The 255,211-nt window shown below is 44.9% G+C and overlaps 2 protein-coding genes and 3 long non-coding RNA genes across 8 annotated transcripts in view; 3 read left to right on the forward strand and 2 right to left on the reverse strand.

The window, feature by feature from the left end:
• Positions 1-53,846: 53,846 nt before the first annotated feature.
• LOC141145415 (small ribosomal subunit protein mS35-like) lies at positions 53,847-165,673 on the reverse strand. Of its 4 annotated transcripts, none has more exons than XM_073632063.1 (12): positions 165,071-165,673; positions 131,933-132,106; positions 94,902-95,151; positions 82,061-82,110; positions 77,062-77,194; positions 73,924-73,976; positions 68,861-69,011; positions 67,848-67,908; positions 63,122-63,261; positions 60,828-60,937; positions 60,647-60,716; positions 53,847-55,109 (listed from the first exon to the last, which is right to left on the reverse strand). In XM_073632063.1, the coding sequence occupies exons 5-12, from the start codon at positions 77,101-77,103 to the stop codon at positions 54,858-54,860; spliced, it is 879 nt and encodes a 292-aa protein (XP_073488164.1). In that variant the 5' UTR covers positions 77,104-77,194; positions 82,061-82,110; positions 94,902-95,151; positions 131,933-132,106; positions 165,071-165,673; the 3' UTR covers positions 53,847-54,857. The 4 variants fall into 4 exon arrangements, with proteins under 4 accessions (XP_073488164.1, XP_073488162.1, XP_073488161.1 ...); XM_073632061.1 differs by lacking the exon at positions 165,071-165,673 and adding an exon at positions 164,382-164,604 and having other exon boundaries at positions 94,902-95,047; XM_073632060.1 differs by lacking the exon at positions 165,071-165,673 and adding an exon at positions 164,382-164,604.
• Positions 128,875-130,557, forward strand: LOC141145416 (uncharacterized). Its single transcript, XR_012244557.1, has 3 exons — positions 128,875-129,051; positions 130,025-130,184; positions 130,422-130,557. It is a non-coding gene; the product is annotated as an uncharacterized lncRNA (long non-coding RNA).
• Positions 135,870-243,585, reverse strand: LOC141146076 (V-type proton ATPase subunit C 1-like). The gene is made up of 12 exons (XM_073632835.1): positions 243,433-243,585; positions 232,246-232,385; positions 227,072-227,170; positions 215,683-215,751; positions 209,469-209,561; positions 209,297-209,390; positions 187,642-187,739; positions 185,680-185,806; positions 183,962-184,036; positions 138,361-138,534; positions 136,455-136,586; positions 135,870-136,367 (listed from the first exon to the last, which is right to left on the reverse strand). The coding sequence occupies exons 1-9, from the start codon at positions 243,583-243,585 to the stop codon at positions 183,974-183,976; spliced, it is 936 nt and encodes a 311-aa protein (XP_073488936.1). The 3' UTR covers positions 135,870-136,367; positions 136,455-136,586; positions 138,361-138,534; positions 183,962-183,973.
• Positions 168,044-169,193, forward strand: LOC141146155 (uncharacterized). Its single transcript, XR_012244736.1, has 3 exons — positions 168,044-168,244; positions 168,860-168,976; positions 169,080-169,193. It is a non-coding gene; the product is annotated as an uncharacterized lncRNA (long non-coding RNA).
• An 11,030-nt stretch (positions 243,586-254,615) lies between the features above and the next one.
• The window catches only part of LOC141146156 (uncharacterized), a 49,663-nt gene continuing 49,067 nt past the window's right edge, over positions 254,616-255,211 (forward strand). The window contains exon 1 of the long non-coding RNA XR_012244737.1: positions 254,616-255,002. This is a non-coding gene — a long non-coding RNA (uncharacterized lncRNA). The remainder of the gene's footprint in view (positions 255,003-255,211) is intronic.

The raw sequence follows: 255,211 nt of genomic DNA on the forward strand, positions 1-255,211 counted from the left end.
CTTTTAGCTGCTATAGTGAAATCTACACAGCGGTGATCGGTGCTTGTAACTGCCCCAAAGCTGGACTGATCACCGCTGACTGACCCTGTATCCTCCATCAGTCCTCCTCTGTTCTGCTGCTGTCCCCCTCCGTCCTCCTCCGTGTCCCCCTCCGTTCTCCTCCGTGTCCCCCTCCTTTCTGTCCCTCTCCGTGTTCTCCTCCGTGTCCCCCTCCGTGTCCCCCTCCGTGTTCTCCTCCGTCTCCCCCTCCGTTCTCCTCCGTGTCCCCCTCCGTTCTCCTCCATGTCACCCTCCGTTCTCCTCCGTGTCCCCCTCCTTTCTGCCCCCCTCCGTTCTCCTCCGTGTCCCCCTCCTTTCTGTCCCCCTCCGTTCTCCTCCGTGTCCCCCTCCTTTCTGTCCCCCTCCTTTCTGTCCCCCTCCGTGTCCCCCTCCGTGCCCCCCTCCGTGTCCTCCTCCGTGTCCCCCTCCTTTCTGTCCCTCTCCGTTCTCCTCCGTGTCCCCCTCCTTTCTGTCCCCCTCCGTTCTCCTCCGTGTCCCCCTCCTTTCTGTCCCCCTCCGTTCTCCTCCGTGCCCCCCTCCTTTCTGTCCCCCTCCGTTCTCCTCCGTGTCCCCCTCCTTTCTGTCCCCCTCCGTCCTCCTCCGTGTCCCCCTCCGTTCTGTCCCCCTCCGCTCTCCTCCATTCTCCTCCGTGTCCCCCTCCGTTCTCCTCCATGTCCCCCTCCATTCTCCTCCGTGTCCCCCTCCGTTCTGTCCCCCTCCATTCTGTCCCCCTCCGTTCTGTCCCCCTCCTTTCTGTCCCCCCCCGTTCTCCTCTATGTCCCCCTCCGTTCTCCTCTGTGTCCCCCTCCGTTCCCCCCCCCACCGTTCTCCTCTGTGTCCCCCTCCGTTCTCCCCCCCACCGTTCTCCTCTGTGTCCCCCTCCGTTCTCCCCCCCTCCGTTCTCCTCTGTGTCCCCCTCCGTTCTCCCCCCCTCCGTTCTCCTCTGTGTCCCCCTCCGTTCTCCCCCCCTCCGTTCTCCTCTGTGTCCCCCTCTGTTCTCCCCCCTCCGTTCTCCTCTGTGTCCCCCTCCGTTCTGTCCCCCTCCGTTCTCCTCTGTGTCCCCCTCCGTTCTGTCCCCCTCCGTTCTCCTCTGTGTCCCCCTCCGTTCTCCTCTGTGTCCCCCTCCGTTCTGTCCCCCTCCGTTCTCCTCCGTTCTGTCCCCCTCCCTTCTGTCCCCCTCCTTTCTCCTCTGTTTCTGTCCCCCTCCGTTCTGTCCCCCTCCTTTCTGTCCCCCTCCGTTCTCCTCTGTGTCCCTCTCCGTTCTCCCCCCTCCGTTCTCCTCCGTGTGTCCCCCTCCGTTCCCCCCCCTCCGTTCTCCTCCGTGTGTCCCCCTCCGTTCTCCCCCCCTCTGTTCTCCTCCGTGTGTCCCCCTCTGTTCTCCCCTTCTCCGTGTGTCCCCCTCCGTTCTCCCCTTCTCCGTGTGCCCCCCTCCGTTCTCCCCCCCTCCGTTCTCCTCCGTGTGTCCCCCTCCGTTCTCCTCCATGTGTCCCCCTCCGTTCTCCTCCGTGTGTCCCCCTCCGTTCTCCCCCCCTCCGTTCTCCTCCGTGTGTCCCCCTCCGTTCTCCCCCCCTCCGTTCTCCTCCGTGTGTCTCCCTCCGTTCTCCTCCGTGTGTCCCCCTCCGTTCTCCCCCCCTCCGTTCTCCTCCGTGTGTCCCCCTCCGTTCTCCTCTGTGTCCCTTTCTGTTCTGTCCCCCTCCCTTCTGTCCCCCTCCTTTCTCCTCCGTTCTGTCCCCCGCCCTTCTGTCCCCCTCCCTTCTGTCCCCCTCCGTTCTCCTCTGTGTCCCTCTACGTTCTCCCCCCTTCCGTTCTCCTCCGTGTGTCCCCCTCCCCCCCCCCCTCCGTTCTCCTCCGTGTGTCCCCCTCCGTCCCCCCCCTCCGTTCTCCTCCGTGTGTCCCCCTCTGTTCTCCCCTTCTCCGTGTGTCCCCCTCCGTTCTCCCCTTCTCCGTGTGCCCCCCTACGTTCTCCTCCGTGTGTCCCCCTCCGTTCTCCTCCATGTGTCCCCCTCCGTTCTCCCCCCCTCCGTTCTCCTCCGTGTGTCCCCCTCCGTTCTCCTCCGTGTGTCCCCCTCCGTTCTCCCCCCCTCCGTTCTCCTCCATGTGTCCCCCTCCGTTCTCCCCCCCTCCGTTCTCCTCCGTGTGTCCCCCTCCGTTCTCCCCCCCTCCGTTCTCCTCCGTGTGTCCCCCTCCGTTCTCCCCCCCTCCGTTCTCCTCCGTGTGTCCCCCTCCGTTCTCCCCCCCTCCGTTCTCCTCCGTGTGTCCCCCTCCGTTCTGTCCCCCTCCGTTCTCCTCTGTGTCCCCCTCCGTTCTCCTCTGTGTCCCCCTCTGTTCTGTCCCCCTCCGTTCTCCTCCGTTCTGTCCCCCTCCCTTCTGTCCCCCTCCTTTCTCCTCCGTTCTGTCCCCCTCCCTCCTGTCCCCCTCCTTTCTGTCCCCCTCCGTTCTCCTCTGTGTCTCTCTCCGTTCTCCCCCCCTCCGTTCTCCTCCGTGTGTCCCCCTCCGTTCCCCCCCCTCCGTTCTCCTCCGTGTGTCCCCCTACGTTCCCCCCCCTCCGTTCTCCTCCGTGTGTCCCCCTCCGTTCTCCCCCCCTCCGTTCTCATCCCTGTGTCCCCCTCCGTACTCCCCTTCTCCGTGTGCCCCCCTCCGTTCTCCTCCATGTGTCCCCCTCCGTTCTCCCCCCCTCCATTCTCCTCCGTGTGTCCCCCTCTGTTCTCCCCCCCTCCATTCTCCTCCGTTCTGTCCCCCTCCGTTCTGTCCCCCTCCTTTCTATCCCCCTCCGTTCTCCTCTGTGTCCCTCTCCGTTCTCCCCCATCCGTTCTCCTCCATGTGTCCCCCTCCGTCCCCCCCCCCTCTGTTCTCCTCCGTGTGTCCCCCTCCGTTCTCCCCCCCCTCTGTTCTCCTCCGTGTGTCCCCCTCTGTTCTCCCCTTCTCCGTGTGTCCCCCTCCGTTCTCCCCTTCTCCGTGTGCCCCCCTCCGTTCTCCCCCCCTCCGTTCTCATCCCTGTGTCCCCCTCCGTACTCCCCTTCTCCGTGTGCCCCCCTCTGTTCTCCTCCATGTGTCCCCCTCCGTTCTCCCCCCCTCCATTCTCCTCCGTGTGTCCCCCTCCGTTCTCCCCCCCTCCATTCTCCTCCGTTCTGTCCCCCTCCCTCCTGTCCCCCTCCTTTCTGTCCCCCTCCGTTCTCCTCTGTGTCTCTCTCCGTTCTCCCCCCCTCCGTTCTCCTCCATGTGTCCCCCTCCGTTCCCCCCCCTCCGTTCTCCTCCGTGTGTCCCCCTCCGTTCCCCCCCCTCAGTTCTCCTCCGTGTGTCCCCCTCCGTTCTCCCCCCCTCCGTTCTCATCCCTGTGTCCCCCTCCGTTCTCCCCTTCTCCGTGTGCCCCCCTCCGTTCTCCTCCATGTGTCCCCCTCCGTTCTCCCCCCCTCCATTCTCCTCCGTGTGTCCCCCTCCGTTCTCCCCCCCTCCGTTCTCCTCCGTGTGTCCCCCTCCGTTCTCCTCCGTGTGTCCCCCTCCGTTCTCCTCCGTGGTTCCCCCCCGATTTCCTCCTTGTGTCCCCCTCCGTTCTCCTCCGTGTGTCCCCCTCCGTTCTCCTCCGTGTGTCCCCCTCCGTTCTCCCCCCCTCCGTTCTCCTCCGTGTGTCCCCCTCCGTTCTCCCCCCCTCCGTTCTCCTCCGTGTGTCCCCCTCCGTTCTCCCCCCCTCTGTTCTCCTCCGTGTGTCCCCCTTCGTTCTCCCCCCCTCCGTTCTCCTCCGTGTGTCCCCCTCTGTTCTCCCCCCCTCCGTTCTTCTCCGTGTGTCCCCCTCCGTTCTCCCCCTCCGTTCTCCTCCGTGTGTCCCCCTCCGTTCTCCCCCCCTCCGTTCTCCACCGTGTGTCCCCCTCCGTTCTCCCCCCCTCCGTTCTCCTCCGTGTGTCCCCCTCCGTTCTCCCCACCTCTGTTCTCCTCCGTTCTCCCCCCCCTCCATTCTCCTCCGTTCTCCCCCCCTCCGTTCTCCTCCGTGTGTCCCCCTCCGTTCTCCTCCGTGTGTCCCCCTCCGTTCTCCTCCGTGTGTCCCCCTCCGTTCTCCTCCGTGTGTCCCCCTCCGTTCTCCTCCGTGTGTCCCCCTCCGTTCTCCTCCGTGTGTCCCCCTCCGTTCTCCTCCGTGTGTCCCCCTCCGTTCTCCTCCATGTCTCCCCCTCCGTTTTCCTCCGTGTGTCCCCCTCCGTTCTCCTCCTTGTGTCCCCCTTCGTTCTCCCCCCCCCCGTTCTTCTCTGTGTGTCCCCCTCCGTTCCCCCCCCTCCGTTCTCCTCCGTGTGTCCCCCTCCGTTCTCCCCCCCTCCGTTCTCCTCCGTGTGTCCCCCTCCGTTCTCCCCCCCTCCGTTCTCCTCCGTGTGTCCCCCTCCGTTCCCCCCCCCTCCGTGTGTCCCCCTCCGTTCTCCCCCCCTCCGTTCTCCTCCGTGTGTCCCCCTCCGTTCTCCCCCCCTCCGTTCTCCTCCGTGTGTCCCCCTCCGTTCTCCCCCCCTCCGTTCTCCTCTGTGTCCCCCTCCGTTCTGTCCCCCTCCGTTCTCCTCTGTGTCCCCCTCCGTTCTCCTCTGTGTCCCCCTCTGTTCTGTCCCCCTCCGTTCTCCTCCATTCTGTCCCCCTCCTTTCTCCTCCGTTCTGTCCCCCTCCGTTCTGTCCCCCTCCTTTCTGTCCCCCTCCGTTCTCCTCTGTGTCCCTCTCCGTTCTCCCCCCCTCCGTTCTCCTCCGTGTGTCCCCCTCCGTTCTCCTCCGTGTGTCCCCCTCCGTTCCGTTCTCCTCCGTGTGTCCCCCTCCGTTCTCCCCCCCTCCGTTCTCCTCCCTGTGTCCCCCTCCGTTCTTCCCTCCTCCGTGTGTCCCCCTCCATTCTCCCCTTCTCCGTGTGCCCCCCTCCGTTCTCCTCCATGTGTCCCCCTCCGTTCTCCCCCCCTCCGTTCTCCTCCGTGTGTCCCCCTCCATTCTCCCCTCTCCGTTCTCCTCCGTGTGTCCCCCTCCGTTCTCCTCCGTGTGTCCCCCTCCGTTCTCCTCCATGTGTCCCCCTCCGTTCTACCCCCCTCCGTTCTCCTCCGTGTGTCCCCCTCCGTTCTCCTCCGTGTGTCCCCCTCCGTTTCCCCCCCCTCCGTTCTCCTCCGTGTGTCCCCCTCCGTTCTCCCCACCTCTGTTCTCCTCCGTTCTCCCCCCCTCCGTTCTCCTCCGTTCTCCCCCCTCCGTTCTCCTCCGTTCTCCCCCCCTCCGTTCTCCTCCGTGTGTCCCCCTCCGTTCTCCTCCGTGTGTCCCCCTCCGTTCTCCTCCGTGTCTCCCCCTCCGTTCTCCTCCGTGTCTCCCCCTCCGTTCTCCTCCTTGTGTCCCCCTTCGTTCTCCCCCCCTCTGTTCTCCTCTGTGTGTCCCCCTCCGTTCCCCCCCTCCGTTCTCCTCCGTGTGTCCCCCTCCGTTCCGTTCTCCTCCGTGTGTCCCCCTCCGTTCTCCTCCCTGTGTCCCCCTCCGTTCTCCCCTCCTCCGTGTGTCCCCCTCCGTTCTCCCCTTCTCCGTGTGCCACCCTCCGTTCTCCTCCATGTGTCCCCCTCCGTTCTCCCCCCCTCCGTTCTCCTCCGTGTGTCCCCCTCCGTTCTCCTCCGTGTGTCCCCCTCCGTTCTCCTCCGTGTGTCCCCCTCTGTTCTCCTCCGTGTGTCCCCCTCCGTTCTACCCCCCTCCGTTCTCCTCCGTGTGTCCCCCTCCGTTCTCCTCCGTGTGTCCCCCTCCGTTCCCCCCCCTCCGTTCTCCTCCGTGTGTCCCCCTCTGTTCTCCTCCCTGTGTCCCCCTCTGTTCTCCCCTCCTCCGTGTGTCCCCCTCCGTTCTCCCCTTCTCCGTGTGCCCCCCTCCGTTCTCCTCCGTGTGTCCCCCTCTGTTCTCCTCCGTGTGTCCCCCTCCGTTCTCCTCCGTGTATCCCCCTCCGTTCTCCCCCCCTCCGTTCTCCTCCGTGTGTCCCCCTCCGTTCTCCCCCCCTCCGTTCTCCTCCGTGTGTCCCCCTCCATTCTCCCCCCCTCTGTTCTCCTCCGTGTGTCCCCCTCCTTCCCCCCCCCCTCCGTTCTCCTCCGTTCTCCTCCGTGTGTCCCCCTCCGTTCTTCTCCGTGTGTCCCCCTCCGTCCTCCCCCCCTCCGTGTGTCCCCCTCCGTTCTCCCCCCTCCGTTCTCCTCCGTGTGTCCCCCTCCGTTCTCCCCTTCTCCGTGTGCCCCCCTCCGTTCTCCTCCGTGTGTCCCCCTCTGTTCTCCTCCGTGTGTCCCCCTCCGTTCTCCTCCGTGTATCCCCCTCCGTTCTCCCCCCCTCCGTTCTCCTCCGTGTGTCCCCCTCCGTTCTCCCCCCCTCCGTTCTCCTCCGTGTGTCCCCCTCCATTCTCCCCCCCTCTGTTCTCCTCCGTGTGTCCCCCTCCTTCCCCCCCCCCTCCGTTCTCCTCCGTTCTCCTCCGTGTGTCCCCCTCCGTTCTTCTCCGTGTGTCCCCCTCCGTCCTCCCCCCCTCCGTGTGTCCCCCTCCGTTCTCCCCCCTCCGTTCTCCTCCGTGTGTCCCCCTCCGTTCTCCCCTCCTCCGTGTGTCCCCCTCCGTTCTCCCCTTCTCCGTGTGTCCCCCTCCGTTCTCCTCCATGTGTCCCCCTCCGTTCTCCCCCCCTCCATTCTCCTCCGTGTGTCCCCCTCCGTTCTTCCCCCCTCCGTTCTCCTCCATGTGTCCCCCTCCGTTCTCCTCCGTGTGTCCCCCTCCGTTCTCCTCCGTGTGTCCCCCTCCGTTCTCCTCCGTGTGTCCCCCTCCGTTCTCCCCCCCTCCGTTCTCCTCCGTGTGTCCCCCTCCGTTCCCCCCCCTCCATTCTCCTCTGTGTGTCCCCCTCCGTTCTCCCCCCTCCGTTCTCCTCTGTGTGTCCCCCTCCTTCCCCCCCCCTCCGTTCTCCTCCGTGTGTCCCCCTCCGTTCTCCCCCCCTCCGTTCTCCTCCGTGTGTCCCCCTCTGTTCTCCCCCCCTCCATTCTCCTCCGTGTGTCCCCCTCCGTTCTCCCCCCCTCCGTTCTCCTCCGTGTGTCCCCCTCCGTTCTCCCCCCCTCCGTTCTCCTCCGTGTGTCCCCCTCCGTTCTCCTCCGTGTGTTCCCCTCCGTTCTCCCCCCCTCCGTTCTCCTCCGTGTGTCCCCCTCCGTTCTCCCCCCCTCTGTTCTCCTCCGTGTCCCTCTCGATCTTTCAGGATGGAGAGCGGAGATAGGAGCCAGTAAATCTGGCTCCTTCCTTTTGTGAATGAACAGTCAGTGATAACTGACTCTGTCCATTCACATAACTGAAACATCGTAACCTGTGATTACGATGTCTCAGTTTTTGAATGGAGAGGAGCCGCTGTCTCCTCTCCATTAATTTTCAGTGCAGCTGAGACGGCTGAGAAGGGGACTGGGAAACATGTGTCCTCAGTCCCTTTCCCTGTTTCAAAGGGGAGATGACCCCTGATATTTTACCAAAGCCCCCCAACAGGGCTAATAATAATAATAGAAAAAAATTGCAATAAATAATAAAAAGAAATTAATTGTAAAAAGTAATAAAAAATAAAATAAAAAACACACTGACACTGTCCAATCCCCACCCCTCTTTATAAAAAGAATGCATTGTAAAAAATACAAAATTGTAAAAAATAATAAAAGAAAAATAATTGTAAGAAATAAAATTGTAAAAACAAAAACAAAAAACTACTGACACATGTGCCACTGTCACATGACTTAAAAAAAAAGTATCGGTAATCGGTATCGGCGAGTACTTGGAAAAAAGTATCGGTACTTGTACTCGGTCTTAAAGTGGTATCGGGACAACCCTAGTAAATAGTGTTGTAGTTGAAGAGTTCCTCCAAAATGGTAGGTGGAAAGGACCTGATAAATCCATTAAGGATGTAAGAGAAGGCCATTGGTCACCTGACAGAAAGTGAGAGGCATGACAGTGACCAGCTTGACGTAAGGGTCGAAAAGTCCTATCATGAAGGCCTGGGTGAAATTGCCAGTTCCCTAAGATTGGAAATGATGGAGAATCTTGAGTAGAAAGGGAGGCCTGGAGAAAAAGCTGTGAGCATATGAGTTGTGGGTCCTAACACAGGATGGGATCTCAAGATATGTTTTAGGGCTTCGTAACACCATGGAGCGCTCGTTATTGGTACATCACTTTGAGCTTGTTCAATTTGTGTCTACCAAAATGAGTTGCCTGGTAATACTTCAGGCCTCCATATAGTTTGGGAAGTGAGAGTTGACGGGGAAGACTAGGGCGTTTCTGTGCCCAAATAAATTTAATGAAAGGGGAATGCACCTGTTTAAAATACCTGGAAGGTATCCTTATTGGCAGGGTTCGAAAAAGGTAAAGAAATTTTGGCAGGATGCACATTTTAAGAAGTTAACATCGACCAAACCACGCGTGCAGACTCCAATGCCAAGTCTCCAGCAAGATACAGGTTTTGATCAAAAGTGGGGGAAAATTAGGTTCAAATGTTCGGGACAATTTGGGAGGAATATATGTGCTCAAATCTTTCAGGGCTGAATCCGTCCATCCAAATTTAAAATTCGATCTTAGGGTTTGGAGAAGAGGAGAAAACTCAACCCCCATTGCTTCCGATTTATTGAAATAAATTTTCAAGTTGGTTAATGAGCCGTATATATTTCAAAGTCGAGAAGAAGGAGCGACACTACCGGATTGGTCAGGGAAAAAAGCATATCAGCATAGGCCTATTTTTTTATGTTGTATACCTCAGCAGTCAGCCCAGTGATATCTGGGTTTAAGCGGACTTTGCATAGAAAGGGTTCCAAAGATAGGGCAAAAAGAAGAGTGAATAAAGGACACCCCTGTCTAGTCCCATTAGTGATAAGGAAGGGGTTGGAGAGAACTCCATTAGCTTTACCTTGAGCTGTCGGATTAGAATATATCCTAGCGATCCATTTTAGCATGGTTTCACCCAGACCAATGTGACGTAGGATTTGTTGTAAATGATGTGCAAGACGAGAGGCTAAAATCTTAGTAAACAGCTTGAGATTGATTTTTCATAACTACTACAGGAGGGTTGAATCTTTTCCTTCTTTAGGGATGACGGAGACATGAGCTTGTAGGGTTTCTGGTGGGTGGACTGTCTCTGACCCAAGCAAGTTAAATAGCTTCATTATATAAGGGCGTAGAGTGGGAAGAAAAAAATTGTAGTATTGTAAAGTTAAACCATCAGGGCCTGGTGCTTTACCTACTACAATTCCCATCATGCCTAGTCATGTCTATGAATGTCAGAGTTTTACAATTCCTCATGGGAAGTGTAGTTCTGCAACAGCTGGAGGGCCGTAGTTTGAGGATCCCTGCTCTAATGTAATAGGAGCCTACAGTTCTTCCCAAATTTCAGGGGGAAGTTGAGGGAGTTGGGACGCAGAGAGGTAGTTGTCTAGTTGAGCCTGAGAGGAAGATTGTTCTGGTGAGTTGTAAAGAGAGGACTAGAAATCGCTAAACTCAAGCACAATCTGTTTGGGTAAGACGGATTTTTGGCCAGTGGAAGTCAAACTTTGAGGAATATAGGTCGCCAACCTTTGTTCCCTAACTGATCTGGCTAACATCTGATCTGATATAAACAAGACTAAGGATAAATCCAAGGAAAAATCCAAGCTTTTCTCACCGGCCAGCCTGCTGATAACCGAATCAACCTATCTAACAGTATGTGTTAAAACAGGGGTTTAGTCTGCACACATTTGCAAATACATGCGTAAGCCACAGAGCCTCGTCACGGAATCCTGGTATCTGTGGTACTATCTCTAGCTTATGAGAGACTCCACAATGGAAGCACATGCATTCTGATGGATAGGTGGAGGTCAGGTGGACTGAAGGGAGCCCACCCCTACAGGAGCACACTGAACACCCAGCAAATTGCACAATGGCTGCAAAGGTGTCAGTGCACTGCCTGACCAATATAGCAGTAATACTACAACAAAAAAACGGTGTCCACCACCCCCACCTATAACTGGCCATTGCAGCAAGTAGCATAAGAAGGCAACATATGATGTAAACAAGACCAAGGATAAATCCAAGGAAAAATCCACGCTTTACTCACCGGCCAGCCCGCTGACATCCGAATCAACCTATTCAACAGGGGTTTAGTCTGCACACATTTGCAAATATATGCGTAAGCCACAGAGCCTTGTCACGGCACCCTGGTATTTGTGGTCCTATCTCTAGCTTATGAGAGACTCCACAATGGAAGCACATACATTGTGATGGATAGGTGGAGGTCAGGTGGACTGAATCTGATCTGACTGTGTTTGGGTTGGCTGGTTCCTCATATTGTGGATATGGGTCCCCTTAGTGTGTTTGGGTTGCTTGGTTCCTCATATTGTGGATATGGATCCCCTGGATGTGGTAATGTCAGGTTCTGATGGACATGATGGGTACTGTATATTGGGATTAGTAATGTGATCAGCCTGTCCTATTATAAGCCAGTCACCCAGACACAGGCATCTGTAATTACATTTAGTCAATTTGGAGAACTATGTTCGAAGTCCAATTAAACATGTCAATTCCTTTTTCCATTTCGTGTGGGAAAAAAAGTCATATTCTTTCCTCACTGAGTGATGGGACAGCTAGAGAAGATTTCAATTGGAGTATTTGATGGGATTGTTTGAGTGATACAAAGGCAGCAGATGCGCGATGCAGTTGGGACAGCTGATTTCTGTTTGAGTATTTGATAGGAATCTTTTAGCTTTTAATTCTGTCAAAAACTCCAACCTGTCAAAAACTCCAACTTCGTCATAGGGTCCCTAGATATGTAGTCCCTGTTGCCAGGGTTGAAGGGTGTCGCTGTCCCCAGGGGAGATGGGTGTCGCTGTCCCCAGGGGAGATGGGTGTCGCTGTCCTTTAGGGAGACTCTGGAGAATCTGCCAGGGACATGACAGAGATCACTGTTCCCGATCACTGGGAACAGTAGATCTCTGACATGTCATCTGGCAGAACAGGGATCCGCTTGTTTACACTGGCAGATCCACGTTCTACCTCTGTACTAGGCGATCGGGGGTCGCAAGCGGACACCGAGTCTGCCCGACCAGCGGGAACGCTCCTGCCCCCGCCCCTAACTGCACCTGTCCGAGTTGCCATACAGCTATGGCAATTTGTGCAGGAGAGCTGAGCTGCTGCTGTATAACGACAGCGGCTGGTCGTCAAGTGGTTAAACAGTCGCTGTTTACTACTGCTTTCAATAAATGGCACTTTCACCCCCTTCCTGCTCAGGGCAATTTTCAGCTTTCAGCTCCTTTACACTTTGACAATTGTCAATGAACACTGTACTCATATGAAGTTTTTATCATTATGTTTACACAAATAGTTTTCTTTTGGTGGTATTTAATTACCGCTGGGTTTTTCCTTTTTGCTAAATAAATGAAAAAGACCACATTTTTTTTAAATGCATTTTTCTATGCTTCTGTTAAACATTTTGCAAATAAAATCTTTTTTTGTAAATTTAGACCAAAGTGTATTCTGCTACATTTCTTTGGTGAAAACTCAAATCAGTGTATATTATTTAGTTTGTAGGAAAGTTAGAGTCCACAAACTATGGTATATACTGTATATCTGAAAATCGATCAATTCTGATATACTCCTGTTATACTGACAGCCAATCTCATTTCTTCAGGCCCAAAAATGCCCATTTTTTTAAAGCACAGAGTCTAAGCTATATTGTAAGAGGCACGGCAGGTTTTTTGAGGTTGTAATTTTTTGTCACAATTGTTTTGGAAAATTAAGAAATTTAAAAATACATTTTTATAAAAAAAAATATATTTTCTACACACTGTCACCAGTGCAGTACAGTGTCATCATGTAACTGGTGTGGTTATCCGGGACACTGACTGGTGACAGTATAGAAAAAAAATATGTGTGTGTGTATATATATATATACATATATATATATATATATATATATAATTACACACACACAAATACTACTCTGGGGAGGTGATCAAAGTTCTTGTTTTTTTTGTTTTTGTTTTTTTGCACCATGTGATCGCTGTGACCAATCAGAGATCAACACAATGAATGGCATGAATCAAAACAATTCATTGTGTACAATTGTCATGTGATCTGCTGTGATCGGTCACAACGATCACATGGTACCAGCAGTGGGCCGGTACACTGATCTGTCATCCGCTGTGTTCGGTGAACACAACGGGTGACAGATCATGCTGGAGCTCGGCCTGTGGTGCAGTCTGGGGAGAGCGTCATATGACATCCACCCAGGGTATTAGGACTCGCAGGGTAATAGGACTTTAAAATAGGCCAGGAAGGATGCTGTTAAAGTGGCACTATCCTTTAATAACAAACAAAAAAAAATCTTCCATGTTGGAACACCCTTTATCCACAATTTCTTCCGAAAGTGCTGGTAAATCTTAATTTTAGAGTTTTTACTAAAATACTTTTTTAAGCCTTTCCTATTCTCTCCAAAACTTAAAAAAACGAATGTGTTCGGTAGAGACTTACTGTAAATACTATTACCGTAAATTAGTTTGATTGTCTTCCATAGGTATGGTGTTAAAGGGTGGCAGCAGGAACCTTCAGACATTCTTTCTTGTGGAAGATGGCAGGTGAGTAGAGAACTTTTTTTTTTTTTTTTAGCTAAATGCTGTTTTCCCTCCAGATAAGGTAATGGGAGCTCTGACCAGTTTTTTACTCTATGTGAAACCTTACACTTTAATGATATACACGACGTGACATTAAGGCCCCTTTCACACTGGGGCGGTAGGGGGCGTCAGCGGTAAAACAGCGATATTTTTAGCGCTGTTTTACCGCGGTATTCAGCCGCTAGTGGTGCGGTTTTAACCCCCCGCTGGCGGCCGAAAAAGGGTTAAAACTACTCGTACGGAGCGACTATTGCCGCGGTATAGCCGTGCTGTCCCATTGATTTCAATGGGCAGGAGCGGTGAATACACCGCTCCCTCACCGCTCCAAAGATGCGGCTCGCAGGAGATTTTTTCTTCTCCTGCCAGCGCACCGCTTCAGTGTGAAAGCCCTCGGGCTTTCACACTGAACAAACAGCGGAGGCTGTTTAGGGGCAGTTTGCAGGCGGTATTTTTAGCGCAATAACGCCTGCAAACCGCCCCAGTGTGAAAGGAGCCCAAAGCATATGTATAGCCCAATCCTTTCTTTTTAGTTTTGGCTAAAGGGAAGGTTTAAAATAGTTTATTTTACGCTGGGATAAGTGAGTGAATGGTGCCGAAACTCTCAAGTTTCTTTAACATATAGTGATGAAGTAAATATAGAAAAAAAATTAATTTGGCTGGCAGCTTCTGAACATGAATGAAAGCCATTCTTGACAGTTAAAATTATTGCTTATAACAGGGATCATCCCTGTTATAAGCAATAATAGCGTTAAAAAAAAAAAACGCTGACAACCCCCCAGAGTTGTACAGTGTCACTATGGCAACACCGACCTACTCTGATGAGAGTATGTAAAAAGAGAGTATTTACTGCCACACCAGTCATATGCTTACGCTGTACTGCACTCAGACTCATTAAACAAATTTTATTTCCTAATTTTCCAAAAAATTGAGACAAAAAAATTACAACTTCAAAAAAACTCTTTTTCTATCCAATGTCTGTTATTTGGCTTTAAAGAGGAAGTAAACCCTGATGGGTTTTACTTCCTTTTTTGCGCACTGCAAATTAAAAGCATAATGGGCTAGTATGCATCTCATACTAGCCCATTAGGTCACACTTACCTGCAAACGAATCCAGCATTGTGCCCTGTGCAGGCTGCGTCCATCTTCTTGCCCCTCCTCCTTCCGGGGCCACGGACTCTGGCTCTGTGATTGGTCAGAGCCGGTGGTAACTGTACAGTCTAACTAAGCAACAATGTGCCATTGCTTCAGTGCGCATGTGCCGATGACTTTGGCACATGCAGATACAGGGGGATATCTCCTAATCTGTGTATGTTTAGGAGATTTCCAGGCTAGCTACAGGTAAGCCTCATTATAGGCTTACCTGTAGCAAAAAGTGGTTTGTAAGGGTTTACAACCACTTTAAAAATACTTTTAAAAACCCAATAAATAGATTTGTAGTGGACTATGAAGAACTAGGAATGCAGAGAGACAACCACTGAGACGGAGAACACAGGACCCAATGTGCAAGGCATTTATTGAATTGGTTTTGGCACACAATAAGGCAGAAGAATGCAAAAAAGCGGAAAATCGTGGAATAACTCACATTTTTAACATGGTAACGCTACTGACATTTTTATGACGTCCAGTGTGCATAAGGCCTTAGAGACCAGGGCCCAAATAACCAGTGCGGAGGTGTCTGGCCATATCCCCGTACAGAATATGTTCAGTCCTGTGCTCCCCGCTGAGTTTGCAGACCCCCTATGTGGGCATGGCACCCCATTGATCAACCATGCATATCAGCTGACTGATTTACACATTACCATTTGCCTAGTTTTTCATGTAATGTTTGCTTTATAGAGGCTGCTGATCTTACTTTAATATCTATAATACTGACCTGTGTCACAAGGACTATCTAAGAAAAGCAACACAACAGACATAAGCCTTTGATTGGCAGGTGTATGCTGTACTCGTCTTTGCCTAATGCCTAGCAATAAAAGTATTTATTATATGCGCGACAGCTCAGGAAGCTCGTCTGATCGAGCATTGTGTTCAGGACAGGAGTACAGGCCATTCTAGAGACCCCGTTGAGGAATATTGTTCCAGGCGGAATAAAATTAGCAGGCGAACGGAGTTCAGGGCTTTCAAGCAATGCAAGGGTTTTGTGTGAAAGTAAAAATTAAACATTGTAATTTGTAAATACCTGCAAGGCTTGCAACTTCATTCAATGGTCCCTTAAGCCAACATATTGCCATAATGTTAAATGGTGACTGAGAGGTTAATAGGCACATACCGTATACTCTCTGTAATTATAACTCCGCCAGCTCAGGAGACATTACCTAACAAAGCTGGTTTTAATGTTAGATGAAGATAATTTTCGACTCGTTCTGCCTTTTTAGGTGGAAAAATATTAGCATGGACCCGGCTGTAAAAGACAATGACCAGGCTGTAAAAGGTGTAGCTTAGAAGAACAAAGGCTGTGAGTTCTTTTTAGTAAACTATGTACAAGGAATCTGAGGATAGAAGGAGTTTGTTCAAAGTTTTGGCTTAGAAATGTTATGTATATTAGCACTCATTTTCAAAAGTTTAAAGCAGGCTTTCCCAACTAGGGTTCTGTGGAACTTGAGGGTTCCTCCAGAGGTTGCTGGGGATTCCTTGAGCAGTGAACAAGACAGATCGATCTCCCATACCAAAGACTACCAATGTAAGGGGACAATTTCCCACTGACCTGCAATGTCAAGGGATCATGTCTACACTTATTACAAACACAAGGGGGCATATTTCCTCTGGCCAACAAAGAGAAAAGGCATTTCTCGACCTCAAGATTGGTGAATACGCTTATCTCACATATGCTAAATGCTGCTAGATGCTTCATTGTGCTTAGTTGGAAACAAGCGCACCGTTCTAAACTTCAGCTCATCAACCACATCAGAAATATACATATTATGGAGCTACTGTTGGCAAGAATGAATAATACTCGGGAAAACCACAGGGAAATAGGGACTCTTGGCTTCAAATGATCCCACTTTGACAAAGAGCTACTTTGTATGAGTGGCCTCCTGGACCCTCTATATGGCTGGACACTTTCCCCTCTTTGCAACAAGGTGTAAGCTACAATAGCACTTTAATTCTAATTAATAAAGCAGTTGTAAAGCCACCCCCCCCAAAGAGGTTTATACTTGCCTGCTCTGTGCAGTGGTATTGCACAGAGCAGCCCCTTACCTCTTTTTCTGGGGTCTCCCATCGGTGCTCTCTGCTCCTCCTCTTCTCTGTGTGCCCCAATAGCAAGCCGCTTGCTATGGTGGCACACTTGCAGGCACGCTCCTGAGCTGGGCTGTGTGTGTCCATAGAAACTTTCTTCTCACAAGATTTGTCTGGCAGCAGTAAGCCAATGGCTCCTGCTACTCTGTCTGTCTTGGGAGATGAGTAAGAGAGACCAGCGCTGCTGCAGATAGGCACAGTGCTGGATCCAGAAAGGGCTCAGGTAAGTGTTAGGGTGGGGTTGGATGGGGGAAGGAACAGGCAGTGGGACATTTTTTACCTTAAACACTTCATCCCCGGAAGGATTTCCCAACCTTCCTGACCAGAGCACTTTTTACAATTTGGCACTGTGTCGCTTTAACTGCTAATTGCGTGGTCATGCAATGCTGTACCCAAATGAAATTTGTGTCCTTTTCTTCCCACAAATAGAGCTTTCTTTTGATGGTATTTGATCACCTCTGCGGTTTTTATTTTTTGCGCTATAAACGGAAAACAACCAAAAATTTTGAAAAAAAATGATATTTTTTACTTTTTGTTTTAAAAAAAAATCCAATGAACTCAATTTTAGTCATACATTTAGGCCAAAATGTATTCGGCCACATATCTTTGGTAAAAAAATGTCAATAAGCATATATTTATTGGTTTGCGCAAAAGTTATGGAATTTACACAGCTTTTAGTTTATGACTGCCTATGTCATTTCTTGAGGTGCTAAAATGACAGGGCAGTAACCCCCCCCCCCCATGACCCATTAAATATTAATTTTTTTTTAAGTGATTCAAGTGATTGAATGACAAAAAAAATAAAAAATGTACAAAAAGTTGTCACTAAAAGATATATTGCTCACACAGGCCATGGGCATATGTGGAATTGCACCCCAAAATACATTTAGCTGCTTCTCCTGAGTATGGGGATACCACATGTGTGGGACTTTTTGGGAGCCAACCGCTTACGGGGCCCCAAAAACCAAGCACCGCCTTCAGGATTTCTAAGGGCGTAAATTTTTGATTTCACTCCTCACTACCTATCACAGTTTTGAAGGCCATGAAATGCCAAGATGGCACAAAACCCCCCCAAATTACCCCATTTTGGAAAGTAGACGCCCCAATCTATTTGCTGAGAGGCATGTTGAGTCCATGGAATATTTTATATTTTGCCACAAGTTGCAGGAAAATTAGAAACTTTTTTTTTTTTTTTTGCACAAAGTTGTCACTAAATGATATATTGCTCACACAGGCCATAAGCATATGTGGAATTGCACCCCAAAATACATTCTGCTGATTTTCCTGAGTAAAGGGATACCGCATGTGTGGGACTTTTTGGGAGCCTAGCCGCGTATGGGGCCCCGATAACCAATCACCGCCTTCAGGATTTCTAAGGGCGTAAATTTTTGATTCACTCCTCACTGCCTATCACAGTTTCGAAGGCCATAAAATGCCAAGATGGCACAAACCCCCACAATGACCCCATTTTGGAAAGTAGGCACCCCAATCTATTTGCTCAGAGGCATGGTTAGTATTTTGCAGCTCTCATTTGTTTTTGAAAATGAAGAAGGACAAGAAAACATTTTTTTTTTTCAATTTTCAAAACTTTGTGACAAAAAGTGAGGTCTGCAAAATACTCACTATACCTCTCATCAAATAGCTTGGGGTGTCTACTTTCCAAAATTGGGTCATTTGGGGGGGGGTTTGTGCCACCTGGGCATTCCATGGCCTCCGAAACTGTGATAGGCAGTGAAGAGTGAAATCAAAAATTTGCGCCCTTAGAAAGCCTGAAGGCGGTGCTTGGTTTTCGGGGTCCCGTATGCGGCTAGGCTCCCAAAAAGTCTCACACATGTGGTATCCCCGTACTCAGGAGAAGCGACTGAATGTATTTTGGGGTGTAATTTCACATATTCCCATGGCATGTTTGAGCAATATATCATTTAGTGACAACTTTGTGCAAAAAAAAATAAATAAAAAATTTGTCTTTTTCCCGCAACTTGTGTCACAATTAGGGCTGGGGAAAAAATTGATTCAAATCTTGAATCGAGTTGAGAGGTCAAATCGTTTCATAATTTAAGCAAATTGATTTTTTTTTAGATTTTTTTTTTTTTTTTTTTTCACCGCGCCGGTCCTGAGGCGCTGCGGGCATGAGTTTTTAGGCGAGGCCACAGCTTCGGCCTAGTCCGCAGCTTCGGCCGGACGCCGCGGACTAGGCCGAAGCCGCGGCCTCGCCTAAAAACTCAAGGCCGCAGCGCCTCAGGACCGGCGCTGACACCAAGCCGGTCCTGAGGAGCTGCGTGCAAGAAGTTTTTAGGTGAGGCCGCGGCTTCAGCCTAGTCCGCGAGGCCGGACGCTGCGGACTAGGCCGAAGCCGCGGCCTCGCCTAAAAGCTCATGCCTGCAGCGCCTCAGGACCGACGCGGTTTCCAAAGAAAAAAAAAAACCTCGATTCGAATCGTGAATCGAGTTTTTTTTTTTTAAAGAGAATCGAAGATATTTTTTATTTTATTTATTTATTTTTTTTTAAGAAAATCTCCCAGCCCTAGTCACAATATAAAATATTCCATGGACTCGACATGCCTCTCTGCAAATAGCTTGGGGTGTCTACTTTCCAAAATGGGGTCATTTGGGGGGGGTTTGAACTGTCCTGGCATTTTATGCACAACATTTAGAAGCTTATGTCACACATCACCCACTCTTCTAACCACTTGAAGACAAAGCCCTTTCTGACACTTTTTGTTTACATGAAAAATTTTTTTTTTTTTTTTTGCAAGAAAATTACTTTGATACCCCAAATATTGTATATTTTTTTTAAAGCAAAGGCCCTACAGATTAAAATGGTGGGTGTTTCATTTTTTTTTTTTACACAGTATTTGCGCAGCGATTTTTCAAACATATTTTTTTGGGAAAAAAACACACTTTTTAAAAAAATTTTAATGCACTAAAACACTATATTGCCCAAATGTTTGATGAAATAAAAAAGATGATCTTAGGCCAAGTACATGGATACCAAACACGACATGCTTTAAAATTGCGCACAAACGTGCAGTGGCGACAAACTGAATACATTTCTAAAGGCCTTTAAAAGTCTTTACAGGTTACCACTTTAGATTTACAGAGGAGGTCTACTGCTAAAATTACTGCCCTCGATCTGACCTTTGCGGTGATACCTCACATGCATGGTGCAATTGCTGTTTACATTTGACGCCAGACTGACGCTTGCATTCGCCTTTGCGCGAGAGCAGGGGGGACAGGGTGCGTTTTTTTTTTTTTTTTTTCCTTATTCTTTTGCTTTTTTATCTTATTTTTAAACTGTTCCTTTCATTTGTTTTTTAAATCATTTTTATTGTTATCTCAGGGAATGTAAATATCCCCTATGATAGCAATAGGTAGTGACAGGTACTCTTTTTTGAAAAAATTGGGGTCTATTAGACCCTAGATCTCTCCTCTGCCCTCAAAGCATCTGAGCACACCAAGATCGGTGTGATAAAATGCTTCCCCAATTTCCCAATGGCGCTGTTTACATCCCAATTTCCCAATGGCGCTGTCATAAAATGCTCGTAGCTTCCGGTTTCTTAGGCCATAGAGATGTTTGGAGCCACTCTGGTCTCTGATCAGTTCTATGGTCAGCTGGCTGAATCACCGGCTGCATTCTCAGGTTCCCTGTTGAGACAGGAGAGCCAGAGAAAAACACGGAAGACGGTGGGGGGGGGGCATTCCCTCCCACTGCTTGTAAAAGCAGTCTAGAGGCTAATTAGCTGCTAGGATTGCTTTTACATGAAAGCCGACCGCTGGCTGAAAAGAATGATACCAAGATGATACCTAAACCTGCAGGCATCATTCTGGTATAACCACTCAAAGTCGTGAATGGCGTACCTGAAGACAAAAAAATGGTTAACAATAAAGCACAGTAAACAGTAAAGTATAAAAAATTGCATACCTGAAAAGCAAACATGATAAAACATAATAACAATAAAACATTGCAGAATAGAATACAGTAAAAAAGAGCAGAACAATAGAGAGAGAATAGAGAGAGAGAGAACAATAAAACGACAACTATTTTTTTTTTATTTTTGTTTGTGCTTTTTTTTTTTTTTTTTTACACTTTTTTTTGTAACTGTAACTTTTATAACTGTAACCGGTTCCAGGTTCGGGTCTCTCAAAATGCGATGGCATCTTGGGAGACCCTGTGAAAGTGTGCCTAGTCTGTGCAATGCTGTACCCTACGCTAATACTCAACTAGTGTATGGTAGCGTTCAAAACATTCACCAATGCAAAAACCAGGATTGTCAGGACAGGAGGGACAATAATAGCGGGTGTCACGCCTATATCCGCACTTGCTGCAGACACAACATCTTTTTTGGGGGGGTTGGTTGGGTAGGGGTACTCGGGAGGACATAAAAATGCCTCTCATGCAGCCGACTGCATTTATTTGGGGATGTGAATGGGGGAAGTACGGGCGCTGCAGAAGCGGTGGGTTCCCAATTAGGATTGGCGAATGCAGCAGGAAGGGCACTATGAGCACGACGGGCCTGTGTTTGTCTTCTTGGTGGCAGCGGGACACTACTTGTGCTTGCCACCTCACCAGCTTGAACTGCACTTATGGGACTCGCCACGTCACCAAGTGTTACTGCAGTGCTGGTTTGACTACGACCGGGGTGTACTAGGCCGCTGGTGCTTGCCAGTTCACCAAAACGCTACAAAAAAAACTGTTAGCGATCGCAGGGATCAGGCCTGACTCTGCGAATGCTGCAGTTATGCGTTTAGTGTTTTGTAAGTGACAGTGATCGATCGATACTGCACTTGGGTGGGCTGGGCTGGGCCGGGCGGAGGGGCAAAACGCAGGTGCTAGCAGGTATCTGGGCTGATGGGGACGCTAGTATAGATCTGATCGGATCAGATATTGATCCGTTCAGATACTATACCACTAAGGGAGGCGTATGCTGCGTGCATGGGTGTTAGCGGTACTGGCGCTAATCTGACGCTGCCTGGGGCGACGCATATCACCGCCGGGCGATCAGGGGGCTAAACCTTTATTCGGTAATAAACGGCGGGTGCCCTGACACTATAAAAAAATAAACTAACTAACCAGCGTCACCGTAACGGTTATACGGTGATCAGTGGTGAAAGGGTTAGCTAGGGGGCAATCAAGGGGTTAAAACATTTATTAGATAGTATATGGGGGTCCCTGTCGCTATAAAACGCTGACGGCAAACCTAAATATTTACATCCCTAACTAGCGTCACCAGCGACACTAATACAGCGATCAGAAAAATGATCGCTTAGCGACACTGGTGACGGGGGGTGATCAAGGGGTTAAAACTTTATTAGGGGGGGTTAAGGGGGTACCCTAGACCTAAAGGGGGCTAACCCTAACTGCCCTACCACTTCTAACTGTCACAAACTGACACCATGCAGTAATCAGGAAAAAAAAAAAAAAACCTGCTTGGTGTCAGTTTGTGACAGGGGGGGGGGTGATTGGGGGGGGATCGGGGGGCGATCGGGGGGGGGGATCGGGGGTGTTTAGTGTGCCTGGCATGTTCTACTGTGTGTGTGTTTTACACTCACTCAGATGTCTTCTCTCCTCGGCGCCGGAACGGAAACTGCCGAGTCGAGGAGAGATGACATCACATCCTCTGCCTGTGTGTACTATACACAGGCAGGGGATGTTTCTCATTGGCTGGGAGCGATCGCGAGGGGGGGCCACGATCGGATGGCCTCCCCCTCCTCTCTCAACGCTCCCAGCCAAATGCTGACCGCCGCTGGCACCGGGGGGGGGGGGGGTCCGATCGGACCCCCCGCCCGCGGGAAGGCAATCACGTACCAGGTACGTGATTTTGCCTGCCCGTGCCATTCTGCTCACGTATATAGGCGTGAGTCGGTCGGCAAGTGGTTAAGGCATAGTTTGACTGATTGCCTGGCAAACAGGTTCTACAGGGAGCATTGGTGTGCACAGCCTATTGCATTAGCAGAGGACAAACACACATGCGTAATTATTAACAGAGCACTGAACGATGTCAGTAGAGCAGAGATTGGTGTCAGTAGGGCAGTCAACGGTGTCAGTAGTTGTTATTTTTATTTATTTTTTTCACTATTTTTTTAGGAGCTTCGTTGGGGGGTGTTGGTGAAATATCAAGGGTATAAACAGAGAGAAAATGACTGAGGACAGAGCTTCCCTGGTCCCTTTCTCTGCAGCCTCAGCTGCACTGGACAGTGAAAGAATAGGAAGTGCTCTTTTCTGAGCGACTTCCTGTTCATTCACAAACTGAAGCATAGTAAACACTGTATACTATGCTTCAGTTAAGAATGAACACAGGAGTGATCAGTACAGATCACTCATTCTTTCATCCATCCTGAAACATCCCCGCAGCAGCCAGTCGGAGAGGGAAGCTGGCAACACTGCAGGGGAGAGACAGGGGATGCCAGGGAGACGGGGAAACCACACAGGGTGATTAGGATGTGCCCAGGCACACTCAGCACACCCTGTGCGCATGCCTATAACAGGGAGGATAAAGTAAATGTAGAGCTTGGGAAGCATTGTAGCAAACCACCACCTAATTTGTTTCCCTCAGTGATGCCTCTGTTGCCTAGAACAGGCAGGGTGGTGGAAACATCTCCTCTGAGCTCTGGAATGACTGTATTTTTTTTTTTTTGTTTGAAAGAACAAACACGTTTGACTAAAAATAATATAATGGATTCTAAAGATACTGAGCGATGAGAGAAATTCACAGGCTGCCATTGCAAACATGCTTCTGAAAATACTAGGCGCCTGGCTGTCTCTGGAGTCAGTAGTTTCCGAATCATTGATGAGTAACAAACATTCCAGATGCAAGATGATATTGTCTTTGGGTTGGAGGGTCTAGACGAAGTTTTTTTGACGCGCATAACCATCTTCCGCTTCCTGAGATGGATAATTAAGGCTCCCGCACAGGTAACAGACCCCCCCTCCTCTTAGTGAGGGGTCTCTCTTATCTTTTGTCCCGGACTCAAGCAATGGCTCCATTCTTCTCTAATGCAGTGTTTGTGTTCTCAGCTCCTGGGACCGGCTGGTGAAGGTCACCGCGGCTGGAGCCAGCCCAAGAAAAAGGATTTCTCCTCCTCAGATTAGCGGGAGGTCACTAAATGAGGCACGAATGACTCAACAGCACAAATAATAGTGCATGCCGTGTCACTACGGTGACCCCCGCGTGACCAAGAGATTACGCCAATCAGCCACCAGGCCGGACACCTGTCTTCACAGGTTTGGTGCCTGGAGTCAATAAGGAAGGCCGTAACCAGGCATAGGTGGCACAGGTCAGCGGAATTAGAGGATTACATACCCTAATTGAAAAAAAAATCCATCTTTAACCCTTTAAGTGTAAGGGGCGACTTTGTAGCACCAAAAAAAAACGCTGCTACAGATCACTAATGCGAACGATTAAGTGTTTTGTGAATAGTGATTGAATCACTATACTCGGTGGTGATTTGTTGCAAAGAACGATTTGTCACTGCTACAATTTAAAATAGTGCTAAATCATTGGGTTGTGTGCTTTTCTGCAAATTGCTCTTTTTTAACAATATGTAGTTAAGCCATAGAGGGTTTAATCTTTTGTCGCTGGCGAGTTGAAATGCTGCTCAAGCTGAAGCTGAGTGATTGAGCTACAAATCACTGTACAATTACTGAGTTAGCATTTCAATAGAAAACAACTATGTTTTCCCTTCTGAGTTAAGCAGGTAGTACAGCCTGCCAAATGTGACCCGTTCCAGTGAAAAGGGACATGCCGCAACCGCTTGGCATCCATAGTTTCATCACAATGATGCAGGCTTATAGGACTGTTTCATACAGGTGGTAATGCTTACCATATTCTGAAAAGTCATCTGCGGTTTTCAGAGGGCGTTAATACAGCATCTGGCAGGCATTTTTTAACAGTTTTTTTTATTTTATTCCCAAATGGCAATTTTACATTGCAGGACTTTCCTGCAACTGTGAGCCAAGCATGATCTCGATGGGCAAGCTTGACAAGCGACGGCTACATATCAAACTCAACTTGCAAATTGTGGCAGCAGCATGTATACAGCCTTCTCAGGCTATAATGTTAGAATTCCAATGGGCAGCTGGGGGGCTATAAAATCAAGGCTCAGCCAACAGCCTTTAATACCCCCCCGGCTGCCAGTTGGGGATAAAACCACGGATCACTTTTCAGAGGGCAACGCTAGTGTAAATGAGTCCTTACAGCAGGAGTCAGCAACCTTTTTGCCACGTAAGGGCTGGATTCAATGTATGTGAATGCATGGAAGGCCGCATTCACCTGCTAATAAATGAAGATAATAAAAATCCTAATATCCTCTGGACCCCTTTTCATTACACAGCCCCCACACCTCTGGACCCCTTTCCATTACATAGCCCCGCACCTCTGATTCCCTTTACATTACACAGCCCCCTGCACCTCTGGACCCCTTTACATTACTCAGCCCCCAAACCTCTGGACCCCTTTCCATTACACAGCCCCGCACTTCTGGACCCCTTTACATTACACAGTCCCCGCACCTCTGAACTCCTTTACATTACACAGCCCCGTACCTCTGGACCCCTTTACATTACACAGCCCCCCTACATACACCCCCTGCATATTACACAGACCCCCCAGCAGCTCTGCCCTTTCCTACCTTGCCCCATGCAGAGAGGGAGACAGTGCAGAGCAGGAAGCTGAATGAGAACATGGGAGAGACACACAGCAGCGCTGAAAAGACAGCGGGAGCTTCCACGGTTAATTTTTCATATTAACAAACTGGTGATTGGTTGCTAGGACCACCTGGCAACCAATCACCTGGAAAATTAACCGGAAGCTCCCGCCGTCTTATCAGCGCTGCTGTGTATCTCTCCCGTGTTCTCATTCAGCTTCCTGCTCCCTGCTCTTACTTAAAATGTCTGTGGGCTAGGTGCACGTGAATTCATCACGTGCACTGATGGGCTTGACATTTAGCGGCGGCGACGGCAGGCCGTAAGTTGCCAACCCCTGCCCTACAGTGTTTTGTAATGGGACAAGGGAATCTGCCTGGGTTCAGTTACCACTGTATACCAGTGGTCTCCAAACTGCTGGCCTTTGCTTGAATCCAGCCCTTGGGGTGCTATTTTAGTCACTGACACCACCGCACAGTTCCTCCCAATGACACCAACAATGGGGCCCACTGACACTAACGATGGGGCACAGTTACTCTCAATGACCCCAACAATGGGGCCCACTGACAGTTCCTTCCAATGACCCCAACAATGGGGCCCAATTCCTCTCAATGACCCCAATAATGGGGCACAATTCCTCCCACTGACACCAACAATGGGGCACATTTTCGTCCACTGCCACCAACGAGGGAGCACAATTCCTGCCACTGACACCAATGATGGGGGATTGTTTACCCCAACTGACGCTGGGACATTTTGTACTCCCGATGGGCACAGTCCTGCCCCCTTAAAGTCTGACCCTTTGTTTAGAAAGACCCCTGCTGGTATACCAATGCCTAAATAAAAAAAATAAAAAAACAAAGAAAACCAGGATCTACACAGAGCTGTCATCTCTAACATTTCCAACACACAGACAACATGGCTGCTGTGAGCCTATTCTTTTATATTAGGGGTCTGAGTTATCCATTCTTTCAAATCATTGGCTTTTATGACTCAGCTGACCAAGGAAAAGGCTATGCCCTGCATTATAGGTTATTCCCTATTTCTGCAAACTTTTGGCTGAATATTTTGACAGAAATAAGGAACAGCCTATAATGCAGGGTATAACCTTTTCATTGGTCAGCTGAGTCATAAAAGCCAATGATTTTGTGAAATTTGTGAAACCTGGGCATTTGCCCGGAAACTGTGGTACTGGCGAACCTTAGCCTCATCCCTAGTGTTGTAGCTCTGTATTGACATTACTTTATAAGAAAATTGCCCATAATTCTCTGCTTCAGTAACTGTTAGGCCGCATACACACTGGGTGTTTATTCCTGGTGCATGGGGCTCTGGTAGTAAAGAAAGGACTACCTGAAGACGCACATCCGTGCTGTCCCCATACTAGGTGTATGAATAGCAACCTCAGCCTGGACTCTGACCTGGCCATACTCTAACGCACTTCGCTCTGCCCCTCGGAGCTTAGTCATGAGCGAAACACGTTGGTGGCGTGGGGTGGCCTGGTCGGAGTCCAGAGGCTGAGGTTGTCATCCATACACCTAGTATAGGGACAGCACAGATGTGCGGCTTCAGAGAGTCCTTTCTTTAGTGCCAGTGATTGTAGGAGCTGGGACAAGCTCCCTCCTATGCCGGCATTCCCAGCGGTGCATGCTTGGGATTCTCACCAGCTTGAGCGGCTCACAAAGCAGTCCAGGATAGCATGGGGCTCTGGTGTTTAGCTGCAGGCAGAGGGAAGAGGTGTTCCCCCTGTAGCTGGATGGGGCACCTAGTGGTATGAACTTGAGATGAATGCCTGGAATGCAGACTTCTTTTTTGTTCCATTTAGGTCCGTTACATATACAGTTAAATGCATTTTGTTATATAGGTTTGATAAATGCAAAGAAATCTGTTGATCCTGCCAGAAATCTTGTCAGTTGATAAGAAAGCACAGCACAGGAAGTTATCAGTTACATTGTTCTCAGTCTCTGTAGACTACAGGACCCCCCCATCCTATCTAGGTCATAGAAAAGAGGAGAGGGAAGGTGTGTTGTAGTCCTGTCCTAGTGTGACAACGTTGTCCCTATACTAGGTGTATGAATAGCTTTGCTTTCTTATCGGTTACATTGTTCTCAGTTATCTCTGTAGACTACAGGACCCCCCCATCCTATGTCATAGAAAAAGAGGAGAGTGAAGGTGTGTTGTAGTCCTGTCCTAGAGTGACAATGCTGTTCCACTATAGCTACTGTAGATACAGCATGGTAAATTCGTTTTTGTCACCCTAGGACAGGAAATGTGGCACTGGCAGGAAAAAACAAGGTTAAAAATATTGAAAAAAGAATACTAATGCAACCAACTAATCCGAGGACTGGTAAACTGCAATATATTACATTGTTATTTTTGGGTTTAATCTTAGCGCAGGGATACGGATAGAGGAACCGAGCGTACAAACCAGGGGCAGTGCTTAGCGCTGATGCCATACAGCACTTTGTTCCTGTTTAAATTGCCCCCGCGTGTGTGTATGTGAGATAGAGACCTTAGATTTATGCTCCTTGAGGACTGATGTGAATGTTCAGCATGTAAAGAGGACACTAAATAGTAAATACATTTACCCTATGGTAAATAAACTACAGCAAAAAAACTGTTGACAGGAACAATTTGTGTGCATTTCTTTCTGAATTGGAAGACAAAATCCCAATTGACAATGAACATATAAAGCAGACAGCAGAGTCCGACAATATCAAAATGAAATTTATAAAAAAAAAAAGTAGCATGCAAGCAATAGCAGGGAGATTTTTTTTTAACCACGTGTATGCTCTAGGAAAAAAGCCAAATATTTAAATTAAGTTTAGATAGTGTACAAAGTATGTGATGGTAAAAGAACTGATGCAATTGGATGAGCCAGACAATAAGCATTTTCAGGAGTCCAGCAATGCCTACCTGATTTTCTTAATGGAAGATGTGCTTTAAAGTTGGAACTATACAATGCAGAGTCTTTGAAAGTAAAATGAAGAAATTGGAGTTGCCATGAATCTGGTACTTTGTGGTGAGTGTAAGTTGCAGCCCCCATAAAGCCCCTTATCTCCTCTTCCATCAGCTGTGATCTGCACAGCCCATCTGTGTAGGCAACTACACAATCTCTGCTGCTATCAATGCTCCCCCTTGTAAAGGAACGTGTCAATGCTCCCCCTTGTAAAGGAACGTGTAGCAGCAGTGCGCGGGGCATCGTGTACCGCATACACTGTTCTGAGAGAAACTGAGACATGCAAAAGGTATTTCCAAACAGTAATAGTGTATGTAAACCCCAACAATGAACTTCTCTTATTTCACTTCGGGTCCATTTAACATACCGTTGAAAGTGTAAAAGACTTTTTTTTCCTTGACCTTGGCAGTGTAAGTGTTGATTCTTATGGTATGCCTAAAGATGTACTTTAAATGTATCTAAACCCCAAACAAAAACGTTATATAGTGTATTGTACCAGTCCTTTTTCAACAGGTTATCCTGCCAGTAACATACTTCCTGTCCTAGGATGACAACGCTCACTCATTCACTGTGCTGTAATTATGGTGAAGCAGCGTTGTCACCCTAGAATAGAAATTTTATTGGGACTGCAAACGTCCACCCCCACCTTAAAGTTGGGATCCCTGCAGAGCCTGGAATGGCTCTGTGACATCAGCCGACAGCGGGCTTTAGCCCACTGTCGGGCTGAATCTGGGTCACAGGAGTGCTAAAGTAGGTGCATTCCTGTGACCCAGAAGAGAAGTATTACCAAACAAAGTTTATGGCCATACCGCTCTTAACCACTTCATTACCGGGCCATAGTCAAATGACGGCCACAGATGGGATCTCCCATCCTGAGTGGTCATCATATGATGTCCTGGGATTCCCGGCCGTCTAGGGGGCGCGCGCGCGCGCGTCCGCAGCATTGCTCGGGATCCGGTGCGTGTGCCCGCGATTGCCGCCGGGCACACGCGATTGCCTGTTAACCGAGCAAGACCATGGATCTGTGTGTGTAAACACACAGATCCACGTCCTGTCAGTTGAGAGGAGACCGATCTGTGTTCCCAGTACAGAGGAACACTGATCGGTCTCCTCCCCTTGTGCGTCCCCTCCCCCTACAGTTAGAATCACTCCCTTAGGAAACATAATTAACCCCTTGTGTTCCCCTAGTGGTTAACCCCTTCACTGCCTGTCACATTTATACAGTAATCAATGCAATTTTATAGCATTGATCGCTGTATAAATGTGAATGGTCCCAAAAATGTGTCAAAAGTGTCCGATGTGTCCGCCATAATGTCGCAGTCACGAAAAAAAATTGCAGATTGCCGCTATTACTAGTAAAATAAATAAATAATTTTTTTTTTTTTAAATGCCATAAATCTATCCCGTATTTTGTAGATGCTATAACTTTTGCGCAAACCAATCCATATACGCTTATTGCGATTTTTTTTACCAAATATATGTAGAAGAATACGTATCGGCCGAAACTGAAGAAAAAATTAGTTTTTTTTTTAAAAAATTGGGATATTTATTATAGCAAAAAGTAAAAAATATTGTGTTTTTTTCAAAATTGTCGCTCTTCTTTTGTTTATAGCGCAAAAGATAAAAACCGCAGAGGTGATCAAATACCACCAAAAGAAAGCTCTATTTGTGGGGACGTCAATTTTGTTTGGGTACGCACCAACGTCGCACGACCGCGCAATTGTTTTTTAAAGTGCGACAGCGCTGAAAACTAAAAATGGTCTGGGAAGGAAGGGGGTGAAAATGCCCAGTATTAAAGCGGTTAAAAAAACAAAAAGAAAAAACTAAAGTTTCACTTTAAGGCTTCCTGCACACTGCAGCTTAAAAAAGCTCAGTACAGCTTCTTTTTTTTTACTGAGCTAAAATACAGCCCATTAATTGTAATGTGCCTATGCACACAAACACGCGCTGTGCATTGTTCAGTACAAAAAAAAAAGAAAAGTCTGCTTTTTTGGTTAGTAATTTACACCTCATGCACGCAAATGCTAAGTTATTTTTTTTTTTTTTTTATTAACAGGTTTTTATTGAAATTTTAACAGGTACAAAGAGGAGTAAATAATATCACATATAGATGCGTGAGTGCGGGCGTAGCCGCAAAACATGTTAAAAGTTAACAATACGATACAGTCATGTTTGCATGCTTGAGGTAAAGAGTAAAATGGTGATATAACTTTTATTGTACCTTGGAAATAACCGTCAAATTTATAAATATAAGGTAAATTGTTGTATCTTTATTGCTGGGTATCGGTATATTAAGGTCTTGGTGTTTTTGAATATGTGATGTAGGGTGAGTTCAATATGTGCAAGGTATATTGTGTTTTAGTCACTAAAAGGGGGGAGGGGGGGTGGGGGGGTGTGTTGTGGGTATGCAAAAGGGGTGGTGGGTATTTGTAGGAAAGATCGGATGGTGCGCCTATAGGGCGACATGCATTTTGTAGTCTGCTCAATATTTCCGGGCTTAAAGTGCTTATTATTGGGCTGGATGGGAGATTTGGTGTACATGAATACGTAGAAAAAGTGGGGGGGGAAAGAGAGTGAGTACATTGGGGCAGGGTTAGAAGGGCTCATCTGTAGAGTTTGTTATTATCTATGGAAGCTAATCAGGTTATGATTGTTTTGTATGTGTTTGTGGTAGTAAAGTGTATCCAGCATGCCCATGTTTTGGTGAATTTTGTCTGTGAGTCTCTGGATTGATGTATGAGGTCCTCCATGTTCTTTGTCTGTTGGATGCGATGAAACCATTCTTTTATGGTAGGCGGTTCTGTGGATCGCCATTTATAGGGAACACACATTTTTGCAGCGTTTACTAGGTGCATTGCTAAAGAGTGTTTGTAGTTTGGTATAAGTGTCTCAGAGTGATGTAGTAGGAACATTTGAGGTACATAATCTAGTGAATAAGTGGTGATTTCTGTGATCAATTTGTGGACTTTCATCCAAAAAGGTTGGATTTTGGTGCAAGACCACCAGATATGCAACATGGAGCCTGTATCCGCATTACATCTCCAGCATGTTGAAGGGGTCATTCGGTTGAATCGGTGTAGAAGGAGCGGAGTCCTGTACCACCTGGAAAGTAATTTGTATGCGTTCTCTTGGACTTGCACGTTCATCGAACCCTTATGAATTAAAGTGTATACATTAGTCCATTCTTGGTCTGTCAATTGAATGGATAGGTCTCTTTCCCATTGTCGGTTGGACCAGTGATTTGAAGGGGTTTGGTCATTAAACAGGAGGGTATAGGTTTGCGAGATCAGGTGTGTGAGCGTGCCCTCGTGGAGGCAGAGGTTTTCGAATGGTGTGGTAGGTCTGGACCAGTCTGGTGTAGGAGAAAATTTATTGAAGAAGCTTCGTATTTGTATATAAGACCAGAAAGGGAACTCTTCGATTTGTAGTCTGGAGGCCAAGGTGGTTTGGGGCAGGAGGCATTTCTTTTCAAAAAATTGATTAGCTCTGATATGTTGGTGAGGCCATATATCTGTCAAGAAGGATGTGTGCATGCCCGGTAAGAATTCTGGGTTTAGGCGTAAAGGAGTCATTGGACCTTTAATTGAAGAGATATTATGATTATTACATGTGTTGCGGAATGATATTAGTGTAGGGTTTATCAGTGGGTGTTGAGAGTAGGCAGGGGGTAGGAAAGTGTGGTCGATCCACGGGAGATGTTGAATAGGTGTTTGTGATAAAGATTGTTCCAATTGTATCCAGTCTTTATGTTTGGAGTTAACATTCCAGTCGATAATCCTAGCTAGGTGACATGCTTGTTGGTACTTACGTATGTCTGGAAGCCCTATACCTCCTAACTGTTTGGGTGTTGTCAGTCTCTTGTAACTAAGTCTCGGGCGTGTCTTACCCCATATAAATGTCGTGCATGTTTTTTGGTATATAGAAAAGAACGTGTTTGGTAGCCTAATTGGTATTGTTTGCAGAAGATATAAAATTCTAGGTAAAATATTCATTTTGATGATTGCGGTTCTGCCGAACCATGAAAATTGTCCTGTCGACCATTTTGTTAGGTCCGTTTTGATTTTTTGGAGTAGAACGGCATGGTTTCGAGTGTATAGTTCCGATAGGGAGGTTGGCACCTGAATGCCTAAATACGAAATTGCATGTGAATTCCATTTAAATGGAAAATTATTTTTGCATTGTTGACAGATTTCTGCTGATAAGGAAATGTTTAGGGCAGTGGATTTTGAAAAATTAATTTGGAGATTTGAGAGGGTATGGAAGGTCTGGAAGTCTTTAAGTAGGTTTGGGATTGTTGTAAGTGGTTCTGTAAGAAATAGGAGAATGTCGTCAGCAAACGCAGCTAATTTATAAGTGTGATGTTTGATTTGTATCCCTTTAATGTCTGGGTTGGCATTAATACGTCTGAGAAAAGGTTCTAGGGTAAGAATGAAGATTAAAGGGGAGAGTGGGCATCCCTGTCTCGTTCCGTTCGACACGGAGAAGGCATCCGACAGGTGGCCGTTGACGTGGACTTTTGCAGTGGGATTGGAGTATAGAGCTGATATATAGTTTAGCATTAGTTGGGGAAGGCCTATGGCTGTGAGGGTCTCTCTCATGTAATCCCATGCCACCCTGTCGAATGCCTTCTCCGCATCAAGCGAAAGCAAGAAACCTTTGTTTTTGGTAGATGTAAGCCAATGGCGGATGTTAATCGTCTTGAGAGTATTGTCTCTCGCTTCTCTGCCAGGGACAAAGCCCACCTGGTCAAGATTAATAAGATGTGGTATCAGTGGTAAGATTCTGTTAGCTAACGTTTTTGCGTACCATTTAAGGTCAACATTGAGCAGTGAGATGGGTCTGTAGTTGGTGACTAGGGAGGGGTCTTTGTCTGGTTTGGGGATTACTGTTATGTGGGCCTTGAGGAGGTCTCGTGGAGGGTTGACTGGTTGGGCGAAAGAGTTGAAGGCTTTTAAAAAATGGGGTGTAAGTAGATTCGCGTAGTTTTTATAGTAGCCGGCGGTAAGTCCGTCAGGACCAGGGCTTTTACCCGCTTTCATTTGTTTTAAAGCGTTGTTGACTTCGGTGAGCGTAAGAGGGGAGTTTAATTCTTGAGCTATAGAGTCTGAAATGGAATTTGGGCTGTATTGTTTTAAAAAGTCAGATATCATTTGGGCTCGTGTAGAGCTATCAGTGGCAGTGGAGGGGGAGGTAAGGTTGTATAGCTTGCTATAATATTGTACGAATTGGTGAGCGATGTCCGGGGTCTTGGTTAGTTTTCGTCCTGAGGGGTCAGTGATATGATGTATTGTCTTATTAGAGCGGGATACTTGTAGAGCTTTTGCTAACATTTTACTTGCCTTATTGCCAAATTCGTAAAAATTTTTCTTTGAGAGTACGTACTTTCGTTGTATCTGTTTATCTAATAGGTCTAGTAAGTCTTTTCTAGCTTGTATGAGGTCTGTGAGGGTTGCGAGTGCATGGGATTGTTTATGTAGTCCTTCCAGTTTGCGGATCTTTTCTAGCAGGTCTGAGTGGTGTTTCCTTCTTTCTTTGTTACGTTTAGCTGCTGCTGCAAGGAAGGTGCCCCTGATTACGCTTTTGTGAGTTTCCCAGTTGTTGATGTGAGACGTGTCTTCAGGGTTATTTTCTAGGAAGAAATGACGCAAGGTGGCATCTACTTCCTTAGCAATGGTGGGATCGGTAAGTAATGAAGAGTCTAATCTCCATATGCGGGTGTGAGGAGTGAAATCAGGGATCTGTAGTGTCATGGATATGGGATGATGGTCCGAGATTGTCATGGGTTCTATGGAAGCTCGGTAGAGTAGAGGTAGGTCAATTTGTGTTAAAAAAAGATAGTCTATCCTTGAATAGCGGTTGTGGGGCTTTGAGTAGAAGGTATAGTCCTTAGTATCCGGGTTTAGTGTGCGCCATGTGTCATGTAGTAGTAACCGTTGGAATAGTGATTTGATCGTCTTGAGGGCTTTGTATGGTAGCGTTGTTGAGTTTGTGGATGTATCTTGGACGGGGTTTAGGGTTATGTTAAAGTCACCTCCCAGTATGAGAGTCCCTTCTTGAAAAGTCGTGAGGGTCTCGGTGATGGATCGGAAAAATGGGACTTGGTGCTTGTTTGGGGCGTAAATATTTGCCAATGTTACAGTTTTGTTGTGGATCGAGCCTTTTAAGAAAAGGTATCTTCCGTTTGGGTCTGTGATAGAGTCCGTGATGGTGAAAGGGCAGTTTTTTGCAATTAGGATCGAAACCCCTTTAGTTTTGGTTTTGGGGCTGGTTGCATGTAGAGCGGTTGGGAAGCATGCATTGGATAATTTAGGTGTATTGTCAGAACGGAAGTGTGTTTCTTGTAAAAGTACTATGTTCGCGTGGAGTCTGTGCATAGTAAGGAGTAATTTAGATCGTTTTTCTGGGGTGTTGAGTCCCTTTGTATTGAGTGAGACTATTTTAAGTGTGGGTATATTCGTGTCTTTTGTCAGCGATACCATGGTGAGGTGCTTTATGTGTGTCTTGTTAAGAAGCGTGGATCTAGGCCGGGAGGTAATTAGGAAGGGTAAAAACACCAGAGGGGAGGGTAGAGGAAAGGGAAATAGGGTACGGGGGGAGTATCAGAGGGGAGGGGGAGAAGGAACTGGCAATAGGTGGCGATCAGAACACCCAATCTGGTGTTCTATGCCACAAAAATTATATTTGCCAGTTGAAGTCAGTGGATTTAATTGGTGTCTGAGTGTTAAAGTAGGATAGCTTGTGTTTACCACTGTGTGGGGGTTGGTTTGTCTTTTGAGAAGTCTGGGAAATGTAATAGGAACTCGAGAGGTCCATCTCACCTACAGCCTTAGTAAGTGTGGGGTGTGATGGGGGTGTAGCAAGAGGTTATGGGAACTGAGGTCAGTAGGGAGCTGTTGCCAAAATTTAGCGGAGGGTTTGTGGAAAGCCAAGGATATGCATGTAGATGAATGTAGGTATGTTAGATTGGTGTCTAGACCGGTATGGCAGACTGATGTTGCGTGTAAAGTGGGAGGTGTTAGATAGAGTATTGGGGTGCAGAGTGATGGGAGTATGCTTTTAGTTAGTAGCATGTGGTGACTGTGTACAAAAGGTATAACAGCAGTAAAGTATTAATTGCATAACGGATAAGTGCATTAACCGCAGAACCTAAAATGGAGGTTCTCTTACAATATTCCTAAAATGTAAACAAGAACATAACTGCAAGTAAGAGTAAAACATCAAACCTAGAGCGGAAAAGTGTATAACTAGTATGACATCAGTGATACCGTAGAATACAGGCTTGAGGCGGTGTTGGGAATAGGGCAGTGTAAGGTGATTTCCATAGGTAAAGGAGTCTGCCTTATAACAATTTAAGTGTATATAGAGTTGTTGTGCTCGGAGTGTAGGTTGGGGGGAATCTGAGGTTTAAAACTGAGCAGCTTGTGAGGGGGAATCTGTTTGATCATTGTGTGAGTACATGAGGGTTGATTTGATGTTCAATCATAGCTGCTCTAGGGGGTCATGATAGTGTGGGGAGTGGGGTGTAGTGGTCGGACGTCAATGTAGTTGGTTGTCTGAAGTGTGGGGGAAGTAATGTGGTAAGCAGCATAGAGATACAATAGAGGATCATTGTCTACCTCCCCGATCAAGCGGATAGGATATCGCCACTAAAGTTATCCAAAAAGAGTTCAACTAAGTGAGGGAAGGTTTGTATATGTTGAGGTAAATGTATCTTTGTCCCATGTCGCCTTACCGCTATTACAGGGTTAGGAGGGAGCAGTGTATACTAGAATTCCGCCAGCCTAGGATTTATCAGGTACCTTCTAGGAGGAGTTCTGGCTATAACCCCCGGGGGGGATGTAGATTCTATGGAGCGAACATTACCAGGGGGTAAAACATATTAGGAAGTAGTATATGTTTTGTGAGGATAGTACATTTTACCTACATATCAGGAGATATTTACAGGGTGTATTGTAGCCGTTCCGGTTGCGGTCCGATGAGTCGTCAGATAGGAGCTGGAGTAGATGGTCGCATGAATTGTCTCGCGGTGTTCCGATGAGAGGGAATGTGAAGAGTTGATGTCACTGTTCTTCGAGCTTCGGTGTCTCTACGGTGATTGTCGGAGTCGGCGATGAGCAAGCAGATGGAAAGCAGTTGTTCGGAGGTAAGGAGCAGGGTGACGATGTCTTGGTGAGTGCGTTTCAGTGAATTGAAGAAAAGTCAAATAGGTCTGTGAGAGGATAGGTTTTGCAGAGGTTGTAGAAGTCGTCCTGTCTTGGGTTTTCGCAGTAGACGTAGGTTATTCCTGTCTTTAGTCTTCTTGATGTTGGAGGGATCGTCGGTGGGTCAGGCAGTCTTTTGCTATGTTAGGTAGCAATAGAGGGGGTAGGGGGAATACTGAACGTAGGTGACTCCTGCATAGATCCGGGTCGTCAGCGATCTCTGCGGGCTCTGCGAGGAAGGGGAGCCGTCATGGGGCTGGATGGCGGGTGGTGTGGATCAGGGGAAGAGGCGGTTCTGTTAGTGGATGGAGATCGTCTTCTGCGGAAGCTTGTATTTTGTGTATCCATGAGTTCTTCTCTGTAAGGGGATCTGGCGGATGGTTGTATGTTGAACTCTGCATACCAGTTCGGGACCGGAGTATACGGGATATCTAATGTACGGCAGAAGGCATCCAGATCTTCCGGTACCCTGAGAAGAGCAGAGCGGCTTTGGTGAGTGGCAAATAGACCGAAGGGGAACTTCCAGCGGTATCTTATTCCTCTCATCTTCAGGACGTCCAGTAGGGGGCGCAAATCTTTGCGGTGGCGTAGTGTGATAGCAGATAGATCCTGGTATATGTGGATGGGGTGTCCGTTGTATTCCAGTCTAGATTTTTCGCGGGCTTTTTGCAACAGTTCTTCTTTGATAGCGAATTCGTTAATAAAGCATATTATGTCCCTTGGGGGGTCTGATTCTCTCCCTTTAGGGCGGAGAGCCCTGTGTATGCGTTCCATGCTGATCTGTGTGTGTTCGGGACGATCTAGAAGGTGATTGAAGAGGCCTGTCACAACGGGGGAAATCCTATCTTGTTCCACAGATTCGGGTATTCCTCTTATCCTTAGGTTGTGTCTGCGGCCCCGATTGTCGAGGTCTTCGACATGTCTTTGGAGATCCCTTAGCTGCATTGTGTGGTGATCAACATCATGTTGTACTTTCTTCACATGTGAGCTGTGCCTCACAGCGTCATCCTCCACTCTTTGTATGCGGCCTGTGATGGCCTGTAGTTCACGGCGCAGGTCAGTGATGGCTGAGAATAAGGTATCTTTGATATCCGCCGCCACTAGTTGTAAGTCTTGCAAGCTGGGCTGTCGGTGCGATGGCAGCGGCTGGGGTAGCGGAGTGTTACTGGTCTCCGTGGGGGTGAGGGTGATCTCTGTGTGAGATTGAGAGGTGGTTGAAGCGGGAGGAGAGGACGCCATTGTAGTCCGCTGTGTCCGGAAGATCTCCGGGATCGTGTGGCTGTTATTGCTGATGGTTCCTCTTGGGGACCGGGATCTACTCTGCGAAGGTCCGCGGGAGGATGTTCCCATAATTGAGGAATGTAAGGCTGTGGTAAACCCCGTTTAAGGCTCGATTTAGGCTGAGGTGAGAGGGAGCTAGTGGATCAAGCAGCCATCTTCTCTCCAGGCAAGCCACGCCCCCCCGCTAAGTTATATATTGTGCAGAAAGAGAACGCAAGAATAAGTATGCGCACAATTGTGAAAATGCATATACGTGAAAATGCGTTTAAAATATACGCAACTACATACCAAAAAAAATTAAAGAGGCCTTTCAGACCAAAAGGAAGCAGATAAGAGAAGTTCATTGCTAGGGTTTAATACAGTTAGGTCCATATATATTTGGCACAATTTTTGTTTTTCAGGTATTTACTAAAACATATTCAAAGCTATAGTTATATACTGGAGATGGGCTGAAAGTGCACACTCTCAGGTTTAAATTTGAGGCTATGTACATCCAATTTGGAGGAGGGGTTTAGGAATTACAGCCCTTAAGAATAGCCACCCCCCTTTTTCAAGGGACCAAAAGTAATTGGACAATTGACTCAAAAGCTGTTTCATGGCCAGGTGTGGACTACTGATTTGTTATTTCTTCATCAATTAAGCAGGTAAAAGGTCTGGAGTGGATTCTAAAGGCCTCATACACACCATTAGATTTTCTGCAGATTTTTGTCTTCAGATTTACCAAAACCATATAATATGAGGTCAAACCTTAACGAGGAAGTAAAGCCTCTGGAAAAAAAAAATACACCCTGCAAGACAAAGGCATAATGAGCTAGTATTGCATAGCATACTAGCTCATTATGAATTATTTACCTGAGATCGAAGCCCTCGAATCGGCCCTCGTTCGCCTTCTCCGACGCCGCCATCTATCCTGGAGTGACTTCCAGGTATCGTGGCTCCGGCGCTGTGATTGGCCGGAGCCACGATGATGTCACTCCCGCGCATGCGCACTGGTGCCACCACTAACGGCATGATCGCACTCTCAGTACGCCTGCGCCCGATGTCTATGGCATGCGCCGTAGACAACGGTGCCGCTATTTCTGCAAATATCTCCTAAACCTTTTAGGTTTGGGAGATATTTCTTGCACCTACAGGTAAGCCTTAATCTAGGCTTACCTGTAGGTTAAAGTGGTTGTAATGGGTTTACAACCACTTTAAGGCTCCGTTTATACTGGAACCGGCTGCAAATTGCACAGGAACGCTGTGCGTCCCTGTTCTCCGTTTCAGGGCCGAATCTTTGCCCTGAAACTGAGCCAAAGATGCAGAGTTTCTGTGCAGTGCGCTCCACAGCCGCCACGGAGATATTTGAACCGGCTCCATAGAGAGCCAGTCACAATCTCCTGCTATTGGAATTGGATGCGGGGAAACCCGCATCCAATACGCATAGGTGTGAACCCAGCCTAAGAGTTTCAATTTGTATGCAATAAGGCAAGCCCATGCACTACGTGGTTTTGGTAAATCTGAAGACAAAAATCTGCAGAAAATCTAATAGTGTGTATGGGGTCTTAATGTGGTATTTGCATTTGGAATCTATTGCGGTGAACCTACATCATGCGTTGAAAAGGAGCTGTCCATGCAAGTAAAACAGGCCATTTTAAGGCTTCCAAAACTAAAACAAATGCATCAGAGAGATAGCAACAACATTAGGAGTGGCTAAATCAACAGTTTGGTACATTCTGAGGAAAGAAGAATGCACTGGTGAGCTCAACAACACAAAAAGGCCTGGATGTCCACAGAAGACAACAGTGGTGGATGATAGCAGGATCCTCTCTATGGTATAGAAAAACCCATTCACAACATCCAGACAAGTGAAGGACACTCTCCAGGAGGTTGGCGTATCATCGTCAAAGTCTACAATCAAGAAAAGACTTCACAAGAGCAAATTGGTGTTTATTGATGATGTGACAGAAGACAGAAGCAGCCGGATGAATTCTGCAGTGTTTAGAGACTGTCAGCCCAGATTCAGCTAAATGCAGCAAAGTTGATTGGACGGCGCTTCACAGTACAGATGGACAATGATCCAAAACACACTGCAAAAGCAACCCAATAGCTTTTGAAGAAAAATAAGTGGAATATTCTACCATGGCTGAGTCAATCACCTGATATAAAATATTATATTAAAAATGAACATTTTATTTATGATCATATTAATTTGTCCAATTACATTTGAACCCCTGAAAATGGGGGGGGGGACTGTGTATAAACATGTTTGCAGTTCCTAAGATTTGTACCTGATATTCATGTTCAACCCCATGAATTAAAGCTGAAAGTCTGCACTTTAAATTCATTTGGATCGTTTCATTTTATTCTGGCGGCATACAGAGACAGAAAGTATGAAAATGGTCCAAATATATTATATGGACCAAACTGTATATGATGCTTTTTGAAAACATATTTCTTGTTAAATACGCTAATGCCACCTAATGTGAAAAGGGGGACTTCAGATTTGATGTCAGCTTCTAAAGTTTTTTTTCTTGGAGCATGTCTATTCATTGAATTTAAAATGTTATTTATACTGAAAAGTTTAGTGATTCATGGAAGTATACACATACGGTATGACTGAGAAGTAAGTATTTTTTACCTACTTGTAAAATCCTTTTTTTGTACCACCTACTTCTGTAGTGAAAATCCACCCAAAACTATAAATAGTCTGTATTGTCGGCCATAGATTGATCATCAGGGCCTGGTTGGAGTGTTCCTTCAAGAGATATCCAATTATATGGATTCCCTGAGTGTGCAAACACCTTGGTGAAGACCTGGCAAACCATGCACAGGCCAAAAAGTAATAGAGACACAAACTTAAAGTGCTGTTCACCCACTGCGAACTGCAGGAACTGCTGGAGCAGGGGGAAAAAAATGGAAACTTGTAAATATGCATCCTTAAAGCCAATTGATGTTAGAAAATCCCCTTTTGGAAGCAATACAATTACAGATTGGGCAGATTTCATCTGGAACTTTTAGACCTGCAAGAAGGTGTTGAGAACCTTCAAGTCTAGGATGGGGAAAACGTCACATTGGGCTTCGGGACCATAAACAGGTTTGAACAAAATCCATGAAATCATTCCTCAGAGGGAGCTGGGAAATGACTCCCTAAGAATGAAGTTTCTACAAAGCTATCTGGAAGGCTTGCAATCTCATTGTTAAAGTCAGAAGCTTTCATGGCAAAGAGTGGAGCAGGTAGGGAGTGAAATTTCGTAGCCTGTATCCCTGGGACACCATCCCAGACCAAAAGGAAAGAATCGCCTAGGTCCAGGTGGCTGAAAAGGCCAAAAGACTCCCTCCAACTTGCAAAACTAGGAGGCGCACCTTCACTGAGAGATGGACTTGATGCTAGACTTGGCTGGCTTGGATATCCAGAACTGAGTGGAGGACTTGACTTTAGAAGTCTTGAGGAGACCTGGGCACTCTTCTAGGAGATGCTGATAGGTGACCAACCCAGAAACTGCAACAATTTTAAACACCGTGACTGTAGATGCAGCTGGGTAGATAAAAGGCATTCAGGTGCAAATTCAAAGTCAAAAACCTGCCCACAGTAGAGACAAGTTGTCCATCACCCAAGGACACTGGCAAAAAAACAAAACAAAAAAGAAAACACTCAGGATTGCTTGGCATGGGAAAGGTTATATGGGTAGTCCTAACAACTGAAGATGGAAGGATGGTCTTATTAACGAAAACCTGCATCTTGTATTGTATGATTAAAGAAAAATATTATCAAGATAGATTACCTGAGCAGCCAATCTGAGCACTCATGTTAGGGAAGGTGGGGTTAGGTCTATGCAAATGAATGCCAAAGTTGATACTTTGATGACAGCAAATCGTGCTACCCTGTTTCCCCGAAAATAAGACCTAGCGTGAGTGTCTGTGATGGCTGCAATATAAGCCCTACCCCCCAAATAAGCCCTAGTTAAAGTCCTTGTAGGTCTTATTATCAGGGTAGGGCTTATTTTTGGGGAAACAGGGTAGGGCTTATTTAGGGGGTAGGGCTTATATTGCAGCCATCACTGACAATCACGCTAGGTCTTATTTTCGGGGAAACAGGGTAGTAACGGAGGATATTATGGTGTAGCAGAATAAAGCCTTGCACACACACGATGAGAATATCGGACGAAAAATACTGCTTTTGAAGTGATCGTACGACAATCTGATCATTAGTACACAGCTTTCGAGAGCCACAACAATTCATGTCAAATTATTCCAAGGGACAAACACGAAAATGTTATCGTATGAGACCAGAATGAACGATTTTGTTTATTCAGTACAATATTCGTCAAGAAAAAAAAAAAAAAACAGAAGACCACACATGCTGAGAAACAAAAGAATCCATTACAATATGTTACATCACATCCGAAGTTGTATTTCGTCATACAAGAATTTACGTAACTTCTTAAATTCTAGTAAACTCTTCATTTTTGATATGGGACTAGCATGACAAAAAAAAAAAGGATGACCATGAGTCCGATATTCTCATTGTGTGTACAAGGCTTTAGCTATAGTAAAGGCTTACTTGACAGCAAGCATAGACTTATTGTCATGACCTTGCAGTAATACATTCATGACCTGTCTGTCTCTTACCTGGTCTGTGTATCAGCCTTGAGGCTTGTACTCTCACACCTGCATGCTTAACCACTTCAGCCCCGGCCGGATTTACCCCCTTCCTGACCAGAGCACTTTTTACAATTTGGCACTGCGTCATTTTAACTGCTAATTGCGCGGTCATGCAATGCTATACCCAAGCAAAATTTGCGTCCTTTTCTTCCCACAAATAGAGCTTTCTTTTGATGGTATTTTATCACCTCTGCGGTTTTTATTTTTTGCGCTATAAACGGAAAACGACCGAAAATTTTGAAAAAAAATGATATTTTCTACTTTTTGTTATAAAAAAAATCCAATAAGCTCAATTTTAGTCATACATTTAGGCCAAAATGTATTCGGCCACATGTCTTTGGTAAAAAAAATGTCAATAAGCGTATATTTATTGGTTTGCGCAAAAGTTATAGCGTCTACAAACTAGGGTACATTTTCTGGAATTTACACAGCTTTTAGTTTATGACTGCCTGTCATTTCTTGAGGTGCTAAAATGGCAGGGCAGTACAAACCCCCCCCAAATGACCCCATTTTGGAAAGTAGACACCCCAAGGAAATTGCTGAGAGGCATGTTGAGCCCATTGAATATTAATTTTTTTTTGTCCCAAGTGATTGAATAATGACAAAAAAAAAAAAATTTACAAAAAGTTGTCACTAAATGATATATTGCTCACACAGGCCATGGGCATATGTGGAATTGCACCCCAAAATACATTCAGCTGCTTCTCCTGAGTACGGGGATACCACATGTGTGGGACTTTTTGGAAGACTAGCCGCGTACGGGGCCCCGAAAACCAAGCACCGCCTTCAGGATTTCTAAGGGCGTAAATTTTTGATTTCACTCCTCACTACCTATCACAGTTTTGAAGGCCATAAAATGCCCAGATGGCACAGAACCCCCCCAAATGACCCCATTTTGGAAAGTAGACACCCCAAGGTATTTGCTGAGAGGCATGTTGAGTCCATGGAATATTTTATATTTTGACAAGTTGCGGGAAAGTGACAAATTTTTTTTTTTTTTTGCACAAAATTGTCACCAAATGATATATTGCTCACACAGGCCATGGGCATATGTGGAATTGCACCCCAAAATACATTTAGCTGCTTCTCCTGAGTATGGTGATACCACATGTGTGGGACTTTTTGGGAGCCTAGCTGCATACGGGCCCCGAAAACCAATCACCGCCTTCAGGATTTCTAAGGGTGTAAATTTTTGATTTCACTCTTCACTGCCTATCACAGTTTCGGAGGCCACGGAATGCCCAGGTGGAACAACCCCCCCCCAAATGACCCCATTTTGGAAAGTAGACACCCCAAGCTATTTGCTGAGAGGCATGGTGAGTATTTTGCAGCTCTCATTTGTTTTTGAAAATAAAGACAAGAAAAAAATGTTTTTTTTTTTCTTTTTTCAATTTTCAAAACTTTGTGACAAAAAGTGAGGTCTGCAAAATACTCACTATACCTCTCAGCAAATAGCTTGGGGTGTCTACTTTCCAAAATGGGGTCATTTGGGGGGGGCTTGTGCCATCTGGGCATTTTATTGCCACCGAAACTGTGATAGGCAGTGAAGAGTGAAATCAAAAATTTACGCCCGGGGTTTTCGGGGTCCCGTACGCTGCTAGGCTCCCAAAAAGTCTCACACATGTGGTATCCCCATACTCAGGAGAAGCAACAGAATGTATTTTGGGGTGTAATTTCACATATTCCCATGGCATGATTGAGCAATATATCATTTAGTGAAAAAAAAAAAAAAAATTGTCTTTTTCCCGCAACTTGTGCCACAATATAAAATATTCCATGGACTCGACATGCCTCTCAGCAAATAGCTTGGGGTGTCTACTTTCCAAAATGGTGTAATTTGGGGGGGGGGTTGAACTGTCCTGGCATTTTATGCACAACATTTAGAAGCTTATGTCACACATCACCCACTCTTCTAACCACTTGAAGACAAAGCCCTTTCTGACACTTTTTGTTTACATGAAAATTTTTTTTTTTTGCAAGAAAATTACTTTGAACCCCCACACATTATATATTTTATTAAAGCAAATGCCCTACAGATTAAAATGGTGGGTGTTTCATTTTTTTTTCCACACAGTATTTGCGCAGCTATTTTTCAAACACATTTTTTTGGAAAAAAACACTTTTTTAAATTTTAATGCACTAAAACACACTATATTGCCCAAATGTTTGATGAAATAAAAAAGATGATATTAGGCCGAGTACATGGATACCAAACATGACATGCTTTAAAATTGTGCACAAACGTGCAGTGGCGACAAACTAAATACATTTTTAAAAGCCTTTAAAAGCTTTTACAGGTTACCACTTTAGATTTACAGAGGAGGTCTACTGCTAAAATTACTGCCCTCGATCTGACCTTCGTGGTGATACCTCACATGCATGGTGCAATTGCTGTTTACATTTGACGCCAGACCGACGCTTGCGTTCACCTTTGCGCAAGAGCAGGGGGGGACAGGGGTGCTTTTTTTTTTTCTCTTTATTATTTTTTTGCTTTTTTATCTTATTTTTAAACTGTTACTTTCATTTATTTATTTTTTATCATTTTTATTATCTCAGGGAATATTAATATCCCTATGATAGCAATAGGTAGTGACAGGTACTCTTTTTTGAAAAAATTGGGGTCTATTAGACCCTAGATCTCTCCTCTGCCCTGAAAGCATCTGACCACACCAAGATCGGTGTGATAAAATGCTTCCCCAATTTCCCAATGGCGCTGTTTACATCCGGCGAAATCGAAGTCATGAAATGCTCATAGCTTCCGGTTTCTTAGGCCATAGAGATGATTGGAGCCATTCTGGTCTCTGATCAGCTCTATGGTCAGCTGGACGAATCACCGGCTGCATTCTCAGGTTCCCTGTTGAGACAGGAGAGCCAGAGAAAAACACGGAAGACGGTGGTGGTGGGGGGCATTCCCTCCCACTGCTTGTAAAAGCAGTCTAGAGGCTAATTGGTCGCTAGGATTGCTTTTACACGAAAGCCGACCGCTGGCTGAAAAGAATGATACCAAGATGATACCTAAACCTGCAGGCATCATTCTGGTATAACCACTCAAATGAGTGAATGGCATAAAAAATGGTTAACAATAAAACACAGTAAACAATAAATTATAAAAAATTGCATACCTGAAAAGCAAACATGATAAAACATAATAACAATAAAACATTGCAGAATAGAATACAGTAAAAAAGAGCAGAACAATAGAGAGAGAATAGAGAGAGAGAGAGAACAATAAAATGACAACTATTTTTTTTTAATTTTTTATATTTTTTTGTGTTTTTTTTTTTTTTTTTTACACTTTTTTTGTAACTGTAACTTTTATAACTGTAACCGGTTCCAGGTTCGGGTCTCTCAAAATGCGATGGCATCTTGGGAGACCCTGTGTTAGTGTGCCTAGTCTGTGCAATGCTGTACGCTACGCTAATACTCAACAAGTGTATGGTAGCGTTCAAAACATTCACCAATACAAAGACCAGGATTGTCAGGACAGGAGGGAAAATAATAGCGGGTGTCACGCCTATATCCGCTCTTGCTGCAGACACGACATCTTTTTTGGGGGGGTTCATTGGGTAGGGGTACTAGGGAGGACATAAAGAAAATGCCTCTCATGCAGCCGACTGCATTTGGTTGGGGATGTGAATGGGGGAAGTACGGGTGCTGCACAAGTGGTGGGTTCCCAATTATTAGGATTGGCGAATGCAGCAGGAAGGGCATTATGGGCACGACGGGCCTGTTTGCCTTCTTCTTGGTGGCAGCGGGACACTACTTGTGCTTGCCACCTCACCAACTTGAACTGCACTTATGGGACTCTCCACATCACCAAGTGTTACTGCAGTGCTGGTTTGACTACGACCGGGGTGTACTAGGCCGCTGGTGCTTGCTAGTTGACCAAAACGCTACCAAAAAAACAGTTAGCGATCGCGGGGATCAGGCCTGACTCTGCGAATGCTGCAGTTATGCGTTTAGTGTTTTGTGACAGTGATCGATCGATACTGCACTTGGGTGGGCTGGGCTGGGCGGAGGGGCAAAACGCAGGTGCTAGCAGGTATCTGGGCTGATCCCGCTAACACTGCGTTTTTGGGAACCCTAAACTGCTGGGGACGCTAGTATAGATCTGATCGGATCAGATATTGATCCGTTCAGATACTATACCACTAAGGGAGGTGTATGCTGCGTGCATGGGTGTTAGTGCTACTGGCGCTAACCTGACGCTGCCTGGGGCGACGCAGACCCTATCTGACCCTAAAACCTAAGTTTTATATCACCGCCAGGCAATCAGGGGGCTAAACCTTTATTAGGTAATAAACGGCGGGTGCCCTGGCACTATAAAAAATAAACGAACTAACCAGCGTCACCCGTAACAGTTATGCGGTGATCACTGTTGAAAGGGTTAACTAGGGGGCAATCAGGGGGTTAAAACCTTTATTCGGTAGTATATGGGGGTCCCTGACGCTATAAAACACTGACGGCGAACCTATATATTTACCTCCCTAACTAGCGTCACCAGTGACACCAACACAGTGATCAGAAAAACGATCGCTTAGTGACACTGGCGACGGGGGGTGATCAAGGGGTTAAAACTTTATTAGGGGGGGTTAGGGGGGTACCCTAGACCTAAAGGGGGCTACCACTAACTGCCCTACCACACTAACTGTCACAAACTGACACCAATGCAGTAATCAGAAAAAAAAACTGCTTGGTGTCAGTGTGACGGGGGGGGGGGGGGGGGATTGGTGATTGGGGGGTGATCAGGGGGTGATATGTATGCCTGGCGTGTTCTACTGCGTGTGTTGTGCAACTCACTCAGATGTCTTCTCTCCTCAGCGCCGGAACGGAAAATACCGAGCCGAGGAGAGATGACATAATTTCCTCTGCTGCTGTTTACTATACAGCAGCAGAGGAAAAAGCTCATTGGCTGGGAGCGATCGCAAGGGGGGGGCCACGAATGGATGGTCTCCCCCTCACCTCTGATCGCTCCCAGACAGAAGCCGACCGCCCGTGGGAGGCAGATCACGTACCAGGTACGTGATTTTGCCTGCCCGTGTCATTCTGCCGCAGTATATCTGCGTTAGGCAGTCGGCAAGTGGTTAAGTAATCTTCCCTCTGTGTGGCTCCACCCTAGCCTCAACAGGAACCACTATTTAACACCGTATTCTCCGAGCCTGCCTTGCCGTGCAATATTGTGTGTTTGGCTTCCTGTTTGCCGTGTGCTCTAAGTTTGTCTCTGTTACCGATCTTGGCGTGTTCCCGACTATCCCTGTCTGCTTGTGACCCTGACCTTTGGCGCGTTCTCGACTATCCCTGTTTGCCTGTGACCCTGACTTTTGGCGTGTTCTCTGTTATCCTTGTCTGCTAGTCGCCCCGACATTTGACTACCTCCTTACTATCCCTTGCTGTCCTGGGCTGCTGTTTCCTCTCCATCCTCCTGTAGCCTACCGTGGGCGTGAGCTGGGAGACCCTGGGGGCCGTGACCTGGAGCCAGTTGCAGCCCAGTCCATCCTCACCACTAGAGGCTCTGGTGAACACCTGCTGGCTCTTAGACTCCGCGCCCTGGGGAATCTATGTAACTCACTGTGGGATCCAGCAGTCAGCCTTAGGGTCCACTATCATAGCGGTGCACTCCTGACCCCAACGGGGTGCACCTGTCACCTGGATACAGGGAACCTGACAGTTTGCACGGCCATGGACTCGTCTGATGTGCCAATGATCAGGGCATAGTCCACAGACTCAAGACCCAGGAATCTCGTTGAGTGATTTTAATAATTATACAGTAATGTATTTATGCATGGGAAACTCCATTCCCCATGCCTACATTTGTATTGCACTCCCAAAAGATGTACACATTTGTGACATAACACACAGAGACACACATCTTTTTTTGTGTATTATTTACACACACTCGCGTTTATATACACATATCCATGCACCAGCGAAAGATTATAATTCATAACTCCCCTTTCACACACATTCTTTCATACTAAATGATAATACACACATAATCACTAAGCTTTTTACAGCTTTATATATGCATGTTCAATACAGGCACATCCGGATCCCACAAACTGCGCTGTTCCCCATCGCTTTGTTCGTTTGGGGCCACCGCATTAATACACGTCACAACGTTATTTTGCATATGGGATGCGCTATTCTCCACACACGTAGCGCGAGCCTCCGGGCGGTACCCTCCCAGTACAGAGGAGGGACCGCCTCTCGAACAGGGAGGAATACCAGCTATTTACTCCCAGTTGGCGCGCACACGTACGACGCGCATGTGCATCACTGCATTGTTTTGATTGTGGTGCGCACGCACATCACTATCTACCCTGATGCGCAATCTCTGCAAATAAACTTGGAGATGCTGCGCGATAAATACACATCTTTTCTCCTTTTTTCATTTATGCACAAGATGATCACATTTGGTAAAATGGGACACTTTTGGTAAATTTACTATTGACCCTAATGGTTTCACTTCCGGTATCCATAATGGGCTTCATGGTGAGGCGTGGAACGCACGCCGAGCGGCCATCTTGCCCGAATACCGGAAGTGATAATTACACACAATGTGGAGCTGTTTCTCATTACTATGGCCATATTTCTATATATACTTTGCTGGCTGCAGTGGGGGGACCCCCAGGCGACGTCTAAGAGGACGAAACGCGTCAGCTAGGACCCCACTGCCGCCATACATTTACAGCGCTGATTTTTAAGATTTACATGTGAGTGTACTTCTCATTTTTAATAAATTCGATATTTGTTTTGTGGATTTACACTATGTGGCCTTCCTTTTCTCCTCTCTACCTCATATTATTGCCATCTGCCTTCTAACACCACCCTGAGGGACACACCAGTCCATGGTTTATTCCAAGACCTCCATCTTCATAACCCCTCTGGATTACCTACAATCACCCACCACCTAAGCCTGTTTTGACCCAATTGGGCGTACGTCTCTTTGGGTCCAATAGATCCGGTAAGCCTTCTTATTGTCGGTGGTGGTGTGCCCCTTTTTTCTTCACTCCAGATGTCACGCACTTATTGATTTGTTTCTCACATGAAGTCACGTGATCTCTATGGACTATTAGTTATTAGCATGGAGGACTTTCTTCTGAGTTTCACTTAGATGTTTTTTTACCATTTTTTGGACTATATTGTCCCCATGTTAGACCTTTAAGATTGTTTTACATATACACTTATTTTGTCTTCTCTTTATATGCATTTACCATTTTGGCCGTGTTAGCTGCTTATTAAGTTTTTTTGGGCAGCGCAGAATTACTTGACGAATTTCTTCTCTGCGATTGGGCAAAGGTAGCCTATATTATTTCTCTCCTGTCGGAGAGACTTTAGCTTGGGCTGCCCCTATGTGGGAGAGGAAAGACCCAGTGGTTTCCAGCCTCTCTAATTTTCTGAAACTCTTCCGGAATATCTTTGAGGAACCAGGTCGTGTCTCTTCAGCGGCCAGCGCCCTTTTACGTCTCCGCCAAGTCTGCTTCTATGGGACAGTATGCTCTTCGTTTCCGCATACTGAAGGCTGAGCTGAGCTGGAACAATGAGGCCTTAGTCACAACCTTTCTGCATGGCCTTTCTGATAGAGTGAAGGACGAATTAGCAGGAAGAACCATCCCCACTGATCTGGACAAAGTTATCTCATTTGTGTAACCAGATTGATATTAGTTTTCAGGAAAGGACCCTAGAAAAGCGACGCCAGCACTCCTTGGTCCTTAGTCAGCCCGAGCTCCCCTCTTTTCGTCCTGTGGAGCATCTCCTGCCAACTAAGGAACCCATGCAGCTGGGCCAGACCAGGCCATCCCCCGAGGAACGTGCTAGGCGCAGAACTCTGGGCCTGTGTCTCTGCTGTGGGGGCAAAGGTCATTTTCGTGACACATGCTCATTTCGTCCAGGAAAAGCTCGGGTAATACATCTGGAAGGTGGAGTATTGGACCCAGAAAGGTCATCTTCTCGTCTCCTTCTTTCGGTGTTTCTTCATGTTGGCCTTTCCTCCCACTCGGCCTTGGCTTATCTGGAATCGGGAGCCGCTGGCAACTTTATGGACTGGAGAACTGCATCTTCCATGAACCTTACCCTTTTACCCCTCACCACTCCATTGGTGGTCTCGGTGATTGATGGCACTGTTCTTCAAGGGGGCCCTATCCGCTTCCAGACCCCTCCTGTTAAGATGTCTGTAGGGATACTCCACCAGGAGTGGATATCCTTTCTTATCCTTCCTAAGGTCTCAACCCCTATCGCATTGGGGCTTCCTTGGTTGCAGCTCCACTCTCCACACATTGACTGGACTTCTGGGTCCCTCCTGTTTCTCATCTTGCCTACTCAAGGTTACCCCTAAGGGGAGACTTCCCGTGGCTACCACCTCAGTATCCTCTGCCCTTCCCGCTGCATATAGTGATTTCCGGGATGTGTTCTGTAAAAAGTCAGCTGAGGTGCTTCCTCCTCACAGGTCCTTTGACTGTGCCATTGACCCTGTTCCCGGAGCAGCTCTACCCAGGGGTCGTACCTACCCTCTGTCCATCCCAGAGACCCAGGCCATGTCTGAGTATGTTGCAGAAAATCTAGAAAAAGGATTCATCCGGAAATCCTCATCGCCTGCAGGAGCAGGGTTCTTTTTTGTTGCCAAAAAGGATGGTACCCTAAAACCCTGCATTGACTACCGAGGCCTAAACGCAGTAACGACCAAAAATCGATACCCCCTACCCCTAATATCGGAACTATTTGACAGGTTGAAAGGTGCCTCCATTTTTACCAAGTTGGATCTCAGGGGTGCATACAATTTGATTCGAATACGGGAAGGGGATGAATGGAAAACTGCGCTTAACACTAGAGATGGGCATTACGAGTACTTAGTCATGCCCTTTGGTTTGTGTAGCGCCCCAGTGGTGTTCCAAAACTTTGTTAACAAAATCTACAGGGATCTGCTTTACCAATTTGTTATCATCTACCTGGATGACATTCTCATCTTTTCGGATAGTCTGTCGGTTCACAGAGACCATGTCCGGATTGTACTTCAGCGCCTTTGAGAAAATAATCTGTACGCCAAGCTGGAGAAATGTTCTTTCGAATGAAGTCCTATTTCTGGGATGCTTCGTCTCTAACTTTGGTCTTCGTATGGATCCTGGGAAGGTCTCGGCCATTACCAACTGGCCTCTTCCTGCCGGCCTCAAGGCCACGCAGCTCTTTCTTGGGTTCACTAATTATTACAGGCAGTTCATTAGGAATTACTCCTCTATTGCTGCGCCAATTATCGCCTTGACCAAGAAGGGTGCTAATGCCAAGGAGTGGTCCCCCGAAGCTGTCTCTGCCTTTCATGATTTGAAACAGGCCTTCATTTCTGGACCTTTGTTGAGGCGACCTGACCCAGGGGATCCATTTTTTATTGAAGTGGACGCTTCCTCAACTGGGGTGAGAGCTGTGCTTCTTCAATCCTTTGGGAAAAAATGTCTACCATGTGCGTTTTTCTCCAGAAAATTTTCTCAGGAGGAGAAGAATTATGCTATTGGTGATCAGGAACTTCTTGCAATTAAATTGGCGTTGGAGGAGTGGCGTCATCTCTTGGAGGGTTCCCCACATTCCATAACACTTTTCACTGACCATAAAAATCTGCAGTACTTACACAATGCCTAACGATTGAATCCCAGACAAGCCAGGTGGAGTCTCTTCTTTTCCTGTTTTAACTTCACCATTACATTCAAACCTGGTTCCTGCAACAGTCGGGCTGATGCACTCTCTAGATCTTTTGACATTCAGGATGAGGAGCCTACCATTAAACCTGAGCCAATTATCCCTACTTCATGCATCCTTGCCCATTCTACCACCCTGAAGTCAAAAATTCCTCCTGGCAGGACCTTCGTCCCCACTGAGCTAAGAGCTAAGATCCTTCGTTGGGGACATGACTCCAAGGTGGCAGGTCATGCCGGGTTTCTTCGATCCTTCCTCCTCATCAGTCGCCACTACTGGTGGCCTACTCTCCGTTCGGATGTCAAAGACTATGTTAAGGCTTGTCATGTCTGTGCCCAGTCTAAGTCCTCCACGCAGGCTCCTGCTGGTCTTCTCATGCCCTTGCCCATTCCCAAGGAGCCCTGGTCTCACATAGCCATGGACTTCATCACCGATCTTCCACCTTCTGAGAAGAATACGGTCATTTGGATGGTCATTGATCGATTCTCCAAGATGGCCCATTTTGTTCCTCTTCCTGGTCTCCCTTCTGCTCCTGCCTTGGTTCCCATTTTCGTACAAGAGATTTTCCGTCTTCATGGTGTCCCTTCCCATGTCATTTCGGACAGGGGTGTTCAGTTTACTTCTCGCTTTTGGAGAGCCTTTTGCAAATTACATTACCTCAACATTACATTGGATTTTGCCTCTTCTTACCATCCCCAATCCAATGGCCAGACTAAAAGGGTTAATCGGGAGTTGGAGGTCTTTCTTCGTACCTTGGTCTCGGCTCATCACGATGATTGGGCATCATTACTCCCATGGCCAGAGTTCTCCCACAACAATCATGTCAACATCAGTTCTCAGAAGACACCCTTTGTCACTGTTTATGGAAGACATCCTCAGCTCTCTCTTCCTATGACCTGTTCTTCTGACATCCCAGCTTTGGCTACTGTTCAGGAATCATTCAATTCCAACAAGATCAAAAGTTTTGCTGACCGTCGCAGGCGTAATCCGCCTTCTCTACAGCCAGGAGACAAGTCTGGCTTTCTACCAGGAACATCAGACTCCGGGTTCCTTCTCTCAAGTTTGCCCCGAGATTCATTGATCCTTACAATATAATTTCTTAGCTGAATCCTGTTTGTTTTAAACTCCAGATCCCTAAAAGCCTCAGGATCTTAAACTCCTTTCATGTATCCCTTCTGAAACCCTTAGTTTTCAATAAGTTCTCTCGACCTCTCCCTACCTTGGCTCAAGTCTCTGAAGATGATCAGGAGTACGAGGTTAGTCAAATTTTGGATTCTCACTTCTCTAAAGGTGTCCTTCAATATCTCGTGGATTGGAAAGGTTTCGGTCCTGAGGAGAGATCTTGGATTTCTGCATCTGAAGTCTTCGCACCTCGTCTTTCTAAGGAAGTTCCATTTGAAGTTCCCCTCCAAGCCTGGTCCAATGCGGGGGAGGCCTCGTAAGAGGGGGGTACTGTCATGACCTTGCAGTAATACATTCATGATCTGTCTGTCTCTTACCTGGTCTGTGTATCAGCCTTGAGGCTTGTACTCTCACACCTGCATGCTTAAGTAATCTTCCCTCTGTGTGGCTCCACCCTAGCCTCAACAGGAACTACTATTTAACACCGTATTCTCCAAGCCTGCATTGCCGTGCAATATTGTGTGTGTACCATGTGCTCTAAGTTTGTCTCTGTTACAGATCTTGGTGTGTTCCCGACTATCCCTGTCTGCTTGTGACCCTGACCTTTGGCGCATTCTCGACTATCCCTGTTTGCCTGTGACCCTGACTTTTGGCGTGTTCTCTGTTATCCTTGTCTGCTAGTCGCCCCGACATTTGGCTACCTCCTTACTATCCCTTGCTGTCCTGGGCTGCTGTTTCCTCTTCATCCTCCTGTAGCCTACCATGAGCGTGAGCTAGGAGACCCTGGGGGCCGCGACCTAGAGCCAGTTGCAGTCCAGTCCATCCTCACCACTAGAGGCTTTGGTGAACACCTGCTGGCTCTTAGACTCCGCGCCCTGGGGAATTTATGCTCTAACTCACTGTGGGATCCGTGTTGGTGCTCCAGGGGACCTGCCTTCTTGAACCACTCCGAGTTCCATCCGCAGCAGTCAGCCTTAGGGTCCACTATCATAGCGGTGCACTCCTGACCCCAACGGGGTGCACCTGTCACCTGGATACAGGTGACCTGACACTTATAGGGCAGACAATCAAGTAAGATCAGACCACCCTCAAGCTAAAAATCTTCAGAGCTCTCTATAGACTTGTACACTTGAGACTGCCTGCAGACATATTTATGTGATTAAATCAAGAGAGACAAGGACATAGTTGGAACCAGCCTATCAGGTATAGCTATGAAGATGGGCCCAGGTTTTCAGGCAATGTCTAACTGTATTTAAATCCAGTAAGTGATTCAGCGACGATGCCCATTACACAGACATACATTTAGGGCCTCTCCCTGTTAGATATAGTACACAAATATAGCACAGCAAGCATATAACAATGTAAAAACTCCATAAAAATTTTGTTTAAAGTAAACGCTGCAATAATGGTTCAAAATGTGTCCGAATTTACAAAAAGTTTCACAGTAAACTACATTTCAAGAAAGGTGAGGTTTATTTTTATGCCTCTGTTCATAGATAACAGCCAAAAGGGCAACTGACATTTCATTTTTATTAATAAAGAAAAAAAACGCGCTAGGTCAGAATTATTAAATACATTGAAACATATGTGAAATGAGTATGAAATTCACAATAACTATAAACCAAAAATTAGTATAGTATATATACCTAGTCTATTTATCTGCAGTCTTCTCTTCTCTACATACATTCAAAATGCAGAATTTACACAGGGTCTCGGCTCTGACTAGGTATTGTTGCCCAAGCCTAAGATGGCGTCTCGAGACTCTGCCTGCGGGACTCAGAACAAGGCTTGTTAGTATTTTAAAAGGTTGGCGATTCAACACGCTTCCCGTTCCCCATTGATAACTTTATCTATGACGAAACGTGTCTGGGCGAGGACACGTGTTGACGTCACGCTCCTATGTTAGGAGGACGGGATTTGTTTGCAGCTTTTGCGTTTTTCCCTTTATTTCATTTTCATTACAATGGGTTTTTACAGCTGGCTGGGTTTCAAAGATGAGATGCCCATGCAGAAGTCCATGTCCCTGCTCCTACCACAATAGTGACATTTCCCTAATATATTTGATGTCTCCACCCCTCCCACAAACTGATAAATTATCTTGCAGTGGTTGGTATCTCCTTTCCCACCATAGTGAGATTTCTAGCAGTAGATGTCTACGCCCTTGCCAACATGGCAATATTTCAGTGCAGTGAATGGCGTCTTGCCCCTCCCACCATGGCAAAATTTCCCTCTATCGGAAGAGTAAGACTGCAGAATAATTTATAATGTAGATATGAGAATGCTGAATGCGAAATCTTGGCACCACAGCACCAAGAAACCAACATGTGATTAAACCCACTAGCATCCACACAAAAAAAACATTTAGTGTGGAGTTCATCCTAAAAAAAAACAAAAAAAAAAAAGACAGGAAGGTACATTTTTGGGAAATGTAGCAGTGGCACAGTCTGGAGATCCAGGGGGGAAGTCTAAGCAATGCTCAGCATTTTCTTCACACTTTCCTTGTAGGTGCTGATATTGTCCTCCGTCTCGCCTTCATTGCACAGGCTCAGCATGGCGCTGCGGTATTCCTGAACACTGGGAGATTGGAGTATTTCCTCACTGGATGTGGCACAAGACATGGAAAGAGTCTGTAGGGTGTTCTTTTTAGACATGCTGCCCTCCCAGATGTACTCGTCCATGCCTCCCTCCTCCCTCTCACTCTCCCACGCTTCAGTTTTCTGAAAAAAAAAAAAAAAATCAGAAATACCTCAAAATTACACAAAAATACTCCACTTGTAACAAAATTAACATGATTGTGTCATCCATGAGCCACCATCTTAGTCCAGAATGTAGATGACCCTGGATGATGCCAAAACAAAGTTGGTGCTGTCCTTCTGGAGAGATGGGCAGATGAATGCAATTTCAGGGAGGGTGTGACCTGTTGTTACACCGACACAATAGTTAGCGGAACTTAATCAGATATATTAATGAGTCTTAACAATTCCAGATTGCAAAAGGCAGCCAACAACGACCCATATATGCAGGTCATGCAAATGCATGCGGACGTTGTGGGTACAGCAGCCCATTCATTTGGGCCTATATAATAATATATATATAACCCCCTATATAATAAAAAAATAAATAAAAATGGGCCACATGGTACTGCTAAAGAATTAAATGGTACCCCCCCGCATATCTGCTAAGAAGCAGTGCATTTTCGCCGCAGGTTAGGAATGCATGCGATTAGGCAGCGTTCCAGACCCACACGTGTGAACCTAGGCTTATTATGGGGAGCTTTTTACAGATGGTTTGTATACATCACGTATCAGTGTACCAGCTTACTGTATATAAAATGTATCCTCTTGGGGTAACTGGTGTTTATTTGCATGCAATAGGTTAGCAATCAAGCTTTGTAACTCACAAGTCCTTTGCGGTGTGACTGATTTTGGGAATGTAGCAACCCAGTTTGTGCTCTTTTCCTTTGTTGAGTGTTTGAAACAGAACAGGGGTTTCACAAGGCCAATGCTGCTTGTCCTGGGATTCCCCCCAAGTCCTGTCACTCAAATTTCACTTGCCGGGATCATGGAAAAATCACAAGTGTCACAGAGGCTCATAAAATATACAATAGAATGTTATTTTCCTCCAGTGGGACTTTATAAGGCAAGAGTCTTCAAACAATATATCAAAAAATATATATAATTTTATTATCAAAGATTAAAACATCACAAAAAATTTAATGATTTGACTACACAGGCGTCGGACTGGTCACTCAGCTCTGCCACCCCCAAAGCTACTATATGCAGACGGGCCAAACAATCCTTCTTTTCCCTCTGGTGTGTGACTTTCTCGCATGGAGGGACTTAACATCCATCTCTGCCCAGACAGTGTCCTGCGTGATCTCCTCCTATTCCCATTAGGAGTGTTTCACTGCTTATGAGACAACAGGTGATAGATACAATCAGCTGTTATCAGTAGTGTCACTCTGCAAGCGGTAGGACGCCCTTTGTGTTCTGCTCTGGGGTGCATATTTGTGCGGATTCCTCGGTGACAGCACTGGCTCACGGGCCCGATCCCTGTCGGAAAGTCATTCTGCCCAGTTTATCTTGAAGTTGGATGCCATCTAAATACTGGTTTAAGAGTAACATGATAACCATTCACCTTATCATCAGCCCCTGAAGAAGAGGTTCCAACCTTTATAACCTCTAAATGCGTCGGGCCTCTGTTGGTGCAGCCCCTAGCTTAAACAGTTAATGTGGGGGTTGTTTTGTGTTATCACTGTATCTTGATATGTATATCGCTGTTGTTACCACCATTTGAATTGTCGGCATCCTTCTCTTTTACTCAAATCATTCAATATTTTGTGATGTTTTAATCTTTGATAATAAAATTATGTATATTTTTTGATATATTGTTTGAAGACTCTTGCCTTATAAAGTCCCACTAGGGGAAAATAACGTTCTATTGTATAGCTTTATAGGGATGTGGGCAAGTTGTCTTCTTCCACAAGGTTCTCGTCACTACCTCTGCTTACATAAAATATATAGAGCAATCAAAGCCAATTCATCCGGTGAGGAGCTGCTGAATAATCCATCAGCCACTGAAAGGTAATGAAAGCAGCCCGAGGCTTGTGTGCAGGGGACATCCTGGAATCAGATGGCGCACAGCGAATTCTGGATCCCAGCAACACCAAAGACAACATGTAAAGGCTCTGCCAAATCCACAGACTGGTGCCAAGCTCAGAAATTCTCCTGAACTGCGGACCAGCTTCAGGAAAGCCCGTTCTATAAAACAAATGTATACCCACCAAACTGTGCAGGTATGGTTTTTTAATAAGGGTAAAAAAATAAAAAAAATGTTGTGTGACCCACTTTTAAGGCTGTGAAAGAACTATTTATTGGCATATAGTCACTAGAACTGGTTTTGTGAAGCAAAAATAAAACATGTTACAGCTTAAGTTTAAAATGCCTATATTTTGTCCCCCCCCCCCCCCAAATCAACATGTTGAGACAAATAAATAGTAAAATTAAACAAACCTTTTGGTTAACATTACATAATGAATGTTAGCCCTAGTGACATCATACATCATCACAGCTAACAGTGTGCAGTGAAATCAGAGTAAACAACTTCACTACAGGAGAGGAGCATGTACAACTGTGCAAAACACAAAGGGTAGAGAACAGATTTAAACATATTTTAAAGCAGAACATTACCACTTCAAGGGTGGGGCAACTCTTGCCCTATACACACACTTGCACTTTATGACACACTGGGGTTGATTTACTAAAACTGGAGCATGCAAAATCTGGTATAGCTGTGCCTGGTAGTCAATCGGCTTCTAACTTTAGCTTGATCAATTAAGCTTTGACAATAAAACCTGGAAGCCGACTGGTTTACATGCAGAGCTGCACCAGATTTTACACTCTCCAGGTTTAATCAACCCCACTGATATCCTTGTGAGCTGTCCTGTAGTGGCGTTCATGCTCCCCCTTCATCACTGCTGACATCTGCTGGTCTTCTTCTGGTGCTGCCATAGGGCGATGAAACTCCAACGTATGTACAGTATCTCACAAAAATGAGTACACCCCTCACATTTTGGTAAATATTTTATTATATTTTCATGTGACAACACTGAAGAAATGACATTTTTCTACAATGTAAAAGTAGTGAGTGTACAGCTTGTATAACAGTGTAAATTTGCTGTCCCATCAACACACAGCCAATTATGCCTAAACCGCTGGCAACAAAAGTGAGTACACCCCTAAGTGAAAATGTCCAAATTGGGCCCAATTAGCAATTTTCCCTCCCCGGTGTCATGTGACTCGTTAGTGTTACAAGGTCTCAGGTGTGAATGGGGAGCAGGTGTGTTAAATTTGGTGTTATCGCTCTCTCTCATATACTGGTCAATGGAAGTTCAACATGGCACCTCATGGCAAAGAACTCTCAGGATCTGAAAAAAAGAATTGTTGCTCTACATAATGATGGCTTTGGCTAGAAGAAGATTGCCAAGACCCTGAAACTGAGCTGCAGCACGGTGGCCAAGATCATACAGCGGTTTATCAGGACAGGTTCCACTCAGAACAGGCCTCGTCATGGTCGACCAAAGAAGTTGAGTGCACGTGCTCAGCATCATATCCAGAGGTTGTCTTTGGGGAATAGACGTATGAGTGCTGCCAGTATTGCTGCAGAGGGGGTGGGGGGTGGGGGGTCAGCCTGTCAGTGCTCAGACCATACGCCGCACACTGAATCAAATTGGTCTGCATGGCTGTCGTCCTAGAAGGAAGCCTCTTCTAAAGTTGATGCACAAGAAAGCCTGCAAACAGTTTGCTGAAGACAAGCAGACTAAGCACACGGATTACTGTAACCATGTCCTGTGGTCTGATGAGACCAAGATACGCTTATTTGGTTCAGATGGTGTGAAGCGTGTGTGGCGGCAACCAGGTGAGGAGTACAAAGACAAGTGTTTCTTGCCTACAGTCAGGCATGGTGGTGGGAGTGTCATGGTTTGGGGCTGCATGAGTGCTGCCGGCACTGGGGAGCTACAGTTCAGTGAGGGGGCCATGAATGCCAACATGTACTGTGACATACTGAAGCAGAGCATGATCCCCTCCCTTTGGAGATTGGGCCACAGGGCAGTATTCCAACATGATAATGACCCCAAACACACCTCCAAGATGACCACTGCCTTTCTAAAGAAGCTGAGGGTAAAGGTGATGGACTGGCCAAGCATGTCTCCAGACCTAAACCCTATTGAGCATCTGTGCGGCATCCTCAAATGGAAGATGGAGGAGCACAAGGTCTCTAACATCCACCAGTTCCGTGATGTCGCCATGGAGGAGTGGAAGAGGACACCAGTGGCAACCTGTGAAGCTCTGGTGAACTCCATGGCCAAGAGGGTTAGGGCAATGCTGAAAAATAATGGTGACCACACAAAATATTGACACTTTGGGCCAAATTTGGACATTTTCACTTAGGGGTGTACTCACTTTTGTTGCCAGCGGTTTAGACATTAATGGCTGTGTGTTGAGTTATTTTGAGAGGACAGCAAATTTACACTGTTATACAAGCTGTACACTCACTACTTTACATTGTAGCAAAGTGTCATTTCTTCAGTGTTGTCACATGAAAAGATATAATAAAATATTTACAAGAATGTGAGGGGTGTACTCACTTTTGTGAGATACTGTATGTGCCCGAGTACCATTGTACCAAAACCTTACAGATGCCGGGAATGAACTGAGGGTGTTTGCTGAACAGTAAGCAATTTACACAAAATTAACGTGAGCTTTTTTTTTGGCAGGTCAGGCTTGGCATGTCGCTTGCTGCTGGGGAAAAAAAAAAAAATCTACCTCCCACCAAATAAAATTTTTGGATTTTAGCTCTGCTGACCATAGCTACAGCACCCCTGCCAGTGAATTGTGGTATTTCAGCACCACCATAAAACAGCTTGGTTTTCTTTGAGAATCCTAGTGCTGAAAACATCAGGTGGAATAATTCTAGCAGGCCAGTGGCGGCCCGTCCATAGGGGGTGCACGGGCGCCACCCCCCTAGCTATTTTTTTTATTTATGAGAAAAGTGGTCACTTTAAGAGTGACCAGGTGCTGGACACATGGCGGTCTATGGGAAGTTTCCCAGCTTGCAATCAGCTGATTGCAAGCTGGGAAGCGGATTTGCCCGTGTTTAGGGTGCAAGTGGTGCACCCCGAACACTCCCCACTCATTTGTCCCTTTGGCTCCTTGTCTGTGTTTGATTGGCGGGGACCGGAAGACGGTGCTTTTTGCGGCGTCACTTCCGGTTTCCCGGCCATCACTCACTATGCTGTGTGTGGAGTGGACTGGACTGTGCGTGCGGACCAGGTGATGGAGGAACAGGAACAAGCTCCAGTAAGGATGGCCACTCATGCACTGCACTGTACTTTTGAAGTTCTGATATCAGAGTACTGTCAGTCTGTCACGCTGCTGCGTGACAGACTGCGGGCTAATTCATCCTCACTGACTCAGGTGCTAATATATAACTAATGTGAGATCTGCTGGATCCCCTCCACCTCTGTGTAGTGTGTGTGTGCTCGGTGTATAGTGTGTCCAGGTATTGGGAGCCGTGACAGCTGAGGATGGGAAGGTAAGGACCTGGAAGGGTTTGCCAAAATTTTTATCATCAGCCACCACTGTAGCAGGCACTAAGGTGTAAATGCAGCTTTTCAAATGAGATGGGAGCCCTCCATTTATCAGATATGGAAACCTAATTTTTCATGGAGTTAACCTTTAAAAGAAACACTTACGCAGGACTCATGGTAGAGTACTGTCAACAAGTACATGGCGTAATACTCGTTCTGCATCCTTAGAGGACACCTAAATAACAGAAAGAAGAAATGGTCACAACCGTACTGCTGCCCTCAGACTGACACAATATCCAGTACCTGGATAAGAGAATGAGACATAAATAAGAACACTTTCAGTTACCTGTCTGTTTGGATTGTCAAAGTATCCCTTTCTGCATTGTACCGAGACCCTGCAAGTTTAATCAGCTTTTTCCTGGCGTGTTTATCAAGATTCAAACTGGAGAGCTTTATCTATAAGAGAAAAAAAAATTGTAGCAATTCTAAGCAAAAGACAGTATGTAAATCTATTAGAACTACTTATTTCATACAAGCATTAAAGACCTTAACTGGCCATAAATCACATAACTTCACTAAACACTTTTTGTTGTCTCTTATTTTGTGACCATGTGATGAAGCCCATGTACCTCTGCTTCTCACTGTCTGATAGTGGTGTGGAGAGAAGGTTCAATGTGCAAGAAAGCTCTGAGCCCAAGTAATATATGAAAGAACACATCCCTGGCAATCCTTTAGACATGCATGCCTCCTTGCTGGCCAATGGGTGGTTTAGGCTTACTGGGGTTGTTTCACTAAGGGTAAATAGACTGTGCACTTTTACAAGTGCAGTTGATCCAGAGCTTAGTAAATGAGGAAGAGTTCTGCTGACTTCCATCATCCATACACATGCAAGCAAAAATGCGTTGTTTTTTTTTTGTATTTTACTTGCATGTGATTGAGTGTTCTTTGTAAAGTGAAGCCTTACCTCATTTACTAAGTTCTAGAGCATATGCACTTGCAGAGTGCAAATACATGTGCAAAAGTGCACAGTCTATTTGCCTTTTGTAAATCAACCCCAAGTGCCCAATCTGCTGATCAGTTGCTTCATTACATACCATCAGACCTGCTTCTGGAAAAAAAAAAAAGTACAACTAATATCTACAACACCCAGCAGGGAGAAACATGCACATCTAAAGGGATGTCAGAAAGGTGTTCTTACATAACACTTGGGCAAGGCAATGAGTGTCACATGGGGTGACTTCATGGGGAGAAAAAGAAAAAGTGCAGCCCTTCGTGCCAGGGGAAAACGGAATAAGCGCACTACTGAGTGGCAATACTGAAGATGGAGTATCCACTGGAAAAGCATTGCCACAGCATGAGCAATGAATTGTAGAGCCAATGATACTTTAAATACTAGATGCAAATCTGTTGACACCAGAGGGGTATTGGTAAATGCAACTTGGTGGAAAAGAAACAGTTCTATGAAACACAATTTCAATAAAGTGTTCTGAAAGCATGCATTTAAAGAAATGTTCAGAGAGCAAGCAAAAGAGAAACAGAGAATGTTGACCAGTGTTTTATAAAACGAGCCACCACCAGGATCCCTTTTAGTGAGCGTGCCCCTTATTTGTCACTGCCATCCGGTCATAAGCTAGCCTAGGCATCCAATCATGAGGCAAGAAACTTTCCCCAATGTAACCAAGGATGACATGATCAGGAAATTAAACAAAAAAACTGGAATGATCATCACACAACAGCAAGAGAAAGATAAAAAAAATAGGGTGTGGTTATATTTGCAATTTTTTTTTTACTTCGTAATTAGCTGGATTCACACCTATGCAGTTTTAGTGCTTTTTGCATTTTGCAGATTTGCACTACAGAACGTGTTCCATAGGAAACCATGTTAAATGGATTGTAGCAAAAAGCACTAATACTCCATAAGTGTGAATCCAGCCTACAAGCATGCTTTCTTTACAGCTTGAGTTACTGCCTGCATGTGTTAAAGAATGTTCAATAACTTACTAGACAAGGCCAAAACAAACCATTAGAGCTGAATAAGAACATTGACAAGACTTGCTTTGCTGTAGTCAGAACATCAGGACATTTAGCACCATCACATTAACATATTACTTAGACACTGAGGAATTCTTCAATCTAAGATTTGTGATGTGGTGCATTTTGCATGGGAATACTACAGATCAGACATATTCTCCATTAGAATAGGTCACTCTGCCAAAAACTGCCACTGAAGCTTTTGGCAGATGCTGAGGAATGAAACCATCCGCAGCCTCTTTCATCTCTCAGGGTTTCAACTTCTGAGTCCCCAGGTCTGCATACCTCTTGTGTCCATTATGAGAGGCTCCCACCATCCCTGCACAGAGTTCCCCAGATCTGAGCACCCACTAGGGAGGAAACACCCAAAACTCCCAGGTGGGCTGGAACAGAGTTGAGAATGATAGCAGGGAGATCTAACTGCCAGACACTTCAACAGATTTAAAATGCCTGAGGGGTGAATCTGCCCACCAATTCCATTTGTATCAAAAATACCACTTTTGAGTGGACTGGCCCTTTAAAAATCTGTACAGCAATCAAGAGTCCTGTTGTGCTTTTGATACAGTTCTCAGATTTGGGTAACCTAAATGAACAGGCTGTTTCACTCACCTGCAAGGTCACTACCCTGGCTTTTGGGTTGCGGATTGACGGCCCAGCGAACACATAATCCATAGACTTTAACTCTATTGGGAAATGCTGCTTGCACTGGTCATCGTCGGAGAGGGCAGCTGGCCACTCAGTGCAGAACTCTATAAAATATACAAACACATCATGTCTGCCTATACCCAAAAAGCAACTGCATCATTGGAAGCCAATCTGCTCGGCTTCAATCAAAAGGACTTTCATATTTTTCATTATAATATTGATATGTCGATTAAATATATGTTTTCTTAAAAGAAAAATAATAAAAAGTCTGTCCCTACATCAAAAACCTGAACAATTTTTGACCCTTGAGGCCCCTTACACATGGGGTGGGTTCCATTGGAGTCCACCTGGGCATCAGGGAATCTGTCCGCTGATCCCTGCTAAACAGGCGGATGGCTGGTCCATGTCCACTTTGTTTATGCAGAGGGGACACAGCTTGCTGTCCTATGGGACGTCGGATGGAAACAGATCACCTGTCTGTTTACACCTGACTGCCATCCAATTCAGTTCACCATAGGGATGGGGAACGGATCCCCATCCATCTGTCGAACATGTCCATTGACACCCGCCACTCCGTAGAGGAGACTGGAGGGTCCGCCTGAAAAATGGACAGGCAGATCTGATTGGTCCGCCCTTTTTAAAGGGCCCTAAGAACTAAATTGCACATCACTAGTTTAATATGTATCTAAACCCAGGAAGAAATCTGGTAATGTATTGCAGCTTGCACAACACATTTGTTTTTCACTTTATGGTCCTGCCGGAATCACAATTTCTCTCCTTGGGTGACAACAGTCACTTACTATATCCATGGATGAGCAGTGTTGTCACCCTAGGACGGGACTACAGTAACAGTCTCTCTTTTCTCTATAAATAAAAGAGAAAATTTGTTCTGTAGTTCTCAGAGCTGGGAACAATGTTACTGATAAGAATTCAGCACAGACAGAAAACAAAAAGGAAGTTATCAGCTGACAAGGTCAACGGGTATTTTTTTAAACTTATGATTGTCTATAATAAAATGGTATGTTTAACAGACCAAAATAAGAGATGTTCATCGTTGGGGTTCACATAAATTTCAAAGGGTTAATGCACCCACAACTGACTGTATAGTGGGTGGGTGAAGTCAACAAGAGATTGGTTTAAATAGCAGCCTGTTCCAAGGTCTCCAGGAACCCCCTAGCAAAGTGATTTCCCAAGATCTCAGTCCCACTCCCTCACTGTGGAAAAACAAAATCTGCTTTTTGCTGAGAAGTCTAATGTAATTATTCATGGAATCCAGCAGGGGGCAGATGACTTAATTGATTAGGATTTTATACCACCTTCTATCCAGCCAACAGATGACATTCTAGTCCCATAGTATCCTTCTCAGCAGTGCTGAAAGGTAGACCCCCCATTTAAACTCATTAAGTCCCCAGAATCTCCTCCCTTACCAGAGGAGTTCACCAAGGACCAAGTTTTCAATAAGACAAGGAGAGCCTCAGAGCAAGCTGTGTTTGCCGTCTCTTTAGCTACCTCCATAGGACATCTTTTTTCATGTATTGATGTAAATAAAGTGTATGTAAAACCAAACCATTACAGCGAGTCCCCTACATACGAACATTCAACTTGCGAACTTTCAAAGATGCGAACATGTGTTTGCATGTACAATCATGTAAAGCCTGGTACACACACTCATTTTTGTTCGTTCATCCCAGCAAGCTGAACGGAAAAAAAAAAAAATCTGACAGATCGGCGTACTAACACAAGCAGTGTTGGTGCAGTGATCTCCCCCGCTGTGCTATTGTGTTCTGACAGGGGGACTCCCCTAACTAGAACACACTGATCAGCGCTCACAACCTTTGTCTGCAAGCGCTGATCTTTGTTGGACTTACGAACAAGCTCTTGGAATGGAACGCGTTCGTAAATAAGGGACTTGCTGTAAAAGCATTTTGTTTTATCAGCAAAAATAAATAAATAAAATAAAAATACCCCTTGATCCTGTCAGAAGTCCAGGGATCACACTCCCATTATAAGGAATAAGTTGGCTCTACAGGGTCCCAATGTAGGATATAAGCCTTCCTCTTCAGCGCAAGCATAAAATGAACCAAATTCTAATGCTGATGCATCCAGCTCTGCCACATAAAAGCACTGAAAACCTCCCATTCATTACTGCACCAGTCGCAGTCTTCTTGAGTAAAAGCGAGTTTTGCACAGCAAATGAATGGTAACTGGTACATATGCACATTTGAAGTTGAACCAAGCACAATAAATCATGGTAGATGTAGCATCTGTAGTGTAGTGCATGCAACTGTAAAACTGGAAGTTTGGGGGAAAGCTCTTCCATAACGCTCAGTTCACACCTATGTGTGTGTGCATGCCGCATTTGCTCTGGCAGCCTATTCATTATAATGGGCCACAGTGCCTGTCTTTCCAGTAAAAAAAAGTGCATGCCCCTTCTCCAAAATGCAGCCCGCAGGGAAATCCCTTTGCAGTTCCTGCACCTGCAAACTTGCTGCGTTTTTACTTGTGTGGGGGTGTCATTTAGAATGAATGGCAGCTCCGTACATTTTCTTACAGCAGCACATTTTCACTGCAGGTGGTTGAGGGTATTGCTGCGATGCCTGCACCCAAAGCCATCCGCATAGATGTGTACAGAGCCTGACAGCGCACTGCAGGGACAATTATCTTGGTTCACACTGATGCGGTGTGGGAATCGCAGCGTTTCCTGTGCATTTCCCACACCGCATTATAATTGTACTCTGTTAATACGAACCACTGTGGGTGTCAATTTTAGCAGTGCGATTGGCTGAATTGGATCGCATGGGTGTGAACACACATACCATCTGATTCCAGTGCGGCAAAAAAAGATGCAAGCTCCTTTTTCATGCGGTGCAATTTGAGCCTACAAAATGAATGGGCTCAAAACACACTGCAAAGAATTGCATGTGATTTGAACAGGAATGTGGTGCGATTCCTGTCTGAATCACATGTGTTTTCCCGCACCGCAGTGTGACCAGCATTCAAAGATTTTCTTTATTCACAATACTGAATTCAAAACTTCATTTTATTTATTTATTTAAAACAGGGGTTTAGTTATACATTAACTATAAAAAAAACAGATTAATTTTCTTTAAAACCACAGCAATTGAATTTAGTTTGTAGGCAACGTTCCCATATCCCTCTTCCCCCCTTGTTGCTAAATCTGGATCCCTGCCATTTCAAACGTTTGCTGCGGAAGGGTGGTATTTCACCTTAAATTTTGTACAATGTACTGCAGGTTTCAGATATGATTGCAAAGAGCATGCATGATGCATGTCTAAAAGACTATTAGGATAGAAGAGGGTACTATTCTGCCAAACGGTGTACATCACAACAGGCAGGTGCTCACTCAGCCCGAATTTTAAAAGATTTCTGTGAGGGTGCTGGCTTGGCCTATGTCAGTGTCTTCAGCACTGAAAGAGAACAAGGAGAGGTACTGCAATTTATATTTTTATAAACCAGCATGTTCTTTTATAAATGAGCTCCAAAATTCTCTGAACCGAATTGTAAAAAGAACACCAGTTGCCAGCAAATTGCCATGGCCAAATAAGGGAGGGTCTAATTTTGGCTCACATGACACAGTCTACAACATCTGAAACAATACCCAAAAACCCCCACGTCGCTCACACGTCTTCTCTCCAGCCACCCCCTCTATGTAGATAGCCACCACTCCCTATTCAGGTGTCCGGCCTCTTTTCGGACGCCGGGCACCTGAATTACAGTGGCGGGGGGTGTTTTTGAAGCACCTTATTAGAGCCATAGGCTCCAATAGGCTTCAAAAAAGGTGAACTGCGAGCGCAAAGCATTGCGCTTACAGTCCACCCAGATGTTAGAAAAGCGAATGAATATTCACTTTTCTAACACAGAACCGCCTCTCCGCCAATCAGGTAGCACAGGTCTGATACTCGTCACCTGATTGGCTGAAAGGACAGGTGATGCGATTGGACGCTTATCAGGAGGAGACGCATGGAGGACACAGGAGCCGCTGTCTGACCCGCTACAAGATCCCACAGCTCGCCACCGTCACCCGCTGCCTGACCCGCCACCAAGATAGGGTAAGTGCCAGGCAGACGACGAGGGGGGGGGCACAGTGGCCGCATTTGATGGGGTACAGTGAGGCTGCAATTGATGCCACTGGCACACCCCTTTCGCACAGTAGATCGATGTCTGATGTAAAATAAAGGGAGGAAAATCTCCATAATAAAATACAGATTTGAGTGACCTGCAAGTTCCATTCTTATGCCCTGTACACATGATCGGACTTTCTGTGCGATCGGAGCTCGTTGTCGGAAATTCCGACCGTGTGTGGGCTCCATCGGAATTTCCGACACAAAAGTTTGAGAGCTGGCTATAAAATTTTCCGACAACAAAATCCGATCGCATAAATTCCGATCGCGTGTAGACAATTCCGACACACAAAGTGCTACGCATGCTCGGAATCAAGCAGAAGAGCAGCACTGGCTATTGAATTTCATTTTTCTCGGCTCGTCATAGGTATTGTACGTCACCGCGTTCTTGACATTCGGCATTTCCGACCAACTTTCTGCGACCGTGTGTATTCAAGACAAGTTTGAGCCAACATCCGTCAGAAAAAATCTGATGGATTTTGTTGTCGGAATGTCCGATCGTGTGTACAGGGCATAAGTTTCTACTGACCAAAAAGCAGAGCGCTTACCTTTCAGAACAGCACAGTGCTTCTTAATAGCCATGGGGGTAAGGTGCAGGAAGTTAGGAACCTGGAAAAGCATCAAGGAAAAATGTAGTTACTCAGAAATATTTAGCCAGCAGTTCAATGATGAAACAATAAAACAGCATATCTTCACAGATAAATTGGTAAAAAAAAAAAAAAAGCCAACCCCCACTCTGCTCTATGGGCGGCTGCGAGTAAATGGACTGCGCTGTCCATTTACAGCCAGCTGCCTCCGATCTGGTCCAGCCAAATGGAAGACGATGCAGACCTCCTCCATTTTTTGTAGCGGGCTTGACCGGACCCAGAGGTAGGTGGGTGTAAATGGACTTGTGCTTCTGATAATGTCCGCCTGAAAAAATGATAGGCGGACCTGATTGGATCACCCATGTGAAAAAGCCCTTGATCTACAGATGAATGAAACAGTAGATACAAAAGCTAACAATGTAACTTTGCATCTCTTGGTCTCATGTCTGGACAATGTTTATAAACACTGCATCAGACAGTCCAAAAGATAAACAGCCAGGGTTAGACTAGGTTCACACCACTGTAGGTCAGGACCGTTGCACGCATTTCTAACCAGCAGCAAACGTACATTGCATCCGCAAACCCAGCACAAATTTGCACGCACCATGCGGCTCAGTGTGGCGCAATTTAAAGTAAGGGGTCTGGGACTTTTTTCCCCCACACATCTGAAATTAATGGGCTACTGACACGCATAACGTGGGTCACAATATTTTATAATCTAGTCTTAGGGCCAAGTTAATCCTTGGCAAGAAAAGTCAACATCTGCATAGCTTTATTGCCTCTGTTATTGTACTGACTGGCAATTATCACCAAAGGTAACCCCTGCTTTCCATATTTCACCGGATGCTCAGCTGAAACTATCCGGCTTTGTATCACATTAACATCAGTGAACACATAATGCAACTCAAATCATGATACAGCAATAAAGTTTTTTTTTTGCAACTGCTTGACACATGCAAAGTAATACAATTTACCTTCATAAGCTCCAGATTACCATACTTGTCTGGGGGTGCCCCCCTCCTCAGAGGATTGCCCATCCGCACAGGAAGGGGCACAGCTGATGGCTTGAAAGATGCTGCTGTCGGATACACGCTGGTCCAGTCTTTCTGTACGTGGAGCAGGAACCTGAAGCAGAGCATTAAAATTAAAGGGGTTGTAAAGGTAAAAATTTTTTCACCTTAATGCATTCTATGCATTAAGGTGAAAAAACTTTTGACAGTACCGCCGCCCCCAGGCCCCCCGTTTTACTTACCTGACGCCTCGAAACTTCGCTGCTCGTCCTCGTCATCTTCATTGCAGCTCAGCCTGGTCGCTGATTGGCTGCAGTGGATGGATTGAAAGCAGCGCAGCCATTGGCTCGCGCTGCTGTCAATCACATCCGATGACGCGGCGCGCCGGGGGGCGGGGCCGAGTGATACAGCGAGCGGCTATAGCCGCCGGCTGTATCACGGGAGCGCGCCCGCAAGCACTCACCACCATGCGAGCCCTCGCATTAAGGTGGTAAATGCTTGCGGGGAGGAGCTGAAACAGCCGCCGAGGGACCCCAGAAGACCAGGTTCGGGGCCACTCTGTGCAGAACGAGCTGCACAGTGAAGGTAAGTATAACATGTTTGTTATTTTAAAAAAAAAAAAAAAATAACTTTACAACCCCTTTAAATTGTGTTAGGATCAGTTTGATACAGAGACATATATAGCACCAGCATCTTTCAGCAGCTACTGAACAATTACATTTTTTGGCCTGTTCAAATGGATGCTGGATGAAAAGGAGATCAGAAATAAAAGGAACCAAAAAATACTTTTGTTGCTTCCTTCCTCTCTTTTTGTCCAGGTAACCCCCCCCCCCCCAACAGAAATGATGGGAAATCTGTCCAAAACGTTATACACTTGGAGGTTTATTGAAGTTTGAAAGAGAGATTACAGAGATCTGGGCATCAGAGCTAATAGACATATGAAGTACAAATTATTTATATTAATCTGTAAAAAAAACAAAAAAAACACACACACACACACAAATCAGTTAGCAGATCACTATAGCAGCAATCTGTTGCAGGGAGGGCCTGGACAGAGCCGTTTTTGCTTTGTTCAAGCCTCTATTCTAGAGGTCCTTGCACATGGTCTGCTGAGACAGTTTAATGTGAATGCATACGTATACACCCATACGCTATACTTGTGTTTAAAGCGGGGTTCCACCCAAATTTTGAACAATATCTGTATGTATTCTCTTCCTTGCCTAGATGCTGACATGCCTTTTACAAAAATTTAAATCGCCCTAATTACCTTTTATTTTTCTATTCTTCTTTGCACTTCCTGGTTCTCCTCCCGTGGGAGTAGGCGTGTTTCTAGCCTCTCCCAGACTCCTGGGAGCTAGTCACAGGCTTCCCAGGATGCCACTGAGCATGTGCGGGAACGAGCGGTGAATGCTGGGAGCACAGCATTCACCACATCCAGGAAATAAATGCTTGTGGGCTTCAAATGCCCACAATGAAGATGGAAACCGCCTGCAGTGAATAATATAAGTTATTCTTTCCGACGAAATCTGACACAGGCGGACATATTACACACAATATGTGAGTATGTAATGCTGAGAAGAAAAGTTTGTGAATTAACTAAAAAAAAAAAAAAAAAAAAGATAGATAGGTGGACCCCCGCTTTAAAATAGCACAACAGTATACCAAAGTACAGCAGCACACAGCGATTCATGTCTATGGGAGGCTGTATGCTTACACCTGGGCTTCCCTAATTGGGGAAAAATGCTTGCATTTAGGTTGAACTGTCTCAGTCACCTGTGTGTAAGGACCCTAACAGGATTTCACTTACAATGTAAGCACAGTATGAAAGCATTGTTCAGCATTGTGTTTACATTGTTTGCTGCTGGAACTCCTATAGAGCACTTGGTAGCAGGAGCAAAAACCCAGGAGCTGATGGATTTAGCTCCCAAGCTTAGCACAGGACTGCGGCTGTTACTGATAGCTGGTGGTGCCAGGGCTAATGGTCGCTGTCAGTCAGCATGCATCCCACTGTGCTCCAGTATTATAGATCTAGAGCAGGGGTCGGCAACCTACGGCCTGCAGGCCACTAAATGTATGGCCCGTCAGTGCACGTGATGAATTCACATGCACCCGGCCCGCGGACATTTCAACCGCGGTTGGCTTTCTTGGGTTAACAACCGATGCAGCTTTGATTGGATCTAGTAACCAGGAAGCGATGTCATGACATCACTTCCGCTTTACAGAAGACTTAAACGAGCCAAATTAAAAAAAAAAAAAACGTCAGTATTCAAAAACAGCCAAAGTTGGCGTTTTGAATGCTTTTAAGTGCAAAGGAGGGGTTTGGGGGTCTCATAGACCCCAGATAAATCCATAAGGAGTACCTGTCACAAGGGAGGTTTACATTTCTTCTGACAGCAATAAAAGCGATCAGCGAAAAAAAGCAAAAAAAAAGGAACAGCGTAAAAAATAAGAAGCGCCCCATCCCTCCGTGCTCGCGCGCAGAAGCGAACGCATATGCAAGTCACGCCCGCAAAAAGTAAACAGTGTTCAAACCACACATGTGAGGTATAGCTGCAATCGTAAGAGCAAGAGCAATGATTCTAGCACAAGAACTCCTCTGTAACTCCAAACTGGTAACCTGTAGACATTTTTAAAGTGTTGTCTATCGAGATTTTTAAGTACTGTAGTTTGACGCTATTCCATGAGTGTGCACAATTTTAAAACAGAACATGAGGGGGGAGGGGGGGCTGTGTAATGTAAAGGGTGCCAGAATATTATCTTAATTAGCAGGTGAATGCCGCCCTCCATGCATTCACATACATTAAATCTGCCCCTTAAGTGGCACCATAGTTGGCATCAGTGGGAGGAATAGTGCCCCATGGTAGGTATCCGTGGAAGAAATAGTGCCCCATGGTAGGTATCCGCGGGAGGAATAGTGCCCCATGGTAGGTATCCGCGGGAGGAATAGTGCCCCATGGTAGGTATCCGCGGGAGGAATAGTGCCCCATGGTAGGTATCCGCGGGAGGAATAGTGCCCCATGGTAGGTATCCGCGGGAGGAATAGTGCCCCATGGTAGGTATCCGCGGGAGGAATAGTGCCCCATGGTAGGTATCCGTGGAAGGAATAGTGCCCCATGGTAGGTATCTGCGGGAGGAATAGTGCCCCATGGTAGGTATCCGTGGGAGGAATAGTGCCCCATGGTAGGTATCCGCAGGAGGAATAGTGCCCCATGGTAGGTATCCGTGGGAGGAATAGTGCCCCATGGTAGGTATCCGCGGGAGGAATAGTGCCCCATGGTAGGTATCCGTGGAAGGAATAGTGCCCCATGGTAGGGATCCGCGGGAGGAATAGTGCCCCATGGTAGGTATCCGCGGGAGGAATAGTGCCCCATGGTAGGTATCCGTGGGAGGAATAGTGCCCCATGGTAGGTATCCGTGGGAGGAATAGTGCCCCATGGTAGGTATCCGTGGGAGGAATAGTGCCCCATGGTAGGTATCCGTGGGAGGAATAGTGCCCCATGGTAGGTATCCGTGGGAGGAATAGTGCCCCATGATAGGTATCCGTGGGAGGAATAGTGCCCCATGGTAGGTATCCGTGGGAGGAATAGTGTACCACAGTTATTGTCAGTGGCAGGAACTATGCGACACTGTTGCTGACAGTGGGGGGGGGGGGGATAACGCCCCGAGGGCCGGATAAAAGCAAGCAAAGCGCATGGTAGGTATCCGCGGGAGGAATAGTGCCCCATGGTAGGTATCCGCGGGAGGAATAGTGCCCCATGGTAGGTATCCGCGGGAGGAATAGTGCCCCATGGTAGGTATCCGCGGGAGGAATAGTGCCCCATGGTAGGTATCCGCGGGAGGAATAGTGCCCCATGGTAGGTATCCGCGGGAGGAATAGTGCCCCATGGTAGGTATCCGTGGAAGGAATAGTGCCCCATGGTAGGTATCTGCGGGAGGAATAGTGCCCCATGGTAGGTATCCGTGGGAGGAATAGTGCCCCATGGTAGGTATCCGCAGGAGGAATAGTGCCCCATGGTAGGTATCCGTGGGAGGAATAGTGCCCCATGGTAGGTATCCGTGGGAGGAATAGTGCCCCATGGTAGGTATCCGCGGGAGGAATAGTGCCCCATGGTAGGTATCCGTGGAAGGAATAGTGCCCCATGGTAGGTATCCGCGGGAGGAATAGTGCCCCATGGTAGGTATCCGCGGGAGGAATAGTGCCCCATGGTAGGTATCCGTGTGAGGAATAGTGCCCCATGGTAGGTATCCGTGGGAGGAATAGTGCCCCATGGTAGGTATCCGTGGGAGGAATAGTGCCCCATGGTAGGTATCCGTGGGAGGAATAGTGCCCCATGGTAGGTATCCGTGGGAGGAATAGTGCCCCATGGTAGGTATCCGTGGGAGGAATAGTGCCCCATGATAGGTATCCGTGGGAGGAATAGTGTACCACAGTTATTGTCAGTGGCAGGAACTATGCGACACTGTTGCTGACAGTGGGGGGGGGGGGGATAACGCCCCGAGGGCCGGATAAAAGCAAGCAAAGCGCCACATCCAGCCCCCCCGGCCACAGTTTGGAGACCACTGCTCTAAGAGGTGAGAATATCACCCCAGTGTATTAGATGAAGTTAGGCTTTAAACATTTTTAATTCAGTAAATGTAATGCTTCAAAATGCATCTAAAAATATTATATATATATATATATATATATATATATATATATATATATATATATATATATATATATTGCATTCTGATAAGTGTACATGGTTAATACGGCATGGTATTCAGTATATGGAATTTTTTGGAAGGTAGACAATCCATGGTATTTAGTAAGAGGCATGACGAGTTGTAATTTTTTGTAAAATTAAGAAATTATAAAAATAAAAGGGGGGGGGGACTGGATTGGGAAGGAGGACATATGGTCACCAGTGAAGAGAGAGAGGGAAAAAAAAAACAGTTTTGCCTATAGTTCTACTTTTTAATACTGACAGACTGCATTACATGCCAGTTTGGTTTGGTTCATAGTTACACTTTAAAAGGCATCTTACTGTTTTGCTTCTTCCTGGTCTCTGTGGAAACCACAGTCTGCTGTGGGCTGGAACTGAACACAAAGGAAAAGAAGACAAAATTAAAAAACAATGCAATGCTACTTACCGGAGAGGTTTGGATATGAATAGTTACTGTGAGTCACACACATTCTAATATGTTTACATATCATCCACATATGACCCATCTGTAATCAGGAACAGCTGACCTTTTAGTAACTTTACTAAAGAGTTTCCTGGCATTTCAGATTATACATCAGCATTCATCAGAAAAGATCCAACTTCTATCATCTAGTCAGCGACTTTGCCTAGGCTGAGATGATGTCACCAGTCTGCTGCAGGCAGGAGAAAGCATTTCCTCAGTCTCCTCTCCCCCACTGATCAGACTGTACATTGGAACGTTGTAGTAAATTTTTTGTAAAATTAAGAAATTATAAAAATAAAAAAGGGGGGGGGGGACTGGATTGGGAAGGAGGACATATGGTCACCAGTGAAGACAGCCAAGCTGAACACAGCCAAGAACTGCACAGACACCAGATTGTACATGATTGTGTCATCTATGAGCTGAAATCTCAGTACAGGAAGTAGATGGTGACCCTGGATGATGCCTGAACAAAGATGGTGCCTTGTGGGGAGAAGAACAGATGAAGGCATTGTGTGTTTCGGGGGGGGGGGTGTATGTGATCTGTGAGGGGTAATAAATATCACCATATCATATCATTATCATATCATTGTCATATTACATAACATACTGAACTTCACATAATAAAACACATCTGAAGACAGGTCCACCGAATATACTGAACTCACCCTGTGGGTTTTGGTGCCCCTTATAGTATTCTATCTAGTCTCACCCCTGCCAGAGGCACAGTCATGCTGACATTTGTAGTTCAACCAACAGAGGACCCCTTTAAGAGATATAGAAGGCACACTGGAAGTTTTAAGCACCCTGCTGGAGGTAGAAAGAAGGCATGCTGGGAGTTGTAGTCCACATGGAAAGCACTATTACCTGTTCCTGACATGACCGGGCCATTAGTGTAGTGCTTCGCCCTCCCCGGGGCCACACCGCACAGCCTGGGGGCAGAGGTGTTGCTAGGGGGGTGTGGTGGGTGCGGTCCGCACCCGGGTGACACCCTCCCGACGGTGAGGGTAGCCCTGGTTACTGTGGTTACTGGGCAGGGCTGGCCTGGACTCAGTCTGACAAGCCATGCCCCCCAGTGGACATGCACCGGACAAAGGCTCCGCTTAATTGGGCACCTGCTGTGACAGACAAGGGAGCAGTGAGAGTGTCAATGCTGTCCGAGGAATTCCTTGCAAGCATGCTCTGCACCTGGAGTGTTGATTACAGGAGGGGACACTCACCCCTGACAGGCGGTAAGTCCCCAAGCTCTGCACACAGGATTAACTCCTTCAATGCCACAGGGAAAATACCCTGCCACCTCTATGGTCACATTACACTTATGTAAGTGCAAGTGATAATAATAATAATAATACTGTATAACTTCCATCCCAGTGTAGTGTACAATAGAACTGGAGGAAAATACATTCTGCAAAGATAATGTGTCTATTAATATATGTATCAATTTTTTATGTATAATATGTATGTCTGCATACACACACACTGTGCTGATTTACAAATAATATGGTAAATATATATATATATCTATATATATATACACACATACATACACACATACATACCACCCACATACATATTTGTTCTATGAATAAGCTGGCCTTTCTTGGGGGAAATAAAACATTAATGTAGAGCAACTTTTTGTTATATATATATATAATATCACTGCAGCCCCATGGGAATAGATAGCAATAAATAAATAAATACATACGGTAAATTAAATATCCTAGGAAAGTCTGAGTACACAATGCTATAACTCACTCCACTGGAGACATAAAGCTTAGGCTCCATGCACACTGGGCTTAAAAAAAAAAGGTCAGTTCCCTTGGCACAAATAAAAAAAATGCTCATATAGAACATTTTTGTACGCAGCAAGTTTAGGAGAGCAGCGTTTTTTTCTGCCAGTTTGCTCCAATCAAAAAACGCATACCAGAAGGTTTTTTTTCCCTGCCTGTAAAAGCTGAGCGGCTCCATGCACACTGGATTAAACAACGTTGCTTCTACAGGAGCTGTGTTCTGCCTGTAGAAGAAACTCAATGTTCTCCAATGTTCTCTATCATGTGTCCTATGTGTCCATGTACATTAGGAGGTAGAGGCATATTTTGAGTTTAACGCTTTAGATGCAGAAAAAAAACCCTTCTGGTTCATGTTTCTGATTGGAGCTTGGAGGCAGAAAAAACATCAAACTCCTAAACTCCTCTAAACTTTGTACAAAAAAAATGCTCTATATGAGCGATTTTTACTCCTGAGAGAACAGATGTTTTTTTAAGCCCATTGTGCATGGAGCCATTGGATAACATTGAGCTGCTTCTATTGGCGGAAGACAAAACTCCTGTAGAAGCAGCGATTCTTAAAGCAGCGATTCTTAAACCAGTGCAGAGGCGTTGCTAGGGGGGTGCGGGGGGCGCGGTCCGCACCCGAGTAACACCCGCCCGACGGTGAGGAAAGCCCTGGTATTTTTTTTTCAACTGACCCGTTCACCCCGCAGCCCGCTGGGTGAAGTCTAAACGTATTCAAATAGTGGATAAAGTGGTAAAGGTCAGCTTATTTTTAGCAGTGTGTCCCCACTGCAGATGTGAGAATTTCACTCAATTGTCACCAAAACAGGGATCCCCACTGGGAGATTTCTCCTCGCCTCATATTCTGGTGACAGAGCACCACTGTGAAGAACAGGTGCAGTTTAAAATGAATCTGGCAAAAAAAAAATGCAGCTGATTTGATCAAATATTTTAGAATGACCCCTTTGCACTGAGAAGTCGGGGTGGGGCAGTGCCAATGCTCAGGGCAATGGTTGTGTACAGTGTACTAATTTGGTTGTAGGGAATATCACAGACATTTTTCCTAAAAGCTATAAAGTATTACAGGGGCACTTTTTTTGCTGCTTTTAATGGGTTTTATCATAGCAAATCAAATTATAGTTTTATTATTCTGTGTTCAATTTATTGAACAACTGCAATGTGTGCCCAAAGGCTTTTCCTTGGACAGCAATGTATGCAATTTCTTACCTGACTTATCGTTGAAACAAGTAAAACCTTTAAAAACACCATCGTTGAAACATGTAAAACCTTAAAACATTAACTTCACCGCAGCTATTCACCAGAAGTCTGAAATCTTCCACTCTTAAAGTGGAGGTCCACCCTAAAATAAAAAATTCCATTAACATTCTCAAAAAAAGAAAAAGAAAAAGTGAAAAAAAAAAAAATTTTTACTTACCAGAAACCCCTGTTGCTAGGCAGTCTTCCTAATCTGCCTCTTCCTATTCCGTGGTGCTTCCTCCTCTTTGGCGAGCTGCCCCGTTGTCTTCTGGGACATGTGTGTGTCCCAAAAAACAACAGGGCCATTCACAAAGCGCTGCGCCACTCGCACATGCGCAGTAGGAAACGGGCAGTGAAGCCGAAAGGCTCCACTGCCTGTTTCCCTTCGTTAAGATGGTGGCGCCGGCAGCCGATCTGATGAACAAATCAGCCTCGGGGGCCCGACATCGCGGGCTCGCTGGACAGGTAAGTGTCCTTATTAAAAGTCAGCAGCTACAGTGTTTGTAGATGCTGACTTTTAAAAAAAAAAAAATTGCGGCTGGAACACCGCTTTAAATCTTCTAGTGCACTCTTTGGAATTACATCTAGCAGTCCTTTCCTCATTGCCTAAAACATACACAATAGCAATAAATAACAGAAAGCACAATAATGCTGGTCATAGACTGCATCAAAAAAACAAAAAAAAAACAAACATATGATATGCTCTAGATCAGCGGTCTCCAATCTGCAGCTCGGGGGCCAGATGTGGCCCTTTGTTTGCCTTTTTCTGGCCCTTGGGGCATTTTTCCTCCCACGGCTACAAAACACTATTCCCACACCAAAGATGCATGGTTTACTCCCACTGATGCCAGGACAATTTCTACTCCTGGGGGGGGGATGTAAACAAGCTGAACTTTTCCTTTTGGGTGAAGTTCCACTTTAAGGTTTTGTTCTTGGGTTACGTTTTCCTTAAAGGCAATGTAGCTTACCGCACCTGTGGTTGTGAGCGTAATTAGATATTAAGGATCAATCCATATATTAAGTCCCACAAAGCTAAAGGAAGCAACTCTCATATAAACTGGTCACACTCACCTTAAAGTGGTTGTAAAGTCAGAAGTCGCATTAAAGTTGGACCAAAGTAGTGCAGGGACTACTTTGAAGTCGCACAGATATGTCGCACAGATATGGAAATCATGGGGTTCGACTTGTCATGTGACTTTGCAGTCCCAAGTCGCAGGACAAGTCGCACAAGTGTGAAAGGGGTCTGAATGCAATCTATGCATTAAGATAAAAAAAAATCTTCTGTGTGCAGCAGCCCTCCTAATACTTACTTGAGCCCAATTCAATCCAGCGATGTTGCAAAACAGTCTCGGCTGCCCGAGACTCCCCTCATTGCCTACAAATACTGCAGCTGCTGACTTTAATAATCAGACACTTACCTGTCCAAGGGTCCAGCAATGCAGGGGGTTGAAGCCCCGCTCGTCTCCCCCTCCGCTCGGTGGTGCTGGCATTGTAACTGCGGGCGCCCGGCTGTGGCTTCACAGCCGGGCACCCATTGCGCATGAGGGGGCCGCGCCGCGACTGTCCGCGCTATCATCTGGGACCTGTGACGTGTCCCAGATGATTGCCTAGAGGGAGGGGGCAGAGGTGATCTCCCTTCAGGCGCCGAGGGAAGGGGCGTCAGGAGCCCAGGCGCTGAAGGAGGCAGATTTCGAGGGACCACATAGCAACAGGCATAAAAAGGTAAGTAAAAAAAAAAAAAATTCTCCAAATGTTTTTTTTTAAACTTATTTCATGCACATTAACCACTTCAGTCCTGGAAGAATTTACCCCCTTCCTGACCAGAGCACTTTCTGCGATTCAGGACTGCGTTGCTTTAACTGACAATTGCGCGGTCGTGCGACCTTGCACCCAAACAAAATTGACGTCCTTTTTTTCCCACAAATAGAGTTTTCTTTTGGTGGTATTTGATCACCCCTGCGCTTTTTATTTTTTGCGCTATAAACAAAAAAAGAGCGACAATTTTGAAAAAAAACACATTATTTTTAATTTTTTGCTATAATAAATATCCCCAAAAATATATAAAAAAAATATTTTTTTCCTCAGTTTAGGCCGATACGTATTCTTCTACATATTTTTGGTAAAAAAAAAAAAAAAAAAATCGCAATAAGCGATTATTGATCGGTTTGCGCAAAAGTTATAGCGTTTACAATATAGGGGATAGTTTTATGGCATTTTTATTAATATTTTTTTTTTTTTTAAATGGCGGCGATCAGCGATTTTTATTGTGACTGCGACATTATGCCGGACACATCGGACATTTTTGACACATTTTTGGGACCATTGTCATTTATACAGCAATCAGTGCTATACAAATGCACTGATTCCTGTGTAAATGACACTGGCAGTGAAGGGGTTAACCACTAGGTGGCAGTGTAGGGGTTTAGTGTGTCCTAGGGGAGTGTTTCTAACTGTGAGGGGCATGGCTGTGTGTGACATGTGACTGATCTCTGCTCCAATGACAGGGAGCAGAGATCCAGTGACACTTGTCACTAGGCAGAACGGGGAGATGCTGTTTACATCAGCATCTCCCCGTTCTTCCTCCCCGTGAGGCGATCGTGGGTATTCCCGCAGCGATCGAGTTTGCGGGACCCGCGTCCTGACTCACGGAGTTTGCCGCAGGGGAGCGCCCGCTGGCTGCCTCTTAAAGGGGAACATACACGTACGTGGTTTTGCCTGTACATGCCCTTCTGCCGCAGTATATCTGCGTGAGGCTGTCGGCAAGCGGTTAATGACATTTTTTTTTTTGTGGGAGGAACTCCACTTTTAAGCTACAGTACTTGGGAGGCTGTCCATCTGTCACTGATACACACAGACATCCGACCATGTCAGTCTTTGCAGTCAGTCCCCTCTCCAGCGTCCTCCCTTTGCTCTGCCCTACACGATGCCCCTGATGATGACACACGTACGGCAGGACACTGCATTTTTTTTCTGGGCCCTATATATGGATTGATCCTCAAATCCTTGGTGCCGGCCGCACGCAAATATGTAGCCTCTCGGCGCCTGGTCCTTGGCGCTGAGGGGCTGCATATTTGCATGAATTTCTGTCCATACAGCTGTGCTGAGAGCGCGCGCTCCCGAGACAGTTACCGGCACCTAACCAAAAGCTCCCGATCGCTGCCTTTGATTGGGAGTTTTCAGATCATGTGACCACCATGACAGCAGTCATGTGCTCTTAAGCCTATAAAGCGGCACAGTGGTGTAGTGGGTGTAGTGGGTAGCACTCTCACCTAGCAGTAAAAAGTCACTGGTTCGAATGCCAACCACACTACCTGCCTGGAGTTTGCATGTTCTCCATGTGCCTGTGTGAGTTTCCTCCGGGTACTCCGGTTTCCTCCCACACTCCAAAAGATATGCTGGTAGGTTAATTGGCTTCTGTCCAAAATTGGCCCTAGTATGTATGAATGCGAGTTGGGGACCTTGGATTGTGGGCTTCTTGAGGGTAGGGACCGATGTGAGTGTGTGATGTATGTGTGGAGCGCTGCATAAATTGACAGCGCTATATGGGTACCTTAAATAAAAAATAATATAATAGATGAACATCTTAATGAGACACAATGTACAGGGATAGGGACAATTGTAGACACGCACCCACACTCACTCAGGCTGAACTGGATGGGCTGGTGTCTTTATTCAACCTTACCAACTATGTAACTATATAAACCTCAAAGGGCCAGGAGGTGCCGGCGTTGAGATTAATGTCCAATTATGCTCAGAACCTCAGTTAGTGTTACAGCCCCATTCTGCCTCTTAAAGGCATATGTAAGTGAGTACCCATAAGGGAGATGGTGGTTTCCATCACTTGTGGAAAATTCAAAGAATTAAGAATTTTTGATATTGCAGTATTTGTTTTGATGGTTTATAATTATATATATATATATATAGTTATTTTTTTTACAATTTTCTTCATAATTTTGATACACGTGATACATATTAAATGTGGAATAGGTGCACCATTTACTTATATATTTACCATTCTATCCGGATGCACTGTATATATTATATTTTGTATCTGTCTGTCTATGAATGTAGCACCCCTTTGCTCAATGACAGTTTTTTTTAGGTCATGAAAACTATCATTTTGGTGGTTTTGCACAGAGCAGCCCCAATTCTGATTTTCTCGTGTCCCCCCCCCCAGCGCTCCTGACTACTCCCTCCAATGAGTGCCACATAGCATGTTGATTGCCATAGGGGTATCTGTGCGTGCTCACTGCCAAGACCCGTTCTGTGTGTCCATAAGACGCACAGAGCGGGGCTCGGCCCCCCCCCCTCACTGGCTGTGATTGACAGCGGCAGAAGCCAATAGCTCCTGCTGCTGTGTCTACACCAATGAGGAGAGGGAGACTCGGGAGAACTGCTGCTCCCGTGCACATCGCTGGATCCAGAATGGGCTCAAGTATGTATTGGGGGGGGATGGGGGGGAAGCTGCACTCTGAAGGTTTTTTTTACCTCCATGCATAGAATGCATGAAGGTAAAAGAAAAACCTTCATCCTTTACAACCACTTTAAAAGAGAAGTATAGGAAAAAAAAGTTTTAAGAATTATACCGATGCTGCATCTGTCCTCCACTGGATCTAAGGCTGAGAACCGAGCAATAAAACACCACTGATCGCTCGGTTCTCAGTGTTCCCTGAGCAGAGAGCTAGTCACCGATGTCTGGGCTGCACCCTCCCCGTGCTCACTGGAGCACTGAGCTATGGAGGGGGCTGGAGCAGCTGGTCGTCCAAGCATGTGAGTGGATCCAGACCATATGGTCGCAATCTTTCCCCAGCCTGGACCACTGTTTGCTGAAAACAGGTCAAAGGAGTGCAGAACAAACTGCACTCCCGTGATCCATAGGAGAAGTACAGCCAAACAAGCTTTGGTTGTACTTCTACTTTGATCCTCAACCCTCAGCATGAGCTCACTTCAGACTTTACTTTACACTTACCTTATTAATAAAAAAATTTAAAATTTTAATTGAACGTTGAAGCCTCTTTCCTAAAACAAACACAAAGATGAATTATTATTAGTCAGAAAACAGAAGATAAACAAGAAATTTCATCCTAGATATCACATAAATTACATTTACATTACAGTTTTTTTAACATTCCGCTCTCATTGACTTCAGTGGGATACAGCGCTGGTTCAGAAAGCATTTACAGAATGTGATTAAAGTCTGGGTGTCGAATCTGAACCCCAATGAAGTCAATAGGAGCAGAAAAAACGTTCTTTTAAAATCTGCTTGGCAGTTAGCAGCAAATTTTAATAATGCATTAAAGCAGAGTTCCACCCAAAAGTGGAACTTCCGCTCATCTGATTCCCCCTCCCCTCCAGTGCCACAATTGGCACCTTTCAGTGGGGAGGGGGGTGCAGATACCTGTCTAATACAGGTATTTGCACCCACTTCCGGGAATAGACTCCCGCGGGAGTCACGCCCCTTCCAGAGCACCGCCCCCCCCCCCGCTGTCTCCTGGGAAACACACAGGTCCCAGAAGATAGCAGGGACCAGTTAGGACGCGCAGTGTGACTCGCGCATGCACAGTAGGGAACCGGGAAGTGAAGCGGCAAAGCTTCACTTCCTGATTCCCTCACCGAGGATGGCGGCGGTAGCTGCCAAGACCCGAGCAACAGATCGGCTTCAGCTTCCGACATCTCTGGACCCTGGGACAGGTAAGTGTCCATTTATTAAAAGTCAGCAGCTGCAGTATTTGTAGCTGCTGGCTTTTAATATTTTTTTAGGTGGACTCCCTCTTTAAAAGCAAGATTATTTTTTAAATAACATGCCTGAGAGTGCCCATAACCTACTTATGAAGTGGGACATCTGTTTGATATATACAACTTACTACAACAAAACTGGTATTTACAAAGGAAAAATGCTTCTTGAATTTAAATTCGATTTGTAAACAAAGCAGCTGGGGATTCCCCCCATCTATACCAGACCCTTACCCCAAAAAAAAAAAAAAAAAAAAAAAAGAGTCATGGGTTCCTTCTAAAAACAAATATCAGACCCGTGTCCTTGATGAAGGTTTGGTTTGGATGTCAATTTTGGACCCCACACAGAAAAACACACACAAAAAAAAAAAAAGACGTGGGTCCTCAGATGTGGAAATGAGTAAGGTGTACATGGTATCCCTACTCATTCACACAAAAAATGATGAATAATGAGCTGTGTATTTGGCAGATTGCCACAGCTAACACATGGTACCTGTACCATGTAATTAGCTGTAGCCAATCACAGATCACTAGTATTCACAGCTATCATGTACAATTCATGACAACTGAAAGCATTGCTGGTACAATGACCTTCATTGTAAAAAAAAATCCCAATAAGCGTATATTAATTGGTTTGCGTTAACGTTATGGTTTCTACAAAGGATGGTATGAATTTTATTTATTGTATACTTGTAATGGCGGTGATCAGCGACTTATAGGGGAACTGTGATCGTGCGGCGGCCAATCTGACACTGAGTGGGAACTGAATAACTGCCGCTGACATCACCAGTGACACTAATACAGTGATCAGTGCTAATACTATACACCGGGCATCACTAAATGGTGGCCCGCATTCTGCGTCCGGCCCGAGCTGCTGCTCTTTCCAGACCGCTGTGAGCGCGCCATTTTGTCATCGCTTTTGTCCCCAGCCTCCTTCCGCTATCATTAGCAGAGTAGAGAGGAGCGGACGGCGGGAGGAGGGACAATTCTGGACTGGGGGCGGGACCAGAACTGCGTGGAGAGAGGTAGCTGCCTGTCAAGTTAATCGGGAGGTGATTGGCTGCTAGGAGGCGGTCCTAGCAGCCAATCACCAGTTTACTGATATGAAAAGTCAACCCGACAGCTCCTGCGCCCCGCCCAGTGCTGCTGTGCCTTTAGTTTAGGATTGTCCCGCCTCCTGCTCTCCGCTCTGTGAAAGATAGGAGAGTGAAGGGGGGAAAATATATGAAACTGTGAAGGATGAGGAGCGGGGGAATGGGGGCAGTGCTGTGTGGGAGGGTCATGTAAAGGGGGCAATTAGGTGTGGGGTGATATGTGAAGGGGGGGCAATAAGGTGTGGGGTGATATGTGAAGGGGTAATACTGTGTGGGGTGATATGTGAAGGGGGGGCAATACTGTGTGGGGGGTGATATGTGAAGGGGTAATACTGTGTGGGGTGATATGTGAAGGGGGGGCAATACTGTGTGGGGGGTGATATGTGAAGGGAGTAATACTGTGTGGGGTGATAATGAAAAGGGGGGTAATACTGTGTGGGGGTGATATGTGAAGGGGGGTAATACTGTGTGGGGTGATATGTAAAGGGGTAATACTGTGTGGGGGTGATATGTGAAGGGGTAATACTGTGTGGGGGTGATATATAAAGGGGTAATACTGTGTGGGGGTGATATGTGAAGGGGTAATACTGTGTGGGGTAATATGTGAAGGGGTAATACTGTGTGGGGGTGATATGTAAAGGGGTAATACTGTGTGGGGGTGATATGTGAAGGGGTAATACTGTGTGGGGGTGATATGTAAAGGGGTAATACTGTGTGGGGTGATATGTGAAGGGGTAATACTGTATGGGGTGATATGTGAAGGGGTAATACTGTATGGGGTGATATGTGAAGGGGTAATACTGTGTGGGGGGGTGATATGTGAAGGGGGGTAATACTGTATGGGGTGATATGTGAAGGGGTAATACTGTGTGGGGGGTGATATGTGAAGGGGTAATACTGTATGGGGTGATATGTGAAGGGGTAATACTGTGTGGGGGGTGATATGTGAAGGGGTAATACTGTATGGGGTGATATGTGAAGGGGTAATACTGTGTGGGGGTGATATGTGAAGGGGTAATACTGTATGGGGTGACATGTGAAGGGGTAATACTGTGTGGGGGTGATATGTGAAGGGGTAATACTGTGTGGGGGGTGATATGTGAAGGGGTAATACTGTATGGGGTGATATGTGAAGGGGTAATACTGTATGGGGTGATATGTGAAGGGGTAATACTGTGTGGGGTGATATGTGAAGGGGTAATACTGTATGGGGTGATATGTGAAGGGGTAATACTGTGTGGGGGTGATATGTGAAGGGGGGTAATACTGTGTGGGGTGATATGTGAAGGGGTAATACTGTGTGGGGTGATATGTGAAGGGGTAATACTGTATGGGGTGATATGTGAAGGGGTAATACTGTGTGGGGGTGATATGTAAAGGGGTAATACTGTGTGGGGGTGATATGTGAAGGGGTAATACTGTATGGGGTGATATGTGAAGGGGTAATACTGTATGGGGTGATATGTGAAGGGGTAATACTGTGTGGGGTGATATGTGAAGGGGTAATACTGTGTGGGGGGTGATATGTGAAGGGGTAATACTGTATGGGGTGATATGTGAAGGGGACAAGCTGCGCAAAAAAATGAGGTGTTGCACAGAAAACATGTAGGGGGTACCATTGACTCTTAAACGCACTGAAATGCAAGGTGCAATTTCCCGCACATGGAAATTGCATGGTACAAACACACCATGCAGTTTCCATGCGGCTGCATTTTTAAAAAGGTGCCAGGACCTTTTCCCAGTAGAAAATGCAAATGAATGGACTGCCGTGCCTGTACTCCTGGGCTGTGATGTAAAGAATCGGAGTCATTGCACAAAACTGCGATTCAGACCTCGGCTGGAAGAAAATTATACTAATTGAACCTCCATGAATTTTAATTCAATATCCCTGCTCTACACTGTCACTATACTAATGACAATGGCTGGTCTTTACTAAGGATTGCTTTTTTAAAGCAGGCAGAAGAAATAAAGGGGTTGATTTTCTAAAGGCAAATAGACTGTGCATTTTTGCAAATACAGTTGTTCCAGAGCTTAGTAAATGAGGTAAAGCTTCACCTTACAAAGAATTCCCAATCACATGCAAGGAAAAGAAAGAAAAATGCATTTTTGCTTGCACATTACTGGGTGATGGAAGTCAGCAGAGCCCCCCCTCATTTACTAAGCTCTGCAGAGTGCAAAAGCACGCACAAAAGTGCACAGTCTATTTGTCTTTAGTAAATTAACCCCAAAGAGATCATTCCCTCTGTACAGAGACCTGTGTTGTTTGTGAACACAGGGCTCTGGGCTGTGATTGGACAGAGCTGGCGAGCGACCTGAAATCAGGAGAGGTGCAGGATACCGGGTATCTATAGAGAGGACGGAGTACATCTTTCAGAGATGGTTTTGGACATTTTAACCCCTTCCTGCTGACCGTACACATATGTGCAGCCTCACAGAACTCGACTTTTTTCTGTGAGGCCCAATACATGCATATCTGTCATGGTAGCCAATCAGATTCTAACTTCAGCTTGTTCAATTGAGCTTTGACAAAAAAAACCTGGAAGCTGATTGGTTTCTCCCCAGTTTTAGTAAATCAACCCCACTATAGCTCTCTCTTTGCAGATAGAAAGATGTAAATGTGTGTGTAAAAAAATAAAAAATTGCTAGGTCAAGGTTATATCTAGGTCAGTGCCAGGGTTAGAGTTATGCAGCGTACACACGGTCGGACTGTTCGACCGGACTTGCCTGATGGACCAAATCCGGCGGACAATCCGATCGTGTGTGGGCTTCACCGGACCTTCAGCAGACTTTTCCAGTCGCAAATCTGACGGACTTTAGATTTGGAACATGCTTCAAATCTTTACGTCGTAACTCCGCCGGACCCAGAAATCTGCTTGTCTGTATGCTAGTCCAACGGTCAAAAACCGACGCTAGGGCAGCTATTGGCTACTGGCTATCAACTTCCTTATTTTAGTCCAGTGTACGTCATCACGTACGAATCCCTCGGACTTTGGTGTGATCGTGTTTAGGCAAGTCCGTTCGTTAAAAAGGGGGTAGGGCTTATATTGCAGCCATCACTGCCACTCACGCTAGGTCTTATTTTCAGGGGAACAGGGTAGGATAAAAAAGTAAAAGGTGCACTATTGTTTGTGTACCCGTAGTAGGGCCCAAACAAACAACCACTAACATACACATATGTGTTATTGCTACGATCGTCAGGAGCAGGAGAATTAATATTGGGTTGTTCTTTGGTGGTAGGTTATATAAATAAAATTCTATATAAAGCTACATTTTTTTTAAGATTTTTTTTTTGTTCCATTTTTCATTTGATTAAAAAAAAAAAAAAAGAAAATCAGGAGATATATCTGTTACCATTTACCACTAAAGGAAAGCCTAATTTGTCTGGAAAAAAACAAGATATAATCCACCTGGATGCACAAAGTAGTTGCGAGGGTATGTACAGTTTTAGTAAGAAGGTGCAAAATTGTGTTCAGGTATTAACATTTGTTTTACCCTCGCTCATTAAGGGGTTAAATAAAAGGTTTCAGAAATGGGGTTGCTGTGGCTTGGGGATTGTAGACAGAGTTGATGTTTTATCACAGTCAAAGCGGAGTTCCAGTCGTTTGTTTGTTAAAAGTCAGCAGCTACAAAAACTGTAGCTGCTGACTTTTAATAAACACACACTCACCTGTTCCACGATCCAGCGGTGCGCTCACCGCAGCTGTGTCCTCCCCATGTCCTCCCTCAGTGGCACCGGGATCTCTACTATGGGCACCCGGCTGTGACCGCTTTGCAGCTTCACAGCCGGGTGCCTACTGCGCAGTCTTCTAGGACCTGTCATGTGTTCGGGAAGAAGAACTTCTGCTTACGATCGCTTAAGGTGATCGGAACGAAAGTGGGAGCAGGTACCTGTCAAAATTGGGTACAAGCTCCCCCTCTCCTCCCCAAAAGCTCAGTTTCACAAACAGTAGTCGGGGAGGAGGCCTTACTTTTGGGTTGAAGTCCGCATTAACCACTTCACACAAATCGCCGTACCCATACATCGGTACTTTGACGCTAAATACCGTTGTTATGGCAGCAGCTAGCTGCCATAACCCCCGTATTTTCAGGGATGGTGCCGCAAGATCACTTTTATCGGTGGCGGGAGAGGGCCCCCCTCCCGCCATGCTCCAGTCGTCTCCGCCGCTTACCAAAGCCGTCTGCTCCCCTCACTGCCTGGAGGCCGAGTGAGGAAAAGATGGCCCAAAATGTCATTTCTGCCCAATGCTCTTAACCACTTCAATACAGGACACTTATACACCCTTCCTGCCCAGACCAATTTTCAGCTTTCATGCCAATTACTCTACCCAAACAAAACATTTTTCACACAAATAGAGCTTTCTTTTGGTGGTATTTAATCACCACTGGGTTTTTTATTTTTTGCGATATAAGTGAAAGAGTGAAAATCTAAAAAAAAAAAAAAAAAAAAAAACGTATTTTTTTAAGTTTCTATTATAAAATTTTGCAAATAGTCAATTTTTGTTCATAAATTTGGGCCAAAATGTATACTGCTACATCTCTTTGGTAAAAATAACCCAAATAAGTGTATATTATTTGGTCTCTCTGAAAGTTATAGAGTCTACAAGCTATGGTGAAAATCATTGAAAATTGATAACACCTGATGCACTGACGGCCTATCTCATTTCTCGAGGCCCTGAAATGTCAGGAAAGTACAAATACCCCCCAAATGACCCCTTTTTGAAAAGTAGACAGTCCAAGGTATTTAGTAAGAGGCATAGTGAGTTTTTTGAAGTTGTAATTTTTTTCCCCACAATTTTTGGGAAAATTAAGAAATTTTTTTTTTTTTTTTTACACAAAATTGTCATAATTAATTTCTCACACACAGCATATACATACTTCCAATTACACCCCAAAATACATTCTGCTACTCCTCCCTAGTATGGCGATACCACATATGTGTGACTTTTCCACAGCCTAGCCACATAGAGATGTCCAACATACAGGGAGCACCGTCATGCAGTATAGGAGCATAAATTACACATAAAATTTCCTAACAACCTATTACACCTTTGAAGGCCCTGGAGCACCAGGATAATGGAACTACCCACAAATGACCCCATTTTGGAATGCAAACACCCCAAAGTATATTCTATGAGGAATAATGAGTCTTTTGAATGGTTCATTTTTTTCCACAAGTCTTCGGAAAACGTGGAAAGAAAATAAAAATATATATTTTTTTTACACAATGGTCGATTTATATGATATTTCTTACACACAGCATATACATAGCAAACATTACACACCAAAATACATTCTGCTACTCCTCCTAAGTATAGCAATATCACATATGTGAGACTTTTACACAGCCTGGCCACTCAGAGAAGTCCAACAGTGAAGTAGTACCTTCAAGCATTCTAGGAGCATAAATTACACATATAATTTCATTCCTTCCTATCACACCTTTGAAGGTCCTGGAGCACCAGGACAGTGGAATTACCCTCAAAATGACCCCATTTTGGAAAGCAAACACCCCAAAGTATATTCTATGAGGCATGGGCAGATAGGTACTCAGGTACTCTGATGGGCTGGTGACAGGTATTCTGATGGGCTGGTGACAGGTACTCGTGATCTGGGATGGGCTGTGTCAGGGTGACAAGCCTCATCCCCGATCGCTGCTCTGTGGGGCCAACAGTAGCGGCGAGAAGCAGAGGAAATCATATGACTCCCACCCAGGATGGGAGAGTGCTCCTGCGGACGTCATATGACAATGGCCCGGTATGGAAGTGGTTAAAAACTGATTTTTTTTTCTTTTTTTTTAAATTGCATTTTAGCGTAAATTTGAGATCTAGGGTCTTTTTGACCCCAGATCTCACATTTAAGAGGTCCTGTAATGCTTTTTTTTATTACAAGAGATGTTTACATTTTGTTTTTTTAAAGGACAGTGTAAAAATAAAAAATAAAAGGTAAAATAAATAAGAAAAATAAAAAATAAAAGTTTAAAGCACCCCGTCCTTCCGAACTCGCACGCAGAAGCGAACGCATACGTAAGTTCCGTCCGGATATGAAAACGGTGTTCAAACCACACATGTGATCGTTAGAGTGAGAGCAATAATCTTATCACTAACCTCCTCTGTAACTCAAAACTGGTGACCTGTAGAAATTTTTAAACGTCGCCAATGGAGATTTTTTTGTGCCAAAGTTTGTCGCAATTCCACGAGCGGGCGCAATTTTGAAGCCTGACATGTTGGGTATCAATTTACTCGGCGTAACATTATCTTTCACAATATAGAAAAAAATGGGCTAACTTTACTGTTGTCTTATTTTTTAACTCAAAGTGTATTTAAAAAAAAAAAATTGCGCTTGTAAGACCACTGCGCAAATACGATGTGACATAAAGTATTGCTAAGACCGCCATTTTATTCTCTAGGGTGTCTGGAAAAAAAAGTTATATAATGTTTGGGGGTTCTAAGTACCGTATTTATCGGCGTATAACATGCACTTTTTTCCCCTTAAAATCAGGGGAAAATCGTGGGTGCGTGTTATAGGCTGATCCCCGCCAATTTTGTTTGATCGAAGCGATCGCCGCCGACATACACAGCCGCGTGTAGATTCAAATTTGGCGCCGAGACTGCAGGGACTCGGCGGAGCCGAGATACACATAGCCGAGTGTTCTCGGCACCGCTCACAGTCCCAACCAGTCCCGCCCTATGATGGACATAACACAGGTCCACTCGGCTATTTGTATCTCGGCTCCGCCGAGTCCCTGCAGTCTCGGTGCCTTATTTGAATCTACACACAGCTGTGTATGTCGGCGGCGATCACACAAAGCTGCACTGGGGCAAAGCTGCACTGACAAAGCTGCACTGACAAGGCTGCACTGGGGCAAGGCTGCACTGGGGCAAGGCTGCACTGACACTGAAAAGGCTGCAGATGGACACCGATAACGCTGCATTGATGGGCATTTTAATGTAAGTTTTTTTTCCTTAAACTTTACTCCTAAAAGTTTTTTCCTTAAAATTCCCTCCTAAACTTGGGGTGCGTGTTATACGACGGCGCGTGTTATACGCCGATAAATACGTTAATTTTCTAGCAAAAAAACCCCCAGATTTTAACTTGTAAACAACAAGTGTCAAAAAGAGGCCCGGTCCTTAACCGCTTCAGCCCTGGAAGATTTTACCTCCTCCCTGACCAGAGCGTTTTTTGCGATTCTGCACTGCGTCGCTTTAACTGACAATTGCGCAGTCGTGCGACGTGGCTCCCAAACAAAATTGATGTCCTTTTTTTCCCACAAATAGAGGTTTCTTTTGGTGGTATTTGATCGCTTCTGCAGTTTTTATTTTTTGCGCTATAAACAAAATAAGAGCGACAATTTTGAAAAAAACGCATTCTTTTTTACATTTTGCTATAATAAATATCCCCCCCCAAAAAAAAAAATATATATATATAAAAAGTTTTTTCCTCAGTTTAGGCTGATCGTATTCTTCTAAATATTTTTGGTAAAAAAAAAAAAAAAAAATCGCAATAAGCATTTATTGATTGGTTTGCGCAAAAGTTATAGCGTTTACTAAATATTGGATAGTTTTATGGCATTTTTATTATTCTTTTTTTTTTACTAGTAATGCCGGCGATCAGCGATTTTTATTGTGACTGCAACATTATGGCGGACATGTCGGACATTTTTGACACATTTTTGGGACCATTGTCAGTTATACAGCGATCAGTGCGATTAAAAATGCATTGATTCCTGTGTAAATGACACTGGCAGTGAAGGGGTTAACCACTAGGGGGCGGGGAGGGGTTACTTGTGTCCTAGGGGAGTGATTACTAACTGTAGGGGGATGGGCTAGCAGTGTCATTACTCTGATCACAGCTCCCGATGACAGGGAGCTGTGATTAGTGACACTGTCACTAGGCAGAATGGGGAGATGCTGTTAACATCAGCAACTCCCCGTTCATCCTCTCCGTGAGGCGATCACGGGTATCCCCGCGACGATTGAGTCCGCGGGACCCGCAACCCGACTCACGGAGCTCCCGGCGGCACGCGCGCAATGGCACGGTGGGGAATTCAAATGGACGTACCTGTAAGTCCATTTGCCCAGCCGTGCCATTCTGCCGACGTACATCGGTGCGCGCCGGTCGGGAACCGGTTAAACTAGGCTGCACTGTAACCACTCCAAGAACAGGTCTTTTGTTTACATGTAAAAATCTGTATTTTTTGCCAAAAAAAATACTCAGAAACCGCATACATTTTATATATATATATATATATATATATATATATATATATATATATATATATATATATATATATATTTTTTTTTTTGTAAAGCAGAGGCCCTAGACTAAAGAATAAAATGGCAGTTGTTGCAATTTTTTATGTCACATGGTATTTGTGCAGCGTTTTAAAAAAGGCAATTTTTGAGAAAAAATAAACTTTTTTAAATTATAATGCAAAAAAAAAATACATAACCCAATTTTTTTTGTAAAATATAAAAGATGATGTTACACTGAGTAAATACATACCATTTCTTGTGAAAAAAAAAAATACATACCAAACACGTCACGCTTTAAAATTGCGCACGCCCGTGCAATGGCGACAAATGATGTAAATTTTACTAGCCATAGGCGATGATGTAAAAGCCTTTACATGTTACCACTTTAGATGTACAGAAGAGGTCTAGTACTTGAATTAGTGACCATGTGTAAGGCCCCTTTCACACTGGGGCGGCATCGGTGGTAAAGCGCCGCTATTTTTAGTGGCGCTTCACCGTCGGATTTGCGGCACTATTCGGCTGCTAGCGGGGTGATTTTACCCCCTGCTAGCGGCATAGAAAGGGTTAAAAACCACCGCAAAGCGCCTCTGCGGAGGCACTTTGCTGGCGGTATAGCACAGTGCCCCGTTGATTTCAATGGGCAGGAGCGGTGGAGGAGCGGTATACACACCGCTCCTTCACCGCACCAAAGATGTTGCTAGCAGGACTTTTTTTTTACCGTCCTGCCAGCGTACCGCTCCAGTGTGAAAGCCCTCGGGACTTTCACATTGGAGGCACAGCAGCGGCTATTTCAGGTCGGTTTGCAGGCGCCATTTTTAGCGCTGTAGCGCCTGCAAAACGTGTCAGTGTGAAAGGGGTCTTAAAGTGGGATACCGCCTGTAAAAAAAAAAATTTAAAAGTCAGCAGCTGCAAACACTGTAGTTGCTGACTTTAAATAAGTACTTACCTGTCCTGGGTGCCCGCGATGTCGGCCGCCCGAGGCCGACCCGTCTCTCGGCTCTCGGGTCCCGGCACCGCCATCCTAGGTAAGGGAAACAGGCAGTGGAGCCTTGCGGCTTCACTGCCAGTTTCCTACTGCGCACGCGCGAGCGGCGCTCTGTGAATGGCCCCGTGGTGTTCTGGGAAAACACACACAACACAACGGGGCCGCTCAGCTAGGAGCAGAAGACGCCACGGAATAGGAAGAGACAGATTAGGAAGACTGCCTAGAAACAAGGGTTTAGGTAAGTTTAAAAAAAAAATTCAAATTTTTCTTTTTTTTTTAGGATTTTTGGTGAATTTTTTTTTTCAGGGTTGCCCTCCACTTTAAAACCACTTAAGGACCAGCCTCGTTTTGGATTTTAGGTGTTTACATGTTTAAAACAGGTTTTTTTGCTAGAAAATTACTTAGAACCCCCAAACATTATATATGTTTTTTTTTCTAACACCCTAGAGAATAAAATGGCGGTCATTGCAATACTTTTTTTTGCACCGTATTTGCGCAGCGGTCTTATAAGCGCACTTTTTTGGAAAAAATTCACTTTTTTGAATAAAAAAATAAGACAACAGTAAAGTTAGCCCAATTTTTTTTTATATTGTGAAATATAATGTTACGCCAAGTAAATTGATACCCAACATGTCACGCTTCAAAATTGCGCCCGCTCGTGGAATAGCGTCAAACTTTTACCCTTAAAAATCTCCATAGGCGACGTTTAAAAAATTCTACAGGTTGCATGTTTTGCGTTACAGAGGAGGTCTAGGACTAGAATTATTGCTCTCGCTCTACCGGTCGTGGCGATACCTCACATGTGTGGTTTGACCACCGTTTTCATATGCGGGCGCTACTCACGTATGCGTTCGCTTCTGCGCGCGAGCTCGTTGGGACAGGGCGCTTTAAAAATTTTTTTTTTTTTTTTATTATTTATTTTACTTTATTTTATTTATTTTTTCACTGTTTTAAAAAAAAATAAAAAATTTGGATCACTTTTATTCCTATTACAAGGAATGTAAACATCCCTTGTAATAGAAAAAAACATGACAGGTCCTCTTAAATATGAGATCTGGGGTCAAAAAGTCCTCAGATCTCATATTTACACTAAAATGCAAAAAAAAAAAAAAAAAAGTCGTTTAAAAAAATGACACAAAAAATTGTGCCTTTCAGAGAAGTGGGCGGAGCCGTCATAATGACGTCGCTCCGGCCGTCACATGGTATAGAGACGGGTGGGGGCCATCTTGGCCTCACTTGTCTCAGTACCTCGGCAGTGACAGGTCCCGATCTCCTCTGCCGCTACCGACGGCTCCGGTAAGCGGCGGAGGGCGCGGGAGAGCGGCGAGAGGGGGGGGTGGCACCTCTCCCGCCGCCGATAACGGTGATCTCGCGGCGAACCCGCCGCAGAGACCACCGTTATCGTGTACAGAACCGCTCACTGTAAAGATGGATACCTCGGTTGTGGCAGCAGCTGCTGCTGTTACCGAGATATCCATCTTCAAAAAAATGACGTACATATACAGTGAGCGGTCGTCAAGTGGTTAACATCGTTGTTACAGCAACAGGCATGTGACAGGTACTCTGTGGAGAGATCTGGGGTCAATAAGACCTCAAATCCCTCCTCTGTACTTCAATCACAACAAGATCTGTGTTGTGATGCGGAGCGATTTGAGCCCAACGAATGGATTCAAATCGCACCATACTGAATGACATGTAAATTGTACAGAAATCATCTGAGATTTAGTAAATAGATTTCTCACTTACCGGCTTCTCCTTCACAATCTTCCTGAGGTATTCAGCTTCAAGGACCAAGTTGTTTATTTTTGCTCTCAAATTTGTTATTATTTCTTCAGATAAACGAAGTTTTTTTTGTAATAAATTATTTTGCTCCTCCACACTTCTTATGTTTGCTTCACAGTTCACGGTAAAGAAAAAAAAAAGCATCAAAGTGAACAAGACAGCTATTGATGATAAAACGGCAGTCCTTGTGATGTTTTGCCTCGATATACGCTCCCTGCAATGAATGAGGAGCCAAATTAAAAAGCTGCTCCTCAAATTTCTAGCTGGCATTCTCTCACTGTAACAGTGGTAGGACGGGTTATTACGTCCTTCCAGCCAGAAGTGAGCTCCTAAGACTGCCACACCTCCCGGGTGATTAGATAGAAAATGGGGGTTTCATAAAAGAAGGCTGCAGCCAATCACAGCCAGGGCCGCAGTACAGCCAGCCCTGTTGTACCGGGCCCAGCCACAAGGGGGCCCGAGCAGATTTCTAGGTAAAAATAACAAATTAGCTAAATAACTTTATTAACCTGCACCTACTTGATTGGCAAAGTATATAGTACCTTCCTGGGCCCCATCAGGTTAATAGAGGGGCCCAGGAGGTGAGAGCAGAAGAGGGACTTTTTCTCCATTTTCAGGTGGAAGCATACCATCCCTGCTCTGCATCAGTGAGTGTACCCTGTGCTCACTGTATGCTTTCCTCGGCGGATGGATTCAATTGTAATGCGGCTCCCTTCCCTCAGTAAGAGCTATGACGCAGTCTGAAGGAAACACTGAGAGTAATCCCGACGCTGGGCCACAGGCAATCAATCCCCCTCCACACACACTGACATATCACATATCACACAGGCTGAGGCTCAGTCCCCACACTCCCCATTGTGTGCTCATAGGTCATTATAATTATCAGAGCACAGCAGCAGGTTCTCTATGGCTCTGTCAGTGTCACATGCTGTGTGGTGATGACTTTCCTGATATATGGCTGTAATGTGTGTTACAGACTATAACACAGCACAGCCATAAGAAAGTCAGCACCACACAGCATGTTACACTGACAGAGCCATAGAGAACCTGCTGTGCTCTGATAATCATAATTATAATGACCTATGAGCACACAATGAGATGCTACTTTACACATGTGATGGGGGGACAGTAAAAACACAGCCAAGCTGCATTTTTACCACCCCCCCAAACAACTCCCCTTTAAGAAATTTTCACCCAAGCTTTGCAATCAGGTGGCTGTGTTTTTCCTGTGGACCAGTGGGTACAGTAGCCGCGTATGATGGGTACAGTGGCAGCAATCGATGGGTACAGTGGCTGATGGGCACAGTGGCAGCAATTGATGTTTTTTTTCCTGAATTTTTCAGTTTGTTTACACCCAGGGCTGCTGTTAGAAATCATGGGGCCCCGTACAGCGTAACTGACAGGGCCCCTTGGCCCCGCCCACAACACCACCCCTGGCTCCGCCCCTGACCCCATGCTGTCACAAAATCTGGGGGAATGGTGGCAGGAGCTGAAACATATAACATGTTCCAAAAGGTGAACCTTTAAAGCAGTGTTTCGCCCCAAAAAAATAAACATTAAAAGCCAGCAGCTACACATACTGCAGCTGCTGGTTTTTAATAAATGGACACTTACCTGTCCTGGAGTCCAGCGATGTCAGCACCCGCAGATGATGTTTCCATCAGCTGTCCGGTGCTCCGCCGCCATTGCGAGTAAGGGAACCCAGTAGTGTAGCCTTTCGGCTTCACGCCGGGAACCCTGCTGCGCATGCGCGAGGCCCCGCTCCTTTCTCCTATTGGCCCGGCGGCAGAGGGAGGAGGAGGGAGCTCCGCGGCAGGGACTCCCGGAAGTGGAAAAGGATAGCTGATACCTTGTCCCCCCTCCCCCCAAAAGGTGCCAATTGTGGCACCGGAGGGGGGGAGGAATAAGATGAGCAGAAGTTCCACTTTTTGGGTGGAACTCCGCTTTAATAACCATTATTATTCTAAACTTTTTACACCATTATAAAGCAGCAGAGATGTCTTATTTTAGAAGTTTTTTGACAACTAATTAGCAGGGATGAGCTCAGGCGTGTTCAGACCGTAGTTTGAACCCACCTTAGCTTTACCACCAGGAAGCTTTACAGCGCCCCACCAATCATAACTGGATCTGAATGAGAGAGATGTCAGTGTTTTGACATCTGTGCCCATTCAGTTTGTGTCCTCCCCATACACCACAGACTTGTGTCCATTTACATCAGGCTACCTCTGATCTGTCACATTTAGGTCTGGAAAAATAGAAAAGGATGTTCTTTTCCTTTTGTTGACCTGAATGGACACAAGTCAATTCATATCTGGACTCCTGTAGACCTACATGGAGCTTTCAATCAGGTCCACATCAGTGGCAGCTGGTGCTCAAAATTTATGGGGGCGCAAACAAACTGAAAAATTCAGAAAAAAAAAACATCAATTGCTGCCACTGTGCCCATCAGCCACTGTACCCATCGATTGCTGCCACTGTACCCATCATACGCGGCTACTGTACCCACTGGTCCACAGGAAAAACTGACAGCCACCTGATTGCAAAGCTTGGGTGAAAATTTCTTAAAGGGGAGTGGTTTGGGGGTGGTAAAAATGCAGCTTGGCTGTGTTTTTACTGTCCCTCCCTCCCCCCATCACATGTGTAAAGTAGCATCTCATTGTGTGCTCATAGGTCATTATAATTATGATTATCAGAGCACAGCAGGTTCTCTATGGCTCTGTCAGTGTAACATGCTGTGTGGTGCTGACTTTCTTATGGCTGTGCTGTGTTATAGTCTGTAACACACATTACAGCCATATATCAGGAAAGTCATCACCACACAGCATGTGACACTGACAGAGCCATAGAGAACCTGCTGCTGTGCTCTGATAATTATAATGACCTATGAGCACACAATGGGGAGTGTGGGGACTGAGCCTCAGCCTGTGTGATATGTGATATGTCAGTGTGTGTGGAGGGGGATTGATTGCCTGTGGCCCAGCGTCGGGATTACTCTCAGTGTCTCCTTCAGGCTGCGTCATAGCTCTTAGTGAGGGAAGGGAGCCGCATTACAATTGAATCCATCCGCCGAGGAAAGCATACAGTGAGCACAGGGTACACTCACTGATGCAGAGCAGGGATTGTATGCAGGGCCGGTGCTACCACTAGGCAAACTAGGCAGCCGCCTAGGTGTTTCTACTCTCTTCTCTCTGCAGCAAGCAATCAAGTCTTAGCATCAGCAGGCAGCCGCCACTCCATTCACACATAGTGTCAGAGGTGCAGCAGTGGCGGAGGACTGTGTCTGTGTCCCAACTCCCGAATGAATGGAAGCAAGCATTCAATGATGGGCGCTGGTAGGCTGCATTTGATGGGTGCTGGAGAGGCTGCATTGATGGGTGCTGGAGAGGCTGTATTTGATGGGTGCTGGAGAGGCTGTATTAATTTGCGCTGGTTGGCTGCATTTGATGGGCACTGGAAAGGCTGCATTGATGGGCTCTGGCGAGGCTGCATTGATGGGAGCTGGTGAGGCTGCATTTGATGGACAGATAGATAAATAAAATACCGCGCCAATCAAAAAAGTGTAAAGCAGCCAACACTACAATAAGACCAAAATTGTGCAAAATACCTAGATATAAAAAGTGTAGCGCTAAAGTAGAAACCTCTATGTATGAAGATTTAAGAGAGGGGAAGCCATTACACATTTATGTGAAAAAATAACCACATCCAATCTTAAAGCTATAGAAATTATATAAGTTAGTGAAATGAATTCTAGGTATATAATCTAATATCATAACCTATATAGGGCGTAAAACGCTCTTTCTTCAGTGGTAAGAAAAGCATAAACAATCCAAAAAAAACGTGAAGTAAAAAATAGTGAAAATTATACCAAACAAAGTGGTGATTTAGAGTGTCCACACTTCTAGTAATGGTGAGATATAAATAACAGACATAGTGGTGATATTAAAATGTCCACAATTCTGGTATGAGGTGTAGCCACTGATTAAACCATAAACATTAAATTGTCTAGTCCAAATAATACACAATGCCGTTGAAGCAAATACAGCACAATGCAGGTGGTATACTGGTATCCTCTCAGTAATAATCCAAATCAGAGTAAGGGATAGAGTACTCTTACCGACTTTGGTGGACTCAAAGGCCCTTGGTGGTGAGTCAAATGGGCTTGCACTGTCTTAAGATGGATGACAGTATAAAGGTGGTCTGGACACTGGTAAACTTCCTCCTCAGATGGGGGGCCCGGAACCTGCCCGGATGGTCTGTATGATCACCGTCTTTGTCAGCATATGTGAACCATGTATAAAGAAAAAACAAGGAGCCTCCACATGGTGTAAATCCAAAAAATTCAATTGGCGTTTATTTGATCAATCAAGATCATCAAGCAATCCATAAAAAGATAAAAGTAGTAGAATTGATTCCAACAATAAAAAAAAAAAACGAGCGTGGTGTGGGTGGCTGGGTACAGCAAGGAGACCCGACGCGTTTCGTCTGAAGAGACTTCGGCTGGGGTACCCCAGCCGAAGTCTCTTCAGACGAAACGCATCGGGTCTCCTTGCTGTACCCAGCCATTTGATGGGCGCTTCATTAAAAAGGTGGGGTATACATGGGCAGGGAAAAGGGGGTGGGGTCAGGGGTGGGGCCATGGGGGGAGGTGGTAAAATGAGGATTCGCCTAGGGTGTCAAAAATCCTTTCAACAGCCCTGATCCCCATACAGTGTGGCTTACACCATGGCTGACCCTGTTCGGCTTAGACAAGTGCGTTCGTCTTTCTGACTCCCACCCACCCAGTTAGGTCATACAGTAGGTTCCTTGGCATATTTTGCACTACTATTAATCACATGGGATTGGTTTTAGCTTACAGTGCTAGACCCTTCGGTCCTTGTGGACCATTTTCACTATATTCCATGCATCCTTATCTGAGTTCAAAACCCCTCTGTCATGTTGGAGCTTCCCAATTCTTTACCCTGCATCAGAGCCAGTGCTACCACTAGGCAAACTAGGCAGACGCCTAGGTGTTCCTACTCTCTTCTCGCTGCAGCAAGCAACCAAGTCTCAGCATCAGCAGGCAGCCACCACTCCATTTGCACAGTGTCAGAGGCTCAGCGGTGGCGGAGGACTGTGTCTGTGTCCCAACTCCCGAATGAATGGAAGCAAGTACTCAATGATGGGCGATGGTAGGCTGCATTTGATAGGCACTGGAGAGGCTGCATTTGATGTGCACTGGAGAGGCTGCATTTGATGTGCACTGGAGAGGCTGCATTTGATGGGCGCTTCATTAAAAAGTGTGGTATACACGGGCAGGGCAAAGGGGGTGGAGTCAGGGGTGGAGCCATGGGGGAGGTGGCAAAATGAGGATTCGCCTAGGGTGTCAAAAATCCTTGCACCAGCCCTGATTGTATGCTTCCACCTGAAAATGGAGAAAAAAGTCCCTCTTCTGCTCTCACCTCCTGGGCCCCTCTATTAACCTGATGGGGCCCAGGAAGGTACTATATACTTTGCCAATCAAGTAGGTGCAGGTTAATAAAGTTATTTAGCTAATTTGTTTTTTTTACCTAGAAATCTGCTCAAGCCCCCTTGTGGCTGGTCCCGGTACAACAGGGCTGGCTGTACTGCCCTATCAGCGGCCCTGTTTGCGCCCCCATAAATTTTGAGCACCAGCTGCCACTGATGTGGACCTGATTGAAAGCTCCATGTAGGTCTACAGGAGTCCAGATATGAATTGACTTGTGTCCATTCAGGTCAAAAAAAGGAAAAGAACATCCTTTTCTATTTTTCCAGACCTAAATGTGACAGATCAGAGGTAGCCTGATGTAAATGGACACAAACTGAATGGACACAGATGTCAAAACACTGACATCTCTCTCATTCAGATCCAGTTATGATTGGTGGGGCGCTGTAAAGCTTCCTGGTGGTAAAGCTAAGGTGGGTTCAAACTACGGTCTGAACACGCCTGAGCTCATCCCTGCTAATTAGTTGTCAAAAAACTTCTAAAATAAGACATCTCTGCTGCTTTATAATGGTGTAAAAAGTTTAGAAAAATAATGGTTATTAAAGCGGAGTTCCACCCAAAAGTGGAACTTCTGCTCATCTTATTCCTCCCCCCCTCCGGTGCCACAATTGGCACCTTTTGGGGGGAGGGGGGACAAGGTATCAGCTATCCTTTTCCACTTCCGGGAGTCCCTGCCATGGAGCTCCCTCCTCCTCCCTCTGCCGCCGGGCCAATAGGAGAAAGGAGCAGGGCCTCGCGCATGCGCAGCAGGGTTCCCGGCGTGAAGCCGAAAGGCTACACTGCTGTGTTCCCTTACTCGCAATGGCGGTGGAGCACCGGACAGCTGATGGAAACATCATCTGCGGGTGCTGACATCGCTGGACTCCAGGACAGGTAAGTGTCCATTTATTAAAAACCAGCAGCTGCAGTATGTGTAGCTGCTGGCTTTTAATGTTTATTTTTTTGGGGCGAAACACTGCTTTAAAGGTTCACCTTTTGGAACATATTACATGTTTCAGCTCCTGCCACCATTCCCCCAGATTTTGTGACAGCATGGGGTCAAGGGCGGAGCCAGGGGTTGGGTTGTGGACGGGGCCAGGGGTCCTGTCAGTTACGCTGTACGAGGTCCCATGATTTCTAACAGCAGCCCTGCCCACATGGCCTGTATATCCTGCTGGAAGCTGCCAATGGGCAGCAGGACCCACATGCCTTGGTCGCATCGGCTCCCAGCAGGACCCACAGGTCCGTTGCCAGGACCCAGCAGGACCCGCAGGTCCGTGGCCAGCACCCAGCAGGACCCACAGGTCCGTTGCCAGCACCCAGCAGGACCTGCAGGTCCGTGGCCAGCACCCAGCAGGACCCACAGGTCCGTTGCCAGCACCCAGCAGGACCCACAAGTCCGTGGCCAGCACCCACAGGTCCGTGGCCAGCTCCCAGTAGGACCCACAGGTCCTTGACCAGCTCCCAGTAGGACCCACAGGTCCGTGGCCAGCTCCCAGCAGGACCCACAGGTCAGTGGCCAGCTCCCAGCAGGACCCCTGTGGGTGCTGTCCACAGACCTGTGGGTCCTGCTGGGTGCTGGCCACGGACCTGTGAGTGCTGTCCACGGACCTGTGGGTCCTGCTGGGACCCTATGCGACCATGGCATGTGGGTCCTGCTGACCACTAGCCTAGGGTGACCAGAAGTCCCCAGCACCACCAGATTACAAAAATCTCGTGCTTACACAGCACGGCCACTGTGTGCAGTCTATCACAGGAGCCCATCCAGGAGGCGGTACTTTGTATGAGAGTGGCTGCCAGGTAAGTGGGAGATCCCTGCTCTGTGTAATCCGGCGGTGCTTGCCCCCCCTTTCCACCATGCACTGGTGAGGCTGCATTGATGGGCTACAGAGAGGCTGCATTGATGGGCACTGGTGAGGCTGCATTGATGAGCACTGGTGAGGCTGCATTGATGAGCACTGGTGAGGCTGCATTGATGAGCACTGGTGAGGCTGCATTGATGGGCACTGGTGAGGCTGTATTGATGGGCACTGATCCAACTGCAATGATGGGCGCTGGTGAGGGTGCATTGATAGGCGCTGGTGAGGCTGCATTAAAGGGCACTGGTAGGGCTGCCCTGATGGGCACTGGTGAGGCTGCAATGATGGGCACTTGTGAGGCTGCATAGATGGGCGCTGATGCATTATTTTTGTTAAACCTCCTTTGTTGCTATTAACATTAACCACCTCCCACCTGGCCACTGCACATATATGGCTGGGTGGGAGCTTCCTCCTTCTGAGTGGACATTCAGGAACGTCCCTCAGAAGGAGGGGGATCGTGCACGTGTGCCCTCGCAGCAGCTCAATCCTGATGCGCTTGTGTCACCCGGACACGGCACATCTCCGATCGGCAGGAGGGCTCTATGATTGGCCCTCCTGATCACATGACGACTGTGTCCAATCACATCCGTCATGTGATGTAAACAGAGAGCTGGTTGCTAGGCGATCGGCTCTCCCCTCCTCACACGGAAGTTGTCAGTGAGGAGAGGAGAGTGGATCGCTGCAGCCGGCCGGTGATCATTGTGTTTGAGCTGTTTTTTACAGCTTTTTACACACTGATCACCAGCCCAGTGTCCCCACATAGTGTAGAATCACAATGTCCCCAAAACACTGTCCCCACACATGTCCCCACACAGTAAAAACCTGTCCCACATATGTCCCCACACAGTAAAAACCTGTCCCACATATGTATCAGTAAAATCATATGTCCCAATGATCATCTGCACACATATGTCCGTGATCATCTGCACACATATATCCCAATGATCATCTGCACACATATGTCCGTGATCATCTGCACACGTATGTCCGTGATCATCTGCACACATATGTCCGTGATCATCTGCACACATATGTCCCAATGATCATCTGCACACATATATCCCAATGATCATCTGCACACATATGTCCCAATGATCATCTGCACATATATGTCTGTGATCATCTGCACACATATGTCCGTGATCATCTGCACACATATGTCCGTGATCACCTGCACACATATGTCCGTGATCATCTGCACACATATGTCCGTGATCATCTGCACACATATGTCCGTGATCATCTGCACACAAATATTCCAATGATCATCTGCACACATATGTCCCAATATTCATCTGCACACATATGTTCGTGATCATCTGCACATGTATGTCCGTGATCATCTGCAGACATATGTCCGTGATCATCTGCACACATATGTCCCAATGATCATCTGCACATATATGTCTGTGATCATCTGCACACATATGTCCGTGATCATCTGCACACATATGTCCGTGATCACCTGCACACATATGTCCGTGATCATCTGCACACATATGTCTGTGATCATCTGCACACATATGTCCGTGATCACACAAACCAATTATTATACACTTAACAGGATTTTTTTTACCAAAGACATGTAGCAGAATACATTTTGGCTTAAATTTATGACAAAATTAGATTGTATTGGATTTCTTTTAAAACAAAAAGTATAAAATATTGTTTTCTTTTTTAAATTTCCGCTCATTTTTTCGCTTATATCGCAAAAAATAAAAAAATTTAATTTTTAAAAAAATACCGCCAAAAGAAATCTCTATTTGTGTGAACAAAATGATAAAAAAAATTTTTATAAATAAAAAAAATTTGGGTACAGCGTTGTATGACCGCGCAATTCTTATTGAGAGTGCAAGAGTAGGGATGAGCCGAACACCCCCGGTTCGGTTCGCACCAGAACCTGCGAACGGACCAAAAGTTCGCACGAACGTTAGAACCCCATTGACGTCTATGGGACTTGAACGTTCAAAATCAAAAGTGCTCATTTTAAAGGCTAATTTGCATGGTATTGTCCTAAAAAGGGTTTGGGGACCCGGGTCCTACCCCAGGGGACATGTATCAATGCAAAAAAAACTTTTAAAAACGGCCGTTTTTTCGGGAGCAGTGATTTTAACCACTTAAGGACCGCCTCACGCCGATGTACGTCGGCAAGGCGGCACGGGCAGGCAAAATCACGTACGTGATTTGCCTCCCGCAGGTGGGGGGTCCAATCGGACCCCCCCCCGGTGCCCGAGGCGGTCCCGTTTTGTTCCCCGGCGATCGGAGGTGAGGGGGAGGCCATCCGTTCGTGGCCCCCCCCTCGCGATCGCCGCCGGCCAATGGGAACATTCCTTTGCTGCTGTATGCTAAACAGCAGCAAAGGAAATGATGTCATCTCCCCTCGGCTCGGTAGTTTCCGTTCCAGCGCCGAGGGACATATGTCCCTCACATCACTGTGAGTGCACAACACACACACACACACACAGTAGAACATGCCAGGCATACAAAACACCCCGATCCCCCCCCCCGATCGCCCCCCGATCCCCCCCCAATCACCCCCCCGTCACAAACTGACACCAAGCAGGTTTTTTCTTTTTTTTTTTTTTTTCTGATTACTGCATGGTGTCAGTTTGTGACAGTTACAGTGTTAGCACAGTTACTGTTACCCCCCTGTAGGTCTAGGGTACCCCCATAACCCCCCCTAATAAAGTTTCAACCCCTTGATCACCCCCCGTCACCAGTGTCGCTAAGGGATCATTTTTCTGATGGCTGTATTAGTGTTGCTGGTGACGCTAGTTAGTGAGGTAAATATTTAGGTTCGCCGTCAGCGTTTTATAGCGTCAGGGACCCCCAAATACTATCTAATAAATGTTTTAACCCCTTGATTGCCCCCTAGTTAACCCTTTCATCACTGATCACCGTATAACCGTTACGGTTGACGCTGGTTAGTTCGTTTATTTTTTATAGTATCAGGGCACCCGCCGTTTATTACCGAATAAAGGTTTAGCCCCCTAATCGCCCGGCGGTGATATGCGTCGCCCCAGGCAGCATCAGATTAGCGCCAGTACCGCCAACACCCACGCATGCAGCATACGCCTCCCTTAGTGGTATAGTATCTGAACGGATCAATATCTGATCCGATCAGATCTATACTAGCGTCCCCAGCAGTTTAGGGTTCCCAAAAACGCAGTGTTAGCGGGATCAGCCCAGATACCTGCTAGCACCTGCGTTTTGCCCCTCTGCCCGGCCCACCCAAGTGCAGTATCGATCGATCACTGTCACTTACAAAACACTAAACGCATAACTGCAGCGTTCGCAGAGTCAGGCCTGATCCCTGCGATCGCTAACAGTTTATTTGGTAGCATTTTGGTGAACTGGCAAGCACCAGCCCCAGGCAGCGTCAGGTTAGCGCCAGTAGCGCTAACACCCACGCACGCACCGTACAGCTCCCTTAGTGGTATAGTATCTGAAGGGATCAATATCTGATCCGATCAGATCTATACTAGCGTCCCCAGCAGTTTAGGGTTCCCAAAAACGCAGTGTTAGCGGGATCAGCCCAGATACCTGCTAGCACCTGCGTTTTGCCCCTCCGCCCGGCCCGGCCCACCCAAGTGCAGTATCGATCGATCACTGTCCCTTACAAAACTCTAAACGCATAACTGCAGCGTTCGCAGAGTCAGGCCTGATCCCTGCGATCGCTAACAGTTTTTTTGGTAGTATTTTGGTGAACTGGCAAGCACCGGCCCCAGGCAGCGTCAGGTTAGCGCCAGTACCGCTAAAACACCCACGCACGCAGCATACGCCTCCCTTAGTGGTACAGTATCTGAACGTATCAATATCTGATCAGATCTATACTAGCGTCCCCAGCAGTTTAGGGTTCCCAAAAACGCAGTGTTAGTGGGATCAGCCAAGATACCTGCTAGCACCTGCATTTTGCACCTCCGCCCGGCCCAGCCCACCCAAGTGCAGTATCGATCGATCACTGTCACTTACAAAACACTTAACGCATAACTGCAGCGTTTGCAGAGTCAGGCCTGATCCCTGCGATCGCTAACAGTTTTTTTGGTAGCTTTTTATTGAACTGGCAAGTGCCAGCGGCCTAGTACACCCCGGTTGTAGTCAAACCAGCACTGCAGTAACACTTGGTGACGTGGCGAGTCCCATAAGTGCAGTTCAAGCTGGTAAGGTGGCAAGCACAAGTAGTGTCCCGCTGCCACCAAATAGACAAACACAGGCCCCTCATGCCCATAGTGCCCTTCCTGCTGCATTCGCCAATCCTAATTGGGAACCCACCGCTTCTGCAGCGCCCGTACTTCCCCCATTCACATCCCCAACCAAATGCAGTCGGCTGCATGAGAGCCATTTTTATGTCCTCCCGAGTACCCCTACCCAACGAACCCCCCCCAAAAAAGATGTTGTGTCTGCAGCAAGCGCGGATATAGGTGTGACACCCGCTATTATTGTCCCTCCTGTCCTGACAATCCTGGTCTTTGCATTGGTGAATGTTTTGAACGCTACCATACACTAGTTGAGTATTAGCGTAGGGTACAGCATTGCACAGACTAGGCGCACTTTCACAGGGTCTCCCAAGATGCCATCGCATTTTGAGAGACCCGAACCTGGAACCGGTTACCGTTATAAAAGTTAGTTACAAAAAAAGTGTAAAAAAAAAAATATATATATAAAATAAAAAAAAATAGTTGTCGTTTTATTGTTCTCTCTCTCTCTATTCTCTCTCTCTATTGTTCTGCTCTTTTTACTGTATTCTATTCTGCAATGTTTTATTGTTATTATGTTTTATCATGTTTGTTTTTCAGGTATGTAATTATTTATACTTTACCGTTTACTGTGCTTTATTGTTAACCATTTTTTTGTCTTCAGGTACGCCATTCACGACTTTGAGTGGTTATACCAGAATGATGCCTGCAGGTTTAGGTATCATCTTGGTATCATTCTTTTCAGCCAGCGGTCGGCTTTCATGTAAAAGCAATCCTAGTGGCTAATTAGCCTCTAGACTGCTTTTACAAGCCGTGGGAGGGAATGTCCCCCCCCCCCCACCGTCTTCCGTGTTTTTCTCTGGCTCTCCTGTCTCAACAGGGAACCTGAGAATGCAGCCGGTGATTCAGCCAGCTGACCATAGAGCTGATCAGAGACCAGAGTGGCTCCAAACATCTCTATGGCCTAAGAAACCGGAAGCTACGAGCATTTTATGACTTAGATTTCGCCGGATGTAAATAGCGCCATTGGGAAATTGGGGAAGCATTTTATCACACCGATCTTGGTGTGGTCAGATGCTTTGAGGGCAGAGGAGAGATCTAGGGTCTAATAGACCCCAATTTTTTCAAAAAAGAGTACCTGTCACTACCTATTGCTATCATAGGGGATATTTACATTCCCCGAGATAACAATAAAAATGATTAAAAAAAATATATATAAAAGGAACAGTTTAAAAATAAGATAAAAAAAGCAAAAAAATAATAAAGAAAAAAAAAAAAAAAAAAAAAAGCACCCCTGTCGCCCCCTGCTCTCGCGCTAAGGCGAACGCAAGCGGCGGTCTGTCGTCAAACGTAAACAGCAATTGCACCATGCATGTGAGGTATCACCACGAAGGTCAGATCGAGGGCAGTAATTTTTGCAGTAGACCTCCTCTGTAAATCTAAAGTGGTAACCTGTAAAGGCTTTTAAAAGCTTTTAAAAATGTATTTATTTTGTTGCCACTGCACGTTTTTGCGCAATTTTAAAGCATGTCATGTTTGGTATCCATGTACTTGGCCTAAGATCATCTTTTTTATTTCATCAAACATTTGGGCAATATAGTGTGTTTTAGTGCATTAAAATTTAAAAAAGTGTGTTTTTTCCCCAAAAAATGCGTTTGAAAAATCGCTGCGCAAATACTGTGTGAAAAAAAAAAAAATGAAACACCCACCATTTTAATCTGTAGGGCATTTGCTTTAAAAAAATATATAATGTTTGGGGGTTCAAAGTAATTTTTTTGCAAAAAAAAAATAACTTTTTCATGTAAACAATAAGTGTCAGAAAGGGCTTTGTCTTCAAGTGGTTAGAAGAGTGGGTGATGTGTGACATAAGCTTCTAAATGTTGTGCATAAAATGCCAGGACAGTTCAAAACCCCCCCAAATGACCCCATTTTGGAAAGTAGACACCCCAAGCTATTTGCTGAGAGGCATGTCGAGTCCATGGAATATTTTATATTGCGACACAAGTTGCGGGAAAGAGACAATTTTTTTTTTTCTTTTTTTTGCACAAAGTTGTTACTAAATGATATATTGCTCAAACATGCCATGGAAATATGTGAAATTACACCCCAAAATACATTCTGCTGCTTCTCCTGAGTACGGGGATACCACATGTGTGAGACTTTTTGGGAGCCTATCCGCGTACGGGACCCCGAAAACCAAGCACCACCTTCAGGCTTTCTAAGGGCGTGAATTTTTGATTTCACTCTTCACTGCCTATCACAGTTTCGGAGGCCATGGAATGCCCAGGTGGCACAAAACCCCCCCAAATGACCCCATTTTGGAAATTAGACACCCAAAGCTATTTGCTGAGAGGTATAGTGAGTATTTTGCAGACCTCACTTTTTGTCACAAAGTTTTGAAAATTGAAAAAAGAAAAAAAAAATGTTTTTTCTTGTCTTTCTTCATTTTCAAAAACAAATGAGAGCTGCAAAATACTCACCATGCCTCTCAGCAAATAGCTTGGGGTGTCTACTTTCCAAAATGGGGTCATTTGGGGGGGGGGGTTTGTGCCACCTGGGCATTCCATGGCCTCCGAAACTGTGATAGGCAGTGAAGAGTGAAATCAAAAATTTTCACCCTTAGAAATCCTGAAGGCGGTGATTGGATTTCGGGGCCCCGTACGCGGCTAGGCTCCCAAAAAGTCCCAAACATGTGGTATCCCCATACTCAGGAGAAGCAGCTAAATGTATTTTGGGGTGCAATTCCACATATGCCCATGGCCTGTGTGAGCAATATATCATTTAGTGACAACTTTATGCAAAAAAAAAAAAAAAAAAAAGTGTCACTTTCCCGCAACTTGTGTCAAAATATAAAATATTCCATGGACTCAATATGCCTCTCAGCAAATAGCTTGGGGTGTCTACTTTCCAAAATGGGGTCATTTGGGGGGGTTCTGTGCCACCTGGGCATTCCATGGCCTCCGAAACTGTGATAGGCAGTGAAGAGTGAACTCAGGAGAAGCAGCTGAATGTATTTTGGGGTGCAATTCCACATAGGCCCATGGCCTGTGTGAGCAATATATCATTTAGTGACAACTTTTTGTAAATATTTTTTTTTTTTTTTTGTCATTATTCAATCACTTGGGACAAAAAAAATAAATATTCAATGGGTTCAACATGCCTCTCAGCAATTTCCTTGGGGTGTCTACTTTCCAAAATGGGGTCATTTGGGGGGGGTTTGTACTGCCCTGCCATTTTAGCACCTCAAGAAATGACATAGGCAGTCATAAACTAAAAGCTGTGTAAATTACAGAAAATGTACCCTAGTTTGTAGACGCTATAACTTTTGCGCAAACCAATAAATATACGCTTATTGACATTTTTTTTACCAAAGACATGTGGCCGAATACATTTTGGCCTAAATGTATGACTAAAATTTAGTTTATTGGATTTTTTTTATAACAAAAAGTAGAAAATATCATTTTTTTTCAAAATTTTCGGTCTTTTTCTGTTTATAGCGCAAAAAATAAAAACCGCAGAGGTGATCAAATACCATCAAAAGAAAGCTCTATTTGTGGGAAGAAAAGGACGCAAATTTCGTTTGGGTACAGCATTGCATGACCGCACAATTAGCAGTTAAAGCTACGCAGTGTCAAATTGGAAAAAGACCATTGGTCCTTAGGCAGCATAATGGTCCGGGGCTCAAGTGGTTAATGATGCTTAAAGTAAAAAAAAAAAAAAAAAAGTGAAATATTCCTTTAAATATCGTACCTGGGGGGTGTCTATAGTATACCTGTAAAGTGACGCGTGTTTCCCGTGTTTAGAACAGTCCCTGCACCAAATGTCATTTTTAAAGGAAATAATCTCATTTAAAACTGCTTGCGGGTTTAATGTAATGTTGGGTCCTGGCAATATGGATGAAATTCAGTGAGACAAACGGCATGGGTACCCCCCAGTCCATTACCAGGCCCTTTGGGTCTTGTATGGATATTAAGGGGAACCCCGCACCCAAATTAAAATAAGGAAAGGTGTGGGGCCACCAGGCCCTATACACTCTGAACAGCAGTATACAGGCGGTGCAAACAAGACAGGGACTGTAAGTTTGTTGTTAAGTAGAATCTGTTTGTCATTTTGAACGGGTTCATTTTTAACGTGTTTAGCTCCAGCCAAAAAATCTTTTTTAAGCTTTTTGGAAAACATAGGGAAGGGTTATCACCCCTGTGACATTTGTTTTGCTGTCTTTCCTCCTCTTCAGAAGATTTCACCTCACATTTTGTCCCAATGAAAAATGTTTTTTGAAAATTTGGGGTTTTTTGTGGAACAAGGATTGGAAAGCATCAGTGGAAAGGAGAAATTATTAACTCTTACAGGAGAGAATTTCCCTTCCTAGGGGTAGATTTCATCTCACTTCCTGTTGTCTCCTTCCGTTTGCAAGTAGGAGTCGTTTGTAAGTTAGATGTTTGAAAGTAGGGTCCTGCCCTATATACTCAGCAGAAATTTGGGCCTTAGGTGTTGTTGTGGCCACAACACTGTAAGCCCTCACAGGGCCCTGCTGTGAAATATTAGATCAAGAATTGTAATTACATGCCCCTGTTGAACAGGAGCTGAAAAATTAGGCCTTAGGCACTGGTGCTGGTGCCACAACACTGCAACCCCTCACAGACACTCTAGTTGGAACGCAGGAACGAGCCCTGCTGCAAAGTATTGGATCAAAAATTGTAATTACACGCCCCTGTTAAACAAGGGCTGAAAAATTGGGCCTTAGGCACTGGTGCTGGTGCCACAACACTGCAACCCCTCACAGACACTCTAGTTGGAACGCAGGAACGAGCCCTGCTGCAAAGTATTGCATCAAAAATTGTAATTACACGCCCCTGTTAAACAGGGGCTGAAAAATTGTGCCTTAGGCACTGGTGGTGGCGCCCAGATCCAAAAATGTTCTTACAAGCTATCAGCGTGATGATTGAGGAGGAAGAGGATAATTACTCAGGGATAGTCACTCAGCATCAGCATAGGCAGTCTTTGAAGGGATCTGAGATTTCAAAAAAAAGTATTCGGTTACATCAGCATCAGGTGCTTGGTAGCTGGTGGTGATCCAAGACTGATTCATTTTTATAAAGATCAGTCGATCGACCGAGTCGGTGGACAGACGCACCCTGTGATCGGTTTCCACGCCTCCAGCAGCACTGAATGTGCGTTCCGAAAGAACGCTGGATGCAGGACAGGCCAGTAGCTCAATTGCATACTGTGCAAGCTCTGGCCAGTGATCCATCCTCAAGACCCAGTAACCCAGAGGATTTTCGGTGGGAAAGGTGTCCAAAGTCTGATCTTGCCCCTAGGTATTCCTGCACCATGTAAAACAGACGCTGGCGATGGTTGCTGGAACCGATCATACCTTGGGGCTGCGGACCAAAAAATTGTCTGAACGCATCGGTCAGACGGCCACCTTCTCCACCGCTCCTTCTTTGACTGACCGAAGCCTCAGCAACACGTTGTCCAGAAACAGGAGTTTGTAACCTCCCAGTCTCTGGGAACGCGTTGCACAGACCTTTCTGCAAGGCCTCCCGAAGATGTTTCATCCTCTGCTCCCTCTGCGATGGCAAGATAAGGTCCGTAACCTTACCCTTGTAACGTGGATCAAGGAGGGTTGCCAGCCAGTATTGGTCCTTCTCCTTGATACCACGATTACGAGGATCCTTACGCAGGCTTTGCAGGATCAGGGAGGCCATGCAGCGTAGGTTTGCTGAGGCATTCGGTCTGGAGTCCTCTGGGTCACTAAGGACGACATGATCCGCAGCCACCTCCTCCCAGCCACGTACAAGTCCATGTGTTTCTTGGGACTGATCCCTTAAAGACTGCTGCTGAGTGCCAGGCTCCACCTCCATACTGACACAATCTTCCTCCTCCTTCTCGTCCTCTTCCTGTGTGATCGGTGGGCACGCAGGAACACTGTCTGGATAAAGGGGGCCTTGAGAGCTAAGGAAGTCCTCCTCTTCCTGCCTCTGTTCTGCTTCAAGTGCCCTGTCCATTATTGCACGCAGCGTGTGCTCCAACAGGTGGACAAGGGGGACAGTGTCACTGATGCATGCACTGTCACTGCTCACCATCCTCGTGGCCTCCTCAAATGGTGACAGGACAGTGCATGCATCCCTGATCATGGCCCACTGGCGTGGGGAAAAAAAACCAAGCTCCCCTGACCCTGTCCTGGTACCATAGTCGCACAGGTACTCATTGATGGCCCTCTGCTGCGTGTACAGCCGCTGCAGCATGGCCAACGTTGAGTTCCACCTGGTGGGCATGTCACAGATTAGGCGGTTCTTGGGCAGGTTAAACTCCTTTTGGAGGTCCGTCAACTGAGCACTGGCATTATATGACCGGCGGAAATGCACACAGACTTTCCTGGCCTGCCTCAGGACATCCTGTAAGCCCGGGTACCTGCCCAAGAATTGCTGCACCACCAAGTTAAGGACGTGAGCCAAACAGGGCACATGGGTCATTTGTCCCTGTCGGAGGGCAGAGAGGAGGTTGGTGCCATTGTCGCAAACCACCATTCCTGCCTTAAGTTGGCGTGGCGTCAACCACCTCTGAACCTGCCCCTGCAGAGCTGACAGAACCTCTGCCCCAGTGTGGTTCCTGTCCCCCAAGCACACCAGCTCAAGCACCGCATGGCATCTTTTGGCCTGCGTACTTGCGTAGCCCCTTGAATGGCTACGGAGCACCGCTGGTTCCGAGGACAAAGCACAGGAAGAGGCCATGGAGGAAGAAGAAGAGGAGGGGGTGGAGGAGAGAGGTGTGTCACAATCATTAGCATTTTGGAGGCGTGGTGGCGGAACAACCTCCAATACTACTGCACCTTGTCCTGCATCCTTCCCAGCTGCCAGCAGAGTCACCCAATGCGCCGTGAAACTTAGGTAACGTCCCTGTCCATGCCTGCTGGACCATGAGTCAGTGGTAATATGCACCTTACCGCTGACCGCCCTGTCCAGCGAGGCATGGACATTGCCTTCCACATGCCGGTAGAGAGCCAGAATCGCCTTCTGTGAGAAAAAGTGGCGTTTGAGTACCTGCCACTGAGGAACTGCACATTCCACAAACTCACGGAAGGCGGCAGGAGTCTACCAACTGAAAAGGCAGCAGTTGAAGTGCTAGCAATTTTGCCAAGCTAGCATTCAACCGCTGGGCATGTGGATGGCTGGGAGCAAACTTCTTTCGGCGGTGCAGCAGCTGGGGCAGGGAAATTTGCCTGGTACAATCTGACGTTGGTGTACCAAAAGCAGATTGCCCACAAGTACTTGGCTGTGACACACCTAATTCTACACCTTCATTCCTCTCAGTGCAGGTCTCAGAGAGGACTGAAGGTCTAGTGGGTTTGGAAATCTCAGCTGATGAGGAGCAAGGAGAGGTCCTCTTTGTTCTTTGGTGTGGGTCTTTTAGATACGCTTGCCAACGAACTGCATGGCAGGTCAACATATGTCTGGTTAAGCATGTGGTACCCAAGCGGGAGATGTTTTGGCCACGCGAGATTCGCTTGAGACATATGTTGCAAATAGCAGCGGTGCGATCTGATGCACTCGTCTCAAAAAAGGCCACACCAAAGAACTTTTTGAATAACGCGCAGAGACTGCAGCGCCCTGCACATGTGGAGCTTTGGGGTGTGATGCAGTCAATGTGGTGCCCTTAACCTGGCCCCTGGAGGGCACCCTGCCTCGTTGGTGATGTGCCGCCTCCTCCTCCTCCTCCTCTCTCCTATCAGGCACCCACATTGAGTCAGTGACCTCATCATCCCCTCCCTCCTCATCACTGGAGCAAACCTGGCAGTATGCTGCAGCAGGGGGAGCATGACTGCCAGATTGCTGTCCTTCTTGGGCACCCCCTCTGTCCGTGCTCATGTTACTGCCTTCATCGAGCTCAGTATCATCATCAGAGCCTTCCAAACGCTGGGCATCCTCCTGGAGCATGTACCCAACACTGTGGTCAAACAGTTCGAGGGACTCCTCAGGAGGACATGGTGGGGCTAGGGAAGGAGTCACTGATGACATTGAGCCAAGGGAAGAGGCCGCTGCTTTGCCAGACAAAGTACCCTGGGCATGGGTGAGAGAGGGTGAGGAGGATGAGGACGGCTTGGTCATCCACTCGACCAAGTCTTCCGCATGTTGCGGCTCAACACGGCCAGCTGCCGAAAAAAAGGCCAAGCGTGTCCCATGGCCACGTGCTGATGAGGATGCACCGTCTCCACGACCAGCACTAGTCCCAGAGCCTGCTTGCCCTCTCTTATTGGCTTGTGACTGTCTGCCTCTCCTTCTTGGCCTTCCAGACATACTAATGGCCTGTAGCTGCACTAAGCTGAGATATATATATATATATATATATATATATATATATATATATATATATATATATATATATATATTAGTATGAGAACACCACCCACCTTCTACAGGTAGCTTTAGCTGAACACTGTGAGGTGGACGCACCCCACTAACTTGTAGGTTTAGCTGAACACTGTGAGCAGGACGCACTGCACTAACTGTAAATAGTCTAGCTGCCTGACTGTGGTACTAATAGGATCAAAAGAACACCAGTAATTTTCTTCAGGTAGCTGTAAATACTGTAACAAGACAAGCCTGCCTGTCAGTAGGAAGATAACAGGAACGGATCTAGCTAAACTGAATACAGTGTATATATATATATGCAACACCTGGGATGCATATATATACACAATACACTGTAAGTGCAGCTAACTGACTGACTGTCCTGCCTAATCTAGCTAACTCAAATGAAATGACACTGTCTCTCTCTCTCTCTCTCTATCTCTCAGCACACCGGAACACACTGCACAGGGCCGCCATGCAGGCGGCCTTATATAGTGTGGGGAGTGTACTAAATCCCCTGAGCCATAATTGGCCAAAGCCTCCTTGGCTTTGGCCAATTGCGGCTCTCTGTTCAGGCGGCGCTGTGATTGGCCAAGCATGCGGGTCATAGTGCATGCTTGGCCAATCATCAGCCAGCAATGCACTGCGATGCCGCAGTGAATTATAGGCCTTGACGCGCCACACGAATTTGGCGCGAACGGCCCATATCGTTCGCAATTCGGCGAACGACCGAACAGCCGATGTTCGAGTCGAACATGGGTTCGACTCGAACACGAAGCTCATCCCTATGCAAGAGTGCTGAAAATTGGCCTGGGAAGAAAGGGGGTGAAAGTGCCCAGTATTGAAGTAGCTAATGTATGTTAAAACATTGAATTATATTTCTCTTGCTGCATAACATCAATATCCTTTATAAAACCAGGTGGGCATGGGTGGCGAGCTGATTCGGTGCTTCAATGGGTCACTTAATTGACTGGACTTGCCCCCCAATTAAAGCGCTTTTTCTTTTTTTAAGTTTGTCGGCACCACTAGCTGTCAGCTGAAGAGAGCAGAGCACTAAATTCAATAAATAGGCGCCACCGCTGCAAAACGCACCCTCGTGGCACATATTTAATCAGGGACAGATTCAGACCTGGCGTTCATGTTGGCTGCGTGAGGTCATATTTTCATGTTTATGCATTTGATGCCCATTGTCAGGAATATTTCATGTTTATTCGTTTCGTGTGCATTGTTAGGAATATTTCATGTTTATGCGTTTCGTGTGCATTGTCAGGAATATTTCATATTTATGCGTTTCGTGTGCATTGTTAGGAATATTTCATATTTATGCGTTTCGTGTGCATTGTCAGGAATATTTCATATTTATGCGTTTCGTGTGCATTGTTAGGAATATTTCATGTTTATGAGTTTTGTGTGCATTGTTAGGAATAACCAAAAGTAAAAGGTTAATTGCACACGATCGCAAATCTCTATGCACAATAAAATAGCTGGAGGTTTTCTAGTATCACTACACAAACACTAACTCACCTAAGAGGTTTTGACATGGCATGTGAGCTTACACTTTATTGGTTACTGGAGCGATACTAAAAAACATTCAGTTATTTAAATAGGCAGAGGGATTTGGGATAGTGCGCAGGTAACTTTTCCCTTTGTTTTTTGTTATATGTAGTGGAGCATTGTTGCCGCCCAAGAATAGTGGGAGCTTGAGCACAGGGCTTAATATTGTATTTTTGTATGCATTTGATACCCATTGTCCAGATATACAAAGTGTATGCATTTATTTCTCATTTGCATTATATACAACTTGGTTTATGCATTTACTGGTATGATATACAAACTTTATGTATTTACTGCTCTTTGGCACGATATACCAAGTTTATGCGTTTACTGTTATTTGGCATGATATACCAAGTGTATACATGTATTGCTCATTGGCATGTTATACCAAGTTAATGCAACTGCTGCTCATTAGCATGTGTGTTCATTGGTATGTGATGTGTGTGTGTGTGCATGTAACACACACATACACAATTAGTCCTATTATACTTATAGTATTTTACCATTGTGTTTTTGGTTAATTGTTCAATGGTCATGGACCTCGTGTGTATACAAAGTATTATTTATTATAGTGACGTTTTAATAATGCACATTTATTAAGGTGTGTGATAATGCGGGTTCTTATTTAAGCAGAGTTCGGACCACCAGAAAAAAAATTAAAAGTCAACAGCTGCAGTATACTGCAGCTGCTGACTTTTAATATTAGGACACTTACCTATCCTGGAATCCAGTGAAGTCGGCACCCCCGGTGCTGCCGCCGCCATTGCGGGTGAGGGATCCCAACAGTGTAGCCTTGCAGCTTCACGGCCGGCTCCCTACTGCACTTTCTGTATTGGCCCAATAGCGGAGGTGGGGCCAGCCCGGTGACGCACATCGCCGCAACTGAGTCCAGTAGAAGAGGGGACAGAGTACCTGTCGAAAACAGGTACCTGCTCCCCCCTGAAAGGTGCCAAATGTGGCACCGGAGGGGAGGAGGAATTAGATAAGCAGAAGTTACACTTTTGGGTGGAACTCTGCTTTTGTTATTTTAGTTGATCGCTGGTTGGTAGTGCAACTACATTTATCGATAACATAAATTAATACCATTTGTTTTGTTAAATGTGTTAAGTGTTCCATAAGAACAACATGTATATTTTTTTCCAGATTCAATTTTCTTATCCAACTCAAAAATGGACATCCGTTCATTTTATTCAGTGGTAAATGTTAAGGCCCAGAAGGCTGAAATTTCAAAAGAGCAGCAACAAGAAAAAAGTCAGCCTGGTCCGTCTTCTTCCATTGAGGAGTGTGAATAGCTTGAGAAGTATGACGCTGAATATGACACTGCTGAATTAATATCAGATAATGATGAACCTTCATTGCAGGTCCTTGAGCATTTGTACCTGGAGTTCCAGGCCTTAAATTACAACCCAGATGGTGGTGGCTTTCTTTATTCCTTTACATTTTTTGACTGATATCTATGCCCTCTTTTGTTTTCAGTTCAAAGTTGAACAGTGGCTCGGGGGCAGGAAGGACATCCAGACCAGGCAGGACTAGTGACTCTCCCTGGTTTTTGTCTGGTTTTGAGACTCTGGTAGACTGGCAAACTGGCAAGCAACACCCTTTTAATAGGGATAAGGCTGAAGATGTTTTCATTCAAAGTAGCTATACTTCCATCTACAGTATATACAAAGGAGTATTGAGAGACCCCCTGAATATTTACAGCTGTGGGCAAGAGTCACAATTGGCTTACCCATTATATATTTGCAGTGATTATATTGTATCTGTGGATCTCCAGAAAGTGAATTCTATTGTGTTTTTTCATGAGTGAAATTGGTTCATATTTGAGATATTGAATAACAAAAATTCCGCGCTTAGGAATATAGACAAAAAGGACTGCTGCCCCCCTTATAAGTGAAAATCACCGAAGTGAGATCCAAAAGGTTAAAATTATTCTAAGCAGGGGAATTGGCGCTGTCCGACTATATGTGTATGGGTGATAGTTCTTCCTAAAATAACGAAATACCAAAGTGTAAATTTAAAACATATGTGTCTGAAATAAAGAAAATATTAATGTGCATATAAAAAATATTAATGTGCATATAAAAAAATTGTATAGTGAATGTGAATGAATCACCTATAAAGTATAATGAAAAAAAGGAAAAAAATTGCAAAGTGCTCTAAAAACGCATGTAGAAAACGCATGTAAAAAATCCCATATGCAATAAAAATTGATGTCTATATCTTAAAAGTGATCCCTATATATGAAAATAGCTAGGAAACGGAAACCAATAAACAATGGTGAAAACAACTATGGTGATCTGCATGAGCAATAACTAAAACACATAAAGGTGAAGACCTGAAGAATATAAAATGTGTAAGAGAACCCCTGCCTATGTGCAATAACAATCCCAATAAAGGCAATCAATGCAAGACAATTCATATGTATATGAAAACAAAAAAAAAAACAAAAAAAACAAAAACAAAAAGTGAATAAACAAAAAATATGTAAATTAATAAAAAATATATTAATAGAAAAAGTCCACAAAGAGTCCTAAAAATGTGTCCCACTGGTGAAGGAAAAACCGTAGTCACAGCCTTCAACTGTTGGTGTCCTGTCCTTCAATACACCCCCACTCGTGTGTACACTTACCGGACTGCCTAACCCCTGCAGGGGTAAAAGGCATATGCAGACAGTCCTGCGATGGCGAAACCGGGAAGTGAACCTCCGTCCAGGGGTGCTATATCCTGCTCCGGCGTGATGTTATCCCCAGTAACAGGTATCCTCATGAAGTGAAAAGAAGGAACACTTCATAGTGTGAATCCATAAAAAGTAGAAGCTTTATTTAGAAAATCCATATGGTAAAAATACAATCCATAAACTGGAACTATAAGCAATGTACAGACAACCGGCTCACAGCCGAAGGGCAACGTGGTAAGGCGTGCGTTCCACCGCCCGACAGCTGAAACCGGAACCAACACAATCTGGAAGAGAGAGGTGCTGACGTGTGCGTATCACGGGGCCACGTCTTACGCGTTTCGTCATCAAGACGTCATCTGAGGCGTGGCCATCTTGACACTCCACACGTCTAAATAGGGAAACGGAGGTGTCACTTTAGTCAATCGGATGCTTGAAAACCGCCCCTTTTGAATCCCCATAAGAAACCATTACGGTCCTAATTCCTGATCTGGCGCCATCATGTGGGGGAAATACATAATGGTGTTTTGGGCGCCTCCGTTTGACAGAAGAAACCACAGCACAAGATACAAGGGTAAACAATCAGCGAGGGGAGACCCCCTCATACCAAATGCATTGTATATTACATATCCCAACGATGTCTGATTCCAAATAAAAACGGGGGAGCCAAAATAAATAGAAAAAGGGGAATTAGATGGAAATGAAATTGGAAAATAAATAATAAAAAATAAATAAAAATAAAAATGAAAAATAAAAAGGGAGGGTATATAAAATGTAAGAAAATTCTTGTTAATATATATGAAAATATATATGAAAAAATCTGAAGGGTGGTATAAGCCAGAAAATATTGGGGGCATCAATAAAAGTACATATGAAATACATGTAGAAATATATATAGGTATTTCTGTGCTCCATAAACCAAAAGCAGGAAAAACACATACATAATAAAGGCCTGCATAAAAAATATATTGGACAAAAAATATGCATTCGTAATAAAGGCCTGTGGGATATTTAAAAAAGGATCCAGAAAATAAAATTGGTAAAAAAGCCTATATTCTAATCTATGATCCTAATTAAATTCATATTCACAATAAGGGCCCATACGGAATCTATGTAAAATGTTGGAGAGAATACAACATAGTAGCTAGTGGGATTGATTAAGGGCCTATATACTGATCTATGTTACCAGTTTGAAGGGGTACAGTATGGGCCATATAAAGTGCAGAGACTAACGCATTAATGTAAATAGAAGTTTAAAATGGATTAAAAACCTGAGTAAAATTGTGAATAAAAAATATATAGCCCAGAGTTCAATCACGAAGTAGTGAACCGGGAAAATTTTTTTTTTTTTTTTTTTTTTTTTTTAAAGAATGGCTATAACTAGTGGGGAAGAGCCCCTTAAAAATTGGACAGAAAACAGTTTAGGTCTATCTCTACATTCAAACCCCTGGGGACAAGGCAATCTAAACGATGTATCCACCTTGTTTCATTTTGTGATATCAGTATCCTCTTACTGCCCCCCCTCCAGTGGTTTTTTATGGTGTCAATCCCATAGAAAATGAGGCCAGATGGATCCCTGTGGTGAAATTCATCGAAGTGTCTGGAGAGGTTGTGTTTGGGGAACCCTTTTTTAATGTTATTAATATGTTCCCTAATCCGTACACAAAGGGGTCTAGTGGTCCTGCCCACATATTGCAGCCGGCAAGGGCATTCGATAATATAGGTTACGTGGGTGGTATTACAGGTGACCAGCTCCCTAATCTCATACTCCTTGCCACTCCTGGACCTAAAAGATGTTCTTTTTCTGGGTTGTCTTTTACTAACTCGGCAGGCCAAACATTTCTGGCATCTATAAAATCCCTTCATACCGGAGAACAGTTTTACGTTCTTGGGGGGATCAATAACATTATGGACCAAGTGATTTCTGAGGGTGGGTGCTCTCCTGTAAATGAACCGGGGTTTTTTTGTCAGCAATTTTCCAAGGGTTCTATCGGATTTTAGGATCGGCCAGTACTTCCTTACAATATGCTCGATAGATCTGTATTGTTTATTGAACCCTGTAACAAAAGAGACGTCTACCGGAGACCTTTTCTTCCTGTTACCTGCTGTTAGCAGGGAGTTCCGGTCACATTCTTGTATCTCATTTCTTATGTTAGCCAGAACTTCTGGGTCGTACCCCTTATCTGTAAATTTCTTGATCAGGGTATCCGTCTGCTTTTGGTAATCTTCAATGTTATCGCAGTTCCTCCGTATTCTCAAGAGCTGCCCTTTGGGTATGTTCTTTTTCCATTTTGGATGGTGGCAACTCGAGGTGGGTATATACCCATTACGATCAGTAGGTTTGAAAAAAGTTCTTGTTTCTGGCTTATACCACCCTTCAGATTTTTTCATATATATTTTCATATATATTAACAAGAATTTTCTTACATTTTATATACCCTCCCTTTTTATTTTTCATTTTTATTTTTATTTTTATTTATTTTTTATTATTTATTTTCCAATTTCATTTCCATCTAATTCCCCTTTTTCTATTTATTTTGGCTCCCCCGTTTTTATTTGGAGTCAGACATCGTTGGGATATGTAATATACAATGCATTTGGTATGAGGGGGTCTCCCCTCGCTGATTGTTTACCCTTGTATCTTGTGCTGTGGTTTCTTCTGTCAAACGGAGGCGCCCAAAACACCATTATGTATTTCCCCCACGTGATGGCGCCAGATCAGGAATTAGGACCGTGATGGTTTCTTATGGGGATTCAAAAGGGGCGGTTTTCAAGCATCCGATTGGCTAAAGTGACACCTCCGTTTCCCTATTTAGACGTGTGGAGTGTCAAGATGGCCACGCCTCAGATGACGTCTTGATGATGAAACGCGTAAGGCGTGGCCCCGTGATACGCACACGTCAGCACCTCTCTCTTCCAGATTGTGTTGGTTCCGGTTTCAGCTGTCGGGCGGTAGAACGCACGCCTTACCACGCTGCCCTTCGGCTGTGAGCCGGTTATCTGTACATTGTTTATAGTTCCAGTTTATGGATTGTATTTTTACCAGTTTTTACCATATGGATTTTCTAAATAAAGCTTCTACTTTTTATGGATTCACACTATGAAGTGTTCCTTCTTTTCACTTCATGAGGATACCTGTTACTGGGGATAACATCATGCCGGAGCAGGATATAGCACCCCTGGACGGAGGATCACTTCCCGGTTTCGCCATCGCAGGACTGTCTGCATATGCCTTTTACCCCTGCAGGGGTCAGGCAGTCCGGTAAGTGTACACACGAGTGGGGGTGTATTGAAGGACGGAACACCAACAGTTGAAGGCTGTGACTACGGTTTTTCCTTCACCAGTGGGACACATTTTTAGGACTCTTTGTGGACTTTTTCTATTAATATATTTTTTATTAATTTACATATTTTTTGTTTATTCACTTTTTGTTTTGTTTTTTTTGTTTTTTTTTTGTTTTTTTTTGTTTTTGTTTTCATATACATATGAATTGTCTTGCATTGATTGCCTTTATTGGGATTGTTATTGCACATAGGCAGGGGTTCTCTTACACATTTTATATTCTTCAGGTCTTCACCTTTATGTATTTTAGTTATTGCTCATGCAGATCACCATAATTGTTTTCACCATTGTTTATTGGTTTCCGTTCCCTAGCTATTTTCATATATAGGGATCACTTTTAAGATATAGACATCAATTTTTATTGCATATGGGATTTTTTACATGCGTTTTCTACATGTGTTTTTAGAGCACTTTGCAATTTTTTTCATTTTTTTCATTATACTTTATATGTGATTCATTCACATTCACTATACAATTTTTTATATGCACATTAATATTTTTTATATGCACATTAATATTCTCTTGATATTTCAGACACATTTGTTTTAAATTTACACTTTGGTATTTCGTTATTTTAGGAAGAACTATCACCCATACACATATAGTCGGACAGCGCCAATTCCCCTGCTTAGAATAATTTTAACCTTTTGGATCTCACTTTGGTGATTTTCACTTATAAGGGGGGCAGCAGTCCTTTTTGTCTATATTCCTAAGCGCGGAATTTTTGTTATTCATTTTTCCGTCACCTTTTTTAGGTGTACCCCTCAGTTCTGCTGCTATGGATATTTTTGGTTATATGGGAAATCGGAATATTAACCTTGCAGGGATATTTAGCCAGGAGCAGGTCAATAATATGCAGGATATGACCAGTCTCTTTAAACAGCTTAAACACTTACTTGAAAAACAACTTAGGGTGTGGTGGGATATTGCCACCCTTGAAACATATATTGGGGAGAATATGACACCAAGAAGATTAAGGTGGGACTTAAACCCTAATGACAACCTAAATGATGTTACTCTCATGGAGGAATGGTATTCCTTTTTTTCTAAATGTGAGAAGGAACTCCTTGGGAATATCATTAAAAGGAGACAACTAAAAATGAGGACGATTGAGGTCAACATTAATGAGATAAGAACATTGCTATTACCTTTTAATAGTCAGAGTGACTATAAGGTTAAAGAGAAGGAACTGCAGGAACATATCAAAAAATATGATGCGGACATTCAAGCTAAAAAACAAAAGAAATACAAAAGGGATGTCCTAGATTATACCAACAAGAAGGTTTACAAATGGCAGATGGAGATGGGAGAAGCAAGCGTTGATTTAGATGAATTATCCCTGGATGACCAGTTTTCTGATGAGATCATAGAGGAGGGTACTCAGAACTTGAATACCCCACGCCGCACGAGGTTTGAAAATACCACTCCCAATAGGAGAGAAGGTTTTCCCGGAACTCCTATCTCCCCTTCTAGGCACCTGGGAAATAGGAGGGATGAGTATTATGGAAGACCTCCAATGAGTCCAAGATATAATGTACCTACCCGTAATCGGTTTTCCCCCCTTAGGTATGGGAGGCAACGGGTACCATGGGATTCCAGGAATAGGAGAGAATACCCAGAGGAAAGGGATTTTCAGCAGGGAAGACCACGAGAAAGACCCCCTGGGAGATGGAATGCGAGAGTACAATACCATCCACCCAGTTGGAGAGGGACATGGCGAGATTCGTATGGTCCCCAGAGACCCCAAAGAAGAGACCCACTGCCCGGTACGTACAGGATGCAGAGGACGAATGGACATCGAGATCAATTTTCCCCACAACATCCACGCACGAATCCAGAGTATGGAAGGAATACGAACTTGGAGAGAGAGCCAGAACACCAATTCAGAGGTTACGAAAGAAACAGTAGAGGGAAACAAGGAGGCAAGCAGAAAAAGAAGAAGGGAATATTAGGCCAGGGAATCTATAATTTAAGTGATGCAACCTTTACGGATGATGAAATCAGGCTACTGGACCTAGGACTGAAATATGCACCAGAAAAAGGGATTGACAAATTTGAAGTATACATTGATTTACAAAAGTTTATTAGGAAATTAAAGATAAAGAAGTATTATGCTCTGAATAAAAAAGTTAACGTAACCACTGTCACTGATGGCTACACCCATAGCGAATTGAGGAACAACTCCATCTTCAACCCTAAGGTCCCGGGGGACCAATGTATAGGTGCATTTAAACGGATGGTCGAGAACGACCTAGCCAAAATGAGCACAAGAAAATCCAGGAGTTCCCATATTTGGAAGACGATCAAAGACATCGGTAAAAGGAAAGAGGTGGTAATAAGACCTGCCGACAAGGGAGGTGGTCTCGTTATCCTGAAAAAAGAGGAATACGAAGAGGAAATGAGGAACTTATTGGGAGTTGAGAACACCTATAAAAAAATTGAAAAGCAATCCCAAAACACAATATTTAAGAAGTTTAAAAAGATTGGTGAAAAAGGGTGGTGAAATGGGCATTTTGAATAAAAAAGAAGCTAGGTACTTGATTCCGGACTCTACAAAAATTCCTGTTATATATTACCTGCCCAAAATACACAAGCGGCTAAATAAACCACCGGGTAGACCTATTATTAGTGGATTGGATTCTCTGTTCTCGAGACTAGGAGAATATATTGATCAATTCCTGAAACCACTAGTAGCAAAGGGCAAATCCTACCCAAGGGATAGCACCCAACTCATTAATGAGTTGAGATTAATTACTTGAATTGAGCATTGCCTTCTGGCAACAATTGATGTCAATTCTTTGTATACAAGTATCACACAGAAGGATGGGCTAAGAGGGGTTGAGAAAGCCCTACACGAGGGTTCGGATCTCAAACATGAACAAATACAATTTCTTTTGGAAGGTCTGGAATTAGCAATGGGGAGTAACTACTTTTGGTACCAAAAAGATTTTTATGTACAGAAAAAGGGGGGTGCCATGGGCGCCAAGTACGCGCCGAGTGTGGCGAATTTATTTATGGATCTATTTGAAGAACGCTACATATATAACAGCAGGAGACCCGAGATAAAGTTTTACCGACGGTATATCGACGATATAATTATCATGTGGGAAGGGGACTCCGACTCCTTTGGGAGGTTTTTGGATGGCCTTAACAGAAATATATATGGGATCTCTTTTACTGGCAAGACAGATTGTGACTCGATAGAGTATTTAGACCTACAGATTTTCAAACAGGGGGGTGAGTTGGCAACAAGAACTTTTTTCAAACCTACTGATCGTAATGGGTATATACCCACCTCGAGTTGCCACCATCCAAAATGGAAAAAGAACATACCCAAGGGGCAGCTCTTGAGAATACGGAGGAACTGCGATAACATTGAAGATTACCAAAAGCAGACGGATACCCTGATCAAGAAATTTACAGATAAGGGGTACGACCCAGAAGTTCTGGCTAACATAAGAAATGAGATACAAGAATGTGACCGGAACTCCCTGCTAACAGCAGGTAACAGGAAGAAAAGGTCTCCGGTAGACGTCTCTTTTGTTACAGGGTTCAATAAACAATACAGATCTATCGAGCATATTGTAAGGAAGTACTGGCCGATCCTAAAATCCGATAGAACCCTTAGAAAATTGCTGACAAAAAAACCCCGGTTCATTTACAGGAGAGCACCCACCCTCAGAAATCACTTGGTCCATAATGTTATTGATCCCCCCAAGAACGTAAAACTGTTCTCCGGTATGAAGGGATTTTATAGATGCCAGAAATGTTTGGCCTGCCGAGTTAGTAAAAGACAACCCAGAAAAAGAACATCTTTTAGGTCCAGGAGTGGCAAGGAGTATGAGATTAGGGAGCTGGTCACCTGTAATACCACCCACGTAACCTATATTATCGAATGCCCTTGCCGGCTGCAATATGTGGGCAGGACCACTAGACCCCTTTGTGTACGGATTAGGGAACATATTAATAACATTAAAAAAGGGTTCCCCAAACACAACCTCTCCAGACACTTCGATGAATTTCACCACAGGGATCCATCTGGCCTCATTTTCTATGGGATTGACACCATAAAAAACCACTGGAGGGGGGGCAGTAAGAGGATACTGATATCACAAAATGAAACAAGGTGGATACATCGTTTAGATTGCCTTGTCCCCAGGGGTTTGAATGTAGAGATAGACCTAAACTGTTTTCTGTCCAATTTTTAAGGGGCTCTTCCCCACTAGTTATAGCCATTCTTTTTAAAAAAAAAAAAAAAAAAAAATTTTCCCGGTTCACTACTTCGTGATTGAACTCTGGGCTATATATTTTTTATTCACAATTTTACTCAGGTTTTTAATCCATTTTAAACTTCTATTTACATTAATGCGTTAGTCTCTGCACTTTATATGGCCCATACTGTACCCCTTCAAACTGGTAACATAGATCAGTATATAGGCCCTTAATCAATCCCACTAGCTACTATGTTGTATTCTCTCCAACATTTTACATAGATTCCGTATGGGCCCTTATTGTGAATATGAATTTAATTAGGATCATAGATTAGAATATAGGCTTTTTTACCAATTTTATTTTCTGGATCCTTTTTTAAATATCCCACAGGCCTTTATTACGAATGCATATTTTTTGTCCAATATATTTTTTATGCAGGCCTTTATTATGTATGTGTTTTTCCTGCTTTTGGTTTATGGAGCACAGAAATACCTATATATATTTCTACATGTATTTCATATGTACTTTTATTGATGCCCCCAATATTTTCTGGCTTATACCACCCTTCAGATTTTTTCATATATATTTTCATATATATTAACAAGAATTTTCTTACATTTTATATACCCTCCCTTTTTATTTTTCATTTTTATTTTTATTTATTTTTTATTATTTATTTTCCAATTTCATTTCCATCTAATTCCCCTTTTTCTATTTATTTTGGCTCCCCCGTTTTTATTTGGAGTCAGACATCGTTGGGATATGTAATATACAATGCATTTGGTATGAGGGGGTCTCCCCTCGCTGATTGTTTACCCTTGTATCTTGTGCTGTGGTTTCTTCTGTCAAACGGAGGCGCCCAAAACACCATTATGTATTTCCCCCACATGATGGCGCCAGATCAGGAATTAGGACCGTGATGGTTTCTTATGGGGATTCAAAAGGGGCGGTTTTCAAGCATCCGATTGGCTAAAGTGACACCTCCGTTTCCCTATTTAGACGTGTGGAGTGTCAAGATGGCCACGCCTCAGATGACGTCTTGATGACGAAACGCATAAGGCATGGCCCCGTGATACGCACACGTCAGCACATCTCTCTTCCAGATTGTGTTGGTTCCGGTTTCAGCTGTCGGGCGGTGGAACGCACGCCTTACCACGCTGCCCTTCGGCTGTGAGCCGGTTATCTGTACATTGTTTATAGTTCCAGTTTATGGATTGTACTTTTACCAGTTTTTACCATATGGATTTTCTAAATAAAGCTTCTACTTTTTATGGATTCACACTATGAAGTGTTCCTTCTTTTCACTTCATGAGGATACCTGTTACTGGGGATAACATCACGCCGGAGCAGGATATAGCACCCCTGGACGGAGGATCATTTCCCGGTTTCGCCATCGCAGGACTGTCTGCATATACCTTTTACCCCTGCAGGGGTTAGGCAGTCCGGTAAGTGTACACACGAGTGGGGGTGTATTGAAGGATGGGACACCAACAGTTGAAGGCTGTGACTACGGTTTTTCCTTCACCAGTGGGACACATTTTTAGGACTCTTTGTGGACTTTTTCTATTAATATATTTTTTATTAATTTACATATTTTTTGTTTATTCACTTTTTGTTTTTTTGTTTTTTTTTTTTGTTTTCATATACATATGAATTGTCTTGCATTGATTGCCTTTATTGGGATTGTTATTGCACATAGGCAGGGGTTCTCTTACACATTTTATATTCTTCAGGTCTTCACCTTTATGTGTTTTAGTTATTGCTCATGCAGATCACCATAATGGTTTTCACCATTGTTTATTGGTTTCCGTTCCCTAGCTATTTTCATATATAGGGATCACTTTTAAGATATAGACATCAATTTTTATTGCATATGGGATTTTTTACATGCGTTTTCTACATGCGTTTTTAGAGCACTTTGCAATTTTTTTCCTTTTTTTCATTATACTTTATAGGTGATTCATTCACATTCACTATACAATTTTTTATATGCACATTAATATTTTTTATATGCACATTAATATTCTCTTGATATTTCAGACACATTTGTTTTAAATTTACACTTTGGTATTTCGTTATTTTAGGAAGAACTATCACCCATACACATATAGTCGGACAGCGCCAATTCCCCTGCTTAGAATAATTTTAACATATTTGAGATATTGTTTGAAATCTAAAACTATACAAGATTTTCTTCATATGATTTTAGAATTGTGCTCTTAACTCGGACATTCTTTGCCTCCATTTTGCTAGCAGTCGATGGAGCTCTGGAGTAGGTGGAAGCGGTGGCGGATCCTCTGGTCGCTCGTCAGCCAGTGCTCATAACTCTCGGAGACAAACGCGAGTCATTCGTACAGGACGAGACAGGGGCTCCGGTCTCCTGGGTAGTCAGCCACAGCCTGTGATTCCAGCTTCAGTGATACCGGAAGAACTTATATCACAGGTATACACTCTACTTTTTCTGTGGTGGACACTTGGTACGAATGTTAAAGACTTTTTAAACTTTTTGTACTTTGCACTTTATAGTACAGCATAATTTAACAATCCAACACCACTGTAAAGTCAAAAACTGCTCTTCAGACCCTTAAAGTGGTTGTAAACATCAGACCTGAAATATGAACAAAGCATATCCCTCTATAGTGTGTACTTGTCTCAGTCAAGAGCACTAAGTGTCACTTTTGTCTGCTGATTTGTTTATCTGCTATACGCATGAATAATTTCTGATGAGGTTTCCTGAATTCAAGAGAAAAAAGGTGACAGGGGAGGGGACCTCCAGCTGATGGCCTCAGTTCTGTTCCTGTGTGAAGGGGGATGTGTCCCTTCCCTCCATTAAGGTCTCAGAACTCTCCTCACTGAGCTCTGCAGAGTGTAACTTCTGCTCCCCACTCCTTTTTTTCGGAACTCACAGGCACACTTTAAAATTCAGCACTTTGAACATATGCAGATAAACAAATACAACTTATGTGGAAGGATTTGTTTCATCTGTATATCACCTGAGGCCAGTCGCTTCACTGGGTATATATGAGGTTTTACAACCACTTATTTATATTTAATATATTTTTTTTTATCACACCATCCCTGGGATGTTAGTTCTGTTCTAAATAATATGGTATATCTTTGTTTAGGTTAATTTTGTCTTCATACAATGTAGTTGGTAAATAAGTGTGAAACTGAATGTATCAGGAAACATGAATCTCTTTTTTAGCATATACGTTCTAAAGCACTTCAAATCCTTTTTTATAGGCTACTGTAATCATTTTCAGCTTTATGTTCATATAAAGCACCTGCAGCTTTCCCATCATTGTTGCCCTTTGCCTGTTGTCTGTACACTTTTTTGTTTTTTGGGTTTTCTTATACAACTGATTGTAACTCTGGCCTTGGGCCTTCCTAAACTTCAGTCTGTCTCTGAATCACAGGCACAAGTTGTCCTTCAAGGAAAGTCTAGAAGCGTTATAATTAGAGAACTCCAAAGAACAAACCTTGATGTGAACTTGGCTGTAAATAATCTCCTGAGCTGAGATGACGAGGATGGAGATGACGGGGATGACACTGCCAGTGAATCCTACTTACCTGGAGGTCAGTGCTTGGTAGCTTGTCCCAAGTGCAGTACCACATGAGGTGGTCTTATTTCTGGAAGCATAGTTTTAATATCAGCATAGGCAGTTAACAAGAAGAAACAAAACCTCCTTCTGTTCGCACTCTTTTTGCTGGTGTGCGCTCAGACGGAGGATGTTCATGACTGTAGTGTAATATATCATGGCATTCTGTTTTCATGTTGTGCTTAATGGTGCTTGTGATCCTTGTGTTTTATAGAGGATCTTATGTCACTGCTGGATGCTGACATTCATTCTGCTCACCCAAGTGTCATAATTGATGCTGATGCTATGTTTTCAGAAGATATTAGCTACTTTGGTTATCCATCCTTTCGGCACTCATCACTTTCCAGGATAGGCTCATCTAGAGGTAATTCTGTGCCTTTGTCTTCTTAGAATTCTTAGAAATTAGCCGTGTTATGTTCTGGACTGTGAGCATTCCCTGTAATATGGGTGACCTAGTACATAGAAGTAAGAGTGGAACTTCACAGCCGCCCTCAAAACTCGTTGATGGACCAGTTCAATCAAGAGATGTTTCTTGGTTATAAGAATTGATTGCAGTTTTTGGATTTCAGAAATGTAGCATCATGTATAATTTATTTCAACCTTAACCACTTGCCGACCGCCGCACGCCGATGTGCGTCCCTACTTTGGGGACAGATATCGCTGTTATGGCAGCAGCTAGCTGCCATAACCCCGGTATCCCCGTGTCCGGCCGGTGGTCGGTTACAAGATAAAAGTGGTCTCTGCGGCAGATTCACCGCGAGATCACTTTTATCGGTGGCGGGAGAGGAGCCCCCCCTCCCGCCGTGATCCGGTGCCCTCCGCCGCTTACCAGAGCCGTCGGCAGCGGCGGAGGTGATCGTGTCTGTCTCCTTCCTTGGTATGGAGACGAGTGAGGGGAAGATGGCCCTCACCCGTCTCCATACCATAGCAGGGCGGAAGCGACGTCAAAACGTCACTTCCGCCCATACGTCTTAAAGGCACATTTTTTCAATGTCATTTTTTCAAATGACAAATTTTTTTTTTTATTGCATTTAAGTCCAAATATGAGATCTGAGGACTTTTTGACCCCAGATCTCATATTTAAGAAGTCCGGTCATGCTTTTTTCTATTACAAGGGATGTTTACATTCCTTGTAATAGGAATAAAAGTGACCCAAATGTTTTCTTTTAAAAAAAAAGGTGTAAAAATAAAATCAAGTAAAATAAATAAGAAAAAAAAAAATCAAAACATGCAACCTTTAGAATTTTTTAAACATCGCCTATGGAGATTTTTGAGGGTAAAAGTTTGACGCCATTCCACAAGCGGGCGCAATTTTGAAGCGTGACATGTTTGGTATCAATTTAGTCAGCGTAACATAATCTTTCACAATATAAAAAAAAATTGGGCTAACTTTAACTTTTCCAAAAACAATGCAGTTGTAAGGCCGCTGAGCAAATACGGTGTGAAAAAAGTATTGCAATGACCGCCATTTTATTCTCTAGGGTGTTAGAAAAAAAAACAATTATAATGTTTGGGGGTTCTAAGTAATTTTCTAGCTAAAAAAAACTGTTTTAAATATGTAAACACCAAAATCTCAAAACAAGCCTGGCCTTTAGTGGTTAACAGATGCATTCACCTAGTGTACGAAAGGTGTGTGTGTGTTTTTTTTTTTGTTTTTTTTTAAGCCCAACGCAGAGTAAAAAATGTTTCCCATGCAGTAGGGTTGAGGAGAAGGCTTATGCTCACCTGATTCTTCATTTCACCGACAAACTAGTGGTGGACTGTTTCCGGTCTATGGAGCCAGCTCTGGGCTTTATGACGGTGGGAACGGTCCACAACTTGGGACCACTGGAGCGCAGATCTGCCGGACTGGTCTTGTGCGGGAAGGATTAGGTAAGTATATCGCCATTCACCTCTCTCCTAGATAAAAGCAAGCAGTTATTATTCTCGACTGAGGGTCAAGCCCTGAGAGAAGGTGCAACCCCCAGCACGCCTACACTCATTCTCAGTCAACACTAATACAGTCCATCATATACACATCTTCTGAACACCCCCCCCCCCCCCCCCGACGTTCCATGCTCAGGGGACCAAAACATCCCCAACCCTCCCCCCTTCCTCTCCACTTCTGACCATTTTCCCTTTTCTACCCCTCTAGTTTTTATCTTCCTTTTCTCTGATAAAAGAAAAAAGATAATACAGGGATGGACCGCATGGATCCTGACATCTAGAAGCCATCACCTAAACTGGCACATCAACACTCACAATTACGGAAGTGTTTTTTTCTAGCAACAACACGGTATAATTAGAGGCATCTAGACAAACACCAGAGACCCTTGAGATGCCTCAAAGATAAGACACTGTAATTAACATGATTTGTTTTGTTGTCAGTGATATTACGCATGTTATTATGTACCTTGAAGTGTCAATGTAAACTGTATTGTTTATAGTACAACTATGTACCATGTCGGCCCATGTGGGCCCTGTTCCTGTTATAAATGAACAATTTAAAAAAAAAAAAAGCAAGCAGTTATGGGGTGCGGGTTAACAGTGTGGGCACAACTCCCCTGCACGGAAAAACTTTTATTTTATTTTTTTGCCCTGAGATGGGCTTTAAGTCTAAATTGCATAACTGGTGCGTCCTGACATCCAAATGCCCCGTACACACGATCAGACATTGATCGGACATTCCGACAACAAAATCCATGGATTTTTTCAGACGGATGTTGGCTCAAACTTGTTTTGCGTATACACGGTCGCACAAAGTTGTCGGAATTTCCGCTCGCCAAGAACGCGGTGACGTACACCACGTATGACGAGACTAGAAAAGGCCATTTCAGAACCAAGCGCGGCACCCTTTGGACTCCTTTTGCTAATCTCGTGTTAGTAAAAGTTTGGTGAGAGACGATTCGCGCTTTTTCAGACTCGTGGTTTTCAATCGTTTCTGCTGTTCAGTTTGTGCTTGTGGGTTTGTATCTGCTCTTCAGTGCGTGCAGCGAGTTACGCGTGACTTTGTCATTGTGTTCTTTTTCGTTCGTTACTGTTTTTCAGGTCACTCTTCACAGGCCTTGCTGTTCTTCAGTGCGTTCTGTTACTTCGTTCTGAGCAGCCGACCGTTTTCTAGCCATGTTGCGTATACGTACTCCTCGTAGAGTTCGTGCTGTGCGGGGGCTTGGTGATGGGGTCCTTACCTTGACACAAGTCCAGTCCATGAACAGGGAGGGGAGGAGTTCATCGACCAAGAATTGGTTGCTTCAGCGTGACCAGTTCTATCATATGCCTTTGCTCCTTGAGATACATGAGAATAATCCTGATGATTTCAGGAACTTTCTCCGGATGACGGACCCTGTATTTCACCGTTTGTTGGCATTGCTGACCCCCTATATCAGCAGGCAGGATACCTGCATGAGGCAAGCCATCACTCCGGAGCAGAGGCTAGTCGCCACCCTGCGGTACTTGGCGACGGGGAGAAGCCTGCAGGACTTGAAGTTCTTGACAGGCATCTCCCCCCAGGCTCTGGGGATCATTATCCCAGAGACCTGTTCTGCCATCATCCAGGTCCTGCAGAAGGAGTATATTAAGGTAAGAGTTATCCTTTAACATCACATTTTATTGTATATAATGTTTGATAATATATTGTATTTCTTTCCTCATTCCCTAATTACCATGATTGTAATATGCTGTGAATGTCCCCTTTGTCCTCATGCATGCTCGATTTTTATGTCATTATTTTTTTTGTCCTTCATACATATTTGCCTTCACTTACCTCCCCAGCATGCTCTCCTGGCCCTATATTCACCTCATGTAGTCACTTAACAATGTATTTGATCAGCTCCATAGTAGTGCTTTACCCTAAATACCCCCTAAAATGTTTGGAAATGTGATTGGTGCTTAAAATTAATGCAGAGTTCCAGAGGCTTTTATTTTGGGGTCCCCAAATCATGTTTAACCCTCCCTCCCCCCAACTGCTAAGTCAGCTGATACCAATTCTCTATCTATCCTCAATCATCTATCTGCTGACTTAGCCAAACCCATACACACTATACCCATCTCTTTAGTGGTCAGATGTATGGATGAATTCCCCAAAGCATGTAGTGCAAGGGCCTGCCTGTATACTTTCAAATGGTACTGTTTAAAGTTTTTGTATCCTATTATTATCTTGCTAGGTAATAGCAGAATGTCCAAATGTGCTAAAATGTGTACAGTGTGTATTTATATCTTTGTCTTATGACACTTCTTACCTGTCCAGTGGGCTGCCAATAGTGTAACTAAGGAGGGGCTGCTCAAAGTAATACACATTCTTTAGGCATTCATCTCTCAATGAAGTGGAGAGGGTTACCTGTACAAGAGCTCCCCCCCCCTATAATGTTAGAAATGGGCCATGGGGGGGGGAGAGGGGGAATCTGATAGGTGTACCTTATACTTTGGTCTTTAAAAACTCCCTCAAAAAAATGTTATCTTGATGTTGGCCAAGAATGTTTGTGTCTAATCTGCTTTCCCTGTTTATGTGCAAAATGACTAATTTTTTTTGTTTTGACCCCACAGTTTCCTTCCACGCCACAGGAATGGCAGACTGTGGCCTCCCACTTTGCCCAGCGGTGGGTCTTTCCTAACTGCAGAGGGGCAATTGATGGGAAACACGTCAACATCATCCCACCACCCAACTCGGGGTCATACTAATTATAATAATTATAAGGGGTTCAATAGTATTGTGATGTTGGCGGTGGTGTCGGCTACTTATGAGTTCCTGTATGTGGACGTGGGGAAGAATGGCCGGATGTCCGATGGTGGAGTCATTGCCCAGACGGAGTTCTACAGGCGTCTACAGAATGGCAGCTTGGACTTGCCACCTCCAGAAGACAATGTGGAAGGACTCCCATTCGTCTTCGTTGTGGATGAAGCATTTGCGCTGGGGGACCATCTTATGCTGCCATTCCCGATGAGGACCCTCACCCCGGACCAGAGGGTTTTTACCGGCTGGCCAAAGCCAGAAGAGTGGTGGAGAACACGTTTGGAATCATGGCCAGCCCTGTTCCGCCTATTTCTTACACCCATACATATGGCGGAGTGTAAACTGAATCATATTATCCTGGCGTGCTGTGTTCTACACAACTTTTTATGGCAACATTCTGCCAACTATGCTGGCTCAGTTGGGCCTGAGGCTGCAATTCCAAATGAACCAACCCTGACGGCGCTTGAAAGTGGCTGTCCTGGCTTGCCCCCCCCGAGTGCCCGTGATGGCCGGCTAAGATACCTTGAATTCTTGCGGGTAGGGGCGCTATCAATATGCCAGACAATGTGTAAAACCTTTTTCAAATTAAAAAAAAAAAAATACTCAAATCTTTGGTGACATTTACTGCTTGTGTTTGTTTTAGCTGACCCTGACAGAAATGTGGTGAGTCCTGAAAATGGCGTGATTGTGTAACCTTACAAAGCACTGTTGGGTGTTATTTACTAAAGGCAAAGACACTTTGCACTACAAGTGCACTTGAAACTGCACTTGTAGTGCAAAGTGGATTTGCCCTCAGGAAATACCACCCATTGTCACAGAAAACACCAATTAGAGCACCACAAAAGTGTTGGAGCGTTGAGACAATAATCCACACATTCTTGATTCTCAATCTTCTTAATACCAGCACAATCACATGTGCATTTACAAAAGGTTTTTAAAACAAACCAACATGTTTGTTGTATAACAATTTTTGGGGTCACATTAGAAAAAGTAGAAATGTCCATTTAAGATAAAACAGGCATGTTTAAAAACAACAAGAAAGACACAAATCTTGAACTTACAAAGTTCACATTTGGTAGAACTTGAAGGCAATATCAGACATGAGTATTTACAAACTGTGTTTGATATTGCGTTCAGATGGGGTGAAGTCATCCATTGATCTCCCGTGATGGCAGATGGCACATGTTGACACACTGTGTGCCTCTTCAAAATTTGGCTTTTCTAAAATTTATCCAAAAAATGTCAATTATTTTTAGCACACCAAAAACCAAAGGGATTTGGAGGGGTTTTAAACTCTCCCTAAAACATCAATGATGTTCTTCATTTTTTGCTGAACATCATTGATGTTTTTCTGGATGTTTTCCAAGTCCCTATTACACCCCATGATCTCCCTGATCAGGATCTGTGCACTTTCCGAGGTGAAAGGATCTGGATCCACAACATCACGATCACCTACAAAGATAGAAACCAAAAAACAACATGTATTATAATTAAGCCGACATCCATCTCTTACCTGAGCCTGTGGTCGCAGACACTCACCTGTTGTGGTGCCAATTTCCACCACATCTTCCTCCTCCTGCTCTGATTGTCTTGGGTGGATTTCCCCGTCTTCCAGAGGTGGGGGGTCTCTGGTCTCCTCGGATGAGGGGTGTCCTCCGAGTCTTTTATCCCCTATGTAAAAATAAATAGGTATACTTAGCACACAGATATTTGATGGCAGAACTATAAATATGAAACATTGCTTGTAAGTGGGGTACAATTGTCTGTTTTGGCAGAGTTCCAAGATGTCGCATTTTTCTTGTCCTTTGTCAAACTTGAATACTTTACCTGTCTTGTACAAGCTTCACAGATGGAGACACCCCTATAGTATACACTGGAGCACCTGTGTGGGACCCCCTAATAAAAAGGGTTTCTTATAGAGGATCTTATGTCACTGCTGGATACTGACATTCATTCTGCTCACCCAAGTGTCATAATTGATGCTGATGCTATGTATTAGCTACTTTGGTTATCCATCCTTTCGGCGCTCATCACTTTCCAGGATAGGCTCATCTAGAGGTAATTCTGTGCCTTTGTCTTCTTAGAATTCTTAGAAATTAGCCGTGTTATGTTCTGGACTGTGAGCATTCCCTGTAATATGGGTGACCTAGTACATAGAAGTAAGAGTGGAACTTCACAGCCGCCCTCAAAACTCATTGATGGACCAGTTCAATCAAGAGATGTTTCTTGGTTATAAGAATTGATTGCAGTTTTTGGATTTCAGAAATGTAGCATCATGTATAATTTATTTCAACCTTAACCACTTGCCGACCGCCGCACGCCGATGTACGTCCCTACTTTGGGGACAGATATCGTTGTTATGGCAGCAGCTAGCTGCCATAACCCCGGTATCCCCGTGTCCGGCCGGTGGTCGGCTACAAGATAAAAGTGGTCTCTGCGGCGGATTTACCGCGAGATCACTTTTATTGGTGGCGGGAGAGGAGCCCCCCCTCCCGCCGTGATCCGGTGCCCTCCGCCGCTTACCAGAGCCGTCGGCAGCGGCGGAGGTGATCGCGTCTGTCTCCTTCCTTGGTATGGAGACGAGTGAGGGGAAGATGGCCCTCACCCGTCTCCATACCATAGCAGGGCGGAAGCGACGTCAAAACGTCACTTCCGCCCATACGTCTTAAAGGCACATTTTTTCAATGTCATTTTTTCAAATGACAAATTTTTTTTTTTTTTATTGCATTTAAGTCCAAATATGAGATCTGAGGACTTTTTGACCCCAGATCTCATATTTAAGAAGTCCGGTCATGCTTTTTTTCTATTACAAGGGATGTTTACATTCCTTGTAATAGGAATAAAAGTGACCCAAATGTTTTCTTTTAAAAAAAAAGGTGTAAAAATAAAATCAAGTAAAATAAATAAGAAAAAAAAATCAAAACATGCAACCTTTAGAATTTTTTAAACATCGCCTATGGAGATTTTTGAGGGTAAAAGTTTGACGCCATTCCACAAGCGGGCGCAATTTTGAAGCGTGACATGTTTGGTATCAATTTAGTCAGCGTAACATAATCTTTCACAATATAAAAAAAAATTGGGCTAACTTTACTGTTGTCTTATTTTTTTATTCAAAAAAGTGAATTTTTTCCAAAAACAATGCGCTTGTAAGACCGCTGAGCAAATACGGTGTGAAAAAAGTATTGCAATGACCGCCATTTTATTCTCTAGGGTGTTAGAAAAAAAACAATATATAATGTTTGGGGGTTCTAAGTAATTTTCTAGCAAAAAAAAACTGTTTTAAACATGTAAACACCAAAATCTCAAAACAAGCCTGGCCTTTAGTGGTTAACAGATGCATTCACCTAGTGTACGAAAGGTGTGTGTGTGGTTTTTTTTTTTAAGCCCAACGCAGAGTAAAAAATGTTTCCCATGCAGTAGGGTTGAGGAGAAGGCTTATGCTCACCTGATTCTTCATTTCACCGAAAAACTAGTGGTGGATTGTTTCCGGTCTATGGAGCCAGCTCTGGGCTTTATGACGGTGGGAACGGTCCACAACTCGGGACCACTGGAGCGCAGATCTGCCGGACTGGTCTTGTGCGGGAAGGATTAGGTAAGTATATCTCCATTCACCTCTCTCCTAGATAAAAGCAAGCAGTTATTATTCTCGACTGAGGGTCAAGCCCTGAGAGAAGGTGCAACCCCCAGCACGCCTACACTCACTCTCAGTTAACACTAATACAGTCCATCATATATACACATCTTCTGAACACCCCCCCCCCCCCCGACGTTCCATGCTCAGGGGACCAAAACAACCCCCACCCTCCCCCCTTCCTCTCCACTTCTGACCATTTTCCCTTTTCTACCCCTCTAGTTTTCATTATATTATCCTCTCCAGCTCTCTACATCCCCACACGTGGGGTTTTTATCTTCCTTTTCTCTGATAAAAGAAAAAAGATAATACAGGTATGGACCGCATGGATCCTGACATCTAGAAGCCATCACCTAAACTGGCACATCAACACTCACAATTACGGAAGTGTTTTTTTCTAGCAACAACACGGTATAATTAGAGGCATCTAGACAAACACCAGAGACCCTTGAGATGCCTCAAAGATAAGACACTGTAATCAACATGATTTGTTTTGTTGTCAGTGATATTACGCATGTTATTATGTACCTTGAAGTGTCAATGTAAACTGTATTGTTTATAGTACAACTATGTACCATGTCGGCCCATGTGGGCGCTGTTCCTGTTATAAATGAACAATTTAAAAAAAAAAAAAAAGCAAGCAGTTATGGGGTGCGGGTTAACAGTGTGGGCACAGCTCCCCTGCACGGAAAAACTTTTATTTTATTTTTTTGCCCTGAGATGGGCTTTAAGTCTAAATTGCATTACTGGTGCGTCCTGACATCTCTAATGCCCCATACACACGATCAGACATTGATCGGACATTCCGACAACAAAATCCATGGATTTTTTCAGACGGATGTTGGCTCAAACTTGTTTTGCGTACACACGGTCGCACAAAGTTGTCGGAATTTCCGCTCGCCAAGAACGCGGTGACGTACACCACGTACGACGAGACTAGAAAAGGCCATTTCAGAACCAAGCGCGGCACCCTTTGGACTCCTTTTGCTAATCTCGTGTTAGCAAAAGTTTGGTGAGAGACGATTCACGCTTTTTCAGACTCGTGGTTTTCAGATCGTTTTCTGCTGTTCAGTTTGTGCTTGTGGGTTTGCTTTCCCTGTTTATGTGCAAAATGACTAATTTTTTTTGTTTTGACCCCACAGTTTCCTTCCACGCCACAGGAATGGCAGACTGTGGCCTCCCACTTTGCCCAGCGGTGGGTCTTTCCTAACTGCAGAGGGGCAATTGATGGGAAACACGTCCACATCGTCCCACCACCCAACTCGGGGTCATACTAATTATAATAATTATAAGGGGTTCAATAGTATTGTGATGTTGGCGGTGGTGTCGGCTACTTATGAGTTCCTGTATGTGGACGTGGGGAAGAATGGCCGGATGTCCGATGGTGGAGTCATCGCCCAGATGGAGTTCTACAGGCATCTACAGAATGGCAGCTTGGACTTGCCACCTCCAGAAGACAATGTGGAAGGACTCCCATTTGTCTTCGTTGCGGATGAAGCATTTGCGATGGGGGAACATCTTATGCTGCCATTCCCGATGAGGACCCTCACCCGAGGGTTTTTACCAGCTGGCCAGAGCCAGAAGAGTGGTGGAGAACACGTTTGGAATCATGGCCAGCCCGGTTCTGCCTATTTCTTACACCCATACATATGGCGGAGTATAAACTGAATCATATTATCCTGGCGTGCTGTGTTCTACACAACTTTTTACGGCAACATTCTGCCAACTATGCTGGCTCAGTTGGGCCTGAGGCTGCAATTCCAAATGAACCAACCCTGACGGCGCTTGAAAGTGGCTGTCCTGGCTTGCCCCCCCTGAGTGCCTTGAATTCCTTTGCCTTGAATTCTTTGCGGGTAGGGGGGCTATCAATAAGCCAGACAATGTGTAAAACCTTTTTCAAATTAAAAAAAAAAAACTACTCAAATCTTTGGTGACATTTACTGCTGGTGTTTGTTTTAGCTGACCCTAACAGAAATGTGGTGAGTCCTGAAAATGGCGTGATTGTGTAACCTTACAAAGCACTGTTGGGTGTTATTTACTAAAGGCAAAGACACTTTGCACTACAAGTGCACTTGAAACTGCACTTGTAGTGCAAAGTGGATTTGCCCTCAGGAAATACCACCCATTGTCACAGAAAACACCAATTAGAGCACCACAAAAGTGTTGGAGCGTTGAGACAATAATCCACACATTCTTGATTCTCAATCTTTTTAATACCAGCACAATCACATGTGCATTTACAAAAGGTTTTTAAAACAAACCAACATGTTTGTTGTATAACAATTTTTGGGGTCACATTAGAAAAAGTAGAAATGTCCATTTAAGATAAAACAGGCATGTTTAAAAACAACAAGACAGACACAAATCTTGAACTTACAAAGTTCACATTTGGTAGAACTTGAAGGCAATATCAGACATGAGTATTTACAAACTGTGTTTGATATTGCGTTCAGATAGGGTGAAGTCACCCCAGGAAAAGCCAAATTTTGAAGATGCACACAAATTTCCAAATGTCAACATGTGCTACCTGCCATCACGGGGATCAAGGGATGTGTTTTGGGGGTGCAACCCCTTCCTCACAGCTACTTTATTATTGAGGAAGGGGTTTCACCCCCAAAACGCGTCCATTGATCTCCCGTGATGGCAGATAGCACATGTTGACACACTGTGTGCCTCTTCAAAATTTGGCTTTTCTAAAATTTATCCAAAAAATTTCAATTATTTTTAGCACACCAAAAACCAAAGGGATTTGGAGGGGTTTTAAACTCTCCCTAAAACATCAGTGATGTTCTTCATTTTTTGCTGAACATCATTGATGTTTTTCTGGATGTTTTCCAAGTCCCTATTACACCCCATGATCTCCCTGATCAGGATCTGTGCACTTTCCGAGGTGAAAGGATCTGGATCCACAACATCACGATCACCTACAAAGATAGAAACCAAAAAACAACATGTATTATAATTAAGCCGACATCCATCTCTTACCTGAGCCTGTGGTCGCAGACACTCACCTGTTGTGGTGCCAATTTCCACCACATCTTCCTCCTCCTGCTCTGATTGTCTTGGGTGAATTTCCCCTTATCCAGAGGTGGGGGGTCTCTGGTCTCCTCGGATGAGGGGTGTCCTCCGAGTCTTTTATCCCCTATGTAAAAATAAATAGGTATACTTAGCACACAGATATTTGATGGCAGAACTATAAATATGAAACATTGCTTGTAAGTGGGGTACAATTGTCTGTTTTGGCAGAGTTCCAAAATGTCGCATTTTTCTTGTCCTTTGTCAAGCTTGAATACTTTACCTGTCTTGTACAAGCTTCACAGATGGAGACACCCCTATAGTATACACTGGAGCACCTGTGTGGGACCCCCTAATAAAAAGGGTTTCTTGTGTCCCACATTAGTGCTCCAGCGTCCAGATGTGAAAACTGCTGCTGAGTGTCCTCTCCTTACACAGAATCTAGTTTGCATTTCATTCTAGTAACAAACTCATCTACACAACCAAATTATTTTCAGACAAGTAGGCCCTAAAAAATGTGGGCAAATGCATATGGCCAAAACAATGGTGTTTTCTAGGCCGCAGGAAAAATGTTTGATACGAACGAATAATGTGCCCATGAACATGAAAGTTGACATTTAGAAATGGATAACAGTTAAGAAAAGCACATGGAGCAGCACGAACGTAATAAACATAAAAAGAATCGTAATACAGCACAACTACTTACTTTTTTGCAGCACTCTCCGGATCTTTCTGTACTGCTCATGCTCTCTTAATTTGAGGTCTGACCACCGCTTCCTGAGCTGATCCTTGGATCGCCGTACCCCGAAATTCTGGTGCAGACTCTTGACCACTTTCGCCATGATCTTGGCCTTTTTGACATTGGGGTTGGGGTAAGGTCCATACTTCCCGTCATAGTCGGCCCTTTTCATTAGGTCGACCATCTCCAACATCTCCCCAAAGGACATATTTGATGCCTTATATCATCTCCTTCTGGATCGGGAAGTTTCTGGCTCGGGGCTTTCCTCCTCCTCGTTGCTGTAATTATCAGACACCCGCTGTGTCTCCGCCATGTGCTCTTCCCCACTGCGACGAACGAGAAGGGGCGGGGAATAGACTAGAAAGAACGTCAGGGGCGGGCGGAGTTTCACGCATGCGCAGTGTCTATAAAGCGTAACACGCGTGCGTAGTACGTACGATCTGTGAGTGGAGGAAGGAGTAACAGAGGCGCTGATCGTGATAGCGAAGGTAAGATTTAACATCGGGCCTATACTGCTTCTAGATTGAGGCCTGTATTTGCACAAGTTTAGTAGACTTTAGGCTGACATTAGGGTTTGTCTTGTGTTGTGTCTTGCAGTGAAAATTGATATCTTGAAAGATGAGGACTTTATGCCAATCTTCATTGATATGTTCAAGGAACTGCCTTGTCTGTGGCAAATAAACCACCCTGAATGTAAGAACCAAACAAAGAGGAAGGCAGCGCTGGATAATTTGTTGGAATTTGTGAAGCCGGTGATCCCCACGGCAGACATCACCTATTTGAAGGTTCCAATTGGTGGCCTGAGGAGCACTTATCTAAGGGAGCGCAAGAAGGTCCAGGATTCCCAGAGATCCAGAGCTGCAGATGACATCTATGTCCCCAGGCTGTGGTACTATGACAGGCTGCATTTTCTGTCAGGTCAGACTGAACCCAGGCCAGCACTCTCCACTCTTCCTTCCACGCTTCCTTCCCCCCCAGCTGAGGCTTCTGACACCCAACCTGGGCCTTCCAGGGAGCAACATGTGGAGGAGCCCAGCTTGAGCCAGGTATGATTGTGATTGATGAAGCAAAAACTAAAACCATGTCCCTTTTTTATACACAGGGAAGTCTCAGCCAGGAGGTGGCCGGGCCAAGCAGGCTGCCTGATATCCAGGTCCCTCCCCTACTCCTTCAAAGACAAAGTGGCAGGAAGAGGAGTAACCTGGAGAAGGCTGCCATAGGTCTCTTTTGGAAGGCTACAGAGGCCCTGAGAACCCCCCCACAGTGTGGAGGAGGACCTTGCTGGCATAACTGCCTGCAAAATGCTGCAAATGGAGGAGGGCCAACGACTCCTGTGTGAGTTCCTAATTTTGGAAGCTCTCAATAAGGGGTTGAGGGGCCAAATAACATGTGCTACCCACATTTGTGACCTCACACATGGTCCTCCTCCTCCTCCTCCAGGCCCTACTCCTCCTCCTCCAGGTCCTACTCCTCCTCCTGCCACATTTCCAACACCAGAGCCACAGCTGGGAAGGAAGCATGGAAGGAAAACCAGAGAGTGATGGCCCTGGGTTCAGTCTGGTCTGGCAAAATATGCAGCCTCTTGTAGTACCACATCCTGGGGACAATACATGTCATCTGCTGCTTTCCAGATCTCTGGGACTTCTGGACCAGACTGCACTTCCTTTACATATGGACTCCTCAGGCCACCAATTTTGCTGGAAAAGAATTGATGTCTGCCCTGGGGGTCAAAGGCTTCGCCAATTTCTGCTGTTTCTCCAGCGTTGCCTCCCTCTTTGTTTGGTTCTGAGCCCTTAATAAAGGAATTTTTGTTTCAATTATACTTGCCTATGTGTGTGTTTTCCTTCAAAAAGGACAGTTTGTTTGTGAGGAGGTAGGTACATTTTTAAAATACAATGTGAAATTAACAAGAGACACCAACACCAAACAATCTCCTTGAGATTAAATAATACAAGATATCAATGGTGTTGTGGTAACTTGACACACAAAACACACACAAAAATATTATGGAGTAAAACACAAAAAAACAAAAATAAAAAAACAGCCTTGAAAAAAATACAAACCCAAAAACAAAAAACACAGTTGAAAAAAAATACAAACCCAAAAAAAAACAAAAAACAGCCTTGAAAAAAAATTTTTTTTTTTTAAAAACAACCAAAAAGAAATTTGGTCAGATGTGACAAATCAAAATATATTGAGGGAATCACGATAAATAATAAAGAAATAAGTTTTTGAGAAGTCTGTGTGAATATGAGCAGCAAAACTACTTCATTCTTCTCACATTATAAAGATGAAGAGAGTGCGCTGTATTAAACTATTTAAAACATTGCAGCGTAACGAAAGTGCTATATCTATCCTGAACGCTAATTTTACCAGACCGAGCTGTTCTGTCTTGGAATTTCTTCTGAGCATGCGTGGCACTTTGTGCGTCGGAACTGGCCACACACGGTCGGAATTGACGCGATCGGATTTTGTTGTCGGAAAATTTTATAGCCTGCTCTCAAACTTTGTGTGTCGGAAAATCCGATGGAAAAAGTCCGATGGAGCCCACACATGGTCGGAATGTCCGACAACACGCTCCGATCGCACATTTTCCATCGGAAAATCTGACCGTGTGTACGGGGCATAACAGCAACCAATTGTTTTTACAATACCTGATTTTTTCTTCAAATATAAGTTTTATTGTTTTTCAAGAAAATACAAAGAATGAGAGCCAAGAGAACAAAACAAAACAAAAAATAAATAAAAGGGGGGAAACGACAGATAATACAGTACAGTGCCAGCCTTAACAACTGGTGTTCACAGGCAGTGATGTGCAACAATGATAACCACAATATCGGTACCAGCCATAATCGCGGTGGTACAGTCATCTTCCATACTTTCCATCTACAAAATAAAACGGTGTACTGGACAAGGAATCTCACCACGTCTTCGTAGTTGTAAATCTGGTTATACTGCCCATTCCCTGAGTGCAAAAATACATAAAACTATAGAGAAGAGAGAGATAAGGGAGAGACAAGGCGAGCTGAAGCATGGTGACTAAAAAGAAAGGAAGGTAAAGGTTCCAGTGAGGTAGGAGAAAAGGGGGAGAAAGAGTCAGAGAAAAAAAAGGGGGGGGAGGGTTGGGAAGAGGGGAAGGAGTAGGGAGAGAGGGGGGGAAATTTTGGCCCGGGCGACAGGGCATGCTATCTTCAGATCTGTGGGGTTTTATTATTCATGTGGCAAGCAGCGCATCCCTTCAACAGAGAATATAAACACCGTCCAGAGCCTCCATTCCTTAGAATATTGTTCTTGTTTGTTATGTGCCGTCAGGACTAAGTCCTCCAACTTCCTGATCTCCTCCACTCTGCGTACCCATAACCCAACAGTCGGTGGTGAGCATTTCTTCCACATAAGTGGGATGCAATATTTAGCCGTATTCAGTAAGTGTCTTATTATTGACTTTTTGTAGCTCCGTGCGGGTATTGTGGTGGCGTGGAGCAGGATGAAAGCTGGGTCATCGCCTATCATGTGATCCGTAAATTTTTGAATGATCGTCTGGACTGTTGTCCAGAAATGCCGAAGCAGAGGGCAAGACCAGAAAATGTGGAGGAGTGTCCCAGTGTCTGTCTGACATCTCCAACATCTGTCTGTAGTATTAGGGAAGTATGTGTGTAGCCTTTGAGGTGTGTAGTACCATCTGGTCAGGATCTTGTAGTTGAGTTCTTGAATCTTTGTTAGGGATGAGCTTCGTGTTCGAGCCGAACCCATGTTCGACTCGAACATCGGCAGTTCGGTCGTTCGCCGAATTCCCAACATTATGGGCCGTTCGCGACAAATTCGCGCGGCGCGTCACGGCCCATAATTCACTGCGGCATCGCAGTGCATTGCTGGCTGATGATTGGCCAAGCATGCACTATGACCCGCATGTTTGGCCAATCACAGCGTCATCGGTAGAGAGAGCTGTAATTGGCAAAAGCCAGGGTGGCTTTGGCCAATTATGGCTCAGGGGGTTTAGAACACACCCCACACTATATAAGGCCGCCTGCACGGCGGCCCTGTGTAGTGTGTTCTAGCGTGCTTAGATAGAGAGCGAGAGACAGTGTAATTTAATTTGAGTTAGCTAGATTAGTCAGGACAGTCAGTGAGTTAGCTGCACTTACAGTGTATTGTGTATATATATGCATCTCAGGTGTTGTGTGTATATATATATATATATATATATACACTGTATTCAGTTTAGCTAGATCCATTCCTGTTATCTTCCTACTGACAGGCAGGCTTGTCTTGTTACAGTATTTACAGCTACCTGAAGAAAATTGGTGGTGTTCCTTTGATCCTATTAGTACCACAGTCAGGCAGCTAGACTATTTACAGTTAGTGTAGTGCGTCCTGCTCACAGTGTTCAGCTAAAACTACAAATTAGTGTAGTGAGACCTCTGCACAGTGTTCATCTAAAGCTACAAGCTAGTGTAGTGCGTCCTGCTCACAGTGTTCAACTAAAACTACAAGTTAGTGTAGTGAGACCTCTGCACAGTGTTCATCTAAAGCTACAAGCTAGTGTAGTGCGTCCTGCTCACAGTGTTCAGCTAAAACTACAAGTTAGTGTAGTGAGACCTCTGCACAGTGTTCATCTAAAGCTACAAGTTAGTGTAGTGCGTCCTGCTCACAGTGTTCAGCTAAAACTACAAGTTAGTGTAGTGAGACCTCTGCACCGTGTTCATCTAAAGCTACAAGTTAGTATAGTGCTTCCTGCTCACAGTGTTCAGCTAAAACTACAAGTTAGTGTAGTGAGACCTCTGCACAGTGTTCATCTAAAGCTACAAGTTAGTGTAGTGCGTCCTGCTCACAGTGTTCAGCTAAAACTACAAGTTAGTATAGTGAGACCTCTGCACAGTGTTCATCTAAAGCTACAAGTTAGTGTAGTGCGTCCTGCTCACAGTGTTCAGCTAAAACTACAAGTTAGTGTAGTAAAACCTCTGCACAGTGTTCATCTAAAGCTACAAGTTAGTGTAGTGCGTCCTGCTCACAGTGTTTAGCTAAAACTACAAGTTAGTGTAGTGAGACCTCTGCACAGTGTTCATCTAAAGCTACAAGTTGGTGTAGTGCGTCCTGCTCACAGTGTTCAGCTAAAACTACAAGTTAGTGTAGAGAGACCTCTGCACAGTGTTCATCTAAAGCTACAAGTTAGTGTAGTGCGTCCTGCTCACAGTGTTCAGCTAAAACTACAAGTTATTGTAGTGAGACCTCTGCACAGTGTTCATCTAAAGCTACAAGTTAGTGTAGTGCGTCCTGCTCACAGTGTTCAGCTAAAACTACAAGTTAGTGTAGTGAGACCTCTGCACAGTGTTCATCTAAAGCTACAAGTTAGTGTAGTGCGTCCTGCTCACAGTGTTCAGCTAAAACTACAAGTTAGTGTAGTGAGACCTCTGCACAGTGTTCATCTAAAGCTACAAGTTAGTGTAGTGCGTCCTGCTCACAGTGTTCAGCTAAAACTATAAGTTAGTGTGGTGCGTCCTCCTCACAGTGTTCAGCTAAACCTACAAGTTATTTTTTTGCGAGCTCTGCACAGTGTTCAGCTAAAGCTACCTGTAGAAGGTTGGTGGTGTTCTCATACTACAGGCAGGCAGTTGATTTTGCTAGCTGCAGTATCAGTACATATATATATATATATATATATATATATATATATATATATATATATATATATATATATATATCCAGCTTAGTGCAGCTACAGGCCATTAGTATGTCTGGAAAGCCAACAAGGAGAGGCAGACAGTCACAAGCCAATAAAAGAGGGCAAGCAGGCTCTGTGTCTAGTGCTGGTCGTGGAGACGGTGCATCCTTATCAGCACGTGGCCGTGGGACACGCTTGGCCTTTTTTTTAGCAGCTGGTTTGCTCCAGTGATGAGGAGGGAGGGGATGATGAGGTCACTGACTCAACGTGGGTGCCTGATAGGAGAGAGGAGGAGGAGGAGGCGGCACATCACCAATGAGGCAGGATGCCCTCCAGGGTCCAGCCTAAGGGCAGCACACTGACTGCATCACACCCCAAAGCTCCACATGTGCAGGGCGCTGCAGTCTCTGCGCATTATTCAAAAATTTCTTTGGTGTGGGCCTTTTTTGAGACGAGTGCATCAGATCACACCGCTGCTATTTGCAACATATGTCTCAAGCGTATCTCGCGTGGCCAAAACATCTCCCGCTTGGGTACCACATGCTTGACCAGACATATGTTTACCTGCCATGCAGTTTGTTGGCAAGCGTATCTAAAAGACCCACACCAAAGAACAAAGAGGACCTCTCCTTGCTCCTCATCAGCTGAGATCTCCAACCCCACTATACCTTCAGTCCTCTCTGAGACCTGCACTGAGAGGAATGAAGGTGTAGAATTAGGTGTGTCACAGCCAAGTACTTGTGGGCAATCTGCTTTTGGTACACCGACGTCAGATTGTATCAGGCAAATTTCCCTGCCCCAGCTGCTGCACCGCCGAAAGAAGTTTGCTCCCAGCCATCCACATGCCCAGCGGTTGAATGCTAGCTTGGCAAAATTGCTAGCACTTCAACTGCTGCCTTTTCAGTTGGTAGACTCTGCCCCCTTCCGTGAGTTTGTGGAATGTGCGGTTCCTCAGTGGCAGGTACCCAAACGCCACTTTTTCACACGGAAGGCGATTCCGGCTCTCTACCGGCATGTGGAAGGCAATGTCCATGCCTCGTTGGACAGGGCGGTCAGCGGTAAGGTGCATTTTACCGCTGACTCATGGTCCAGCAGGCATGGACAGGGACGTTACCTAAGTTTCACGGCGCATTGGGTAACTCTGCTGGCAGCTGGGAAGGATGCAGGACAAGGTGCAGTAGTGTTGGAGGTTGTTCCGCCACCACGCCTCCAAAATGCCACTACTAATGATTGTGACACACCTCTCTCCTCCACCCCCTCCTCTTCTTCTTCCTCCATGGCCTCTTCCTGTGCTTTGTCCTTGGAACCAGTGGTGCTCTGTAGGCGTTCAAGGGGCTACGCAAGTATGCAGGCCAAAAGATGCCATGCGGTGCTTGAGCTGGTGTGCTTGGGGAACAGGAGCCACACTGGGGCAGAGGTTCTGTCAGCTCTGCAGGGGCAGGTTCAGAGGTGGTTGACGCCACGCCAACTTAAGGCAGGAATGGTGGTTTGCGACAATGGCACCAACCTCCTCTCTGCCCTCCGACAGGGACAAATGACCCATGTGCCCTGTTTGGCTCAGGTCCTTAACTTGGTGGTGCAGCGGTTCTTGGGCAGGTACCCGGGCTTACAGGATGTCCTGAGGCAGGCCAGGAAAGTCTGTGTGCATTTCTGCCGGTCATATAATGCCAGTGCTCGGCTGGCGGACCTCCAAAAGGAGTTTAACCTGCCCAAGAACCGCCTAATCTGTTACATGCCCACCAGGTGGAACTCAACATTGGCCATGCTGCAGCGACTGCACACGCAGCAGAGGGCCATCAATGAGTACCTGTGCGACTATGGCACCAGGACAGGGTCAGGGGAGCTTGTTTTTTTTTTCCCCACGCCAGTGGGCCATGATCAGGGATGCATGCACTGTCCTGTCACCATTTGAGGAGGCCACGAGGATGGTGAGCAGTGACAGTGCATGCATCAGTGACACTGTCCCCCTTGTCCACCTGTTGGAGCACACGCTGCGTGCAATAATGGACAGGGCACTTGAGGCAGAACAGAGGCAGGAAGAGGAGGGCTTCCTTAGCTCTCAAGGCCCCCTTTATCCAGACAGTGTTCCTGCGTACCCGCCGATCACACAGGAAGAGGAGGAGGAGGATTGTGTCAGTATGGAGGTGGAGCCTGGCACTCAGCATCAGCAGCAGTCTTTAAGGAATCAGTCCCAAGAAACACATGGACTTGTATGTGGCTGGGAGGAGGTGGCTGCAGACCATGTCATCCTTAGTGACCCAGAGGACTCCGGACCGAATGCCTCAGCAAACCTACGCTGCATGGCCTCCCTGATCCTGCAAAGCCTGCGTAAGGATCCTTGTATTCGTGGTATCAAGGAGAAGGACCAATACTGGCTGGCAACCCTCCTTGATCCACGTTACAAGGGTAAGTTTGCAGACCTTATCTTGCCATCGCAGAAGGAGCAGAGGATGAAACATCTTCGGGAGGCCTTGCAGAAAGTTCTGTGCAACGCGTTCCCAGAGACCGGGAGGTTACAAACTCCTGTTTCTGGACGTGTTGCTGAGGCTTCAGTCAGTCAAAGAAGGAGCGGTGGAGAAGGTGGCCGTCTGACTGATGCGTTCAGACAATTTTTTGGTCCGCAGCCCCAAGGTATGATCGGTTCCAGCAACCATCGCCAGCGTCTGTTTTACATGATGCAGGAATACCTAGGGGCAAGATCTGACTTGGACACCTTTCCCACCGAAAATCCTCTGGGTTACTGGGTCTTGAGGATGGATCACTGGCCAGAGCTTGCACAGTATGCAATTGAGCTACTGGCCTGACCTGCATCCAGCGTTCTTTCGGAACGCACATTCAGTGCTGCTGGAGGCTTTGTAACTGATCACAGGGTACATCTGTCCACCGACTTGGTCGATCGACTGACCTTCATAAAAATGAATCAGTCTTGGATCACCACCAGCTACCAAGCACCTGATGCTGATGTAACCGTATAATTTTTTTTGAAATCTCAGATCCCTTCAAAGACTGCCTATGCTGATGCTGAGTGACTATCCTGAGTAATTATCCTTTTCCTCCTCAATGATCACGCTGATAGCTTGTAAGAACATTTTTGGTTCTGAGCGCCACCACCAGTGCCTAAGGCTCAAGTTTTCAGCCCCTGTTTTACAGGGGCGTGTAATTACAATTTTTGATGCAATACTTTGCAGCAGGGCTCGTTCCTGCATTCCAACTAGAGTATCTGTGAGGGGTTGCAGTGTTGTGGCACCAGCACCAGTGCCTAAGGCCTAATTTTTCTGCCCTTGTTCAACAGGGGCATGTAATTACAATTTTTGATCTAATATTTCACAGCAAGGCCCGTTTCTGCGCCCACCAAGAGCGAGTGAGGACTCACAGTGTTGTGGCACCAGCACCACCACCACCAAAGGCCCAATTTTTCTGCCCTTGTTCAACAGGGGCATGTAATTACAATTCTTGATCTAATATTTCACAGCAGGGCCCGTTTCTGCGCCCACCAAGAGCGAGTGAGGACTTACAGTGTTGTGGCACCAGCAGCACCACCACCACCAAAGGCCCAATTTTTCTGCCCCTGTTCAACAGGGGCATGTAATTACAATTCTTGATCTAATATTTCACAGCAGGGCCCTGTGAGGGCTTACAGTGTTGTGGCCACAACAACACCTAAGGCCCAAATTTCTGCTTAGTATATAGGGCAGGCCTCTACTTTCAAACATCTAACTTACAAACGACTCCTACTTGCAAACAGAAGGAGACAACAGGAAGTGAGATGAAATCTACCCCTAGGAAGGGAAATTCTCTCCTGTAAGAGTTAATATGGGAAAAAACATTTCTCCTTTCCACTGATGCTTTCCAACCTTGTTCCACAAAAAAAAACACATTTTCAAAAAACATTTGTCATTGGGACAAAAAGTGAGGTGAAATCTTCTGAAGAGGAGCACAGACAGCAAAACAAATGTCACAGGGGTGATAACCCTTCCCTATGTTTTCCAAAAAGCTGAAAAAAGATTTTTTGGCTGGAGCTAAACACGTTAAAAATGTACCCGTTCAAAATTACAAACAGATTCTACTTAACAACAAACCTACAATTCCTGTCTTGTTTGCACCGCCTGTATTCTGCTGTTCAGAGTATATAGGGCCTGGTGGCCCCACACCTTTCCTTATTTTAATTTGGGTGCGGGATTCCCCTTAATATCCATACAAAACCCAAAGGGCCTGGTAATGGACTGGGGGGTACCCATGCCGTTTGTCTCACTGATTTTCATCCATATTGCCAGGACCCGACATTACATTAAAGCCGCAAGCAGTTTTAAATTACTTTTTTTCCTTTAAAAATTACATTTTGTGCAGGGACTATTCTAAGCACGGGAAACACGCGCCACTTTACAGGCATACTATAGACACCCCCAGGTACGATATTTAAAGGAATATTTCACTTTTTTTTTTTTTTACTTTAAGCATCATTAAAATCACTGCTCCCTAAAAAACAGCCGTTTTTAAAAGTTTTTTTTGCATTGATACATGTCCCCCCCTGGGGCAGGACCCGGGTCCCCAAACCAATTTTTAGGACAATACCATGAAAATTAGCCTTTAAAATGAGCACTTTTGATTTCGAACTTTCGAGTCCCATAGACGTCAATGGGGTTCCAACGTTCGTGCAAATTTTCGGTCCGTTCGCAGGTTCTGGTGCGAACCGAACCGGGGGGTGTTTGGCTCATCCCTAATCTTTGTACAGATAGATGTTTTTAGGGAGAATCTGATAATCGTTTGAATTTGGGTGTTAGTAAACTTGCATTGTAAATCTGTTTCCCATTGCTGTATGAATGTCAGGTCAGGTTGTTCAATAGGGGAATTAAGTAATTCATATGTTTTAGATAGTACCCGTGGCAATGTTCCCTTGTCTGCACAATAATCTTCAAAAGTCGTCAAGTCGCGGTTAAACTGTGCTGGGTTAGGGATCGAGTGTAGGAAGTGGTGTATTTGAATTGCTTTCCATAATGGCAGTTGGAATTGTCCCTCAACACCGGTCAGGTCTGAAATGGAGGGCCATTGGTTTTCAACCAAGAAATGTGATGCTCGGTCCCTGCCGGATGATGTGAGTGTCTTGTACTCCGATTGTTCTAAACCAGGGGGAAAAGAAGAATTCCCCAATATCGGGTAAAGAGGGGAGTCTCTAGAGGAGAGGGAGGTAGTGAATAGAGTAGATGCGCCTATTCTAAGGGTCGTGCCTTTTACCGGGTGCAACTTCAATGCTGGCGGTAGCTGGTCAAAGCACCACATTGCTCCCTTCAGGGGGACCGCGGACTGGGTCTGTTCCAGTTGTATCCAGAGCTTGTTTTGGCCGTGTCTGTTCCAATCTATTGTTCTACCCAGGTGAACTGCCTGTAGTTCCGCAAGTCTGGAAGAGCTAGTTCTCCAAAATGCTTCGGTAATGTCAAATAGCGCCTGCGCAGCCTAGGTTTCAAATTCACCCAGACGAATTTAACAAAAAGGGAATGCACTTGCTTAAGGTATTGGGGTGGAATCTTGACTGGCAGTGCCTGGAATAAATATAAAAATTTCGGGAGTATAGATATTTTTAGAAGGTTACACCTACCGAACCAGGAGTGCAGACCCTTGTTCCACTCCTTCAGAAGTAAGCGGGTCTTCGTTAGTAATGGTGGGAAGTTAAGTACAAAGGCGTGCTTTAGGTCATTAGGGATCTGGGTTCCTAGGTATTTGAGGGAAGCATCAGACCATTTAAATCTAAACTGTGATTTTAGAGAGCTTAATCTAGGCGGTATGATATTAATCCCCATCGCCTCCGATTTATCAAAATTGATTTTTAGGTTGGATAAGTTTCCATATCTATCAAATTCCCTGAGTAGATTTGGTAAGGACACTACCGGGTTGGTTAGTGAAAACATCAGATCATCAGCGTAGGCTGAGATCTTGTATTGGGTGTCACCTACTGTCACACCGGATATATCCGGATTAGATCGTATAGTGCATAAAAAGGGTTCTAGAGCCAGAGCAAACAGGAGAGGGGAGAGCGGGCAGCCCTGTTTGGTACCATTCGATATAGGGAATGAATCTGATAGTATTCCATTGGCTTTGACTTGGGCGGTGGGGTTGGAGTATAAGCTAAGGATCCACTGAAGCATCTTGTGCCCCAGGCTGATCTTTTTAAGAACTGAGGACATAAAAACCCAATTAACCTGATCAAATGCTTTCTCCGCGTCTGTACTGAGGAGGACGCATGGGGTTTTAGTAGTCGAGACTATATGAATGAGATTAAGCACCTTAGTAGTGTTGTCCCTGGCCTCTCAGCCAGGGACAAACCCCACTTGATCCATATGTACCAATTCCGGTATGTGTTGGGTTAGTCTATTGGTCAAAATCTTTGTAAAGAGCTTGAGATCTACGTTCAACAGGGATATAGGTCTATAGCTTCCACAGGCCGCCGCATCCTTACCTTCTTTTGGTATGAGGGAGATATGTGCCCTCATAGTGTCTCTGGGCTGAGGGGTCCCTTCTCCCAGGCAGTTAAACATCCAAACCATATGAGGGGCCAGGAGTGGCAGGAGGGTTTGGTAATATTGTAGGGTAAACCCGTCTGGGCCCGGAGCCTTGCCAGGTTTCATCTCACCTACCGCTCGCTGCAGCTCCTCTACGGTAATGGGATCATCAAATTCTGTGCTCATTGCTGTCGAAATTTGGGGGATTTGAGCTGTTGATATGTAATCATCTATCGTCGCGTTGTTTCGGGGTCGTACTGGGAGGTTGTACAGGGAGGAGTAGTAGTCTCTAAATTCCTTCGCTATCTGGGTTGGTGTGGTCTTTTTCTGTCCTGCTGAAGCTATGATATGGGGAATGTATGTGGTTAATTTATGACTTCTAACTGCTTTGGCGAGTTGTTTCCTGCATTTATTCCCTGATTCATAGAAGAATTTTCGACAGACTTGCAGTGCCGCTTTGGCTCTATAGTGTAATAGGTCTACTGCTTGCTTTCTGAGGGAAAGCAGTTCTGCTTCTAGTGAGGCAACTGGGGTTTGTTTGTGTTTCGATTCAACTACATGTATTTTATGGAGAAGTAGGAGTAGTTGTTGCTCCCTTTCTCTTTTGATGCGAGCGCCATGTTTAATTAATACTCCTCTTATCACAGTCTTGTGGGCCTCCCATAAAATACCAGGGTCACAGTCTTCAATATCATTAGTTTTAAAGTAATGTTTCAACTCGTTTGTGACGTCTGTCATGACCGCTGGTGTCTGGAGTAGACTTTCATTTAGTCTCCAAAATTTGGATCTAATGTTCAGAGTGGATGTCAGGCCATAACGCATGGTGATAGGTGCTTGATCCAACCATGTAATATTGCCTATCTCCACATTGTGCACAACTTCTATTTGACTGTGTGGGACAAATAAATAATCTATTCTCGAATACACTTTATGCGGGGACGAGTAAAAAGTGTAGTCTCATTCGCCTGAGTGGTGTAGTCTCCAAATGTCTATCAGTTGGGCATTGTGAAGATCATGGGTTATGCGTTTGTGTGTGCTCGTGCGTACGAAGGAGGAGCACGAGGAAGTGTCCACTGTAGGGACTAGAGGTATGTTAATGTCACCCCCCAAGATCAATTGAACCTCCCTGAATTCTGCAAGTAACATCAGTATACGGTGTAAGAAGGTATCCTGTCGGTCATTAGGAGCATAGATAGTAGCCAATGTAACCTTCTTGTCCCCTATCCATCCCTTAATAAATGCATAGCGGCCCTCGGTGTCCACCAAGGTGTCACTACATGTCCAGGGTACCACCCCAGGTAGTAGTATGGATACTCCTTTGGATTTGGTAGCTACATTAGTGGCATGATAGGAATGTGGGAAGTATCGGTTTTTAAGGCATGGTGGATTACCGGTCTTGAAGTGCGTTTCCTGAAGGAACGCTATGTAAGCGTGTGCTCTTTTAAGGTCATGTAGCAGCATGCGTCTCTTTTCTGGTTTAAACCCTTCGTATTCAGTGAGAAGATGGTAATGGTGTCCATTGTCTCCTGGACTTAGGGGTATTAGTGGAGGGGGTGGGTCGAAGGGACGGGGTTGGGGGAAAGTCAAAAGGGAGAGGAATAAATAGATGTTAGTAAAAGCAGGATAGAAAGACGGAGTTACCCCGGGCAACTTACTGAAGACTGGACTCAGTGTCTTCGGATGTCAAGATACCAGCAAGTATTTGACACCCCTATTGGAGAGCGAGGGAAGAAGTCCTCCCCCTGGAACCAGACTTATTCTAAACAGTACTAGAGACTTTCCGGTTCCTACCGGCATTTTACTACTCTTCTTCATCTTTACTACTCTACGCTCCGAGTCCCAATCCCAATGCAGGTCACGTGAGTAGCCAGGAAGAAAGGACTAAAATCGAATGCAGTAAATTGGGACTCTAACTGTTGATACACATAAGATGAGCATTCCTTGGGGAATCAGGAGTCAACAAAGTAGAAATAGGAGTGAGACATGGGGGCTGAGAACTGAGATTTCAGATAACCAGTAGCAAAGGGGTGAGGAGTAGACCCGGAGGGCCATTTGGGCGGGGGGGATGGAGGAGGGAGGGGGGGGAGGATCTGTACACACCTTTGCTTACGGGTCTGTGGTCTGGGGGGGACCCGGGGGGAACCCCCAGGGATCCAGGGGGAAAAGAATGATGGGTGCAATGCATTATTGTTTTTTGCTAGGTCTGCCTTTTCCAATGTGTTCTGTTGAAGAAAAAGTTTTACTCTGTTGAACTTTAGAATGTTTATGCACAGGGTGATTGCCTATGGGGTTTTTTTTCTCTTAGGTCCACACATCACAAACATCTATATACCACCTCCTAATACCCGTCAAGCTGTTCCCCACACACAGATACATAAACTAGGCAGAAGTGGTCGGGAAGGGTCCGGGAGTTCACTAGTAGCCCTTGCTGAACACACCCCCACCTAGGACAACGCCCATTCCCCCAGGGATCTGGGGAGCATGATAGCAACTATCTTTTGCTAAAATTTAGATTTGTAACCAAGTGAGCTGAAGTGTCGCAGAGGGGTCACTTCTTCGGTAGACACTCGGCTCACAAGTAGAGGACTGGTCATTTTTAGAGACTAGTTCCTCTCTAGGTTTCTTCTTTCTTACCCCCACCTTCCCCACCTCTCTTTCTTTTCCTTATCTTATTCCCATTTCCAACCTTCATACTCTCTTATCTTTTGTATTCTTATCCCCTTGAGCATGGCTGAGATCAGGATTGTTTCTTTAAATGCAAAAGGTCTGAATGTTATCATAATGGGGGATTTTAATTATCCAGACATAGACTGGGCGGAGGGAACCGCGCATTCATTTAAGGCTCGCCAGTTCCTTAGTGTCTTGCAGGACAATTTTATGGGTCAGATGGTAGACGCACCAACTAGAAATAAAACCTTACTAAATCTACTGATTACCAACAATACAGACCTGATAACAGATGTGGGAATACGGGGCAATTTAGGTAACAGCGATCACAGGTCAATTCGTTTCAGTATAAATCACACAAATAGGAAACATGAAGGGAACACAAAGACACTGAATTTCAAAAGAGCCAACTTCCCTAAACTAAAAACCTTGCTAAAAGGCATAAATTGGGATAAAATATTAGGAACAAAGAATACGGAGGAGAGATGGGTTTGCTTTAAGAGCATATTAAATAAGGGCATTAGCCAATGTATCCCATTGGGTAATAAATTTAAAAGAGCGAACAAACATGCTGGATGGCTTAACTCCAATGTAAAAATGCATATAAAAGCAAAGGAGAAGGCCTTCAAAAAATACAAGGTTGAGGGATCATCCACAGCATTCAGAATTTATAAAGAATGCAATAAGAAATGTAAGGGTGCAATTAGGATGGTTAAGATAGAACATGAAAGACGCATAGCGGAGGAGAGCAAAAAAAATCCCAAGAGATTCTTTAAGTATGTAAACAGTAAAAAAGGGAGGACAGACCATATTGGCCCCATAAAGAATGAGGAAGGACATCTGGTTACAAAGGATGGGGAGATGGCAAAGGTATTGAATTTATTCTTCTCCTCAGTCTTCACGAGTGAATCGGGGGGCTTCAGTAACCAAAACTGCAGTGTTTATCCTCATGACACAACACAGGAAGCACCTACATGGTTAACAGAGGACGGAATTGAAATTAGACTTGAGAAACTTAACATTAATAAATCACCGGGACCAGATGGCTTGCATCCGAGGGTACTTAGGGAACTCAGTCAGGTAATTGCCAGACCGTTGTTCCTAATTTTTACAGACAGTCTATTGACTGGAATGGTACCAGCTGATTGGAGAAAAGCCAATGTAGCACCAATATTTAAAAAGGGCCCAAAAAACATCCCTGGGAATTACAGACCAGTTAGCCTAACATCAATAGTATGTAAACTCTTGGAGGGGATGATAAGGGACTATATACAAGATTTTAGTAATAAGAATGATATCATTAGCAGTAATCAGCATGGATTCATGAAGAATCGTTCTTGCCAAACCAATCTATTAACCTTCTATGAGGAGGTGAGTTGCCATCTAGATAAAGGAAGGCCCGTAGACGTGGTGTATCTGGATTTTGCAAAAGCATTTGACACAGTTCCCCATAAACGTTTACTGTACAAAATAAGGTGCGTTGGCATGGACCATAGGGTGAGTACATGGATTGAAAACTGGCTACAAGGGCGTGTTCAGAGGGTGGTGATAAATGGGGAGTACTCAGAATGGTCAGGGGTGGGTAGTGGGGTTCCCCAGGGTTCTGTGCTGGGACCAATCCTATTTAATTTGTTCATAAACGACCTGGAGGATGGGATAAACAGTTCAATCTCTGTATTTGCAGACGATACTAAGCTAAGCAGGGCAATAACTTCTCCGCAGGATGTGGAAATCTTGCAAAAAGACCTGAACAAATTAATGGGGTGGGCGACTACATGGCAAATGAGGTTCAATGTAGAAAAATATAAAATAATGCATTTGGGTGGCAAAAATATGAATGCAATCTATACACTGGGGGGAGAACCTTTGGGGGAATCTAGGATGGAAAAGGACCTGGGGGTCCTAGTGGATGATAGGTTCAGCAATGGCATGCAATGCCAAGCTGCTGCTAATAAAGCAAACAGAATATTGGCATGCATTAAAAGGGGGATCAACTGCAGTGATAAAATGATAATTCTCCCGCTCTACAAGACTCTGGTCCGCCCGCACCTGGAGTATGCTGTCCAGTTCTGGGCACCAGTCCTCAGGAGGGACGTACTGGAAATGGAGCGAGTACAAAGAAGGGCAACAAAGCTAATAAAGGGTCTGGAGGATCTTAGTTATGAGGAAAGGTTGCGAGCACTGAACTTATTCTCTCTGGAGAAGAGACGCTTGAGAGGGGATATGATTTCAATTTACAAATACTGTACTGGTGACCCCACAATAGGGATAAAACTTTTTCGCAGAAGAGAGTTTAATAAGACTCGTGGCCACTCATTACAATTAGAAGAAAAGAAGTTTAACCTTAAACTACGTAGAGGGTTCTTTACTGTAAGAGCGGCAAGGATGTGGAATTCCCTTCCACAGGCGGTGGTCTCAGCGGGGAGCATTGATAGCTTCAAGAAACTATTAGATAATCACCTGAATGACCGCAATATACAGGGATATGTAATGTAATACTGACACATAATCACACACATAGGTTGGACTTGATGGACTTTGTCTTTTTTCAACCTCACCTACTACTATGTAACTATGTAACTATGTACATGAAAAAAAAGGCGGATGTTGCTTAATGATATGAGACGCTTGAGGGCGGACATAGTTCTGCTGCAGGAGACTCATTTCCGCAAAAACACATTCCCAATCTTGAAAAACAGATACTACCCGACCGTATACCACTCCACCAACCCGGAGGGCAAATCCAGGGGAGTCTCAATCTTGATCTCGGCTCAAATACCATGGTCTTTGACTGCTGTCAAGTCAGATCCCTCGGGCAGATCTCTATTCCTTAAGGGCCAGATAGGGGGTATAGGAGTGACCATTGCAAACTTGTATGCCCCGAACACTCAACAAGACGCCTTTGTCAAAAAACACTTAACCATACTGAGAAAATTCTCAGAGGGGCAGCTGATTGTGGGAGGGGACCTTAATATCCCCTTACACCCTGAGGTTGATACCTCAACGGGCACATCCTCTACCACCTGTGGCATGCGTAAAGCCATTCAACTGGCACTCCATTCATCACAGCTGATCGATGTCTGGTGGCTTTTTCACCCCAGAGAACGCGATTACACTTTCTTCTCTCGACCACACAATGTGTACACACGTATAGATTATTTTCTGCTCCCTCACGGCCAGCTACACGCAGTGAAAGACACCTCCCTGGGTTCCATCACATGGTCAGACCATGCCCCGATTACTCTGACGTACTTCCTGACGGACTTTTACAGAGACCAAAGGAAAACATGGAGACTCAACGAGAGCTTGCTACAAAACCCTGAGGTACTCACGGACGTGACAAAGGAAATCACTAACTATCTATAACAAATAGGTAACGAACTGGACGCACTACGCACACAAGTAACTGACCTACTTAATTACAGAGCTAAAACGGCACTCCAGATCACGCGAAAGAAGGTTTACGAGTCGGGTAACAAGTGCGGTAAACTATTGGCGCAATCCCTACACTCCCAAAAATTAGCTTCATATATACCTTCTATTCATTCTGCGACGAACCAAAAGGTAACTCTACCCCAACACATAACACAGGAATTCCAATCCTTTTACGAATCGCTATACAACCTACACGAAACAGCACCATCACCTGATCAGATATCCGAATATATCACTGAATCCTGTATGCCCACCCTGCCGACAGAGACACGCGATTTACTAGAAGAACCTATCACACTTTCCGAGCTGCAACTAGCAATTAAAAACACCAAACCAGGGAAGGCCCCTGGGCCGGATGGGCTCATGCTGCAATATTATAAGACACTACTACCATCACTGGGAGACCACTTCGTTAAACTGCTCAATACACTATTTAGAGGAGGAAAACTGCACACCACCACATTACAAGCCCAAATATCGGTCATCCTGAAGGAGGGGAAAGACCCAAGTTACTGTGGAAGTTACCGACCCATTTCATTGCTGAACACCGACCTAAAACTGTTTACCAAGATTATAGCCATGAGACTTCAAACCCATATTCCCCAGCTAATACATTTAGACCAGGTGGGCTTCGTGCCAACCAGAGAGGCCAGAGACAACACCACTAAAGTCCTGAACCTGCTTTACATGGCCATACACACCAAAACTCCTAGTGTATTCATAGGAACGGATGCGGAAAAAGCATTCGATCACGTCAATTGGGCCTTTATGTACGCTACACTACAACATGTGGGACTAGGCCCCAATATAATTAGATGGATTGCAGCGGCATATGACACACCGTTAGCTAGAGTCAAAGCAAACGGAGTTTTATCAAAACCATTCCCAATTGCTAACGGGACCAGACAGGGGTGCCCTTTGTCACCCCTCCTCTTTGCACTCTCCTTAGAACCCTTTTTATGTCACATACGATTGAACCCCAATATCACTGGTGTAGCAGTAAAACAAACTCAATATAAGGTATCGGCGTATGCGGACGACCTTATGTTCTCACTCACCAACCCAGCGGTTTCCCTCCCGAATTTACTAAGGGAATTTAAAACGTACGGAATACTCTCTAACTTAAAAATAAACCTTACTAAGTCAGAGGCGATAGGGGTGGGAATCCCGCACTCTCAACTCACACACCTACAATCTAGCTTTAAACTAAAATGGACCTGAAATACCTAGGCACACTTATATCCTGCACATTCTCAAGACTGTATGAACTGAACTTCCCACTACTACTTCGGACCGTTAGATCACTGCTCAACCAATGGCACACGGGACTACACTCATGGATAGGACGATGTAACATTTTAAAAATGACAATACTCCCGAAGTTCCTATACTTAATGCAGGCGTTACCCATTCATATGCCCACATCATACTTCAAACAAATACAAGCTACTTTCAGGGAATTCATATGGGCTAAAAAGAGACCTCGGCTTTCACATCAACTACTGATACTCCCCAAACAACATGGCGGCCTTGCAGTACCAGACATTAGGGCATACAACCAAGCAGTACATATAGGGAGGCTAATAGACTGGTGCCGACATCAAGAGACCAAGTCGTGGACACAACTAGAACAACACCAAAGAGAAGTCCCCCTGAATAGATCCCCATGGTGCTACAATACCCTACCGACAGAGATGAAACATCATCCATTGATTGGCAACACGACCAAGGTTTGTACTGGGCGGTTCTCCAAAACGTCGCTGTCCTCCCCCAATACACTACACTCTATACCCAATTTTGGGTAATCCCAAATTCTCACCAGGCATGCAAGATATTATTTTCCGGAGACTGAGAGAAGCGGGGGTTCACCAAGCAGCCCACTTTAGTACAGGAGGGCGTTGGTACACTATAGCTGAGCTGTCCGGTCCTAGAGGACGGTTCGGCCTAGACTTCTGGAGATCTCGGCAATTAGGCCACTTCCTACATACTTTAAAACCACCGAACACCAACGACAAACCCCTTACATTGTTGGAGGAACTCTGCGACAACACAGGACCCATAACACACACACTTTCACTGGCATATGACCTATTAAACACACCAAAGGCAGATTCCGTTACACCGGGCCTAGCCAAATGGGAAACAGAACTGAACTGTCACTTCAATACACCCAAACGCCAATACATTTTAAAGTTCACACATAAATCCTCCATCTGTAGTAAAATTCAGGAGACCAACTACAAGATTCTGTCACGATGGTATAGAACCCTGACAATACTTCACAAATTTTTTCCGACAACACCTGATACCTGCTGGCGATGCATGACTGACAAAGGGACACTTCTACATATTTTCTGGTCCTGCCCGAAACTGTCCCAGTACTGGCAAGAAATTAGAAGAATAACCCAAAAATTTACGGAACGTATAAATTCTGCGTTCTTCCTATTGCATGCGACTAACATCCCCGAGAAAATCTACAAAAAATCACTGATAAGACACCTATTGGACGCAGCCAAAGCCTGCATACCACTTCAGTGGAAATTCACACACCCACCCTCCATAAAACTTTGGCTAAAGAGAATAGAGGAAATAAAACAAATGGAAGACCTAATTCTTACAGCACAGAACAGACAGGAATCCTTCACTAACACCTGGCAACAATGTAATATCTTTATTTACTCAGATGGAGGTCAGGCACTCAGGGGAGAATGAGCCCCCTATAGACGTAGCCAAAGCTGATTCAAACCAATGTACCAAGAGAGGATCCCTGTGACACCCCATGCTCAAGGGGATCTTCCGCCCCAGTCTATCCTATACACCTCCCCAAACCCTCTTCCCTCTTCTCTCTCCCCCCCCCATCCCACTATTCTTCACTTCTTTTTCTTTCTTCTCTTTACTATTAATAAAAGAAAATAAAGGGACGGGACACGCGCTCCTTGACAGCACATCTGGATATTAATAAATGCAGACGACAGCTTCAACACCGAACACAAAAACCTCCTGTTAATGGTATATAATATGTCACCGGGCGACAATGATATAGGAGGAATATCTATTATCATAAGTTGTTATATAGCAATGTTGATTTACACTCTGTATTGAATGTTACTTTGTAAAATGTAGGCCCGTGTGGCCCTGTTCCAGTCATAAAAAAAAAAAGCAGGATAGAAGAAAAGATAAGAAAGAGAAAGAAAAAGAAGACAGAAAAGGTGAGTATGTAACCGTCCAACAAGACGGATAACTGACAGTTAAATCCGACTGTCGTATAACTAAGTGCAAATAAACTTATTTGCTAAGAAGCATGTCCCGATTCGCTCCAGGGAGATGCTTTGTCCTAATGGGGAAGAGGTAAGAGTTGAGCGAGAGAGAGTCTCCCGATCCACTCCATGCCTCCCAGCTTGATAACGTAAGTTAACAATTAACTCTATAACAACTTAAATGCGTATATATAAAAAATAGGAAATAAACCAAAGGATCAAATTAGACCCGGGTACTCACCTATCCCCCCGTCTATTTTTATTGTCATAAGCCCGAGAATTGGTAATAGGAAACAAAGCCGCATTCCCCCTCCCTCCATATCCGGATGACCCATCCTAATCCACCCCTCCCCCGCAAACCCCCCGGGGTCACCCGGGAGCATTGGTGACGCTGTGGATATGGCTCATTTCAGCAAATACTGCCCAAGTCTTAACCTTCAAAGGTGGGTGTTCTCTAGTCTAGAGGATATATCCACAGCAGCAAAAGTATACCACTATACAATCTCACAGCATAGTTAACCCCACGTATTTCAGACCATAGCACCAAATAAGCATAAAGATCAGCCAACCTCGAAGCACCTCCAACACAGTCCACAGGTCTAAACATAGTCTCTGTTTGTCCTCAGCACGACAGGAGATGCTGAATCATCTGGTGACCCCAATCCATGTTCTGAAGTCCTCTGGGTGACTACCAAAATGTCCCATTAGCCCTTCTGCTCGAGAAAAGTGTGTTTGAGTCCTGTGTCAGGGGGCGTTGGTTGGAAGTAGTTAGGGCGGGGCGAGGGGAGGAGAAAGCAATCAAAGGAGATGAATTGGTTCTCCCGTAGAGTTTACAGTGAGCAGGGAGAGAGGGATTCCCCCCTCTCTGCACGCAGCTCCTCCCTCCCTCAAAGACTCTCCACAGAGTGCTCCAATAACAAGCCTATTTGTGCAGGCAGAGATGCAGAGAATACACGGACACATTTCTGCCTATGTAAGGCGTTCGTAGAGTGATCCCCTCCACCCGGCCTCCCTGTAAGCTGTTACTGTTTCCGGATGGCTGGTGACTTCTAATACTATGGCCAGAGGGGGGTGAGGGCAGTCAACATAGCAAGTCTCAAACTATGAGGGGGAATCCCAGGAGGTAGCGATGGTTCAAAATCAGAGTGAGAAGAGAGAATCAGGGGATGGGGGGGGGGGGGGGGGCCAGGAAGTACACAAGAACACAAAGAGGGGGGGAAGGGAGCATCAGGGGGGAGACTGGCTTCTGTTATCTCACCGCAATACTGGCGACCATCAGTCCTCTCTTGGTGCTTCTGCAGAGTTGAGACGAGATCTGCGCCGGCTCCTCTGTGGTCTGGGTGATCTGGCTCTTCGTATGCCCGACGTTGCGGAACGGGGGTTGAAGCGTTGTAACAGCTGCAGCCAGTCAGGATCCTCAATGGGTTCTGTGTCCATAAAGGAAAATAGAGCAGGAAGGTCTGCGGGGGTCCGGAGAGTAAAGGAATGCTGGGCTCTTTTGAATGTTACGGAGATATGGAAGCCCCACCGGTATGTGAGACCACTGCGCCTGGCAGCTTCCAGAACTGGCTTCAACAGGGCCCTCCGCTGTAGTGTCGCATGATACAAACAGCAGCTCCGTCAAATTCCAGATCTCCCTTCTCCCATGCTGTACGAAGTATTAGCTCCTTGTGGGTATAGTGGTGGATTCGGCAGATGACATCCCTTGGTCTGTCTGGGTCAGCTGAGCGGGGGCCGAGAGCTCTGTGAATCCAATCGAAGGACAGATTAGGGGGGAATAAGGTTCCCGTTAGGTCTCTGAAAATTGCGAGGGCAGATGCCGCCAGGTCTTCCGTTCCAGTGGCTTCTGGCAAGCCCCTCAGGCGTAGATTATTGGGCCTGTTGCGGTCCTCGATTTCTTCCATATGAAGTTGTTGTGTAAGAATAGCCTCAGCCTGGGATGCCTTTGTTGCTTCTGCCGCCAAGATCCGCTGTTCCATTGCAGACACTGAGGCTTCTCCAGTCCCCATTCGTTCCGATAGTGATTGCACTTCTTGTCTCACTACCGCCATCTCTTTACAGTGAGTTGCTTCCATTCTGCTGACTATAGCCTCTATGTCCGCCCGTGTTGGGAGAGCCTGCAGCAGCGCTCTTAACTCAGCATCAGCTTTCAGGATCAACGGCATGGGAGATGGCTGTGACGGTGCTTGGGTTTCCATTCGGAACATCTCCGGGATAGTACAGTCCACATCTAGGTTACCTGCCATCGGTAGGGAGATAGAGGGGGCCCGCGGCTGTTGTTCAGCAGGAGGGCCAGGCCTCGTGGTCTCCACCATCTTGGTGATCGGGGAGGCCCCTTAATTGTTTGAAAGGTATTGCTGGCTATCTGCACTCCTGTGTGGTTTGGGAGATTCTTTTTTCTTCTGCTTTCCTCTCCGCTTCCCAGCGGAGTACATTCCAGGTGTACCGAGAAAATATATGCTGAATAAAAGCTGTTTAAGGACGGGTCGGACCGGGAGCTCCTCAAGCACACGTCTTCACTCAGTCATGTCCAGACCACGCCCCTCACAATACCTGATTTTTAATACCGTGGTACTGCAAACCGCATATGTTGATGGTATTGAAGTCATGGCCAAATTGAAGCCACTGACAAAACTGGCTCTTGTAACCAGTTTATAGAAAAGTTTATTTTAGGCCTCAAAATGTACATCTTGACAAGTTACCAATTGGGAATGATACTTCCATCTAGAACTGACTTAATGGGGGTTGAATAACTTATTAATCTAATGGTGAGCTTTTTAGATTTCTAGTCCTTTCACCACATCTGGCATCTTTGTGATATCAGGCTAAGTGGTGTCCCAAGTTTCTCCTACTGGAATTCTAGCCTAAACTGCATAAAGTTATTAATAGAACTTCCTTGGTATGGCCTTGGCCAGACAAGGGAGCAAACTTCAAGGGGAAACATTGCTTTTGTAATCTGCAAGATTTGAAAGGATAAGTTCACTTTTAAGGAAATAAATGCACATTTTTTTTACGCAGGTAAAAAAATACGCATTTATTATTTATTTTTTAAGGAGCATGGAAAGCATTGCACCAGCAATTAGCAAATAGTTGATGCCATGCAGGTCTCCTACAGACTGTCATGCCGCGTACACACGGTCGGACTTTTCGTCTACAAAAGTCCGACAGCCTGTCCGACAGACTTCCAGCGAACTTTCGGCGGACTTGCAGCAGACTTTCTAACGAACGGACTTGCCTACACACGACCACACAAAAGTCCGACGGATTCGTACGTGATGACGTACACCGGACTAAAATAAGGAAGTTCATAGCCAGTAGCCAATAGCTGCCCTAGCATGGGTTTTTGTCCGTCGGACTAGCACACAGACGAGCGGATTTAGGGGTCCGTCGTAGTTACGACGTAAAGATTTGAAGCATGTTTCAAATCTAAAGTCCGTCGGATTTGAGGCTGAAAAAGTCTGCTGAAAGTCCGGAGAAGCCCACACACGATCGGATTACCAGCCAGCTTTAGTCCGTCGGCGTCCGTTGGACTTTTGTAGACGAAAAGTCCGACCGTGTGTACGTGGCATCAGTCTGAGCTGTATGCCTGTACATCGTATGGGCAGGCAGTTTTACACTGACAGGAAGACTCCATGAACTACCACAGTGCTCAACAGCGCCATGGTCATTCATTGAGAACTACAAGCTGACAGACACAAAGTATGTCGGGATTTGTAGTTCATTCATACACAGAGCTCTTTAAATGACGTGTGAGTGGAGCTTCTCCCCCGTATTGATGTCACTGGGAGAGAGCAGCAGGGAGTGGCTGCAACAATGGGGAACATGGAACATGTACCCTAAGGTGAACTTATCCTTTCAAGAAACAAATTGAGGCAGTCTGCTGCCTTTCTCAACCTGTTATTTATTAAGACTGTTACTGTACTGTTTTTTTTATTTTATTTTATTATGCAACTGGTCCATTAACTGTTTTTACATGTATTTGTGTACCTATATTTGGTTCTGATTTATAATTTTCATATCTGATAACTTAGCCTTGCATTAAACATCTCATTAAGGACTAAGCCATGCCCATAATTCAAGCTTTAGTTTGACCCTGGAAATGGTAGCAGTGGATCATTTCTGTAGAGCATACATAAGCTTTACTTGCTGCTGGATAAGAAGGGTCTTAAACAGAGATTGGCTTACTTTTATCCCACTGGTGTGACCCAATTGCATACCAATTTTCCTTCTTCCCTTAGAAAGAGACTCTGAGCTGTTGCGTTAACGTAAGTCAGTTTTACGCTTGCGCAAGAAGTGGTGGCTTGATGGGGCCTCATTTGATAATGAACGGGGCTCCACAAGTAAAGAAGGTGAGCCCAGTTTGAACAAGAAGAACACCCCAATACTGAGTCCAGTGTCACTGGGAGAAGACTTGCAGTGGTGGCCAGAAAAGGTAATCTGCACTATTTTGTTTTTGGAATGGGTATAGTGATTATGCCAAATAATAAGGAAAACCTTTGTGTGTTAGATATTCCTTTTAATTGTGACCCTGTTGGTGTTATGTTTAGTAGTGATTTAGATATGTGATGTCATTTATTTAGGGCAATGTTGTATAAAGAGCCTGTTATGACTAACTTTATGCAAAGATATAGATTATTATTAAATATTGATTGTTCGTCCTTTTTAAAACTTTTTTATAATATAGTAGTCTCAAGATGTTTGCTTTGTGAGTCTTGTATCTTTTTAGCTTTAGTCTATTTCTTTCCAGCATTGAGAGAATTGTAAGCCATTGGTGTCACTAGAGGTGACATTTCTAGGGGGTACTTGTGCAAGAGACTGGTGACAGATTGTTACCAGAAGGAGTTTTTAATATTGTGAAGAGAGCAGCAATTTGTGATGGCCCAGACCAGTGTCTGCAAAGACAATTTTAGTTGCTCTGGGTTTCTGTAAGTTGCTGTTCACTCCCATTAAAGACACAATACTGTATTATCTTAAAAAACAAGCATGTTAGTAGATATTCAGGTGTTGTATACTAATGGATCTATGGGCTTTTAATACTTTTATATAGGCTGGAACTAAATTTGTTGCCATTGGGGCACTATATTCTGTACTAGTTGCAGTAAGCAGCAAAGGAGAGCATTTTCAGTGGAAGTGGTTAGAATCTGAACCATACAGGAACCCACAGGTATGTTGTGAGTTGTATTAGCATTTATGCATATGTTCATGGTATGTATTGCTGTCTAGAAATCTTGGCTTATTAGGGCACTTTTTTTTCCCCTCTCCTGTAGAACCCCTTGATTCATAATCCAAGGACAAGTTTTCTAGGTCTGACAAATGAAAAAATTGTACTCCTTTCTGCAAATAGCATACAAGCTACTGTCGCTACAGAAAGCAACAAGGTTTGGAGCACTTATTATTTCCTTTTTACTTTTAATTTTGTAAATGTGTTTTGTTTGTGTGTTTTGCCCCTTGCATAAAATGCTTAGTGGAAACCTGCTAGCTATATTGTATGCTTTTTATAAAAAAAAATAGCCCGGCTGTAAAGCTGAAAACCTCTTAGGCTAGGGTCACATCTGTGCGGGTGGTTCCTGCAGCTGCACAGAAAAATGTGCTGTACCCAAATATGCAGCCCCTCGGCTGGTGGGCATTGATGCTGAGAGACAGCATAGTTTGAGTACAAAAATGTAATCAATGCTGTGGCGAGATTGCGCTCCTAGGCACCGGTAACTGTGCTGATGGAAAGTTCTTGATTGCTGCTTGCAATTGGGAGCTTTCCATTAATGTGACCATTGTGACAGCCAATCACGATAGTCACATGTTCATAAATCCCTTGAAGGGCTTAGAGGCACTGGCGTTAAGGAGTTAATCCTAATGGCATGCTGCATGCACTGGAAATCGCACCTGCACTGGGATCCCCTGCTCCTGAAGGTTTAACGGAACCCACCGTGAAGGGTGAAGATTGGGTCTGTTGGTTTACCACAGAAAACCCTGCGGCGGGAAAGGTAAGTGGAGTTTTCTAAGAAATTTTTTTGAATTTTCCTATGAATGTCTCCTTTAACATAAAAATGTTGTCATACCTATGTGTCACCACTGCGGGCTGTATTGAGCACTCACCTCCTCATGCTGGAAACAGCGCTGTGTCAGAGAGCCGAAATGCTTCCTCCAACTGAACAGCAGATCCTCCGGTAAGCTGGGGGGGGGTTCTTCTCCCCGCTTATCGCCCCCCCTATGCTGATACTCTCCCCCTCATGGGGTGGAAGCGCAGGAAGCGCGATCAGCGCGCCGCTCGGTGGCTTGCAAACCCCCCGCGCCATGCTTCTCTGAGAGGACCTGTAGTCCGCCGCTCGCGTGGGAAAACCCTGCTTTTAAAATAGGGGGTGGAGCCGTAGGTAACGCGGGGGCGGGGCTTAGCGGCATCAGTGTTGTCCGCCACCAGGACACAAGGAGGCAAGTTTTCAAAAGCACATTATGTGCTACTGCAGGCTGTGGAGAGACACAAGAGCATAGAGGTGGCATTAGCAGGTTTGTTGACACGGGCATTTCCTTTGACACCTTTTTTACTGTTGCATCAGGCTGGGCATTAATAGCAGCAATTGTGCTGGACTATAGACCTAGCAGTGTATGCATTCCTTCTGGTAGTGCCTCTGCTTTGTGCATCAGGCTATGAGCGGAAGGGGGACGAGAAACACCTCAAAGGGTTCTAGAGGTTTGATTGTTTTACGGCAATCTAAATCCATGTCTAAGAAAATGACATCCTCCTCTGAGAGTGATGCGGCCGGTCAGAGTGAGCCGTCAGGGGAGACTGGTGTTGCAGTAGATCTGGACACTTCAGCCCCTATGTTTATTACTTAGGAGGTTTTTTCATCTACCGTTTTAAGTTTGGAACAGAAGATTGATGCTATGTTCGCTTCCCACAGTGGACCTAAGGGTAGCAGAGCCCCGTCTATTGCTCAGGACCCTCATACTGAGGAACAAGAGGCAGGAGATCATTAAGTTCTATCAAAGGATCAGGAAGAGGCTGATGTCTCCTCTTCCAAAGATCCTAATATGGAGGGAGCAGCCTCACGAGAGAGACTGTTGGTACACTCCTTTACTAAGTTGGTTTGCTCAACTTTTTTACTGCCTATAGCGCAGTCTATTGATGAGCCCACCTCTGGTTTGGGATCACTAAAGCCTCCCCAATCTGTGAATGCCTTTCCTATCCATTCATGGCTAAAAAAGCTGATGTATTCTGAGTGGAAGCACCCAGATAAACAGTTTTTTCCTCTAAAAAAGTTTTCTATACTTTATCATATGGAGGAGGAATTCTATAAGAAATGGGGGAGTCCAGCAATTGATGCTGCTATATCCTCGGTAAATAAAAACCTGACTTGTCCTGTAGACAATGCGCAAATGTTGAAGGATCCAACAGATGAGCAATTGGAATTTCTTTTTAAAAACAACATTGCTCTTGCATGTTTAGTTGTGCAGCCGTCTCTTGCGGCGATTGGAGTATCTCAGTCCATAAAGGACCAGTTTGTGGAGGTACTCAAGATTATTCCTGATCAGCAGGCCCAGCCATTGGCTGGCATATCAGAGGCACTGGGGGTCATTTACTATAGCGCCGCGGTGCTAATTAGCGCTAATTGCCTCGAATTAGCGCTAATTCACTGCAATTTAGCGCTAAACGCGCTAATTAGCACTAAAACGGTATTCACTATAGCGCTGGTGAGAAAATACTCCCAAAATCGAATTTACTATTGTTCCCTGAAACCAAATAGCGCCCAAACCCTTACTCTGCTAAAACCTGGAGAATTGCACATGGAAATAATGTTTAGAGCATGATATAATTGCCTAAATGGTACTGAAATATGCGGTATATTATTTAAAGATAATCTGCTTTTAAACTGTGTGAAAAAGTGATTTCTACACTGAAATATCTTTAAAAGTCTGAGAAGTGAAAAATTCCCCGTTTTCGACAACTAGGTGCCAGCACAACTAAGCATGCTCAGACCTGAAAATAGCTCTAATTTTAGCTCCAGTGTCTTTTTTACCCGGCGCTATAGTAAATACCAAAATGAGAGCTAATTAGAGAGCATTTTTTGGAAGAAAAATCTGCTCTATTATAGTCCAATGCAAGGTTTAGCCATTGATTCTAATGGAACAATTGTAACTTTCACCAAAAAAAACTTTTAATGTTGAGATGAAATGTATCTTTTTCTGAAATAAATTTTCCTTTGCAACATTGTTGCTTCTACTTAAAATATTTTGTTTTTAAAGGGCCCTTTCACACCTGCGGACCAAATGTTCGTTTTTCATCCATCCGTTTTCGGATGAAAAACGGACATACATGTATCCCTATGGGATAGCGGATGTCAGCGGATGAACATCCAATGACATCAGTCTCTGCTATGATCTGAAAATGATGATGGAGGAAAACCCTATTTTTCCTTCCATCTGAAGATCGGATGAAAACGGACAGACGGTCCGTTTTCATCCAATCCCCCCCAAGAGGAGAGCGGAGATCTGACAGGTCCGTTTCTGCAGAGTGCAGAGACGGAGTAGTCATCCGCCGGCTCAGCGGGGATCAATGGAGCGATACCCGCTGAGCAAGCGGATGGCTGAATACGGATCCTCCCGGGATCCGCACGTGTAAAGGGGCCTAAGAATGCTAGAATGTGGAATGCTTTGGTAAAATATATTTTTCTCTGTCACTTTTACTTGTTACTCTCCATCTCACAACAATCTTTACCTAAACTCACACAGGTGTCTTTATAATCCACAAACAATACCATTGCTGATGCAAATTTAAAATGAATCACAATTTTTTGTGCTTTTTATTATTTCCAAATATTCATAATTTGAGCCCAAAAAATGTGATATGTGTACCATCATCAGAAATCAAAATGTAATTCCCAAAAATTTGAGGGTAATATTCTACTCACCCACAAAAAAACACCAAATATCACAGAATAAATCAAGAAGAATAACTCTAGAGTAATGTAATTCTATCACATGTCCAAAGAATCCAGTTTATGTGTATTTATGTGTAGGAGGTTCTCACATGTGTCAGCTCCATGGCTTAGAGGTTAGAACTTCTGCTTAGTATTCCTGAGCATCTGGGTTCATATCCCAAACATGCTGCTTCATGTAGAGAAGTTGTCTCATCTCCTGGGTCCTATAACTATGTCTAAATGTAGTATTTATGTGTAGGAGGGTTCCACCACCATTGTAAATCTTGCCAGATACACTATTTAGCCAAAAGTAGTGGGACGCCTGCCTTTACAAACACATGAACTTTAATGGCAGCCCAGTCTTAGTCCGTAGGGTTAAAATTTGATTTGGCCCACCATTTGCAGCTAGAACAGCTTCTGGGAAGGCTGTCCACAAGGTTTAGTGTGTCTATGGGAATGTTTGATCGTTCTTCCAGAAGTGCATTTGTGAGGCCAGGCACTGATTTTGGATGAGAAGGACTGGCTCACAGTCTCTGCTCTAATTCAGCCAAAGGGTGTTCTATCGGGTTGAGGCCAGGACTCTGTGCAGGCCAGTGAAGTTTCTCCACCCCAAACTTGCTCATCCATGTCTTTATGGACCTTGCTTTGTGCACTGGTGTGCAGTCATGTTGGAACAGGAAGGGGCTTTCCCCAAACTGTTCCCACAAAGTTGGGAGCATTAAATTGTCCAAAATGTTTTGGTATGCTGACGCCTTAAGAGTTCCCTTCACTGGAACTAAGAGGCCAAGCCCAACCCCTGAAAAACAACCCCACATCATAACCCCCCCTCCACCAAATAATTTGGACCAGTGCACAAAGCAAGGTCCATAGAGACATGGATGAGGGAGTTTGGGGTGGAGGAACTTGACTGGCCTGGACAGAGTCCTGACCTCAACACAACAGAACACCTTGGGGATGAATTAGAGAGGAGACTGTAGGTCAGGCCTTCTCGTCCAACATCTGTGACTGACCTCACAAATGCACTTGGAAGAATGGTCAAACATTCCCATAGACACACTCCTAAACCTTGTGGACAGCCTTCCCAGAAGAGTTGAAGCTGTTATAGCTGCAAAGGGTGGGCCAACTCAATATTAAACCTTACAGACTAATACTGGGATGCCATTACAGTTCATGTGCGTTTAAAGGCAAGCATCCCAATACTTAGGCCAATATATTGTATATTGCTTGTGACACTGAGCGTGGCTATGGACTTAGGGCTGGTTCACACCACAGAGATGCAGAGAACATGTGTGAGGCTGCCTGGTGGCTAAGTGGGTAGCAGTTCTGTCTAGCAGCACTTGGGATTTTGGTTCAATTCCCCAACATGCTAATGCTTGTGTTGAAGTTTATATGTTCTCCCTGTGTGGGTTTCTCACTACACTCCAAAGACATGCTGGCATTACATTTGTCCCCTGTCGAAATAGGTTCTAATGTAAGAAAGTTAATTTTGGACTTTATATTGGAAGCTCATTGCAGCCAGGGACTGATGTTAATGTTTATTAGCACTAATCATGCCCAGGGACTTGGACGTTTAAAATTTTAGGGTTTATACTGCACAGGTACATATGTTTAGAAAACTGTTGCTTTGTTTATGTGGATGCAAATGGACTTTGATCTTTGGCCTGTAGTTGGAGATTTGATGCACATAGCCAAGGACTAAGACAGTTGAGAATAGTATTATGTGTTCCTGCCCATCAGGTGCAATCACTTTAGACATACATGAACAGATAGATTGAAAGATACTGGTGGGCGTGTACTTCTATTGGGCATGTCAGTGTGCTAACAATACAACCTCTTTTATATAAAGGCCTGCAGTAGGGGGGGTTCGTTTGGCCTGACAAGGTCAGGTTTTTTTTGCTGTGATTTGTGGGGGAGAATTAATGATATTGTGCATATTGACAAATGCCCAACTAGGGATATTTGCTGAAATTCTTGTGCATTTTTTCAATCAAAAGTGGGTTTATGTGACCATGCTGTCAATGTTGTGTGTATTGTTCCCGTCTGACCATGTGAACATCGTTTGGAAGCATCTGCTGACCTTCTACTCTTTTTGATCTCATTGCTTAATCGTGTACACAGAAATGCAGCTTCCAGCAGAACATGGTCACCAATGTATGTATGTGTGGATTGTGGGCTGGTGGTGGGTGTTTTGAATAAGTGTCTTTTCTAATATTATGTTGGAATGCTTTGTAATAATAATGACTGTAAGTACGTTTCTATAATCTTGCAGATAAAAATGTGATGTGTTGCCCATTATACACTGAAAGTAAAGCTATGTCCACTCTTAGATTTTGTCAAATTTTAGATTGTAAGCTCCTATGAGCAGGGCCCTTAAAATCCAATTGCTAAATGTAGCACCATATATCCTGTCCAAATTTTTTTGAAGCTAGTAAATAAATGTACATTTTTTTTTCTGCTGGCAAAATAAAAGTACATTATTGAGCTTTGTTGTGGTGGTGTTTTTTTTTTTTTTTCTTCTTCTTTTCTCTCTCTTTAGTTTTTGGTGGTGGTTTTGGGAAAGTGCAATGTCTTATTTCAATATGTATATGTGCACCAAAAAACAAATCTCTTCGCCCTGGTTCACATTAATGCTACGTTGAAATCGCGCTACTTCACTTGAAGTAGCGCAATTTCAAAGTAGCAAGGTCAGCGCGATTTCAGGTGCTACTTGATAGACATCCGTGTGGCTTCATACACAGATGTCTATTGAAGTCGCACCTGAAATCGGCAAAAGTAGTGCAAGAACTACTTTAGCAAATTGGTGCGGCACCACATAATCAGTGTTGCATCGATTGGAACAGTGCCATTGCTGCCAATAGTTAGGGATGAGCTTCGAGTTCGAGTCAAACTCATGTTCGACTTGAACATTGGCTGTTCGCAAGTTCGCCGAACAGCGAACAATTTGGGGTGTTCATGGCAAATTCGAATGCCGCGGAACACCCTTTAAAAGTCTATGGGAGAAATCAAAAGTGCTAATTTTAAAGGCTTATATGCAAGTTATTGTCATAAAAAGTGTTTGGGGACCCGGGTCCTGCCCCAGGGGACATCGATCAATGCAAAAAAAAGTTTAAAAATGGCCGTTATTTCAGGAGCAGTGATTTTAATAATGCTTAAAGTCAAACAATAAAAGTGTAATATCCCTTTAAATTTCGTAGCTGGGGGGTGTCTATAGTATGCCTGTAAAGGGGCACATGTTTCCCGTGTTTAGAACAGTCTGACAGCAAAATGACATTTCAAAGGAAAAAAAGTCATTTAAAACTACTCGCGGCTATTGCATTGCCGTCCGACAATACACATAGAAGTTCATTGATAAAAACGGCATGGGAATTCCCCACAGGGGAACCCCGAACCAAAATTTAAAAAAAAAAAATTACGTGGGGGTCCCCTTAAATTCCATACCAGACCCTTCAGGTCTGGTATGGATTTTAAGGGGAACCCGCGCCAAAATTTAAAAAAAAAAACTGCGTGGGGTCCCCCCAAAAATCCATACCAGACCCTAATCCGAGCACGCAACCTGGCAGGCCGCAGGAAAAGAGGGGGGACGAGAGAGTGCCCCCCCCCTCCTGAACCGTACCAGGCCACATGCCCTCAACATTGGGAGGATGCTTTGGGGTAGCCCCCCAAAACACCTTGTCCCCATGTTGATGAGGACAAGGGCCTCATCCCCACAACCCTGGCCGGTGGTTGTGGGGGTCTGCGGGCGGGGGGCTTATCGGAATCTGGAAGCCCCCTTTAACAAGGGGACCCCAGATCCCGGCCCCCCCTGTGTGAAATGGTAAGGGGGTACTTGTACCCCTACCATTTCACAAAAAAACTGTCAAAAATGTTAAAAATTACGAGAGACAGTTTTTTGACAATTCCTTTATTTAAATGCTTCTTCTTTCTTCTTTCGTCTATCTTTCTTCATCTTCTTCTTCTTCTTCTTCTGGCTCTTCTGGTTCTTCCTCCGGTGTTCTCATCCAGCATCTCCTCCGCGGCGTCTTCTATCTTCTTCTCCTCGGGCCGCTCCGCACCCATGGCATGGGGGGAGGCTCCCGCTCCTCTCTTTATCTTCTTCTCTTCTTCTTCTTCATCTTCTTCTTCTTCTCTGGGCCGCTCCGCACCCATGCTGGCATGGTGGGAGGCTCCCGCTGTGTGACGCGTCTCCTCTTCTGACGGTTCCTAAATAACGGGGGGCGGGGCCACCCGATGACCCCGCCCCCCTCTGATGCACGGACATGACGGGACTTCCCTGTGGCATTCCCCATGACCTCACAGGAAAGTCCCGTCAAGTTACCGTGCATCAGAGGGGGCGGGGTCACCGGGTGGCCCCGCCCCCATTATTTAAGAACCGTCAGAAGAGGAGATGCGTCACACAGCGGGAGCCTCCCTCCATGCCAGCATGGGTGCGGAGCAGCCCGGAGAAGAAGATGAAGAAGAGAAGAAGATGAAGAAGAAGATGAAGAAGAGAAGAAGATGAAGAGAAGAGCGGGAGCCTCCCCCCATGCCATGGGTGCTGAGCGGCCCGAGGAGAAGAAGATAGAAGATGCCGCGGAGGAGATGCTGGACGAGAACACCGAAGGAAGAGCCAGAAGAAGAAGATGAAGGAAGATAGAAGAAAGAAGAAAGAAGAAGCATTTAAATAAAGGAATTGTCAAAAACTGTCTCTTGTCATTTTTAACATTTGTAACAGTTTTTTAGTGAAATGGTAGGGGTACTTTTGTACCCCCTTACCATTTCACACAGGGGGGGCCGGGATCTGGGGGTCCCCTTGTTAAAGGGGGCTTCCAGATTCCGATAAGCCCCCCACCCGCAGACCCCCACAACCACCGACCAGAGTTGTGGGGATGAGGCCCTTGTTCTCATCAACATGGGGACAAGGTGTTTTGGGGGGTTACCCCAAAGCACCCTCCCAATGTTGAGGGCATGTGGCCTGGTACGGTTTAGGAGGGGGGGCGCTCTCTCGTTCCCCCCCTCTTTTCCTGCGGCCTGCCAGGTTGCGTGCTCGGATAAGGGTCTGGTATGGACCCTTATCCCGCGCCGTTTTTTTTATTTTGGCGCGGGGTTCCCCTTAAAATCCATACCAGACCTGAAGGGTCTGGTATGGAATTTAGGGGGACCCCCACGTCATTTAAAAAAAAAAATTTTGGCCGGGGTTCCCCTTTATATCCATACCAGACCTGAGGGGCCTGGTATGGAATTTAGGGGGACCCCCACATCGTTTTTTTTTAAATCTTGGTTCGGGGTTCCCCTGTGGGGAATTTCCATGCCGTTTTTATCAATGAACTTCTATGTGTATTGTCGGACCGGCAATGCAATAGCCGCGAGTAGTTTTAAATGACTTTTTTTCCTTTGAAATGTCATTTTGCTGTCAGACTGTTCTAAACACGGGAAACATGCGCCCCTTTACAGGCATACTATAGACACCCCCCAGGTACGAAATTTAAAGGGATATTACACTTTTATTGTTTAATTTTAAGCATTATTAAAATCACTACTCCTGAAAAAACGGCCGTTTTTAAAACTTTTTTTGCATTGATCCATATCCCCTGGGGCAGGACCCAGGTCCCCAAACACTTTTTATGACAATAACTTGCATATAAGCCTTTAAAATTAGCACTTTTGATTATTCATGTTTGTGCCCCATAGACTTTAACGGTGTTCGCGTGTTCGAATAAACGTTTTTCCTGTTCGAATGTTCTGGTGCGAACCGAGCAGGGGGTGTTCGGCTCATCCCTACCAATAGTCATGCGATTTGATCTCTCAAATCGCTCCAATGTAAACCTGGGCTTCTGCACACCTGCAAGTAAATAATGATAAAGGTGGAATCTTTATATATAACAGCTGTTGACAATTGCAGGTAATGAATTCAGCTGATGGAAAGCTGTTGTATGTGTCAGCTTTAGTTCACATTGGTGCAATTTGACATGTCAAATTGGTGGCAATTGCACCGTTTTAATTGGTGCGACTTTGGGGTGCAATTTGTATTGATATCAGTGCAGAAACCTGCACAGATGTCTCTAAAATTCCCCCTGCAGTCGGGACTGACATGTGGGAATGAAATTGTGTGAGTTTAGCTGAATGATTTCCTCCCGCTGTCAGTGTGAACCAGGGCTCAAACTGGGCCTTTTGTTTTTGTCATTCACCTGCTGCTATCCCAGGGACACCATTTCTTATTGAATGCCTTGAAATATCATAAGTAGAAAGAAATACAAATTTGCATATCTGCAAATAAACAAAAATAATAAAATTCTAATCGTGGTTGCGATCAAAAGAGCGTGGTTTCGCCTTCTGACCTAGAAATAAGTCATTGTAATCACCCGGAGGTTCCTGTGCTGGTCAGGATCTCCATCTAGGTGGACATGGCGAGGTCCCTCTTTAGCAAAGAGGAGGTGCTGCTCATTTTCCAGATAAGGGTATGATATGTACTTGTGCTTAATCAATGTGGGGGTGGATGTGGTAATTAGATTTGGTGTGGGTGGGGTTCATTGATTTGTTTGGCATCCCCACACATTTGCTTCTGGCCCATGTGCACACATCACTTCCTGCATGTGTTCTGCTGATGTAAATGCAAGTATAAATGAGAGCTCCTTTCTATTAAAATATATATGACTTGTTTCACAGTTGGGCGACTTTGGACCTCCAAGTTGCTTGACAAGTTGTACCCCATGATTCTCAATGATAACCATTCATATCTGTGCTACTTCAAGTTGCAACAACTTCAAAGTAGTCCCTGTACTACTTTGGTGTGACTTTCATGTGACTTGAGGTACATAGGGCGCAATATAACACAGGCATTTCCAGAAGTTGGGACCAAGTTGCAGTAGCAAAGTGGCAGCAAATTAATGTGACTTTCAGGTCGCAGCAGTGTGAATGAGATTCATGGATAATACCTTTGAAGTAGGCACTATTCTCACTTGTGAATCCTGCAAGTGGGTTAAATGTGCCCCTGCACTACTTTGGTTTGACTTTGATGTGACTTGAGGTCCATATACTGCAAGATTACCCAGGTATTGGTCGCACAAGTGCAAATGGGGCCTAATTCAAAGTTTTTTTCAATGAATCTCATTAGGTTCCTTTCACACTTGGCCGACTTTTCCTACAACTTGAGGTCCATAAGGCCCCTTTCACACTTGTGCGATCTAAAAGACCAGCGATTTTTGCCGCACATTTGATGTGATTTGAAGCAATGCCAGTGTAATCTTGAGGTCTATGGATGCAGGAGTCACAGGAAAAGTCACACAAGTGGCAAAGGGACCTTAGGGCCGGTTCACACTGCTGTGCTGTTCAACATCGGATGTGATTTGCCCCGCACTGCAAATCACATGCGATGTCTGTGTGATGCAAACTCAGCCATACAGATTGTATAGTTGATTTTGCATCGCATTTTGGACCAAACTTGCACAGGACCTTATTTTTTGTTTCACAGCAGAATTGGATCGCATGGGTGTTGTCTGAATTTTCATTTCGCTCTGAGATCTGCGAACTGTTTTGGGGGTGTCATTAGCTTTCTACTGAAACTCCCAGCAGTTCGCATATGGCAGTGTGAACTGCCTCCGAATTGTATGCGATGCGGGAACCCACACTGGATTTGCAGGGTTCCCGCATCGCTACAGTGTGAACTGGCCCTGACCCTAGGTTCACACCTAGGCATTTTTTATTGCGTTTTGCAGTCCATTTAACCGCTTGCCGACCGCCGCACGAACATTTACGTCGCCAGAATGGCATGGCTGCGCAAAGGGACGTACCTGCCGCAAGCTCCATGACCGCGCCCGTGGGACCCGCAGACTCGATGTCCACCGGTGTCCCTTGATCGAGTCACGGAGCTGCAGAATGGGGAGATGCCTTTGTAAACAAGGCATTTCCCTGTTCTGCCTTGTGACAGGACACTGATCTACTGCTCCCTGTTAGGGATGGGCTTTATGTTCGGGTCGAAGATGAGTTCGACTCGAACATTGGCTGTTCGCCCGTTCGCCGAATAGCGAACAATTTGGGGTGTTCGCGGCAAATTCGAAAGCCGTGGAACACCCTTTAAAAGTCTATGGGAGAAATCAAAAGTGTGACTTTTAAAGGTTAATAAGTTATTGTCATAAAAAGTGTTTGGGGACCTGGGTCCTGCCCCAGGGGACATGCATCAATGCAAAAAAAAGTTTCAAAAAAGGCAGTTTTTTCGGGAGCAGTGATTTTAATAATGCTTAAAGTTAAACAATAAAAGTTTAATATTCCTTTAAATTTCGTACCTGGGGGGTGTCTATAGTGTCTATAGTATGCCTGTAAAGTGGCGCATGTTTCCCGTGTTTAGAACTGACAGCAAAATGACATTTCTAAAGGAAAAAAAGTCATTTAAAATTACTTGCGGCTATAATGAATTGTCAGTCCGGCAATACACATAAATGTTCATTGATAAAAATGGCATGGGATTCCCCCACAGGGGAACCCCGAACCAAAATTTAAAAAAAAATGCGTAGGGGTCCCCACAAATTCCATACCAGGCCCTTCAGGTCTGGTATGGATATTAAGGTGAACCCCGCGCCAAAATTGAAAAAAAAAATGGCGTGGGGGCCCCCCTCAATATCCATACCAGACCCTTCAGGTCTGGTATGGATTTTAAGGAGAATCCCGCTCCAAAATGAAAAAAAAAATGGCGTGGGGTCCCCCCAAAAATCCATACCAGACCCTTATCCGAGCTCGCAACCTGGCAGGCCGCAGGAAAAGAGGGGGGGACGAGAGAGTGCCCCCCCTCCTGAACTGTACCAGGCCACATGCCCTCAACATTGGGAGGGTGCTTTGGGGTAGCGGGCCCCCCCAAAGCACCTTGTCCCCATGTTGATGGGGAGAAGGTCCTCATCCCCGCAACCCTTGCCCGGTGGTTGTTAGGGTCTGTGGGCGGGGGGCTTATCAGAATCTGGAAGCCCCCTTTAACAAGGGGACCCCTAGATCCTGGCCCCCCACCTGTTTGAAATGGTAAATACCCGTACCATTTCACAAACAAAGTGTGAAAATGGTAAAAAAAAACACACACACACCGTGGGAGAAGTCCTTTATAATAAAAAAATAAATAAAAAAATATAAAAACTGTCCCACGTAGTCCATTCACCTCCGCCGACAGACCAAAAAAAAAAGAAAGAAGATCTGTCTCGCCATATAACGCGTCCTCGCAGGTGACAGCTCTTTTAAAACTTTTGGCGGGGTAACACAATGTCATCGCCGGGTGACCCTGCCCCCCTCGGACACACGGGGTCTTCCCTGTGGCTCCGCACCCTCTGACGCCATGACCCTGCCACCTCTGACGAACGGGGACATCCCTATGGCTTGGTTCTATGGCCTGGTATGGATTTTGAGAGGGACCCCACGCCATTTTTTTTCAATTTTGGCGCGGGGTTCTCCTTAATATCCATACCAGACCTGAAGTGCCTGGTATGGAATTTGGGGGGACCCCCACGCATTTTTTTTTGTTTAAATTTTGGTTCGGGGTTCCCTGTGGGGGAATCCCATGCCATTTTTTTTTCTTCAATAGTTTTTATTGGCATATATCAGTAAAGGAAACAGACATTGTGCACAATGTACATCGTTTAAACTTCAACGCATATATTCATATACTCAAATACAGAAGTATGTAGTAATAGAGATGCTAACATAAAAATCTACATAATAAAACTCGTGCAATAGAAATAGGCTATTGAGTGTCATTGGCTACTATCCCTCCCAGCAACCCCTTTGGGATCTCTTTTGTTGCCTGGGGGGAGAACCGCGTCCTGGTGTGAAGGTATAGCCTACATCTATCCCACATGAGGACACTAGGACTTAACCAACTGTTGACTCATGACTGTAAGAAATGTAATACAAACTTGTCAAAGGAATTTCGCTGCTCCTGACCACCGTTCCCACAGTAGCCATAGTTGCCTGCATTTCGCTATGTGACCACCACTAGATGCTATTGTCATTTCATAGCTATAGTGGAGGTGCACCAGTTCTAGAGTTTGCTCAATGGAAGGTACATTATCTGTTTTCCATAATCTGGTAATGGACACACCGCTTGTGCCGTGATTAGTCACAGCAGAAGCTGATCAGCAGGTGCTGGCCAATGTATTTCCGCCGGCACCCGCTGATTATCGAGCAGAGAGGCTGGACAGAGCTCTGCATATGTACACAATGCAGAGCTCTGTCCTGAAAGCGGGGATGTGATGCATTTTCTTTCCCTGCTTTATTGAAAAGGAAACTGTATTTTAAAGCCAGACTATCCACTTGCCAACCGCCCCATAGCAGATTTACTGCTACAGGGCAGCCGTCCACGTATATTTACGTAATTCTGCACTTCTGCATAGGGGGTGTGCGGCTTCTGTTGTGGTAAGTCACAGCAGAAGCCAATAAGCGGGTGCCGGCGAATGTATGTTGGCCGGCACCCGCAGTAAGATAAGTTGGACGGAGCTCTGCATAAGGTAAAAATGCCGGGCTCTGTCCTGTCAGCAGGGATGGGATTGATTTTCGTTCCCTGCAGAGAAGGGAATATAATCCATCACATCCCTTAGTGAATGCAGCACACAAAAACACAGGCTAGGCACACATTTAATCCTTTGATCGCCCTAGATGTTTAACCCCTTCCTAGTGTCATTAGTACAGTACATTATTGGTATTCGTGTCACTGGCTCCCACAAAGTGTCAGTTAGTGTCTGATTGTCCGCCGCAATATCACAGTCCCGCTATAAGTTGCTGGTCGCCGCCATTACTAATATAAAAAAAGAAATAACTTTAAATTTCAGTATATATACCATAGTTTGTAGATGCTATAACTTTTGCGCAAAGTAATCAATATACGCTTATTGGGAATTTTTAACCAAAACTATGTAGCAGAATACATATTGGCCTAAATTATTGAAGAAATTCGACTTTTTCAATTTTCTTTTATTGGATATGCTTTATTGCAGAAAGTAAAAAATATTGTTTTGGTTTTTTTTTTCAAATTTGTCGGTCTTTTTTTGTTTATAGCAAACAAAAACAAAACAAAAACGCAGAGGTGATCAAATTCCACCAAGAAAGCTCTATTTGTGGGAAAAAATCACATAAATTTAATTTAGGTACAGTGTCGCACGACAGCGTAATTGTCAGTTAAAGTAATGCAGTGCCATATCCCAAAAAAATGGCCTGGTCATGAAGGGGGGGTAAGTCTTCCAGAGGTCAAGTGGTTAATGAAAGTAAAGGGTTCCTTTATTATTTATTACCTGTATGATAAATCACTCCAGGTCAGGGTAGTATTCTTGCTGGCTCAGGTTTAATCCAGGGATGTCCATGGGAGCCTAGAAAGGGAGAAGACCTGTTATTAGAATCGACTAAAGCAAGCTGGCAGATGACGCTGGCCATCAATCAACCTGAAAAAAAAGAGTGTAGGCTGAAACTGGAAGCAATGGGTTTCACAGGAGACAGTGCTGGAAAGGAGGCATGTTTAGCAGAGAAAATGGATTTCAGCTTTAAAGCGGGGTTCCACTCAAATTTTTAACTTAATCTTACCCCCTTCAGTTAATTGCATAGATGTTCAAATGCCGCACGAAAATTTTTTTTATCGCTGTAATTACCTTTATATTGTACTTTATTGTGGCACTTCCTGTCTCCCCTCCCATAGGAGTAGGCGTGTTTATTGCCTTTCCCCGGCGCCGCACTGTCTCCTGGGAGCTTAGTGTCAGGCTTCCCAAGATTCAGTGCGGGAACAATGATCATGCATGTGAACAAGGTGTGAATGAACAGCATTCACCGCATCCAGGAAATCAATGCTTGTGGGCTTCACATGCCCACAAGCAAGATGGAAACAGCCAGCATCACATTTTTTAAGTTATTCTTCAGTACGAAAACAGACAGAGGCGGAAATATTACACCCAAACTGTGAGTATTATTTTGGGATAAGCAAAGTGTCTCAATGACCTAAAAAAAAAAAGATTGGTCGCCGGACTCCCACTTTAAGATTGCTTTAATTTAATTTAATTTAATTTACAATTGCTTTTACCTAAAATTTAATAGCTCCATTATTGGATAACTGATTCAGTATTGCGTTGCCTGCCTGCAATGATGGGGCTCCCTATTATTGGATAGAAATGATGTTGAAACTGCTACATTTTCTAACTACCATTGTTCTCCACCGTAAATTATCACCGTACAATGGTTAAAGTCATCACTCACTAGTGGTTGTTTTAGAAGGCTTTAAGCAAGGGAATCTACGTAATTCACCACCATTAGTTGAGATTTCAAATCTTTAATATGAAATGTCATTTATATAGCTGGTTACACATTGAGCTCCAAAAACAAAATTTTGCACAATCAGGAAATTCTCAACAGAGCTGAAAAAAAAATACTATTCGCTATCTGCATTTCTGTGGAAAAAAAAAAGGAAAAACAATAAGGGGCAGTATTTGGCAAAAGAACAGGTCCAGGATAGTTAAATAGAGGTCCTGTAACCCTCAGGAATTAACGACTGCCAAAAACATGCAGTATGTATGGCAGCAAAAGGGTGGGCTTTAATGCCCACACATGCATCGCTGGGCGGCCATTGTGTTTACGTACTGAGAGCATGCTCATTCCATGCTCTTAGCACAAAGACTAAGCTGTCACAGGGAGCTCTTGATCAGGGTTACAGATCAGTAGCAAATTGGACCGGCTTATGATCATGTGACCACTGTGACAGTGGTCACATGGTCATCAATTTTTCCCAACCTCGGGAGTTCCGAACTATTTTAAGGGATGCCGGGGTGGGTAGGAAGCGGTTAAATCCCCATGCACTGTTAAAAACCACCTTGGTTTCACCTTTTCCTAGTGCATTTTTCAAAAATGGTAACTTTGCTGATTGATCACTCTCAATCGCTCATTCCTACCAGTAACCCAGAGATCCTGTATGTGACATTCAGAATGGCAGTTGGGAAAGCCCCAAGTAGCAAAGAATGGTTTTACTCACGTCAATAATGGATGCCGCACTGCTGTCCAGGTGCTTGTACAAGTCATACAAGACTTCCCTCAGTTTCTTCATAGTCTTCTTATTGGGCTGGAGGAGCATGGCTTGGAAGTTTACAGGTAATCCATATCTAGAAGCAGAGGAATCGTTATGTTCCAGGGCTTACAGCTGTTCACATCAACATAAACCATGTTATACCCAAAATATGGGTGTGACATTTAATATGGTATAAAAGGTGGAGGTGTCTTTAAAATAACCTTTTCTCTTAGTAGGAATGCTGCTTCCTGCAGTGTCTGTTTTGGTGTCATGCTCCACCCACCTGCTGGGGTCAGCTGTCATTTAAGGCTATAGGGAATTAAACAAGAGGTGAAACAATGGTAAACAATGGTAATTCTGTGACAGGGAGGGTACAACATATTCTGGCTAGGCAGGGATTAAATCAAAAGCCTTCCAGCATTTACTCGTCTGAAAATATACATTTTTATGAACCAACACTCTATGAAAGTCAGAAAGATAGGGGGCGCTAGATACCATAATATTCAAGTGCTCTAAATAAATATATCTCCTGCATTACCAAAAAAAATAGAAATGTAAGAAAGCTAGGGGGCGCTAGATACCATACTATTCAAGTGCTCTAAATAAATATATCTCCTGCATTACCAAAAAAATTGAAAATCATAATAATGACAAATCATATTTAGATTACACATTGAAGTGCCCACAATAGTGAAAAAAATATATATAGTGATTGATTGTCCACATAAAAAAGTGATTGAAGTAGTTGAAGTGATATCTTTCAATATTATCCCAATCTTGTTGCTGTAAACAAAAGGTTTTCCATCACCAAAGGAAAATAAGAAAAGGAAAACACCTCGAAGTAGTAGATATCTGCTTACCAGATACCAATGACTCCTTTAGTTAAAAAAGAGTCACTAGCGCTTGTGCAGGGTTGTGCCTGCTCACATGGATGGCCGGACTGTGGTTGGTATTATAGGCATGGATCGTTCCCGTCAAGCTCATTCAAGATAGGATAAGGATACATAGGAAACAAAAACAGTCTCCATAGCGTAAAACCATTTATTAACAAATTAAAAAGCCAAATGGCCGCTTACATTGGTGGGTGCCTACCCGGCACTGGGGCTTCTTGCATGTCAGGGTGACTTCGCAGTCAGAAAAAGCCTTTCATGTCTCCTCCACGCTGGCGTGCGTTCCAGCTTACACAGGGGGGCAGCCAAAGGATCCGGATGTTGTTGGGTGATAGGACATGTGACCACGTACCGCTCCGACGTACGTTTCGTAGTGAACGTCTTCAGGGAAGCGTCAATGAAAGTCGGTGAATGATTGCCCAGAAGTCATTTGGCTCCACTTATGAATCTCCAACTTAAAGTGTTACTAAACCCACATCAGTAAAATCAGTCTGAATAGGCAGTAAAGCATGCTTGTTTTACTCACTGTGGAATCTAAGGGGTAATCCTCTGCATTGTGTAAAAAGGTTGTTTGACCCACCTTTTCTGATCCTCCCCTTCTTCCACTGTCCCCTAACCATCTCCTGGATAAGACAGAGCCTTTGGAGTCACTCTGCACAAGCTCAGTTTGATGTGTATTGGTAGAGAGTTTTTTTTTCTTGGGAGGGTGCATGTGATCGGCACAAGGGCCAATCATCACTGTCCAAACAGAGTGTCAGGGGTCATGCAGCCTCATAAAATAGTCAGAGTAGAATGAAAGCTCCTCCTACAAGTTTTAACCAGACACTGATAGAAGTCATAAGACTGCTACATACTGCTGATGAGAAAAGGTATTTAGCAGTTTATATTTACTAAAATAATTGCATTTCCATGTTCTGTGAAAGATCAGATATAGTGAATGCAGGTTCTGGGTTTAGTAACTCTTTAAAGAAAGCTTTCTGCACTGAGAAAACCTTACCCACTACAGCAGCAAGAAATACCAGTGACATGGTCTTATTACCTTAACACAGACTCCACAAAGACCCGGAGAGCCTTCACATGAATCCATGCAATGAAAGCTTCACTAAAATTCACTTTGAGCCATCGTACCAGAGGACCCTGGGAAAAAAAAAAACAGATAAAAAGGTAATTTATACGCACAGTGACTATAGCTGGCGTTAAAGAGCGAGAACTGGGGCAACAGAAAACAGCAATATAAAAACACACAGAGGGGTTTATTTACTAAAACTGGAGAGTGCAAAATATGGTGCAGCTCTGCATAGAAACCAATCAGCTTCTAGGTTTTTATTTTTGTCAAAGAACTGAACAAGCTGAAGTTAGAAGCTGATTGGCCATCAAGCACAGCTGCGCCACATTTTGCACTCTTAAGTTTTATGAGATCAACCCCAGTGGGTGTTCTTATAGTTCTAATGTAGGACACGCCACTACCAACCCGAAAAATTATCAAATTTTCTTTACCTTTTACTAGGGCCGAGACAACTAATTAATTAATCGACAACTAATCTATTATGAAAATAGTTGTCAACTGTCCAGGACTACATGTCCCTCATGGGACATGTAGTCCTGGGCAGGATGTGAGTGGTTCTAAAGGCAGAATTTTTTTTTTTAACCTTGCTATAGGGACACTCTATATACTTTACTTTGCAGCTTGCTATTGGGGCACTCTGAAGGCAGGAGGAGCCAAAAGCGTCGGTGGGGGGACCCCAGAATAGGAGAATCAGGGCTGCTCTGTGCAAACCATTACACAGAGCAGGTACATATAACATGTTTGTTGTTTTTAAAAAAAATCACTTTAAAAACTGTGCAGGGAAGATCAGCATCTGAACCCAGAGAAGGTGGGAGCTGATAGACTATAGGTAATATAAGGCATTACAATTATATTTAAAGTAAACTTTTACCATTATTGTGCCTTAAATTTAACAAAGCATGCTGCTACTAAACGTCCTAGGCCTGGTTCACAGCTATGCGTTAGTTGGTGCTTTTTGCAGAAACGCACTACAGCTTTTTTCAGCTGCTGTGTATTTGGAAAGGGTCAAGGACTTTTTTCAACGCAAAATGGTGTTTTTCTGGCTCAATAGACTTTAATGGAGAAGCTGCAGAAAAGCAAGTAGTGCGTTTTTGCAACGATTTGTGTTTTTTAATCTGACCAACAACATATTGGCCAAAAAAAGCATAAAAAATGCATCCGATTAATCCATAATTGGCCAACAAATCGATTATGGAAATAATCGTTAGTTGCAGCCCTACCTTTTACAAATGACCTCTGCAGATTTAGTGAAAAAAAAATAAAAATAATCAGTACTTCCTAGAAGTGTCACAACCTTACTCTTCCCTACGTGGTTGTGTGATAAGGATTTAAAGAATTAGAATAAGGCTAAAAACAAGGTGCACCAGCAAAGAAGGACCCTAACTAAGCAAAAGAAAAAAAAAGAACAAAAAGAAATGAAAAAATTACTCCTCTCATCTTAATTAGTAGCACTTATCTCACTATTTGTTTTGTTAAAGATCATATATATATATATATAAATATAATATATATGATCATCTATATATCTCTATCAAGGCCCTTCAATTTAGGCAAGGCCATCCACGAATCTAAGAGGTAGCTTAGCTCTCTGAAGTTTTCATTCTTGTAGCTACTCTGGACTCTAGTGGTCTTGTTACAAGTGACGTGATAAAGGTGTTGGAACCTGGGCTGAGTTACCTTTAGGATGAGTTCACACTGGCATAGGAACAGGCGTTTGACAGGCGTTACATAGTTACATAGTAGGTGAGGTTGAAAAAAGACACAAGTACATCAAGTCCAACCTATGTGTGTGATTATGTGTCAGTATTACATTACATATCCCTGTATATTGCGGTCATTCAGGTGATTATCTAATAGTTTCTTGAAGTTATCAATGCTCCCCGCTGAGACCACCGCCTGTGGAAGGGAATTCCACATCCTTGCCGCTCTTACAGTAAAGAACCCTCTACGTAGTTTAAGGTTAAACCTCTTTTCTTCTAATTGTAATGAGTGGCCACGAGTCTTATTAAACTCTCTTCTGCGAAAAAGTTTTATCCCTATTGTGGGGTCACCAGTACAGTAACCACTTGCCGACCGCCTAACGCAGATATACTGCGGCAGAATGGCACGGGCATGCAAAATCACATACCTGGTACATGATCTGCCTCCCGTGGGCGGGGGTGCCCGAGGCGGTCGGCTTCTGTCCGGGAGCGATGAGAGGTGAGGGAGAGGCCATCCATTCGTGCCCCCCCCCCCTCGCGATCGCTTCCAGCCAATGAGATTCTTCCTCTGCTGCTGTATAGTAAACAGCAGCAGAGGAAATGATGTCATCTCTCCTCGGATCGGTATTTTCCGTTCCGGCGCCGAGGAGAGAAGACATCTGAGTGAGTTGCACAATACAACACACACAGTAGAACACCCCAGGCATACTGTACACCCCTGATCACCCCCCCTGTCACACTGACACCAAGCAGTTTTTTTTTTTCTGATTACTGCATTGGTGTCATTTGTGACAGTTAGTGTGGTAGGGCAGCTGGGTGGGCCCTCTTTAGGTCTAGGGTACCCCCCTAACCCCCCCTAATAAAGTTTTAACCCCGTGATCACCCCCCGTCGCCAGTGTCACTAAGCGATCGTTTTTCTGATCGCTGTATTAGTGTCATTGGTGACGCTAGTTAGGGAGGTAAATAAATAGGTTCGCCGTCAGCATTTTATAGCATCAGGGACCCCCATATACTATCTAATAAAGGTTTTAACCCCTTCACCACTGATCACCGTATAACCGTTACGGGTGACGCTGGTTAGTTAGTTTATTTTTTATAGTGTCAGGGCATCCGCCGTTTATTACCTAATAAAGGTTTAGCCCCCTGATCGCCCGACGGTGATATAAGTTAGGTTTTAGGGTCAGATAGGGTCTGCGTCGCCCCAGGCAGCGTCAGGTTAGCGCCAGTACCGCTAACACCCATGCACGCAGCATACACCTCTCTTAGTGATATAGTATCTGAACGGATCAATATCTGATCCGATCACATCCATACTAGCGTCCCCAGCAGTTTAGGGTTCCCAAAAACGCAGTGTTAGCGAGATCAGCCCAGATACCTGCTAGCACCTGCGTTTTGCCCCTCCGCCCGGCCCAGCCCAGCCCACATAAGTGCAGTATCGATCGAACACTGTCACTTACAAAACACTAAACGCATAACTGCAGCGTTCGCATAGTCAGGCCTGATTCCTGCGATCGCTAACAGTTTCTTTGGTAGCATTTTGGTGAACTGGCAAGCACCAGCCCCAGGCGTCAGGTTAGTGCCAGTACCGCTAACACCCACGCACGCACCGTACACCTCCCTTAGTGGTATAGTATCTGATCGGATCAATATCTGATCCGATCAGATCTATACTAGCGTCCCCAGCAGTTTAGGGTTCCCAAAAACGCAGTGTTAGCGGGATCAGCCCAGATACCTGCTAGCACCTGCGTTTTGCCCCTCCGCCCGGCCCAGCTCAGCCCACCCAAGTGCAGTATCGATCGATCACTGTCACTTACAAAACACTAAACGCATAACTGCAGCGTTCGCAGAATCAGGCCTGATCCCTGCGATCGTTAACAGTTTTTTTGGTAGCTTTTTGGTGAACTGGCAAGCACCAGCGGCCTAGTACACCCCGGTCGTAGTCAAACCAGCACTGCAGTAACACTTGGTGACGTGGCGAGTCCCATAAGTGCAGTTCAAGCTGGTGAGGTGGCAAGCACAAGTAGTGTCCCGCTGCCACCAAGAAGAAGACAAACACAGGCCCGTCATGCCCATAATGCCCTTCCTGCTGCATTCGCCAATCCTAATAATTGGGAACCCACCACTTCTGCAGCGCCCATACTTCCCCCATTCACATCCCCAACCAAATGCAGTCGGCTGCATGAGAGGCATTTTTATGTCCTCCCAAGTACCCCTACCCAACGAACCCCCCTAAAAAAGATGTCGTGTCTGCAGCAAGCGCGGATATAGGCGTGACACCCGCTATTATTTTCCCTCCTGTCCTGACAATCCTGGTCTTTGCATTGGTTAATGTTTTGAACGCTACCATTCAATAGTTGAGTATTAGCGTAGGGTACAGCATTGCACAGACTAGGCGCACTTTCACAGGGTCTCCCAAGATGCCATCGCATTTTGAGAGACCCGAACCTGAAACCGGTTACAGTTACAAAAAAAGTGTAAAAAAAAAAAAAAAAAACACAAAAAAATATATAAAATAAAAAAAATATGTATTCTATATATTCTATTCTGCAATGTTTTATTGTTTTATTGTTATTATGTTCTCTCTCTATTCTCTATTGTTCTGCTCTTTTTTACTGTATTCTATTCTGCAATGTTTTATTGTTATTATGTTTTATCATGCAATTTTTTATACTTTACCGTTTACTGTGTTTTATTGTTAACCATTTTTTTGTCTTCAGGTACGCCATTCACGACTTTGAGTGGTTATACCAGAATGATGCCTGCAGGTTTAGGTATCATCTTGGTATCATTCTTTTCAGCCAGCGGTCGGCTTTCATGTAAAAGCAATCCTAGTGGCTAATTAGCCTCTGGACTGCTTTTACAAGCAGTGTGGGAGGGAATGCACCCCCCCCCACCGTCTTCCGTGTTTTTCTCTGGCTCTCCTGTATCAACAGGGAACCTGAGAATGCAGCCGGTGATTCAGCCAGCTGACCATAGAGCTGATCAGAGACCAGAGTGGCTCCAAACATCTCTATGGCCTAAGAAACCGGAAGCTACGAGCATTTCATGACTTAGATTTCACTGGATGTAAACAGCGCCATTGGGAAATTGGGAAAGCATTTTATCACACCGATCTTGGTGTGGTCAGATGCTTTGAGGGCAGAGGAGAGATCTAGGGTCTAATAGACCCCAATTTTTTTAAAAAAAAGAGTACCTGTCACTACCTATTGCTATCATAGGGGATATTTACATTCCCTGAGATAACAATAAAAATGATTTAAAAAAATAAAAAATGAAAGGAACAGTTAAAAAATAAGATAAAAATGCCAAAAAAAATAAAGAAAAAAAAAAGCAAAAAAGCACCCCTGTCCCCCCCTGCTCTCGCGCTAAGGCAAACGCAAGCGTTGGTCTGGCGTCAAATGTAAACAGCAATTGCACCATGCATGTGAGGTATCACCACGAAGGTCAGATCGAGGGCAGTCATTTTAGCAGTGGACCTCCTCTGTAAATCTAAAGTGGTAACCTGTAAAGGCTTTTAAAAATTTATTTAGTTTGTCGCCACTGCACGTTTGTGCGCAATTTAAAAGCATGTCATGTTTGGTATCCATGTACTCGACCTAAGATCATCTTTTTTATTCCATCAAACATTTGGGCAATATAGTGTGTTTTAGTGCATTCAAATTTAAAAAAGTGTGTTTTTTCCCAAAAAAATGCGTTTGAAAAATCGCTGCGCAAATACTGTGTGAAAAAAAAAATGAAACACCCACCATTTTAATCTGTAGGGCATTTGCTTTAAAAAAATATATAATGTTTGGGGGTTCAAAGTAATTTTCTTGCAAAAAAAAATAAATTTTTTCATGTAAACAAAAATTGTCAGAAAGGGCTTTGTCTTCAAGTGGTTAGAAGAGTGGGTGATGTGTGACATAAGCTTCTAAATGTTGTGCATCATTTCCTGTTTGCAATGCCTTCTGGGAAGGGGCGGCAACTTCCTCTGAAACTGCCGTTGCTATGGAAACCTGACCTGAAACCTATTACACTGCTGGTGCTGCATTGAACATACGGGGCGGCAACTTCCTTTGAAACTTCAGTTGCTATGGAAACCTGACCTGAAACCTATTACACTGCTTGTGCTGCACTGAGCATGTGCGAGATCTGCAAGGATGAGATCCAGGAATTAATACAGTCTGGCTTCAGATGCCCACACTTAAGATGGCCATGGCCTGCTGTGAGTTTATAAAATAACAAACTACTGCTATAAACTAACAAAACAGACCTTAGTTTACAGACTAACTTTACTAGAATACATTAAGCTTGTGTATTATAGGGGTATTTTTAGTTAAAAATTATCATTTCGGCCGGAACACCACTTTAAGGTCATTTTAAACTGGCGTGGTTTATTTGTGTGGTTTTATTTTTCTCAAAATTTACATGGAGACCAAGCTGTATAGCAACTGCGACAGTTAGGCTCGGTTCACACTGGGGCGACTTGGGATCCGACTTGTACGTCCTCAAGTCGCCCCAAGTCGCTCCAGAAATAGTTTCAATGGGAGTTAACGCTAGCGTCTTAATAGACACTACTGAAGTCGCTCCGACTTCAGAGCGTACTCCCTGTACTACTTTGATCCGACTTTGATCCGACTTCAGCCTATTGACTATCATTGAAGTCGGATCGCCGTCTCGCATGATCCGACTTCGGCATGCGACTTGTGCTCAAATGATCTTGAGGGGAACTCCGCGCCAAATTTTAAATAAAAATCCGGCATGGGTTCCCCCTCCAGGGGCATACCAGGCCCTTGGGTCTGGTATGGACCTTGAGGAGAACCCCCTACGCCGAAAAAACGGCGTGGGGGGTCCCCCCCAATCCATACCAGACCCTTATCCGAGCACGCAGCCCGGCCGGACAGGAATGGGGGTGGGGACGAGCGAGCGCCCCCCCCCCTCCTGAACCGTACCAGGCCGCATGCCCTCAACATGGGGGGTTTGGTGCCTTGGGGGAGGGGGGCGCGCTGCGGCCCCCCCCACCCCAAAGCACCTTGTCCCCATGTTGATGAGGACAAGGGCCTCTTCCCGACAACCCTGGCCGTTGGTTGTCGGGGTCTGCGGGCGGGGGGCTTATCGGAATCTGGGAGCCCCCTTTAATAAGGGGGCCCCCAGATCCCGGCCCCCCACCCTATGTGAATAGGTATGGGGTACATGGTACCCCTACCCATTCACCTAGGGAAAAAAGCGTCAATAAAAAACACAGTACACAGGTATTTAAAATAATTTATTAGGCAGCTCCGGGATCTTCTTCCGACTCCGGGGGTCTCTCTGGCGTCTTCTCCCGGTGTGCGCATCTTCTGCCGGCTCCACCGCTATCTTCTGGCGCTCTTTTGCCAGCGGTGGTCCGGACCTCTGGATCATCTTCTTCCCTCTTCTCTTCCAGAGATGTTGACACGACGCTCTCCCCAGCCAGAATGGTTTCTGTGCGCTCTGCAAGGGACTTATATAGGCGGTGACCCCGCCCCCTTATGCCGTCACAGTCCCTGGGCATGCTGGGTCTGTGACGTTTTAGGAGGCGTGGTCACCGGGTGATGACCACGCCCCCTTATGACGGCACAGCCCCAGCATGCCCTGGGACAGTGACCTCATAAGGGGGCGGGGTCACCGCCTATATAAGTCCGTTGCGGAGCGTTCAGAGACCATTCCAGCTGGAGAGAGCGTCGTGTCAACATCTCTGGAAGAAAAGAAGAAGGCAGAAGTCCGGACCACCGCTAGCAATTGAGCTGCAGAAGATAGCGGAGGAGCCGGCAGAAGATGCGGACACCGGGAGGAGACGGCGGAGAGACCCCCGAAGTCGGAAGAGGACCCCCGAAGTCGGAAGAAGATCCCGGAGCTGCCTAATAAATTATTTTAAAAAACCTGTGTACTGTTTGTTTTATTGACGCTTTTTTCCCCTAGGTGAATGGGTAGGGGTACCATGTACCCCATACTCATTCACATAGGGTGGGGGGCCGGGATCTGGGGGCCCCCTTATTAAAGGGGGCTCCCAGATTCCGATAAGCCCCCCGCCCGCAGACCCCGACAACCAACGGCCAGGGTTGTCGGGAAGAGGCCCTTGTCCTCATCAACATGGGGACAAGGTGCTTTGGGGTGGGGGGGCCGCAGCGCGCCCCCCTCCCCCAAGGCACCAACCCCCCCATGTTGAGGGCATGCGGCCTGGTACGGTTCAGGAGGGGGGGGGCGCTCGCTCGTCCCCACCCCCATTCCTGTCCGGCCGGTGTCTTGTCAAATAGAGTCCCCTATCATATAGTGTCCTCCCTGTACTGCGCAGGCGCAGTACGGAGGACAAACGAGACGCCGAAAGTCTCCGAAGTTTAACAGCTGATCATCAGCTGTACACGGCGCCTGCGCTGTTATTCTCACCCTATGTCCAGGATCATTCCCTACTATCCAAGTGGACATAGAGTGAGAATATATAGTTGCCGAGCGCAGCGAGGCCGTGCCCGAAGCGTGGCGAGCGAAGCGAGCCCGCGAGGGGCCCTCTTACACTGCCATCGCTAAGAACTGCCGAAGCGCCGTGTACAGCTGATGGTCAGCTGATCAACTTCGGACATTTTCGGCATCTCCTTCTGCTCCGTGCTGCGCCTGCGCAGTACGGAGCGGACACTATCCGATAGGAGGACACTATATGGCAGAACACCGGGCTGCGTGCTCGGATAAGGGTCTGGTATGGATTGGGGGGACCCCCCACGCCGTCCTTTCGGCGTAGGGGGGTTCCCCTCAAGATCCATACCGGACCCAAGGGCCTGGTATGCCCCTGGGGGGGGAACCCATGCCGGATTTTTATTTAAAATTTGGCGCGGAGTTCCCCCTAAAGATTCATACCAAACACAGTGGCGGGGATCCAAGTCGGATCCCCGTTCATTGAAAGTCGGATCCACAAGTCGGGTTGAAGTCGCGTTGCAAAGTCGCGTTGAAGTCGTGTTGCCCCTGTGTGAATCGAGCCTTAGGACAACTGTTGCTTTAGTGTGCTGGGATGCCAACAAACCAACGCATGTATGGTACTATAACGCACGTTATTGAAATACAAAAAAAATAAAAATTGTTTGCCTCTTGCTAAAAATAGAATGAAAGTCTGCAACTGACCTCTGCTTCAATGGTAAGATGCCTGCGAGGTCCCTTGACAGCATCTTTCTCCCTGGCTTCTTCTGGGTGTCTTTGACTGTACTGATTGGCCAAGAAGGGATGACATCACTCCCATGCATTTGCAGGAGTTCAGTAATTCAGACACACAGGCACTGTGTCGACATGTGCAGCTCAGTATACAGGGTTTGAAAATTAAATTTAATTCCTGGCGTGGCCCTATGGTGGTGAGTCACACAGCCATTCGCACTCAAGCGTGTTCTGATATGTTCTAACTTGCAGTCGCCTGGATCGAAGGCCAGTTGACTCGGTCTTTACGGAATAGTAGAGAAGATAACACGTGTGTGCATTGGGCTGTAAGCAATAAATGAATGACAGGAATCTGAAGCAGCGGATTAATATCAAATTTTGTGTGAAAATTGGCGCGTGAGAGAGTGAAACTTTAGCTCTTTTACAACAGGCTTACGGTAAATATTCCATGAAAAAATCAGGTGTTTTTGAATGGCATAGGCAGTTACTGGGCCAATTCTGGCTTTCCTCTCCTACATGTAGAAAATCATTTTTTTTGCTAGAAAATTACTCAGAACCCTCAAACATTATATATATATATATATATTTTAGCAGAGGCCCTAGGGAATTAAATGGCGGTGTTTGCTTTTTTTTATGTCACACAGTATTTGCACAACAATTTTTCAAACGCAATTTTTTTGGAAAAAAACAAAAAAAATACTTTCCTGAATTAAAAAAAAAAAAAGGAAAGTTAGCCCAATCTTTTTTTCTATAATGTAATAGGTATTTATTTACTTGCCGTAACATCATCTAACATGTCACGCTTTGAAATTGCATGCACTCGTGGAATGGCGCCAAATGTTGGTACTTGAAAATCTCCATACTCTACGCTTTAATTTTTTTTTACAGGTTACCAGTTTAGAGTTACAGAGGTCTTGTGCTGGAATTATTGCTCTCACTCTAAGTTTACGGTAATACCTCACGTGTGGTTTGAACATCGTTTACATATGCATTCGCTTCTGCGTGCGAGCACAAGGACGGGGGCGCTTTAATTTTTTAATTTTATTTTTACACTTTCTCTTTACATTTTTTTTGTAAACATCCCTTATAATAGAAAATCGGGCATGACAGGTCCCCTTGATGGAGAGATGTGGGGTCTACAAGTCCCCACATTTCTCTAGGCTGGTAAGACTGAGATAAAAAAAAAAATGATCTCAGGCTTTTTAGCTGAACACACTGCAGTGTTTACAACTGCTGGGGCCGGACGTGATATAATGTCGCGCCTGGCCTCCAAGAGTCAGAGATGACAGGGGACTATCTGGTCTTTGGTCAGCTCTATGGTAAACTTCTGCCGCTGTAAAAACAATCAAGCAGCTGAACTGCGCCTATGATTGTTTTTACTGTGCAGGGAATCGCCGGCAAACAAAAAAGATATCTGAATGATGTCTGTAGCTGCACCTAACATTCACATAGCTCCCCTGAAAGCTCATGACGTCATATGACGTTCAGCGTTATGGAAGTGGTTAAGGAAGGGCTGGAAGATGTCCACCAAAACACAAGAAGTGGGCAGCCAAAAATGCAAAGGAGAGATGCAAATATGGACAGAGTGCAAGCCTTCGTACATTCAGATCGAAGATTGATTGTGTGAACGATGGCAGAAGAATTGAACAGGGATAAAGTGCAGCAGATTCTAACGGAGGATTTGGGAATAAAAAAGATTTCCGCAAAGATGGTGCCTCAAATCTGAACAGAAGATCAGAAATAATGCGGTCTTCAAATTTCCTCCGATCTTTTGAAGAATGCAGAGGTATTACCTGTGGTGAAACATGGTGTTTCCAGTATGATGCGGAAACAAAATACCAGAGCATGCAGTGGAAAACTAAGAATTCACCTTGCCTGACCAAAGTACGCATGTCTAGGTCAAAGTGCAGAACCATACTGGTGTGTTTTTAAAAACAAAAAACAAAACAAAGGGGATAGATGACTACGATCTCATAGATCATGGTACAACTGTCAACCAACATTGTTACTCATAAATTCTGAAAAGGTTACAGGAATCTGTTCGGAGGAAAAGAACAAAAATCTGGCCTTAAAAGTGGATTCTCTACCATGAAAATCCTCCTGCACATGATGCGTTAAGTGTTTGCGAGTTCCTGGCCTAGAAATCCACTCCAAAACTTGAGCAAATATCTTATCTCTCTGACCTAGCACCCTGCAACTTTTGACTGTTTCCAAAATTTAACAAAAATGCCTTAAAAAAGACACAGATTTGAGGACATTATTGACATCCAGTGTGCCGCAGCAAAGATACTACACATGCCACTTTAGGGGAGGGAGACACAGCCCATAGGGCACCCACAGACCCGTGGATTTATACTGCTGCCTGCAGCATACAGTGCCCAAAGGCGACATCCTCATTCTTTCTTACATCGACTTGATAAAAATTTGTCAATGTATGGACCGAAGACCAAGTTGCGACCTTGCAGATCTGAGTAAAGGAGGACTGGTCACGCACTGCCCAAGAAACACTAACTGCTTTGGTAGAGTGCGCCTTAACTTGAATAGGGGAATCTTACCCCTTAAATCATAAGTTTAAATTATAACTTGCCAAATCTACTTGGCAACAGTGTATTTTGACGCTGCCTGTCCTTTTAGGACCCTCTGGCAGAATAAATAAGACATCAGTCTTACGAATCCGAGCAGTCTTCTTTAAATAGATTTTCACTGCCCTTACTACATCAAGACAATGTAGTGACTTATCTTCCCTGAAACATGGTCTTGGGAAAAAATGATGGCAGGACAAAGTCTTCATTCAGATGAAGGTCTGAAATTACTTTTGGCAAAAAGCCTGGACGAGGGCGTAAACCACTCTGTCCTCGTAAATATTGAAATATGGCTCTTTACAAGAAAGAGCAGCCAAACCTGATAACCTCCTAGCTGAGGATATAGCAATAAAAAATATCAGATTCCTAGTCAGGAGGACCAGCGGAATATGCTGTAATGGTTCAAATGTCTGTTTTGTAACACTGACAAACTAAATTCAAGTCCCAAGGGCTTTAAGAGTGATGAAACGCTAAGGCTAAGACCTGGCCCTTAATAATACTTAAGGCCAACTTCATCCCTACGTCCAATAGTAGAAATGCAAGAACTCTGCCTATAATATATCTCCGAGGGTGCCAACTCTTGGATTTAGCCCAGGAAACATAAGCTTTCCAAACTCTATAATATAGCTCTGGAAGCTGGCTTTCTTGCGCTGAATAAAGTCGAGATAACCGACGTGGAAAATCCACGTTTCTTCAGAATGTGGGTTTCAATAGCCAAGACGTTAAGTTTAGCGTTCGTAAAGTAGGATGGAATATCGCCCCCGCGAGAGCAGGTCTGGCCCTTGTAACCCCTCCTGGGAGAGGCCAAGGACCCTCCACTGCCATCTTTACGATTCCTGCATACCATGACCTTCTGGGCCCTGCTGGTGCTTCCAGAATTACCGGCTTTCTTTCCAGTTTGAACCTGCAAGGAAGTCGAGGTAGCAACTGAATCGGGGGAATGCATAGATCAGTGAAAACTGATCCCACAGGGTTACCGGCGCATATGTTTTGTATGCGAGATGATCCCTTGTCCTGGACATGAAGTTGTTTAACTTCATGTTGAATCTGGAGGCTAGAAGATCTATGTCCGGAGTCCCCCATCCTTGGCAAACAGCCCGAAACACTTCGGGTGAAGAAACCATTCCTCTGGGAATAACTGCTGGCGACTTAGATAGACCACCAGCCAATTTTCTACTCCTGGAATGAAAACTGCCCATAGGGATGGGACATTCCTTACTCCCCAAGTTAGCATATGGTTCACCTCTCTCTGACCTAAGAGACTCTAGGTGCCCCCTTGGTGATTGATATAGGCCACAGTCGTGGCCTTGAATTGAATACGGACAGAACAATTCTCTAACCTGGAGGTCCAGGTTTTCAGAGCCAGCTACACTGCCCGAATATCTAGGGTATTGATGACAGGGCTCTTTGAGTTCTGATCACTGTCTGGACAGTTGTCTTTCTATTATCGCTCCCCAGTCTGAGAGGCTGGCATCTGTCGTTACTACTATCCAGATTATTGGTCCGAAGGATTTCCCTTTCAGTAAATTCTCGCTTCGTAACCACCAACTGAGGCTTTGAATTCTTCTTGGGGTCAGCCTTTATAGATAAGCCCAAAGCTTGGATCGTCTTGTTCCAAGCCGAGAGGATTCTGTTTTGCAACAGTCTTGAACGTAACTGGGCATAAAGGACTGCTTTGCCACTCGTTTTCCCATTAGGGGGAAAGAAACCCCCCTCCAGTTGCTGAGACACGTGCTGTTTTAAGCTGATTTAAACAGGGCATTTACACTTTTTTAACTCCCTCTAGAGGAGTACATAAGGTATTACAATATATTTTAAAGAAAAGTCATAGGTAGACTTTGCAGTTCCTATGCTTTTCTCTTACCTTTTCCTCGCTGCAGGATACTGCTGTAAACAAACAGATCCAAACTTCACCCATCACGGCGGGCAGCGTGGTTAAATCTTCAAAGACTAGGGCCCATTTTATAGGGGTTCCACTCCTTTGGGCCATGTATAGCACCCCTCAGGACAACTTTAGGTAATGTAGCAAGACCAAAAAAAGAGTCCTGGTTCCTAGGGTCCAGCCCTCAAAGAGGAGCATTACAGGCAAAACCTCGTTCTTCTATGCGAGGCCGGGTACCATCTCGGAGCCACAGTTGCGGGATGGATATGTTTGTGGAGGTTTTTTAAATCTAGCATGGATCCCTCTTGGAGCTCCACAGAGCACATCTTCACTCGTGACAACACCTTTAGACACTGGCAAAAAAACTAAGGTACTCCTGGAAGGAGGCGGGGTTATATAGGGGAGTCAACTTCCTTTATTGATTGCCAGTGTCAACACCTGAAGGTAGGCTATAACCCAATAAGTAATTACTTGAGGCTCTGTGTTCTATGATGTACGATAAAGAAATAGTACATTTGTGGGTGCGGAACAGCCATTCCACCCTGATCCAGAGTGGCAAGCTTAATGCGCGTCACTCCACCTCTCCAGATAACAGCCTTGAACTGCGAGTCTATATGCCGGAACCAATACTGTGGTATCCAGATCGGGGCATTGTGCAAAATGTACAGTAGTTGCGAGGCCCAAATCATCTTTATGAGATTTACACGTCCAGTTACTGACAGCGGTAACCTACACCAACTGGCATGTTTGTGTTGGAACTTTTGAAGTATTGGTTTCAGATTCAAAGTTATATATTCCCGTGAGTCCCCAGTTACCAGTATACCCAAATTTCTGAATGAAGTGACTACCTGTATGTGAGATACATCTTCCGTCAGAGGTGCCGGAAGAGGGTCCAATGGGAGAAGAGCCGACTTGTACCAGTTTATGAAAAAGCCCGACAGCTGCCCAAACTGATCGATTAGGCGCATCACTGCCCTCAAGGAGTCCCCAGTATCTCTCCCAGGTACAGCAGGGTGTCGTCTGCGTACAGGGAGATTTTGTCCTCTCTGTCCCCTACGGAAACCCTCGATGTTGGGGGAGGCCCGCACCATAGCTGCCAGGGGTTCCAATGCAAGGGCAAAACAGCAGGGGTGACAATGGACACTCCTGCCTTGTCCCACAAAACATAAGAAAAGGCTCCGACATGGTATCGTTAATCCTGATCCTCGCCGTTGGGGCAGCATATAGAAGTTGCACCCAAGATATTTGACGTCCACGTTGAGCAGTGAGATAGGCCTATAAGAGTCTGGCTGTCCTTGCCAGTCTTTTGGATAACTACTATGATAGCCTCATTCATAGAGACGGGTAAGCCACCACCCTGAGGCATCATTTAGGGTTTTTAGCAGGGGGCAGGCAGAAGAGTATCCCCGTATTTCCCTATGTATCCGTGGGCAGGCCGTCAGCTCCCGGTGATTTATTATTGGCCATCTGTGCCACTGCTAAAGAAAGTCCCCCAAGTGTTAATGGGTCATTAAGTGCAGCAAGGCCCTGCCTCGATATACATGGCAGGGAGCACTGGTCTAAAAAATGACCCAGCTCCTCCTGTCTGGGATGCATTTAGATGTGTACAAATCCCAGAAGAAATGTGAAAATACTTCAGGAATTCGGGTCTGGTCAACAACCATTTTCCCCTCTACATTTTGGATGGTCTCTATATGGGTCATTCCCTGCTGGGCTTTAGCTATCATTGCTAGCAGGTGACCTGTGTTTTCCCCCTCGTTAAAGTATTTTTGCTGCAGGAAGAAGAATCTCTTGTTCTCTGCTGCAGTAGTGGAGATCTGTTGATACAGGGCCTGCGCTTCCTGCCATCTACGCTCAGACACTGAGGTGGGGGCAGCAACATATGACTCTTCTGCCTTGGCAGCCTCACTCATTTACAGGTTCTCCCACTCTTTGGTTTTAGTTTTAATAGCAGTAATCTGCGTGATAATTAAGCCCCTCAGGTGAGCCTTGAGGGCAGCCCAAACCACCAAAGATTTAGTTGTGCCCTGATTAAAGTGCAGGAATTCTGTGAGAGCTTTGGGAATGGGATCAGATTCTGGAAAAATTGTAAACCAGAAGGAGTTGACCTTCCACATCCTGTGCTGATGGCTAGGAGAAACAGCTACGCGAGCACATAGGAGAGAGTGGTCCGAGATGTTGCGTGGAGCATACATCACGGAGTCAGTCAGCTGATGTGCCAAATTGTTACACAGAATAGGTCTATGTGAGAGAGGCATTTGTAGGACGCAGAGTAGCAAGAAAAGCAGTGCATATTAGGATTCTGGTCCCTCCACACATCACGCAGGCCTATTTTTGCAAGGAATTGAGCAAAGGGGGTGGGGCCCCCCGGCCGGGGATTGCCACTAGCTCTGGGTGAAAATTTATCTGCTTATCCATAACCTTGTTAAAATCACCCAACACCCAAATCGGGATATTGGAGTTAGAGGCTATAAATTGTGCTAGACATTTCAGGCTGTCAAAAGAGAAGGGTGGAGGGACGTAGATATTTGCAACAATACATTACAACCCTGCTAGTTTAAATAGTAAAAAAATGTGCCATCCCCGATCATCAATCAGGGAGTGCAGTAACTGAAAGGCGACAGCATGCAAAATGGGTGGAGTTGGATAGCTGCGGCTTTTAAGTATGGATATAGAATTAGCTTGTAAGTGTGTTTCCTGTAAGCACACCACAGTAGGTTTGTGGGCCTTCACCGTAGAGAAAAATGCCACACGTTTCACTCCATTACCTGGCCCTGTCATATTCCACGAAATCAAAGTACACACATTAGACATATAACAAACTGGTGCGCAACTTGTAGGGACATTTTCAGATGCAGGAAGTCGTCAGAGGACTCCCCACTTCTCCACTTAGTAACTGCAAGCAAAAGGGTTCCCCAGACTAAGTCCAGGTGAATGGGTGGCAGTGTCTGCCACAAAAAAGTATTCCCAGTTGGACAAACACAAAAAAAGAAAGAGGAGAACAAAACGTTCACCCTGCAACTAGCAGATGTCAGTGGTGGTAAAAAAAAAAAAAAAACATTAGGTAACCAAAATGGGAAAAGAAAAAGGAAAAAAGTTCTTTGCGTCCTTTAAGCAATTAAGGAGCCTGGTAACATATAGCATGTCCACACAGGGCGATGTTAGGGGGGCCCCAACGTCTCAGTTCAACTCTGGTTCAAAGGGACTTGTGAATCCAAATTATTGCTGAAATGTAGTACAAATGACTTATGTCTTCCTCTCTGCCTGAAAGGAAGGATTGAGAAAAGAAAAAAAAAAAAAAGGGGCAATGTGCTCAAATCTAATCCTAAGGTATCCGCATTCAGCAGTAGCAGGTAGTAAAAAGGTAAAACACAATTAAGCCAAGGGTGCTGGTGCTTTTTTAAAGGTGTGCTCCATACGATACAGCCAGTTGGACGCATTAGCAGGGGTATCAAAAAATTGCGTCTCGCCGTTTGCTGCGATTCTAAGCTTGGCAGGATACAACATAGCATATGCGACATCATATTTGCGACGCTTCTTAACTTCAGTAAACTTGTCCCTGCGGCACTGTAATTCAGCAGAGAAATCAGGGTAGAATGATATGCAAACGTTATCTTTCTTCATAAGGGTTCCTCTGGTTCTGGCCTGATACAATATGGCATCCCGGTCGTCCTTTAAATTAAGCAAATTTAAATAGGAATGGTCTAGGAGGCTCTCCAGGTTTAGGCGGCCTGGGAGGGACTCTGTGAGCCCTTTCCACAGCAAACATGGGGGAGGAGGAGTCTTAGCCAAATATGTTAAGGAACTAGTTTTCTATAAATGCAACAGGGTTTTCCCACTCTGCGTTCTGCAGTATGCCCACCGCACGGACATTATTGCGTCTCTGCCTGTTATCAATGTGTTCTAAGCGGGCTGAGTGGCCTGTGATAATCGATTGCATATGGTGGACTTCTTTCTGCAATGACACAACATCATCCTCCACATTGCTCACCCTGTCCTCCAGGGCTGCGGTGCGGTCACGCAGTTTCTGCATATCCTGCCTAACTAGATTTAGCTCTAGTTTCACCCCTTTAATCTCAGTTGTCAGGGTAGTGATAGACATGTTACAGGAGGTGACTGCTGCAAAAATGTCACTAAGGGTCGGTTCAGTAGCATGCAGCTCCTGGTCTGCCAGAGCCCTGGCAGTGTTATCTGGGGCTGGTGTACTCGCTGCGTCCCATGATGAGGCAGGCTCAGTCCTCTGGCCATGCAGTCTCTGGATCTTCTGGAAGGGGTTCCTGGTCAGCGAGTTCCAGGAGAAGGGAAAACGTTTTGGGCAGGTTACCCTCTCCTAGAGAGTCGCCGAACATCCTCATGTCCGCCTCCTTAGCTGAGCGCTGGGACCGGGCACCATTTGGCCCGCCATGCTCTGCTGCAAACAGAGTCCTTGCCTCCTTTGCAGGACATGTCCACCGCTGGATTGCAGATAATACAGCACCGCTGGATCGGGGGTGATGAAGGGATCCCTCCAGAGCAGGGTAGGAGTAAAATCGGGTGTATCAGAATAGCTGTATCAGGAGAAAAGCTCGGATTCTCAGCAGAACTAACACACCACGCTGCCTAACTCCATCAGCCGCAAGCCATGCCCTTCACCTCCGTCCTGTGTGGACCATCTAGAAAGGATGATCTCTTGAGAGACGGATAAAACTTTTGAGTAGGAAATTACCGCCCAATATCATTAATCAACAACAATATTAAGATTTTGACCAAGATTCTGGCAAATAGGGTGGCAAGCTTTATCCCCTCATATCCATAGAGATCAGGTGGGTTTTATCCCCGGACAGCAAGGTCCAGACCAGATTAGACGGACCATAGATATCATTTCCCTTCTACAATCCCGATGGGATGCAAGCCCCCCTCAAAAGGGCTTTCTTTTATCGATTGACCTACACAAGGCTTTCGATTCCATAGATTGGGCATACCTGTCTGACATCCTGCGAAGATGGGGATTTGGCCCGTTCTGCCTAAACCTAATTCACTCATTGTACTCTAACCCGTCAGCCCAAGTACGCCTGATGGGTAGATACTCGGCCTCGTTCCCTATAGGTAGGGGCACCAGACAGGGGTGCCCACTCTCCCCCCTCCTTTTTGCAATAGCTATAGAAACCCTGGCCATAGCAATCAGAACGAATCCAGATATTAAAGGGGTGACATGCGGGGACCAGGAACATAAATGTGCACTTTACGCAGATGACCTCATACTGTATATTACCTCCCCCTAATCTCCAATCCAGGAGTATACAAAGTGCTGAGAGCATTCAGTGAAATTTCAGGCCTGACAGAAAACATAAACAAATCAACTGCTTTAAATGTCACGGTCCCGCCTGACCTTCTTTCACAACTCACTAGCAACTTTGATTTCCCCTGGGCCCCCAGGGCCATCCCCTATCTCGGAATTAATCTAACGTCGGATATATGTAGCCTCTTCAAAGCCAATTATCCCCCTATGATTCTCAAATGTAGAGGAGAACTTGAAAAGTGGTCAAGATGTGGTCTGTTCTGGCTGGGTAAAGTCCACGCGGTGAAAATGACGCTCCTCCCCCGCCTTCTATATTCATTCCGCTCCCTACCAATCCCACTCACAAAAAGTTTCCTCCGCAAATTTCAGTCAGAGATTATACGCTTTATCTGGGGGAAAAAGGGATATAGATGCCCGTCCAGCGTTCTTCTTCGCCTTAAATCCCAGGGTGGTATGGGACTACCTGACCTCTGGGGATACTATCAGGCTGCTCAAATGGCAAATTTCAATGATCTTCTCCAAGGGTCCAAAGCCTGACTGGCTATTCATAGAAAGGAGGGCAACCCCCCTCAACACCATTGATTTCCTCCTGTGGTGTGATCCAAAGATTAGGCCAGCCATAATGGCTCCTACCCTGTCACACTCCATCTCATTAAGCACCAAACTATTTAGACAAACTGCCCTGACCTCTCCTCTAAAACCTCTATCGCACATTTTCCATGAAGCCGATTTCCCCCAGGGAGTAAACATACAGGCATTTAGATGGTGGACAGACAAAGGTCTCTACCGGATAGGTCACTTCCTTACACCAGCGGGCCCTCTTACCCTATCCTACTGTAAACGTAAACTGGACACGCCTGACTCGGAAAGGTTCAGATTCACTCAAATCTCACATTTCCTACACTCTATTTGGACTAACAAACCGGAACCTCCGTCAATAACCCCTTATGAACATTGGTGCTCCAATGCCCCGGATTAGAAAGGAGGCATATCCTTGTTATATGTGGTGCTCCTGACAAAACCAGACAAACCAATATACGCTAGGACCTGGGAGAAGAACACTGGCAGAACATGGACACCGACGGAATGGTCCGGATCCTGGACCTGCTCCTACAAAGGTATTTGCAACATCTCTCTTATAGAAGCTAGTATAAAGGTTATGTCAAGGTGTTATGTGCCCTTCAGATTGACATTGATTTTCCCTGGGACATGTCCTCTATGCTTTAGAGGCTGTTTTCTTGAGGGCACAATGATTTATATCTGGTGGACCTGCCCCCCCCCCGTATTAGAGCATTTTGGCAGAAAATCTTCTGAATTAACAGCACTGTAACTAAAGTATCAGTAGCCCCCAACCCCCACATAGCTCTTCTTAATCACAATATCTCTAATTTACCTAAACACTCACAAGCTCTATCCTTCTTCATTTTGTTAGGAGCTAAGATTACCATAGCTAAATGTTGAAAGAGGCCCACTGTGTCCTTCCAGAGTTGTATAAGGAAAATTTAGTGGATTATGTCTCAGGAGCAAATAGTAGCGAAACTCAATGATAAAGTGGGGAGGTTCAAGACCACCTGGTAACCATGGGCAACATCAGGAACTTTTGCCCCCACCTATTCCTTGACCCAACTCGGTCCTTCTCTTCTTTCCCCTTCTTCATTTTCCACGTTTTCTCTCTCTCTCTTCTGGGACTACCTAGTTCCTTCCATCCATGCAGTATGTAATGACCTGTAGTTTCCCCCGCGGGGAAAGCTTTGGAGTTTGATTTCAGGACTGTCGGAGGGACCTTGCTCCTCTTAACCTCAAGTAATTCCCTGCCTTCTTGGATGTAATCTAAAATGGAGGGCTCCACTTTTATAGCCTTCCATTTCATCCACGGCGACCTCTCCTAAGGGAGTGGAGACGGATTCTGGGGGGACACTGTACACACCTACAGGAAGATCCCAATGGGGAGGTGTGTATGGGACCTCCCGGTCCATCCGGAGCCCCTATCCCGGAGATAAAGTTATACGTTTCCCCTTTTTTGTTATTTCCTGACTGTTGGTCCCCCTGGTAGTCCTGTCTAGGAAACAAGATTACACTGTAAACGGTTCATCTTCACTCCTATAAAGTGTACCCTTAGCATGTTTCTTTGCCTAACTACTCATATTCCTGTACACATAATGATATTGTTTTGGTATATGTACATTCAATTTTCTTGTATAATTTCTTATACACGGTTTCTCATATAAAATCAATAAAAACATTTTAAAGTAAAAAAAAACAAAAAAAAACAAAAAACTTTTGAGTACACCTTGACCTGGTCGGTCTGGAATCATTTTCGACATTCCTCTTAATTTGCCTCCTATCTGTGATCTCCCTGGCACAATATTTGTTATCCTTCTTAGATGCCTGGTTGTTTCCCTTCATAGTGCTTGGGTTCCTTCCCTTTCCTTTTCCCTTCCCCCTCTCTTTTTTCCCTCTTTTGTGCTTGTCTACCCACGGTTATTGTGTTTTTATTATGTTACCTGGTCTTATATACGCTTGCCTAGTTATAACCAAATAGTTATTGTGTAAATACCCTTGTGAAGGATTCACTGTTGTCCTTGACGTTGACAACCCTCACCCGCTGAATATCCTCCAAGGTCTTCTATGTTGCCGATATAAGCATTCTGCTAAAACTTCACTCCATACAATTGTTGGATGATCACTTATGTCCCCCTTATTAGTGTGGATATGCTCCCTAGTTTTCTACCTATCAGGAAATCATCAAATTGAACTCTTATTTGCCTTATGTACTAGTATACATAACTTACTGTTATATATACTGTACTGAATAGTGAATACGGATCCTATCTTGAACCTCTTGACCCTTCTGTTTTTTCATATGTATTTATGCACAAACAAAAATCAATAAACAAAGATTAAACATAAATTCAATTTCAACAACATGCCCATCAGGTGGTATTCCCATACAGTTACCAGAATACAGTATTTTTGACTATACTGGACCCTTTACATATTTTGCGCCCAATACAACCCTTCATCCCTAAAATACATAACATAATATTCTTACAAACTGCTTCTTCTTATCAATGGATAGTCTATTCATTTCCTCCTTATCAGCCTTCATCTCCTCTTCATTGTACTGGAAATCACGGACAACAAACCTGAGACAAAAAGAAATGTTAGATTCTAGCCATTTAAAACTGGACTCCCTTGGCTATAATCACTCCGAAGGATCTTACTTATTCTCCCTGGCTTTGTGCCGAAAGTCGTCTACTGCTTTCCTGAACAGAGTGACATTACACAGGTAGCTGTCCTGGTCTTCTGATAACACGCTGTGACAATAAAGGTACAGGTACTGAGAACAAGGTTTACAGAGGAGAATTACTTACTTACAGATCAGAGATATGGTAACAAATAAACTGGTAATACTTATCCAGAAAACTTTGTAACTACGCTAAAATCAGAAACTTCTATTTGCCATAAAGCTGAACTCCAAGCAGATATAAAGGGCACAAATGATTGCAGCTCAGTAATAATACATCATTAAACATATATTTGTTAAATGCAAGCAGTACAAGTACCTACAGTCAAGCATGGTGGTGGGAGTGTCATGATCTGGGGCTGCATGAGTGCTGCCGGCACTGAGGAGCTACAGTTCATTGAGGAAACCATGAATGCCAACATGTACTGTGACATATTGAAGCAGAGCATGATCCCCTCCCTTTCATAGACTGGGCCGCAGGGCAGTATTCCAACATGATAACAACCCCAAACACACCTCCAAGACGACCACTGCCTTGTTAAAGAAGCGGAGGGTAAAGGTGATGGACTGGCCAAGCATATCTCCAGACCTAAACCTTATTGAGCATCTGTGGGACATCCTCAAGCAGAAGGTGGAGGAGCGCAAGGTCTATAACATCCACCAGCTCCGCGATGTCGTCATGGAGGAGTGGAAGAGGACTCCAGCGGCAACCTGTGAAGCTCTGGTGAACTCCATGCCCAAGAGGGTTGAGGCAGTGCTGGAAAATAATGGTGGCCACACAAGATATTGACACTTTGGGCCCAATTTGGACATTTTCACTTAGGGGTGAACTCACTTTTATTGCCAGCGGTTTAGACATTAATGGCTGTGTGTTGAGTTATTTTGAGGGGACAGCAAATTTACACTCTTATACAAGATATACACTCACTACTTTACATTGTAGCAAAGTGTCATTTCTTCAGTGCTTTTAGATGAAAAGATATAATAAAATATTTACAAAAAATGTGAGGGGTGTACTCACTTTTATATATATATATATATATATATATATATATATATATATATATATATATATATATATATATATATATATATATATATATATAACAACAATAATGTTGCGCTACTCATACAATTGAAAGTGACATTTGCAGCAGCCAGCATCTACAATGTAGTGACAAAGCAAAAAATGAACAAACAATAAAATGCAGCGCTCAGTGTGAATAATCAGTGCACATGTGTGTGGCTAACAACCAACTATAAAGTGATGAAAATAAATATAGAAAACAACTAGTTAGTCCATAATCATGTGAATGCCCTCCTTAGTGGGTATTATGTAAATATCCAACACTGTGGGATGGTGGGTGTATAAGTGGGCGGGAGGTTAATCTGATGTAAACCACAGGGATGATGTCTCAGACTCCATAGGTGTCATGTAAATCTCTGAGATGGTATTCCGATGATCACTATCCACAGCAGAGTAAAGGAGAAATAAATACTCTTACCAGAATGGGTGGACACGTTTGCCATACGGCTAGGTGTCATACAGGCTTATGGATCAGCGATCCCAGTGTGTGGCAGGTTCTCCAGGTTCCTCTGTGCAGATCGGAAGGAATTGAAATTAAAGCTGTTACGCTGTGTTTCATCATCTGGGTGGCTCTTCTCCTCCCCTGCACAGGCTAACTGAAAGATACATCTTCCTCCATATTGTTGTGGGTGAGACCCCCGGATTGAGTTCCAGACCACTCATCTTCCTTCCGATCTGCACAGAGGAACCTGGAGAACCTGCCACACACTGGGATCGCTGATCCATAAGCCTGTATGACACCTAGCCGTATGGCAAACGTGTCCACCCATTCTGGTAAGAGTATTTATTTCTCCTTTACTCTGCTGTGGATAGTGATCATCGGAATACCATCTCAGATATTTACATGACACCTATGGAGTCTGAGACATCATCCCTGTGGTTTACATCAGATTAACCTCCTGCCCACTTATACACCCACCATCCCACGGTGTTAGATATTTACATGATACCCACTAAGGAGGGCATTCACATGAATATGGACTAACTAGTTGTTTTCTATATTTATTTTCATCACTTTATAGTTGGTTGTTAGTCACACACATGTGCACTGATTATTCACACTGAGCGCTGCTATATATATATATATATATATATATATATATATATATATATATATATATATATATATATTATAATTAAAGGTGCAGCGTGCAAAACTGAAAGGCTCAGACTGCCATCTCTCTCTTTACCAGTGTAGGTGGTGTTGTGCAAAGGATTACATGAGGCCAATATAATGAAAGATTCAGTTACATTTCTAGATGTTGAAAAAAAATAATGTATATTTTAAATAATATGAGCATTAGTGTTTTCTGTATCTGCCTGAAGTTGCGCTTTAAGCTCCATGCATACTAGCGTTTTTTTTTTTAAGCTTCTAGAAGCTATTAGCATCTTATTCTTCTCCTGGAAGCTATGTGTCCATGTACACTACTTTAGGCCATTAAGAGTTTTTTGAGCTTCAGCGTCTAGGAGCAGAAAAAAAAAATTGTTTTTGTAGAGTTTTTTGGAGAGTTTTTTCAGCCGAAAAAAAAAAACCGCTGACTGCATGACTGCTCCTAAATGCTAAGCTTTTTTTTTTTTTTTTATGTACACAAGAAAGGTATTATGAGCATTTTTCATCCAGCGTTTTTTTGCCAGCATTTCTTTGCGCTTATAAAAACAGTAGTGTGCAGTAGTGTGCATGGAGCCTTAACCAGTTGCGGACCGCCCACTGTACATTTACTGCTGAGAGTGGTCAGATTAACAGTGGGTATGACCACCTGTGCTCCAGTTCTGAGGCGCCTCCCCTGCTTCCAGGGAGAATGTTCTGGAAGAGGAGGCTGGGACTAGAGCTGGAGTGGCAGGCAGCACATGTGGGAACCCTGACCAATCCCTAACTGGCGTTGGCGGGGGGCGGGCCTCCTATATAGGCTGAGGTCACATGCTGCTGAGGAGGAGTAGTCGATTGGGTGACTTGAGGAATGGAGTGCTAGACAGCCCCAGGAGTACACCCCCATCTGGGGGGGCTGCAGCGATTGCAGGAGGAGGCCTGGGGAGAACTGTGAGGGAACATTGCCTCTACACGGTGATTGGCAATGTCTCTGTCACCAGACAGTCGGTGGCAGGGAACTCCTGGAGCAGAGGGGCAGGAGAAGCTGTCGGGAACGCATGGTCCGGACAAGTTCCTCATCAAGGACTCAGGGCTGGAAGGTCGGTGAGAGTGTTACCACAGTGGATGGCTGGAGGTGCCAGGGATTCTGGAAGGGAACTCTGCTTCTACACGGTCACTAGCAGAGTCTTTATCATACACACGGTGGATGGTGAAGAGTCCTGGATCAGAGAAGAGATTGTGGGGAGTTGTGTAAAATCAGTGTGGTCGGCTGGCACATGGTTTGCAAGTTGGACTGGCTGGGAGCAGTAGTCCATTTCCTAGAACATAGACTTTAACCTACTAGGCCTCCGGGGAGAGGTTCTGCAGGCCTCAGGCCATGTAGCAGCGAGTCACCAGAGCCAGTAGAGGGACTTATTCAGAGTGAGTTCTTCATACCCATTAGAGAAGGATGTGTAATACCTTAAATGTAATTACAAGTTGTGCAGGAGGAAACAAGTTTTGGGCAGGAGGTGAAGAGATCTAAGACCATTACTTTTACACGGTCAAAAGTGATGTTTCTGTCCCTCACATGGTGTCGGATGGGGAATTCTTAGAGACAGTAGTCTGCATGGAGATGCAGAGGGAGCAACAGTCTGCAGGGAGCTGCAGGAGAAGATTTCTACTTAGTCAAACATGCACATTCAATCTTCAGGCTCTAACTTTGTGCAAAGTGTACTGAAACATGTAAATATGATGGCAATGATTAATTATATGGGAATCCCATATCCCTATCCAAGTTGTACCCCCCAATAAAACAACAAAAATAAAGCTTGCAAAAGACTGTTCATTGTCTGTTCAAGCTTGCAAAAGACTGTTCATTGTCTCTAGAAAAGATGCATGAAAGTCTGGCAGTGGGGTGATTTGGTGGATTGTTTGTCAGTAGCGCTAACACCATGGCTACATAAACAAGGCAGATTGTCGTTCTGTCAAAAGGGAAGGCACTGATGGTGTTTATGCCAAGCAGTAACACAGATCTTTGTCTTCCCCTAGGCAAAGCACCTACCCCCCAGTGAGTAAGCACAACCTAGGCACACATTTAACCCTTTGATCGGCCCTGTTAATCCCTTTCCTGCCAGTGTCATTAGTACAGCGATAGTGCATATTTTTTAGCACTGATCACTGTATTAAGGTCACTTATTGGGATTTTTTTTTTTAAAACAAAACATGTAACAGAATACAAATTGGCCTAAAGTTATGAAGAAATTTGATTATTTCCATTTTTTTTTACGTACCTGCGGATCTGGTGTGGGTTAGCTGCGCATTCCTGAATTAAGGACTTTTAGTGCACATTCAGCGGGACATAATAGAACTCAATGGGAAAGAGCAGCTAACCCGCATTAAGCCAAACCAAACTACAGTGGGGAAAATTATTTGATCCCCTGCAGATTCTGTAAATTTGCTCACTTACAAAGAAATTAAGGGTCTATAATTTTTATCATAGTTGTATTTTCAATGAGACAGACAGAATATCACCCAAAAATAACACATGATACAAATGTTAAGAATTGAGTTGCAGTTCAGTGAGTAAAATAAGTATTTGATCTCCAAGCAAAACATGACTTAGTACTTGGTGGAGAAACCTTTGTTGGCAAGCACAGAGGTAAGATGTTTCTTGTAGTTAGTGATCAGGTTTGCACACAACTCAGGAGGGATTTTGGTCCACTCTTTTTTACAGATCTTCTCTAAATCCTTAAGGTTTCTTGGCTGTCGCTTGGCAACTCGAAGTTTCAGCTCCGTCCATAAATTTTCTATAGGATTACGGTCTGCAGACTGGCTAGGCCACTCCATGACCTTATTGTGCTTTTTCTTGAGCCACTCCTTTGTTGCCTTGGCGGTATGTTTTGGGTCATTGTCATGCTGAAAGACCCATCTTCAGTGTTCTGGCTGAAAGAAGAAGGTTCTCATCCCAGATTTTACAATACATAGCCCTGTTCATTGGCCCCTCAATGCAGCAAAGTCGGTCTGTACATTTAGCAGAGAAATAGCCCCAAAGCATAAGGTTTCCACTTCCGTGCTTGACTGTAGGGATGATGTTGTTAGGGTCATAGTCAGAATTTTTCTTCCTCCAAACACAGCAAGTTCCCCTCCTCAAGAAGGCACATGTACAATCATGCCAATGAACATCTAAATGATTCAGAGAAGGTATTCGAGAAAGTGCTGTGATCAGATGAGACCAAAAAATGGAGCTCTTTGGCATTAACTCGACTCGCCGTGTTTGGAGGAAGTAAAATGCTGACTTTGACCCTAAGAACACCATCCCTACAGTCAAGCACAGAGGTGGAAACATGATGCTTTTGGGGCTGTTTCTCTGCTAAAAGGTACAGGCCGCTTTTGCCGCATTGAGGGTCCAATGGACGGGGCCATGAATTGTAAAATCTTGAGAACCTTCTTCCCTCAGCCAGAACACTGAAGATGGGTCATGGATGGGTCTTTCAGCATGACAATGATCCAAAAGCATACCACCAAGGTAACAAAGGAGTGGCTCAAAAAGAAGCACATTAAGGTCATGGAGTGGCCTAGTCCATCTCTAGACCTGGTAGGTAGCTGAAACTTCAAGTTGCCAAATGACAGCCAAGAAACATTAAGGAATTAGAGAAGATCTGTAAAGAAGAGTGGACCAAAATCCCTCCTGAGATGTGTGAAAACCTGGTAACCAACTACAAGAAATGTCTTACCTGTGCTTGCCAACAAGGGCTTCTCCACCAAGTACTAAGTCATGTTTTTCTTGGGGATCAAATGCTTATTTTTCTCACTGAACTGCAACTCAATTTTTAACATTTGAGTTGTGTATTTTTTCTGGATTTTAGTTGATATTCTGTCTCTATCATTTAAAATACACCTATGATAAAAATTCTCCACCATTTATTTATTAGCAAGTGGGCAAACTTACAAAATCTGCAGGGGATCAAATAATTATTTTCCCCACTGTACATTAGAGTGAAAGGGGCTTTATTAATGAATATATATTTCACTCACCTGCTGGAACGAGGGACGACCATCTCAGCTAAAGTTTCATACTGCTTAACCCAGTCAGTGTAACTAAGTCTGGAAAACATAATTCATACACATTGCAGGGCCATCACACAACACATCTTTGGCCTGTATAGGGGTAGTGATGTGAGCCAGGTTCTGATCAATTTACAGCTGCCCTTTGATCATGATAATCAGTTGAGCTCTGGCACCTGTATACCCCTAATGAACCCCAATGGAGCAATGTTTACCTTTTTGCTATGAGCCTATTGATTCAGTGATAACTGATATTACCTGACATAAGAGCAAAGTGATAAATATATTAGTGTGTACATTAATCCCTCCCTGGCATCCCTTTATCATGGTCTGTACACCCGGCGAGCAGGAAGGATCAGGAAGCCTGGCCACATGACCGCTGTGATTAGTTGTTGCCATGGTCAAATTATAGGGAGCCTGTCCGGCCAGCTCCTGATCATTAATCCAGGCCAAGAGCTATCTTTGACAGGTCAGTCACTTTGCTGGGAGCGCACTCTCAGCACACAAAGCTCTGCCACCCATGGACATATTATGTGCGGCATGTGAGCATTAAAGCTCATCATCTTTTCCGCCACACATATGCGTTGTGAGTGGAGAGTGGGTGGCAAGAGATTAAGAAAAAATTAGCCAAGGAGAGAAGAGTGGGAGTTAAAAGTTAGGTTCACCCGTTGAAAAAAAAATCATCATTGTGCAACTTAAGGATACAAAATACGGTTTAGCTTCTAAAATTGTAGCTTTGTTTTAATGCCATCCCACAATATGTCTGAAAAACGCCTATTGCCAGTGATCCTGTGCACTGCCTAATATTGGGTATGCTGCTGCAGTGAGAGCACACACTGTGCATGCACTTATTTCTAATAAGGATGAACACTCGTTCCCAGGTGTGCTGGCCCAGTGTATGATATGGAGCCAAGGATTGGCTTAAAGTGATTGTAAAGTGATATATATTTCTTTTTAAATAACAAACATGTTATACTTACCTGCTCTGTGTAATGGTTTTGCACAGAGCAGCCCAGATCCTCCTCTTCTCGAGTCCCTCACCAGAGGCCCTGTCCCCTCCCTCCTGTCAAGTGCCCCCACAGCAAGCAGTTTGCTATGGGGGCACCCAAGCAGGCTCGCTCCTGAGCCACTGCTGTGTGTCCATTCACACACAGCCGCAGCTCGGCCCCGTCCCCGACTCTCTCCTCACTGGCTGTGATTGACAGTAGCGGGAGCCGATGGCGCCCACTGCTGTTTCTGCCAATGAGGAGGGAGATAACTGGGATAGCTGGGCTCTCTTATACATCGCTGATTCGAGATGGAGCTCAGGTAGGTATTGGGGGGCTGCTGCTGCACACAGAAGGTTTTTTACCTTCATGCATAGAATGCATGAAGGTAAAAAGCCTTGAGCCTTTACAACCACTAGAATGTATTATACCCTTGCTGGCAAGACACAGAATCGCAGGAAATGGGAATTTTTCTGATATGCTGTGAAATGCTGTAAAAGACCTACAAGTAGGGTTGCACCAATATATCGGCCTCTGAAAATTATCGGGCAAAAAAAAAGGTCACCGGCGGGAAAAAGGTGCCGATAATGGCATGCTGCGTCCTATTGACCTCAATGCAAATATGTCCCCTACTGACCTCAAAGCAAAAACAACTCCTTAGTGACCTTAAAGCAAAAACGCCCCCTAAAAACCTCAATGCAAAAATACCCCCCCACTGACGTCAATGCAAAATCGCAATCCATTGATTTCAATGCAAACTCACATTCATTGACTTCAAAAGCAAAATTGCGTCCCATTGACTGCAATGCAAAAAACGCCAGCCACAATAAAAAACATTTAAAAAACTCCATGTTGGTTTCTGTTTTTGGCTAAGTGCATCTTGAATTTTCGATTTCGGTCCAGAATTTTCATTTCAGTGCACCACTACCTACATTCAAAACAAAGCTACAGTTTTAGAAGGTGAACAGTATTTTGTGATGTACTGGGTACTCTGGACTGCATAGTGATTTGTTTTCAAAGGGGGAACTTGGAAACCCTGTCACCAAGACCAAGTAATTCTGCATTAGGCACGGCCATCCTGCCTCTTGTACAGAGTATAGAAGGTGAAGTCAGGCTGTCAATCGTTACCCACATACCAGACATCTCAGCACTATGTGCCACTGCTGTCAGCATACATCAGTGCCTGGGGAAGTGTTTAGAAATGGAGATAAGGGCATAGTAGTTGATTCTTGCATATTAATGTTCAGTGTGCTTAGGCTGAACCTTTTGAGAAAAGGAGGTGTACTTTAAAAAAAAAAAAAAAGCTGACAGAAAGGAATAGGAGAATACCACTATGTTTTTATACTCAGGGGATTGAAAGGTTCATGTTAAAGAAGCAGAGAAATCCGCCTCAGAGGAACTCACTGAACTATGACAGTCCAGCAGTGCGGTCCCTCTGCCGGATAGTAACATGGCTTTATTTCTTTTGTTAGACTGGTGGACTTTATTTAAAAAGTATTATGTAATTATATAACCAGACATGTTATGGTGAGGTGGGCTAAAAAGACCCAAAACGCTGTTTACTAAATGATACAGGTTCTCTTCAAAGTGCTCAACTTCTGATGCTGCATGGGTTACCTGCCTCGGGTCTAATTCTGAAAGAGTCCCAACAGCTCTCTCTTCTATTTGCAACACTATTGACCGAATAAAGAAAATTACTCTCTGATTGGAGGAGAGGCAGATGAATGACAGGATCCTCTCCCCCATTCAAAGAAGAAATTGGATTCTGTGAAAACACCACAAGGAATGTTGTGAATGAAGGAGAGGACAGCTGTTGGGACTCCTTCAATGTTGGACCCGAGGCAGTTAACCCATCAGCACTAGAAGTTCAGCGCTGTGAAGAGGACCGGGCATTGCTGGAGGGAACATTTCTGTAGCAAGGAGCAGTTTGCAGGACACACTTCATTACAGGTAAGTTATGTGGCTAAAGCTGTTCGCAAAATAAAAAGAAAAAAAATTTGAACGTTGAAGTTTTAAAAGGACAGAGGGTTGAGATATGCAAATCATTCTTTTGTGCCCACTGTACATTTAGAACTGCTTGTGTGTGGTACAGATACTGCCTAGAAATACAGTTGTGCTCATAAGTTTACATACCCTGGCAGAAGTTATGATTTCTTGGCCATTTTTCAGAGAATATGAATGGTAACACAAAAACATTTCATTCACTCATGGTTAGTGTTTGGCTGAAGCCATTTATTATCAATCAACTGTGTTTACTCTTTTTTAACCACTTGCCGACCGCCTAACGCAGATATACTGCGGCAGAATGGCACGGGCAGGCAGAATCACGTACCCATACGTGATCTGCCTCCCGCGGGCGGGGGGTCCTATCGGACCCCCCCCCCCCGGTGCCAGCGGCGGTCGGCATTTGACTGGGAGCGTTGAGAGGCGAGGGGGAGACCATCCGATCGTGGCCCCCCCTCGCGATCGCTCCCAGCCAATCGGAATCCTCCCCTGCCTGTGTGTAGTTTCACACAGGCAGAGGATGTAATGTCATCTCTCCTCGGCTCGGCAGTTTCCGTTCCGGCGCCGAGGAGAGATGACATGTGAGTGCACAAAACACACACACAGTAGAACATGCCAGGCTCATAAAACACCCCCGACCCCTCATGGTGTCAGTTTGTGACAGTTAGAAGTGGTAGGACAGTTAGTATTAGCCCCCTGTAGGTCTAGGGTACCCCCCTATCCCCCCCCTAATAAAGTTTTAACCCCTTGATCACCCCCTGTCACCAGTGTCAGTAAGCGATCATTTTTCTGATCGCTGTATTAGTGTCGCTGGTGACGCTAGTTAGGGAGGTAAATATTGAGGTTCGCCGTCAGCATTTTATAGCGACAGGGACCCCCATATACTACCTAATAAATGTTTTAACCCCTTGATTGCCCCCTAGTTAACCCCTTCACCCCTGATCACCGTATAACCGTTACGGGTGACGCTGGTTAGTTTGTTTATTTTTTATAGTGTCAGGGCACCCGCCGTTTATTACCGAATAAAGGTTTGGCCCCCTGATCGCCCGGCGGTGATATGCGTCGCCCCAGGCAGCGTCAGATTAGCGCCAGTACCGCTAACATCCACGCACGCAGCATACGCCTCCCTTAGTGGTATAGTATCTGTACAGATCAATATCTGATCCGATCAGATCTATACTAGCGTCCCCAGCAGTTTAGGGTTCCCAAAAACGCAGTGTTAGCGGGATCAGCCCAGATACCCGCTAGCACCTGCATTTTTCCCCTTCCCCGGCCCAGCCCACCCAAGTGCAGTATCGATCGATCACTGTCACTTACAAAACACTAAACGCATAACTGCAGCGTTCACAGAGTCAGGCCTGATCCCTGCGATCACTAACAGTTTTCTTGGTAGCGTTTTGGTGAACTGGCAAGCACCAGCCCCAGGCAGCGTCAGGTTAGCGCCAGTACCGCTAACACCCACGCACACACCGTACACCTCCCTTAGTGGTATAGTATCTGGACGGATCAATATCTGATCCGATCAGATCTTTACTAGCGTCCCCAGCAGTTTAGGGTTCCCACAAACGCAGTGTTAGCGGGATCAGCCCAGATACCTGCTAGCACCTGCGTTTTGCCCCTCCGCCCGGCGCGGCCCAGCCCACCCAAGTGCAGTATCGATCGATCACCGTCACTTACAAAGCACTAAACGCATAACTGCAGCGTTCGCAGAGCCAGGCCTGATCCCTGAGATCGCTAACAGTTTTTTTGGTAGCGTTTTGGTGAACTGGCAAGCACCAGCGGCCTAGTACACCCCGGTCGTAGTCAAACCCGCACTGCAGTAACACTTGGTGACGTGGCGAGTCCCATAAGTGCAGTTCAAGCTGGTGAGGTGGCAAGCACAAGTAGTGTCCCGCTGCCACCAAGAAGACAAACACAGGCCCGTCGTGCCCATAATGCCCTTCCTGCTGCATTCGCCAATCCTAATTGGGAACCCACCACTTCTGCAGCGCCCGTACTTCCCCCATTCACATCCCCAACCAAATGCAGTCAGCTGCATGAGAGGCATTTTCTTTATGTCCTCCCGAGTACCCCTACCCAACGAACCCCCCCAAAAAAGATGTCATGTCTGCAGCAAGTGCGGATATAGGCGTGACACCCGCTATTATTGTCCCTCCTGTCCTGACAATCCTGGTCTTTGCATTGGTGAATGTTTTGAACGCTACCATGCACTAGTTGAGTATTAGCGTAGGGTACAGCATTCCACAGACTAGGCACACTTTCACAGGGTCTCCCAAGATGCCATCGCATTTTGAGAGACCCGAACCTGGAATCGGTTACAGTTATAAAAGTTACAGTTACAAAAAAAAAGTGTAAAAAAAAAAAAAAACACATACAAAAATATAAAAAAAAAAAAAAATAGTTGTCGCTTTATTGTTCTCTCTCTCTCTATTCTCATCTATTGTTCTGCTCTTTTTTACTGTATTCTATTCTGCAATGTTTTATTGTTATTATGTTTTATCATGTTTGCTTTTCAGGTATGCAATTTTTTATACTTTACCGTTTACTGTGCTTTATTGTTAACCATTTTTTTGTCTTCAGGTACGCCATTCACGACTTTAAATGGTTATACCAGAATGATGCTTGCAGGTTTAGGTATCATCTTGGTATCGTTCTTTTCAGCCAGCAGTCGGCTTTCATGTAAAAGCAATCCAAGCGGCTAATTAGCCTCTAGATTGCTTTTACAAGCAGTGGGAGGGAATGCCCCCCCCCCCCCCCAACGTCTTCCGTGTTTTTCTCTGGCTCTCCTGTCTCAACAGGGAACCTGAAAATGCAGCCGGTGATTCAGCCAGCTGACCATAGAGCTGATCAGAGACCAGAGTGGCTCCAAACATCTCTATGGCCTAAGAAACCGGAAGCTACGAGCATTTTATGACTTAGACTTCGCCGGATGTAAACAGCGCCATTGGGAAATTGGGAAAGCATTTTATCACACCGATCTTGGTGTGGTCAGATGCTTTGAGGGCAGAGGAGAAATCTCGGGTCTAATAGACCCCAATCTTTTCAAAAAAGAGTACCTGTCACTACCTATTGCTATGATAGGGGATATTTACATTCCCTGAGATAACAATAAAAATGATTAAAAAAAAAAATGAAAGGAACAGTTTAAAAATAAGATAAAAAAAAAAAATAATAAAGAAAAAAAAAACAAAAAAAAAAAAAGCACCCCTGTCCCCCCTGCTCTCGCGCTAAGGCGAACGCAAGCGTCGGTCTGGCGTCAAATGTAAACAGCAATTGCACCATGCATGTGAGGTATCACCGCGAAGGTCAGATCGAGGGCAATCATTTTAGCAGTAGACCTCCTCTGTAAATCTAAAGTGGTAACCTGTAAAGGCTTTTAAAGGCTTTTAAAAATGTATTTAGTTTGTCGCCACTGCACGTTTGTGCGCAATTTTAAAGCATGTCATGTTTGGTATCCATGTACTCGGCCTAAGATCATCTTTTTCATTTCATCAAACATTTGGGCAATATAATGTGTTTTAGTGCATTAAAATTTAAAAAAGTGTGTTTTTTCCCCAAAAAATGCGTTTGAAAAATCGCTGCGCAAATACTGTGTGAAAAAAAAAAATTAAACACCCACCATTTTAATCTGTAGGACATTTGCTTAAAAAAAAATATATAATGTGTGGGGGTTCAAAGTAATTTTCTTGCAAAAAAAATTTATTTTTTTATGTAATCAAAAAGTGTCAGAAAGGGCTTTGTCTTCAAGTGGTTAGAAGAGTGGGTGATGTGTGACATAAGCTTCTAAATGTTGTGAATAAAATGCCAGGACAGTTCAAAACCCCCCCAAATGACCCCATTTTGGAAAGTAGACACCCCAAGCTATTTGCTGAGAGGCATGTCGAGTCCATGGAATATTTTATATTGTGACACAAGTTGCGGGAAAAAGACACATTTTTTTTTTTTTGCACAAAGTTGTCACTAAATGATATATTGCTCAAACATGCCATGGGAATATGTGAAATTACACCCCAAAATACATTCTGTTGCTTCTCCTGAGTATGAGGATACCACATGTGTGAGACTTTTTGGGAGCCTAGCCGCGTACGGGACCCCGAAAACCAAGCACCGCCTTCAGGCTTTCTAAGGCCGTAAATTTTTGATTTCACTCTTCACTGCCCATCACAGTTTCGGAGGCCATGGAATGCCCAGGTGGCAAAAAAACCCCCAAAATGACCCCATTTTGGAAAGTAGACACCCCAAGCTATATGCTGAGTGGTATAGCGAGTATTTTGCAGACCTCACTTTTTGTCACAAAGTTTTGAAAATTGAAAAAAGAAAAAAAAATGTTTTTTCTCGTCTTTCTTTATTTTCAAAAACAAATGAGAGCTGCAAAATACTCACCATGCCTCTCAGCAAATAGCTTGGGGTGTCTACTTTCCAAAATGGGGTCATTTGGGGGGGGGGGTTTGTGCCACCTGGGCATTCCATGGCCTCCGAAACTGTGATAGGCAGTGAAGAGTGAAATCAAAAATTTACACCCTTAGAAATCCTGAAGGCGGTGCTTGGTTTTCGGGGCCCCGTACGCGGCTAGGCTCCCAAAAAGTCCCACACATGTGGTATCCCCGTACTCAGGAGAAGTAGCTAAATGTATTTTGGGGTGCAATTCCACATATGCCCATGGCCTGTGTGAGCAATATATCATTTAGTGACAACTTTGTGCAAAAAAAAAAATTGTCACTTTCCCGCAACTTGTGTCAAAATATAAAACATTCCATGGACTCAACATGCCTCAAAGCAAATAGCTTGGGGTGTCTACTTTCCAAAATGGGGTCATTTGGGGGGGTTTTATGCCATCTGGGCATTTTATGGCCTTCAAAACTGTGATAGGTAGTGAGGAGTAAAATCAAAAATGTACGCCCTTAGAAATCCTGAAGGCAGTGATTGGTTTTCGGGGCCCCGTACGAGGCTAGGCTCCCAAAAAGTCCCACACATGTGGTATCCCCATACTCAGGAGAAGCAGCTAAATGTATTTTGGGGTGCAATTCCACATATGCCCATGGCCTGTGTGAGCAATATATCATTTAGTGACAACTTTTTGTAATTTTTTTTTTTGTCATTATTCAATCACTTCAATTCAATGCCTCTCAGCAATTTCCTTGGGGTGTCTACTTTCCAAAATGGGGTCATTTGTGGGGGTTTTGTACTGCCCTGCCATTTTAGCACCTCAAGAAACGACATAGGCAGTCATAAATTAAAGGCTGTGTAAATTCCAGAAAATGTACCCTAGTTTGTAGGCGCTATAACTTTTGCGCAAACCAATAAATATACACTTATTGACATTTTTTTTACCAAAGACATGTGGCCGAATACATTTTGGCCTAAACGTATGACTAAAATTGAGTTTATTGGATTTTTTTTAGAACAAAAAGTAGAAAATATCATTTTTTTTCAAAATTTTCGGTCTTTTTCCGTGTATAGCGCAAAAAATAAAAAACGGCAGAGGTGATCAAATACCATCAAAAGAAAGCTCTATTTGTGGGAAGAAAAGGACGCAAATTTCGTTTGGGTACAGCATTGCATGACCGCGCAATTAGCGGTTAAAGCGACGCAGTGCCAAATTGTAAAAAGTGCTCTGGTCAGGAAGGCGGTAAATCCTTCCAGGGCTGAAGTGGTTAAATCATAACAGAAACTACCCAAATGACCCGGATTGAAAGTTTACATACCCCAGTTCTTAATACCATGTATTGCCACCTTTAACATCAATGACAGCTTGAAGTCTTTTGTGGTATTTGTGGATGAGGCTCTTTATCTTCTCAGATGGTAAAGCTGCCCATTCCTCTTGGCAAAAAGCCTCCAGTACCTGCAAATTCTTGGGCTGTCTTGCATGACCTGCACGTTTGAGATCTCCCCAGAGTGACTCAATGATATTGAGGTCAATAGACTGGGATTGCCACTCCAGAACCTTCACTTTATTCTGCTGTAGCCAATGACAGGTTGACTTGGCCTTTTGTTTTGGATCATTGTCATGTTGGAATGTCCAAGTACATCCCATGTGTAACTTCCTAGCTGATGAATGCAAATGTTCCTCCAGTATTTTTTGATAAGATACTTCATTCATCTTGCCATCAATTTTGACCAAATTTCCTGTGCCTTTGTAGCTCACACATCCCCAAAACATCAGCGATCCACCTCTGTGTTTCACAGTAGGAATGGTGTACTTTTCATCATAGGCCTTGCTGACTCCTCTCCAAATGTAGTGTTTATGGTTGTGGCCAAAAAGCTCAATTTTGGTCTCAGCACTCCAAATGACATTGTGCCAGAAGGTTTGAGGCTTGTCTCTGTGCTGTTTGGCATATTGTGGGATACTTTGTGGCATTTGCGTAGTAATGGCTTTTTTCTGGCGACTCGACCATGCAGCCCATCTTTCTTCAAGTGCCTCCTTATTGTTCATCTTGAAACAGCCACACCACATGTTTTCAGAGAGTCCTGTATTTCACCTGAAGTTATTTGTGGGTTTTTCTTTGCATCCCGAACAATTTTCCTGGCAGTTGTGATTAAAATAGTAGTTGGTCTACCTGACCGTGGTTTGGTTTCAACAGAACCCCTCATTTTCCACTTCTTGATTAGAGTTTGAACACTGCTGATTGGCATTCTCAATTCCTTGGATATCTTTTTATACCCCTTTCCTGTTTTATACAATTCAACTACCTTTTCCCGCAGATCCTTTGACAATTCTTTTGCTTTCCCCGTGACTCAGAATCCAGAAACGTCAGTGCAGCACTGGATGAAAGATGCAAGGGTCTGTCAGGAGTCCAGAAACGCATTGACCTTTTACACACACATACTAATTACAAGCAAACAGATCACAGGTGAGGGTGGTTACCTTTAATAGCCATTCAAACCTCTTTGTGTCAACTTGTGTGCATGTTATCAGGCCCAAATCACCAGGGTATGTAAACTTTTGATCAGGGTCATTTGGGTTGCTTCTGTTCTCCTTGTGCTTTTAAAAAAGTAAACACAGTTGATTGATAATAAATGGCTTCAGCCAAACACTAACCATAAGTGAAATAAATGTTTGTGTGTTATCATTCATATTCTCTGAAAAATGGTCAAAAAATCAAATTCTGCCAGGGTATGTAAACTTATTAGCACAACTGTATATACAGGTGCATCTCAAACAATTAAAATATCAAAAAATATATTTCATTTTATATAGATGCATTACACACAGAGATATATTTCAAGCATTTATTTTAGTTTTGATGATTATGGCTTACAGTTAGTGAAAACCCAACATTCAGTATCTCAGAAAATTAGAATATTAAGACCAATAAAAAAAAAAGGATTTTTAATACAGAAAAGTTGGCTTACTGAAAAGTATTTCCATGTACAGTATAATATGCACTCAATACTTGGTCGGGGCTCCTTTTGCATGAATTAATGCATCAATGCGGTGTGGTATGGAGGCGATCAGCCTGTGGCAGTGCTGAGGTGTTATGGAAGCCCAGGATGCTTTGATAGCGGCCTTCAGCTCATCTGCATTGTTGGGTCTGGTGTCTCTCACCTTCCTTTTGACAATACCCCATAGATTCTCTATGGGGTTTAGTTCAGGTGAGTTTGCTGTCCAATCAAGCACAGGGATACCATGATCATTAAACCAGGTATTGGTACTTTTGGGCAGTGTGGGCAGGTGCCAAGAGCTGCTGGAAAATGAAATCAGCATCTCCATAAAGCTGGTCAGCAGAAGGAAGCATGAAGTGCTCTAGAATTTAGAATTTCCTGCTAGAGGGCTGCGCTGACTTTTGACTTGATAAAACACAGTAGACCAACACCAGCAGATGACATGGCTCCCCAAATCATCATGGACTATATATAATATACGTGTTTACTTTTTTTTAATTGAATTACTGAAATAAATTTACTTTTTGATGATATTCTAATTTTTTGAGATGTACACATACATATATACATACACACACAGTATATATATATATATATATATATATATATATATATATATATATATATATATATATATATATATATATATATATAGCAGCGAGTTAATGATCCAAAAAATCCTCCACGTAGAAAGTGTAAGCATAGTACAGACTACATGTCTCGTATCACAAATTCCAAAAATAAAGGGTTTATTCCTCATTTTGGGATGGTGTGAAAGGCATGCAAATCATTCCTTTATGTATTAAAAGACACCAATATTGCCAAACTAGGTCCTCTGATCTTCTCCATCCAGACTCTTGTGTGTCAACATACCAGCAACCTAAGGATAATTTCTTCCCTTTCAGCCCTTCTACCTCCCTATGGAAATAAATGTGCCCACCCTGGCCCTCCACCTACATGTCAGCTATAAAATCTCTTGCACTTACTTGGGGACGACCACCAGAAGTGTGATCAGGTATTCGGAATCCAGCACAAAGTCATCTTTCTTCACAATCTCTGCCAGGCTTCTGGTGATTAAACTTCCACTAAATGAGGAGAAATTAAGTACAGAAAATATTTTATTGGGACTGTAATCACCAACATGACCTTTTCATAGATGTACCAATTTTGGCTCAGGCACATGTGCATAAATATAAGGGCAACACCAGAATGCTTCAAACCATTGTCGGATATAGGAAAATTTGGGTAAAATGCATTCTGCCTGAGAAAGAAACCAAGACAGTTTCATTGTAAAGGTCAACTTTACACAAAACTGATGCTTTGGTTTTGTGTGGACACCAGCTTGGATATTCAGTTATGAGGATTAGCATATTTTGAGACTTGCAGTCTGTAGATTGCGGCTCAGTCCTTTCCCAAAATGTCACAATTAAGGTGGCAGCTGGATATATATATATTTTTTTGGGTTGACTTACGATTAATATCTGCCAAGTTTACTAATAAAATGGAATCACAAACTTCCTTTTATAAATAAAATGAAGAATCTTTTTTGGGGTCTTTTTAGTTATAATGCATTGACCGAAATACTGTATGTAAAGGTTTCAGGCTGCCATCAGACTTTAGAAGGTGGTTGGGGAAGGAATCAGGATGTGACTGATTAAGTCTTTTGAACACTGCCAAGCATTTCCTAAATCTGAACCTTGAATTTCAGATACTACCAGTGCTACTTATGTCAGGGAAAAATAAATGGAGGTCACAAAAGGTTTTCTAAGCTGAGGGACCAATGTTCCACCTAAGAGCTGCTTGCTTTCCACCTAGTCCTGCAGAAAATAAACCATAATCTAATATCAATGGGCTACTATTAAAAAAAAATTACTCTTTTCCATTATCCAGTTGGCGAACTAAGCCCTCACAAGCTGCAGACTGTTCTTCCCCATGGAGACCCTATTTCCCTTTACACCTCCACCCCCCAAATTTTCCCCAGAACTCTTTTTTCCTGTTTCCAGATTGAAAAAAAATGTTATATATATATATATATATATCTTACCTATAGGTAGTGTAGATATTTACTGTACATGCAGCCAGTGACACCACTGGCTCATGCACTCTGAAGGAACGCCCACCCGGGTTGTTCCTTCAGAGCCCTGTGCCTTAAACGGTGGCTCCCACAGGGGCATGCACAGAATTGACGTTATCGCGGCTCCGGCCAGTCACAGAGCCGGAGTTCGCGAACATGGAAGCAAGACGAGTGAAGATGTGAACCCCTGCAGCTCTGACATTTCGGCGCTGGAAGGGCTTCGTTTTAAGGTAAGTTTAAAATAATGTGCTGGTATGCGATGCATTCCAGCACATCAGGACATTACCTTGGGTAAAAAAAAACAAAAAAAAAAACGGCCAGCGGTTTACAATCGCTTTAATACATAGGATGCATTAAGATAAAAAACCTTCTGCCTTTACAACCATTTTAATGAAACATTTTTCTATTGATTTTTGTGATGCAACCCTTTCCTAAATAAAGAATAAGAAAAAAAAACATGTCTCACAGGTTCTCCTTTGTAGGGGTGTGCTGCCTCCAGCAGGTTCAAGTTAGTTAAATCATATATGTGCCTACTACTAGTGATAAGTTCAGGCGTGTTCGGATACTAGCACAAAACCCTGAGGGTGCCCCACCTGGAAGCTGTCATCTGTACTGGGCCAATCAACTGTGGCCAGGGCATTCCCCACCCAGCAGCCGCATGTGTGCACTTATGGGGGTGTATACATGCAGCTCCTGGGCGGGGAATGCCTCAATCACTTATGATTGGCCCAGTACAGTGATAGCTTTATGTGCACTTTCATTACATTTATATAGTGCTGCCACCCTGTGGGCACTTCAATAACCTGAACTCATTTTTTGTGTATCGTGCCTTTAATATGATGCAATTTCCACCTTCCTCATAGTAAGTTCCTCCTTCTTGCAACAGACACATTGAAGTGAGGAAGGAAATATTCCTTTTGTCCTTCAAATACCAACATCTACCGCATCATACTGTATGCTTGAATCTTTTGCATACAATAAATATTCGTGGATGCCAAACGTTTAAAGTGATTGTCACTGCTCCACACAGGCAAGGAAAAGGGGGTCTCAAGAAATAACTCACTAATAAAACAACTGGAGTTAAAATACAGGGTGATGAAGGAGGAAGGGAAGCGGTGCTTAGACTGCCCCAGCACCAGGAACAACAGTAGTGGTCAGGCAAAGTTTTGTAATCTACCCAACTGTTCCGTTCTTCAAAAATTTGGGCTGTCACACACTACTACCCTGTTTCCCCGAAAATAAGACCTAGCTTGATTGTCGGTGATGGCTGCAATATAAGCCCTACACCCCAAATAAGCCCTACTTAAAGTCCTTGTAGGTCTTATTTTCAGGGTAGGGCTTATTTGGGGGGTAGGGCTTATATTGCAGCCATCACTGACAATCACGCTAGGTCTTATTTTCGGGGAAACAGGGTAGTGAGATAACTACTTGTCTCCTGGCCTAGCCAAAATGGTTAGATTGTCTTCTAATGTGTTTTCATCAATTTTGGAGGGACGTTCAGTTTTTGGTAATGTCACTGTTGTGCCATATTTTCTCTACTTGATGATGACTGTCTTCACTGTTTTCCATGGTATATCTAATGCCTTGGAAAATCTTTTGTAGCCTTCTCCTGACTGATATCTTTTAAGAATGAAACCCATCTGATGTTTTTGAAGCTCTCTGCGGACCATGGCTTTTGCTGTAGGATGCGACTAAGAAAAAGTCAGGAAAGACCTACTAGAACAGCTGAACTTTATTTGGGGTTAATCTGAGGCACTTTAAATAATGGCAGGTGTGTACTGACTCCTATTAACATGAGTTTGAATGTGATTGCTTAACCACTTGCCGACCAGCCGCCGTCATTATAATGCATCAGATCTGTATGATCCCGCGAACAGTCGTAGCTATACATCGGTCCCTTTAAGCGGGATAGCAGGCGCGTACACGCACCCGCTGCACAGCGGGGGGGTGCCGATGCTCGTGACCGGCGGTTGCTATGACCGCCAGCCACGAGCGATCGCAGGCACAAGAGGCAGAACAGGGACGCGTGTGTAAACACACACACATCCCAGTTCTGTGAGGAGAGGAGAGAGAGATCGTGAGTTCCTACGAGCTGGGAACCACGATCTGTCATCTCCTATAGTCAGTTCCATCCTCCACAGTTAGAACACACACATAGGGAACACAGTTAACCCCTTGATTGCCTCTAGTGTTAACCCCTTCCCTGCCAGTGACGTTTATACAGTAATCAGTGCATTTTTATAGCACTGATCGCTGTATAATTGTCAATCGACCCAAAAATGTTTCAATAGTGTCTGATGTGTCCGCCATAATGTCACAGTCTCAATAAAAATCGCAGATAGCCACCATTGCTAGTAAAAAAAAAAAATGCCATAAATCTATCACCTATTTTGAAGACGCTATAACTTTTGTGTAAACCAAGCAATATACGGTTTTTGCAATTTTTATTACCAAAAATATGTAGAAGAATACATATTGGCCTAAATTGAGGGAAAAAAATGCTTTTTTAAAAAATAAATTGGGGCTATTTATTACAGCAAAAAGTACAAAATAGTGTTTTTTTTCAAAATTGGTGCTTTTTTTTGTTTATAGCGCAAAAAATAAAAACCGCAGAGATGATCATATACCACCAAAAGAAAGCTCTATTTGTAGGGAAAAAAGGACATCAATTTTGTTTGGGTACAGCATCGCACGACTGCGCAATTGTCAGTTAAAGCAACGCAGTGCGGAATCACTAAAAATTGCCTGGTCATTGAGCAGCCAATTCTGGGGCTGAAGTGATTCATTCTGAACACAGCTACATCCCCAGTTATAAGAGGGTGTGCATACTTATGCAACCACATTATTTAATTTTTTTTAAATTTTACCACCCCTCCCCTACAAAGGTTTCAGTTTGTTTTTCAACCACGTTGTACAGTTTACAGGTCACATTAAAGGGTTGAAAAAGTTCTGAAATGATTTAACTTGGTCTCATTTTTTTACATCACAGAAACCTGACATTTTTAACAGGGGTGTGTAGACTTTTTATATCCACTGTATATCAAGCCTGGACAAATCCCAGTAAGTAGAAATGTGCATGAAATTGGTGCAGAACTGATATTTGTATTGGTTGGATACTGGCGGTACCAATAACCTGCCAGCTTCTTAGATCTCTGAGACACTTCAAGGATGTGACTTTGATAATGTAGTCTGAGTCTCTGCCCATTCTACAGATCTTTAGGTGTAACTCTGACACAGCTGAACCCCCAAGTTTATTCTTCAGTAGAGAATCCATCATGGAAGAATGAGACCCCAACAGTTGGCTCTATAATGGCTTCAACAGCTGGATAATAATGGGGTGGGATATCTTACAGCTGGCCTACCCAAAACACATAGCAAGACTGCATACAAGTCAGCTTGCCAGCATGCACACAATACTGAAATATCATTTTCAGTTGAAGGTGACCTTTAAAAAAACATTTACCTTCAACTGCATAGGACATTGTCCACCACTGGAATAAATGCAGTCCTTACACATCCTGAAAACCATCAATATAAATAGAATAGAGGAAGTCAGGATGTCACATCAGAAAAGATCTTTGGGTCTTGGTGATTCACCTGATCCGATGTGCTAGTTTCTGGAAAATTATATGTCATGACGGATGGTCTCATTGTACAGAACACACATATCGCTTTGTTTAAACCCGATATCTACTTGGGGTTGTCCATTGCATTTTACAAGGGCAGATGTACAGTACAGGGACAATCTCAAGACACACCCGATGAATACGGTGAATAAGTGAATGCAACACTCCACATGCAACAGTCACAAAGTTGGAGTAAAACTGCACTATTCTTTACAGTCAGGGAACATTCCTTTGGACTGAACACTGCACTCACAAAATTGCTCCACGCACATTCACCAAGTCATCTGTAGGCATTTCCTAGGACTGTCCTGTTCCAGAGCTAGCTGTTGGTCAGATACATTCCTTGTCTGTAAATTATAAGCAGCTACTTCAAAAGTACTGATATCTATTCATTTGCAGATGAACAGTAACCCACAGCAATCACCCAAACGCAGATGGTAAAAGAAAGGAGAGGTCTTACGCGTTTTTTCGTTCCAGATTTTGGAGATTGCCTTTCAGATTGTTATAAGCAGAAGCCCGTGATTTCAGATCATTGTCAATCTGTGTAACACCCTGTGTGTAAGAAAAGAAAAAAACATTATGTTTTGTAACTATAGCTCTCTGTAAAAAAAATAAAATGATAGATAGATAGATAGAGATATATATATATATATATATATAGATATATATATATATCTATATATATATAGATATATATATATCTATATATATATCTATATATATATATATCTATATATATATATATAGATATATATATAGATATATATATATATATCCGTTTCCCCGAAAGTAAGACCTAGCGTGATTGTCGGTGATGGCTGCAATATAAGCCCTACCCCCCAAATAAGCCCTAATTAAAAAAAGTCATTCGGGGGTATATATATATATATATATATATATATATATATATATATATATATATATATATATATATATATATATATATATATATATATATCTCAATCAATATATATCACACACAGTGTATATCGAGGATTCGTAGATACTCGAGGACAAAAGACAAGGATATAAAAGAATAAGGCATCAAGAAAGGGGATTGCAATGTTTAAGGTTCAATGCAACAGAAGCACATACTGGAACAAAATTCTCCATCTAAACTCCCCTTACCCTTTCCCAATGGCACCATTCCACATTTGTATGTTTGATAACAGAGAAGGAAGGGTAAAACTGGAGCACTAAGACCCCTTTCACACTGAGGGCGTTTTGCAGGCGGTATAGCGTTAAAAATAGCGCCTGCAATCCGCCCTCAAACAGCTGCAGCATTACCTCCAGTGTGAAAGCCCGAGGGCTTTCACACCGGAGTGCTGCGCTGGCAGGACGTCAGGAAAAGTCCTGTCAGCAGCTTCTTTGGAGCGGTGAAGGAGCGGTGTGTTTACTGCTCCTCCACCGCTGCTCCCCATTGAAATCAATGGGGCAGCGCTGGGATACCGCCAGCAAAACGCCGCTATTGCAGCGCACCGCGGGCGGTTTTAACCCTTTCTCGGCCGCTAGGGGGGGTAAAAGCGCCCCGCTAGCAGCCGAAATGCGCCGCTAATCTGACGGTAAAGCGCCGCTAAAAATAGCGGCGTTTTTACCGCCGATGCTATGGGCGGCTCGGTGTGAAAGGGCTCTAAGAATTTGCTAGCATCCACTGTACACTTTGACACAATTGACTAAACCCTGAAAAACCCCAACACAGTGGCCGATTCTAGCATATGTTGCTATTTGTAGCCCTCACAGTTGAATTGTTAGATAAGCTGCTGAACAATCAGATTGCTCATAAGACTAGATGGGGACGAGGGGTGTGGATAAACCTGCAGCAGATTGAACTGTCCAAAGTGGGGCCTAAATGAGGTCAGGGAGGCAGCTTTAGGCAAACTATAAATAATTTGATTTTCTTTCCATCGATCGATTCCCCCCCATTAACACACATTGATGGGGGAATCCCTCCCACAGCGCTATTGTGCTCTGCCAGCAGGGGGGAGCAGGGGTGAACCTTCCCGGCTGGCAGAACACGATTACCGTTAGCAGCTATAGCCACCGGACATAGTTGTATGTAAAATAATCTGACAGGCTGGTTGTACCCAGGTCGATCAATGGATCGACTTGCGTACAACCTGCCTGCCCATGGATGGTTCCTTCTTTACCAGCCCAGATTTAATCCATCTATGGCTGGCTTAAATCTTGGTCAACAGCTGAACAGTTAAAGAGGTCACTGATATAGTAAATTCTCTGCACAGATATAACCAGAGACCAGCACATTTATTCTGTAAAGAAGAGTAAAGTTTATTTTTTCAGGCAATGCAGTTACTGCAGTGTTTATCTACTTACCCTAACCACTTGCCTACTGGGCACTTAAATCCCCTTCCTACCCAGACCAATTTTCAGCTTTCAGAGCTGTCGCGCTTTGAATGACAATTGCGCGGTCATACAACATTGTACCCTAATGAAATCTTTATCTTTTTTTCACACAAATAAAGCTTTCTTTTGGTGGTATTTAATCATTGCTGGGTTTTTTTATTTTTTGCTAAAAAAAAAAAAAAAAAAAAAAAAAAAAAGACCAAAAATTTTGAAAAAAACCCAAACTTTTTCAAAGTTTGTTATAAAATTTTGAAAATAGGTAATTGTTCTCTGATAGGTGGCACTGATAAGGCAGCACTAATGGGCACTGATAAGCCCTGATGAGGCGACACTGATAGACAGCACTGAACAGTGGCACTGATGGGCATTGATTGGCAGCACTGGTGGAAAAAGGTAGGTGGCACTGTGGGTACTGGTAGGTGGCACTGGTGGGCACTGAAGAGGCTGCCACGGCTCTGTGAGGGACCAATGTCCGCCCCTCTGACAGAAGCCGGTGATCAGCCTTTTTTTCCCCCTCAAATTACAGATTACCGATCTTCTGTATACATCACGTGGTCAGCTGTCATAGGCTGACAGCTGATCATGTAGTAAGGAGCTGGGATCGGCCCCTTACTCCAATCTGTGATCAGCCGAGTCTCAGACTCAGTTACCATAGAGCGCGCTGTGCACGACCCACAGGGACGCTCAGGCAGCTCATGCACAGGAGGACGTGCATGGACGCCCTCCCAGCAATTAAGGCCCGCACTGTAGCCGTCTTTCTTTTAGCTCTTCAAACATACTCCAAAAATGCTGAATGCAGGTTTTTTTTCACCGCAAGGCCAGCGCGCTACCCAACTGTAAAAGCATTTATTGATATTAATGGGAATACATATTTCTTGAACATTTCATGCGCTTTTTTTTTTTTTTTTTTTTTTTTAACGCAAAGCGCTTGAAAAACTACTCAGTGTGAAAGGGCTCTTAGAAGGAACTCTGCAAAGGATAAATGCACTGTCAAATAAAAAAAATGTTGCAAAAAGCAAAAATGTGCAATTATTATTTTTTGTATTGAAGCTTGCAAAGCACTACAACCATGATCAGTCAATCGTGGGGGCAATGTTCTGAAGCCTGCAGACTCTTCCGCCAGCTCAGTCCATATGACCGTATGAGGCTGGAAGAAGTATCAATGGACTACAAGTGTGGCGACGTCAACAGACTTGTGCTCCATTGAGAACTAATGCTGGCCATACACTATACAGAAAATCGGCCGAACCCATTTTCGAAAAACGAACGTTCGACCGTGACCGCAAACGATCGTGCCATCATATAATGTCCGATAATCTGTTCAGTGGACATGAATAAATAATTTTGTGTTCGTTTTTTTACATATACCTAGTGCAGGCAGTTCGGACGGGAAACACATTAACCTTGCAATTTATCGTACGTTCGGCAGAAATTTTCCAAACATGCCGTTCGTTTTTTTTCCACAAAAACGTCACAAATGATTATCGATTTGTACCCACTAACTTGCCGAAAAACGAACGAAGTGTCCATACGAACGATTTTTCGGCCGATTTTTCATATAGTGTATGGCCAGCATAAGTCTCTGTGCCGCAGTGGTCAATGTTCACAGGGCATAATGAATATGTGTCACAGAATTTAAGGAAGTGTGAGATTCTTCACAAAATGAGTTTACAAACCTCAAGATCATTAGGATTAAATTAGAGAAGGCTAGAAATGATTGACACACAATGTGGAAATTAATGAATCATTTAAAATTTTGACCTTAGATAAATTCCTCCCCACCCTTGAAAAATTTGCACTGCGAGAAAGCAGTAAGAAAAGAAGCAAAGCATAAGAGAATGTGTAATGAGAAAATATGTCTGTATGTGTATAAAAATATATTTACACATATACACACACACACAGTTGTGCTCATAGGTTTACATACCCTGGCAGAATTTATGATTTCTTGGCCATATTTCAGAGAGTATGAATGATAACACAAAAACTTTTTTCACTTATGGTTAGTGTTTGACTAAAGCCATTTATTATCAATCAACTGTGTTTACTCTTTTTAAATCATAATGGCAACAGAAACTACCCAAATGATCCGGATCAAAAGTTTAGTACTTAATACCGTGTATTACCACTTTAACATCAACAGCTTTGAAGTCCTTTGTGGTATTTGTGGATAAGGCTCTTTATCTTCTCAGATGGTAAAGCTGCCCATTCCTCTTGGCAAAAAGCCTTCAGTTCCTGTAAATTCTTGGACTGTCCTGCATGAACTGCACGTTTGAGATCTCCCCAGAGCGGCTCAATGATATTGCGGTCAGGAGACTGAAATGGCCACTCCAGAACCTTCATTTTATTCTGATGTAGCCAATGACAGGTCGACTTGGCCTTGCGTTTTGGCTCATTGTCGTTTTGGAATGTCCAAGTACATCCCATGTGCAGCTTCCTGGCTAATGAATGCAAATGTTTCTCCAGTATTTTTTTGCTAACTTACTACATTCATCTTGCCATCAGTTTTGACCAAATTTCCTGTGCCTCTGTAGCTCACATATCCCCAAAACATCAGCGATTTCACAGTAGGAATGGTGTACCTTTCATCATAGGCCTTGTAGACGCCTCTCCAAATGTAGCATTTATGGTTGTAGCCAAAAAACTCAATTTTGGTCTCATCACTCCAAATGACTTTGTGCCAGAAGGTTTGAGGCTGGTCTCTGTGCTGTTTGGCATATTGTAAACGGGATACTTTGTAGCATTTGCATAGTAATGGCTTTCTTCTGGTGACTCGATCATGCAGCCCATCTTTCTTCAAGTGCCTCCTTATTGTGCATCTTGAAAGAGCCACACCACATGTTTTCAGAGTCCTTTATTTCACCTGAAGTTATTTGTGGGTTTTTCTTTGCATCCCGAACAATTTTCCTGGCAGTTGTGGTTGAAATTTTAGTTGGTCTACCTGACTGTGGTTTGGTTTCAACAGAACCCATCATTTTCCACCTCTTGATTAGAGTTTGAACACTGCTGATTGGCATTCTCAATTCCTTGGATAACTTTTTATATCCCTTTCCTGTTTTATACAGATCAACTACCTTTTCAAGCAGATCCTTTGACAATTCTTGAAAAAAAATAACTGGATCAGGGTTAGAGTTAGGATCAAATGTCATTGTCAGAGGGTTTTTTAAATTTAGAGTCAATGTGTTTTAAATGTGCACGATTGTTTCTGGCAGGGGTGGAACTACCGCCATAGCAACCCACGCGGGCGCTATGGAGCCCACAGCCGAGTGGGGCCCGGTAGGCTGCCTGCCAGGGCCGGACTGGCCTACCGGGATACCGGGAAATATCCCGGTAGGCTGGCTGCACTAAGTACCGCTGGGGCCGCTTTTGCCTGGGAGCTTGGCTGTCTGCCAGCCTGTGTCAGCATTCGCAATCTAAAGAGCAGCGGCCGCCGCACTATGCAATGGCTTTGTTTGTGTGCCTGTGTCACTGTGTCTCCTCCTCCGTTCCGGCGCCGGCGCGCCGCCCACACTCGAGAGTAATATGCCTCTGTCTGTATGCCTGAGGGGAGGAGCAGAAGAATGCCGTGCTGCTTGATTTTTTGCCTTCATGACTCGTCCCGTGCGGCGCCAGCACCGCCCACTAATCTGCACGAGGAGAATAGAAGTGAATGGCCGGCCATACAGCTGCAGCACAACTATTAAGGTACTAAAAATCTCTCTCTCTCTCCCCCCCCCCGACTCTCCCCCCCCTCTCTCTCTCCCCCCCGACTCTCCCATATCTCTCTCCCCCCCCCGACTCTCCCCCTCTCTCTCTCTCCCCCCTCTCTCTCTCTCTCATGTTTTGTTCAAGTGCCAGATTATCTTTGAAAAGCTGTATACCATCAAAAGCTGCTACTGTGCCCATAGATTGCCAACACTGTGCCCTGCCCATCAAACGCAGCCACTGTACCCATAGATTGCTGCCACTGTGCCCCATCAATTGCAGCCACTGTACCCATAAATTGCCACCACTGTGCCCATCAAATGCAGCCACTGTAACCATCAATTGCCACCAGTTTGCCCCATCAATTGCCGCCAGTTTGCCCCATCAATTGCCGCCAGTGTCCGCCCCGCTGTCTCAGGTCAGCGCGTTGCTCCACGCTCCCTCCGATAGGCATCCAATCACAGCGCCTGTCGCTTCAGCCAATCGGGTGACAGGTAACCAGACCCAGTGCACCTGATTGGCTGAGAGGCAGGTCAGTGTTAGGGAAGCGATTTATTTGATTTCCTAACACAGCACTGTGTAAGCAGGGAACGCACAGCAGTGTGCCCGCTGTTTACCAATTTGGAAGCCTATTAGAGCCGACGGCTCTTATCAGGCACTTCTAAAAACACCCCCGCCGCTGTAATTCAGATGCCCGATGCCCGACAAGGGGCTGGACACCTGAATAGGGGGCGGCAGCAGCGACAATAGATAGATTCATGCAATGCATGAATCTGTCTATTGAAGATTGACAGGTGCAATGGACGCACCGCCACTGCCCAGTTGTATTTCCCCTGGGTGGGGAAATCCCACCATGTTTTACCTTATACATTCCTATACACTGTGTGCCCTATAAAAAGGAGGTGGGCATTAAGGGACCAGGGGCGGATCCAGAGTCTAGTCTCGGGAGGGGCACTGCCAGAAAATATATTTTTTGGGGTACATCTATCGGGGAAATGGCTGGTGTTGGCGCTTCAATCATCACGGCACCATGGTTGTTATGGTGTCAGGATGATTGAAGCACGTTATTACTATAATTACATTGTTATAAAAAATTAAATAGTTTAACTCACCATAATGCAGAATCAGTGGGAGGCCCGAGTGTGTCACTTGCCACGTCACCTGTCACCAGATGCAGATTGTCACTTGCCACGTCGCCTGCCACGTTGCGGATTGTCACTTGCCATGTCACTTGCCACGTCCCCTGCCACGTTGCGGATTGTCAGTTGCCATGTCACTTGCCACGTCGCCTGCCACGTTGCGGATTGTCACTTGCCATGTCACTTCCCACGTCGCCTGCCACATGTTGCGGATTGTCACTTGCCACGTCGCCTGTCACCAGATGCAGATTGTCACTTTCCATGTCGCCTGCCACGTTGCGGATTGTCACTTGCCATGTCATTTGCCACGTCGCCTGCCACATGTTGCGGATTGTCACTTGCCACGTCACCTGTCACCAGATGCAGATTGTCATGTCGCCTGCCACATGTTGCGGATTGTCACTTGCCACGTCGCCTGTCACTTGCCACCTGCTAAGGTGGTCTCTTGTGTCCCAGAGACAGGCAGCAGAGAGATGATGTAATCTCTCTGCTGCCGCAGCTGCCTGCATGGAGGAGGGGAAGTTGAACTGCAGGGATGCAGGGCGGGCGCCGGGCGGTGAGAGGTGATGTCATCTCTCTGCTCCCCCGCCCGCCGGCTCCCTGATTGGCCAGCAAGCAGCAGCCCGCCCACAAACACATTGAGCGGCACATGTCAGTCAGCGGCGGCTCCCTCTCAGCTATGGAGCCGCCCGGCGGTTCCCTCACTCACGGAGCCGACGGCTCCTTCACTCACGGAGCCGCTCAGCGGCTCTCTCAGTCACGGAGCCGCCCGGCTCCTCCTTTTACTCATGGAGCCGCCCGGCTCCTCCTTCACTCACGGAGCCGCCCGGCTCCTCCTTCACTCACGGAGCCGCCCGGCTCCTCCTTCACTCACGGAGCCGCCCGGCTCCTCCTTCACTCACGGAGCCGCCCGGCTCCTCCTTCACTCACGGAGCCGCCCGGCTCCTCCTTCACTCACGGAGCCGCCCGGCTCCTCCTTCACTCACGGAGCCGCCCGGCTCCTCCTTCACTCACGGAGCCGCCCGGCGGCTCTCTCACTAACGGAGCCGCCCGCCGGCGGGCTCTCTCTCACACCCTGCTCTCACAGTCACCCGCATTTCTCAGAGGGGGCAATTGTCCCGTTGCCCCCCCTGGATCCGCCCCTGTAAGGGACAGAGTGGTGTGCAGGCAATTTTTTTATTTTTTGTGTGCATTACTGTGCACTTTCACCTCCTTCCTTCCCAGGCCAATTTTCAGCTTTCAGTGCTGTCACACTTTCAATGACAATTGCGCGGTCATGCAACACTGTTCACACAAATAGAGCTTTCTTTTGGTGGTATTTATTCATGACTCAGTTTTTTATTTTTTGCGATATAAGCGGAAAAAAAAGAGCGGAAATTTGGAAAAAAAAAAAACAATATTTTCTTCTTTCTATTTTAAAAGAAATCCAATAAAATCTCATTTTGTCATAAATTTAAGCCAAAATGTATTCTGCTACATGTCTTTGGTAAAAAAAATCATGTTAAGTGTATAATAGTTGGTTTGTGTGATCACAGACATATGTACGCAGATGATCATGCACAGATGTGCACAGGTGATCACGGACATGTGTGCAGATGATCATTGGGACATATGATTTTACTGTTACATATGTGGGGGACAGGTGTTTTTACTGTGTAGGGACGTGTGTGGGGACAGTGTTTTGGGGACTTTGTGTGTTTAAATTGTGTTGGGACATGTGTGGGGACAGTAGGCTGGTGATCAATGTGTAAAAAGCTGTAAAAAACAGCTCATACTCACTGATCACTGGCCGGCTGCAGAGATCCGCTCTCCTCTCCGACAACTTCCGTGTGAGGAGAGGAGAGCCAATTGCCTAGAAAACGGCTCTCTATTTACATCACATGACGGCTGTGATTCGACACAGCCGTCATGTGATCAGGAGGGCCAATCACAGAGCCCTGCGGCCGATCGGAGATGCGCCGTGTTCAGGTGACACAAGCGCATCGGGATTGCGCTGCTGCGCGGGCACGCACGCACGCGCACGACCCCCCTCCTTCTAAAGGAACGTTCCTGAACGTCCACTCAGGAGGAAGCGCCCACACGGCCGTATATGTGCAGTGGCCAGGTGGGATGTGGTTAAAGAGCAACTGTCAACTCTGTCCTGCAGCAGCTCCTCCTTTGACTCGCTGTTGACTCACTGACAGTCCCATTCACTAATGGGACGGCTGGTGATGCGGCAGTGACACAACAAGGTGAGGGACGTGGCGGCAGCAGGCGAGTGGATGCCCACTAACAGGCGCTGCCATGATGGATCTGAAATGACAGGTGCTCTTTAAATGTAAGGAAACATTTTTGCTGGTAGTTAGAATCTTTGATATTTGCAAATAAAATGAAGGTTTCCTATTTAGAATAATAAGCTGTCAGGTTAGTAAAACAGCGATATCAGAACAGATTCAATCATACAGTTTGTAGTGTATATAGATATGCAAAACAATGGGATAAGTAATATTCCTGAATTTTGTTCATGGTTACTGTGACATCAATGCAGTGCATGTTATCTCAACTTGCAGAGTCTGGATTCATTGAATGAGTTTACCAAAAACGAAAATATTGCAGAATATACAGCCTCTTTTTTTTTTTTTTCCTATTTCATCTTAAAGCGGAATTCCGCCCCTGAAAAAAAAAATTAAAAGTCAGCAGCTGCTAACACTGTAGCTGCTGACTTTAAATAAGTACTTACCTGTCCTGGGTGCCCGCGATGTCAGCCGCCCGAGGCCGACCCGTCCCTCGGCTCTCGGGTCCCGGCATCGCCATCCTAAGTAAGGGGAAACAGGCAGTGGAGCCCTGCGGCTTCACTGCCAGTTTCCTACTGCGCACGCACGAGCAGCGCGGCGCTTTGTGAAATGCATGGTTTTCCATTTTATGAACAAGAAAATAATGACGTTATGCTGTTGGGCTGGTATGACATTTTTTCCAGGGCTGGTTTTCATTCCCAGTCCGGCCCTGCTGCCTGCCCTGGGGGCGCTTTGAGCTACGCTGTGGCTGCAGCGTAGCTTAAAGCGGAGTCACGCTGTGTCACGGAGCTCAGTGTGAAAGGTTCGGTCACGCTGTGACAAAAGTCCTGCCCTCCTCCTAGACCAGCTCGTGTGATAGATGCGGTGTTCTGTCTATCACACGATTTGGTCTAGGAGGAGGACGGGACTTTTGTCACAGTGTGACCAAACATTTCTGACTGAGCTCCGTGACACAGCAGGTGGGGGGGGGCTGTTTGCAGGGGGAGGGCCCCATACAACATTTTGCTATGGGGCCCTGTGATTTCTAGTTACTCCCCTGGTTTCTGGGCTGTGCAAACCACAAATAACATACAGATATGTGGCATTGCTGCAATCATCAGGAGAATTTATTTTGTGTTGTTCTTTGGTGGTAGGTTTTGGTAATAGGAAAATATATACAGCTGAATAAAAAAATGAATAACAAATAAAAAACACACACCATTTTGTGCCAGTTTTCCTTAATCAAAAATAAATAAAAAATGAGGGGATATCCATTACCATTTCCCAACAAATAAAATCCTGATTTGTCCTGAAAAAAACAAGGTATAGTGTATCTGGAAAGTATCCACAGCGCTTCACTTTTTCTAAATTTTGTTATGTTACAGCCTTATTCCAAAATTAATTCAATTCATTATTTTACTAATAATTCTACAAAAACAATGTGAAAAAAGTTTGTTTTAAAGAAAAAAAAATCTCATGTAGATAAGTATTTACAGCCTTTACCATAACACTCAAAATTGAGCTCAGATGCATCCTGATTCCACGGATCATCCATGAGATGTTTCTACAACTTAATTGGATTCCACCTGTTGTAAATTCAGTTGATTGGACATGATTTGGAAAGGCACACACCTGTCTATATAAGGTCCCACAGTTAACAGTGCATGTCAGAGCACAAACCATTTCCAAGGAATTTTCTGTAGATCCCCGAGACAGGATTGTATTGAGGCACAGATCTGGGGAAGGGTACAGAAATGTTTCTGCAGCATTGAAGGTCCCAATGAGCGCAGTGGGCCTCCATCACCTGTAGATAGAAGAAGTTTGGAACAACCAGGACTCTTTCTAGAGCATTTGAATCCTGTTTCGCGTTGTCATTATGGGGTAGGATTTTTAGAATTTTGAGGAAAATAATTGAATTTAATCCATTTTGGAATAAGGCTGTCACAGAACAAAATGTGGAAAAAGTGAAGCGCTGTGAATACTTTCCGGATGCACTGTATAATTCACATGAATACACTAATTAGTTGGGGTGATATGTACAGTTTTACTAACACATGTCAAAGTTGCAGAACTGTGTTCAGGTGTTAGGATTTGTGTTACCGTTCGCCATAAGAGCATAAACAATGTTGAATAGACCCCTGTGTGTCTAATGTTATCCTACAGGCTGCTACTGGTAATACAGGACTGATCAGTTTACAGAAGGGAAGTTACCTCGTCTCGGCTGATGAGCTCTTTGGAGAAGGTGAGACCCGGCATCAGACCTCTCTTCTTCAACCAGAAAATGGCAGCAAAATACCCAGAAAAGAAGATTCCTTCTACTGCAGCAAATGCCACCAGGAAGAAGCAGATTCCTCCCCCTGACATTCATACTGTGGTTAAACACCAGGGGGGTCAGAAGGTGCAGGAATTGGGGTGATCTGAGGGGGTGATGTGACCAGAATATGACATTATGGGTATTATTTACTAAAACTGGAGAGTGCAAAATCAGGCTCACTTCTGCACAGAAACCAATCAGCTTCCAGGTTTTATTAATTAAACAATCTGAGATTAGCAGCTGATTGGTTTCTATGTAGAAGGGAGCCTGATTTTGCACTCTCCAGCTTTAGTAAATGATCTCCTATGAGTCAGACAAATTCTCAGAGATTACATACCAAATGTAGCTTTCCTGTCTGATATCCAGTGCAAGGCCCACTCTGTTTTCTTCCTAACACAGGGCATCCTTTCAATGGCATTAAAAAGGAAATCCCTAAAATGAAGAACGTACAATAAATTAGTATTTCATTTTTAACTCCAGCAAAAAAAAAAAGTTTTTTTCATTTTTGATACAGCAGATAAGTGATAAAAGCCTTCGTCGGGAATTTATTGATGTCGGAGTCCCCGAAGGAAAGATTTCCCCTGACTTCCTGTAGTGTCATTAGGACCGGAAGTGAAGGGGAACCTCCTCAAGAGAGACACAAACACCTAATACAAGTTCTACGCTTTACCCACTCAATTCTAAACCAAAGTAAAAAGACAACAATTTGTTGGGTCTGTCAGCACTTTGGAAGTGAGATTTTTGGCCTACACAGGTTGCCCTCTCTTATATGTGACAAATACCTTAGCAGGATGACTGGCGGGTGGACAGATATACAGCCAGGAAATTTAGCGGGTACACCTTATTGCTCGAGTCCCAAAGGGGAATAAAAAAAAAAGGAAAACGCATCAGTATGCAACTGCCCACCAGACTGAAGTGTTATAAAAAATATCACTTTAAGTGGACTGATCCTTTAATATACTGGTACAGTGGAACCTCGGTTTGCGAGTAACGCAGTTAATGAGCGTTTCGCAAACCGAGCACTGTATTTCTAAAAATCCTTATCCGGTTTGCAAGTGTTGTCTCGCAAAACAAGCAGGATTCAGGCCAAAAGCAGTGTGCAGTACTGCTTTTGGCCTGAGGTGGGGGCGCCGGAGTCAAGCAGAGCCGAAAGTCGCCGATCGTCGGCATTCAGAAATGGCCGAAAAGGCCCGAGGAGAGTTCGACTGACCTGGGCAAACCTCGGAAAGGCTTGTGAACGGAGTCTTTCTGAGTTTTGCCGAGGTCCGCCGAAGTGTCCCTTGGGCCTTTTTGGCCATTTCCAAGGCTCTCCGGCGCCCCCCGCCTCTGGCCGCATACGGTATTGCCTCCCATTGAAGTCAATGCGGAACTAATTATTTTCATTTCCATTGACTTCAGTGGGAAAACTCGCTTTGATATGCGAGTACTTTGGATTACGAGCATACTCCTGGAACGGATTATGCTCATAATCCGAGGTTCCACTGCAATAATAAAGCTGAACTCCGGCCTTTCAATCAGTTCTGCACAGCTGTAAAAGCTCCCCTCCTGTACGGAAATAGCTTCCTCTGCTTTCACTGCACACTGAACTTCTCGCAGTGTGCATTAGAAGCTTGAGTCAGATAGAATCTGCCTCATTTCCTGGCTGCAGGGCATCCATTATCAATAAGCTCCTTCCTCCCCAGCCTTACTATCCCTGGCATCACCACTTTCATTTATCAGACTTCAGTTCTTTCAGTCATGGAGGCTCAGAATTACATGTGGGCATTAACAGCTTCCTGTTTTTAAGAATCTATGAACAGCGTCCTGCTGGACCCTCTAACCAGCCATGATCTGCTTGCATTGCACAGCGAAGTATAGGGAAGAAGAGAGACCCAGTAAAGGTGTCCCAGGGTCGAACATTAGGTATGTAATGAAAACAGAGAGGTTTTATTTAACCTTTCGACACCCAGCTCACACATAGGCTCTGTTCACATCTGAATTTGCCGCGATTCCTGTCACTTCCAATGGCACCCCGATGTCGGCATTATTTTGCAGCCTGATGAATCGCGGTAAAAAAACGCAAACAGAATCATGGGATGCCCGTCGTCCTAAAGAAATAGTGAAAGTGACGGGGATCGCACGGGCGTTCTGCGATTTGCCGCTGTTTTTAAATTGCGGCGATTCAGAACGCTCATATGTAAACAGAGCCATAAGTACAGCCAGAGGCGGCCCTAGGCTTTGTGAGGCCTTAGGCAAAACTTAATCACGAGGCCCCATTCACGCCTATAATGGGAAAAAGAATTCAAGCGAAAAAATAAATAATTGTATAAATCTCCTATATTAGGAGCCTTGAATCCTATGAACTATGAATTCACAGTTTCTAAAATGTTCTCTTACCAATTATTCTCTAATCAAATATCATTAAACATAGGGTATGTATGCAATATATATATATTTCTCCATTTACATGAAGGTCAGGTTAATATAACCCAACACAGAGTTCCCCCTTACATCAGAGTCTGCAGGATTCCCCCTTACAGTGCAAGGGGAAATTTGATGAAAAGGGGAATGCTGCAAATCATGATATAAGAGGGAATGCTGCAGACTGGTGTAAAGGGGAACTCTGATGTAAGGGGGCTCTGGTGACCAGAGATCACCTTATATCATGAATTATATTATGAATTCTGCTGCTAGACTAATACACCTCACTAACCGATCTGTGACTGCTGTTCCTCTCTGCCAATCCCTTCACTGGCTTCCCCTACCCCACCGTGTAAAATTCAAAATGCAAACCATAACATACAAGGCCATTCACAACATCGCCCCCATCTACATCACCAACCTCATCTGCAAATCGTGAATAATAATAATATTAGAGTGCACAGCATTCCCCTTTCCATCAGAGTTCCCCTTTACATCAGGGTCCGCAGAGTTTCAACTTGCATCTAAAATGGGAACTCTGATATGGAGGGGACTCTGGTGACCACAGACCACCTTACACAGAGTGAATGCACTAAGGTAAGGGGTTATTGATATCAGGGGGAACTTTTAAATCAGTGCCCCTTTACCTTACTGTATTCACTCCCCCCTTACATCAGTGATCCCCCTAAGACTGGCCTTGCAGTGCTGTCACTGACCTCCTCTCAGGTGCACCTTGCAGAGCTCAGTCAGACGGTCCTCTCTGGGCTCCAGCTTGGTGGCTCTGGTTTCATCCTTTATTATCCTCTCCACAGTCTACACACATCTGACTCCTCACATGACCCCCCTTCCTGGCAGCACTCCTGCTCTTGCATCCTCTGTACCCCCCCAGACTGCAGATATGATACAAGAGATGGTCAGAGACTGTGCAGACATGATACAGGAGATGGATGATCAAAAGCAAACAGTCAGCGCAAAAACCTCATAAAAACTAGAAGCCGCTGAACACTAAAGGCAAATATATAAATCCTTTTTGGGTAAACAATAACAGACAGTGCAGCGCTAAAGGGATACTCTAACAATCAGAAATAATGATAAATGTCCATAAAGAAAGAGACACATAATTGTAGTAAAAAAGCCAAAAACATCAACGGTGGTAAAGGGTGCTTCATGCAAATTCTGAAGTGCTCCTTAATCCGTGCTCACACCACTTGCTAGCCAAACCACTCACCTTGCAAAATGGACCCCTGAGCTAACAGGAAGGTCACACAGGCATTCGCCACCAATGGTGGTTAAGGTTAAATCTTGAATGGAAAGCTGGGCACCTCTTTCGTTCAATAGCTTTAAATGATTTTCATCCATAATCACATGAGATGGTCAGAAAATGTGCGGACATTATACAGGAGACAGTCAGAGACTGTGCGGACATGATACAGTAGATGGTCAGAGACTGCAGATATGATACAGGAGACAGTCAGAGACTGTGCGGACATGATACAGGAGACGGTCAGAGACTGTGCGGACATGATACAGGAGACGGTCAGAGACTGTGCGGACATGATACAGGAGACGGTCAGAGACTGTGCGGACATGATACAGGAGACGGTCAGACTGTGCGGACATGATACAGGAGACGGTCAGAGACTGTGCGGACATGATACAGGAGACGGTCAGACTGTGCGGACATGATACAGGAGACGGTCAGAGACTGTGCGGACATGATACAGGAGACGGTCAGAGACTGTGCGGACATGATACAGGGGACGGTCAGAGACTGTGCGGGGTGTAGGGTGCAAAGTAGACTGATGATCCCTCTATACACTCCTTGGTTGCTACTACAAGCAGTGAAGCAGGAAAAGCCAACACATTCACTTTGAGCACCATTCTGGTAGATGTAGTCTCTACAGAGTGCAGGCACCGGTGGGCCAAGTCTAGTGTGTGGTGTGGAGAACTACAACTTCCACCATGCAATGTGGTGCCGGGACAAGGTCATCCAGTGCCCAGGGCGAAGGTGTCAGATTGCGCCTCCCTCCCACTCCCCAGGTGGAATAGGGGCTGGGGTGCAGTTTGTGGCGACATGCGCAGTTTAATAGTAGCATGCATTTTATTTTGCAGTAAAGCTTTGGGCCAACAGTGATGTAGAAATAATGTATCAGTGTGAGGAAAAAAGCCTGTGTGTTGTGTCACTAGAAGGAATAAATGCCCCTGCTTCTGTGGTGTGAGTCTAAAGCAAAGTAGACAGGGTTAGATTTTTTTTTTGTTCAGCTGGTGTGCGGAAGAAAAGATAAATTAATGGATTAACCCTATCCACACAAATGAGACAGATGGAGGAATTCTCCCCTTCTGTGCCATTGTATTCTGACAGTGGGACTCCCCCCCCCCAATGTCACAATACACTGATCAGTCTGCAAGCATTTGGCTTTGGCCGCTGATTGAAGGAAAGTTTTCTAGCATGGCTGTTCAACAGAAGCTGATCTACGGATTGATTTCTGTTGAACAGAAAGGAGGGAGGCCACACACAGACTGAAATGTGTCTGGTACCTACTGAACTGGCCGATTTTTGGTCTGCACCCAGCTTAAAGGGGGTTGTAAACCCTCATTAAGGAGAAAACATTTTGGCAGTGATCGCCCCCCCCCTTTATTTACCTGAGCCCCGAATTTCCCTCGGTGGAGACGTGCTGTCCCTCTCTCCACGGGGTCCCGGCTGTTGATTGGATATATTGATAACAGCGCAACCATTGGCTCCCGCTGCTGTCAATCAAATCCAATGATGCAGGCGCCGGGGGGGGGGCGATGGGAGGAGCCGTGAGGGCTGCCGTGGGACCCCAGAAGAGGAGGATCGGGGCCACTCCGTGCAAAACAAACTGCACAGTGGAGGTAAGTATGACATGTTTGTTATTTAAAAATAACACATACATAATATAATCACTTTAAGGGGCTCTGTGTGGTTGTGAAGGAGGAGCGGTGCAATCAGAGGGAGAGGGCAGCTCTGGTGCTAAATCTTGTGTTCTGTTGCCAGAAGTGAGCAGCCATTACCTGAGGATGGGAGCACCAGAGTGTGGACACTGCAGCAAGCTGTTTGTCAAATTTTTTGAAGTCACAAATATATATATACCAAAGAACTTTATATCTGCTATACTTGAAGAATTTGCATTTTGAATTAGAACTAGGGTTGCTACCTTTTCTTCAAGTCAAACCCAAACACTTTAGCGGCCCACAGCAATTTTTTTTTATAGTATAAACTATACATATAAGTCCCCCTTTACACCAGAGTCCACAGAGTTCCTTTTACATCTGAATCCACAGAGTTCCCCTTTTATATCTGAACTCGCAGAGTTCCTTTTCACTGTAAAGGGGGGGCTCTGCAAACTCTGATGTAAGGTAGAACTCTGGGGCCTCTAACATAAGGGATGCTCTGGAAACCCTGATTTAAAGGGGAAACACTGAGAACTTTGATGTACACTGTGGCCTCTGGTGTAAATGGGAACTCTGATGTAAGGGGTGCTCTGAGAACCCTGGTTTGCCTTAGTGTACTTACTCAGAGGCAGGAGAGAGAAGGGGGAGACTTCAGTCACAGACAGGGATGGATGGTGAGCTCATTCACCTTTTGGCAGTAAGCACCTCTCATCCAGTATTTGAGGCTGCCTGACTTCAAATTTCAAGCCCCAACTTTCCTTTTCTGAGGCATAGCGCCGGGGATTGGAGTGTGGACAGACAAAGAGGGGTAGGGGTGGGGGAAAGAGGTGTAGAGCGAGCCCTCTCTCCTTTCCTATCTGTGTGTGTTTTTTTTGGGGGGGGGGTTTGTTAGTGCTGGCTTTGGGCAGTGTGAAAGAGTGTAACAGACATTCTCAGCTTAGACAACTGCAGCCAGCAACACTGCTGGGAAGCCATAGTCCAGTCTAAATAATGTGTCCGGGTCTCAGACAGTCTGGCAACCCTAATTAGAATGTCACTGTATTATGCACTACAGCACCTTATGATTCACGTTTGTTATACTTACCTCATTGTTGCAGTGGTTTTGCACAAAGCAGGCCAGATCCTCCTCTTATCGGTTTACTCGCTAGTTCTCCTGGCTCCGCTTTCCTGCCGAGTGCCCCTACAGCAAGCAGCTTACTATGGAGCACCCGAGCCGCTGTACTCTGTATTCATTCAAGCACAGAGCTGTGATTCGGCCCCACCCCCTCTCTCTCATTGGCTCATTGACTTTGATTGAACACAGTGGGAACCAATGGCGCCCCACTGCTGTCTCAGCCAATGAGAAGGGAGACACCTGAGACTCTCGTGCAGCATCCGTGGATTGAGATGGGGCTCAGGTAAGTATTAGTGGGGGCTTTTGCACACAAGTTTTTTTTTTTTATCTTATTGCATAGAATGCATCAAGATAAAAAAAAACTTCTGACCTTAGAACCACTTTAAGCTTGGAATGGTTTTAGATTTTTCCTACACAACTCCTTCCAGGAAAAGTTTAATGCCTACACTACAGAACCAGCTGCACCAAAGACTCTGTTGTGTTAGCTTTCTGTATGTTTCAGACAGATAAGAGACCATGGGTTCTCAGCACAGACATATTTATTCAGGTATGCTTTGTACACACATATTTTGAAGCAAAATAAAAGAAATATACAAATAAATTAACAAGCGTTGTCAATTGTAACTGGCACTAGTGTTGTAAGCGGATCAAACTGGTGAGTAGAATCACGATATTGGACTGCAGCACAAGGCGAAACTCGTAGAACCACCCAGTAGCACCGTCTTGGCAATACTTATAAGAAACAACCCCAGAGCTGTTTCTATACTGACACCGGCTTTGCATTGTCGAAGTGAACTACATTGCACAGATGAACAGTACGGACACTGACCACCTCATGGACTGTTAGACTCGTTCTGGTAGATGGAGCAGCTGTGGCGGCCATGTTGTTCCAGCCCCCCCCCCAGTACTCTTACAATGGTTGTGCTCAGTCTCTGAATTCTGCTTCAATTTGCAGTTTTCCATGTCATCTGTCTATACAATTCCTCTAAAGCCCGACTCCCGAGTGAGTCTTTGGTAGGTAAATACATTTTTTTTTATCAATTACATACATGTTTTCTCTTAATTATCTACCACAGTCTTCGATAGGCCTGGGGTGCGTAATCAAGTCCCAGGTGGCCATAGAGGACTATAAAAGGAAAAAAAAAAAAAAAATTAAAATTCCCATACGACCAGGCACTTAACACCCAGTCTTTGCTGGAGGCACCAAAACCATCTCTCCGTTCCTCCTCTCCGTGAAACGATTGCGGGTATCCCCGCAGACATCGAGTCCGCGGGACCCGCAATCCTACTAACGGAGCTCACGGCAGGGTCACGCGCGCCGCTGCCGGCGCGCATGCAACCACACTGCAGCAAATTCAAAGGGACGTACAGGTACGCCCATTTGCCCAGCCGTGCCATTCTGCCGACGTATATGTACGTGCGGCGAGTGGTTAAGGTGAAAAAACACAAACCTTTACAACCCCTTTAACCTGTTACTGCCCGCCCACCGTCATATGACGTCATGGACTTTGAGCGGGTATATCTGAATAAAAAAGGAAAAAGAAAGGCGTCTCCAAGTGCAGTATGTAAAATTTAATAAAGTGCACAAAGGGTTAAAAGCACTTACAAGATTGTTGAGTGTTAAAAGACATGATAAAATCAAGAGTCCTCATCTGCGGCATGTGTCCATCCTCAGCATGGTGGTAGAGAGCAGTGTAGAGCTGTCCAGCAGCTGTAAAGTGTTCTCATGCGTGTTGGAAAGAGGAGGCAGCAGGGAAGCCTGTATTCACTGTGGGACACACAAGGCTGATGGTGTCAGTGTAGAGAAGGGGGTCGTAACGCGTTTCGGAGCATGTGCGGCTCCTTCGTCTGACGACGAAGCTGCTGGACGGCTCTACACTGCTCTTTACCACCATGCTGAGGATGGACACATGCCACAGATGAGGACTCCTGATTTTATCATGTCTTTTAACACTCCACACACTTGTAAGTGCTTTTAACCCTTTGTGCACTTTATTAAATTTTACATACTTCACTTAGAGGCACCTTTCTTTTTCCTTTTTTAAATCTTCAGAGTTGCTTCTCCTCTAACCAAAGTGCTGCCAGAGGTGCCATCTCATCACTATCATCCCTCTGACCAGCTACCCACCTCCACCAGAGCGCCCTTATCTCCTCTCGGGTATATCTGAATGATGCCTGTAGCTACAGACATCATTCAGATATTGCCGTTTTCAGCCGGCGAATCCCTACACCATAAGAACGTTCATAGCGGCTGTTCCGATCATTCTTACGGGAGGCGAGAGGGGACTTCCCCCCCTCCCGCCGCCCTCCGGTGCTGGTACCGACTCACCCTTACGATCGGTGAGGCGGAGAGCGGATCCGCCGGCGCCGGATGTTGATCATAGAGTTTTCCGGCGGACCGTATGGTCGCCGGAGTCTCTATGATCATTGGAGGCCGGGCGCGATGTTATGACGTCACGCCCGGCCTCTCCATTTAAAAAACCGGCGCCGCTTCGGCTGGGAAGCAGTGATCGGTTTATTTTTATTTTTTTATTTCAGGCTTCCCAGCCTAGAGGTGAGATGTGGGGTCTTATTGACCCCATATCTCACTATTAAGAGGACCTGTCATGTCATATTCCTATTACAAGGGATGTTTACATTCCTTGTAATATGCATAAAAGCGATCAAAATTTTTTTTTTTCAAAAAAGTGTCAAAATAAAAAAAAAAGAATATAAATATATTTACCAATAAAAAAAAAAAAAAAAAAAAAATTTAAAGCGCCCTCTGTCCCTGTGTAGAAGCGAACGCATACGTAAGTCCCGCCCACATTCGAAAACAGTGTTTAAACCACACATGTGAGGTATCGACGTAAACGTTGGAGCGAGAGCAATAATTTTGTCCCTAGACCTCCTCTGTAACTCAAAACATGTAACCAGTAAAAAAATTTCAAGCATCGCCTACAGGGATTTTTAAGTACCGAACTTTGGCGCCATTCCACGAGCGTGTGCAATTTTGAAGTGTGACATGTTAGGTATCTATTTACTCGGCGTAACTTCATCTTTCACAATATGCAAAAACATTGGGCTAAGTTTACCGTTTTGTTTTTTTCTTAAAACACAAAACAGTTTTTTTCCCAAAAAAACGCGTTCGAAAAATTGCTGCGCAAATACCGTGCGAGATAAAAAGTTGCAACAACCGCCATTGTATTCTCTAGGGTCTTTGCTAAAAAAACATATATAATGTTTGGGGTTCTATGTAATTTTCTAGCAAAAAAATTATGATTTTTACATGTAGGAGAGAAATGTCAGAATTGGCCTGGGTGGCAGTCCAGATGCGTTCCAGGTGCTTTTCTGCATGCGCATTTGATCCATTCCAGTGCGTTTTTGATGCAGTCCAGTGCTTTTTTTTTCCCCTCTTTTTTCTTAACCTTAAATAAGGACAAGTGTGTTGCAGTGCGTTTTTGGTGCATTTAGGTGCGTCCCAGTGCGTTTTTGATGCGTTTTACAGCGTTCAAGTACAGTCCAGTGCATAAAAAATGCAGCATGTTCTACTTTTTTTTCTGGAACTGGAACGCACTGGAACGAACTGCACTGGTGTGAACTATGCCATTGAAAACCATATAACCTACTTTCCATGCGTTTTTTGATGCAGAAAAAAAACGCACTGGACTGCATGTGGTGTGAACTGGCCCTAAATGTATATGTTTGTAATTTGTTAAATAAAGTGCAAATTTTTTATATTTCTATTGTCTGTCTATAACATACTAATACACATATACATATATACACACATACACACACACATAAACGTCGATACCTCCAAAAGCTGAAATTATCTTAACATCCTGCCCCCCACACATAATATACTTTCTATTCACTTGAATGGGCTGCCCTATGCACAATAAAACACACCAAAGCAGCTCATGTACCAAATTTTGGTGCTGAGAACGGTGTGTTTGGCAACATGCGGCAAAATCGCACCATGTTTGATGGATACAAGAGATAATGGCACCTCAAGCATGTCTTGCCACGTTTTCTGAATACATGGGCAGGAACACGCAATTCTGCCCGCATTTTCAGAACCGCCATATGTGAATTCATTTTAAGATGAGGCAACTCTGAACAATATAGCTATTTACAAAAAGATTAGCCAGGGAGCAGAGGGAACCTTAGTGGAGCGATTAGAGAACATTACACAGAGCCCGGCTGTGTAGGGCCCGCCCCCTTGATCACAACAGTCAATCCAAAAAATGGACGGAAAGCGTCATCAGTTGCTGAGACAGCCTCCGTCTTGTGTGATGGAAGTAAATTTGTATTACACTTGGGGGGGGACACAGAAAAATTGGGGGGGACATGGCCACCTCAGGCCCCATACTAGTGTAGTGCCCACCAGTTTGGGTGAGGGCTACAATAGAGTTTAGTGTTATATTAGGCTAAATTTGCCAGAATCTCACTCTGCAGTGTAATCTGGTGGGGTTGGATTTCTGGGGAGGTTTATTAGTGTAGAGGAGGGTGTGACCCCCTGCACTCTGCTTGAACAGTTTCCTTTGTTTTCTGGGGTATTGGCCTAGAAGACAGGAGGAATACAAGTGTGAGTGACAGGTAGCTTTTGGAAGACGCCTCTGGACCAATAGTTAATTTTTTGGGACAGGGGCGGGACTTCTCTTTAAGGCCTGGTCACATGCTTCCTGGGGCTCTTTTTTGTTCTGCATGAAGTTGAGAAGAGAACTTGCTGCAGGATGGAAGATCCAGGATCCGTGCGGGTGCTCTCCCCTACGGGGGAGGGGAAGCATGCACTGAGGATTATCATTTGGCTCTTCAACTATTGCAGCGAATGCCTATCGAGGCGGAACACCTCCTCAAAGATCTTCTTTCATCTTCATTTTGATCCTTTTTTTCTTCTTTCAAGTCAACTGTGAAGTAAGAAGTTTAGAGGAGGAAAGGAAGATATTACACAGAAAACTTTACTTCTGTGAAGAAATCATTAAAAATCTGAAAGAAAAACAAAAGGACCTGGTGTTCGAAATTCAATACCTCAGGAAAATTGTGAAGGAGAAGCAGGTAAGTGACAGGTTTATTTACTAAGGTGTCCTTTTATCAAAGTGCGGTAAAATACCGCTTTTCAGTTCTCAGGCATTCTCAGAGGAGATCGCTCTCCTCTGAGTGCCTGTTTATGAAAGTGTGTAGATCGCTTCTCATGTTGAGTTGAGGAGCGATCTACAAATGCCGGGAACTCCTGAGAATGGCTCCTCTCACTATAATCTTGCGTG

Source organism: Aquarana catesbeiana, linkage group LG05 (genome assembly GCF_042186555.1).
Source record: "Aquarana catesbeiana isolate 2022-GZ linkage group LG05, ASM4218655v1, whole genome shotgun sequence".
Taxonomy (NCBI): domain Eukaryota; kingdom Metazoa; phylum Chordata; class Amphibia; order Anura; family Ranidae; genus Aquarana; species Aquarana catesbeiana.

Coding starts and splice junctions, on each gene's coding strand:
- LOC141145415 (XM_073632063.1), bottom strand. CDS start 77,103: ATGGTGTTTTTAAAGGTTTTACTTGTTTCAACGATAAGTCAG. Junction 60,938..63,121: donor CCAGGGTAGTGACCTTGCAG/GTGAGTGAAACA, acceptor TTTCTCTTATAG/ATAAAGCTCTCCAGTTTGAA. Junction 55,110..60,646: donor TACTCTACCATGAGTCCTGC/GTAAGTGTTTCT, acceptor TTTTTTTTTCAG/AAAACTGAAGCGTGGGAGAG.
- LOC141146076 (XM_073632835.1), bottom strand. CDS start 243,585: ATGTCAGGGGGAGGAATCTGCTTCTTCCTGGTGGCATTTGCTGCAGTA. Junction 232,386..243,432: donor AGCTCATCAGCCGAGACGAG/GTAACTTCCCTT, acceptor TTTTTTTTACAG/AGAGCTATAGTTACAAAACA. Junction 187,740..209,296: donor TTGATAAGAAGAAGCAGTTT/GTAAGAATATTA, acceptor TTTTTTTCCCAG/GGTCCTCTGGTACGATGGCT.